The sequence below is a fragment of the Carica papaya genome, chromosome 3, assembly GCF_054855325.1.
Source record: "Carica papaya isolate Zhongbai chromosome 3, ASM5485532v1, whole genome shotgun sequence".
In the NCBI taxonomy this organism is placed as follows: Eukaryota; Viridiplantae; Streptophyta; class Magnoliopsida; order Brassicales; family Caricaceae; genus Carica; species Carica papaya.
In genome coordinates, this window is record NC_142311.1 from 19,402,126 (window position 1) to 19,618,871 (window position 216,746).

The following is a 216,746-nucleotide window of genomic DNA, read 5'->3' on the forward strand; positions in this document are numbered from 1 at the left end:
CGTTCTTGGGTCGACATGGTCTTGCCACGCGGCAGGTCCTGGTTGGCCAGGGCTGCTGACTGGGCCGCTGACGTGGTTGCTGACGTGGCTGCTGACGTGGCGCTGACAGGGCACAATTTTTCTAAATTACGTTTTGACCCCCTATTTTCGATTTTCTTTTCAAAAATACCCCCAGAATCCTAATTTTCACCCATTTTTTCCAAAATCAATTTTAATTAAATCCAAATAATATTTTTACCTAATTTTATATTTATTTTATTTTATTAGGTTTATTTTAATTTAATTAAATAAAAATAAAATAAAATTAATTAATTAAAATTAATAATAATAATAATAATTAAAAAATTCTGGGGTGTTACAACTCTCCCCCCTTAAAGAAATTTGGTCCCCCAAATTTGCATCTTACTCTTGGTCGAACAAATGAGGATACTAAGCTCTAAATTCTGATTCTAGTTCCCAAGTAGCCTCCCTGGGCGTGTGGTTCTGCCACACGACCTTTACAAATGATATTTCTCGGTTGCGGAGTATTCTGCTCTCTCGGTCCGTGATACCGACCTGTACTTCTTCATAAGACAAGTCCTCTTGGAGTGGAAGCGGTTCATGAGCCAAGACATGAGAAAGGTCCGGGTTGTACTTACGTAGCATAGATACGTGAAACACGCTGTGAACCCGAGAGAGCTCAGGAGGCAGTGCAAGTCTGTAGGCAGCGGTACCAATCTTATCTAAGATTTCAAAGGGTCCAATATATCTGGGGTTTAATTTTCCCCTCCTGCCGAACCTACTAATTCCCTTGAAAGGAGTGACCTTAAGAAACACACGGTCGCCTTTCTCAAAAGTTATGTCTCTCCTCCGGGTATCTGCATAACTCTTCTGCCTACTCTGAGCTGTCTGAATGTTCTTCTTGATTTTAACTATCTTGGACGTAGTCTCCTCTACCAACTCCGGGCCGAACAATCTTCTATCGCCCACTTCCTCCCAACAAATCGGTGACCTGCACGGGCGCCCATATAGTGCCTCATATGGAGCCATGCCGATACTTGCTTGGTAGCTGTTGTTGTAGGCAAACTCTATCAGGGGTAGATGGTCGTCCCAATGGCCCCCAGAATCAAGGACACAAGCTCGGAGCATATCCTCAAGCGTACGAATTGTCCTCTCTGATTGTCCATCAGTTTGGGGGTGGAAGGCAGTACTAAGAGACAGCTTTGTTCCCATACCTTGCTGGAAGTTATTCCAAAACCGAGAAGTGAATCTGGGGTCCCTGTCGGATACCACTGTCACTGGGACTCCATGCAGTCTAACTATCTCCCGGATATACATTCTTGTCAACTTGTCCAACGAATCAGTCATTCTGATGGCCAGGAAGTGGGAAGACTTAGTGAGTCGGTCAACAATTACCCATATAGCATCATGTCCTGATCGTGCCTTGGGTAGTCCCGATACGAAATCCATGGTAATATGTTCCCACTTCCACTCTGGAATCGGTAAAGGCTGAAGTAACCCACCTGGGGGCTGATGCTCTGCCTTGACCTACTGACATACCAAACATTTAGTTACAAAGTCAGCTATATCTCTCTTCATCCCATTCTACCAGAACCGAGGTCGCATAGTTTGGTACATTTTGGTACTTCCTGGATGCATGGCAAACTTTGAACTATGGGACTCCGTCATGATGTCTCTTTTTAACTCACTGTCATCTGGGACACACACTCTGTCCTTGAAACGAATATATCCGTTGGCAGAGAGCTGGAATTCTGAACTCACTCCCTGTTCTGCATCCTTCTTGCGGGTTACTAGGGTGGGGTCGACTGACTGGGCTTCCTTTATTCTTTGGATTAACTCGGGTTGGACTGCTAGGTGGCCCAAACATGTGGCCCTCTTCAGATCTCGCAGTCGAACCTGTTGCGTGGCCCCAATTGACCTACATTCTGAAACCATCAAATGGGGTAGGGTGCCTGCACTTTTCCTGCTGAGGGCATCGGCTACCACGTTGCCCTTACCTGGATGGTATAGGATATCACAATCATAGTCCTTGAGGAGTTCCATCCACCTTCTCTAACGCATGTTGAGATCCTTCTAAGTGAAGATGTGCTTCAAACTCTTATGATCGATATAGATCTGAAAGGTCTCTCCATACAAATAGTGGCGCCAGGTTTTCAAGGCGTGTGTGATTGCGGCAAGCTCCAAGTCATGGGTAGGATAGTTCTTCTCATGATTCTTTAGCTGTCTGGACCCATATGCTATAACCTTTCCATGCTGCATCAGGACACAACACAAGCCCAGATATGAGGCATCACTATAAACTGTATACCCTCCTGATCCACTCGGTAGAGCCAGCACGGGTGCAGTAGTCAGTCGCTTCTTCAATTCTGAAAAACTCCTTTCGCAATCCTCATTCCATTAAAACTTTACATTCTTCTTTGTGAGTCGGGTTAGAGGAGCTGCTAAACTAGAGAACCCTTCGACAAACCGGCGGTAATAACCTGCCATCCCCAGGAAGCTGCAAATTTTCCTAACTATTATCAGCCTTTCCCAACCAAGTACCGCTTCAACCTTTTTGGGGTTCACTAATACCCTTTCCTTCGATATAACATGTCCCAGGAAGGCGGTTTGCTCGAGCCAAAATCCACACTTGCTCAACTTTGCATACAACTTCTTTTCCCTGAGGACCTGTAGGACTTGGGCAAGATGATGAGCATGTTCTTCTCTACTTTTTGAGTCGACTAAGATATCATTGATGAACACGATGACAAATTGATCCAAGAACTCTCTGAAGATCCTGTTCATTAGATCCATAAAGATGGCTGGGGCGTTGGTTAGCCCAAACGGCATGACCAGGAACTCATAGTGTCCGTACCTAGTTCGGAATGTCGTCTTGGGGATGTCTCCTGTTCTTACCTTTACCTGATGGTAGCCTGATCGTAGATCTATTTTAGAAAAGACCCGTGCACCCTGCAACTGATCGAAAAGGTCATCAATCCGGGGAAGATGATATTTGTTCTTAATTGTTACCTTGTTTATCCCTCTGTAATCAATGCACAGTCTCAACGTTCCATCTCCCTTCCTTGCAAAAGTAACCCCGGCACCCCAAGGGAAAACGCTGTGTCTAGTGAAACCACTGTCTTATAACTCAGTGATCTGTTTCCTTAGTTCTTCCATCTCAATGCGGCTCATTCGGTAAGGAGCAACCGAGATGGGCTGGGTACCTGGCTGTAAGTCTATGGTGAACTCGACCTCTCTGTCCACTGGTAGACCGGGCAGTTCATCCGGAAATACGTCTATAAAGTCTCGGACTACTAGAATCTCTTGGATACAAACTTCTTTCTTGGGTTTACCTAGTTAGAGAAAATACAAGATTAAGGCACTGGGAATTAAGAAAACTTGCCATCAGGAAAAATCAGTACTTAATGATTTTATTAACTTGTAAATGGCTCCTCGGTTGGAGGATTAAATACAATCTTTTTGTTAAAGCAGTCTATGGTGGCGTGATACGCCGCTAGCCAATCCATTCCTATGATTACATCAAAATCCCCAGTGTCTAACCCTATCAGGTCTACCCTCAATTTCCTATCTGCTATCTCCACGGCACATGCCCTGTAGATAACCTCTCCTAGCAATGTCTCCCTACCAGCGGTAGATACAAGCAACAATGAATCAAGTCTATCAGGTGATACACAAATTTTTGAAGCAAGATGTAAAACAAAAGAATGTGATGCACGAGTGTCAAACAAAACATGAGCAATGTGGCCAGAGATAGTATACATACCATGTACCACGTCCGGGTCTGCGTCGGCATCCTTCTGGGAAAGGTTGTAAACTCTGCCCTGGATTGGAGGCCTTCTTTGATTCTAGTTCCTAGGGCATTCCCTTGCATAGTGCTGGGCACTGCCGCATATGCGACAGGTGTTGCGGAGGAGGTAGCAGGGTCGGTCCCTGTGATCCCTGTCGCAGTGTTGGCAGATCTTCCCACGTGCTGCCCCCGTAGCCTGAGGAGGGGCCTGGATGGCGGGTCTGGGCCTCTTACTGGGTTGGACAGGCGCAGTAGGTGCTGGCCTGCGGAGCGGGGCTGAGGGTCGGGAACTCCCCGCTAGCTGAGGGTGGGTGTCGAAGCTCCTTTCTATGATCTGCGCCTTTGCTAGGACTGCTGAATATGTCTCGAGCTCCATTACCAGTAAGTGCTGTCTGATCTCCGGGCGGAGACCCCACTGGAATTTCCTGGCCTTTCGGCCCTCATCCATCAATGTCTCCAGGGCATATCGGCTCAGCTCCAAGAACTTACGGGCATACTCCGACACTGTCATGTTTCCCTGGGCCAATTGAGCAAACTCCATTTCCTTCAGGTGTTAGATGTGTTTAGGGAGATACTCCGCGTGGAATGCCGCTAAGAACTGTTCCCAAGTAGCTTGTGTAGGCAGGGTGGTCCGCTTGAGCTCCCACCAGCGTACTACTTCCCCTACCAGCATGTAGGAGGCAATGGCAGCCCTCTGCTCAGGAACTACTCCCAAGGTCTCGAAAGCTCTCTCAGTCTCTGCCAGCCAGTATTGGGTCTCTTCAAAAGAGGATCCCCCTGCAAAAGTAGAAGGGAACAGTCGACTCAGAACTGGTACGGACAAGGGGAATCCGACTGTTTAATTAAAACAAAGCATTGCGATGGTCCCTGCGGATTCTCACGCAATGTGATTTCTGCCCAGTGCTCTGATACCAACTGTAACGGTCCCGAAAATTCGAAATGAAACATGTGTATTAAAAATGTCAAATGCGGAAGTGAAATAAAAATTTTGATTAAACATCCCTTACACTAAAATCAAAAACGTGCTCAAAGTATAAAAAAACAAACTAATTAAAAGAGAAACTCGAAAATAAAAGCTATAAATATGACTACAGAGTTTTCAAGCATCCCCTTAGCCGTCTTCCTGCGGAAAAGGCTCGGGAACAATGTCTTCCTGATCTGAAATGATTAAATAAGGAATGAGCTACACCAGCCCAGCAAAGACATCACACTATCTCACAGTCACGGAGGTAAAGGTAGGTAGAAAACACAAAAGACCAATGGAGCATAGTTTAAAACAAATTCTTTTATCAATAATAAAATCATCGCTATCCACTTACCTCGGTGAAATTCATAAAACAATATACGAAAGCAAAAACATTATCATCATCATGAAATCACATTTAAATCTTTAAACAGCATAATTCCTCTCATTTACCAGCCTACTAGTATCCATGGGGATCCATAGGGGTCTCGCTACCCGTGAACCCTTAACGCTTGTAATCAGATTCCAGGGCCGTCCCCATACCCCGTCCGATATGGGCGCCAAAACTATAAACCTCAATACCCCGTCCGGTATGAGGGTGAAACGGGCCGTCCCCATACTCTGTCCGGTATGGGCGCCAAAACTATAAACCTCGATACCCCGTCCGGTATGAGGGTGAAACAGGTCGTCCCCATACCCCGTCCGGTATGGGCGCCAAAACACATAAGGTCTCCATACCCCGTCCGGTATGAGAGACCACAATCCCGGTAGGGCTCCCTACAGACCCAGTCCGTCCACCACCTCCCAGGATATCTAGTCAGGCTGACCACATTATACAATTATCAATTTACATAACCTTTCATTCCCCTTTTTTCTCAGTCAGCATCATCAAATCACACACAAACATGCAAACCGGTAGTTCACGCCAATAAGACAACACATAACATCAGGTTCTCAGTCATTCAGTCCATAATCAATGAAACAGTGATACATACACACGAAACTATGAAATAAAAACATCAGACATCATACTGCATTTAAAACTGTAAAATAGAACAAACAACAACTGACCGACAAATATACTAGACTCGGACTCCATCAGCAACCTTAAACAATTTCACACAGCTATTGATTCATAAAATACCATTTATCATTTATTGCACCTTAATACCGTGATAAAAAATAGGGTGAGGAATCCTTACTTGTGTTCGGGGTCCGAATACAGCTCTACAGTGCGCCTGCAGGCTATCCCTAATTTTTTTTTGAATTTTTCCCGGGGAACTGAAACGCACTACTAGTACTGGCGGCGGTGCTCTTGGGTGCGGCGGCTCTCCGGCGAGGTTCGTGTTTTGGTGATTCGGCTCCGATCAACCTGTAGAGAAAAGAATGGTGATCACGGTGATATAAAAATTGTATCAAATAGAGGCCGGGAAGGGCCTCATCGGAGACAAAAACCGAGGAGGGGCGCGGCGGTGCTGCTGGGTTTCGGCCGTTATTTTTGGCCGTTTGGCCAGGATTTTGGCTCCGATTTGGCCATAGGGAACTCAGCGTGGAAAAACAAGCCGGGGGTATGAAATTTACCACGATTAGCGGTCGAAAAACTCCCCGGTGCGGCGGCGAGTGGCGGCGGCCGGCTCCTCTGGCGTCTGGTTCGTCTTCTCCGGCGAGGGCAAGTGGCTAGGGTTTTTGTGGTCAGGTGTGGGGGTTCTATCTATACTCTTTTGCCTTTTGATGACAGCCGTCTATTTTGATTAAATCTAGGCCGTCCGTGCGCGATTGAATCTGGGCCGTCCGTGCGCGTGCATCTGGGCCGTCCGTGCGCTTGCATCTGGGCCGTCCGTGCGCACGCTTAATTTGGGTCGTCCGTGCGCACGGGGACGCATCTGGGCCGTCCGATCGCACGCACGCGGATCGCCCACGTGGCCCGTTCCTGGGTCGACATAGTCTTGCCACGCGGCAGGTCCTGGTTGGCCAGGGATGCTAACTGGGCCACTGACGTGGCTGCTGACGTGGCGCTGATGGGGCATAATTTTTCTAAATTGCGTTTTAACCCCCGTTTCCGATTTTCTTTTCAAAAATACCCCCATAATCCTAATTTTCACCCATTTTTCTCAAAATCAATTTCAATTAAATCTAAATAATATTTTTACCCAATTTTATATTTATTTTATTTTATTAGGTTTATTTTAATTTAATTAAATAAAAATAAAATAAAATAAATTAATTAAAATTAATAATAATAATAATAATTAAAAAATTCTGGGGCGTTACATAATCTCCCTTTATTCTTATTCCACAATTTTTATGCCTAGAAAAATTATTTATTTTTTAGTAGTTAAGAAAATATCTATAATGGTTTATATAATAACAAAATAAATATCTTCTGTAGAGACCCAAAATTTAAAGGAAAATAAATTTATAAATTTAATACGGAATCGATTAATAGAGTTAGGGTTTATGTTCCTTAAATAATAATTTTGAATACCCAATAGAATTACGAGAATGTCCATTCTAAAACACAAATAAAAATTAAAGAAATAAAACAAAAAATGAATAACTAAACATACTATGACAACCTTCACGAGCACTTGAAGGGAGTTCGTATAGTGAACTACTCACAACTCTCTTACTGATCGGGATCTGAATCTTGATTCTCTTGATCTGAAATAGCTAATTAAAGGGTGGGGTACACTACCCCAGTAAGAACATCACACTAATTACATATATAGAAAACTGAAGATTGGTAAAAAAAATTAGAAAAATAACTAATAGAGCACTTGCTTTATTTAAATACATTTGAAACTTGAAGACATTTGTTTATTACTTACCATAATGAGTTTTTCAAACACAACATATGAATAACCATATTCATATCACTTTTCATTTTCATACATAAGAGAACGAAAAATAATAATTTTCTTTTCTTACTTATTTACTGGTACTCCTGGAGTTCCATAGGGGTATCTCTCCTACTCATGAATCCAATATCCAACTTTATAATTAACCTGCTATTCCCATACCTCGTCCAGTAATGGGCGTCAAACATTCCATTGCCTCGATACCTCGTCCGGTATGAGGATGAACCATATCTCCTAAACTTTTTAAGTAATGAACTTTCCAGCTCCGTCCGACTGAGGTAATATTCAAGGTAGAGTTCCCTATATACCGAGCCCATTCCCCCTTTCTCTAGGTAGCCAGCAAGTCTTTCACATACAGATTTTCATCAACAAATAAGTAATAAACTTATATCAGTATCTCACATCACATTCACAGATCAATTAAACTACATTCATACTGACGGTATATAATTAAAATAACCAGATAAGTTGATAAGACTATTGAACTATAAATTAAAAATATGTACTATACAAAAATCAAACAAGTAAGACAGTACAAGAAAATAAATAAGAAATCAAAATAATTGTGAATTAACTGATTCCGACTCCACTAGTAACCTGTAATTATTTTTAGAATTTTTTAATTTTATATAAAAACACAAAATTATACAACGTTAAACATCAATTTACCGTAACAGAGAGTAGAGCGAGAGATCCTTACCCGGATCAGTGTTTGGAGATATCGAGTTGTCTACTATGCCTTTTAATGGGTACCAGGTTCCTTGAATTTTTTCTGAGAAATTCAAAACACTCGTTACATATCTAAAAATACCTCCAAAATTTAAAATCAATGTCCAAAACTCATTCCGACCAATTTTAAATTTATAGCACGGTGCCGCTGCCTTGCTACAGCGCAAGCTCCGTCGCCCACGGTGGCAATTCACCTCAGCCTGGCTAGTTTTGGCCGGTTTTGACCGTATCTCTGTAGAAAAATACGTCAAGGGCCCCGATAGGCCAAAAAATTACAAAAAAACTGAACCTATCGGCGGGGGAACCTCCAGGTACAGCTAGTCCGCCGGTCCTCCTTCGAGGCTGAAGTTCTTTCTTCGGCTACCCTACATAGAAAAGGATTGTGAACACTTATCGAAAAATCATGTAAAATGAGAATCGGGAAGGGGTTCATCGGAGGAATTTTGGAGTTTTAGCCGCGGCAGATCCATCGGACTTTGTTCGTAATTTTTTTCTCACCCACTGTCCATATTACTCTGATTTGGAAACAGGGGTACTCAGAATCGAATTCTGAGCAGCGGTGTGGCGGTCACCAGTGGCTTCGATGCGGTAGCGATCGGCAGTCGGCTTCCTTCTCCAGTATCTGGTTCTTCTTCTCCGGCTAGGGTTGACAGCTAAGGTTTAAGTTTCTGTGTGATGTGAAGTATTTATAACTATTCCGCGTTGATCTAGTCTGTTCATGACGATCGATCTCGTCCGTCCGATCGCACTTAAGGAGGAAACGAATCTGAGTCGTTCATCACAATTAATCTGTGTCCTGCCACGCGATGCATTCCGGTTCGTCGAGACAGTTAACTGGGCAGTTTTATGTGGTCGAACTTTCTCTATTTCTACTTTGATCCTCAGTTTCTAATTTTTATTTCAAAAATATCCTTAGAACCAAAATTTTCAACCATTTTTTTCAAAATTATTTTCAATCTTGTCCTTAATTTATTTTTTCTCAAAATTTTACTTAAATAAAAAAAATTATTTATTTTAAATTAATAATTAAAAAACTTTATTCCGTGTAATACCCAAAAATTAATTTGTATATTCAAATTAATATATAATTTAAATTTTATTTTTTTAATTATTATTTAATGTAAAAATGGAGGAAATTAAATGAAGGATGAAATTGAAAATAATTTTGGGAAAAATAGGTGAAAATTTGGGGTAAGGGTATTTTTGAAAGAAAATTCAAAAATTGGGGGTCAAAATACAATATAAAGAAATTGTATCACGTAAGATTCCCAGTCAACTGCCCTGACGAACCGGAGCGTGCCGCGTGAGGCCATGCGGGAGGCCACGCAGGCGATCCACGTGCCCGCAATTGGATGGTCCACATTCGTTGCCCCATGCACGGACGGTCCAGATCCACTTCCTATTTAAACGCGATCGGATAGTTCAGATTAAATTGCGATGAACAGCTAAGATTCACTCCCTATTTAATCGCGATCGGATGGTCCAAATCAAATGCGATAGACAGCCTAGATTAAAAGGGGACGAATATCAATAACTCTCTTTACACCAAACCCTAACCCTAGCCGCCAGACCCCCGCTGGAAGGAAAGCCGACCGTCGCTGCTGCCGTGCTGGAACTACTTCCAACCGTTAAAAGTGGTAAAAAAAAATTTTCTTCTCTCGTAATTCGATTTCAAACACCTTCATGGCCAAATCGAAGCAAAAGGACAGACAGATTGGACAGAAATTACGGGCAAAGCCCGACGGTGTAACCGCCGAAAATTGTAAAAAAACCTCCAATGAGGTCCTTCACGATTTCTATTCTCCACAATTCTTCCACCATTGTAATCACTATTTCTTTCTCTACTAGTTGACCGAAACAAAGCACCCAACCACAAAGGTGAGCTACGAAGCCGCCGCAACAGAATATCTCGCTACCGGTGAGTTTCTATTTTTTTAATTTTTTTTCCAACCAAGGCCCTTAACGTGTTTTTTCGCAGGAATTGACACAAAATTGGCCTAATTCAGTCGAAAACAGCCGACCCGAGGAAAACCACTGCCGCGAGTGGCGGTACCATCGCCGGAATTAAGAATTGGCCAAAAAGGGGTCCTAGCACTGATTTTGGGTTATTTTTAGGTATTTGAAGCGCGTTTTAGTCCTCGAAGAAAAATTCAGGGAACCCAATGACTCGCTAGTAGGCGCAGCCAATAAGTTTAACATTTCAGGCATCAATTTGAGTAAGAATCTCTTACTTTATTCCCTGTTATGGAATTGAAGTCTAATTAATAATAATAATTGGTGTTTTAGGCAGTTTAGAAAATATTCATGATTAATTACAGGTTACTAATGGAGCCAGAATCGAAAATTCTTCACTGTTCATTCTATTGATTTATTTTACAATTTGAATGCATGATAATATCTGATTGATTGATCTTATAGTTTGAATACATGTATTGCTTGCTTCATGTGAATATGGTTGAATTGAGAAACTGAAAATTAAAGAAAATTGAAAAACTGTTTGATTAAGTGAATGGAAGAAACAACAACCTTACTAGATATCCTAAGAGATGGTAGACGGACCGGATACATAGAGAATCATACCGTAAACGTTGTCTCATACCAAATGGGGTATCAAGATTTAGTAATTTTGTGCTCATACTAGACGAGGTATGGGAACGACCCATTTCACCCTCATACCGGATGGGGTTTGGGGACGGCCTGTTAATTTGAAATGTTTAAGGAAATAGTTTGCGTGTTGTGAGGACATCCCTATGGACCCCAATGGATACCAATAGGCTGATAAAAGAGAAAATTATTGTTGTAACCGATTACATAAGAAATTATAAAATGTACTATGTTATTGTCTCTATAAGTTGTTTTTAAAATTTTCATTACAGTAAGTAGGTGACAAATAATTTTATTTGTAAGAAACAATTTTGCTTAATTAAGAGCTCAATTAGTTGTTTTTATGATTTTTACCAATCTTCATTTCTGTGTCGGTGAGTAGAGTGTTATTCTTATTAGGCTAGTATAGCTCATTCTTTCATTAACCATTTCAAATCAAGAGTACCAGGATCCACAGCTCGATCCACAAGAGGATTGCGAGTAGGACGTTCAGTCGTTTACCTTTAATTCATTTTATTGGTTATTAATTGTTTTTTTAGAAGAGTTATTCCCGTAAGTCCTATTTGGTACTTTTAGTTATTGTGTAAGGAATGTAAATCCTAACTATTTATTTCACTTCTGCACTAAATTTATAATTTATTTTCTTTAGAATTTTTGGGGTCATTATAGTTGGTATTAGAGTCGCATTCCTCAGAATCATTCCTTACACAAAATCCTTAGGAACCACCAAAAATAATGAATTATCACTCAACCGTTCCTTGTGAAATACAGGTACGGATAGATGAGGAGAGGAAGACCCCCACTAAACCAAGTAACCGAAGAGGATTCATTTCGAGAGGATGTTGATCGATTATTTGAGATACTGGAGAGACTCATCGTTGTCTAGCAAGTCCCGGAGGAAATGAGGGGGCTACCTCACCCTCCCCCGCTGCCACAGGTTGAGCCACCTCTGCAGCGAGAGGATCTCGAGCCACCCGAGTACGACTTTACTCCTCCACAATACCACCTGGCATCACCACAGTATGATCCGGTGCTCTAGTCACAGTACCACCTGGCATCACCACAGTATGATCCGGTGCTCCAGCCATAGTACCACCTGCCGCCACCACAGTATGATAAGGTGCTCCAGCCACAATACCACCTGACACCACCAAAGTATGGCCCCGTGCCCCAACTGCATCACGTGGCACCACCACAATACAATCCAGTACCCCCATCGTATCGTCCAGTACTACCGCAGGGCCATCCAGTCCATTCTCAACACAATTTAGTCCCTCTTCCATGGGACCCAGTTCCTCCCATGATGGACTCAAGCTACATTGAGAGGTATAAAAGACTAAACTCATCTACTTTTGTAGGGGAATCTTCCTTTGAAGAGGCAGAGTACTGGTTAGCTGAGACAGAGAAGGCCTTCACGACTCTTAGAGTGACTCCTGAACAGAGGGTCATACTCGCCATCCACATGGTGGTGGGAGAGGCAGGCCGCTGGTGATAACTCAAGTAGGCCACCCTGCCCGTTCCAGTCACTTGGAAAAAATCTTTGGTGACCTTCAATGCAGAGTACCTTCCAGAGCATCTCTGACATCTGAAAGAAATGGAGTTTACACATCTGGTCCAGGGTGACATGATCGTATCAGAATATGCTCAGAAGTTCTTAGAGTTGGGCAGGTACTTCCCCAAGAGCATGATGGATGAAGGCAGGAAGGCAAGAAGGTTCAAATGGGGTCTCTGTCCTGAGATCATACAGTAGTTGTACATGTTCGAACTCAGTACTTACTCGGTTGTTCTTGTCAAGGCACAGTTAGTGGAGAGAAACCTCCGCATTTTTCCTCCAGCAGTAGGGAACCTCAAGCCCTCAGCTCCACACCGCATACCAGCACCTACTGCAATTGTTTAATAGAACAAGAGACCCAAACCAATGACTCAGGCTCCCTCTCAGGTTCCAACAACAGGACGCGGTAGGACCTGTCAGCACTATGGCAAGGATCATGGGGACTGACCCTGCTATCGTCTCAACAACACCTACCGCATATGTGGTAGTGCTCAACATTATGCAAGGAAGTGCCTGAGGAACAAGAACGATACCAGACCTCATATTTAGGACAAGGCTTACAACATCACTCAGTAAGATGCAGAAATCAACCCAGACATAGTACATGATATGTACACTATCTGTAACCATCTTGCACATATTTTGATTAATACATGTGCCTCGCATTCATTTGTTTCATATATTTTTGCATCAAAATTAAATATATTACCTGAAAAACTAGATTCTATGTTGTTTGTGTCTACTCTTAGAAGTAGGACACTACTGAGGGAGGTTATATACAGAGCCTGTATCATAGATATAGCAGATAGAAAATTGAATATGGACCTAATAAAAATTGACATAGGAGACTTTGATGTAATCTTAGCAATGAACTGACTAGCGGTGTATCACACCACCGTAGATTATTTTCATAAGAAGATTGTATTCAACTCTGCTAATGAGGAGTCATTTACAAATTAATAAAATTCTTTAACATTTATTCCATCATGGTAAATTTTCTTATTATCAAGTTCTTTAACCTAGCTGTTTTCTCTAACTAAGCAAACCCAAGAAAGAAATTTGTATTCGAGAAATTTTAGTAGTCCGAGACTTTTCAGATGTGTTCTCGGATGAACTACCTGGACTTCCAGTGAACAGAGAAGTCGAATTCATCATAGACCTTCAGCTAGGCACCCAGCCTATTTCAGTTGCTCCTTATCCCATGAGTCGTGTTAAGATAGAGGAGCTGAGAAAATATATCAATCAATTGCAGGAAAGTGGATTCATCCAACATAGTGTGTCCCCTTGGAGTGCCAAAGTCACATTTACAAGAAAGGGAGATGAGATACTAAGGTTATGTATTAATTATAAAGGTCTAAACAGGGTCACAATCAAGAACAAGTACTCCCTCCTCAGGATCGATGACCTTTTTGATCAATTATAAGGTGTCCAAGTCTTCTCCAAGATAGACCTGCGTTCAGGTTACCATCAGGTAAAGATTAGAGTAGAAGACATTTCCAAAATAGCCTTTTGAACTAGGTACTAATATTATGAGTTCCTAGTCCATTTGGACTAACTACGCTCCAGCCATCTTCATGGATTTGATAAACAGGGTTTTCAAACAATTCCTGAATCAGTTCGTCATTGTGTTCATTGATGATATCTTGGTTTATTCAAAAGATAGAGAGGAACACGCTTGCCATCTAACTCAAGTTTTATAAGTTCTCAGAGAGAAGAAGTTGTATGCAAAGTTGAGTAAGTGTGGGTTCTAGATTGAGCAGACTACCTTCATATGGCACATCATATCAAAGGATGGAGTGTCAGTGAATCCCAAAAAAGTTGAACCCGTGCTCGGTTAGAAAAAATTGACCTTGGTCAAGAAAATTCGTAGCTTACTTGGGATGGTAGGTTATTACCGTAGGTTTGTGGAAGGATTTTCTAACCTAGCCGCTCCTCTGACTTGGTTCACAAAGAAGAACGTTAAGTTTGAGTGAAACGAGAACTGTGAAAATTTTTTTTCAGAACTAAAGAAACGGTTGACTATTGCACCTGTGTTAGCCTTGCCGAGCGAATCGGGTGGATATACGGTTTATAATGATGCCTCCTACCTAGGGTTGGGTTGTGTTGTGATGCAGCATGGGAAGGTCATAGCCTATAGGTTCAGGTAGTTGAAGAGTCATGAGAAAAACTACCCCACCCATGACTTAGAACTTGCCGTAATTATCCATGCCTTGAAGACTTGGTGTCATTACTTGTATAGGGAGACTTTTCAGATCTATACCAATTATAAGAGGTTGAAACATATATTCACTCAAAATGATCTCAACATGCATCAAAGAAGGTGAATAGAACTTCTCAAGAACTATGATTGCAACATCTTATATCACCGAGTAAGGACAAAGTAGTAGCCGACGCATTCAGTAGGAAAAGTACAGGTATATTAGCTCACTTGATGGTTTCAGAATGCAGGGTAATAGGGGCCGCACAACAGGTAAGACTTCAGGACCTGAAGAGAGTCACATGTTTGGCCCACTTGAATGTTCAACCTGAGCTGATCCAAAGAATAAAGAAGCTCAGTCCGGTGATTCTACCCTAGCAGCCCTCAAGAAAGATGCAGAACAGGGAGTTAATCCATAATTTCGAGTCTCTACCGATAGGTTGCTTAGATTTCAGAACAGGATGTGTGTTCCAGGTGACAGTGAGTTGAAAAGGAACATCATGACAGAAGTGCATAACTCAAAGTTTTTCATGCATCCAGGAAGCACTAAGATGTATCAAAGTATGCGACCCCGATTTTGGTTAAATGGTATAATTTAAATTTTATTTTTTGAATTATTATTTAATGTAAAAATGGAGGAAATTAAATGAAGGATGAAATTGAAAATAATTTTGAAAAAAATGGGTGAAAATTTAGGTTTTGGAAGTATTTTTGAAGGAAAATTCGAAAATTGGGGGTGAAAATATAATTTAAAGAAATTGTATCACGTAGGATTCTCAGTCAGCCGCCTCAACGAACCAGAGCACGCCGCATGGCAAAGGACCCTGACGCAGTGCCTCGTAGTGGCCACGCGGGCAATTCGTGTGCCCGCGATCGGAAGGTCCAGATTTATTTATGAGCACATGGATGGTCCATATCCACTTCCTATTTAAACGCGAACGGATGGTTTAGATTAAATCACAATGAACGGCTCAGATTCACCCCCTATTTAATCACAATCGGAGAGTCCATATCAAAAGCGATGGACGACCCAGATTAAAAGAGAACAAAAATAAATAACTCTCTTCATACCAAACCCTAACCCTATCTGCCGAACCCCTTGTCGGAGAAGAAGACTCAGCTGCTGGAAGGGAAGCTGACTGCAAGCCAGAACCACTTTCGACTGCCAAAAGAGGTAAAAATTTTCTGCTTTAGTCGAAATTCGATTTTAAACACCCTTATGACCAAATCAGAGCAAAAGGATCGATGGATTGGCCGAAAACTGCAGGCAAAGCCCAGCGGCACCGCCCCAAGAAATTATAAAAAACATCTCCGATGAGGTCCTTCCTGATTCGAGTTCTGCATAATTCTTAGACCATTATAATCACTGTTTCCTTCTCTGCAGGTTGACCGAAGTAAAACACCCAACCGCAAAGGTGAGCCGGTGAAGCTGCCGCACCTGAGAACCCCACCGCCGGTGAGTTTCGATTTTTTTTTATTTTTGGGCCAACCGAGGCCCTTAACGTGTTTTCTCATACGAATTGATTCAAAACCGGTCGAATTCAGCCCTTTTACCCGAGGCAAACCACCGTCGTGGGCGGTGGTGCTGTCGTCGGGGCATAGCGAAACCGTAGTGCCAAAATTTTAGAATTAGCCAAAAGGGGTCCTAACACTGATTTTGAATTTTTTGGGATATTTCTAGGTACTTGAAGCATGTTTTAATTCCCGAATGAAAATGTAGGGAACCCGGGAGCCCGTCAGTAGGCGTAGCCAACAAGTTTAGCATTTCGGACATCAATTTGAGTAAGAATTCCTTACCTTATTTCCTGTTATGCAATTGAAGTCTAATTAATGATAATAATATGATGTTTTGGGCAGTTTAAAAAATATTCATGATTAATTACAGGTCACTAATAGAGACATAAGTAGAAATTATTCACTGTTGATTCTATTAATTTATTTGACAGTTTAAATGCATGATAATATCTAATTGATTGATCTTATAGTTTGAATGCATGTATTGTTTGCTTCATGTGATTATGGTTGAATTGAGAAACTGAAAATTAAAGGAAATCAGAAAATTGTTTGATTAAGTGAATGGATGAAACAACAGTCTTATTGGATATCCTGAGAGATGGTGGACGGACCGGGTACATAGGGAACCCTACTGTGAACGTTGCCTCATACCGGATGTGGTATCGAGATTTGGTAATTTGGTGCTCATACCGGATGAGGTATGGGAACAGCCCGTTTCACCGTCATACTGGATGGGGTATCGAAGTTTAGTAATTTAGTGCTCATACCGGACGGGGTATGAGGACGGCCCGTTAATTGAAAATGTTAAAGGAAAATGTTCACGCATTATGAGAACATTCTTATGGACCCCCATGGATACTAATAGGCTGATAAAAGAAAAAATTATTGTTCTAACCGATTACATATGAAATTATAAAATGTGTTATATTATTGTCTCTATAGATTGTTTTTAAAAAATTTGTTACGATAAATAGGTGATAAATGATTTTATTTATGAGAAACGATTTTGCTTAATTAAAAGCTTCATTAGTTGTTTTTATGATTTCTACCAACCTTCATTTCTATGTCGATGAGTAGCGTGATATTCTTAGTGGGATAGTGTAGCTCATTCTTTCATTAACCATTTCAAATCAAGATGACCAGGATCCACAGCTCGATCTACAAGAGGATTGTGAATAGAACATTCAGTCGTTTACTTTTAATGTATTTCCTTGGTTCTTAATTGTTCTTTTAGAAGAGTTATTCATGTAAGTTCTATTTAGTACTTTCAGTTATTGTGTAAGGAATGTAAACCCTAACTATTTATTTCGCTTCCAAAATTTATAATTTATTTCTTTTAGAATTTCTGGGGCCGTGATATTCCGAGTCATTTTTCGAGCTCGGGTATTACATGTTCATTGCAAAAATAATAATCATAATAATATATATGTGTAGCACTCGGAAAGGAGGAGGAGAAAAAAAAAAAAAAAAAAAAAAGGTGCCACGTCAGCAGCCACGTCAGCAGGCCCGGTCAGCAGTCCCGGCCAACCAGGGCCTGCCACGTGGCAAGATTGCGTCACTCCGAAAGGAGCCACGTTGGCGATCCGCGTGGGTGCGATCCGACGGCCCAGATCAATCACGCGATCGGACGGCCCAGATTCAATCAAAAACGAACGGCCCAGATTAAAACGAAATGAACGGCTGTGATCAAAAGGCAAGGGGTTATAAATAGAACCTCCACACCAGACCAAAAACCCTAGCCGCCAGCCGCTCGCCGGAGAAGACGAACCAGAGGTCGACCGCCGCCACCCGCCGCCACTCGCCGCCGCACCGGGGAAATTTCCGACCGCCGATCGAGGTAAATTTCATACCCCCGACTCGTTTTTCTCCACTGATTCCTCCTATGGCCAAATTGAGGCCGAAATCCCTGCCAAACGGCCGGAATACGCGGCCGAAACCCAGCGGCGCCGCCGCGCCCCTCTCGGTTTTTACCTCCGACGAGGCCCTTCCCGGCCTCCGTTCGATGCAATTTTTATATCACCGTGATCACCATTCTTTTCTCTACAGGTTGACCGGAGCTGAATCACCAAAACACGAACCTCGCCGGAGAGCCGCTGCACCCGAGAGCGCCGCCGCCGGTAAGCTCCGTTTTTCCGTGATTTTTTGGCCCCTCGAGGGCCCTAGGGTTATTTTCTGACAAGGACCAATGCGAGCGTGGCCGAATTCGGCCGAAAACAGCCAACCCGAGGCGACTCGCCGCCGCCAGCGGCGGCGCCGTCGCCGGAGCACAGCAGAGCCGCCGTGCCGGAGTTGCGATTTGGTCCGAAAGGGGCCCTGGGCCTAATTTGGATTTTTTTTGGAACACGTGCAGGTACTGTTAGTGTATTTCAGTTCCCCAGGAAAAATTCAGGGAAAATTAGGGACAGCCTGCAGGCGCACTGTGAATCGTATTCGGATCCCGAAAACAAGTAAGGACCCCTCACCCTATTTCCTATCACGGTATTAAAGTTCAAAATGATAAAACGGTATTTCTTGAATTAACACATATGTGAAATTGCTTAAGGTTGCTAATGGAGCCCGAGTCTAGTGTGATTGATAATTTACTGTTATTTGGCCTGTTTTACAGCTTTAAATGCATTATGAGGTTTGATGTGTTCATTGTATAGTTTCGAGTGCATATATTACTGTTTTATTAATTATGGGTTGAAAGACTGAAGAACTGATACTGTGTGTTGTCTGTTTGGCATGAATTACGATTTACTTTTTTTAAAATGTGAATTGATGATGCTTATTGAGGAAAAGGAAAATGAAAGATTGTGTAGACTGATAATTGTATGATGGGGTTAGCCTGACTAGATATCCTGAGAGATGGTGGACGGACCGGGTCCGTAGGGAACCCTACCGGGATTGTGGTCTCACATGCCGGATGGGGTATGGAGATCTTATGGTTTTGGCGCCCATACCGGACGGGGTATGGGGACGGCCCGTTTCACCCTCATGCCGGACGGGGTATTGAGGTTTATGGTTTTGGCGCCCATACCGGACGGGGTATGGGGACGGCCCGTTTCACCCTCATACCGGACGGGGTATTGAGGTTTATGGTTTTGGCGCCCATACCGGACGGGGTATGGGGACGGCCCGTTTCACCCTCATACCGGACGGGGTATTGAGGTTTATGGTTTTGGCGCCCATACCGGACGGGGTATGGGGACGGCCCGTTTCACCCTCATACCGGACGGGGTATTGAGGTTCATGGTTTTAGCGCCCATACCGGACGGGATATGGGGACGGCCCTGGAAACTGATTATGAATGTTAAAGGTTAACGGGTAGCGGAACCCCTATGGACCCCCACGGATACTAGTAGGCTGGTAAATGAAAAAAAAAAGATATGTTGTACAATGATTGAATTACAAGAGGCGTGATAAGTGTTATGTTTTACAGCTTAGATTATTCAATGATTATGATAATGTTATTGTTTTTCTCATATTGTTTTCATAAATTCCACCAAGGTAAGTGGATGGTAAAGGTTTTCATGTTAATAAACGAGTTTGTTGTAAATTATGCTCCATTGGTCTTTTTGTGTTTTTCTACCCACCTTTATCTCCGTGACGGTGAGATATCGTGATGTTCTTACTGGGCTAGTGTAGCTCACTCCTTAATTAACCATTTCAGATCAGGAAGACATGGTTCCCGAGCCCGTTCCGCGGGAGGACGACGAAGGGGATGCCTAGAGACTCTGTAGTCATACGCATAGTTTATTTTCGAGTTTTCTTTCTTAGTTAGTTTAATCTTTTATATTTTAAGTACGTTTGTTTGGTTTTTTTTTCGTGTAAGGGATGTTAACTGAAATTTTGATCTCGCTTCCGCATTCGATATATTTAAATACTCATTTCATTTTAATATTTTCCGGGGCTGTTACAATATGTGTTTCCAAATGCGCCATAAAGAAAATAATGAAGGCATAATGGCAATGTCTTCCTCTCAACTCATGTTTAACTTTACAAAATTTATAAAATATATCATATATAGGCAGGTCTAGTGCAGATATATATATATATATATTTAAATCAAAAGTTAGGAATCTCAAATTAGAAAAAATACTATTTAGTATTTTATTGAGACCAAACAAAATTTTAATGAAATTGAGTGAAAGTTTGAGATATGAAAATTAGAGAACCAAAGCAAAACAAAAAAGTATTAGAAGAAAGATACAACATGCAACAAAGGAATTATGTGTTTTATCTATCAGTCAATCCTTTTTATTTATAATACTTAAAAGAAACAAAATCCTTAAAATCACAAGTACACTAATTATTTCTCGAAGAATATAACAACTTATTGACTGAGAATACTTATTCAAGTATTTGAACCAATAAAAAAGAAAACCAAGTGTCATTCTTTAAGCAAATAGTTAACATGAAGTATTTTGTGAGTTATTTTTTTTTTATGATTCGTGCAATAACTCAATTTCATAAATTCTTGGTAAAATATTTCTATTATATTTTTTAATAAGAAAAGTTACAGAATTAAATATTTTTCTTATAGTCTTAATTTTAAAAAAAATGTTACAAAATTAAATTATTTATTAATGAAAAAAGTGTAGTTCCCTAAGCAAATACCTAACATTGACCATCCAACTTTTTTAAAAATACATTCTAAGTAACTTTTGAACTAAATTTTAATTTCATTTGTTATAACACTTTAAAATACTTTAGATTTATAACTCAAAAAGAAGAAACAACTATTTGAAGTTTAAAAAAAATATATATTCTTTTAAGATTTCTTTAGATAATGATATTTGAACCTCTTAATGTGAGACCATTTACTTATGCATGATAAGACCTTGGATTGCTAATGATTTCATTTTACATTAAAAAAAAAAAAAAATTAATTCTTAAAAAGTTGATACTCCTAATTATGTAATTTGAAATTTAATTTGAGAAGCTATTAATTTTTTTTTTTAATATTATAGATAAGGTTTTTTGAATTACTTTAGATAATACAATTAGTATTCATGTAGTTGTCTCAATTGTAAAACTTAATTACTATCGCCTTTAACTAGAAAATTACTTGATTTCTCTTGTGCTCGCTATATTTTAAATTTGCATTCAATATGGATTTTCCCCCAACTATCCCAAGCATGGAAAAAATGAAAAAAAAAAAAAAAAAGAATTGATTATACAAAATCAAGTTTTCATAAGAGAAATGAATTTAAAACTTTTTATAATACATATGAAAAACCACATTATTATTATTATTTTTTTTATGAATTTTAATCATAAGTAAAATTTTATCTATCTTAAGTTGGAGTTTTATCTAAAATATAATGTTATTTTTTTAATCAATTTTATTAATAATTAAATAGAATATTTTTTTAAAATATTTTGTAGCATCTGATTAAAAAAATTCACTGTTAATTTATAATTTTTATAAATTTATTATGTTATTATAATGTTTTTTTTTTTTTAATTTTTACTATTCAACTTTACCATTGTTGATAGACTAATTATATGAAATTAATACATAATACATATATCAAATTAATAGCTTCTCATTTTTGTGTAAAAATAGAACATACTGTTAAACATTGAAAAAGTAATATGTATGCATTTTTTAGCATTATGCATGACCCCAAGTCAATGTGAATGGAGTAAAATTATGAGAGTACTTTTTTCAGAGTCAACCAATATTGAATATGAAACATCTTAAATCAAAGATGCTTTGTTTGAATTCTATGCATTGTAGGCAGCTACTTTCTCTTCTACAAGACAACATTATTAGAATTTACCCCCAAAAACAAAAAAAAAAAAAAAAAAAAAAAAATTATGAATATCTTCTTCTCATCTTGTCTTTGAGTGATTAAAATATAAGTGAATTTTATTAATTTAAAATATTATGTAAAAAGATAAAATTTATTTTTTAAAAAAATATTAATACTTTAAAATAGTAAAAAAAAAAAATCAAATCGTATTCAGAGAAATTTTATATCTACCAACATCAAAATTGTATTTTAATGCGGGGGATGTAACTTTGTACGATAAGATGATCACAGACATTCTAAAACTTATTCATTGGGAAGTTTCAAGAGAAAAAAAATTGAGAGATCTTTTAAGAGTTTTAGAAAATGATAATGTATAATTAAGTGAGAGAATTACCGGTATTTATACACTGGATTTAATTTATCGGTAATTACAAAAATGACCCCATATTTATAAGTAATTACAATTTCAACTCATTATATATGAGAAATTATATAGTCTAACAGTATTGGATATGAATCAAATAGTAAAAAAATAGATCAAACAGTAATAGAATAGTCAACACCAACTCCCCCACCTCGTGTAATTTTCTTTTTTCTGGTTAATCTAACCTAAAATTATAGTGAGTTTTTAGAACATCTTTTAAATACATTTCAGACTTATACATATAATATAATATATATATATAAATGTAAAGAGTAGAATGGATCCAAAGAAGGTCTGGGCCCCACAGCATATGGAAAATCGAACACCCACTACGGGCTAAGAAAGAAATTATAAAAAAAAAAAAAAAAAAAAAGAAAGAAAAGAAACTAGTTGGGGAGGGGGGCGGCTGACCATACTTATTTTATTTCTTCATTCCAAGACCCAACACCATTTTCATTTACTTTTCCTAACAACCAAACCAGATTTAAGCTCCTTTCCCACGTGCGCTTCCAATCCTCCCACGTGTCACAACATGTGGGACCCACTCCATACACTTGCTGTACAACCTCCCATTCATATGTAGAGGAGTTGCATGTACCGTATCTTCCAATAATTTGACTCAATTATTAATTATTTATTTTAAATTTTTTTATTAATTGTTTGCAATTATAGATGACAATTTTTACAAAAAAAAAAAAAAAACCTGTAATTCGCTATTAAGACTAATCCCAGTTTCCAAATTTAAAGATCCCATTAGTCAAACAGATAAAAGATACAATCTAATGCAAGATATGAATGAATACATAAAAGATGACTTATTTTCATATGTAGAGAGTACATTCCCCTAAAAAGGAAACCTATCTGTCTATATTTACACCCAACACTTTCAAAACCCTTTTACCTACTTAGATATTGGGACAACTTATTTTACATTATTATTATTATTATTTTTTCAATTCTAGGCTTTGTCTTTTCGTGGTTGATGATATACACACAACACAAAAGGGTATTATTGTAATTTTACTTCCTTCTATTACTCCATAACAAGTCCTCCCATTGGAGCACGGTGAGGAATTCCTTTCCTCCGCTTTGCCGTTCTGTAATTATTGACTACTAGGGTTGGAGGAGGTGTTGATGGAGTAAAGCTCGCCACTTCTTTATTCTGCTTCCTATGGCTGCTGCCATATGAATCCTCTGAATCTGATTCCATCCCCTTCCTTTTCTTCGATGTTCCCACTATCTGTCAAAATTACCAACAATCATTACTACATTTTGAAATCTACCCCGTTCGTAGTCATAATTTTTAAAATGAAAACTATTTTTGAAAAACAATCGTTCGAAATAATCACGAGATATTTCACAAACCCAGCTGGGTTAAACATTTTAGAATGTACCCAATTCGTAATAATAATTTTTCTTTTGAAAAACAATCACATTCTTTTGTTGATACATATGGGTGATACGCGTATAGATATTACGATTACAACAACGTCAATGGAGTCTGTTGTGTAATATAAGGGTTGAAAAGAAGATAATAGAAGGAAGATATTTTACCTTACAGGCGAGGGAGCAAAAGCGGAAAGAATCGACGAGACTGCGATCGCAAACCTCGCAGGTGTTGATAACGCCTTTGCCGGGCCTTGGCTGAGGCCTCTGGTTTAAAAACACCACCTTCGCACTGTTTATCACATATGTCTGAACTCCAGATATGTCCAGCACTTTCTGAATCTCACATACTCTTATAACATCATGGTACGACGATCTCCTTATCTACGCACAACAATCACACAGCCCAATTAAGTACATACATATTCTTTTTCCCATAGTGAATCTGTAAATTCGTTGTGAAAATCAATCAAAGAACTGAGAAAATGTGAAAGAGGGAAAATAATGAACCTGAATAGCACGATGATCTTTATGGTAGGCTAGGCAGAGAGAGCAGAGAGCGCCATTCATACAATCCAAACAGTACATATTGCATTCGCTCTTGTGAGAATCAATATGTGTTTTGCACTGAACAAAAAACTGCTCTCTTAACAGAGGCTTAAGCCATGGAGGCCACCTGTTGTCCTCCTCATCAGGACCCCCGGCTCCCTGTCAATCAATCAAATACAGTTGTTAACAACAAAAAACAAACAAAATTGTTGCGATTCACCAATCAAAGTACGAAACAATGCAGAACACAACATTTTAAATCAAAATAATGTCAGAGACCATGATTCTTCTGTTCTTGGGCTTGATTTCCCGAACACTAGTTTCTTGATTTTCGATCGCCAGCTTTGAAAACTGAAGTTATACAGAGAGAATGTTCGTCTACTAAAAATGAGGACACAGAGAGAGAATGAGGGAGTGGGCTTTAGAGAAAAAAATGTAGACGAAAAGGGAAGAGAAAGGTTTATAGGGAGGGGAAGTGGAGGCGGCGACAGACGATAAAGAAGAAGGGTTAGAGAGAGAGAGAGAGAGAGGTTGTTCTTATCCGCAGAAGAAAAGTCTACCGTACGAACCTAACTCCGAAGCAGAGACGCGTTGGGTTCAAGGAACCCACTTCCCTATTTCCTTTAAATTTCCTCCCTCTCCTTTTCACTCTCTCCTCGGTCTTATCATATGTATTTACCTATTTTAATCCATATGAATCTCACATTCTTCCTTTGATATTTTCTCTTTTAAATTTGTTCGTTAATGTTTTTTTTTCCCTCCATTATTGTAGTTAGATATTTCTTTTTCAAGTACAAACACTATTATTATAAACAAAATTACATTAGAGTTGTAATAAAAAACTATTCACCAACTTATTAGGTGCAATAAAAAACTAATACAGAGAGAGAAAGTAAAAATGACTTAAGTCTCCAGGATTTGTACTTACTGAGTTGGGATTTTTTGTTTTTTTTTTTTTTTATTTTGTTTATTTCAGTATCATTCATAAAATATCTTCTAGTTATTGTTTCTGTTTTTCCCTTACATCTTGTTCCTTATCCTCAGACTTCTCCTCCCTCTTAACACTGTCCTGCTTGTATTTATTTACCCAGGATTAGAACATATCTTCAATAGAAAATTTTGATGCAGGATCCAAAATTAAATCCACCACATACACACATAATTAGCATTAAAATTTGAAGTTTTAATTAACTCTTCCTACTTAATCCACAATTAACTTATAATTAGAACTATGATAATTAAGATGAAAGAAAAAACACCACAAGAAAGAAGATTATATAGCCTTTTGTTAAAATTATTTTATTTCAATGGCATAATAAAGAAAAATATGCATAACAAAGTCTTGTATATGGAATTCTATACTAATCTCAATCCTAAGATTTAATATATAATATAATGTTAAAACTCAATCATATTAGGAAAATGAATAATGAATCCTACATGGAAACCAATTCCCAATCATAATAGGAAAAGGAATAACTAATCCATATATGGATTAATGAATCCTAATTAAAAAAAAAAAAAAAAAAAAAAAACTTCATATCTTCAAAGGCTCCCAATTAAAACTCATTTTTCATATTACACATTAACATGACTAATTAATTAAAACCTTGGGCTTTATTCTTCATGAATTTGAGCTTGGAAATTCGACCTAATGACTTGTAGAAGATCAACGAGCTACTTCTCCATGTGACTTAGTGAATTTGGTCCACTTCTTTATTGTTCAGCCCAAACATTCCTTATTCATTCTTGAACGTAAACTTGAAAGGCTTACTTGAGTCTCTTGGTCCATGATCTAGTGAGTGGCCGACTTAGTATAATAATTTTTGTCCCGTGTGGCCCATGCACATTTTGAGTTGCATTTATGCAATGCTCATCTCCTTGCACATGTGCTCCATTATGCTTTGTGTCTTAATCTCCATTGGCTTTTAAAAAACTAGAATAGGATTTTCTAAATCAAGTTTCCAAATGTGTAAGGTCTTTAGAAAAAGTGATTGCAATTAATATCTCAATGTTATACCATAGTGACGCGATAGGGTATGAGAAGAATTGAATCAATTCCTATACCCCACTCAACATTATATGATATCAAAATTTTAACTGTTTAGATAAACCTCTCCCTCTAATTGAATCCACAATTTTAAAAAGAATGTAAAAATAAAGACTAAAAAAATAAAATAAGGAAAGAAAAAATATCATAGACTTACCAATAAGTTGATTCCCGCTTCTTAGTTCAACAAGACTTCTGAAGACTCATGCTTCTCGAAGAATTTAAAGAAGCTAAATTAGCAAAAATGCTAAAAAAATTCTAAACTTTCAAGAATTCTCTCAAATTAATTGTAATTAGTGTTGTTTACAATATATGGGCAAAGACCTATTTATAGTCTTTCCCGGAGCAATTTAGATGAGTACAAACTCTTACATAAATTAATAAAATAATATCCTAAATAAAATTCTATCTAATTATAGGATAATTATATAATAAAATATTTATTTTATCCCAAATAAATACATGGGCAAAGATTTATTTATAGTCTTTTGCGGAACAATCTAGATGAGTACAAACTCTTACATAAATTAATAAAATAATATCCTAAATAAAATTCTATCTACTTATAGGATAATTATATAATAAAATATTTATTTTATCCTATATAAATACAAAAAAATTAATTAAATAATTCTAGGAATAAAATTTACATTAAAATAATAATTAAAATAGAATATGACTTATCTCATATAATTTCTATATAAAACACATGGAAAAATTAATTTGGACATGTGAAATTTTAATTTAAAAACATGGGTAATTAAAAAGTGGGTCCCAAAGCCTTTTAAAAGTAAAAATTAAAAAATAAAATAACTTAATTATTTAAAAAGTGCAGAATAGGCCGACTAGATTTGGGCAACCCAGGCGTACTGATCCGTACGGGCCGTGGTCAGTGAGCCTATGGGTTAGGCCGCGGGTCACACGCTAGGCTAGCTGGACCGGTTCCGAGCCTGTCCGCACAGGGTGCACGCATTCGACCCCTTGGGCTTACGCGCGTGCGACGAGCTCTGTGAGTGGTGCTTGCAGCCCTTCTGAGCCGTGCGATAGAGCTACTGGGTCTGCCTATGCTCGAGCCTTACAGTGCACATGCACATGTCGCGTGCATGTGGGGTGCGCACGCTTGATTGGTGTGGGCCATCTTCCTTGTGTGTGGGCTTTCTTACAATTCTTCAAGTCCATTAATCTTACATGGATCTTAAATCTTTTGGCTTGAATAAACTTGGCTCATCTTTTGGAATAATTCTAATTATAAAAGTAGTCAGGGATGAAATTACTTTCTTATTATGGGCGTTCCCATTTAGGAAACTGGAACTTACTTTCATATTTGAGTCGGAACCTACTAGATTCTTCTTTGATGTAGATTGACATCATTAACACCAAATTTGGGTTATCTAATATCATATCATATAGTCATATATTAATTTATTATCAATGGAACACATATCAAAGGCAATCCACCCTAACTGGAAATGAGATAGAGATACTACTTATCACCATACTTCTTTATCCTAGGTGCTTATGTACTTTTTAGAATGTTAAGCCAAGCTGAAAGCCAACACACTGTTTATGGCCATAGTTGTTCCCCTCCCCCTTCATCATTTGTCTCTTATTTGTAGATGATCTTATAATCTTTTGGTAAAATAACCCCTAATGACCTATGAAGATATTTACAAAAGTCTTATTAATATCTAGTTTAGACAATCCCTAAACCACCATAAACCTTATATCCTACTCGGTCCCAACATCCCTCATCCTCTACAATAATAATTTAGAGTTATATCTAAATTGTCCATTTTTTCTAGTCATAGTAAACATTTAAGTATCTCCATCGCTACTAATAGAAAAATCATAAAACTTTTCACATATTTGATAACCTTAAATCTAAACTCTAAAATTAGAAAAGAACGATCCCCTCACATGAGAATAGAGCTATTTCAATTCACCAAATATTGGTAGCCGAATACATTTATATTATGCAAATTTTTAGGCCACCTCAATCAATTATGAAAAAGGCCAACCAATAAATTAGGAGCTTCTATTGGGGTGTTAATGAAAGACATGGTCATATGTTATCCTAAAAGTTGATTATTGTGTCCAATCCACATGATATTAATAAATATACAAAATAAAAAAGGAAAAAAAATAAGGTTGCTAGTTCTTGAGGGAGAACGGTTTATTCTTCCACACACACACACATATATATGATGCATGCAAATTGAAGACAAAAGAGCGATATACCAGCATTAAAAAGAAAAAAAAATTGGTTCTCTCTCTTTCATGTATGCAGATTGAAAAAGAGAGAGGTTTTTTTTTTCAAAAAAGAGAAAAAAAAGCAAAAAGGAAAATGAATTATTTCTTCTTTGTGCATGGGTACCGAGGAAGGCAAAAAAGGAAAGTTTTGTTTGGTTACATGTATAGAAATCAAGATATGGATTGTTGATAAAAATAGATATGTTTTTTTGTTATTTTTTAATCAATTTTTGGAGAATTATTTTCTCTAATTATCTTAGTGTGATCATTCAAGAGAAATTAAGTTTGGTTAAAGAAGAATTTGTGTATTTCTCTAAAAGATTATATAATTGATTTTTGTGATAGTGGATTCGATTTGGAATTCGTTCTGTAGTTTTTTCCTCAACACTTGAGGATTTTTCACATAAATTTTGTGTCCTTTTATTTTTGTGATTATTCCTTTGTTTGTATTGGTATTGATTTAGAAATTAATTGGCTTGGATTTGTTAATTGGATTATCTGAATTAATTTTGGTGATTACCTTAATCTACACAAGTAGATTAGATTTTTTTTAGAAGATCTAACAAGTTGTATCAAAACAAGGTTAATTGGTTTGTTTATTGATTTATGATATGTAATTAATTATGTGAATTAAAATAGAAGAATTTACTGGTATAATGATAAAATTATTTTCTTCAAATTATTCAATTTGGAAGTAAAGATAGATGATCTTCTTTATTGTAAGGATTTATATGATCCTATTAAGTCAGAAACTGCTAAGCCAATGAGAATATCATATGATGGCTAGGAGAAAATACATATTGTAGGAACTATCCAACAATGGGTAGATAATAGTGTCTATCATTATATAAATAAAGAAGTGAATGAATAAGTTTTGTGGAATAAATTGGAAAAAAATGTATGAGAGGAAAAATGCTCAGAATAAAACTTTCGTCATTAGAGAACTTATCAATTTGAAGATGAGAGAAGGACAATCAATTATAGAATACTTGAGTAAATTTCAAGAGTTGGTAAATGAGTTGAACACAATGAAAATGACTTTAAATGATGAATTACAAGTGTTATTGTTCTTAAGTTCTTTGTCAGACAATTAGGAAACCTTGATAGTGCCTCTTAGCAATTATGCTCCAAATGATATTTTGTCTTTACTTATGATAATAAATAGTCTATACAATAAAGAGATTATAAAAAAATATATGGGCATTAAGACTTTATAGGCACTTGTTACAACAACAACGAGTATAGTAAAAAATAAAAGTAGAGGTTCTAAGGGCTGCTATAAATCTAGAGGTAAATCAGAGTTAAAAGAAAAATTCAGTTATTATCATCGTAGCAAAGAGATGCATATGAAAAGAAATTGCATGATTTGGAAAAAATAACATAATAATGAGAAAATTCAGAAAAAGACAGATGATCAGAACACTACTGCAACTGTAACTAATGATAATGAAAAATTGGTTGTACTTTTATTTGTTGAGGATCATAGTCATGTTACTGATTCTGATACTGAGTGAATTATTAATTTTGTAGCATCCTATCATATTACACCTAAAAAAGATGTCTTTACTATATAAAAAGTAGAGAATTTTAGTAGGGTAAAGATGAGTAATACCAGCTACGTAGATATTGTGGGTATTAGTGATATTTGTTTACAGACAAATGTTGGTTGCATGTTGAATCTAAAGAACGTGCGACATGTGCCAGATTTACGTTTTGATCTGATTTCTACTAATGTTATTAACTTAAACGGTTATTATAATCTATTTGGTGGTAGATAATAAATACTCATTAATGCTTTAATTATGGTTGTTAGAGGCAAATTATGTCATACACTTTATAAGACTCAAGAGAATACTATTAGAGGGACACTGAATATAGCTAAAGATAACGTTTCACAAGATTTTTGACATAAAAGGCTAGCTCACATGAGTGAGAGAGGTGTAAATTTTGGCAAAAAAGTCTCTTACTCCTTTGCCAAATGTATAAGTTTAAACCCCTGTGATTATTGTGTGTATGGTAAATAATATATAATTTTTTTTACTTGTTCATTTGAAAAAAAGAATGATATTAATTTAGTTTACTCTAATGTGTGTGGTTCTACTGATGTGAAACTATAAGAGGTAATAAATATTTTCTTGCTTTTATTGATGATGTTTTACAAAAAGTTTGAGTATTATATTAAAAAAAGACCAAGTTCTTCAGTATTTTAAGCAATTTCATATCATGGTAGAAAGAAATAAATAAACATCTTTTGAACTGTCTTCACAGTGATAATAGAGGTGAATATACTTCAAAGAAGTTCGAGAATTATTACCTACAGCATGGAATCAGACATGAGAAGACTGTTCCTGGTAGTCCTCAGCATAATGGTATAGCTAAAAGAACAAATAGAACCCTTCGTTAAAAGGTCAGATGTATATTGAAAATAAATAATTTACCAAAGCCATTTCAAGGTGAAACACTCTACATGGCCTGTTACTTGATGAATTGATCTCCATCAGCTCTTTTAGATTTTGATATTCCTCAGAGAGTATGGAACAGGAAGGATATCAATTATTATCATTTGGAGGTATTTAGGTATAAGACATTTATGCATGTACATAAGGAGCAAAGACAGAAGCTTGACGACATGATAGTTCCATGTATTTTTCTAGGTTATGAAGATGCAGAGTTTGGGTACAGATTATGAGATCCAGTGAAAAAGAAAGTCATAAGGTCTAGAGATGTGATTTTTGATGAGAATAAGATATTGTCATTGAGATATCAAAGAAGATTACAAGTAAATATATTACTCTTCATGTACTAGTTTTTCCTTCAATTAGAGATGCCACAAATAAAGGGAAGTTACGTGATGATCAAGGGATTGATGTTATGTCAGCACCAGATGTTGAATAGGGGGAGCAGCCCCTTGCACCTCAGGTTACAGAAGAACCTTAGCTTAGAAGATCAAGTAGAACACATCAACCTTCTACTAGATATCCAATTTCTGAGTATATTATACTTACTGAAGATGGAGAGCTAGAAAGCTTCCAAGAAGTTCAGAAGCATGAAGAAAAAGCTCAGTGGTTGAAATCAATGCAAGAAGTGTAACGGCCCCGGAATTTTAAAATGAAATATGTGTATTAAAAAGGTCAAATGCGGAAGCGAAATAAAAATTTGATTAACATCCCTTACACTAAAACCAAAAACGTGCTCAAAGTATAAAAGAACAAACTAACTAAAAGAGAAACTCGAAAATAAAAGCTATAATTATAACTACGGAGTCTTCAGGCATTTTTTTCTCCGTCTTCCTGCGGAACGGGCTCGGGAACAATGTCTTCCTGATATGAAATGATTAAATAAGGAATGAGCTACACCAGCCCAGTAAAGACATCACACTATCTCACCGTCACGGAGGTAAAGGTGGGTAGAAAACATAAAAAGACCAATGGAACATAATTTACAACAAATTCTTTTATCAATAATAAAATCCTTTACTATCCACTTACCTCGGTAAAATTCATAAAATAATATACGAAAGCAATAACATTATCATTATCATGAAATCATATGAGCTGTATAATATAATACTTACCACACCTTTGCAATTCACTCATTACACAACATATTTTTCCTCATTTACCAGCCTACTAGTATCCATGGGGATCCATAGGGGTCCCGCTACCCGTGAACCCTTAGCACTTGTAATCAAATTCCAGGGCCGTCCCCATACCCTGTCCCGTATGGGCGCCAAAACTATAAACCTCAATACCTCGTCCGGTATAAGGGTGAAACGGGCCGTCTCCATACCCCGTCCGGTATGGGCGCCAAAACACATAAGGTCTCCATACCTCATCCGGTATGAGAGACCACAATCCCGGTAGGGTTCCCTACGGACCCGGTCCGTCCACCATCTCCCAGGATATCTAGTCAGGCTGACCACATTATACAATTATCAATTTACATAACCTTTCATTCCCTTTTTCCTCAGTCAGCATCGTCAATTCACACACAAACAAGCAAACCAGTAATTTATGCCAAACAAGACAACATACAACATCGGGTTCTCAGTCATTCAACCCATAATCAATAAAACAGTAATATGTGCACACGAAACTATGAAATGAAAACATAAGACCTCATAATGCATTTAAAACCGTAAAATAGGCCAAACAACAGCTAACAGACAAACACACCAGATTCGGACTCCATTAGCGATCTTAAACAATTTCACACATCTGTTGATTCATGAAATACCGTTTTATCATTTATTGAACTTTAATACCGTGATAGAAAATAGGGTGAGGGATCCTTACTTGTTTTGGGGTCCGAATACGGCTCTACAGTGTGCCTGCAGGCTGTCCCTAATTTTCCTGAATTTTTCCCGGGGAACTGAAACGCACTACTGGTACCTGCACGTGTCCCAAAAAATCCCAAATTAGACCCAGGGCCCCTTTCGGCCAATATCACAATTCCGGCACGGCGGCTCCACCGTGCTCCGGCGACGGCAACGGCAGCGATTCGCCTCGGGTTGGCCGTTTTTGGCCGTTTCTGGCCGAATTCGGCCACACTTGCATCGGTCCCTGTGATAAAACAATCATAGGGCCCTTGGGGGGCCAAAAAATTACGAAAAATCGAAGCTTACCGGCAGCGGTGCTCTCGGGTGCGGCAGCTCTCAGGTGAGGTTCGTGTTTTGGTGATTTGGCTCCGATCAACCTGTAGAGAAAAGAATGGTGATCACGGTGATATAAAAATTGTATCAAACGGAGGCCGAGAAGGGCCTCATCGGAGGCAAAAACCGAGGAGGGGCGCGGCAGTTTCGGCCGTTTGGCCGGGATTTTGGCTCCGATTTGGCCACAAGGAAACTCAGTATTGAAAAACGAGACAGGGGTATGAAATTTACCTCGATCGGCGGTCAGAAAACTCCCTGGTGCGGCGGCGGGTGGCGGCGGCCGGCTCCTCCAACGTCTGATTCGTCTTCTAAGGCGAGGGCAGGCGGCTAGGGTTTTTGTGGTCAGGTGTGGAGGTTCTATTTATACCCTTTTGCCTTTTGATCACAGCCATCCATTTTGATTAAATCTGGGCCGTCCGTGCTTGATTGAATCTGGACCGTCCGATCACGTGCATCTGGGCCGTCCGTGTGCTTGCATCTGGGCCGTTCGTGCGCACGCTTAATCTGGGCCGTCCGTGCGCGCGAGGACGCATCTGGGCCGTCTGATCGCGCGCACGCGGATCGCCCACGTGGCCCGTTCCCGGGTCAACGTGGTCTTGCCACGCGGTAGGTCCTGGTTGGCCAAGGCCGCTGACTAGGCTGCTGATGTGGCGCTGACGTGGTGCAATTTTTATAAATTGCGTTTTGACCTCCGGTTTTCGATTTTCTTTTCAAAAATACCCCCAGAATCCTAATTTTCACTCATTTTTCTCAAAATCAATTTCAATTAAATCCAAATAATATTTTTTTACCCAATTTTACAATTTTTGTTATTTTTATTATTATTAAAATAAAATAAAATAAAATAAATAAATCAATTAAAATAATAAAATTATAAAATAAACTAAATAAAATTAATAATAATAATAAAAATAAAAATCAAGAAATTATTGGGCGTTACAAGAAGAGATGATTTTTTTGAAAAAGAATAACACTTATAAGTTAGTTGAACTTTCAAAAGGTAAAAAAGCTTTAAAAAAATTAGTAGGTATACAAGCTTAAGATGGACAGTGAGAAGCTAGTGAAATATAAGACTCTTTTTGGTAGTAAAGGATTTCAATCAGAAGAAATGGATCGATTTTGATGAGATATTATCTCATATTGTGAAGATGAGCTCTATTTAGGTAATTTTTGGTTTGATTGCTAGTTTAGGTCTTGAGCTTGAGCAATTAGATGTGAAGACAACATTCCTTCATAGTGATTTGGAGGAAGAAATCTACATAGATCAACATGAGGGGTTTGAAATCAAAGGGAATGAACACATGGGTTGCATGTTGAAGGGGAGTTTATATGGGTTGAAATAAGCTCCGAGACAACGGTACTAGAAATTTGATTCTTTCATGGTTAGTTATGGTTATACCAAAACAGATGTAGACCATTGTGTGTACTTCAAGACATTCCCAGATTATGAGTTTGTTATTATGTTGCTTTATGTAGATGATATACTGATAATAGGACAAAACACTACAAAGATTAGTGGTTTGAAAAAAAAATTGTTTAAATCTTTTGATATAAAAGATTATGGGATTAGCACAATAGATTTTAGGTATATAGATAACTCATGACAGGAAAGTTAAGAAATTATTGTTGTCACAATAGAGGTATATTGAGTAGGTTCTAAAAAAATTTCATATGAAAAATGCTAAGCTAGTTAGCACACAATTTTCTAATTACTTCACACTTAGCAAGAAATCATATTCTTTTACTCAAAAAGAAAAAAAAAAGAAATGGTTGTTTTCCTTACTCCTCTGTAATTGGGAGTTTGATGTATATTATGGTTTGCACTCGACCAGATATTGCTCATGTTGTTGGTTTGGTAAGCAGGTTTCTTTCTAATCTTGGTAAGAGTCATTAAAAAGTAGTAAAATAAATTTTTAGATATTTAAGAGGTACTTCTAAGATGTGTTTATGTTTTGGAGGCTCAGAACTAGTGGGTGTTGAATCCACCAAAAATAAATTCCTGATTAATCAATAAAATAATATTGTAGTAGTGGCAAAAATGATCGAATCCACAGAGAATTGGAAACCAATTTTTCCTATTTGACTTATGAATGAATAGTAAACAAAAGAGGGAAATTTATAGAATCCAATACACAAAATATAAAATAAGTAAAAATCAGAATAATGTTAAATAAACTCTTGCCAGCAAGTTAGAAACTAAAGCAATTATAAAAAAATTCATATTCAACAAAATAGCTAGCTCTAGTAAAATAGTTGATCATAAATGCAAAGATTCGTTTTATCTAAAATATGGCAAATTAGTTATAGTTGTTAGAAATGTTCCGACAACTAATTCTTCTTTATTCTTAAACCAACAAAGAAACGTTCGTTAGATGATTCTTCGCTGCCAAATAGTCCTAGGAACATCTATAGGATTTAACTTTTCAACGGTCTTGAGAGCTAGAAGGACCTGATTCAAGTTGACGGATTCATCCGCGTGAATCAGTCAACTAGATTACTTACCTCTTCAGTGCGACACAGATCGCTACTTGGCGTCAGAACTACTCAAAAAATTACTGATTTAATGGGGGGTTTGATTAGCTGCTTGTTGCCTCTCCAACATTCAATAGACCATGTTCAAATAGATTTAAAACCACAAATATGTATAGGTGTAGAAAGTAAATAAATACCCAAATTTAAATGAAATATAAATTAACTCAATTCTATCTCACAAATACATCACTAGAGTTCACTAAATCTTAACTAAAAAAAGGAAAATAAATCAGTCACTCATGATGAACTTTTTAATATAAATGAGTTATTAGAGAGTAAAGAAAAGAAGAAAGATGAAAAGAGGGTGCATAATCTACCGTAGCTACTGTGAACGGTGTCGGGAAGAAGAAGGATTCAGGATATGCTTGGCAACCGCCCTCTTTATAGAAAAAAGAGCTAGGGTTTTATTCTTTTTGTTGATTATGGTCATTTTTTCTTGATTTTTGGCTTATCTCAAGCTTTTCAGAATATTTTTCTCTTGATTTTTGACTCTAGATCTTGGCTGGAATGATATCTTTTTCTAGATTTGAAGAGTGCACGTTTCAATATAAATCTGCTACTGTGCATGACCCTTAGTCTTTCCCAATGCTAAGTTGTCTAGGATAGGACTTGCTACAGACTACTGAACCCAAGCCTAGCCCAAAGCTTGTTTTTGTGCATATGACTCTTTTCACGAACTCTTCCCATTTTCATGATGTTTTTTCTTGTTTCATCTTTATATCTTGTCTTGCAACATAATATAGAAAATAACTCGAATTATATAACATACAATCAAGTTTAATAACTCAAAAGTAAATGATAATGATGTTATTTTTATGCACTATCAATAACCAATTCTAGAGGGATATACAGATGCAGATATGACAGGTGTCCTTAATAGTAGAAATTCTACTTTAGGGTATGTGTTTACTTTTATAGGGGGAGTTATATCATGTTAGTCTAAATTACAAAAATATGTTATTTTTATCTACAATTATGGCAAAGTATATAACATTGACTGAAGCAGGTAAAGAAATATTCTAGATGAAAAGATTTCTCAAAGAGTTGTGTTTGAAGCAAGATGGGTATGTGATGAATTATGATAGTCAAAGTATTCTAGATTTGACTAAGAATGCTACATAAAATTATCGAACTAATTATATTGATATGAGATACCATTAGATACGAGATGTGGTGAATAAGAAAAACATGTTATTAAAAAATATTCACACTAATAAAAATTCAGCTGACATGTTGACCAAGATAATGACTCGTGACAAATATTAGTCTTGAACCAAAAAGGTGGGACTGATTGAAAATTGAGCGATGTATGATGGACATCTCCTTATAGGCTGGATGTAGAGATTGTTGGTTTTTATGTCTATCTCACATGGCTAAATTAGTAAATATACAAAACAAAAAAGGGAAAAAAAATTAAGGTTGGTAGTCCTTGAGGGGAAACAATTTATTCTCCCACATATATATCTTGCACATAAATCGAAAACAAAAGAGTGGCATAACAACACCAAAAAAAAAATGGTTCTCTCTCACTCTCACACACACAGACCAAGAAAGAGAAAAAGATTTGGTTTTTTTAGAAAATAGAAAGAAAAGCAAAAAATGAAACAAATTATTTCTTTTCTGCTCACAATTATAAAGAAGAGTAAAAAATGAAGGGTTTCTTTGGTTACATGCACAGAAATTGAGACATAGATTGTTGACAAAAATTTATAATTTTTTTTTTGTATTTTTGAATTAATTTTTGGAGGATTATTATCTTTAATAATCTTAATGTGATCATTCAAGAGAATTTGTATGATAGGATTTGATTCAGAATTTGTTCCGTGATTTTTTCCTCTATATTTGAGGGTTTTTCATGTAAATCCTGTATTTTTTATTTCTGTGATTATTTCTTTGTTTACATTGGTATTGATTTATAGATTAATTAGCATGGATTTGTTAATTGGATCATCTGAATTAATTTTTTTGATTGTCTTAATCTACATAAGTAAAATTTAGATTTTTTTTTTATAAGACCTAACAACTTTGCCTAAGAGCAAGGTTGGACTTAACTTTAAGACCTATTCATTTTCGATCTAGCCTTACTTGCTAGCCTAGCTTGTGCCTTACTAATACCCTCTAACCTTCTTTGGATATCCCAATATAAGTAAAAATATTAATGGTCAAAATCCCTTTTTAACTGTTCCCTAAAATCCACAGACTCTCTTACTTATAAAAACATACTAGAAAGAATGATAATACTCAGTCGAGAGATTTATAAGGCCGTAGGTACATGATTCACCATCTACACATAGTTCGACCATATATACCTACACTGTTCGCCCACTATCCTCCTACACAATAAAATCCCTAACTACAAGAGTTAGGCTTTTCCTTAAATTAGAAAATGTTATATAACAGGTTATAACAATAGTTCTCGGAACATATAGTTAAGGTTATCTCTCTAATACATATTTCTAAAGTATTCAATATACTAGACTATTGATAATAGAAGTACACGAAAAATAAGATTTACACCACAAAGTTGGGCTCCACCTAAATTTATACCCATACCTATATTTTAAGAACATCTAATGACTTTAGGTACTAAAACCTTTTATTGAAGCCAAAATTCCCACCTCATATGCAAAATCCTCTAGTAAACAATACTGACTCGTAATTTACCATGTATGTGTAATAATATTTTTTCTCATACTACATTTTCTTTTAGGTTATGTGGATAAAAAGAGGTAGAGAAATCCAGTGTCAGTTTCTATGATGCCCACTTACAAGGTTACTATGCTTCTCTTCCTCATGGGATCTAAAGTTATCCAATCTACCAAATTTAAACCTATTAGATTTTTTGTTGAAAAATTGCTAAGGAAAGAAAAAAATTTTCCTCACAACACATTTCAACATATCCTACTATACTCTTATATCATGATAGATCTACTGTATTGTTCATAAGTTAACATAGTTATGACATAACAACATGCAAGCCATGTAATGTCATCTAAAAATTAATATAATCTATATGTATCTTAGATAAATTCTAATTAGATCTTCATATGTAGATAATATAACCATGCTAATAAAAGGAATCTACTAGAGTCCAATTCTTGCCTTAGCCTTAGGCATAATAAGGAATCAACATCGCATTTTGTGTAGTCTTATAAACTCTTAACTAGCTACATGCCTCCATCTTCATCTCGAGTAACTTGAAGCTAAACGAATTGAAGAAAATTGAGAGGAAAAAATATTATGCTTCTATTTCTTGATGAATGATTTACACATATACATACAAATCTACTACTTCCAATAGCCTAATAAATTCTAGAGAAATCCTAACAAAATTCTGGTTTGAAGAAGAAATTTGTTGGTGATACCCTCTATTTACAGCTATAAATAAACATATTTAATCCTAATTTATTCTTTTAATTATTTTATTTTCTACATGAATCTTATTGGGACGACATTTTTTTTGTAGTAAAGCTTTTGAACAATTTAGGGCTTCATCGTGCCTTTATATATTTGGATTATTTAGATGTTAATTGGTTTCCCAACCCAGGCAAGATTTTCATCGAAGATAGGGCCCATTTACTCTTATCACTACCTATAAGAGGAGATAATCCACTTTGGTTTTTGAATGGTTTTATAATGAATCTTGTTAAAATTGCCTGACCCACACTCTATGCAATTAGGTTATCTTTTTGGGCATAAAGGGCAAGATATTCCTTGTAAATTTTTCTCCTACTTAATATATTACTCTTACATGTTCAAAAATAAAAACTCCAGTATAGTGAATTTGTACCCTCACCTCATCCAAGGGTTAAGGGATCAATTGATGCCATGAGCAACTTTATATGCAATCCTAAAGAAAAAACAAATAGTTCATGTTTATTTGAACTAAATTTATATAATTTTTATTATCTAAGACACACCCATTCTCTCTTGCATACTTCAACCAAAAGACTCAATCATATGGAAGATTCTAAACCTACTAGACATGTGCTGCATCTAGGTTTTTACAAATTCATTGGTATAGAGCACATTATTTATACATGGATGGATCTATAGTTATCATCACTTCCTAATTTTACCCTTTTGCTCCATGTAACTGTCTCTCACATAAATAAGTCAATTATTAATCCACATATCCATATCTAGAATACCTAACTTCTTTAACAATAAAATACACTGTACTGATCTAAACTAATTCTAAAACTACCCATTGTTATTCATAGATATATAAAAACTCTTGAAAATGGAAATATACACCTAATCATTAGTTTAAATCTAAATCAACCTATAATCAACTACATTCTGCCTTTATCAACCAAAGGTGGAAACACATTTTAAAATATAGTAGACATAAATGACTTAGTAGATATACTACATGATATATTACCAATTATATCCCTTAGTACGGCTTCTATTATTTGTCTCACCATGGGGCATTCAACTTTCAAATCTACCTCTTTTTTCAGTCATAAAATGGATTTTAATCTCTATTCATGTAATCATATAACAAGAAAAAATCCAATAGTATATGGTCCAACATTTTACTTTATGCTATAATCACGACTGACCATCTATATTTTTGGATAAATCAAATCATACATTACAACATACAGGTTAACCCAACATAATTTCGAAGCCGTACTAGCAGCATATCATTATTAGACTTAAGATCTAAACAAAGATACAAACACGAAACAAGATTTGAATCGTTCCAATTAGACTAGAGATACCGTTAAAATTAATTATATTGCGGCTTCAACTGACGATCAATTTGGACTATGCCTTTCGATTCAAGTTAAAAATGCACTTCAAGTTTCGCTTCATATTTCTTCGCAGTAAGAACCTCTCAAAGCTTGTTTAGAAAGCTTCACTTTTGTGGTTGATTATCTTCAAAACCTGTATATATCTTTGGACTCAATCTTTTATCTCGAGACTTGCTACCATCCAGCATCTCTGCTGGTGGATTATCTCACCATATGCAATGTATCAAGGTCTGACTAGCCTAATATCAAATTTGCTAGAAACGTACTCAGTCTCACACAAATCACTAAGTTCATGGCTTGTTAAATTAAGTTTTTTCCCATTAGGTTGATATTCCCACTTTTTCATTATAAATACTAACTAATAATACGTATTACTCTTAAGGAAAAAAAAAAAATAGATACAATAAGAGATCCAACTTGATAAAGTTGCATAAAACTAAAAGAATATTTCTATTTGGATAAAATATCCTTGAAGCCTATTTACAACATGCATTTTTTTTTTTTCTCAGTCGTATGCCCTTATTAGTTCAGTATCATTGGGAGGCTATGCACGTTTCAATTTTCTTTGTGATTCACATGTGAGTATATATATATACCAATCAATAGGATAGTCATGTGATCTTATAGAAGCTAGGGGAGGCTATGGTAAACATTATTGTTGGTATCTCGCAAGTGTATTTTAATAATATTTTATGTATGAAATAAACATAAATAAAAGATTAAATTTATTTAACTTGATTAAGTGTATTGAGATGAAATTATATCTTAGAATTTCAATAAGGTAAAGAATCTTTAGATAATGTTCAAAATTGATTGTATTTATTGAAACATTATTACCCTTCACGGGCTCTAAATGAATTTCTTTCTAACTATGTTATTGCTTAACAACAAAGTTTTTATGTCTCTTGTAGTTGATTACAATAATATAATTTATTGTTTACAGATTTGGATTAAATAATATTAGCATTCTAAACTCTGGGTCATTCGAGAATTTGCATAGGTTTTTTTGGATTTCAAAATTTATTATTCGTAAATTCATTTAATCTATTGATATGGTCAATAAATTAAGTTAATCAAATTATAATAAAAAAGAGTTTAGTTAGTAATATAATTGGTATAATTGAATTTAATCTTTTCATATCCCTAATGGTTCAAACCACTAATTCTAATTAAAATTTATTTGTTATTTTTTAGAGAGAAATTGATTTTTAAAGAATTTTGAATATTATTTAATGTGACTAAAAGTAGTCTCTATCAGAAAATTTTAATAAATCAATTATGTATGTATATGTATATATATATATATATATATATATACATGGGCTGTATGGATATATTTGAGAAGTTACATGGGCTTCGGGAAACTTTTAGTACAACAAAATAAGTTAACAAGTGTAATTGCTTATATTGGCCCTTAGTGGGTCTTAAGATTTTAATGATCCTCATCAAAGTTGCCTGATTGCCCAGGAGTCTTCTTCTTCTTCCAACTTTTTTTTTTTATTTAAAATATATATATATATATATTTATTCTTTTATTCTTTTTTTACCTTGGTTAGGTCACAATTTTATATGTGATGTGTAATTAAATTAAGGACAATGTGGTTGGTCTTATGACTTTTAATTAAGCCCAAACCTTTTATTTTTCTTTTTTGAGAATTCAAACCTTAAATAAACATTGCCTTTAGTTCATATATCATTAGAGTTTTAGTCTGACTAAAGTTGTGGGAAATTATAATGCATAAGTAAATTGGAGATTTTTTTTTTTAAAAAAAAAAAAAGAACTGGAGATTAAAATTTACCTCATTAAACTAAATCAACTTTTGATAACATTAAGGTGGAAAAATGGAATTGGCTTTTCATGAGTCTAATTAGACTCAAATGCTAAAGAGATTTTATTAGTATGATTCAATATTAATTTAATTGAAATGGTTTTTGCCATTGATAAGCCCAGAAGATCCCATCGTATGCCCATCAAGAACCTTAGATTGATAGAACTAAAGGGAATTGCTTTGAAGGAGAAAGAAACTACCTTGAACTCATATATACATGAAGAAAAAGAAAACTGCCTATGTATACATCACAGAACTACTGAACATGGACACAAAGAAATAGAGGATAACAGAACTGTTGAACGTGTGCACGAAAAAACCGTCAAACGTGGAGCACCTGAACTGTTAGAACGTGTGGCATAAAGGATCAGACCTAAAAGTGCGCTATGGAGCATCATACTTGACCATGGGGCTAAATTGTTGCCAGATCGTGCAGCTAAACACGCACAATTGAAAACACGAAAGTAGTGCTAGTTTTTTAGAAGAAGTTTGTTATTTTTTTTTATATACATATATCCTAGCAATTAGCAGTAAGGGAGATAACTCAAAACACATCTTTCAAGTTTATTCCTCACCATAAATAAAAAACTATTTTATAAGTTTATAGCTTTATTTGGGACTTGCCATTAGTATTAGAGCTGATTTCGCAATGGCAACCAACAAGGAGCGAATTGAAAATCTTGAAGTAGGGCTAAGAGGGCTTCAAGATAGCATGAGTTGGATGGAGTTAGGCATTGTCGAAAAGTGTTATCAATTTGTTAAAAAAAAAAGGAATGCTCGAACAACAACACCAATGACCATAGTGGTCAATTTTGCCACAATCAAGATGAATTTATAGAGAAAATAGATAGAGGAAGGCACATGTTTCCTTCCAAATTGATAAAACTTGAGTTTCTAAAATATGCAGGAGATGAACTTACTGAATGGTTTAATGGAGTGGCGTAATTCTTTGAGTACCAAGGCACGACTGACACTCAAAAAGTACCATTGGTTTCCTTTCACCTTAAAGGTGAAACAAATCGATGATGACAATGGTTACGTTGTGCCTATAAAGAAGGATGAGAATTGAAATGAGCAATTTTTTAGGGACAATTATGGGTTCAGTTTGGATTGATATAGTATAAATATTTTGATGAAGTATTATTGAAAGTGAAATAGGTAAGCACTTTGCAAGGTTGCCAAAAAGATTTTGGGAAGCTAAGGAACTGAGTGCAAGGCTGGACATAAGAGGAGTTAGTGGGAACACTTATAGGAAGCTTTACATTGGAAATTGCATAATGAATTCAAATGTTCAAACCCAAGTCACTAAAGGAAGCCATAAGCTTTGCATGAATGTGAGACGACTAATTAATTGGTTAGTGGAAGTTCACAAGGCCACAACGATTTAACTTGGAATAACTCGACCTTGTCTCGAAAATAAAAACAAAAACGGCCACTTGCATGAAATGTATTACATGGGATGAAATGCTACAAATCCGAGCTTAAGCCCTTTCTTTTAATTGTGATGAGAATATCAACTCAGGTCACAAATGACGAAGATCTCAACTATTACTTCGAGAAGTAGACAACTGTATAAGTTAAAAATAGTTGGTAGTCGGTGAATTAAAAATATCTCCATCTGCTCTTATTAGATGGTCAACGTCTATAACTATGAGGATCACAACCAAGATTAAGAATCAAGAATTGACGATCTTTAGTGAAATGGATCCACTCAAATTTTCATTAGTGAACTATTACTAAAAACCTGAAACTTCCAATAATACCAACTAAGTCATTGAATATGAAAATGATAAATGGAAAGTTATTGAAGTGTTAGGGAATATTTGAAAAAATCCACATTTTGCTCTAAAATATTCTATTCACCTTTACTTTTCATGTTTTACTACTCAGTTAGCTGGATGAAGTGTTGAGAGTACAATGATTACAACAATCGAGAACAATCATTTATGACTTGAGCAAAATGACGATGGAATTTTAATAGAATAATCAAGTTTAGAAGTTGCAAGGAATGAATGTTCAGATAATCCAATCAACATCCATGAAGGCGGTGAGAAAAGGATTCGGGTGAGTAAATCTCCTGTTTGTTGTTTATTTAATAAATAGGATGGAATTGTTGTAGGAAAAGGTTACACTCTATATGCAGTAGTTATTGTAGGATTTTAAAAATATTTTTCAAGAGGCAAAACAACTATCTCCAACAAAAGAGATTGACTACTACATTAATATTAAAGAGAGGACTGAACCTATTAATGTAAGATTTTATGGGTATGCCTATTTTTAAAAAGTAGAAATTAAAAAACAAGTTTAAGACATGTTAAAATTAGGATGCACTCGATTCATTATTAGTCATTTTTCATTCCTGTTTTACTAGTTGAGAAAAAAAAATGGTACAAAATGCCTTTACACTAATTATAGAGCTTTTAATACAGTGTCCATAAAAGATTGGTTTCCAATTCCTACAGTGGATGACATGCTAGATGAGTAATATGGGGTCGTCTATTTCACTAAATTAGATTTGAAGACTAGTTACAATCTGGTCCATGTGCTTTTATTTGATATTCATAAAACTATATCTTATGTATGTAATGATCATTGTGAATATTTGGTAATACTTTTTGGTCTTTGCAATATCCCATCCATTTTTTAAGCCATCATGAACTTTATATGTCTATCATATCTTTGTAAATTCATGTTAGTGTTTTTTAACGATATCTTGATCTATAGCTCTAATTGGATCATACATCTTACACACATAAGACAAGCTTTTGAAATCTTAATGCAACACAAATTTTTTGTCAAATTCAAGAAGTGTAAATTTAAATAGCATAAACTAAAATACTTGGGTCATATTATTACTCATCGATGAGTAAAAGTTAACCAAGAAAAAATACAAACAATGTTAGACTGACCAAGACCTGTTAATATCATAGATTTGTGTGGATTCTTGGACTTATAGATTACTATGGGAAGTTTGTCCGCAATTATGGGATATTGGCTCATCCTTTCACTGATTTATTTTAAAAACAGTAGTTAAGTTGTAATGGTGAAGTCGAAACTGTTTTTGAAGGCCTCAAACAAGCTATGATTTCCACACTAACAGTAGCATTATCTAACTTCAATGAATCATTTATTATTGAGGGTTGATATTTTAGGGGGATGGAATTTGGGCAATCCTTACTCAACTGGAAAAACCCGTAGCTTACATGAGCTGAGCCTTGGGCATGTCAAAAGGATCATGATCGACATATGCTAAAGAAATGTTGGCCATTGTTGTGGCTATCCAAACTTGGAGACGCTCTTTGATGCAACGAAAATTCTTCATTCAGACAAATCAATACGACCTTAATTACTAAGGCCAACCACAACCATGCACATAAGTAACAAAAAAAAAATTAATTACCTAGCTAAAAATAAAATTTAAATATTAAAAAATTAAAAAGAATAATAGAAACCTCAATATAACTCTTCTCCTTTATCATTTCCATGTTCTTCAACCCTTTGTGAAGAACATTATTGTCTTACTTCTTAATCTCCTTTAAGAAGCTCTTGTAAGTCTTTGGGATAATATTCTCATATAAATATCAACAACTTATGGGTTCTCCCAGTCATGCGCTAGTAAGATTCTATTATTTTCCTCTAAGAAAATAAAGTTTCACCATGACTAATCTGTCATGAAAGAGATGGACTCCACAATTGTGTTGAATCTCATAATCATGTCATTGATTGAGAACCCAATTGCAATCTACAAACTCAAATCTAGAGTTTCAAATAAAATAATGCTCCATAGATTTAGTGAAGTTTATATGTATTATACCATTTATTCTCTTTGGTGCATGGCATGAATTAATAAAAACTGTATTGAAATAAAATGTGATTTTAGAAATTAAGAAAAACTTACTTGAATGATGAATCCTTGATTGTTCCAAATACAGAAGCATTAGAGTGAGGTAGAATCAAAGGGAAAACCATTGAGGATTAAATTGAAGGTGTAAGAATCTATTTGTTGTGTGTGAATTTGAATGAGTGAAAAGCATAGAGAGTGATGATAGCAAAGAAGAATGTAATTAAGAAATGGAAAAAAAAGCTTCATCTTGTTTACTAAGCTTCCATGAAATAAAGGAACTTTGATTGAACATGCATATTATTTTACTACCAATGTCTTCCGTGAATGTTTGAAGAAGGAAAAGTTATAGAGGAGATCCATGAGATTGACTCATGATTTCTATATTTTTTTTTAATTTTACTTAGATATAAATCTGATTTTTAATTGTTCTAGGTATGCATGTGTATGGATAGATAATGGTCAAATTATTTATTTTATTACTAATATAGTAAACTAATTTGACTAACATCTGAATTATAATATAACGGAGTTATGAAACAAAAAAATCAACATTCTTAAATTAAAAGAAAATGATTACTAGATAAAAACCAAAACTCTCAACCAATTTGATTTAATATTTCAACCATGAGATTATAAATTATCAAAAAATAAATACACAAACACTTAAACCGATAAATCTTGAAACATAAGAAACTAATTTAAAATTTGCACTTTATATTGTTAATTTCCTCTCCTATTCTCTTTCTACAAAATTTATTATTTCCATACTATGCACCTTTTGGGCAGGAGTTAGGTTAAATAGAGAGATTCTTACATCTTAACCCAGACTAAATTTATTGTATTTCTGTATGGCACCAATTCAACAGCATTCATGGCTCCACCAATCAAGAGCAGATGATAATCAATGACATAAACAGTAGTGTCATAGTTGAATTGGTATAGGTTCATTGTTTAGCATCAACAACAATGATTAAACAATATTTGCTTTTTTATAGTAAAATGATACACCCACACATACATACATACATGTGTATGTATATATATATATATATATATATAAATATATACATATATTAACAATATACATAAACAGTATTTTTCCCCAGTTAAAGATTTCCATAATTAAAATTCCACTAGCTAAAACAAGAAGCTATACACACACACACACACACACACACATATATATATATATGAGCAAATAGAAAAAAAAGAAATTGAAAAAGAAAAAGAGCCATTATTTGCTATAAATAAGTAACTCAATTCAGGCAGCTTCTTAGTTCTTTTTAGTTCCCTTAAAGCATCCAGTGGGAGAAATTCCTTTTCAAAAAGTGACATCAAAAGACAAAAAATGTCTGTATAAAATTTATTATTCTTTACTTTTTACACACACACACACACACACACACATATATATATATATTTAACACAAGAGTGGGTATCGAAGAGGTAGCTTAGCCCTTTTATTTATCATGTTTATAAAAATGTTTTTCTTAGTATCAAATATTAAGTTAAAATTTTTGCAAACAAATTCTTAATCAAAGTCTCATCAAAATTATTAATTGTATATTCTATCAGTAAAGATAAATACTTGTAAAAAATTTTATGAAGTTGTATGCCAACTTTTCTTACCTGTGATTAATAATTTCACTTGTATTCTCTCCTTTTCATGCATAGAAAGAAAAGAACAAAAATGGGTGGGGTTGCATGAAAAAAGCTGCATCATATACCCATTTTTTCCACATAAACATAAATTAATCTCCGTACCCTAACTTCTTCTTCAAAAAATCACAGGTACTCTCTCCATCCCCAAGAAAACAAGAAGAAAATGGCTTTGAGCAACAACGTAATCGGCTGCATAAACTTGATTGCCCTTCTTCTTTCGATTCCAGTGATTGGCTCTGGAATCTGGCTGGCAATGGAACCAGACAACTCTTGCGTGAAGATTTTACAATGGCCTGTCATCATCCTGGGCATCCTAATGTTGTTTGTTGCAGTTGCAGGGTTGATAGGAGGGTTCTGGCGCATTCCATGGCTGCTCATTGTTTACCTCATCGCCATGCTCATCCTCATAATTCTGCTTGCTTGTTTGGTTGTTTTCATTTACATGGTGACTCTTAAAGGCGCAGGTCATCTGGCACCGAGTCGAGCTTACTTGGAATATCGTCTTGATGATTATTCTGGCTGGCTTCGTCGACGGGTTCGATCTTCTTTTAAGTGGGATCGGATTAGAAACTGCCTCGGTTCTACAAATATGTGTGCTGAGTTGAACCAGAGCTACCGTATGGCTCAAGACTTCTTTAATGCTCACATTGGCCCTTTACAGGTGATCAATACTTCTCTTGCTATATGTTAATTTCTATATTTTTGAAAAAGTAATATGAATTTTGTTTTATTTGTTGAGGATGAAGATTTTGTTAAAAATTAACGTAGAAATTATAATTTATTTTATTTATTAGTTTTTAATTAAATAAAATTTATTTTTAAAAAAATAACAAAATAAAAAAAAATATAACAAATAGTATCAGAGTCAAGAAAACAAATGAATTACTTACATTAATGATCATGGATATGTAAGAAAAAAAATAGAGAGAAAACAAATGAATTACTTACATCAAATATAACCTCAAACACTTTTTCTTTGCTTTCTTCTCTCATTTTCACAAAAAAAAAATATATATCAATTACGAATTATGAAAATACAAACATACCCTACAATTTTTTTATTTATGAGATGTGGTTGAAAATTACGGTGAACTCTCACCATTCCCGCCTCATCCAAATGCATCTCAACTCAAAAGAGTCACAATGAAAAAAAAAAAAAAAATCCAAGTTTAAAGCAAAAATGTTTCCATACTTTTTCGATTTCTAAAGTGATTTTTACAAATATTATGAGTTAGTGAAACCCCAAAAGAAATATGGAACTTGCCGAAAACTTAGTGCTTAGGCAATGATTTTTATTTTCTTTTCTGGTACTGTGTAAGGTAGAATTCAAAGTCTGGGTTTAACCATCTTCTAAATATTTCATTTAAGTTAGATCAATGTTGATATCAAACTTTTTAGTAAGTATTATATGAATTAACGTTAATCAGTTAACTAAGAAATCATATGTGATTGCGCAGTCCGGATGTTGCAAGCCCCCGACAGCATGTGGATACACATATATAAACCCGACGTACTGGATAAGTCCAATAAATACTGCGGCAGACATGGATTGTCTGAACTGGAGCAACGACCAAAATCAACTCTGCTACAATTGCGATTCATGTAAAGCAGGATTATTGGAGAATCTGAAGAGAGAATGGAGAAGGGCTGACGTAATTTTGGTCATTACACTCGTCGCTTTCATTTTTGTATACGTCATAGGCTGTTGTGCTTTTCGGAATGCTAAAACAGAAGACATATTTCGAAGATACAAACAAGGTTATACGTAATATTTATATATATATATATATACATATATGAATATGAATGTTAATTAATTTGTAGAAGTAGAAAAACACATGGTTGTTCTGTTTCAGACTTGGATCCTCAAGTGGTTTTGATGATTGAATTTCTAAAAAGAAATCACATGTTCTGTGCATGCTTTTGCGTGATTTGCGGATGCCACCGAAAGTGATTTCTTTTTACAAAAAAGTTTGAGTTTGACAACTCATTCTGAGCTGTTTGAATTCCTTTCCCTCTCCCTGGTATTAAATGTTTTTTTTCTGGCTAGTCGTTATTTTAGATATATATATATATATATATATCATATTATATTCTGCTTATTTGATTAGATTAGAATCTTAGAAATTGTAATTTCATAGTTTATATTCTACTTAAACTTATTTTGCCTATTAATAAATACTTGACAATATTGCAATATTACAAGAGTTACTATTTGCTCTAGTTGTTTACCTATTTCATCAATAAAGTTACATAGATTTGGTGTTCCTTGTTTACCTATATCTTCACCTTCCATAATTCATATTATTATCATCTATATGATTTAAATAAAAACACATTCAATATTCTTGTTAAGTTTATTAATTTTTAGAAAATAAAATATGGGTGAAATTAAATATTTTCGTTTGTTCCCATTAAAATTTTATAATCGTGTAAGAAGATCATAAATTAACATAGTTTTATAACTTTAGAAACTAAATTATAACCAAAAAAATAGAGATTTAATTATAATTTGATGAATAATTCAAGGATTGAAATGGTAATTTACACTTAATTTTTAACCTACACTTAAAAAAGGAATCATTTGATCAAGCAACCAACAAGTGGTGTGCATCACATAACCAACAAAAAAAAAAATCCATTTAAGTTTTTGCTTCTGGAATCTCTTCTATAAATTTATTCGAGTAGGATTTATTATTGAGCAATTATTGCATGTGATGATAGTTGTCATGTATAATATGATTGCATGATTAAGGTAGAAACTACTTTGTTATGCATAGTTTGGTTATACCAATAATAGGAGGCATATAGGAAAGTTCTTTATAATTTATATTTTAGAAACATATTTGTTGATGCATGAATAGGAATGAATACCATTATTGACTATTTTGCATGGTTATTAAAGGATGCAAACTCCTCATGGTGATATTAATCACAATAGGTGAAAAAAAATATATTTTAGGATTAGATGATGATATGAGTCTAATATATAACTCTCATAATCTACAACCATAGTAAGTAGTATAAAAAGAGTCAATATTAATACCTGGTAGGATTTGTCGCAATATGTGCTATTTGAGGAATTTGTGTCTATGAAAAATATTCATTTTTCACATTCCTTTTTAGTGTAAGATACACTTAAGTATTATAAGGAGATAAAGGATTATGGGAGAAAAGAGTACGTGTAGTGTATAGTGAAGTAGGAATGAGGAGTCAATTTCAATTTTTAAAGATCTAGGGCATCAAGGTTTTGTGAAATAGAAAGATGGATAATAGTTGAAGTAATAGATATAGGGAATTGTTGATGAATTAGGGTGGAATGCCAAGTTTGGATTAAGCATTAGATAAGTTGACTCAATCGGGTGATTTGCAGATCTAATGGCTAGGGTTAGGTGAAATTGAAGAGGAAATAGGTTTAGGGTTCATCCAAATTTTGGTATAATCCCTTAGAACTAGCGATTTATAGGCTTTCATGTATAGTGATTAAAGACTAGCTAGAATACTTGCCCACAAAAGCAAATTGTTAGGTTTGAGGATATAGAAAAGGGACGAGGCATCAAGGTAACTAGTTTTCAATAATTGACATAAGGCTTAGAGAGAGAAGAGATAACTGTCTATCTTAGTTTAATAATTAGGGCTAGGTTAGATTTTTTAAGTCTAAGAAAACCTAGTTTTTCAAAATTCCTAAGGAGGGTGAGTATATCTCAACTTAACCATTTGATCTTGAATTAGGAATATCTACTAGAATCACCAAACCAAGAAATATAAGATATAATGCAATTATAACTAAAAAGGTATGAGATATTAGCAGTAAAATGCATGGGGGACTTATAAAAGTTTAAACTTTAGCTAAACAAGAAATAATAAAGGTTCAAGGTGTCCAAAAATACTCTGAGATTAGCTTCTATAACATTTCCAAATAGATAAGTATATAAAAGATTAGTAAGTGAGGGAACTAATTGAGAGATTTTGAGGCTTGTGAAAAGTTATTGAATCTCAACATGAGTAATTAGCCTAGAAAGAGCATCAGTTAAAAGAATAAAAAGGTGTGAAAAAGGAGGTCATTTATCTTAGATCCTTTTGAGGTGATGTGCCTTGGATAAGGTTTTCATTTATGAGAATTGGATAAGAATAGGTGGTAAAGCATTATGGTAGGAGTTCAATGATCTTAGAAATAAAAAATTTAATGTGTTTAAGACAACCTTTAAAAATCCATTTCACCTTATCAGAGGCCATTAACATTTATTTTCATCTATCCTTTTTTTCATATAATCAAAAATTTCATAAGCATCGGTATGATTATTGTGAATAAATATATTATTATTATAAACATATTGATGAGGCAAGATGAGTTGGTCCATTAGTGGTCTCAGCCTAAGTACTAAGAATTATGAGATGATCTTGTAACTGATTTTACATAAGTAGATAAATCTATAGTTGGTAGGTAGATGAGGATATAAAAATTTGGGGATGACGAATAGGTTTGTCTTGTTAAGTTGTTAAAAAAAAAAACTAAATGAGCAAAATACTTGAAGATAAGTAATGATATCAAGCCTAATGATAGATTAAAAGGCTTAAAAAAAAAGGGTATTCCACCAAGGCTCGGGGACTTACTTCTTATACTTTTAAGATTAGCATAACTTTTTGGCTCCTAAGAAATAGCCTCTAATTAGAAATTGATTGTATCATAAATAAAAGGAGAATAGAGAAAGTCTATATAACGTGGAAATAAGGGATGTATGGGGGTAAAATATTATAAATATGAGTCTTAAACTAAATGGCATATCCTCAGGCTCTGTGAGCCACTCTCCTCAGTCCAGTTTAATGTTTGAAATATAATTTTTCTTTTTAATGATATGTGGCTCATAGATGAAAGTATTTGGTATTATATTTCCCCTATTGGATTGAATGTTATTTAGACCATTGTTTCTAGTAAATTTCCTGAATGGCTAGTAGGGTTTGTAGTTGATTTTGAAGCTGAGCCTTTTATATACTGTTATACGGTAGGTGGGGACTATTGAATTGAATTTAGTTATGTTTGTACAGCTAGCAATGTTTGAGATAGATCTCATAAAAGTAATGATGTCATTATCTCATACATTTACAAGTAGCTTTCATTATTTGTACAAAAATGATGAACAATTGAGTTTAGAGTAATATTTAGTGAAACTTGAAAATAAGAAAATAACAAGAATTATCTTAAAGTTAGGAACTTTCAATTTTGAACTACTTAAAAAAGGTAGATGGTGAATAGGTAGCATTAATGTTGATAACGAGTGAGCTTCGATCATAAAAAGTTATTGGGAGATGAGTGACCATAGTAATAGGAAAAAAAGTTGTTGCTGAGAGCTTGTTAGTGTTCACTCCAACTTTGCTTTAATGATAGCCAAACCATTCTTTAAAAATTAGACCATGCGTGAGGACCCCTTAAAGCTAAGTCCTAAAAGCTCGAGGCAATCAACATTTTGCTGAAATTGAAGAGTAGGGTGATTGGGAGAACGTTTGTGATTATTACACTTTTTATATTTCAAAGTGTCATTAAAATACCCTATAATTAGCCATGCATGTTCTGTTACTATAAAATATGATGGAGAGCTTGAAAAATTTTAGGTTTAGCTTTGAGGTGAGGACGACCATAGATGGTAGAGGAATATGATTTATTAGGTAAAGTGTTATGAGTGAGAGAGAGAGTACTTGGAATATGAGTAAATGATACCACTTTGAGTGGGGACTAACTATTACGGATGTACATTTGAGGTGTATATATAGAGAATGCATAAAGTTATTAGGGAGTCTAGTTTTAGCTAGAAAGATCATGAAAGGATAGTAAATATTAACAATGAATATGAGGGCAATGCTAGTAGTTCACTTATGGCTTCAACCCGTGAATGTTTGAGATAAAAGCCCAAGATGAGAGGTAGTATTTGGAAGGGTTGAGAGGAGAAATGTAACATCCCCTATATTAGTGGAGCATTGAAGACAAACATCATATCATTCGCTTCACAATCTTTCCATATACATCCTGTTTCATGAGGTATCTACCCCTAACATATGTAAAATTCATAATCTGTTTTAACAAACAAAGAAATCTAAATCAAGTGTTATACAATTCTGTTTTACTTCTGCTTTACAAATAGTAATTCTATAACTTGTAAACAAGCTAAATCATTCGTCAGCAACAACTGCTAAGTCTGCATGCATTCTGAGTCAGGTCAGGTTCTGGGAGCTCTTGATTTTGTTCCTGTTTAACTGCCTCTGTAATACAATAAAACGATGAGCTACAGAGCCCAATAAAAATAATTTAGAACTAAAAACCAACGTACTGAAATAAAAAGAAATAAATTTCTATTTTCCTCAAATCCTTTCTGCATCCATTAATCCCCATGCCCCTCATATTCCCACTTATTACAGCCTGTCATTCTCTCCATTTCTTGCTAATATTCACCCAGAACCCTTCACAGTAACCCTTTTTTTTTCCTCCTGTAATCTGCCCAGAAAATCACAACAGCACCTGATGTGTTCCACACCAAGTTTATGCAGAAGTCCACAGCAACTTCCATTTTATTTCACCCACCATTTTTTTTTTTTTACCCCAAACCTGCTTACAACACTCAAGCTATTACCCAAGCCAATTTTTTTTCCATTTCCCCCTTGATTTCCTTATTCCCAGAACTGATATATCTCTCTAGAGTTCCCCATCCCAATAAGCTCTTCCTCTCTACCTGCACCTGTTTCCAGTTATTTATTTAATATTTATTTTCCCAAGTCATTCACCTCTCCAGCTTGTCCAGAGCAGCAGTAAAAATAATATGGTCTCCCATGGTTAAAATTTATCATAACACCCCCAGGTTTGTGTTGGATTATTTATTTCACTGTCACCCTCTTTTAACTCTCCTTTTTATTTTTTTTTATTTTTTTTCTCATCCCAAAACCACTCAACAACTCTGTAAAATACAGGTTCACTCATATTCCTCTAGCTCCTCTGCACTGTAGCTCTGCTCCTGCTCTACTTACAGCCGCTGGTGAAATGATCCTGGCCGTTGCCCTATTTTGGCAAATCTGAACCGTCCACATTTGAACTACTGCATCAGCACCGTGCGATTCGCCCCGTCCTTATTATGTGGCATCATCAGAGCCGTCCTTCCTTCCATCACTACCTTCTGGCGTCTTTTGAACACTTGTCCGAAGCTGATTGGTTAGTTAGAATTTGGTTGCTGATTCACCCATTTTAGCCACATTTACCTTTTTGTCCCCCTTTTCCATTTATCTAAGCTCCTCCCTTTTATGGTTTGCCGGTCAATTTTTTTTTTTAACTATTATTTATTTTTTGTTTGAGCTAACAAAAAAAAAAGAGAACTCAATGTATGTATATATATATATATATATATCATTTTATTTATTCTTTTTTTTTTCTAGGCACAAAAAATGGTGGAGAGACAATAATAATTATACAAGAAATAAAAAATTTTGGCAGAGAACCAAAGAGGATTATACTATAATCTTGAGTAAGGAAGGGGTGGTAAGGTAAGGAATGAAGATAATGTAGTATGAGGATAGATGTTTAAGGATGAAAAATGACTAGTGATGGGAGAATGTAAGGTATCAAGAGAATGAATAGGCGTGAGCTGGAGATATGATAAGAAGAAGGTGATGACAATGTGTTCATGGAAAAAAAAAGTAATGAACAAAATCATGTGGTGAGGGTTCGTAGAGCCCAGAGTATCATAAAGGATGGGATGATATCGAAAAAGATATGTAATGCTACATGAGGAGAAAATTGGAAATTTTGATGTTATAGTGCAACTCTTTTCTCATGCAGAGTGCATAGAAGCAAAAATATCAAGTTTTATCCAGAAGCTCTAAGGCTTGAGTACTTTCACTTGTGAAGATATTGAAATGTTAGACTTTTGAACTAGACAAGTTTCATAATTATAAAATATATATCCAGATGTATAATAGAATTCACGAAGAAGTTCATATCGAAAATCAATCCAAAATTCCTCTTTATTAGGCAATGTTAGGAATAAACCCGAAACCATTTGGATGCAGAAAATAAAGTCTATTTTGATCTTAACATAAACAATTTACCTTCCTCCATCATCTACTAATATTATATCTTAAAAGTTGCCTAAGTAACAATTTGAGTTTACATAAAGAGTTCATTGTACCTAAAAATAACTTTTAATAAGCATCTAAACGGAAGTTATTATAAAGTCTATACTATTTAGAGTAGACTAAAAAGAACATATTTGAGAAAAAGACATTTTTGAAAGATATTCTATTTAAAGGCACTCCAAACCAAAGATCTTTTTGAAAGATATTCTATTTGAATGCTAAATGACACAATTAGAACATAAAAGTAATAGGACATAAAAGGAGACATCAAGGGAGACTTTTATTAACATACTAAGTTTTCAAATATTTGACAAGATTTAATAGAGTTTTAGAAAAAATAGACATTATGAAAAATATTTTAGCTTTTAGAGTACAACTCTATTTGATAGTATCTAATGTAAACTCAATATCTATACAAGTTAACTAATTGGCGTGCTTGATTAACAAATTTAGAGACTAAGAAGATGACGTCATCATGAATTGCTAGGCTGAAAAGAGTAATTTATTATTTAAACAATTTTATTAAATTTTTTAACGTGTTTTTTTTTTACATTATTTTTTTGTATCAAAATGATAGATCAGATTTTTAATTTGTTTAATTATTTCAACTAATGAAATCTTGTTTTTACGGAATGTTCCTTTCACCCAAAAACGTATTAGATCTCTTATTACTTTTTCTTTCAATTCATATTCTTCTCTTCCCTATGGTTAGTTTGAGTACAAAAATAACTAACCCAAAATATTCAAACGGTTAATTTAATTATTTTTTAACTATATATATTAATTATCAAACATGGTCATTGGACCATTGTTGGTCTTGGTGGCCCTCCGGCCAGCCATGGCAGAATGGTCATGTTATTTTTTATATCTTTTAGAAATTATTTAATTTAATTATACTTTATCTAATCATTTATAATTTTATCAATTATGTATGTGTTTAATGATCATTTATATATGTTATTTAATTAATATATTTATTAATGTTTAAATATAGTTTGTTTTATATTTTAAATTATATAATCTTATACTTTACAATTTTATTAAAAATTTAAATAAAATACATTAATGTTTGGTTACTATCATACTTTTTTTCATTTGTTACTCTTTAAATAATTATAAAAAAATTTTGTTAAACAAATTAGTAGAAATATTTCACGAATATAAATAAAAGTGAGCACGTTTATATTTATCAATATTTTAAATTAAAAAATAATAATTTTTTCATATTCTACTGATACGAAGTAAAATTTCAAGATTATAAAAAAATTTATGCAGTAAACTATATTGTTAAACTATTTAAACAAAATATAACAATAATGAGAGATTATTTAATTCTAAATACATATTTATAAAAAAATTTACTCAAATAACTATCTTGATATCATTATATTTACAATATATTATTTATAAATAAGTGTTTAATCTTATTAAAATAATGTATAGTATATGTTAGATTGACTCAACAATAGATTCTTACTTGAAATTTCACTATGTATCAACTAAAAATCTAATCATAATACTAACGTAAGAATACTTATTCTTTTAACTTAAGTTTCACTAAGCTTTATAAGAGAAATATTTTAATCCTAAAAAGTTTATGTACTTTTATGTGATTTAATTAAACTAGTTATAAGTTTTATAAAACCTTATTAAATCATATGAATGATATATTTTCATATAAAAAGATAGAATTCTACAATTGTATATTATAGATAATTCTAAAATTTTATTATTGTAATTAAGAAAAACAAATTTACCTAAACATGATTAATCTAAAGATTACGGAACTGTAGAAATTGAAATTAATGGAACTCAACAGTACACACGTTCAATCCATGACTGTTGCCAAAATAGAATACATGGTTCAAACCTAGATTCCCAATGTAATTGGAGTGTGTTTAGGATTTGTTAAAAATATTTAAATCACTGGGTAAATTTCTTGAAAAATTAGGTATTTGTTTGGAAAACTATAAATAATAACAAAGGCTAAAAATAAGTTAATTAGACAAAAATATAAATACCTCCAAAATATTAAAAATATCTTGCTTATTTTCCTATCATACAGTTAAATTAAAACAAAATTAAGACTCTAAACAGCATTTGGTAAAGTTTAAACTCTCATTATCTTAAACAAGAAAGGACATAACTAATTTTGTTAAATTCAAACAGACGACTAAAAATTATTAAAAGCAATAAACAATCAAGAACCCCTTAGATTGGCTGTGTACTGTTTCAGCTTGCATTCTTATGACCTAGCTTCCCAATGTATACGGGTGGGCTATCAATCATGGTGGCTTAATCCTTGCATTGTTCTGATTTACTACACTAGTGAAATTCATATATTCCACTGAAAGAGCCATCTGCTAAGCAAATTGAGATGAAATAATTCTGCAATTTGTTCATGTAATCGAGATGATTGGTGAAATGAAAGTTCATTCCAGCACCCTAATTATGAATAGCTAAAAACTTGAAGAATGAAATGAAAAATTACATTAAAATCTTTAAGAATTTATAGCCTTTTCGATCAAATTGTGAAGCTATTTCCTCCACAAAGCTTCGCTCAATCTTCACCGCATCCTTGGCCATCATCTATCCCAAACTAGATCTTGTCAACTCATATGCCAAGAAGCAAGCTGCATTAGCAGGTACACTTCGGGCCATTGCAGGACCAAATCCTTTGTATAATCCCTTAATGCCCTCTGCTGCCAGGATCTTTCTGAAGGCATCAATTGAACCAGAGTATTTAGGATTTTTAAAGTCATCGACCTGGATTACACTCTTGATAACATCGGTAGGGTAGACTGTTAACCAGAAAGAACCCCCAGCCAGGCCTCCAGCCACCATCAAAGAGCCTCTTCCCAACTGAGAAGTGTCCGAACCTCCTGCGAGAAACTGCTTAAATCCTTCATACACACCAAACATAATAGCATTTCCGGGTACCTCACGAGCCAAAGTGGGAACCAAGCCCTTGAAGAGACCCACCACACCACCTTCTGATTTGAGAACATGCCTGGCAACATCCATGGGCCCCCCATATTTTACTGCCACAGCTGCTGAGCCAGTGCTTGCTAATGCGCTTTGGGCTTGTAACCTGCTTTTAGCCACAAAACACATTACTTTTTAGGCCATGTATCTTCAATTTGGAATGGGAATAAGACTAAAATAAAAATGAGAAAATTTTGAATAAAAATAGTATTTGAAAATAGAAGTATTTAATAATCCATAGCTTGACAAAAATAGATATCTATCACAGTAGAATTTCACAGACTTGGTTAAATTATGAACAAATATAAAATTATGATTAAAAGCCTACATATCAAATGATTGATTTAAGATAGGGTGCGCAATATACTTGAATTAATCAGCCATGAAGGCTTTATTTGAATTTCTCCAAACATATAGAAGCTACTATAATGTTTATACAATTTTTGCCATTAACCAAAATCTGGTTTAATTCAGATAATATAATAACGATTTATTGAATGATATTAGAAGGAAATTATTGAAATTTTCTTGAGTTTCTCTCCTTGAATATAAACATCTGGTTTAGTTTTAAGAATGATTTGATGCTTTTTTATTAAATATTATATTTTTATATATATAGATTTTATAAGATGAAAAAAGAAATAAACAATTAATTATAATTATATTTTTTAAATAAAATAATTAATTATAATTATTTATAAATGGTGTAATATACTCTTACATTTTAATCTAATTTACTCCAACACTCCTCAAGTTGGGAAATAGATGTCATCCATCCCCAACTTGCCAATAAGAGTTTGTAATGTTGGATTGCTTAAATTTTTTTTAAAAAAAATAATAGATTGCTTAAATCTTTAATATAACATATAAAATAGTTGAAAATTGGTAGGCATGTATCGAGCATATAATAGGGCACTGCTAAGTTTTTCTTTGATAAAATATTTACCAATCCCTGTGTTTGATTTGGTCATGTTACATCGAATTATGACCAATACTTATGATCGATTTATTATTATAGTATAGGCATAGTGTTTCCCATTTGATTCTAAGATCTTCCAAAAAAAAAATTTATCCATAATAGTTCAATTAACTCTTGTGTCATTACTTAATCTCTATTCTGCACTTAATCTCATAATTATATTTTATTTAGTACTTTTCTATATGACTAGGTTGCCCTCAAAGAAGGTATAGTATCATCCAATAGATCTTTCATGTACAATTGGACCTACATAATTTGCATCAGATATAAGCTTCAAGAAGCAGTTTGCCATTCTTCTTGAATATGATTCTTTTCTCTTATGACCCTTTTAGGTATTGTAGTATTTTATACCCTACTTGTAAGTGCACTTCTTTCAGATTGTGCATGAATTGTCTGTGACACTTACTCATGTGGAATAAGTAGATCAATCTCTCAATTGATCTCTAACATATTTCCTTCTTTATAGTGTATCTTCTTCTGCTATTCCTAATTTTTTATTAGTATCAATAGATATGCTAGCTAACTTGCATCCTAACTTGTTAGTGTCTCTTAACTGGTCATCAATGCATTTCTATTAAGAAATAAAAATCCCAAATTATGAGCACGAGATTTCAATTCCTAAAAAATACTTCAACTTGTCTAATTTCTTGATTTCAAATCCTTTTGCAAGTTACTATTTTAGTGTCAGTTATTTTTTCTCATCATTTCCTGTTACGATAATATTATTAACATATACTACGAATCCTGTAACTCTGTCTCTGAGTGTTTGATGAATAAAATGTGATCTCCTTGAGTATGCTTAAATTCCAAATTACCCTTGTGAACTTGTCAAACCATGTTCTTAACAATTATTTGAGTCCATACATTAAGGCTTGGGGATTATGTTTCCCACTTCAGTGAGAATGAATACGGAAAAAGGCAACACATCTAAATATCCAAAGGACTAGATGGTTTATGATGTTTATTGCTTGGCAAATCTTTTGAATTATTTCCATATGACTTTTGAAGTAAGAACACTAGTGTTTATGCGATTAATAATATAGGTGGTAGTCAGAATAGCTTCGTTCCAATATTTTTATGGGATATTATTTTAGAAAAAAAAAAACTTTGGTTGTGGTTAAAGAGTGTGGATGTAAGATGTAAGATGTAAGATGTAAGATGTAGAATGATTCGTGAAGAATTTCTTTCTTATGGAAAAATGATGAAAGTGGGATTGAAAAAATCTTCGGGGCCCCCAATATGAAATTTTTTTTTTGTCGTGTCATATTGGGTTTTTATCATATTCCATAACTTGAGTATGATATGATTAAGATCATATTTATCTTTAAGTAAAAATAGTCAGGTGGCTCTAATGTAATTGTCAATAAATAACAAAAACTATCAAACCCCAAAAATATCAAGTATGTGGGTTGATTCTCAAATATTATTATTAATTAATGAAGATGAAATTAAACTTTTTTTCATTACTAATAAGAAATATTATACGTTTATATTTTGCAAACTCAAAACTATCGCAACGTAAATTTTTATATTCCGAATTTTTAAATAATAAAGGAAACATAAACCCTTGAAATGGAGATAGCAGCCCAAGCCTCTCATAGTGGAACCAAATTTTATGTATGGAGTCAATGGTAACAATGGAAAAGGCTCCTTCAAGTGCATTGAAGTAGTAGTCTTTGCCTGACATCAACACTTCTAGTCATCTTTCCAAAATTTTAATCATAGAAGCCATAGTGAGAAGAGTTAAATATTACTTTACAGTTTAGAACTTGTGATAATTTACAGACTGACACAAGATTAGCACACAATTTAAGAGCATATAGCGCATCTTCTAAGATAAAAGTACGCCTAAGCTTAATGCTCCCCTTATCTGTAATAACATTTAAGGAATCATCTTCAATAACAATCTTCTTGTTATTTGGATAAGAAACATATGTGTGAAAGTACTTAAATTTATTGGTCATATGATTTGTGTCTCCTAAGTTTATAATTTAAAAACTTTCCTAAACTTCGTCTGAGGCATCCAAATTGTGTAAAAAAAAAGTACACCCGAATGTTTTATCACACTTACACCTGACTTCTCAAGGTCCTCCAATCGACTTCACAGCGACCAGTCTCTACCTTAAAAAGTAGTGAGATCAGAAGGTGTTCCTTCTTTCCGTTGGTTAGTCATATGAACCTCTTAAGAAATCTTTAGTGAGGTATTTTTGTATCTACACTCTTTGCTGGGAGTACTGGCTTTTCATACAATTTCCAATACTTTTCTTTGGTGTGTATAGACTTTTTGCAAAATGGACGTCAAAGATTACTCATGTTATCTGTTCTTGGGGTTGAGTTTTCAGATTGACTCACCCCCTTTGTTGCTAGCAAGGTCAAGAACTTCATGTGATCATAGCTGAACTATCATGGAGCCACATTCTAGCATGACCTCTCTTCTACTCTCCACTATCACAATAGAAATTATCTCATTAGGTGCTGAGATTTCCTCTTTTCTCAAAATCTATACTCGTATTTGATCATATTCGCGATTTTGTACTGTCAGAAATTGATATGCTGTCATTTTCTATAAATTTCTTAAGCCGAACTGCATATCTACTCATTCCATGGTTAAATTGTGGTACCGATCCAGTTCTTGCGACTAGTTTTTTTACTAAGTTGGAATATTCATTTATTGACTTGTTTTCTTGTTTGATTTAGATCATATCTTGATTGTTAACTTACAAATTTGTAAAACAGCCTTGAGTTTAGATTGCCAAATGTATCCTGTACTGCTTCTACTATAGGCAGGAATATTATGGTCTTCCTTATTTCTGGAGTTATGGAATCCTAAAATCATGTCATGATCATAAAATCTTCTTTCTCCCAAGCATCAAACATAGGGGTCTAGATTTCGGCCTAGTACCTAGAAGATGGCTGAGCTCATCTTTATCCTCAAGGGTGGTCCGAATTAATTGGGACCAAGTCAAACAAAATCTTTATCTGTAAAGCAATACGCCATCTGAATTGGCTGAATAATCTTGATTGGATTCTCCATGTGGAAATACATTCCAGTATTTTAGGATGTTAACTCCAACATCCTTCAAGAGTTTTATATTTTTAAAGTCAAATAAAAAAAATTCTAGAAGGGATTTTACCAGAGACACAAGTGGTTGCAGCTGAACTGAAGAGCGGCTAGACCGAAGGTGGTCCTAAATTCAACTATATGCGGCTGGCCCATTCACGGCTAGTTGTGTGGCAGCTCTGTGCACTGTCGGAGATGAAGGTTGCCAGGTGCTGTGTGGTTCTACACAGCTAATGGAGCACAAAGGAGATTCTGCACAGAGATCCAGCAAGTCGAACCAGTGTTCTTACAGCTAAGGGCAACCAGATTACTAGAGTAGAGAGTGGTGTGAAGGGCAAGTGTCGTTTGACACATGAGGTCGCATTGGGTTGCACTCTGGTCACGCCTGGTAGCGAATTGTCTGGCGGTACAATCGTAACAGAGAGGAGCTTACATTTGCGGTCAGGTCACATTCGTTGTTGGCTCGCGTTCGCATCCAAGTGTTGTGAGTCTATTTGCGATCCGCGTCTAGTGGTGCAGTTTGGTTGAGAAGCTTGTGTCCTGGCGGTGCAGTCTGGTCACGGTCAAGTCTGGTCACAACAGAGAAGCTCTGGTGGTGGGATGATCCAATCGCGGCGGCATCTAGTGGTGCGGCCGAAGGGTTCTAGCACCAGTAATGAAGGCTGAATTGTCTGCTCCTGGTGGCCGGCGCCAGTGGCTAGTGGCTGGTCTCAGTGGCCAGTTGTGAAGGCTAACCTAACCCTTTTAGGATTTTTTCTTTTCTATTTTTGGCAATGAATGTCGACTAGGATGTGTAACTAAAGTTAGAGTTTCTTTAGCCTAGTACTATGATATCATGTTAAAAATTATCTTTGTGTTATTGAATATTACATCCCTATTTAGGACCGAAAAAAAATAGACAATTAATTCCAAACGGTGTAATTTATCCTTAAAATCTTTAACCTAATTTACTCTTTTAATAAAGAATGCGGATAGGATTTATTGAATGATATTAGAGAAAGGAAAACAGTTGAAATTTTCCTTGAATTTCTCTCCTTCCTATGGAAAGGGCCTACTGAAGGTGGCAACAGCTCAGGAATAAGTTTGACAACATAAAAAAGCAGAATGTCAAAGGAATTTAGAAGTTGTACACCTAGAAGAGTCTTGACCAGCATGTAAATAATTACATGATATAGGCTGACAGGAAGAGAGTGAAAACAGAATACTTGCCTGCATTTGATCAATTCGGTGGGGCAAGCTAAAAAGGAAACAGCAACTCCAGCCCCAGCCCCACAAATGATTTGCTGGTTAACTGTCAAGGATGCACCAGGTTCAGCCCTCAATAATGCTTCCATTTGCCCTCGAACTGTGAAAAGGACTGCATTGAATGCTGCCACAGTTGCAAGCGGTGCCCCCATACCTTTGTACAAACCCCTTGGACCTTCAGCAGCTAAAGTTTGCCGGACTGCATCCATTGCCCCTGCATACTTGGGAGGCTGGCCAGGAAGTCGAGCAGGTTGACTTTGAAGCTTCACCTTGATGGTGTCAAAGGGATGCCCACATATCAATTGTGCTGCCCCCCCAACTGTCCCAGCAGTAAGGTCCTTGGCTATGTCACCCATCTACAAAAGCATGAAAAGAAAAACTGAATTCAGTTACTGAAAATGGTGACAAAAAATTGTCCAAGAGAAGAGCTTCCAAAGCCAATAATAAAAAGATAGAGACGTAGCACAGCTACAATTTTAGCATTAATTTGGGACAATTTGAAACAGCAACATGTCCAGGAGAAGGCATTATAAAGCCAACATAAGAAAAAAGAGACAGAATAGCTCCACTTTTCTACTGAACATAGTCATTTAACAGCATATCTAAACATAGGAAAAAATGTTTTAATATTTTTGGTCGTTCGCTAAAAGAAGCATTAAAAGGTTCTCGCAAAAACCAAACAATTTCCATCAGGTAAACTGAATGGCAGTTGCTACCTGAAACTAGTGGCTGGAGCAAAGTACCTAAGCAAGCATCTGCCATATCTATACTAATGAATCAACCACTACAAGTCCCAATGTTAGTCCATTAAAGTGTATATTATGTCCTTTGCTGTCCACATTACTATTTCACTTCATCCATGAGTGTGGTAACAATCTAAGTTTATCCTTAAATTAAAGAATCACAACTGGAACAGGAACACTTTCAAGAAGAATAAATGGAACTTGTTTGATCCATGACAGAATAGAGAAGAATATGGAGAGAAAAACACTAGAAAAATGACAGGTGAACTGAGATTAGGGAAAATACTTATTTTTTAAATAAGAGATTAGGGAAAATATAAATCTGGGAACAGAAGAAAACAGAAAATTAGGAAGAAAGAACAAGAAAGGAAGAACCAGAAGATCAGAGCTAATATTAAACCAAAAATTATGTTCAATCTAACTTATACTATGTTATTACCCTTTATCATTTTTCCTCAAGGACAAAGAGAATGTGCAAAAGCAGAGAGCAACGTATCCTCCCCAAAAGACAAAGAAACCAGAAATTCAAAAGAAATATGCAATTGCTATGCAAAGTAGATAAAGCCGTCCCTTTGAAAAAAGGGCAGCAAAGAAAATCAACCTATTCAAAACTATGTAATAGAGTGTGAAAATAGTACAGGTAAATCTTGCATTCTGTTCCTACCAAATGATTCACAAACCAACAAAAATAGCCCCTCCGTTCCACCTTGTGCTTCTTGGTCCTCCCTATAACCCATTAAGTAGAAGGGATAAAAATCTCTAAATTAAGAGGCAACACCATTCAATCTAAAATGAAAAAGAGAATCTAATCAACAAATTCCAAAGCCTCAAAAAATCGAGAAAATGGCGATAGTTACTCTCTAAACTATGGAAAAAAAAATTAAAAAATGTTTAGAGAAGAGCTATACAATGTCTCCAATTTGAAGAATACTATTGGTCTCCCTATTCAGAGCTGCAGTCCATAAAAAAACTAACCATAGAGGGAGCTCTCACTGCCGAAAAAATGAGAGACTCCAACAGAAACATAAGTGTAAACACCTAATGGCTGAAGGCTTCAAGTGTGACAACTAAGAGTATGGGTAGGATGTTGGTGCTGAGATGGAACAGACAACCTTGGACGTGCTGCAATGGATGTTGGCTGACAGTTGTCGCTGGCTTTGGCTAGCAGTGATCTTGTCAGCTTTAGCAGTTCATAGTTCCTTAGATAGGCCCTCAATCTAAATTGTGAACTCACAGTCTATTATTAAAACAGGACTCATCATGCTTACTCTTTTCTACCCTGTGCTGATCTTCTTGGTACAATTTGGGGAAAGTTTTGAACTACTTCTAAAACACAGAGATCTACCATGAACTCCTGCATTAATATCAATATGATGCAGCTACGGGGATCTGGTCACAGGTTAACTAACAATTAAGTCTTGCAGCAAGCATGAGGATTGTTCGTTTGATTTTCAGCTGCAACAGCCTATGGCTATGGCTCATCAAAAAGAACTCTCAATCTAGAGAGGATGTTATATATTATATTAATTTGTAGGATGCTTTACTCATAATATCAAATACATAGTTCTAGGAAGCTATGGCAACTAGCATTCCAATTTCCTTGGATCCAAATAGCTAAATTTCTATCCAAAACCCAATGAGAGATTATACTGAATTTCCAGCCCAATTTTAAGCAAAAGGTCTAGTCAACATCCAACTAGCTAGATTCCTAATTAGAAATGGACTCTACTATTTCTGATTCCCAGTCTGTTTTCTAAAGTCAGTGGGTCCTAGAGTAATAGACCACTAGTAAGTGGTAAACAGTTTTCTTGTGAATGCAGCAGAAAAAAATGTACCAGACATCTTAAACACACTACTCGTATTTATGTTTTGAAATCTGGAACTAATAGGTTAAACTCTTTTCTACTTTCTAAGGTGGTTCAACACAAAACTTTCAACTATTCATTCTGTTGATGTATTCATGGATGCAAATTCAACCTAAAATTTCTGCAGTCCTAATAAAACTTCAAATGTTGTGTACAAATTTTAACCATCTCCAGTATCTAGTTGAAAACAAGAATTAGGAAAATAAAAAAAGTTGACCGACAGTGTTAGTTCCACATAAACATGAAATCAAATACAACTTCGCAGATTGTTCAACATGTCATTGTGGCTGATATTTATTCTTTTCTATTTAATCTGGTGGTTCAACAGGAGAAACTACAAATATTTATTCTTTTGATGAAAGACACTCTCATTAATGAAAACTCAACTTGACAAACCATAATACTAAATTTCTAGCAAACAACAAAAATCATGAATGCAGCCACCTTTTAGACATCAAAAGAAGAAATCAATGACCACTAAATCTACCCATTAAATTTCCATATATTTCAAAAACAATGACCTCATCGGAGCTTAATTGTCAGCCCACTAAATCTACCCGAACAACTTCGACATAATAAATCTAGCCCAATTCAAAAAATATAATCATCTTTTTTAAAAAAAATAAGAGAAGAAATATTATTTACAAAGATACCAAGGGCGTATCACCCAAGTACACCAACTAGTTACAAGTCAATTAAATGGTTCATGACCATTCCAAGATCCTCCCAATCATTGATGTCATGATCTAACAAAATAGATCTAAAAGTATATATCCATCTATTTCTAACATATGTAAAGTTAGTCTCAATGTCCTCAAATGCTCTCGTGTTCCTTTCCTTCTGCATAACCCAAAAAATAATAAGTGGAATAAGAAATAATCATCCATAAACAAGAATATAAGACACAATTACCATCTGTAAACAATTATACTACATCTCCATGTTTATAATTTAAAAACAATGACCTCAGAGTTTATTGTCAGCCCACTAAATCTACCCTAACAACTTCAACATAATAAATCTAGCTCAATTAAAAAAAAAAGAAAAACAATTACCATCGGTAAACAAGAATATAAGACCTCTAAAAAGCCAATTACCATTTGTAAATAAGAATATAAGATCTCTGATGAAGTAGCATGGAATCTTAGAAAGGCTCAATTCCAAGAAATATAAAGAGCCACATTTAAACCAACTGCTCGGTACTAACATACAAAATCTGATATCCCATTCCATACAACTCATTCTCATTCCTTTGAAATTCACTTACTAAAGTTCACTAGGTCAGAAATGCAGTGCTGAAACCGCATTGAATTCCAGTTCATAATTAATTTGAAGCATAAGAATTCATTTACAAATGAATACCTCATAAAACTTCACTTGGGATTTGGAAACATAGCTCTATTCCGAATCATAATCAGTAATTTCCTGGAACCAGCATTATGAATCAAAATTTCTGAGAGCCAAAATAAGCAGCCGATACATTTTTTTCTTTTATATATATATAAATATATAGAAAATTGAGTATTACGGAGAAAGAGAAGCGAACAAAAGACATCCAGCTGACGAACGATTAACAAGAGAACAATGTGAAGGAACCAAAGCATAACCAATCAAAGGACACAGAAGAGACAACTGATCACGTCCCATAGCATCCCAATTCCTGCCTAGAACAGTCACGGATATATCATAGAAATTCCCATAAACCTCAGTCCAATCAGCTAGACCAAGGCCCTGAAGGAAATCAGAGATACCTCCATTTCAACAACAGAACCAGCAAATATCTCTTGCTTCCAACAGCTGTCAAAATACAACACAAAGTTCAACAAACAAACAAACGATACCAGCAAGCCAATCCTTCCTCGTCCTCAGACCATCAGTAAAAAGGAAATCAAACAGATCGATCACGGAGAAAATCAGCCACAAATAAACATCACTAGATTTCAAAAAACCGGAGCAGACAAGACATCAACTAAATCCGACGAAGTCAACTAAAAAAAACAGCAAAAGCAAATCGACAAGCGAGTATCAATGGAGCAAGCAAAATCAAAGAGGCATTAATCAAGAACTCAATTAAAATACAAAACCAGAAAATCATGCATGTGAACCTGCGACAATGAGAGGCGAGAGAGTTGCAGAAGTAGCGAATAGCGACTTACGTCCAGACGCTGGGATTGGCTGCGGCGAAGGTCGCGTGGTGTGGGTCTCAAGGATGGCCGGCAGTTGAAAATGGTAGTTCTGATGAAAGAGGAAAAGAGATGAAGTGCTGGTAGACGTTTGGTGGCTGGGCTTATTCGTATAAGGTTAAGTTAGTGAGAGATGAAACAGCGAGTGGCATTTTCTTAATGAGAGGTGCTACTGTGTGATTGGCTTGCACGGCTCACCTTCCACCTCTGCAATTTTATCTATATAAATCCCCGTGCTACATAAAGTTGGTTGGTGGAGGTGGCTGGTGTTACCACATTTAGCCATTTAGGTCTGGTTAGGTTCATGAACAAAATTAGCTTTATTTTATTGATTGTATTATCTCAATTAATTTTATTGTTAGAATAGTGTATTTATTGTATTGATTGCATGATTAATGATCTTGTTTTCTCCAACATTTAAGCCTTAATTTAGTATATTAATAATAGTCATACAATTAACTCTATAATTAATTAATTATCTTAGTCAGGTAGGATTTTTCTGTATAAACAATTTGTGTGATTCATATTTTTTCTAACTTAAATTTTGATTGTATGTGAATAGTCCAAAAAGTAAAATTTAATTGCATAAGATATGATTAATATCATGGATTAGTTATGAAATACAAGTTAGGATATTTAAATATAAATTCTATAAGTTACTTGATTTATTATATGGTGCATATGAGATATAGCATAATTTAAATATTGTAGAAATCAAATTGTATGGTTGTTATGAAATCATATATTATCTATTTGATACATTATGTTTCTTTATGTTATATGTGATACAAAATATGCATAGATTTACTTTTATTTTCCGAAAAAGTAGATTTGGTTATACATGTCTCTACCTTTTATGTTCAATATAAATAACTTCTAATAAAAGATAAAATTAAACAAAATTTTTATGATGATAATTCTATTCTACTATATTTCACCAGATTTTTTTTTATAAAAATCTAATAGTAATTACGACCAAATATTAGTTTTATTTCGTTCTTGGGAGTCTAACTTTAATTTGGCGTACAATATCGGAAGCTCACTAAACATTGGTTAATGTTGTTTGTATACATTGGAAGATCACAATAAACTCTTTTGAACCATAGCTAATTATGTACTTTGTTTAATAAAATTAAGTAGATAATAACAGGTTTTTCATACTGTATGAAATTCATAAAGGTTTTGTTATTCTAATGAGGATTAAATATTTTAATTACACTAGAAACACAAAACTTATTTGAATAGTTGGTATGAGTTAAAAAGAAAAAAATTTATATGAAATAGGATTTAATTGAAATCTAATTTCATTGTAAGAAACTTAATTTCATTAGGGTTACTTGCTAGGGTTAATTGAAAGATCGACTATTATTTCATTTAAAATTTTATTTAGCTTATGATTCTTTAGTGATAAATATTATAGTTACAAAAAAAAAAAACTCAAACTCCTTTTAATAAATTTTAAAAGTACAGAAACTAAATAAAAATATAATAACTAATTTGAATATTTTAAAATAGTACATAAATCAAATTATTATTTCTAAATATTCTAAACAGGATTTAAGGCATCTCAATTATATGAGATTTATCAAACTATTTAAATTATTATACTAAGTTACTTAGTAGTTCTTATGTGATAAGAACTATTGTTTGTGAATCTTAGAAATTAAATTATAATTAATTAATTTTAGAACATTAAAAAGAGTTATTTTGAGTTTTTAAATCATTGTAACATAATTTGGGATGACAAAATTTGATGTAGGAATAATGTTAAATTTTGTAGAACAAAAGCAACTGCGATAATTCAATTATTAAACTAAAGATAAATAGATATGTTACGGACAATACTTTGTCTCATAGGATAATGATCAAAGTATACTTATTTAAATTACATTAACTTGATATGTAACGGCCCCGAAAATTTAGAATGAAATATGTGTATTAAAAATGTCAAATGCAGAAGCGTAATAAAAATTTTGATTAACATCCCTTACACTAAAATAAAAAACGTACTCAAAATATAAAAGAACAAACTAACTAAAAGAGATACTCGAAAATAAGAACTATAAATATAACTACGGAGTCTTTAGGTGTCCCCTTCGCCGTCTTCCTGCGGAACGGGCTCGGGAACAATGTCTTCCTGATCTGAAATGGTTAAATAAGGAATGAGCTACACCAGCCCAGTAAAGACATCACACTATCTCACCGTCACGGAAGTAAAGGTGGGTAGAAAACACAAAAAGACCAATGGAGCATAACTTATGATAAACTCATTTATTAACATAAAAACCTTTACTGTCCACTTATCTCGGTGAGATTCATGAAAACAACTTATGAAAATAATAACATTATCATCATCATGAAATCATATGAACTGTATAACAGAATACTTACTACGCCTTTGCATCTCAATCATTAGACAATACATTTTCCTCATTTACCAGCCTACTAGTATCCATGGGGATCCATAGGGGTCTCGTTACCCGTGAACCCTTAACATTTATAATCTGATTCTAGAGCCGTCCCCATACCTCGTCCGGTATGGGCACCAAAATCATGAACCTCAATACCCCGTCCGGTATGAGGGAGAAACGGGCCGTCCCCATACCCCGTCCGGTATGAGAGACCACGTTCTCGGTAGGGTTCCCTACGGACCCGGTCCGTCCACCATCTCCCAGGATATCTAGTCAGGCTGTCCACATTATCCATTTATCAATTCACGTAACATTTTATTCCCTTTTTCCTCAGTCACTATCATCAAATCACACACAAACATGCAAACTAGTAGTTTATGCCAAACAAGACAACACACAACATCGGGTTCTCAATCATTCAATCCATAGTCAATAAAACAGTGATATATGCACACAAAACTATGAAATGAAAATATCAGACATCATACTGCATTTAAAACTGTAAAATAGAACAAACAACAACTGACCGATAAATACACCAGACTCGGGCTCCATTAGCGACCTTAAACAATTTCACACATCTATTGATTCATGAAATACCGTTTTATCATTTATTGAACTTTAATATCGTGATAGAAAATAGGGTGAGGGGTCCTTACTTGTTTCGGGGTCTAAATATGGCTCTACAGTGCGCCTACAGGCTGTCCCTAATTTTTCCTGAATTTTTTCCGAGGAACTGAAACGCACTACTGCTACCTGCACGTGTCCCAAAAAATCCAAAATTAGACCTAGGGCCCCTTTCAGCTAATATCGCAATTCTGGCACGGCGGCTCCGCCGTGCTCCGGCGACGGCGTCGCCGCAAGCGGCAGCGATTCGCCTCGGGTTGGCCATTTTCGGCCGAATTCGGCCATGCTTGCATCAGTCCCCGCGATAGAACAACCCTAGGGCCCTCGGTGGGCCGAAAAATCACGAAAAACCGAAACTTACCGGCGGTGATGCTCTCGGGTGCTGTGGCTCCTCCGGCGTGAGTCGCGTTTTGATGTTTGACTCCGATCAACCTGTAGAGAGAAGAACGGTGATCACAGTGGTATAAAATTTGCATTAATCGGAGGCCGGGAAGGGCCTCATCGGAGGCAAAAATCGAGGAGGGATGCAGCGGCGCCGCTGGGTTTCGGTTGGGTTTTTCGACCGTTTGGCCGGTGGTTTGGCTCCGGTTTGACCATAGGTGGACTCAGCGTCGAAAAACGAGCAAGGGGGAGAAAAATTACCTCGATCGGCGGTTTGAAACTTCCCCGGTGCGGCGGCGGGTGGCGGCGGCCGGCTCCTCCGGCGTTTGGTTCTTCTTCCCCGGTGAGCACTAGCGGCTAGGGTTTCTTTGGTCAGGTGTGGGTGGGGGTATTTATACCCTTTGCCTTTTAATCTTGACCGTCCATCAAGATTGAATCTGGACTGTCTGATCGCGATTTAATTGGGATTAAATCTGGGCCGTTCATCGCGATGCAATCTGGACCGTCCGTGCCCGATTGAATCTGGGTCGTTCGTGCGCACGTTTGATCTGGGCCGTCCGTGTGCGCGGGAACGGATCTGGGCCGTCTAATCGCGCGCACGCGGATCGCCCACGTGGCCCGTTCCCTGGTCAGCGTTGCCTTGCCACGCGGCATGTTCTGGTTGGCTGGGGCTGCTGACCGGGTCGCTGACGTGGCTGTTGACGTGGTGCTGACGTGGCACAACTTTTCTAAATTGCGTTTTGACCTCCGGTTTTCGATTTTCTTTTCAAAAACACTCATAGAATCCAAATTTTCACCTCTTTTTCCCAAAATCAATTTCAATTAAGTCCAAATAATATTTTTACCCAATTTTATCATTTTTATTATTTATATTTTCATTGAATTAAATTAAATTAAGTTAAATAAAAAATCAAATAAATAAATAAATAAAAATAAATAAAATTTTTATTTTTTTATTTGGGTGTTACATGATATAAGTAAAATAATTTAACTTTATTAATCATAATCGAATTATAAAAGTATTATATCTTTTAAACATAAAATATAAATATATGTATGAGAGTTTAAATTTTTTTTCTTACATTACAAAACAAATGTACAAAATAATAACTTTAATCTCGATGTCTAATTTCAAAAAATTTTCTCCACTGTTCATTTTGCAGCGGTGTCTTAAATATCTAAAGGGTGATAGAGGGGGTGAGATAAAAATTATAATAAGTAATATTATAAAATTACAATATAATACATGCAATATTTAGTTTTTTTTTACACACAAGAAAAACACATATCATATACTATTTTCAAACAAATGGACATATGAATTAGAAAACGAATGCACAATTCAGAAAACGGATTCACAGTTACTTTATCATATACTTCATCATTATTATAGAGGATCAATCAGTTACTATACATTATGCGTAAGCATACATACTTATCACTAGTTTTTCGTGTACTCGAACACAGATCGACATACATGAGTACCTTGAAATACTATTACCTCCCTAATAAAGAACGATCAAGGCACGTAAATCACATTATTTTTTCATACACCCAAATACAAAACGGTTACGTATGGATACACATTTATTACTTTGTTTATATACCTGAACACGGAACGGTATGTATGGCCATATTGAAGCTTAATATAATGCAAGTTCTTTCAGAACAACTCATTTCCATAATAAATTATACACACATATTAAAATCACATTTCAAAAATAAAAAAATAATAATCCTTTTATTGAAGTAAAATTTTAATAAATATTTATTAAACAAATACGAAATTATAAATTAAATATTTAATAAAAATATGTAAGTCATAATATCACAAAATCTACTTGCGCATTTTTATACTGAAAATATGTAAAATAATTCAAAATTACGTAGGTTAATGAATCCATAATATCCACTTACTTTAGGTCCTTAGTAGTTGTATTTCAAACATTTCAATTTTCTTGTGGAGCATGTAATCTTAATTCTGATAGAGTTCTACATTTATTTATGATCTTATCTTCTCAAAAATTCGGTAAAGTTTTAAGATAATTTTAGTCACTTTTTTTATTCAAAAATATCTAATACAATATTTAAAAACTAATTCCGAAAATCAAAGAGAAATTGAACTTCAAAACTTCAAAAAAGACTTACATTTCTAACGGTTCATAAACTCCTTCGACCGTGAGCATTCTTCCTCTTATTATTATTTTTTTTTACTCTCACAAGTTTAAAAGAGTTTTTCTAAGGTTTTTAATCTAAAAACCTCACAATACTCTCACAAAATCACACACTTTGTGCTTCGTCTTTCCTCACCTCTATATTTCTCATTATTTTCCTTTCATCCACAATATCTCTTCCTCCATTCTCTCATCCCCTATTTATAAGATAGGAGAGTCACGAGAGAAAGGTTGTCACTATTCCGTCATGCCACTTTATTTAAAAATTATCACATTTCATCATCTAAAAGTTTTCACTTTTCATTACGCTATTTGATTTAAAAGTTACAATTTTTCATTATGTCACTTCATTTAAAAGGTTATCAACTTTTCTCATGTCTCTTCATGTTTATTCTATTTTTTTCATACTTATCTATTATTTTTTTTGTTTGACTCTAATTTTTGACCTGAAATAGAACCCATTAAAATTTCTTAGGCCCACCTAAGCCCATAATGCCTAAATAACAACTCATTATAAATTTTTCTACATATCTCTCAGTTTTTCTTTCCATTTGACTATAAACTATGCCATTAACTTTATTATATATTTTTAAATATATAAAAGACTTAAATTAGATATATCAAATATAAGAAATTAATTTAGAGATATTTTCGAACTATCACAAGATATGTAATGAGATTATATAAAACATTAGTTATAAGACTTAAAAAGACAAATAACATTGGTTATAAAATGATCAGTAATAGGCTAAGATACCAAAATTCTCTTTCTATTAATTAAAAAATATTTAAATTTCTTCATAAATGGCTTTTTTCTTATAATTTCGTATACATTAAGAACAAGTCAAATAAACCCTCCTCATTGGATCTCTTTGGCATCATTTATGCCTAATTGATATGGCACTGATTTAGCCATGCATTTTAATAATTAATTTAAAGAAGTGGGCATAACTGCCACGTAAGTCTTTTTTAATAATCATAACATTATCATAAATAATAAGAGCTAATTATAGTCTTTCATCACAATAATAGGGATAATACAATTCTCAGTACAAAATATACAAAAAAAGAGGTGAAACATCATGGAGATAATAGAAATTAAATTAAGATAGAATAGAAAAAATCATTATACTAAATAATATTAATTAAAAGTGTTCAAATTTTAGTTTAATTTAGACTTATTTGTAGTCTAGTCATTTTATATATTTTTTTGTCTAATTTGATTCAATCTTTATTTTAGATAAAAATTTAAAAAAAAAAGTTGATAAAAAAAATCTAACAATAAACCAATCTCCTTTTATCAAAGTAAATTCAACCCATTTACACAAAAACAAAAAACAAAAAAGGAACCTTAATCTTCTTTTTACTCAAAACTGTTACACAACTTTTTTTTTTTCTTCTCTTTTCTAGTATTGACAACCATCACAAGGTATGGTGTCTCACAATACAGGTTATACAAGATCATAATTCTTTAAAATAAAAGTTTATAGTTCAAAAAAAATAGAAGCAGCCATATTAAACCATTTATGATGGAGTTAGACACTAAAATAATGCATTAGCTTTTATTCAAAAAAATTTAAACTCAAAACAGTATCGAATGGGAAGGATTTAAGCATTCACTTGACGTCATATATATGTTTAATTTAGGTTAACAAATCCTCACATCCTAGTTTGAACAAAGTGCCTAAATACTAAATTTACATATTCAAGCCAAAGCATGATAATTTTATTCTTTCTTCTTTCTCCCCAAAAGACCAAACTCAAAGATTATACATAAATATTGAAAAATGTAACTTTGAAATAAAATTATGATATATATATTTTATTTATATACTTTTATTTAACACACAAATCTATATGTATATAAGTTTCTAAATATTTGTTATTATTAAAGAAACCAATAAATTTGTTTAATTTTAAATTTCATTAATTAATTATTTTTACCTTTTTTTTCAAAAAAATAATTTTATATTTTTAAATAATTAATGCTGATATAAATTAAAATTAATATAAATTTTTTAAAAATAAGATAAATTATTAAATTTATTTTCGAAATTTTTAGTTTTTATATTTTGATTTTTAATATTTTTTAGTTACAATTTAATTTTTAACTCTCTTAAAAAATAAAATAATTATAATATATTTCTATATTTAAAAAATAATTTAAGATAATGATTTTTAGCTATCTAATCTAATTATTTTATTTTTTTTGTTATAAAATAAAATAAAAGTTAAATATTTGAAATAAATTATAAATTATAATAAAAGAATATAAAAATATAAATTATAATATGTGACACAATGATTAATTAATTATTAAATATTCAAAATTCGTGCAATTTTAACGAAACATAGTCTTACGCCACCAGTACCCACTTCCACTAATAAAAGAGATTCCTTCAGTTCATGGAAGAATCACAGACTGGAGTCTTGCCATGGAGTACCAGAGCGTTGGGTACCAAGTGCTTGCAGCGAAAACGTCGTCTTCATCGAGTTCATAAGCTCTTAATTAATCCTTCCAATTCATTTTCGTTCCCGGCAACTTCGTTTTCTCGAGTTGGCTCCGTCCATTTCGATTTGTAGGTTCTCCATTTAAATCGTTACATGATTTTAGGACTCTGTTTTGCTTTTCGAGTTGAACTACTACGCAGGAATCCTCCTTGTTTTGGCCTTGGTGTAATTTTAGGAAGATTATTATGTATTTGGATATTGCTTGATTTGGATCACTTGTGATTCCCCCTTTTTACCTCACATAGTATCTGAATATAGTGATTTTGAGAATTTAAGGGACAAATTTTGCACTTCTTATGCATATATTTAAATTTAGATTTTATTTTTCAGTCTATACAATGGATTTGAATTGATTCCAAGCTGCGCACATTTTTTTTTTTCCATTTTGTTGTTTGGTGAATGTACAGAAAGCTGAATAAGAACATAGTTGAGGAGTGATTCCTGGTAAAATAATTTCGTGGTACGCAGAAAAAAGTGGAAACATTTGACATCTATAATGGCTGAAAGTAAAGGGAAGACGTTGATTGCAGAAGTCAACCCAAGGAAAATGATTTTTGAGCCCATCTTGGAGGACGGGGTTTTTCGATTTGATTGCTCTGAAAATGATAGGGAAGCAGCATATCCAAGTCTTTCGTTTATGAGAAGTAAGGACAGGGACACACCAATCAGCAGTCCCCAACTTCCTTCATATACTCCTACTTATGAAAGTCGTTCTGGCCAGCAGATTGTCAAGCTTGAGGTTTTTTCCTGCATTGGCACTTGAATTTGTTATATATCTATATATATATATATATATATAGCTCTACTCTGCTTGTAACCTTTTCTGATGTTGTTCGAGGTGTGTCTATAACCTTTTCTCATAAAGAAATTTGCTTCTGTGTAGCTTCCTAGTGGTACCAGCTTTTACGGAACTGGAGAAGTTAGTGGTCCATTAGAGCGGACGGGAAAAAGAGTGAGTGAGCCGTTTATTTCATACGCCTTAAATAAGTGTTTAACACCACCATCCTAAACATTAAGCAATTTCATGGGGTAAAAACATCTGCAGGTCTTCACATGGAACACAGATGCTTGGGGTTATGGTCCTGGAACTACATCGTTATATCAGTCACATCCATGGGTACTGGCTGTTCTTCCAAATGGAAAGGCGTTGGGGGTTCTTGCTGACACAACAAAACGCTGTGAGGTGTGCTGGCATTTGAACGTGTGACATTTCTGATCCACCCTTTGGATTTAGAATTAATCATTCCTCTTATTGTCTAGATTGATCTGAGGAAAGAATCTCAAATTCAGTTCATTGCTCCAGCTTCATATCCTGTTGTTACATTTGGCCCATTTGCCTCGCCCGCTGCTGTTCTGATATCTTTATGTCATGCAATAGGTAATTTGTGGAACCATATCAGCTTTTTCTTTGAAAATTCTTACACATTTCTTCAATATCTGGACAGCACGGGGTAATGATTATATATAGGATCAATTAAGAGAAGACCCGGAAATTATTCTAGGTCCTGGGCCACTTTCTTCCTAACAGGTGACACCATCAGAGTTTATACCATTGACATATGAGGGTTAATCTATTGTTCTTTCATAAACAGGTTAATAGCTAACTAATATTTTACCCTTTTGTTAATTAATAAATTTGTAGTAAAAATTATATTATGAAAATTAAATTGAAATTATAGAAACTTAATAAAGTTAAAATCAACATTGTTGAGTCTATTACTTAATTAATAGTCATAAATATTTTGAAGAAATGTTTACAACCAATTTGAAAAATCAATCTTCAACATTGATTTTACCTTAACATTAGAGGTGAGGGGACTTGGTGGTTTACTTGTATGTATGGTCCCAATTCTCTAGAGTTCCTTTTTTTTTTTTTTTTTTATCTGGAGAAAATTTCCTATGTGTCTGGGCTGTGCAATCCTATCTGGTTTATTCGGGGCGATTTAAATGCTTGTAGATTGCATTGTGAAGAAGTTGGAAAGGGAGTGGGGGCTGCGTACTAGAATGACTTCTACCAGGAGAGCTTACGCTTTTATCTAAAGATGATCTTTTTTCTAATGCTCAATTTACATGGTCTATCAATGAATATTTAGTATCAAATAATATGCTTTTTTCAGAGAGTACACCATTTTTCTCCTCATTGGTCAATTCTACAAGTTAAGAGGAGAACGATGAATGACTCATCTATAGGTTCAAACTAAGTGTCTCTACTAAGTAAATAGATAATAATGTTTTTCTAGATGATGTGCCTTCAATTCTAGTTGAGCAAATTGATGATGGTGTTAGTGTGCTGCCGACCTAAGTACCGCTATCAATTGTTCGTATTTATTTTAGGAGACAACATACTAATAATACATATCTTGTACCAGCTCTCTCGTCATTTAATTCTGCTCAACATGACCTTAATCTTCCCATTAGTATTCGTAAAGGTAAACATTAATGCACCATTCTTAAATTTACTTATTCCATTACTAATTTTATTTTATATGATCATTTATTTCCTTTGTCTACCTCTTTAGTTGTTTCTGTAGATTCAATTTTCATACCCAAGATAATTAAGGAGGCTTTAAATCACTTTGGTTGATATAATGCAATACTCGAGGAGATAAATACTCTCGCTAAAATTCATATTTAGGATTTGGTGGATTTACCCAAAGGCAAAAGGGTTGTGGGGTGCAAATGAGAATTTTTAGTCAAAGTAAACTCAGATGATTATGTGGTAATACCTAAAGTGAGACTTGTAGCAAAAGCCTATGCTCAGACTTATAGGGTAGATTATTCTGATACTTTCTCTCCGGTGACCAAAATTATATTTATTCGTTTATTCATCTCTATTACGGCATATCAAAATTAACTGTTACATCAATTGGATATTAAGAATGCATTCTTTCACGGTGATCTCCTAGAAAAAGTGTATATCGAGCAATCATATGGGTTTGTTGCTCAGAGGGAGTATGGAAAAGTTTGTCATGTGAAGAAATTTTTGTATGGTTGGAACAGAATCCTCGTGCATGGTTTGACAAATTTAGTGAAGTAACTTTGGAATTTAGGTTAAAGAAGGGTAAGTGTGATCACTCGGTCTTCTATAAATAATCAACAACTGATTTTATATTTTTTGTTATTTATGTTGATAATATTGTTATTATAGGAGATAATTGTATAAAAATATCATCTTCTAAGTCATTTTTATATTCCAAGTTTTACACTAAAAACTTGGAGCAGCTAAAATATTTCTTGGGAGCAGGATTAGTAAGAAGCAAGAAAGAGATTTTCTTGTATAAGAGGAAATATGTATTTGATCTACTTGCAGAAATCGAAAAGTTGAGAGTTAAGCCATGTAACACACCAATGGTACTAAATGTATATCTTACAAAAGATGATGGTGACCTCCTTAATGATCCAAAAAAGTATAGACGATTAATTAGGAGATTGAATTACATCACAGTGACTCATTTACCTATTGTATATCTTGTCAGTATTATTAGGTAGTTTATGTCTGCACTTACAGTCAAACATGGGAAGGTTTTGGAATAAATTTTATGCTATTTAAAAGGTGCTCTAGGACTTGGCATATTGTTTAGCAATCATGAGCACACTTACATTGAATACTTTGCAGATGCTGATTGGGTTGAATTTAAAATTGATTGATGGTCCATTACAAACTATTGTGTTTTTGTTGATAGGGATTTGGTATCATAGAGAAGTAAGAAGCAAACCGTTGTGTTCCAATCTAGTGCAGAGTCCGAATATAGAGTTATGACCCAATATACATGTAAAATTTTATGTATACAACACTTCTTAACTGAAGTTAGTTTGAATCTCATATTACCTACAAAACTCGAGTGTGATAATCGGATTTTCTTTCATATTATCTCTAATCCGATTTACTATGAAAGAAGCAAACATGTTGAGATTGATTGTGAGTTCATCTGTGATAAGATTCAAGGAAACTTGATCTCTATTGGTTATGTGAAGACAGTGGAACAAGTAGGTGATTTGTTCACAAAGTCTTTAAATGGAACTCGAACTGAATATTTTCGTAACAAGCTTGACATGATTAATATTATACTTCAACTTGAGAGGAGTGTTACAAAATTACAGAATATAAACAGAATATTCCCATGTAATCATTAATTTATATTCTAGATACATATTAGCGTAATTACATGTGACAAATTAATAGGGTAATTTATATTGTTATTATATATAGATCCCTAACCTATTGGAATAAATGAAAAGAAACATTTTACCTATTTTTTCTATTATTTTATAGTCTTATTTCAGGCCACTTTCCATTCTTCTTGAATCCCAACACTTGGATTTGAGTTCTACACCCTTTAATTTGAGAATATGCATTACGACATCTTAACTTCCTTAATGAAGTCAATGAGTGGTGGGTTGAGATAGAGGTTAATGGTTGGGGGGGTTTGATTTATGAAGAAACTTCAATTCTTGAAAAATAAACTCAAGGGTGTGGAAATAGGTCTCTCGTGATGTCAGTATTTGAAAGAAGAAATTTCTTGAGAAAATTGTTACTCTAGGTAAGATGGTTTTAACAACATAATTTTAGAAGGTCAATATTTTATACTGTCATGTTTAAGGGATGAGCTTGAGAATATTATTATCAAACAGGATGTTAGTTGCTAGCAAAAATTTAAATTGGGAATTTGGTTTCAAAAAAGGCCTTTATTGGCTAAGTAGCTTCCTCGTTTTCCATAGGAAACTTGTTCTCTTTGGCACGAGGTGATTAAGCATATCCATGGTGTGCAAAAGAATGGTTGTGATTCTATTGCTAGGAATACCATTTGCTACAAAAGTTCTTGGAAGAATATCTCCTAGTTTTATGATCTCTCTATTTTTTCACCACTCTACAGGTGAGGGGCCGCTTTTAGATTTTATTTTGGAAGCTGTTTAAATAAGAGATCGTCTTTTAGCCTCACATTTTCCTCGTTTTATAATCTTTCCTAACACCACCCATGCTCCTATTGATGACTTTTTCATTTGTCATTTTGACGAGCAATATTCTTGAAATTTACACTTTTTAAACATCTCAATGACTGAGAATCTGGATATATGATTTTCTAGATTCGTATGCTTCAGCCTTGTTCTATGTTCTCCCTAAGTTGATAGTAGAATTTGGATTGTTGGTTCGTCGGGTGCTTACACTTGCATGTCTTTCGTTATCATGTTTCTTGATAATACTAATTGTGCCCTTGAGCTTCTCAGTTCTCATTTTTTTAAGGTTCAAACCACCTCTTAGGTCAAGGTTTTTGTTTAGACAGCTATACAGAATAATTACTAATTATTTGTTGCATGTTCTCAGACAAACTATGTTCTTTCCTCTTATGTTTGTGTAATGTGTTTTAGGTTTTATGAATCCTATCATCACCTTTTCCTTTGCTGCAATGTCGCTTGGAAGCTGTGGATAAAGCTTTTTGAGATTAAAAAGATATTTCTTTTCCAATAATTACTCATGTTTTGATGTAGCCCTCTTTGACATAATCTTATGTTTTCATTTGTTTAAAATTGGCAACTTGTTATTGGTCCTGTTAGTTGGCAAGATAATTATTTTTTTAACCATTTTGCCTTATAATTTGATGTAACTCAAACTCATTTATTACAAGCATAGAATTTGAGCCATTTCTTTGTTGAAATTTAGGTTTGTACTCATTTCTTCTACCCTTTTCATTTTTCCTTTTTCCCTCTTTTCTCCCAGCTTTCTCTTTTCTTTTTTCTCCTCTAAGTCCCTTCTCTTTCTATTTTGAAATTTGCTAAAATGGACATACCTATTACCTTATTGACTAGTGGCTGTATCATTCTGATACTGTTCCCTGCTTCTGAACCTTGAGCTGTTAATTGATAGAATAAAGAGTTAAGGGTTTAAGCGGATCTATGTTCTTTTTCTTAAGGAACTGAGAAGATATATGTTCAAGTGCAATCTATTGACTTTTTAAATTCCAGTTTTACATTTTTTGTAGTAGTTAGAAAGCAAAAAAAAAAAAAAAAAAAGAGAGAATGAAGTTTTCGACTTGGTGTATTTGTTCTCTCTTTGGACTTCTTTTATCCCTGTCCTAGCCATGACTTTACATCTTGGTCCCTTGATTCTTTAGGATCATAGACTAAAAAAGTATTCTTTGATCATCTGACTTATATCGGCGATAATAACATCATTGTTCTTTCTTCCTCTTTTTAGGAAAATGAAAGCTTATTCTAAGATTAGAGTTTTTATTTGGACAATAATGTTTAGAAGTGTCTATAGAGATAAGTTTGTAAAGTTAGGATTTGTTTTTAGAATATAACATTTTGAAATAAATCATATATTTCATGAGATTTGAATAAATCTTACAAAGTTTGAAATAAATTCTAGATTTTATGCGATTTGAATATATTTCATGGAATTTATTGTTAACTTGATTTTATGTTTGTTTTTTATCTATATACATAATCTGTCATTATTAGAAAATAAAAAAAATAATTTTCTACTATTTTTCTTTCTCTATCAATTTTTTTATGATATCAGAGCTCTAGGGTTCAATCATAAATTATAAAACAGCCATGGTTGGCTTTGGAACACCACCTCCAGAAGAGACAAGTAATACTATTTCGATAGGGATTGCTTCTTAGTCTCCGATGGTTATCTCCTCTACACCTTCAGCTATCTCCCTCAGTGAAAATTTATTTTAGATTACCATTCACAAATTGAATGGAAAGAACCACCTTGAGTGATCTCAATTTGTGCGGCTAATGATTGATGGAAAAGGAAAATTAGGTTATTTGAATAGTGAGGTTACCAAACCTGATTCAGGTGATCCCAAATACTGACAATGACACTCTGAAAATTCAATAGTGACTGTATGATTAATCAATTCCATGGAACCAGGGATCGGAAAGCCTTTTATGTTTCTGCCAACAGTAAAAGAGGTGTGGGATGCAGTTCACGAGACTTATTCGGATTTACATAATCATTCCAAATTTTATGAGTTGAATACTCGAATGAGAAAAATGCAACAAGATGATCGTGAGGTGAAGACTTATTATAGTTATATGATGATGATATGACAAGAATTAGATATGTTTGAAGATGAATATGGGGAAAATCCTAATGATGGTGCTTGATATAGGAAGAAAATTGAAAGAAGCCGTGTGTTTGTTTTCCTTGCTGGCTTAAATAAAGAATTAGATGAGATTAGAGGTCACATACTTGGAAGGAAACTCTTACCAACAATAAGGGAAGTGTTTGCAGAGGTACGACAGGAGGAAGCTCCGCGAAAGGTGATGCTGAAAAACAGCAATGGGTCTGGAAAAATTGGTGAAGGATCAACACTTGTAGCTCGTAGTACACATTCAAATGTTGAAAGGCGTTGGGGAAAACAACGGCCATGGTGTGATGATTGCAAGAGACTTTGACATACTCGAGAAACTTACTAGAAATTGTAAGGAAAATTAACAAATTTAAAAAAGAAACCAGATTATAACATCATGTCAGCGGAAGACAGTCATGCTCTCCAAGCTGATAGCTCTTACTTGGAGTAAGAATCTTCTCCTAAATCGTTAGCTTTCACAAATAAACAAATAGAATATTTTTACAAAATGTTCCAATCTCATTCTAGTTCTTTTTGTTCTTTAGTATAGTCAGGTAGTCCTTTTCCTGCAACTTTTATTTGTTCAAATTTTAACAGCTCTTGAATATTAGATTCGGGAGCCAGTGATAGATTATTCGCATTTTTTCTCTTCATACTCACCATGTGCAAGGAACCAAAAGGTAAAAATTGCAGATGATTCCTTTGCCTTGGTTGTTGGAAAAGGGACATGTCTATTTGTTCTTCTTTAATTCTAAAAAATGTTATTCATATTTCAAAATTGTCATATAACTTGCTGTCAATTAGTAAATTAACCCTTGATCATAATTGTCATATTAATTTTTGGTTCTCTCATTGTAAATGTTAGGATTTAACCTCGGGGAAGATGATTGAAGGTTTTAGACAGGATGGTGGTCTCTATGTTCTCAACAGTAGATTGTTTTTTGAAACATAAGACAAAAAGATATGTTTCAATTCTATCTCTATGTCTAGTGACAATAAGATTATGTTATGCTATTATAGGTTAGATATCAAATTTTCAATATTTAAAATATTGTTACCAAAATTGTTCATGAATAAAAATATTTCTGATTTTCAATGTGAATTTTATGAATTAGCAAAGCATTATATTACTTTTTTTCATACACAACCATATAAAAAGTTTTTACATTTCACAATGATTCATAATGATATTTGAGGTCCTTTTAGAGTATTAACTCCTATTAGACAGCACTACTTTGTCACATTTATTGATAATCACATTAGAGTTACTTGGATATTTTTGTTAAAAGAAAAATATGATGTTGATAAAGTGTTCAAAAGATTTTATAATATGGTTCAAACACAATTTCGAACTTAGATTAAGATTTTCAGAAACAATAACGGAGAAAAAGTTTTTTAACACTATGTTGGAAAATTTTTTTGTTGAGAAAGGGGTAATACATCAAAGTTTCTATAGCAATACACCCCAATAACAAAGGTGGTTAACGAAAAGATAGGAACCTTCTTGAAGTAGTAAGAGCTCTAAATTTTCAAAATAAGGTACTTAACTTTTAATGGGGTGAAAATGTTTTAATAGCTACATATTTAAGCAATAGGGTACCTACAAAAATCTTGGATTTTCAAACTCCACTTCAAGTTTTCTCAAAATATTTCCCTACCATTCGGTTGCAATTGAATGTTCCCTTAAAAACATTTGGAAGTGTTATTTTTTGTTTATAATCATAATCTAAAATAGTCCAAACTAGATTTAAAGACATGCAAATATATTTTTGTAGCCTATCCTACAAATAAAAAAAGATACAAATGTTTTGATCCTATTTCGAAAAAGTTTTGTGTCAATGGATGTTACTTTTTTTGAGAGACAATCTTATTATAATACTTCTCATCTTCAGGGGGAATAATTTCAGTGAAAATGAATGTATTTAGAAAGGAGGATGTTTTCTTTAAAGAATTAAATATATGATTTTGTATATGAAATCGAATTGCATGATTAAGATTTTAATGTGCATAAAGACAACTCTGATGGAAATAGTAAACAACAAAATTTCAAAGGAAATGATGTGGAGATAGATGCGTTAAATAGTGAAATTATGGAGTCCAATAATAACCAAGAAACACTGCCATTCCAAAATCAGAATTCTAGAACAATAGAGATAAATGCAAAAACATTTAAAGGTTTTGCCTACTCAATGAAACATCAATCCGAGATGAAAAGAGACACAATTTTTCAGCACTGTCAACCTTCTAACCTGGGATTAGATCATAAAATTCATGATAACTCAGCTGTCCCTCATAGTAATTCTTAAGGTAATCCAGAATCCTATTCTCCTAGTCAACTTGATATCCGTATTGCTCTTAGGAAAGATAATAAGACTTGCACAAAATATCCTTTATCAAACTTTGTATCTTGTAAAAACGTTTCTCTTTTTTATTTTGGCTTTATCTCACAAATATCCAATGTAGTCATTTCTAACCGTGTCCAGGATGCTCTACATGTTCCTGAATGGAAGGCAACAATATTTGAGGAGATGAACTTAAGAAGAATACTACTTGGAATAAGGTAGATCTCCCAAAAACAAAAAGAAAGTTGTTGGCCATAAATGGGATGGATCTTTGGAGAGGTACAAAGCTCGTCTCGTGGCAAAAGGTTTTGCCCAAACATTTGGAGTAGACTATTTGGAGACTTTCTCTCTAGTGGTAAAGTTAAACACGGTGAGAGTACTTTTATCTATGGCTGCAAATCTTGACTGGCGTTTGAGTCAACTTGATGTAAAAAATGCATTCCTAACTGGAGACTTGGAGGATAAAGTTTACATGGAACCTCCACCTGGGTTCATAGAGAGCTTTGGAACTAGGTATGTAAACTGAAAAAGGCTCTTTGTGGCCTCAAACAATCACTTAGAACTTGGTTTGAGATGTTTACAAGGTTTATTAAAGGTTAAGGTTACACACAAGAACAATTAGATCACACCCTCTTCACACAAAAATCCATAAAAGGCAAAGTTGCTATCTTAATAGTTTATGTGGATAACTTAATTTTAACTGGGAATGACTTGAACGAGATTATGAGACTTAAGAGGAACCTATCCAAAGAATTTGAAATTAAAGATTTGGGCCAACTTGAATATTTTTTTGAAATGGAGGTAGCTCGATCGAAGAGAGGAATAATGGTGTCACAACGAAAATATATTCTGGACTTTCTAAAGAAGACTGGAATGAGAGGATGCAAATCGGCACAAATACCATTAGAAGCGAGTAACAAGCTCGGGGATATTAGAGAAGGTGTTCCTGTGAATAAAGGGAGATACCAAAGGCTGGTTGGGAAATTAATTTACTTATTTCATACTCGCCCTGATATTGCTTTCGCTGTGAGTGTGATGAGTCAGTTTATGCATTCTCCTTGTGAAGAACATTTAGAAGCAGGGTATCGTATTTTGAGGTATTTGAAAGGTACACCTGGAAAGGGACGCGATGAACCCCAAATATCATTGTGACTTAAAAGTAAAAGGAATACAACTTCTGATACTATTGGTAGCAAAAATTACACATCTATGTTTAACAAATTCATATACATTACAATGTACGTTGTTACTATCTAGCCTTTTGGAGGAAGAGGGAAACCTTAAGAACCATGAATGAAAGGTGTTCAAGTCTTAGGTGATGGAGCTATACTCATTCTTTATTAGTACTAGGGTGTTCAGAAAGAAGGGGAAATGTACTTTACTTAGGTTTTCAGGTGCCTCTGAGAAGTACAATCCTTCTTTTTCTTAAGCCTATCTAATCATCATCCTTGAATCTTCGTCCTGAAATACAAATTGATAAGAAAATAATGTTATATTGCAATTCGTATAATGAGAGAGTTCATTTATAGACACAAGATTAATGGATAGCTTTGGAACATGAAGTATGTTTTTAAGAATAAATGAGGGATTAATCTTGATATTTCCAATTGCTTCTATAGTGGTTAGTAAACCATCTGCAATAGCTATGTTTCGGTTGCTAGGACAAGGGGCATATGTTGTAAAGTTATGTGAGAAATGTGTCATATGATTTGTGGTTGAGTCAATAATACATGAATTTATAAGTGATTTATCAGATACATTTAAACCATGTGAAAGAGGGAACTTACTTGAATGTGCTAATACCTATACTTGTGGATTTTCCTGGAGTTATAGGGAGATCCTTTAGCCTCTCAATCTCCTTTTGATTGAACTCTCTATGCTGTGGAACATTTTATTCTTTCTGCTGATTTATTAAGTAGGTTCCTAGTTTCTTTGCTGTATACTTTTGTATCACAACTCATTTGCTTGAGGTAGAAGGTTTTTCATTTAATTTCCAGTTATTTGTTTTTTAGTGTGCTTTGGTTCCTTACAGAAAGTGCATCATAGGTTCTAAAACCCATTTTACCTCCACAACCTAACCTCAAGCCTAACATTCTTACTTGATTGGTGTGAGCAAAATTTTGAGAGAAGCTTTGGTTATGGTGGTAAGGAGTTAAGTTCTTGCTCAGAGGCATGTGATATACGTGCTTAATGGATTTTTCGCCTCTAATCTTCCAACTTTTTCCCAAACACCTCATAAATTAGATCCCAACTTTGTCTTTTCGAAAATCAGCATCATTGGCAGAGGCGACTGCTGTAACACTCCGTTGGGGCTCCATTGCTCGTCATCGACCAGCTCTTGACTCATCAGAGTCGATTGAGGCAAATTTGCAGTGATCCGACTCTTTTCCTGAGTAAAAAACAACATAGAAAAAGCCCAATAGCTCTGACATAGCAAGTTGATGAGTTAACCCGACGAAAAAATCCTCCTCGTCATTGCTCTCCATCTTAGTAAATGCAAAGACAAACCTAACAGGGTAATTGAAATTAAAGGAGGCCCCAAGGGAGTCAAACTTGTAAGGAAACTTGTAAGGGGGGGGGGGGGCAACTTACACTAAGATCCCATGACCAAGATGATTACAATCAATTAGCCAAAATAGTTCTTTCGCTCATGGACTCTCGGGTATTTCATATGAAGGAGTCGCCTACTTTTCTTGGGATAGTCATAATTGGATGCTCATCTCTTCTAAGACACATTAATCATAAGAGTTCTAAAGTTTTTGGCTACTTGATTATACATTCTTCCACAAAATCAAAAGTGTTTCATTAATTCAGAGTCGTTGTCAAGATAAGAGAGGAAAAATCTTATTATTACAAGTTTTGACCAGGATTACTCTTCTCCATCTCATGGTAGAAATGGTTTTATAAGTCCTACTTCAAGTAGGATTTGTGTTTTAAGTTTCCTCAAGGAATTCAAAGTCAATTTTGCAAGAGTTCTAATTGGTTTCGTTTGCATAAATTAATATTTTAAAGGAGTTAGAGTCATGTCTGAAATATGAAAATTCAAAGGGATAAGGATTCCCCTTCATGGCCGATTCCCACAAGAAAAATGAGTTTTTTTTCTACTCAAACATGGTTGGAATTTTATTCATCTTCAACACAAAGTCTACATAAAAAATTCATTAAAAATAAAGTCCCAATACGATCAAGACAAGACAAGCACAATGGGGGGGGGGGGCAACTTACACTAAGATCCCATGACCAAGATGATTACAATCAATTAGCCAAAATAGTTCTTTCGCTCATGGACTCTCGGGTATTTCATATGAAGGAGTCGCCTACTTTTCTTGGGATAGTCATAATTGGATGCTCATCTCTTCTAAGACACATTAATCATAAGAGTTCTAAAGTTTTTGGCCACTTGATTATACATTCTTCCACAAAATCAAAAGTGTTTCATTAATTCAGAGTCGTTGTCAAGATAAGAGAGGAAAAATCTTATTATTACAAGTTTTGACCAGGATTACTCTTCTCCATCTCATGGTAGAAATGGTTTTATAAGTCCTACTTCAAGTAGGATTTGTGTTTTAAGTTTCCTCAAGGAATTCAAAGTCAATTTTGCAAGAGTTCTAATTGGTTTCGTTTGCATAAATTAATATTTTAAAGGAGTTAGAGTCATGTCTGAAATATGAAAATTCAAAGGGATAAGGATTCCCCTTCATGGCCGATTCCCACAAGAAAAATGAGTTTTTTTTCTACTCAAACATGGTTGGAATTTTATTCATCTTCAACACAAAGTCTACATAAAAAATTCATTAAAAATAAAGTCCCAATACGATCAAGACAAGACAAGCACAATGGGGGGGGGGGGCAACTTACACTAAGATCCCATGACCAAGATGATTACAATCAATTAGCCAAAATAGTTCTTTCGCTCATGGACTCTCGGGTATTTCATATGAAGGAGTCGCCTACTTTTCTTGGGATAGTCATAATTGGATGCTCATCTCTTCTAAGACACATTAATCATAAGAGTTCTAAAGTTTTTGGCCACTTGATTATACATTCTTCCACAAAATCAAAAGTGTTTCATTAATTCAGAGTCGTTGTCAAGATAAGAGAGGAAAAATCTTATTATTACAAGTTTTGACCAGGATTACTCTTCTCCATCTCATGGTAGAAATGGTTTTATAAGTCCTACTTCAAGTAGGATTTGTGTTTTAAGTTTCCTCAAGGAATTCAAAGTCAATTTTGCAAGAGTTCTAATTGGTTTCGTTTGCATAAATTAATATTTTAAAGGAGTTAGAGTCATGTCTGAAATATGAAAATTCAAAGGGATAAGGATTCCCCTTCATGGCCGATTCCCACAAGAAAAATGAGTTTTTTTTCTACTCAAACATGGTTGGAATTTTATTCATCTTCAACACAAAGTCTACATAAAAAATTCATTAAAAATAAAGTCCCAATACGATCAAGACAAGACAAGCACAATTCTCGAAGAAATCCTACACTAGAGAGAAGAGATTTAATATTTTTATGTTTGTGAGTCTTTAAATTAGTTTTTACTTAAAATCCTAGATATGATTGTATTTAAAGTTTTCCTACGATTTAATTTCCGATTTCTACTTGGATTAGTAAAGTTTGTGGCTATATAAAGGCCTCATTGCTTAAGTTGTAATCACATCAATTCAAATTAATAAAATTTCAAGTATTTTTCAAACTTTACCTTTCGGCTATTGTAAGTGCTATTTGGAGAGATTTTTTCTACCATCTCGTTGAGTCAATAGTTGTTCTACTTATCGAGATAATCTCGTGGAGTCTTATCAAGTCTTATTCTTTTTCCCAATTACCTTAATTTGCAAAATAGTTGATTGTAAGTTAAGTAGAAATGTTTTATTTAGAAGTTCAACTTTTGCATGTTAGATTATATGTATAGTGTTTTTGATCACATTAGTTGATGCTAAGTTCCCATCACCCAGAATTGGGGCAGGTTCGGATTTGCGTATCTTGCACTATGTCAGGGCCTAGTATAATAAACGTCATTCTGAACTCCATCTTTTTTTTTTTTGAAATAAATCTTGAACCCCATCTTTTGCCATCTCTAGCTGCATGGTGCTGCTTTGCATTGTTAGGTTGCAACCATGAAGGCCGGTTGGGGAGTGGCCTGGTATGAAGGCTGGCTAGTGGTGTTAGTTTTCTTTTGCTTTTTTGTTTTCTTGGTTGTTTCTTAACAATGAAGACCAATTAATATTTGAAGACGAAGAAGAAAATTCTTCCCTCGAAAATCTCTCATACCATGTGATAGAATGTAGAATAATGTGATGTGTTTTTATTAAATATTACACCACTATTTATGCATAATCTTATTGAGGAAAAGGAACTCCTAGGGAAATAAGGAGGCTAATTAAATTTAGCTTATTCTAGATAAAAAACTTTCTTTACAAATAGGAAACAACTAATAAAATTAATACAATTGTCTACATTGTTCAAACATAACAAATATTAGGAGAAAAAGAAGAGATATGTAATAACTATTTCTTTTGATTTTTTTTCCAGTTCCAAATCCTAAATAGAGATATTATATTTTTTACGTCAATTTTTAATATTAATCAAGTAGTATGGGAACTTCTATTGTTTTCATAAAAAGTTTTACCAAAAAAATCATATTTTGAAATGACTTTCTAAGTTTAGGGGTTAAATTTGTAATGAAAAAAAATTAAGGACTAAATTGAAACATACTCCATAGTTTGAGGACTAAATTGTTAATTTATCATTTCTTTTACTGAAACATTGTGTGTTGATCTATGCTAAAGAATTAATTATTTCCTTTTCAGGAACTGTATTTATGCCCCCAAAGTGGTCACTAGGTTACCATCAATGTCGTTGGAGTTATGATTCTGATAAGCGAGTTGTTGAGGTTCTTATGTTTGGCTTTTCTAAGTTGGATAATTTGATAATTTTATTTCTATTAAAATATTATAAAATATTTTCTAACATAATAGTATGATTATATTTCTAAATATATAAGCTTAATTAGGAAGAAAATTATTAGGGTAATTTATGTTGTTTACCATATATGAATCGGTCTATATGTATATATATCTTTACTTTTGTTTCAATAAAATATAAGAAAATATTCAGTATTCCTTTCCCTAATTCTTACATGGTATCAGAGATAGAGTTAGTGTTAGGGTTTTAGGAATCAAATTTCATCAGACCAAAAAAAAAAAAGTTAAACAACCCATTCTTGGTGTCGGAGGAAGTTGACCAGCGATCTCCGACCAGTTCAAAGTGCGGCCATCACGGTGGTGTACGTAAGAGAAGCCGAAATAGTGATTTGCATGGTGGAGTAAGGCTGTGTACATTGGGTTTGTCGGAGGAGTGTATTTTGGGTGGTTTACTTTCTCGTTCGAGGATAGAAGCAATAGAGGGGCTCGGTCGATAGACTCTGTGCACGAAACCAGAAGGTTAAAGAAAGAAAAGGCGCAATGGAGGAGATTGCGCGATAAGAAGCGATTCTCTGCTCTTCGGCCTGATTTCGGCTATTTCGGCGAGCGCCATTCCAGATTAGGGCCGACATTGGAGTTCTGTGGTGATTTTCGGCCGAAAAGAGGCTGTTTGGTAGTTTCAAATGGCGGCACGTGTTACTCTAGCAGTGACGCGTGGTTCTCCAGTGGCAGCACGTGCGGCGATGTAGATATCCAGTGGTTGACAGTGAGGTTCTGGTAGGGTTGTTGATATCCGCACGTGAAGATGTACTCTGTTTTCTCAAATTTTTCTGGTATATTTGTACTGTTTTTGGTGTATCTCTAATAACTGTATTTGGGTATTTTTGGATGATAATTTGTGAGTATTATCGAGTTAAGAATAAGTAAAAACAAGTTTTCAGTCAGTGAGATAGTTCCGACCATGTCAAAAATCACTGAGTATAAATTAAATGACCCAAATTATCGGGAGTGGAGCAAAACTATTAGGATTTATCTATATATTGATAAAGATGATCACTTGACTCAAGACCCTCCCATTGATGAAAATAGACAAATCTGGCTAAGAAATGATGCACAGTTGTTTTTGCCAATAAGAAATTCAATCGACAGTAAAGTAATTGGCTTAATTAATCATTGTGAGTTTGTTAAAGCACTGATGGATTATTTAGAGTTTCTATATTCAGATAAAGGAAATGTGTCCCACATGTATGATGTTTGTAAAACTTTCTATCATACTAATAAGGAGGCTAAATCTCTCACGGTCTACTTTATGGAATTTAAAAAAATATGTGAGGAGCTTTATGTACTTTTTTCGTTCAATGCTCATATCAAGGTACAACAAACACAGAGAGAACAGATGACCATAATGAGTTTCTTGGTTGCTCTTCCATTTGAATTTGAGACTGACAAATCTCAAATCTTATTTGGTTTTGAAATCACATCTCTTCAAGAAGTTTTTAGTAGAGTATTACGCACAGATACTACAACACCTAATCAATATATTAATGTTTTTATTATTAGAGGAGGAAAAAATAATGAGGAGGAAACAGAATAATGGATAGTCGGTATAATGATTCAAATAATATTGTTTATTATTATTGTCATGAGTAAGGACATATGAAGCGGCAATGCAAGAAATTACAGAATCGAAATCAGAGAACACAAATTGCGAATATTGCTACTGTTGCTACTGCTAGCTCCTCTTATGAGAAAACTATTGTGGTTTTAGTCGACGGGTATGCAAAGTTCTCTCAGTTGCAAGAATCTTTGAAAGATCGCACACCGGCCATTATGTCTGTTGAATTAGGTAAAAGATATCTTATGTCCTCATCAAATAAATGGGTGATTAATTCTGGTGCTACAGATCACATGACATGTAATGCCAATATCTTATCTAATTTTTGATCACACGGAGCACCATCTCCTGTAACTATTGCTGATGAGTCAACCTATAGTATTGAGGGTTCTGGGATTATAAAACCAATTCTTGCCATTACCCTGACATCTGTTTTAAGTTTATCCAAACTTATTTTCAATTTGATTTCTGTAATTAGACTTACCAAATATCTTAATTGTTGTATTTCATTCTTTCCTGATCATTGTCTTTTTTCAGAATCTTATGATGAAACAGATTATTGGTAAATGACATGTATTAGAAGGTCTCTACATTTTTAATAATTGGGTGCCTCAATCAGATGTCTGCTCTAGTATTGTCTCTCCATTTGAAGCACATTGTCAGTTGGGACATCCATCTCTTACTGTGTTGAAGAAGTTGTGTCATCAGTTTCATGATATATATTAATTAGATTGTGAGTTATGTCAGTTTGCGATTATCGTACCTCGTCAAGTCCAAGAATTAATAAACAAGCTGAATCTGCTTTTGAATTAGTTCACTTTAATATTTGGGGTTCATGTCCTCTTATGTTCTAAAATAAGGTTTAAATATTTTGTTATTTTTATTAATAACTTTTCTTGAATGACTTGTATATATTTTATAAAAAATTGTTTTGAAGTGTTTTCTCATTTTTGTATTTTTCATTCGGAAATCAAAACTCAATTTAATATTTTTGTGCATGTGCTAATAAGTGATAATGATAAAGAATATATATCAGACTCATTTCAGAATTATATGACTCAACGTGGAATTCTTCATCAGTTCTCTTGTGTTGATACACCGTTTTAAAATGGGTTGTTGAAAGAAAGAACAAACATTTACTTGAGACTACTCGAGATCTCTTGTTTCAAACAAAAGTTCCTAAGCAATTCTGGTCTGATGCTGTATCCACTACCTGTTTCCTGATTAATCGTTTATCGTATACAGTACTTAAAGGTGATATTCCTTACAATATTTTTTTCCAAACAAGACGTTGTTTTCGATACAGCCGCAGATATTTGGTAGTACTTGTTATGTTCGAGATATTCGATCAAATATTATTAAGTTGGATCTCAAAGCCTTGAAGTGTTTTTTTAGGATATTCTCGCCTGCAAAAGGGATATCGATATCACTCTTCAGATCTCAATAAATATTTAGTGTCAACAGATGTAGTCTTTTTAGAGAGTATACCGTTTTTCTCCTCACAGTCCAGTTTTACAGATCAGGTGAAGGACGATGAGTAGCTCATTTATAAATTTTAGAATAGTACCTCTATAGAGCAACCAGATAATAGTATTTCTTCTGATGTGTCTTCTGAACAAACTGATGATGGTATACCTCTAACTCAAGAACAAACGCCCATTATTCATGTTTATTGCAGAAGACAACAGACTAATGATACATGTCCTGCACCAACTTTTTTGTCATCTGATCCTTCCACCCATGATCTTGATCTTCCCATTAGTCTTTGTAAATGTACTCGTCAATGCACCATTTCTTATTCTATTTATCTTATTACTAACTTCATTTCATATGATCATTTGTCTCATTCGTCTAGCTCTTTCATTGCTTCTATAGATTTTATTTACATACGTAAGATAGTTAAAGATGCTCTGAATCACCCTGGTTGGCATAATGTCATACTTGAGGAGATAAATGCTCTTGATGATAATCATACCTGTGATTTGGTAAATTTGTCCAAAGGAAAAAAGACTGTGTGGTGCAATAGGAATTGGCAGTCAAAGTAAATGCAAATAGTTTTGTGACGAGACTTAAAGCTCGATTGATAGCAAAAAGTTATGCTCAGACTTATGGGGTGGACTATTCTGATATATTTTCTCCAGTGGCAAAATTTATTTCTGTCCGTTTATTCATATTTATTGCAGCCTTTACAGACTGGTCCTTGCACTAGCTAAATATTAAAAATACATTTCTTTATGGTGACCTCTTAAGAGAAGTGTATATGGAGTAATCACTTGGGTTTGTTGCTCAGAGGGAGTATGAGAAAGTTTGTCATTTGAAGAAATCTTTATATTATCTAAAATAGAGTCCCCGTGCGTGGTTTGACAAGTTTAGTGAGATAGTATGTGAATTCAGATTGAGAAATAGTAAGTGTGATCATTCAGTTTTCTATAGACAATCAACAATTGGTATTACACTTATTGTTTATGCGATGATATTGTGATACAGAAGACGATTATGCAGGAATATCTTCTCTCAAGTCATTCCTGCATACTAAGTTCAATATTAAAAAGTTGGGACAATTAAAGTATTTTCTTGGGAGTTGAAGTAACAAGAAGTAATGAAGAGATTTTGTTATCTCAGAAGAAGTATGCACTTGATCTACTTGCAAAAACAAGAAAGCTGGGAGCTAAGCTATGCAATACACCTATGATATCAAATGTATATCTTACCAAAGTAATAGTGATTCCCTTGATGATCCAGAAAAATACAAGTGATTTGTTGGGAAATTGAATTATCTCGTTGTGACTCTTCCAGATATTACATATCCTGTAAGTATTGCAAGTTAATTTATGTTTACACCTATAGTTAAACATTGGGAGGTTTTGGAACAGATTATGTGCTACTTAAAAGGTGCTCCGAAACTCGATATAATATTTAGAAATTACGGACATACTCACATTGAATATTTTACAGATGCTAATTGGGCTGGATCGAAGATTGATAAGAAGTCTATTACAGGTTATTGTGCTTTTGTTGGTGGGAATCTCGTATCATGAAAAAGTAAGAACCAAACAGTTGTATCTCGCACAAACGCAGAGTTTGAATATCAAGTTATGGCCCAGTTCACATATGAAGTCTTATGAATACATCATTTTTTAGAAGAAGTTGGTTTGAATCCAACATCTCCTACAAAACTTTGGTACGATAATCAGACCGCTCTTCATATTGCCTCAAATACTGTGTATTATGAGAGAACCAAACATATCGAGATTGATTGTCACTTCATCCGAAAAAAGATTCAGGAAAACTTTATATCTACTGGTTATGTGAAGACAGGAGAATAATTTGGTAATATATTCACATATCCTCTGAATGGAACACAGATTGAGTATCTTTGGAAAAATTTAGGCATAATTAATATCTATGCTTCAGTTTGAGAGAGAGTGTTAAAATATTATAAAATATTTCCTAACATAATAGTATAATTATATTTCCAAATATATAAGCTTAATTAGTAAGAAAATTATTAGGCTAATTTATGTTATTTACCATATATGAATCTGTTTACATGCATATATATCCCTACTTTTGTTTAAATAAAATATAAGAAAATATTCAGTATTCCTTTCCCTAATTCTTACAATTCTAAATCTAGATCTTTTGTTCTACTTTTTTGTTTGGCTTTCCTTTGCTAAAAGAATTTCTTATGTGTTCTGTTTTTTGAGTTGTTTCTTTTTTTGTCGACCCTTGTAACTTCATGGACATCTGATTGTTCATGCCAGATTGCTAGAACATTTCGCGAGAAGAATATACCTTGTGATGTGCTATGGATGGATATCGACTATATGGATGGATTTTGTTGCTTCACTTTTGACAAGGTATGTGTCTGTATTTGATTAATTCATGGATTTTGGATCATGACACTGTTAGCTTCAGGTTTAGCTGTGCTCTCATGATAGAGAATTGCACCTTGTCAGTCATCCAAGTTAGATATCAGACTTTTTGTCCTTTCCATCAGGATATTGCAACACTTTTGCTTTAGCACTCATTTTTTGAAAAATAGGTTCTTGAAACCACTGGATCTCTTGTAGTCAAAGTTCGGTGGACAGTAAAAAGAAATTATTATCATATCTTTCAGGAACGCTTTCCGGATCCAAGTTCTTTGGTGAAGTGTCTACACGATAATGGATTCAAAGCAATCTGGATGCTTGACCCCGGGATCAAACATGAAAGCGGTTATTTTGTCTATGATAGTGGTTCTGAGAATGATGTCTGGATTCAACAATCAAGTGGGAGACCTTTTATTGGTATGCTTTTTTTTTTTGTTGGTGTTCGTTCTTACATCTGTTTGATCTCTTTTTTATGAGGAATTGATTTCTATTGATCCATTTTCTCAGGGGAGGTGTGGCCTGGACCTTGTGTATTCCCTGACTTTACACATTCAAAAGTTCGTTCTTGGTGGGCTGGTTTAGTGAAGGATTTCATTTCTAATGGTGTTGATGGTATATGGAATGATATGAATGAGCCAGCTCTCTTTAAGGTAAAGTTCTAAGCATTTCAGTTCAAGTTTTATTTTCTGTTGGTGACATATGGTTTCACTTTTCGTTTTAGGTTGTAACAAAGACAATGCCTGAAGGCAATATTCACAGAGCTGATGATGAACTTGGCGGTTGTCAAATTCACGCGCACTATCACAATGTATTATTGTTGAACTATACCCCTGTTATTTTTCTTATATATTTTAGTACACTTTGGTAATGATAAGAGGTTGGATAATTTGTATACTTTCATGTGATACTGGCTACTGGTACCTGTCATTCTAGGTTATGAATGTTTGCTCTAGCAACAGTAGAAATTGTGTATATGGTACTACTAGAAGGAACTGAATTTTGTTGATATTGATTATGCATCTTAGGTGTATGGGATGCTGATGGCAAGATCAACATATGAAGGGATGTTACTAGCTGATAGCAACAGGCGTCCTTTTGTTCTGACTAGAGCTGGATTCATTGGTAGCCAAAAATATGCTGCAACATGGACTGGAGATAACCTTTCAAATTGGGAGCACTTGCATATGTCTATTTCGATGGTACTTAACCTGGTAAGTAATTGATGAGATTTCTATTTGTCTTTTTGCAAGTTCTGATATCAAATATGAATTTTATGTCATTAGATTGTAGAAGCCATGTTGTACCACCTGCTCTCTTCTCTCAAGTGAAGAGCATTGGGGCCACATTGTGTATGTGGTATAGCATTTTCAACAACAACAATTCTCAATGAGTTGCTGTGACAATGTCACAACTCTAAAAGTCTCTCATTCTCTGCCTCTCTCTCTCCCCCCTCCACCCTCTCCTCCCTTGTCCAGCTCATCTTTGTCTTTAAACTTTGGGCCAGAATCCTCCCTTCAAGGTTTTTATGACTTTTCTCCACTTAGCATGCCTTGCTTTTCTCGTACGAAAGTGCTAGTGATAGAGGGGAAGTCCTTTGACATTGTTCCCAAAGGAAAAACTGATGACATTGCTCTTCCTGGTGTCAGAATAGGCTGAAGGGCACAGATGCTACCAGGACATTAGCATCTCCAATCTTCAACGCAATTAGGGGACCATATTATTTATTAATCTTGATAGCTAGCCTCTCTTTATGTCTTTCTTTCTTTTTCTTCCTTTCTTTTTCCTTTCTTGTTGGATTTTTGTTTTGTTTTTATTTCTTTTATTGCTTTTGGGAGGATATCTCATTCTCCTTTGTTGTATTTTCTTCTCCTGATCTTAATATATTGTTCTTATTCTAACCAGAAAAAAATTCAAAGAATACATGGTATAAAACTAAAAATCTCTAATCCTACTAAAAAGGTTTTGAGCCTGATGAAAAGTCCTTTCGCTTCTCTTATTCAAGCTGTCCCAGTGGTCACGTAGAGGCTCTCCAAAAAAATGAAAAAAAGGAGTTGCTATTGATCCTTTAAGGCGGATTGAACAGTTGCCACAATGGTGATAAAAAACGAGCCAGTAGATGAGGAGAATGAGAAATTTGTCTTTGCCCCTGAAGGAATAAATATCTTTCCAGTATCAAATCTTATCCAACACAGAACCTGCTATGGCTAGATTAAGTCCCATGAAATCAATGGCCAACTCCCTTAACAGCCCAGTCCAAGTGTGTTGCAGCTCAAAGATGTCTGTAAGCTTCAGCTTTCTTGGATAATTTGCATTGGTTAACCAAAGAAACCTCTAGACTAAGAATCATCTCCCAGCCAGCTTCTTCTGCAAAAAGCTCCTCTTGCAAGTGAGCTGTTGTGTTCTAGATAGTTTTGCAAGGGAAGTTAGGTAAGCTCGCATCAACATTACTAAATAGAGATTTGTAGAAACTTTTAATCTCAAAAGATCCTTTAGCATGAAACTTCTGCTGAAGTACATTGTTAATCTCTGGCTATTCTTATTTTTGGAGCTAGAAAGGAAGCTTGATTCTCACAGCAGTAAGCCTATGTTGCTACAGAATGGTAAAAAGAAACAGAAGGACAACGGATCTAAGGAACTTAAGCGCCTACAATCTTCCATAAATTATGAGGTTCGAAGCAAAAAGACTAAGGATTCTGATGTACAAGTTACTCACCCCAAATGATCGACAAAATCATATCCTGGAATACTAGAGGTCTTAATGACCAGATGAAAAGACACACCATTAGGGGCTGTCTCAGCAGATGAAAGTCAAACTATTATCTGTCTTCAAGGGACAAAAATGGAAATAATCACAGAAAAAACAATTGGCAGCATATGGAGAATGGTCGATGTGGACCGGAAATTTCTTCCTGCCAAAGGCGCTGCTGGAGGTATTTTGATTATGTGGAGGAAAGATCGAATTCAATGCCAGAATGTAATATCATGTGATATCTCAATCTCTTGCCTTTTTTCTAACAACAATTGTGGTCCTTAGTATTTTTCTGGTGTGTATTGCTGAGGTAATTCGACTGAACGGTCTTTGCTTGAATAAGAATTATCTCATGTCAGAAATTGTTGGGGAGACAAGGGTATTGTTGGTGGGGACTTCAATATGGTCTTAAGGACCTCTGAAAGGTCAGGCAGTAACAGTTCGTGTAATGACATTGATGAGTTCAGGGCCTTAATTGACAAGCTTGAGCTAAATGACATACCCTTGAAAGGGGGTTGATGGACGTGGAACAACGAAAGGAGCCAGCCCTCCTTTTCTAGAATCAATAAATTCCTTATCTCCTCTGATATGCTCCTGGAACTACCCGGTGTTAATCAAGTGGTCCTAACCAGAGGTACCTCAGATCATTTTCCCATCTCTCTCTCCATGGATGGAATCAAACGGGGCCCAGTTCCTTTTCGTCTGGACAACAAATGGCTGTGTCTCGAAGGTTTTAAAAATCTTGTCTCTGATATTTGGACCAACACCTTCAATGAGGGGACTATAAGCTTCAGAATTGCTTCCAAGCTCAGGATACTTAAGGAGGAAATAAAAAAATGGGTCAAGGATGCTGGCATAAAAGAAGAGTGGTAACCTGTCTGAACTGGACAGGGAAAGAAAATCTCCCTTGAAAGCTGATTTAGCTTACAAATTACACATGAATGCTATTTCCTGGAAACAAAAAGTAAGAGAAAAATGGCTTAAAGATGGGGACAAATACTCCAAATATTTTCATTTATTAGCGAATCACAGAAGAAAAGTGAATTATGTTGAAGAGCTCATCATGGACAACAACAACTTCAAAGGTAATAAGGCTTTGAGAGAAGGGGCCAAAAGATTCTTCCAGAATCTATACAATGAGAAATTCAATCTTCGTCCTAAACTCGACGACCTCGTCTTCAACAGCCTCAATGATACTCAAAAAGTCCAACTGGAATAGGTCTTCATCGAGGAGGAGATTTGGTCTTGTCTAAAAAATTGTGAAGGGGATAAAGCCCCGGGACCGGATGGCTTTAATTTTAGATTTCTCCGAACATTTTGGGAGGTATTTAAAGCGGACATTATTGAATTCTTCAATGATTTTCATTCCCAAGGATTCTTCGTCCGCTCTCTCAACTCTACTTTCCTTGTGTTGATCCCAAAAATGGCTAAACCCAGAAATTATTCGGATTATCGTCCCATAAGCCTTATTGGTTGCATCTACAAGTTGCTTTCGAAGGTTTTGGCTAACAGATTAACCAAGGTAATCAATCATATTATCGGTAACTGCCAACATGCTTTCGTTAATGGGAGACAAATAGCTGATGCCATTCTTATTGCAAATGAGGTTGTGGACGACATCTTTCGTCACAACAAGGAAGGTATTTTGTGTAAATTGGGCATGGAGAAAGCATTTGATCATGTTAATTGACAATTCCTTGACTACATGCTCCACAGAATGGGTTTCGGTAACGGGTGGAAAAAATGGATCAATACCTGTGTCATAACTACCAGAGGATTAAGACAAGGTGATTCTCTCTCCCTTCCTTTTTTTATTATTGTGATGAAGGTGTTGCACAAGCTTTTGGAGAGAGCTAAATCACTTGGGTTAATTAAAGGTCTGCCTGTGGGAAACAATGCAAATACTATTGCGGTTTCCCACTTGTTTTTTGCGGATGACACACTGATTTTTTGTCAACCAAAGGCTCGATATTTCATATTTTTGAAATGCACTCTGTTGTGTTTGCAGGCGGTTTTTGGGCTTAAAATTAATCTGCAAAAATCTGAATTGACCAAGTTGGGGAGCTGCACCATGGGGGACTCTTTCTGTGACATTCTTGACTGTAAAAAATCTCCTCTTCCTATTTTTTACTTGGGTGTTCCACTGGGATCTAAACATAATGATTTCAGATCTTGGGAGCCGGTGATGGATATGCTTAACGGCAGATTATCTACTTGAAAGAAGAAATTTCTGTCAAAAGGTGGTAGATTAACACTCATCAAATGTCCTTTTTGTAATATTCCTATTTATTACTTGTCTGTTCTCAATATTCCTTCCAAAATAGCCAAAAAATTGGAAGCCATCCAAAGCAACTTCCTATGTGGTGATTCTGATAGTAGGAAAAACTATCACCTTGTTAAATGGTCGGATGTCAAGAAACCTTTGAGGATGGGTGGTTTGGGGTTGAGATCCTTAAACAAACTTAATAAGGCTTTGCTTGGTAAATGGATATGGAGATATTGGAACGACAATGACAGCCTTTGGAAGATGGTTATCAATTGCAAGTGGTATAATGAGAATCCCCTTGATCTTTCATACATTAAGAACAGAAATTATGGTTTGAGTATCTAGAGGAATATTTTAAACATGTATGGTGCAGTGTTGAGTTGCTCTAAATGGTCCATTGGTAATGGAACAAAAATTTGCTTTTGGGAAGATACATGGTGTGGTACCGAAAAACTCATGGACAGATTCCCTTTTATCTATGCCATTGCTACGAACAAAGCTGTTACTGTAAGGGAAGCTGCTGGTTTTGATGGCAGCTTTTTATGGAATGTCCCATTCGCAAGGAATCTTAATGATTGGGAGTTTGAACAATACGAATGTATACTTTCTACTTTGGTCAGTAGCAATCTCACTAACAGAGACGACAAATTCTTGTGGAATCTCAAGAAAAATGGTCTCTTCTCTGTTGACTCACTGTTATGTTTTTTAGATGGTCACCATCAGTATAGTCCAAGAACCTTTCCTTCCAAAATCATCTGGAATTCTGGCGCTACCCCAAGGATTTCTTTCATTGCATGGGAGGCAGCAAAGGAGAAGATCCTTACCTTGGACAACTTGATGAAAAGAGGTCACACAATTGCCAACAGATGTTTTCTGTGTAAAAATGCTTTGGAATCTTGCAATCACCTTCTTTTGGGTTGCCTAATTGCACATAAACTCTAGAGTATGATTCTTGAACTGTTGGGAACTTCTTGGATTATGGCTGGCAACGTTTGTGCTGAATTAATGGCCTGGGAGGGTCTTGGCAGCAACAATAAATCCATTAGACTCATTCCTCTCACCATTTTTTGGGTCATTTGGAAGGAAAAAAACAAAAGGGCTTTTGATGGAGTCGAGTCCAATTTCAACAAAATTATGGATAACTGGTTTCAGTACTTTGATTCTAACTTACTTGGACGTAACCTCGATTTTTTTGAGGATCTTGGTGACATTGTAGATATTTTAATTGAGATGTAAATTTTGTACATGGTTGGTGCTCCCTTTGCACCTTACATCAATACAACTTCATACTTTTCTTTCAAAAAAAAAAAAAAATTTGGCTATTCTTTGGGTAGATTTTCATTTGTTGGGGAAAGGGCAATTTAAACATGCCCTTGTTGACTCTAGGTATCTATTGTTGGCTGTATTTTGGGTCCCTATTGCAAACTAATTTGTGTGTTTATCCAATGTTTCGAAATTTTGACTTAATAGCATGGTGGTCAGTATTCATCAAATGGCATGATGTCCAGGTTACTGTATTCAGGAGTTCCATTTGGTTCTGCTAGTAAAACCTGATAATTACTTGATGAATGATAATGTTTTAATATATTGGATATATGAATTTTTATGTTCTCGGTAAGTTTGATATCAGATGGAGGCTTATCAAGACTATCTTGAGTTGGTCTGTTATTTGTTGACTTGCGGCTTCTTTGTGTAATATAAGAAAGAGAAAGATGTTTTTATATTGCCTTAACTAATTTAGTTACTTCATGCTTTTTTGAAATTCTTTAAATATAATGTTGGGAGGATAATTTGTGCAGGGAATTAGTGGTCAGCCGTTTTCTGGACCTGATATTGGTGGATTTGCTGGAAATGCAACGCCAAAACTTTTTGGAAGGTGGATGGGTTTTGCTTCATTGTTCCCTTTTTGTCGTGGGCATTCTGAGACTGACACTATTGACCATGAGCCCTGGTCATTTGGGGAAGAGGTTGGTTCTATTTCTACAATAGTATGATAACACTTGTTTTGGTTAATATATGATGCATATATGGAATTTAATTTTTATTATATATGAAATTCCATTTTAATTGAACTCCTGGAGTTCCATGTTAAAAATTGAGAATGAAAATGCTTTGGAGATGAAAATAATGCATATTAAAAGGTATAGTGAAAAAATATAGCAAAGCAAAAACAAGACCTCCTCAACAGAACAAAAATATATAAATTCCCCTAATCAGAAAATGATACCCTTCAGGCACCACCTCCCCCCTCATTTCCTAAACTTTGCAAAGGAAGGGAAACATATTCCCACTTTTTCATCTATTGTGCAACGACATTAGAACTATAAATGAAAATACTTGATTGGTTTGGTCTATGATGGGTCACTCCTTGTACAGTGAAAAGCTGATGACTTTGTGCATTCACAGGGAGTCAGGAAGGTGGTGAAGGCCCATGAGAAGGGACCTTCTGTTCAGGTTTGTGGAGTATATGGTTAGATAAAAATTGGGGGATACTTGATGACCGTTACTCGTTGTTTCATGAGCTGTGGGAAAGTGTAATGTTTTTGGTCGCTTATAGGCCAAAGCTCAGACATTCTATTCTGATCTAGTGATCTATAAGCTTCATCAAAATTGGGAGGCGATTATTTTGCTGCCATAGTTGGCTTAGGGTCCATGTTTCTACTGTAAAATTTTTTCTTCCTTTAGCTTTTTGAGGAGAATAGTTTCTTTTTCGTATATGTAAATTTTTCTCTTATTTCATAATAATCCTTTGTTATATAAAAAAATGAAGAATATTTTCCAAAACAAAATGTGGTTGATAGGAGTTAGGAAAGAATATACTTATAGTGACTCGGGTTTAGGAGTCTAGACTCCTGGATCTTTCTTTATGTTTTGTTGTCTGTCTTTTTCTTCCTTTAAATGTTTTGAGGAGGATGTTTTAGTGTCCTTAGATCTAAATTTCTTTCTCATTATGATAATACTTCTTTGAAATCTATAAAAAAAAAGAATGTTTCCTATGAGTCTTAGTCAAGAGGGAAATCAAAATATCTACCTTCAAAAAAAGAGGAGGGAAATCAAAATGTCATGCACTCCCACATATCCAAATGTGCTAAGAAGCAATCTTCAGAGATCTATTGAATCCTCTTCAACCATAATGTCCATAACCCAGACATAATAGTTTCTTGCCATATAGGCGCCTCACTCAGACTCCATCTCCCTATAGGTGGGAACTCAGAAAAACTTTATGCAGCTGGTGGAATTACTAACGTCAATCCAAACATATCAAAAAATCTAGTGCACAACTTCCATGTGGTGTCACACTACAAAAAATATGGTTATGTGTCTCAGCATTGTACCTACACATAAGGCACCTATAAAGCCGGTTGAGTGCCACAATCCATGCAAACACCTTTATCTTGGAAGAGAGTTTAACTTTCCAGAACACATTGGCGAAATATGATTCATATTAGTTGGAGTGATGGGTTATGTGTTGGAAAAAGGACTTGCTTATATACAACCTGGATGATTCTTGTTGAAAATTGAGTATAATTGTTATGCTTGAAATATTTACTTCATAACTTAGAAGATATGCTGATTGAACAAATCTCTTTGATTTGGTCTGTCATTTGTTCTGAAAAATCCTCACTTATTAGAAAGATTCTTACTAAATCTCTTTGATTTGATTTGTCATTTATTCTGGAAAATCCTCTCACTAATTAGGAAGATTGTTACCAAATCTCTTTTATTTACTTTGCCATTTATTTTGGAAAATCCTCTTAGAAATTAGGAAGATTTTTGTGTGTGTAAATATAGTAACTTTTGTATTATAAATATGATCCTTGCATCATTATCAAACACAATGAAAATTATAGCATTTTTATTCTTCATGGTTGTTGACATGAATATTTTGTTGTCTAAATAATTATGATATTTTTTTCTAAATTTTCACATGGTATCAGAGTAAAATAAGGGTATTTTAGAATTTAAATTTTTAGGGTTTTTTTCAAAATATAAAATATTCTCAACACCCACCAAATGGAGTTTTAGTTTCATCGTCGGCCTGCCGTCCTTCTTCGGTGAGTGTCTCTGCCATACCCGATCCCCTTGCTCCAGTCGTGCACGGTTGTTCACCTGGCCGCTGCTTCTCCTTCGGCTATCTCTCTGATTCCTGCAGGCCATCTCTTTCTGTTTCGGGCCTGACTCGACCCGCACAGCATCTAGTTCTTCTCTGCCCGACCATGCATTGCGGACTCAGTTCATATCCCTCTGAGTCATGCTTGATCCAACCCGCATAGCCTTAGTTTGCACATCGCAGACTCGGTTGGCGCAGTTTCTCCATTCGCGCATCTCCCCGACCCATCTGCCTTGGTTCGCGCACGACTCTCCACGCAGTTTCTCCATTCGCTCGTGGGTCCTGTTTGCGGCTCCGCCTTTCACGTGGTCGCATGCGGTTGCTGTTCTCTTCCGCCGTGTGACAATATCTGGCCGAGCACCAGCGGGTCTAGTCGTTTTTTGGCGAGAATCTGGTTGCAATTTGGCCTCCTATAGCGCACACCTGCCTCTGTCTCCAGTTCTAGACTTGTCTCCCTTAGATCCAGCTCTGGTTCTCCTATCTCGCCAGACAAACTTCTCCGGTGATCTCCTCCGGTCTTGCAGTGTTTTTTGTCTCCATTGGTGTTGGAGCATTTTTCGGCATCCTTCAGATTTTTTTCTATCTTGTTAAAAGTAACAGCTGGGTATTGTTCTTTCTCTGTCGGTGCGTCAAAAATGGTAAACTCAGGTATTTCTCATCTCTCTACTATTTTTAATTATGATAATTGGATTATAAACTTTGAAGCTAACAGACATATGACAGACTCTTCTAAAAGTTTTCTGACCTATTTTCCATGTACTCAAAGGGAAGTCTGTGTCGCTGATGGATCATACGTTCTTGTATATAGAACAGATTCCATTAATGTACTCCGACCATTCCACTGACTTCAGTTCTTCATGTGTTTAGTTTTTCTTACAGTCTTTCATCCATTAGTGTCCTTACTAGAGATCTTAACTGTAAAATTAAATTTTTTTTTGACTATTGTATCATTTAAGATCTTCAAATAAGAAAGACGATTGGCACGAGTAGACTGCAGGATGATTTATATGTCTTGAATAAAAGTCAAAACATCATTGGGAATTAAGCTGCCTTCGAAGATTCGGATGTCAATAGGAAAATTTTATAGTTGCATCTAAGGTTAGGACATCCTTCTTTCTTTTCTCTAGAACAATTATATTCCACATTATTTAAAAGAATTTTTATGGATTCCTTATTTTGTGATCCATGTGAGCTAACTAAACATAGAAGAAGTTTATATCATGTGAGTAAAAATAGACGTTCTACTCTTATGACCATTTATTCTGATGTTTGGGAATCTATTCACAATAAATCTTTATCTAACCATAGATGGTTTGTTATTTTCATTAATTATTGTATTAGATTAACATGGATTTATTTGGTGAGAGTCAAAAGTGATGTTTCTATACTTTCAGTCATTTCATAAAATGGTATGTATACAGTTTGATGCTCAAATTAAAATTTTAAGAATGGACAATAGTATGAAATATATGGATGGAAGATTCCGTGCCTACTTGGAGTTTAATGGAATAATTCAATAAACAAGTTGTGTTTACACCAGTGAACAAAATAGAGTTGCTGAAAGAAAAAATATACACATATTGGAGATACATTGGTCACTAATGTTCACCATGAATCTACTTAAAAGTTATTGGGGAGATGCAGTTCTCTCAACTATCTATATTATTAATAGAATGCCTTTACAGGTTCTTGATTTTAGAAGTTCTCTGAAAGTTTTGAAATATATAAATTCCTATATTGTTTCCCCCAAAGTGTATGGATGTATTTGTTTTGTCTATACTAAAAATGTGAGTAAACTAGAATCTAAAGCTCTCAAATGTATATTTGTTGGATATTCTCGTACTTAAAAGAGTTACAAGTTTTATCATCTGCCATCTAGTAAATACTTTATGATTATAGATGTCACTTTTAGAGAATTTGAACCATGCTTCAATTCCACCCCCAACGTCTCTTTAGGGGGAGAGTGAAATGGAAGATGTGATATCTAGTTTGGTTACTCTTGACAGTCATATTTAGGAGGAGAATTCCATGTCAGAAAATCCTATTCCAAAAGAAAATGTTGGACGACTGAATAAACCGGACTTGAATAGGTATTCAAGGAGAGATGAGATAGAAAAAATCATTATGTAGTCTATCCCAAATTAAAAATTTTCTTTAATTCCTAAAAATACTGGTGAGTTATCTTTGTCTTGTGAATTATCTGATAAACTCATTGCTCTTAAAAAAAGGAATCAGAACTTGTAATAAACATTCTATATCTAAATATGTCTTCTATGACTCTCTATCTCCTTCCTATAGAAATTTTGTTTTGTCTGTTTCCTCTGTGTTAATTTTTTAGGATTGGATGGTAAAAGATCCCAAATGGAAGGAAGCGATGATTGAATAAATGAAAGCATTAGTAAAAAATGAAACATGAGAGATTGTTTCAACGCCACAAGAAAAAAGGATGGTTGGCTGTAAGTGGGTGTTCACTGTAAAACACAAAGTAGATGGGTCGATTGAAAAATACAAAGTTAGACTGGTGGTTAAAGGGTATACTAAAACCTATGGAGTTGACTATCAAGAAATCTTTGCACCTGTCATAAAAATGAATACAATCAGAATATTATTATCCTCTACTGCTAATCTTGATTGAGATTTACACTAGTTTGATGTAAAAAATGCCTTCCTCCATGGGGACTTAGAGGAAGAGGTATACATAAAGATTTTACCTGAATTCGAAGATAAAAGAACACAAGAGAAGGTCTACAAATTAAAGAAGATATTGTATAGATTAAAATAATCTTCAAGAGCATGGTTTGAAAGGTTCAGAAGAGGTATGATCTCTTTCAGATATCAGTAAAGTAATACTGTTCATACTCTATTCATCAAACATTGTAAGAGTAGAATCACTCTTCTCATTGTTGTAGATGATATTGTAGTGACTTAAGATGATATAAAGGAGGTGACTCGACTAAAGGACTTCTTGCTTAAAAATTTGAAGTTAAGAATCTAAAAAAATTGGTATACTTCTTGCGAATTGAGATTGCCAAATCTAATAAAAGAATCTTCATTTCTTAAATGAAGTATATCCTAAACTGATTAGAAGAGACTGGAATGATGGGTTGGAAGCCAACAAAATCCTCTATTGAAAGTAATCACAAACTACAAGTTAACAATGATGCATCAGTTGACATGGGAAAATATTAGAGATTGGTTGGAAGACTCATTTATCTCTCACATATCATACCATATATCGCTTATGCAGTTAGTCTGGTGAGTCAGTACATACATGATGCTTGCGAGACTCATTTATATGCTGTCTTTCGAATATTACGATAACTAAAATCTACACCTGAAAAAGGTTTACTTTTTTGTAGAAATGACCACCTTAAGATAGAAACATTTATAAATGCCGATTGAGTTGGATCTTCAGATGATACAAGGTTAACTACTGGTTACTACATATTCGTTGGTGGCAACTTGGTTACATGGAAAAGAAAGAAACAGAATGTAGTTGCTCGTTTTAATGTTGAAGCAGAATATAGAGTGATAGCTCAAGGGGTATGTGAATTATTATGGTTGCAGAAACTAATAGATGAATTAAAACTGTTTAAAAAAGGGAGGTTATCATTGTTTTGTGACAATAAAACAATCATTAGTATTTCTCAAAATCCAGTTCAACATGAACGGACGAAACATATTGAGATTGACCGTCATTTCATAAAAGTTAAAGTAGTTGATGACTTTTTATGCTTATATTATGTATATTCTAGCAATCAGGTGACATATATCTTCACAAAAGGACTTTCTAACAAAACTTTTTAGAACTTGATATGTAAGTTGGGCATGTATGATATATTCACACCAACTTGAGAGGGAGTGTTGACATGAATATTTTGTTGCCTAAATAATTGTGATATTTTATCATATATAGCTTTCATTTTTAATTTTTTGTAATTATTTAAAATCCCTATTATAAGGAAAATTTCTTTATTTGTACTTATGAATTCTTGTATATATATGAGTTATTTGTAACATAAAAAATATAGTTGAAATAAAATAAATATTTTTTTCTAAATTTCTACAATGATATTGGAGCGATTGTGAGAAACCAAAAACTTTCTCCTCCTTATTTAATAGCCTCAATCATCTCTACTATTTTGTTTCAATCTATTACTAATTCTACTGGAGGATTTGAGTCCAATGCCTTAATCACTATTGGACACAAACTGAATGGTCATAACTATTTTCAATAGTCGCATTCAGTTATGATATTAATTTGTAATCGAGGAAAAGATGGCTATATCATAGTAGCAGTCAGTAAATCTGTTGATTCACTTTATAAGACGTGAAAAACTGAAAATAATTTAGTTTTGTCATGACTGATAAATTCCATAAAGAATAATGTTAGAAAAAATTTTACTCTATGAAATAGCACAAGAATTATGGGATACTGCGAATGAGACCTACTCAGATAAGGAAAATACAACATAAGCGTTTGAGATTGAAGGTATCCCCCATGACCTTCATCAAGAGGACCTCTCGATCATTACATATTTCAGCCGTTTGTGTAAGTATTGACAACAACTAAATGTGTATGAAACTACTCAATGAGATTGCCCAATGCCACAACGAAATATAAGAAGATCGTTGAGAAGAAACAAATTTACGAACTTCTCTTAGGATTCAACAAAAACCTTGATGATGCTCGTGGTTGAAACCTAGCAACCAAACAATTACCTAACCTGCAAGAGATAGCAGCTGAAATCAGATGAGAATTGCCGAACCTCATGAGTAATTTTCCTGTCAAAGGAAGACAATATTTCTCTACACTCAAGAATAAAGATAGTAAAATAATATTATGGCTCTATTGTGTAGGTCATCTAAATATTTTGTATATCAAGAAACTCTTTTTTTTATTGTTTAATCATAACTCTATTAAATTTCAGTGTGAATCTTGTCAGATATCTAAACATGTTCAAAATATCTATCCTATCTAACAATACAAAAAAAAAACAGATCCCTTTTTAGGGATTCACAATGATATTTGGAGGCCATACAGAGTCAAGATTTTAACTAGAACAAGATGGTTTGTAACGTTTATAGATGATCACCCATGCCTCACTTGGTTATTTCTCATGAAGGAAAAATGGAGGTATCTAAATTGTTCAAGTCTTTCAATAAAATGATGCAAACTCAATTCAACATAAATATCCAAATTCTCCACACAGATAATGCCAAAGATTATTTCAATTCTATCATTAGGGAATATTTGATCGAAGAGGGAATTATCCATAGAAATTTATGCATCGACATCCTTCAACCAAATGAGATACCTGAAAGAAAGTGAGAATTTATTAGAAATTGCGTGAGCTATCATCAAGGAGAGAATAGAATGGGGTACAATTAACATCTTCTACATTCCTAATAATAAGAAAAAGTAGATATCCTGACTAAGAGGCTACTAAAGGCAAATTTTGAAGATATGAGGTCCAAGGTACTTGATATAGCCTAGCTTGAGGAGTGTTGAAAATTGAATAATTATAATCACTATATTAGAAATATTTATCTCCTGATTTAGAAGAAATGGCTCTATGGTTGACCAAATCTCCTTTGATTTGGTCTGCCATTTATTCTAAAAAATCCTCTCACTAATTAAGAAGGTTCTTAACAAATCGTTTTGTTTGGATGTGCTGTTTATTCTGAAAAATCCTCTCACTAGAAGATTTTTTGTGTGCATAAATGTGGTAACATTTATATTATAAATACAATTCTTGTATCATTATCAAAGGCAATGAGAAATAGAGAATTTTCATTCTTCAGTTCCAATATCCAAATTCTGCTGTCAGGATTTGGAATGTACTGAGAAAATAGGGGTCTCCCTAATTGGTAGGCCTCTAGAACAATAAAAGCCTCAGGCAACAGTATCATTCATTGGGATGAAAAAAAGCTGCAGGGTTCATGATATCTGGTATAGTTTATACTAGTGAAGAAATTAGTTAGTTAAAGGATTAGTGCTAGTCCAATTATCCTCCCAAAAGAGAATTTTGGAACCATTGCCAACTTTCAAACCGAATAAGGGGTAAGAAAAGTGGATGAGTTTGGGTAATAGATTTCCATGAACTCTTATAAGAGGTAGAACACCTTGTTAACACATTGTATCCACTGCAACATTGATTGTGGATATTCTTGATCACCCTGTGCCATAGATACTAGGTTCTGTAGAAATGCTATAGCCAAACCAATAATGACAAATTTTTTGAGACAAAGTTTAATGCCTAAGCCTGATTATGTGTTGGTTTGACAACAAACCTCCTAACTAACTAAATGATCCTAAAACCCTCCTTTGGACCTGCCTATAGGAATCTTCTAACACAGTTGCCTATTCCCTCAGCCACCTCCACAAGAATCCAAAACAAGGGAAGAGAGACGAGTGGAATACTTGACAAACATGCTTGGAATGAGAGTTCGTGCTATTATTTATTGAGCTTTTCATTGCCCCTCTCATCGAACTGAATGTGATCTAATCAAATATGTGGACTCTCTGGTATCTAGTCTTGCGGCTGATTTTGCAGCTCTTCTTTTTTCCACTCAGAAGCCGACTTACCCGTCAAGGCTAAAAGGGAATGATTTATTGACTAGTTTCCATGGAAACGTTTGGATCCTTCTATAGACTTCTCCTTTCGCTTGAGAATTGCCACTGAAATAGAAAATCAAAACGTGGAGGTTGGCAAGTTTTAAGTCATAGAGGAAATATGGGATGCCCTTGCTGAGTTAAGACACCTGCTCTTCCTATTTCATCTTTTTTTGAGATAACCTCTTCCTATTCCATATGCATCACAAGCAACCTCAAAAGACTTGAATCGAATTAGGATGCCTCACCTGACCACCCAGAGAAAATAAATATCCTTTCCAATGCACCAATAGTTTGCTGGCCTTCCTAACCTCACGTCTCCCAAAAAGATTGCCATCATGGGTTATGATTCATTACCAACCTCTTGATTCTTGAGCTGGAGTTTTAAAATTGTAGTTAAGGTTTCCTAGTTTTAGAAAGCTGGGTATCATGAAAATTGGACTCTTAAAGAGGGTCCACGAAACTACTATATAAAATGAGTATATGGATGGAGAAAAAGAAAGGAATGTTGATTTTCTGTTAGTTTCAGTCTAAATGGTATATTGCTCTTTCAAGTAATTGTTCACTTGTAATTTTGCTGCCATTTCAAATCTATGACAAACTTCAGTTTGATTAAATAGTGTGAAGAAGTTTGCCGTCTGGCATTGAGGAGGCGATACAGACTTATTCCGTACATATATACACTCTTTTATATGGCTCATACACTGGGTACCCCGGTGACAAGTCCTACATTTTTTGCAGGCAAGTCCTTGTCCTATTTCTTTTGATGAGCTTGTTGAATTATATTGGTTTATGGGGCATTCAAACTATTCATAACTTGGTTTTGCAGACACAAAAGATCCCAGCTTAAGGACGATTGAGAATTCCTTCCTTTTGGGGTCAATTCTTGTCTGTGCCAGGTGTCCTTATCTTCAAACAAACACAGTACATGTTAGCTGAATTTCTTTTGGTTTTTGCTTGAATCCCTTTATCTCTTCTTTTTCCCCTTTTTGCGGATTGAATCCTTCCTAATTAAGTGATTTTGGACTCTAAGAAACATTTTGGCCTCTAAGCCTCAAACAGTATCTTACAATCTGGTGCTAAGGCTGATTTTTAGGAAAAATAAAATAAAAGGCTGATTTTTAGGGGAGCCTGGTTTTTAAAGTTTCTTTTAATGGGAAAAAGAAACAGAAAAATTGGCTTGAAAGCATAAAATTTCATTGTTTTGAATGGCATATTCTTCATAAATTTCTGTGAGGGACTTTATGTATCAGATTCTATTTACGAACAGGTAGAGTTAGACATGTTTCCTACATTTTTTTTGGCTTTTCTTTTAACATTCTTAATTGGATGAAGTTTCCTTGCCTTTCTTTCAGGCAATCAGATTTGCAAATTGGATTTTCCTCTTTGGTTTTTCTGTGAAATATTTTATTTCTTCCATAGAAAATTATATTGCTTGTAATGAAAGAAAAACAGGAGCTTGTATGACTTTGGAATATGTTGAATTAGGAATAGAAATTCATATCTCAAACTGAAGTCACAAGTTTATTCTCCTTTTGATTTTCAATATTGATACTAAAAGAAAATAGAGAATAAAGTTGGATCACTTCTTATTAACACAAGTCTTTGTGAATAATTATCTACTTAATTCAGTTACTGCACATGGTATTGATAGGACATGGTTTGTTTTGTCAATTATATTCTAACAAAGCGCTTTTACAACTTTGAGATATGTCGGATTTTCTCATGTTTTCTGACAGTTGCCATTTTGGCAAAATGCTGGTAAGTTGAAGAGGTTTACTTTCAACAAGTGCAGTTCACTGACATCAACTTTTTTTCTCTGTTCCTGACCTTTCCCTTTTCAGCACTGCACGTGAACTTGGGTCAGATAAATTGGAGCACTTGCTGCCAAAAGGAATTTGGTTGAGTTTTGATTTTGATTATTCCCATCCAGTATGTATTGCTGCATAGCTTCTCCCTTTTAAAACATGGCTAAGTTCAATTCTTATGTATTGTTTTCTTAATCTTTCCATTTGAACTTTTGTTATATGTTCTAGGTTAATTTCCTAAGTTCTCTGTAATAATCCCAGGATTTACCAGCCTTGTATTTGCAAGGTGGATCTATTATACCTGTGGGTCCTCCATACCAGCATCTCAGTGAATCCACTCTGTCAGATGATTTGACACTCCTTGTGGCTTTGGATGAAAATGGTAATTTTGATACATCCAAAGTTCTACTTTTTTCAAATCAATAAATTAACTCTATTTTTATCTTTAAGGAGTAAGAAAATAAAGCCACTTCTTACCCTGTTGAGCCTATTATAATCTTTCTAGCCATTCTAACAGCCAGATTACAGGGCATGGGCTCAAGAATCATCGGGTACATGCCCTTTTAAATCTCTTATTGACCACATTATTGAACATTTGGTTGTTACCATAGCCGATTTAATGAGGGATTCTTGCAAGTTAAACGTTTGAAGATGTTCGCATGGACTGCAATTCTGAATCGGTTAAATATCAATAAGCTGTTGCAAGTTTGTAAGGCTAATCCAACTTTGTCTCTAGATGTATGTGTGATGTGACATAGAAAAGGAGAAACTCACAACCATCTGTTATCTCAATGTGAGATAACATGGAAGCTATTGACAAGGTTATTTGACACATTAACCTACCTTGAGTAAAACATACTTCCTTAGAATGCTTTATAAATTCCAAACTTGAAGACATAGAGATACGGAAGAAAGACCCATATGGTAAGTAGTGCTTAGCAGGTCTATGGACAACTTAATTGTTATGAAACCATCAAATATTTTAAAACGGATCCTTTTTAGATGATATAAAATTGGAGATGATGACTTTTTGGTTTCCTCATGGGCCAAGGCACATAGAGAACTTTTTAACATCTCTCTTATTGTGCTCCACATGAATTAGGAAGTAAACCATGTTTTTGCTTGTGCTTCCATTTTTGTCCTCCACGAATTTATTTATGTTATTTTGTTTTCACTAGCATCTTTTTCAATAGGGTATCTTAATTGTTGTATTTGTAATTTCTCATTCTTATTCTTAATAACATACTTTTCTATAAAAAAATGAAACTAAACTTCCATTTTGAAAACATTTACGTTTTGTTTGAAGCCTTTGGTTTTAACTATATTATATTCCATTTCAATTCATAGGTATTAAGTATTTGGTATGTTGAATTTAGTTATAAATTACATATTTGACGTATCATTGAATTACTTTTATTTTGTTTTTGATAGTGTTACTAGATTACAACATACTTTCCTTGTATGATACCGTAATTATACCTAGTTATCTTAGATAGTGTTACGAGATTAAGCTAGTTATCTTGGGTAAATCTATCTATATGTGTATGTATATCTCTAACCTATTGGAATGAAATCATCATAAAATATTCACATACTTTTCTATTCAACTACATGGTATCAGAGCCAGACTAGATAAGATCAGAGAGGCATTGAGTAAGCCGTCCCCGACATGGCGGTGATTGACAGAACCGACCTCAGATTAGTGAAGCATCAGCGTATCCGACAAGAAGACAAAGCGGCAGCATCGGGTTTCTTTCCAAACAATGCTACCTTCTGACTCTTCTGCATGCAGGCCTTCGACCTAGTCTGTGCCCGATCCGATCTGTGTGTGGTCGGCGCGGTGGTGAAGCGGAAGAAGATGGATTGGTGCGAAACAGAATCATGAGGCAATGTTTCCGTGCGCATGAAGAAAGAAGCTAAAGAGGTGCTATTCAACTCGGATCCGTACGCGATGAGCTAGAGCAGTACATATTTGGGTGTCTAGCGGCAATGGCTTGAAGAAGACTAGATCTGCGACTGAAACTAGAAGGCGGGAGAGGAAGAAGCTTAGGGGGCGGCCAGATTGCGTAAAAGCCAGATCCCAAAAGTTTTCGGTGCGATTTCACGAGATCCATTTTGGATCTGGCTACATCGTGGTTATGTGATGATCCCAATTAAAGTACAACGGTGTATGGTGAATTTAGCAGTAGCGCATAGGGTTATAGTGGCGGTGCATGGGTCTTTGTGGGGTACTTTCCCACACAAAGGGATGAAGTATTATCATCCTTGCACCCAAAAATTTTAGGTATCTACTGATGTCATCTTTCTTGAGATTGAGTTCTACTTTAATCAACCTTATCATAAGGGGGGATACTATGTTGGAACATAAGAATGACTTATTCTTTTTTGATATCCCCCTTGTGCTTAAACACTATACCTCTTAAATATCTAAACACTAGAGTCTAAGTTCACCAAGTCAACTTGAACCCATAACCCTATAGGACCCACAAGTTTCTTAAGTGTACTACAGAAGAAAAAACTTGGATCCTATCCAAAACAAATTCAAGCATTTGAGTCGAATACTGGAAATGAGGTAGGCTTCGAGAACCCTTTACCTTCTGATATAAATATAACTATTGCACTTAGCAAGGGATGAGAGAAAGCACTAAGCATCCACTCTACCTGATCTTAAACTTTGTATCATTTGAAAGATGCTCTCCATCTCACCAGAATTTCCTTTTGGGACTAAATGCAATTTCTATTCTTATATACTCTTTGAGGCTTTATCTTCTACGAAATGGAAAAATTCTATGAATATTGAAATGCAAGCACTGAAAAAGAACCGAACGTGTGAAGTGGTGGATTCGCCTAATGGTAATATACCTATAGGGTGTAAGTGAGTGTTTACTATAAAGTACACCTTTAATGGAACAATAGAGATACAAAGTAGGACTGGTGGCTATAGAATAATACTCAGAGTTGTGGGATAGATTATAAGAGACATTCACACTTATTGCAAAAGTGATTATAGTACGTATCCTATTATGGTTACAAACTTGAATTAATAATCAAAACAGTTTGATATGAAGAATACTTTTCTATATGGGGATCTAGAAGAGGAAATCTATATAAAAATTCTCATCGGGTTTACCAGAGAGAAGGGAGAAAATAAAATGTGTAGATAATAAAAAATACACTTTATGAGCTCAAGCAATCCCTGAGAGCATGATTTGGGAGCTCTGTAAGAGTAATGCTAGCGATGGAGCCAATTAGAGTTAGGAAGATCAAACCCTGTTTATCAAGCATTCAGAGTCAGTGAGGTACATCTCTCTTGGTATATATTGATGATATAATTATGATAGGGGACGATGAGGAGGAGAGATTTTTAACTAGAGTATTTTGTTGTTTAATTAGTTGATATATTTTTTTCTTTATAATTCTTCCCGTAATCTTTCCCATAATGATGTAATTAATTAGAATCAATTAAAATTCCTACTATAATGTTAATTTCCTTATTTGTAAATAGAAATTTTATATATACCCTAATTATAACAATATAAGTGGTATCAGAAAAAAAGTGAATATTTTTTTTTCAAAAATTTTCATGGTATCAGAGGTAAAATAAGACTGTTTTACGATTTTAATCTCAGGATTTTTTTTTTCCTAAACTCAAAAATAGTACAATAGGTTGAGTTGGTACCCACCTATCAAGATCTGCTCTCACCACTACCCTAGACGGAGTTGTAGCCTCATCGTCGGCTTGCCCCCGAATCCGATAGATAATTTGAAATTAAAGAGATTAAAATACTCCATTGATATGTGATATTCATCTCACAGCAGTAATATATTCATTGGTATTTTGAAGGAAATAAGGAAAACTGATATACAAACATGCTTGCATAGTATCAGAGGCAAAATAAGGCTGTTTTACGATTTTAATCTCAGTGTGTTTTTTTTTTTTCAAATTCTAAAATAATATAATAAGTTGAGTTGGTACCCACCTATCAAGATTTGCTCACACCACTACCCCAGACAGAGTTGTAGCCTCACCGCCAGCCTTTCCCCGAATCAGGTAGATAATTTGAAATTAAAGAGATTAAAATACTCCCTTGATATGTGATATTCATCTCACAGCAGAACTATATTCATTGATATTTTGAAGGAAATAAGGAAAGCTGACATACAAACATGCTTGCATGGTATTAGAGGCAAAATAAGGCTGTTTTACGATTTTAATCTCAATGTGTTTTTTTTTCAAATTCTAAAATAATACAATAAGTTGAGTTGGTATCTACCTATCAAGATCTGCTCACACCACTACCCCAGACGGAGTTGTAGCCTTACCGTTGGCTTGCTCCCAAATCCGGTAGATAATTTGAATTAAAGAATTAAAGAGATTAAAATACTCTCTTGATATGTGATATTCATCTCACAACATAACTATATTCATTGGTATTTTGAAGGAAATAAGGAAAGCTGACATACAAACATGCTTGCATGTATTAGAGGTAAAATAAAGCTGTTTTATGATTTTAATCTCAGGGTTTTTTTTTTCAAACTCTAAAATAATACAATAAGTTGAGTTGGTATCCACCAATCAAGATCTGCTCTCACCACTACTCCAGACAGAGTTGTAACCTCACCGCCGGCTTGCCCCCGAATCCGGTAGATAATTTGAAATTAAAGAATTAAAGAGATTAAAATATTCTCTTTGTAACGGCTCCGGAAATTCAAAAAGGAAATACATATAATAATCTGAGTGCGGAAGCGAAATAAAAGATTAAGGTTAACATTCTTTACACAATAATTTAAAAGTACTGAATAATATCACGGAATAAGTTTTTTAAAAGAAATACGAGAAAGTGAGAAAAATTAAGAAAACTATAAAACATCTAGTATCTACTCGTCGTTTTCTTGTGGATCGGGCTCGAGAACCAGATCCTCCTGATCTGAAATGGTTAAATAAAGAATGAGCTACACTACCCTAATAAGGATATCACACTATATCACCGTCACGGAAGTAAAGGTTGGTAGAAAACCGAAAACAACCAATGGAGCACAAATTTTAAACTAATACAATTATTTAAAATAAAATCACTTACCATTTTTCTTACCCTTGGAGAACTTGTGAAAACAACCTATAAATACAATAACATTATACAGATCACAATTTTATGCATAATCAGTAACATAAAACACATCATAAACCCGTTTTCATTAACAATAACTGATTATCACTGTTTTTCGTTTTTATCAGGCTACTAGTATCCATGAGGATGCATATGGGTCCCTGTTACACGTGAACCATTCCCCTTAACAATCCTAATTTCAAGGCCGTCCTCACACCCCATCCGGTATGAGCGCCAAAACAATAAATCTCAATACCCTGTCCGGTATGAGGGTGAAGCGGGCCGTCCTCATACTCCGTCCGGTCCCTGTTACACGTGAACCATTCCCCTTAACAATCCTAATTTCAAGGCTGTCCTCACACCCCATCCGGTATGAGCGTCAAAACAATAAATCTCAATACTCTGTCCGGTATGAGGGTGAAGCGGGCCGTCCTCATACTCCGTCCGGTATGAGCGCCAAATGACCAAGTCTCCATATCTCGTCTGGTATGAGACAACGTTCACGGTAAGGTTTCCTATAAACCCGGTCCGTCCACCATCTCCCAGGATATCTAGTGAGGTTGTCATCTTATCTATTTATCAAATCACCTCCTATTCCTATATGTTCTTAGTCTCTGTTACCAACTCAAACATGAATACATAACAAGTAACGTGCATCCAACAAAGCAAGCATATCTTAGATTCCTAAAATCAAACAGTAGCGAAGTAAGCAGTGATACATGTATTTAAAACCATAAAATAGATAGACCAGATACCATAATACATTTAAACTGTAAAATAAATCAAACAGGAATCGATAGAGAATAATGTCCGGTTCGGGCTCCATTAACAATCCGTAATTAATTATGTATATCTATTTAATTTGTACAAAACACAGTATTATCATTTATTCAAACTTTAATTCCATGATAGGAAATAGAGTGAGGGGTCCTTACTTGATTCGACGCCAAAAACTAGATTGTCGCTACGCCTACGGGCGGTCCCTGGGTTCCCTGAATTTTTACTCGGGAATTGAAACGCGCTTACGGTACTTATACATGTCCCAAATAACTCAAAAATCAGACCCAGGGCCTACTCGGCCAATTTCAGAATTCTGGCACGGTGGCTCCGCCGTGCTCCGGCGACGGCGCTGCCGCCCGCGGCGGCGATCCACCTCGGGTTGGCTATTTTCAGCCGTTTTCGGTCGAATTCAGCCAAACTTGCATCAGTTCCTGTGAAAAAACACACTTAGGGCCTTTGGTGGGCAGGAAAAATGTAGAAAACCAAAACTTACCGGCGGTGGGGCTCTTTGGTGCGGCGGCTCCTCCGGCTCACGTTGCAGTTGGGTGTTTTGCTACTATCAACCTGTAAAGGAGGAAACGGTGATCACAACGGTGGAAAAATCATATCGAACGGGAATCGGGAAGGGCCTTGTTGGAGAAGAAAACCGAGACACCCCGGGGCGACGCCACTGAGCTTCGGCGGCGTTTTCCGGCCAATTGGCCGGTGCTTTCACTCTAATTCGGCCATAGGTGGGTTTAAAATCTAATTTTGAGCAAAAGATAGAATTTTTACCTCGTTTGGCGGCCGAAAATTGCTCTGGTACAACGGTGGGTGGCGGCGGTCGGCTCCTCGACAGCTGGGTTGTCTTCTCCGGTGAGGGGCTCTAGCGGCTAGGGTTACGGTTTGGGTGCGGATGAGATTATTTGTACCTATCCGCTTTTGATCTGAGCCGTCCATCGCTTTTAATCTGGACCGTACAATCGCGATTAAATAGGGAATGAATATGAGCCGTTCATCGTTATTCAATTTGGGCCGTCCATACGCGATTATATCTGAGCCGTCCGTGCGTGATTCAATCTGCGTTGTCCATGCGCGATGCAATCTGAGCTGTCCTTGCTTTTTTTTTATTTGGACCGTCCGTGCGCGCGGGAACGGATCTCAACTATTCGATCGCGCGCATGCGGATCGCTTACGTGGCTCCCTCCCGCGTGGGCTCGCGCGTCAGCGTCTCTGCCACCTGGCGCGTCCTGGTTGGCCGGGGTTGCTGACCGGGCAGCTGACGTGACACAACTTTTTTAAATTGCATTTTGACCACCGGTTTCTGATTTTTCTTTAAAAAATAGCCATACAATCCAAATTTTCACCAATTTTTTCCAAAATTGTTTTCAATTAAATCTCTAAATAATTTTTACCCTTTTTGATTATTATTATTATTAGTTTATTTTAATTTAATTTGTTCTATATAAATATAAATAAGTATTAATAAAATTTAATTTAATTTAATTGATTTTAAATTAATAATAAAAATAAAAAGAAATAGTTGGGTGTTACACTCTTGATATGTGATATTCATCTTACAGCAGAATTATATTTATTGGTATTTTGAAGGAAATAAGGAAAGTTGACATACAAACATGCTTGCATAGTATCAGAGGCAAAATAAGGCTGTTTTATGATTTTAATCTCATGGTTTTTTTTATTCAAACTCTAAAATAATACAATAAGTTGAGTTGGTACCCACATATCAAGATCTGCTCTCACCACTACCCCAGACGGAGTTGTAGCCTCACTGCTGGCTTGCCCCCGAATCCGGTAGATAATTTAAAATTAAAGAATTAAAGAGATTAAAATACTCCCTTGATATGTGATATTCATCTCACAGCAGAACTATATTCATTGGTATTTTGAAGGAAATAAAGAAAGCTAACCTAAACATGGTTGCACTCTGGTTGATCCCAATCATAAACTAAGACTAGTAGAAGAAGATATAGAAGTTGATAGGGAGATGTACCAAAGACTGATTGGAAAACTGATGTACTTATCCCACATAAGACCATATATTGTCTATGCAATAAGGTAATAAGCCAATTTATGCAAAAATCCAAGGAAGTTCACTTGTAAGCAGTATACTGAAAGCTATACTACTTGAAAGGGATACCAACGGAAGGTATCATGTATAGAAGAAATAATACTCAACTTCTTGAAATATGCACTTGTATATATTATGCAGGATTTGTAGTGGACAGAAGATCCATCACCGGTTATTGTATATTTCTTGGAGAGAATTTGGTCACATGGAGAAGTAAAAAGTAAAATATGGTAGTATAGTTTAGATAGAGTCAGAATTTCGAACAATGATACAAGGGGTATATGAATTATTATGGCTAAAAGATGAATAAATGAGATGAGTCTATAAAATTTTACTGTGACAATAAATCAACTACTTGAATCGTCATAATTTAGTGTAAAATGACAGGATCAAACATATTGAAGTTGATAGATGTTTCATCAATGAAAAATTGGATAGTGGTTTGATATGTGCACCGTACATGTCCACCTCACAATTCGCCGATATGTAACTAAGGGTTTGAGTAATCTTGGATTTCAGATAATCATTGTCAAATTGAGAATAGACAATACCTATTTACTAGCTTGAGAAGGAGTGTTGAGAAGTCTATGCTATGTGTAATTAGAGTAAATGGTACATTAGTAAAGTGCCCTCATATATAGTTGTTGTATGCTTTTTTTTTTAATTGTTCTAAAAAATGTATATATATGGGGCCCTAGCATTTAATAATAAACATAACATTCATTCTTCCACAATCTCCTCACTTTGAGGTGGTTTAAAGAGTTTGGTTAGGTTGTTAATAACGGTTGAGGAATTCTGGAATGGTTCCCTAATGTAGAGATCTTTATATCCGTTATTTCTATGGAATTTTTGGCTAGGTTATGGGTTTTATGGTTTGAATAAAATGTTAGAATGTTTAAGAGATGCTTCCTGTTGCTGCTTATGCATTGGGATATCGTGGCATTCATTTGTTCTCTTTGGACTAGGACTCACAACTTCTCTTGGGTGCTAATCCACTTTCAAGGGGATTGATTTGCTATCTTGTCTCTGTTATTTTATTGTTTCTTTTTCATTTGCTTTTCTTTGAGAGGGTACCATCTGAATTGTGGTATTTGAGGCAAACAAATGTGAAATTCATCCTTTATTCCTCGGGGATCTTTGGCATGTTTGTGACAGAAGTTTCATTATGGTTGTTAATTGTTTGCAATACTTCACTTGGCAGCTACTGAAACTGATTTTTTTAATTAATTTTGTAGGGAAGGCTAAAGGAGTTCTATTTGAAGATGATGGTGATGGATACGGATTCAAAGAGGGCCAATTTTTATTGACACATTATACAGCTGAACTTGAATCATCTGTCGTGACTGTTAGAGTTTTCAAATCTGAAGGATCATGGAAGAGGCCTAAGCGTCGTCTGAATGTCCAGTTGTTACTTGGTGGAGGTGCAATAGTATGTCTTCTTTTCCTGAGTAATTATCATTAATTTCTTAGCATAGGTTTATGAAAAAGAAAAATGCTGGAGATGCTTTTCAATTAATAAAATTTAGTATTCGTTTTATTTCAATAAAGAAAATTTACTCTTCTTTCTGTTGAGCAGCTTGATAGTTGGGGCATGGATGGAGAGGTTTTGCAGATTATAGTGCCATCTGAACATGAAGTCTCTAAGCTAGTATCAAGGAGCAAAGAGAATCACAAGATTCGTTTAGGTAAAGTCAAAGTTCTCTGATGCTGTTTCGACAAACATTTCTTGATGCTGTTTTGACTGACATTTCTGGATTTTTCTTCTGATTTAGAGAATGCTATTTCCCATGCTATTTCTCTTCTCCTCTCTTTCTCATTACAGTTTTAATTTGAGAGCATCTGGTGCACTATTGGAGTTAATTTTTTGTTTCTTTTTTGTAATAGAAGAAAACATTTTCTTTGAGAATAAAAAGTAGGAATTAATAGAAGAAAACATACTGTTGGAAGTAGAGAAAAGGAAACAAAAGATAGGCTATCTTCCGATAGAAAAGAAGAAAAGAAAAAAATGTGGAACACCATTTGGAAAGAGGATGAGTCAAAACAAAATAGCATCACAATTCCTTTGTGAAATAGATAAAAAGGTTCTCAAAAGAGGCTGTGGGCCTTAGCCCAAAGAGAGGAAAAAATATATCATTGGATTCCTAAGGTCAAAAATCAATTGATACTGTTGCTTAAACATCCTCACATTTCTCTCCAACCAAAGGACCCAAATGCATGAAGAATTAGTTCTTTATAACACCGGATGATCCTTACTCTATCAACAAATGGGGCAAAGAAGGTGATATTAATAGCTATAGATCAGGGGGCTGCACCCACGAATGTGAAGAAAAAATGATCTTGTCCAAGAGCCCAAGCAACCACATTATGGAAAGGATGGCTATTGTGATTTAGAACATTGGAAGGACATCAAACTTACATCTAGTGAAAGAGCAAGTCTACAAATTCAAAGTAAATCATTAGTGTTAATTTTGTCAAGAATCGTAGTCCAATTGAAAACCTTACTTAAAGAGAGCTTTCACTTCCTGAGAGGAAGCTACTAGGGTTATGGATAAAATCCCAAAAGGAAAAAACAAACTGAGGCTGCCAGGGTTGTGGCTAAGAATCCCAAAAACAGTTTATGGGCATATTTCACCAAGATTGGCTGCACACTCTGTTGATTAACGTTTACGGTGAGAAAAAGTAAGTGCAGCAAAATAATCAATGACATAAGATCTGATTACTCCTAGTCATCACATTAGAATCTTCTACGAGGATTGTTGGAGGGGACAATGGTTCCTTGCTACTTGTTTCCCTTGTGTGTACGGTCTCTTATATAGATACTTTCCACCAGTCTTCATTTTTAAAATTCTCTTGGCAAAGTGTCATGAATTTGTTCGTAACTAGAATGATAAGACAACATTATTATTATTGTTTTTTTTTTTTTTTGATAAGAAAAGAAAATTTATTAGGAAGTAGAGGAAAGACGAGTCACAAAGAGGAGGATGAGGCATCCTCAGAAAGCCTCCTGAAAAGCAGAGGCAAATCAGAAAAATAAAAGAGAAAATCAAAACAAGAGAGCCTCCCAATTCCTTTGAAGAATGTATAAAGAAAATCTATAATGGAATTATGATCCTTAACTTAAATCTAAGCAAAAAAGTTAACCTATCCCACAGGAAATGAGTAAAGCAATCCTTGAAAATTCTAGCATTACGCTCAAACCAAAGCACTCACTAACCAGCAAGATGACTGCCCCCTGACAAATCCTGATCTCCTTTCTCACCATATTTCCGTTCGGGTAAACAACAGAAAAAGATTAAATAGAAGCGGGAAAAACCCAAGAAAACCCAAAGGTTTTGAAGAAAAGGATGCAAGGTTCAATAAAATGAATAAAAAATTTACATATGGGTAGATCTGCAATCATATAGATTGGAAAGAAGTGCATATTGCTGGAGGAATATTTCTCATATAACATTTCCGACCATCTTGCTCCATTTTTGTAGATTGTGGTCCGAATTAATCCCTTCCAAAAATGGACTCCTTATTATACAGAGCTTTGTAGAACTCAGTGCTCTTAGCCCAATGGATATAGAGTCACGCTCCATCACTCATTTTCCAAGTTCGCATCCCCCTCCTTAACCTGCTTAATTTTTGACCTCTAATGAACTTCCTCCTTAATGATGACCTCCTTGATTTCATTGCAGAAGGACAACCTAATCAATTGACGCCTTAATATAATTTTCGGCTGCCAACTTATCAAGAATAGTTTCTCCCGCTAACTTTTTTCTTCTTTGCATCCACATCATGGAAACCTCCTTATATTACCCTTGAGTTTACCCTTCAGAAATTGAAGTTTCTTCATTATGTTTGAACCCTTCATGTCCTGCAATATCAACCTCTCTCCACCACTCTTACCTTGTTAAGAAAAGTACTGAGCAAAAGTATTGAACCAAATAACTATCCTCCAAAGAATTAGAGAAAGGGAATTGGTCAATGTGAGAATAGACTTTTCTACCACTATTAACTAAGTGAACTGAGCATGAAAGTGTAAGGTTATTGAGCTTGTAGTTTTGAATAATCATGTTAAAGCACCTCATGGTCGAAGTGGTTCAAGAACCCCTTGAATTAGTTGTTTTATGGGTGTGTCTTTCAATGGTTGGAAGAACGGGCGATAGATCTTTTTATGGAGATAGATAGGAGAAGATAGGAGAAGATGGAAACAAACAGACAACAATTGAAAAGGAAAAGTAGTTAGGGAGTGGAGGGAACAAAGGGGTGGACATTGCAACCAATAATTGATCCATGTTCGAGAGAATAATACAATAGAATGACATGGAGATCAATGACCATAAGGAGCAACAAGTAATTAGAGGATGTATGAGCATATGAAAACCAAGTGTTATTTGTTTTCAGGAGACTCAAATAGAAAATATGCAAGTTAGGATTATTCGAAATATATGGAAGATAAAGGAAGTGTGGTGGGTGGACTTACTGCCTATGGGAATAGTGGGTGGTATTTTGATTATGTGGGATGATGATAGAACTCGATATGTGGAGTACATTAGGTTGAGTCTTCTCTTTCTTGTTTGTTTGAGAATCAGAGATGTGAAGATCTTTGGGTATTAATTTGGATTTACAATAAGAGGGAAGGGACTGAGAGAGTTTTGTTGTGGAGAGATTTGGAGGAATGTGAGTAGAAATGAAGTTTTCCATGGGTAGTGGGTGAGGATTTCAATATGATGTTGAATATACATGAAAGAACGAGAACTTAGTTCTCGAGAATATACGTCGAAGAATTCAAGGATGCTACGGAGAGAGTGGAGCTTGCTGATCTAACCTTAACTGGAGGGAAGTGGAATTGGTCGAATCAAAAGACAAGTCCGGGATGTTCTCCTATTAATAAGTTTTTGGTGTCTGCCTTGTGTGAGTTCCAAGTTGCAGGCATTTGTCAGAAGTGACGGCAGAGGATAATTTTAAACACATTTCCTATTTACATTGATTCAAATGGGATAAAATGGGGTTCAGTGCCCATTTAGATTTGAAGATAAATGGCTAAATATGAATGATTTTAGTGAAGAAGTCAATGGCAAGGCTAGCTACAGGTTAGCGAATAAACTAAAGGTTGATAAAATATGCTGAAGATATTGCTAGAAAGGAAAGGTTAGAGAATGATTTGGCAGTTCGGTTACAATGGGAGGAGGTAGAATGACGACAAGTCGAGAGTTAGATGGATTAAAGATTAGCACTGTAACAAGAGGTTTTTCCATTACTAATTATCATAGAAGATGTAACTATCTGCAGACTATGGAGATTGAGGGTAAGAAGGTAAAGGGCAATGAAGATTTGAGGCTAAGGGTCAAGGAATACTTCAGTAATTTTATTATGAAGAATTTGATTAGAAACCTGTATTGGATGACATCAATTTTAATGTGCTGGACGAGGCGAGTAGGGAGTATGTTGAAAGAGAATTCTCAGCAGAAGAAATTTATGAGGCTCTCAAGCAACGCAGGACAGATAAAGTTCTAGGACTCGATGGTTTTAATATGGGATTCTTAGGGAAATTTTGGTATTTGGTCAAGGATGATGTAGGAGAGCTTTTCAAGGAAGTCTATGAGGTGTGAACTCTTGTGAAGTCTATACTCACTAGAAGGGACTTTGGATGATCAACTTTGAATCTCTTCTCTTGTCCTATATTTCCTTCTCATATAAGTTATAGGTGAGACCTTGAATCTTACCTTGCTCCTTTTGTTTCAGCTAACATTAACCCCAGACTCTCTATTAGAGCATTGAGATTGTCAGAATCAAAGTTAATAATAATTGGCTTAAAAGCAATGTTTTTCTTTTCGGTATCTTTTCTACTAAAGCATCATTACTGCCTAAAATTTCTGTACATAAGAAATTGGAAGCCAATTGTTCTGTCCCACTTCCAACCACTTGAAACAAAATCGACAGGGAGATTAGAGAAATTGAATCCAGGGCATTGTTGGAATTAGGGAATAACATGATAGGATCGGGGGTAGATGAAGAGGAAGGTATAATCCCCTTTTTTAGGTGCGGGGATCCTGACTTGAAGAGTGAGCAGAACAGTCAACAATACCTTGTTGGTTCGAGCAGGCTATCTCCACGTCATGTTCTGCTTCAGAAAAAGCTTGCTTCTGTTTCAAGACCTCATCCAAGTAACTCACTATTTCTTCTTGCTACCTTCTAATTATCTCGTCCAGCTCATCATAGTCAGTTTCTATATTCAACTCTGTGAAGTAACTTGCTTGATCTAATTTCAACAAATCAAGTGACGATATTGTGGAGATGGGATCTACATCACTTTTTTTTATCTTCCATAGCTTCGTCTTCCACCTCTACTTTCACTCTGTTCTTCTCATCTACATCGGTGCCAGGCAGTGGCTCCTTGGAGTAAACATCTGAAATCCTTTCGTTCAGTGGTATACTTGTCCACTGTTCTTCTCAGTGTTTCCTCCTTAACCCTATGCAGTCCCTTCCCTGCACTGTCTCTTTTTCCATATGCTGGCTCTGTTTCCACACTCCCCTAATGGAAACAGCAAAGTTGATTGATTTCACGTTTTTGGAGCAGCAGGAACAATCTGAAATCCTAGAGCAGATCCTAAAACTGAAACGTTGATGCCTGTTGGCCCTTGATTTTGTGAATCCAATGCCGATTTTGTCTCAAAGTGTCATCAGGCTGCTCATTGGGTTCCCAAGTAGATATTGAGGCCTTAAGAATCTATGGGCTGATAACTCTTTAGCAGAAGAGCATTGCGGGCTCCTTTGGTGTGAAGCAGTTTCCACGCAAAACACATATCTCCAGCTTTTGTATAGTTGTCAATTACAATTTGATCATTTAATGCCTTCAAATTATCAGACTGCTCTCTATCCTCCAGAAAATCCTCAGTTCCTTTGATTTTTGGCTTGCCATGATCTTCATGATTCCTGTCAATTCAAATAGAGGGGAAAAGTGACATTTAGAAATGTACTCCGCCACTAACCTTTTTCATCTCCGCTGCTCGCCTCTGTAATAATCAGTTTCTGTGAATTCGATCCACCTGCTATCTCTCTTCATATCTTCTTGTCTTCATTCAAATTCTCCGCCATCATGTCCAAGGCTCAGCCATCCTTGACTTGCCCTTCTGTGTGGAATGATAATTGTTTTTCTTGTACTATTACTAAAATATTCAGAGACTTTCAAGTAATTCCTGTCTAGAATTCTCAGGCTTCTCACCAATTAAATGTTTATCACTCTCCACCCATCATGATTTTATACCCAAACTGCCTTGCACATTCTGTGATACTGGAGAGAAAAATGTTCAGCACCTTACAAAATATTAAAATGCTCCGCTTTGTTGTAATTCTACTATGACCTCCCGTAGTGCTCCCATGCTCAATCTATTAATTAATTTGGATAATGGGAAATCTAAAATATTGCTGAAAGAAACATACCCCATAACTTTTTTTTTTGAACTCCCATCCATTGGAATAAACAAAAATATTTCCATTGTATTGTTCTTATTGGAAATATCAGATTTGATGTCCTAACTAACCCTCTTGACTATCTTTGCTTGTTTTTTCCTTTTTTTAACCTTTCGCTTCTTATAGTCCTTTTTAGTGCCTTAAGCCCTCAGGTGTTTATACATGTAAGCCCATTCTAGTCTCTCACCTAGTACCCTAATACCATATCAATGCTTTGTCCCATAGTTTTTGGAAGGTGAAAGTTCTCTTAGATTAATGTTTTTGTATGAATGGCTGTTTTAAATACGATTACTTTTATATAGGAAAGAGCAGAGTATCTTAGTGGAGCATAAGATATCATTATAAACAGTGAGAACCGGAAAGTAGGAAATATTGAAAAGAAGGATTAAGTTGGGGACCTTGGAGGGCTTCTTTTCTTGATATTTCTTTGACTTTCTTTTCATAGTTCAAAGAGTAATAGCCACCTCCTTTTCCATTGTCCTGTGGTGTAGAAGATTTGGGAGAGATTGTTTTTTTTTAATTGGGGTTTTATAGAGTACTACTCTGTGGAATTGGGAGGATCTAGGAGCTTAAGGTATTGGGAGAAGGACCATTTTCATCAGCTTGTTGGTCATTTTCTTGGAATGGAATGCTCAAATTTTAAGCATCAGTTCAACTGCCTCACTTGGTTTTGTGATAGTCATCTTTTTTGCTTCTTTTTTGGCTAAAGACCATGGTTTCTTTCAGGGGAAGCCTCTATGTACTTTGCAGAGGGTTGAGGCTGCATGTTTCGTTGGCTTTTCAGTATCTTATCTTTTAATGTTTGGTTTTGTTTTTTTGCTTGAAGGATATCTTTGCTTCTTTCTCTTTTATGACAACTCTTTATCTCTTTGTAAATATCTGCTTTCATATGAAAAAGGAAAAAGTAATTATTTTTTCAGATAGTCCTCAATATTAGGATCCTTCCATTTTTGTATATTCACTTTCTTCCTTGATATGGAGGGGGAATTTTTCTTTAATGTGAATATTGTCCGATGGGTAAATCATTCAAATGCAGAACGCGCTAAAGTTATCCCAGATACAGAAGAACTTCCTGGACATAAAGGAGAACTTTCGAGGTCTCCTACTGAACTGAAAAGTGGTGATTGGGCTCTCATAGTAATTCCGTGGATTGGGGGCAGAATTATTTCAATGGTGCACCAGCCTTCAGGTAATGCATGTGAACTGGGTTAACATATTTTCATAGCCAAAATAGTTAAGACTGCATATATACTTTTCCTTCGGTGAAGCTTCCGGATTTTTAGATCATTAAGTTTTTCTCATTGGAGCTAAATCTAAAATTTATATAATTTTCCTGTAAAGGGCCAAGAACTTCTACTTCAAGGCATTTTGAGTTTGTAAATATTTCTTGACTTCCACAATGTTTTTTTACAATGTTTCTAAAGATAATTCTTGGTGTTATTTATGGCTTGCTGTATATAAGGGGAATACATTGCATCTGTACCATATATTCATCCTATTTACATACATTTTACCTATTATATAGTTTATTGCACATATACTAGATATAAATACACTATATTTATGTGTCATATTTGTGCTATATATGTTTGCAATATATATACACACTGCACACTGTATATTCTCTTTATATGCTGCATATATATTTATATATATTGTGTGGATATGTAGTATAACTACATTATATATTTATATGTGAGATATATATATATATATATATAGTGTATATACACTTCAAATATGCATATTTTAGATAGGCATTGTATATATAACTCTTTGTACATAGTGCAATATATGCACACTGTACTGCTTCCAGAGGAAATCAAAGTATGTACTATTATATTATATCTGCAGTATACATTGAATTTATATTGTATATGTCTTTTGTATATATATCATATGTACGTACACCATATATACGTACACCATATATATACACTATATATATCATAATATGCTATGTATATAACACATATTGCGCATATATATATAAAATATATAGTTTATCTAACATGTAATGTGTGTATGCATTATATGTTTACTATATATGCTGCTTATATGTGTTGGGTGGATATGCCGTATATATCCACCATATGGCTAGTGGATTAGATAAGTGTATATGCACTATGTGCACTCTATTTACCTTTTGTGTGTGTATATGCAGTATATGGTATATATATAATATATATGTGCACGTATATAAATAGAAATAAGTTTTGTGTTTTAGGTCTAATTACTCTAAAAGATGGTAATTTAATCTTTTTATTGACAAAACTTACATCATTTCTTTCCATTTGACCCAAGCTTGGAGTGATAATATCTTTAAATGAGTGGGGGATTGGAGGGGTAATTAATTTTCCTCCACTTCCCTCCCCATTAACTTCTAAATAAGGGGAAGAAGATTTGTTTTCATTTCTTTTTCCACCATTTAAATAGATTTTATTTTTTAATTATATTTAACTCATTTATTTTTAAATATCATATATAGTGAGAGTTTATCTTTTAAAAGATTTGATTTATGTTTATCTTTTAAATAATTATAAATTATTTTTAGAAAATTTGATTTAAGTATAATTTTATTTAAAAACACTTTAAATTATTAATTTTTGAGTTGGTGAAATTAATGAAAATTTAATTTTTTTTCACCTAAAAAAAAACAAGCGGTATCAAAACTTTGTTTAATCATGGGTCTGTGAAACTTCATCTTCTATTTTTACAGGGAAAAATATCAATTATGGATTTTGAAAATATAAATATATCTACAATCTTGTTCAAGAAAAAGAATCTCTTTTTTGAAAATTAAAGAGAAGTGTTTCAAGAGATTTTGATGAAAAGTACATCAATAATTGGATGTTGGTAAGAAATGTATCAACAATTGAAGAAAATTCTTCCAAATATGAAATAAGACATATTGGAAAGAGGTGCTCCAACAAGACAAATTTGGTGATTATAATTTTTATATTAAGGAAGAGTGTTGAAGATTAATGTAAAAATTACAATTTATTTTATTTATTAATTTGAATTCAAATTGAGTTTATCTTTTAATTGGATTTACCCCATGTTTATTTTTTAAATATCATGTAATTAGTGAAAGTTTATCTATTCGAAAATTTGATTTATATTTATCTTTTAGATAATGGTAGATTATTTTAGTAAATTTGATTTAAATGTAAAATTATTTAAAAACACTTTAAGTTGTTAATTTTTGATTTAGTAAAACTAATAAAAATTTAAGTTTTTATCACCTGAGAAAACCCAACAAAATTTATTGTGGCACCTCTAGTAAGAATGGAAAAGCTACGAATAATATTTATATGGTAAACAGACTATAAATGTATGGAATTTAGAGAGGCAGACGAAATTTCTTTGTGTATTATGAAAGATCATATAAATGAGTTCATATAACTGTTACAAAGAAAAAAACAGGACACTAATAATAAAAAACTAAATCAAATCAAGTCTCTATATGGGTATAATTCCTTAATCAGTATCAGATATTTTTAGAAAGATTAATTTTAAAAATTGACATAGAAGATTGAAGTATTTCCCTTTAAGCTGGTAAATATTCATCTTTAATTCCCAGCTTGGTGATAAATGTTGGTAAATGCGTATATCTATTATGGGCTCATTCTTTGTCTGATTTGCAGGAACGCAATGGCTTCATAGCAGGATAGAGATTAATGGGTATGAAGAATATAGTGGTACTGAATACCGGTCTGCTGGATGTTCAGAGGAATACAATGTCCTTGAGTGCGTTTTTCGAAACTCAACTCTTCTGTAACTGGTTTCCTGTCAAAGAAAGATTCTAAATTAAGAATAGAGGTTACAATTTTAGGAGTGCAACTTTCCAATGCATTTTCATGGGTGAAAAGTGCATGGCTTTTTAGTAATAGTCCTTACATCTTTGCATTAAAAAGAAAAATAAGAAAATAAAATATTCTGAGTTTTCAAGGTGAATTACTTTTTACAATTGTTAATGGAAGGATGTATTATCAAAAAATGAAAAAGATGGAGTACCTAAAGAATATGGATCTCTAGACAAAATATACCTGTTAGAAAATAGAATATCTATTAGTAAATAATAAGATACGTGTCATGTAGTCTTTTTTTGTAATTATGTAAGATAAATGCTCGTTTATTATACTCTTAAATTTTTAAAAGTAATACTATTTTAGTTATAATTTCATATAATTACTTCAAATATTGTATAAGGTATGATTGAGTCTTTTTATTTATAATTATGCTAGAAGTTGTCTATCAAAGTAACCATCCGATGTAGGATGCACTTGCTCCATTGTCAATGGCATTAGTCATAAATACACTTCCCAAGCACTGAAATACTAGTGTGAAACTTAAAGTTGCTTATTGCGTTTGTAAGCTAACTGAAATAACTGCCTTGAATTCCTTATGATTATGTAGAAATGAAGAAAGTTTTTAATTGACTTTTATGTTTAAGATATTAGCTAAGAGAACATAGGCAATCACATGTCAAAGAGATCTTTGATTATGAAGTATTAAACATAGAAATGTTTAGAGACATCCAACAATATGTATATTTACAATAGAACTATGTTCCCTCATATAAGGAAGCAAATATGAATCTTATTTTACAAGAAAGTGATTATATCTTTGGAGAGTTGCTCACGCCACTCTAATACAATGTTTAATAAAAAAAAGTTCGAATAATTGCTCATGGGGCTAGTAAAGGAAATTTTTAAAGTTGTTCTGCTAAGCTTAAACCATCTTTGATGTAGAGGATAAAATCTTTCTGATGTGGCCTTGCATGACCAAAGTGATATAGTGACCCCGGTACGTTAATATCACTTATTATTGAACAAATTGATGTCATTATCGTTGACAACTCAACTAATGGGAGCAAGTTAATAAATGATATTGCCGATGAGATCACCATTGGCTATCAATATAGTGAGAGTGACTTAATAGATGAGATAACCAAGGAGATTGTAAAGGATGTTGTAATTCATATTGAACAAGTCGAATATAGTGATGGATCTTTCAATTTAGTAGTTAGTTGCTACGCTATTCTAGTTGAGGATGATGATATTCTATATGATCTGAAAGGGAAAGAGTCTCCAGCTAAAGTGTATAAATTTTTGGAGAAATTATTCACTTTATTTTCTCATAAATTTGTGACATTACAAACAAGATATTTATACATAATTTCTATTTATGAATAAGGAAAATTACATTAATGTAGGGATTTTAATTGATTCTACTAATTAATTACATTTTTATAGAAAAAATTGTAGAAATGATTATAAAGGAACAAATATCTCGATTAAAGGGCAATAGAATATTCTAATCAACACTCCCCATCAAGTTAGTACAAAAATATTACACATACCCAACTTATAAAATAAGTTATTAAAAGATTTGTTATAAAATCTTTTAGCAAAAGTATCTGCTATTTGTCCACTAGAAGGCAAATGATACAGGTATAAGAAGCTTCCTCAACCAGTTTCTCTTTTATTAAGTGTAAAAACATCGGAAATTCATAATGTAATGTTTATTAAAAATATCAAATGCGGAAGCGAAGTCAAAAATTCGATTAACATCCCTTACACTAAAACCAAAAACGTGCTCACAATATAAAAGATCAAATTACCTAAAGGAGAAACTTGAAAGTAAAAGCTACAAATATGGCTATGAAGTCTTTAGGCGTCCCCTTCGTCGTCCTCCTGCGGAACTAGCTCGGGAACAAGATCTTCCTGATCTGAAATGATTAAATAAGGAATGAGTTACACTAGCCCAGTAAAGACATCACGATATCTCACCGTCACGGAGGTAAAGGTGGGTAGAAAACACAAAAAGACCAATGGAACATAATTTACAACAAAATCTTTTATCAATAATAAAACCTTTACCATTCACTTACCCGGTGAAATTCATAAGACAATATACGAAAACAATAACATCATTATCATCATGAAATCATATATAAACTGTATAACGTAATACTTATCAAGCCTTTCGAAATTCAATTGTTACACAATATATTTTCCTCATTTACCAGCCCACTAATATCCATGGGGATCCATAGGGGTCCCGCTACCTGTTAACCCTTAACACTTGAAATCGTATTCCAGGACCGTCCCCATACCCCGTCCGGTATGGGCGCCAAAACTATAAACCTCATTACCCCGTCCGATATGAGGGTGAAACGGGCCGTCCCCATACCCCGTCCGGTATGGGCGCCAAAACACATAAGATCTCCATACCCCGTCCGGTATGGGAGACCACAATCCCAGTAGGGTTCCCTACGGACCCGGTCCGTCCACCATCTCCCAGGATATCTAGTCAGACTGACCACATTATACAATTACCCATTTACATAATCTATCATTCTCTTTTTCCTCAGTCAGCATCATCAATCACATACAAACAAGCAAAACGGTAATTTATGCCAAACAGACAACATACAGCATCAATATCCCAGTCATTCAATCTATAATCAATAAAACAGTAAAATATGCACACGAAACTATAAAATTAAAACATCAAGTCTCATACTGCATTTAAAACTGTAAACAGGCCAAATAACAGTTAACCGACAAACACACTAGACTCGGGCTCCATTAGCGACCTTAAGCAATTTCACACATTCGTTGATTCATGAAATACCGTTTTATCATTTATTGAACTTTAAGACCGTGATAACAAATAGGGTGAGGGGTCCTTACACATTTCGGGGTCCAAATACGGCTTCACAGTGCGCCTACAGGCTGTCCCTAATTTTTCCTGAATTTTTTCGGGGAACTGAAACGCACTACTGGTACCTGCACGTGTTCCAAAAAATCCCAAATTAGGCCCAGGGTCCCTTTCGGCCAATATCGCAACTCCGGCACGGCGGCTCCGCCGTGCTCTGGCGACGGCGCCGCCGCTTGCGGCGGCGGTTCATCTCGGGTTAGCAGTTTTCGGCCGAATTCGGCCACACTCGCATTGGTTCCTGCGATAAAACAACCCTACGGCCATCGGGGGCCGAAAATTTACGGAAAACCGAAGCTTACCGGCGGCGGTGCTCTCGGGTGCTGTGGCTCTCCGGTGAAGTTCGTGTTTTGGTGATTCGGCTCCGATCAACCTGTAGAGAAAAGAATGGTGATCACGGTGATATAAAAATTGCATTAAACGGAGGCTGGGAAGGGCCTCATCGGAGGCAAAAACCGAGGAGGGGCGCGGCGGCGCCACTGGCTTTCGGCCGTGTTTTCCAGCCGTTTGGCCGGGATTTTGGCTCCGATTTGGTCACTGGGGAAATCAGCGTGGAAAAACGAGTCGGGAGTATGAAATTTACCTCGATCGGCGGTTGGAAATCTCCCCGGTGCGGCGGCGGGTGGCGGCGGCCGGCTCTGGTTCGTCTTCTCCGGCGAGGGCAGGCGGCTAGGGTTTTGTGGTCTGGTGTGGGGGTTCTATTTATACCATTTTGCCCTTTTGATCTTAGCCGTCCATTTTGATTTAATTTGGGCCGTCCGTTTTTGATTAAATCTGGGCCGTCCGATCGCGCCACGCGGATCGCCAACGTGGCCCGTCCCCGGTTGACGTGGTTTTGCCACGTGGCAGGTCCTGGTTGGCCAGGACTGCTGACTAGGTCTGCTGACGTGGCTGCTGACGTGGCGCGCGCGTTTTTTTTTTTTTTTTTTTTTTTTTTTTTTTTTTTCCTTCAATTTCCCGAGCGCTACATTAAGTGTCAATTAACCTCACTGTGCTTTGTTCGGTCATATTGAACTGAATTATGAGTTATGCTAATGACTGCTTTTTAATCACAGAGTAAGAATAAACTCTTGTCTTTAAACAATTTTAGATCTTTTATTAACTTTTGTAATTATGCTAATTCACATAATTCTTGGTTCATAGCTCTATATTCTGTTTCAATACTGAAACAAGCAACTACATTTTTCTTTTTACTTTTTCAAGTAAGTAGGTTGCCTCCTACGAGTGTGCAATGACCAGTAGTTGACCTTCTATCATCTAAAGATCTAGTCCAATCAATATGTATAAATGTTTCTATATTACAGTGACCATTTTTGGAGAATAACAAATCTCTTCTTGGTGCAGATTTTAAATATCGCAATATGCAAAAAAGATATGTAAATGAGGTTTGTGAGGATCATGCATGTACTAAGTCAGTAGGCTAACTGCATATGGTATATTAAGTTTAGTATGTGAGAGATAAATGAGTCTTCCAATCAATTTATGATATCTCCTCAAATCTACTGATGTACCAATTTCTACTTGTAGTTTGTGATTGTTTTCAATAGGAAACTTTGCTGGCTTGTAGCCCATCATACTGGTCTTTTCTAATAAATTTAAAATATATTTTATTTGAGAAATGAAATTTTTTTTATTAAATCTGACAACTTCAATTCTCAAAAAATACTTTAGTTTTCCTAAATTATTTATTTCAAACTCTTGAGTAACAACTTCGTTCAACCGAGCTATTTTCCTTGTATCATCTTCAGTCACAATAATATTATTTACATAAAAAATGAGAAGAGTAATCTTATCCTTATAATGTTTGATAAACAGAGTATGATCAACGTTACTTTGTTGATATTCAAAAGAAATCATAACTCTTTTAAATCTTTTAAACCATGCTCTTTGAGACTATTTCAACCTGTATAAGACATTCTTTAATTTACAAATCTTTTCTTGTGTTATTTTATCTTCAAATTCAGGAAAAATCTTCATGTATATCTCTTCTTTTAAGTTTCCATGAAGGAAAACATTTTTCAAATCAAACTATTGTACGTCTCAATCAAAATTGGTTGCACATGATAACAATATTCTGATTGTATTTATCTTTGCGACAGGTGTGGATATTTCCTGATAGTCTACTCCATAATTCTGAGTAAATCCTTTAGCCACCAATTTAGTTTTGTACTTTTCAATCGACCCGTTTGTTTTGTGTTTCAAAGTAAATACCCATTTGCAACCAACCATCTTTTTTCCTAGTGGAGGTGACACTAGCTCTTAGGTTCAACTCTTTGCCAAAGGTTTTATTTCTTCAATCATGACTTCCTTCTATTTGGGGTTTGGTAAAACTTCTCTTCAATCCTGTGGAATAAATACAGAAGAAACAGATAAATAAAAACTTTATAGGAGAGAGATAGAGAGTCATAAAAAACAAAATTAGACATAAGATATTTAGTACAAGATCTGACTATTTTTCTAAGATCAATTAGTTTATCCACATTCTCAGATAAATCACAAAGTAAAGGTAATTCATCATTACTTTCAGGCACTGAGGAAATATTTTCCAGAACTAAGAAAGATTCTTGACTTGGGTTAGATTGCACGATGACTTTTTTATGTCTTATTCTTTCTTGAATATCTCTTCAAGTCTGGTTTATTCAGATGCCCCACATTATCTCCTTGAATGAGACCTTTCGAATTAGAACTCTCCCCCTAAATATGACTGTCAAGAATTAACAAATTAGGCATAACCTCTTTTTTCTCACTCTCTCCCTAAGTGTTGGGTTTGAATTGAAATAATTCTCAAATTTTCTGAAAATAACATCCATAGTCACAAAATATCTTTTACATGGAGAATGATAACATTTATAACTTTTTTGAGTTGGAGAATTTCGAACAAATACACATTTAAGGGCCTAGGTTCCAACTTGCTCACATTTCTAGTATGGACAAAATAAACACATCTAAACACCTTTGGGGGAATAGTGTATAAATTTTTTCTTTGCAAAACTTCCAAAGTACTTCTGAAATGAAAAGTTTTCAAAAGCATTCTATTGATAAGATAAATAGTTACAAGAATTGTATCTCGCCAATAACTTATCGGTAGATTCATGGTGACATAAGAGATTGAGTTACTTCTAATATGTGTCTGTTTTTCTTTTTAGTAATACCATTTTATTCACTGGTATAAGCACAACACATCTGATAGATTATCTTATTAGACTCCAATTAAGCATGAAATCCACCATCCATATATTATGTATTGTTGTCTCTTCTTAAAATCTTAACTTTAGCATCAAACTATGTACATATCATTTTATGAAATAATCGAAAGTATGAGAACACATGACCTTTTGCTTTCAACAAATAAATTCATGTTAATCTAGTACAATAGTTAATAAAAATAACAAATTATTTATGAGCAGATAAACAGGTATTCTGAATGGCCTCCTTAAATAGTAGAGTGAATAGTCATAAAAAGGGTAGAATTTTTATGGTTACTCATATGATAGAAACTCCTTAACAAATTATCTATGAGCAGATAAACAGGTATTCTGAGTAACCCCCAAATAGTAGAGTGAATAGTAAGGGTAGAACTCCTATGGTTACTCACATGATAGAAACTCCTTATATGTTTAATTAGCTCACATGCATAACAAAATAAGAAATCTATGAGAGTTCTTTTAAATAAATTAAGATATAATTTTTCGAGAGTAAAGATAGAAGGATGTCCAATCGTCGATATAACTGTAGGATTACCTGATTGACTTTTGTATTTCTGAAAACAGTTTGATTTTCAATTACACTTTGACTTTTATGCAAGACATATACATTATCCTGTAGTCTACTAATATCAATCCTCTTCTCTATTTGAAGATCCTGAAGGACACAATAATTAGGAAAGAATTCAAATTTACAATTAAGATTTATAGTGATGACACTAATAGGTAAAAGACTGTCATTAAAAGTAGACGCATGAAGGACTAAAGACAAAGTTATAGGGGGAGTACATTAATGGAATCTATTTTAAAATATAAAAGTGTATGATCTATCTGTTATACAGACATTTTCTCATTTAGTGCAAGAAAAATAGGTTAGGAAATCTTTAAAAAATCCTGTCATGTATTTGTTAGTTTCAAAATCTATAATGTAAGTATTAAAATTTGAAATAACAGGGAGATAAGTAATACTTGATTTTACCATATTTGATACACCAATAGTTGATGAAGGATTATCCTCACTAGGAATGTTCAATCTCTTTGCTTTTTGCCACAGTTTAAAGTAATAGAAAAAAAGCAACACCTAGTAGCTAAACTCACAAAAATAGAATAAATCTTTTGACTGGCACCAATGAAATTGGGAACAATAGGATTAGTTCGGAAAAAGGAAATATGCTGTGAGCCCAGATTTAGCGACCAGAAGCAGACCGGTCCGGCAGCAGATGCGGTGGCAGAAGCGAACAATTCTGCATGCAACTTGAAACCAGAAAGCTCGCAGTGGCAGTTGACAGAGAAGAACTGCGACCGGATTTGCCACGCAGAAGAAGACCGGATCCAATCTGTGCGAAGGGAGCTTTGATGCAGTTTTGTCGCGATAGACCAGAAAGAGAGATCGCATGACGGCTGATCCTTTAGATCTGTGCGAAGAGAAGGCTGGAGAAGAAGATTTGTGGTGGCTGATTTTGCATGAAGGCCGAATTCGTGTGTTTTTCGGCACGATTCCACAAGATCTATGCCAGATTTGAGCGGTTTGTTCTGTGGAGATTTTCGCTCAGCTCGCGGCGGCGCATGGCAGCGTATGAGACGGGGAGTGGCAGTCCGGTGGCAGCTCGTGTTCCATCTAGTTAGGTGGTAAGAGTAGATCTTGATAAGTGGTACCAACTCAGCCTATTGAGTTATTTTAGGTTTTTTTAAAAAAATCTGAAATTAGAACATTAAAATATTTTTATTTAGTTCTGATACCAAGTAGATTTTCGAAGAAATTATTCGCTTTATTTTCTCATATATTTGTGATATTATAACTATGATATTTATATGGAATTCCTATATACGAATAAGGAAATTTACATTATTGTAAGAATTCTAATTGATTTTATTAATTAATTACATTATTATAGGAAAGATTGCAGGAATGATTATGAAAAAAAAATATATCCCGACTGATTGGGCAACGGAATATTCTAATCAACAAAGTGGTTACACCAAAAATTTTTTTGGATCCCAGTAGTGACAAGCAATGCTTGGTGGATTTCTTTTCTGGATTTTGTCGTGATTAATTAGTTTACTGCTCCTTTGGAAACCATGTTTTCAGAAGGATTTTTCCTTTTCAAAGGTGCTCCCTGGTTAGGTAGTTTAAGTAGAGATGTCTAAACTTTCAGCTTCTTGTTGCTTTGATATTTAAAAACTTGAGAACGAGCTTTTACTAAGCAGAGGAGATTATGCCAAATAGAAATTACTAGAATAGAAATATTTCAATATTACAAGATACATTGTTAGTTGCCAAGATTATAGAGAGAAGATCCTTAACTTATTCCATAAATATAATCTAATTAATATAGAATCTTAAAGTTAGTGACATGCATCCATAGTTTCCTTTCAGAAACAGTGCAAACGTGTATAACTATGTAAATATATGAATCAATAAAATATACCTAAAAACCCTATTTGTTCTTCTGTTTTTGTATCTCTTTTTCTTTTTTTTTTTTTTTTTGACCATAAGTTATAATGTGATGACAATGCTTGAAATTCCCCAAGAAACAACAGATCCTGCTCTTGAGAAGAAGTTTATAATCTCGTAATCAATTCAGGTCCCAAACTCCAATCCAGATCCTGAAAATGTCGTAACAACTTGTAATCCTTGATTGGGAGATGAAACTGAATCTCATGTTAGCAATAATGAACAAGACTTTCTCATTGCTGTTGGCAAAGGGACTAGAGAGTGCATACGACAACCCTTATATCCCCTTTCACACTTCTTCTCATTAAAATTTTTTTTCACCATCTCATAGGGCCTTGTTAGCTTGAACACTAATGTTTTTCTCATGACCTTATCCTGTTGTCCAATGGGAAATAAAAACAAGCTGTGAATGTGGAGATGGAGGCATTGGTCAAAAACAAGACTTGGGAGTTGGTGAAGTTACTGACAGGAAAGAAATTGGTCGGTTGTAAATGTGTACAGACATATAAATCGACATAAAGATAAGGCAAGGTTGGTGATTGAAAGATATACTCAAACTTATGGACTGGATTATTTAGAGACCTTTGCTCTAGTTGCAAAGACAAATCCTGTTAGAATATCGTGTCATTGGCAGCTAATCATGGTCGGAACTGCACCAGTTAAAGAACGCATTTCTACCTGTAGAACTAGAGGTAGAAATTTATATGGAGATCCAAGCTAGGTTATGGAGGTAATTTGGCTGCTCATATTGTTTGCAAGTTGAAAAAGGTCTTATATGGATTTAAGCAATCACCATGTGTATTGTTTGGCAAATTTGCGAAAGTTATGATTGTCATGGGATATAAGTAAAGACAAGGAGACCACATGTTGTTCATTAAACACTCATCTTAAGGGGAAGTTATAGCTTTCTAGTATATGTTGATCCACATAATAGTAATTGGAGATGATGTTAAAGGAGAGACAATATCTAAGTTGGTGCTTAGCTAAGTAGTTTGAGATCAAGATACTCGGACAGTTGAAATATTTCCTTAGGATTGAGGTAGCACGCTCTTGAAAAGAAATTTTTTATCTCCTAATAAAATTACGTTATTGATCTCCTTGAAGAACGAGCAAGACAAAATGCGAACCAGCAAATAGTCTAATAAGCAAAATTTTTGATTGGGAAAGGCATAAAAGGATGCGATAATAGATAGAGGAATATATCGACGCCTGGTAATAAAACTCATTTATTTGTTACATACACTGCCACATGTATCATATACAGTAAATGCGATCAATCAGTTTATATATAGCTCTAATGGAGTCCATTTTTTACCCGTGTTAGAACATCTTAAGAGTACACCAGGAAAAAATATTGTCTTCAAAAGGAATGGAGATCTAGTTCTTGAGGCATATATAGATGTTCATTATGCTGGGTCATCATTAACGAGGGATCAACCTTCGGATATTGCACAATTCTTGGCATTCTAGTGACATAGAGGCGTAATAAACAGAATGTGATAGCATAGTCAAGTGCGCAAGCATAATTCCAAGTGATGGTTTAAGTCATCTTAAGAGACTTGAAGTTTAATTGGAATGGTCCAGTGAGTGATATTGAGTTTGTCATTGGCATAACTCATAATTCGGTTTAACATGATCAAATGAAGCATGTCAAAATTGACAGACATTTCATAAAAAAAATTTACAGAGGGGATTGATTTGTACATCTGACATGTACACACACGACCAACTTGCTAACGTGCTTATCAAAGGGTTAAGTAGTCCAATGTTTCCAAGTATTATCTCCAAGCTGGGAATGGAAACTACCTATTCATCAGCTTGAGAGGCAGCATGAGAGAAGTGATTAATTGCATGTATATGTTGCTTCCTTTTGTAACAATTGTATCCCTAAAATTAGGCTGATTTAAAGATTCCCATTATGATAAAATATTCCATAAATCATGTGATTCCAAATTAATTTTCTTTTTTTATTGTTAGGTTCATTGTATATAAATTTAACTTTTTTGTATTATTCAATCAATAATGGACATGAAATTATTCCACATATTTGATTGACTACCTTTTGGTGCAGAAACCATAAAGTTGTTGTTGCCCTTTGTGTCCTTCATGTACTTTTATAGTTTGGAATCTAACAATCATTTCTTTTTGCATTGTTATGTGGCTTAGAAGGTTTTGAAGCAGATAGTCTTTCTTGTTATTTGGGTTTGTGCCGGGTTTGCCTTCAAACTTGGAGATCTCCATTTCTACGTTTTTATGTGCTTTTTGAAGGAGTAAGGAAAGTTTCATGCTTTGGGGGGGGAAGGGGGGGGGGGGGGGGGGGCTACTTTTCCTGGCCTTTAGATGCTTTGGTTGGAGAGCAATGCAGGAAATTTTAACCAGCATTTTTATTTGCTACTGATATTTGGGATAGGATTGGTGTGCTTAGCTTTTATTTGGGATTGAAAGGTGATTTTGAGTGTTTGTAAGGTGAGAGTTCAAACACTTTGCAAGGTAATTGCTACATGGTTTCATCAAACGTTTTAGGAACTGGTCCTCCATTATTTAATGGAGAGAATTACCAGATTTGGGCAATTAAAATGAAAGTTTATTTAAAAGCTTTAAACTTGTGGGAAGCAGTTGAAGATGGAGGAGATCCTACACCACTTGGACCAGACCCAACATTGGCTCAATTAAAAACCATGAAGAGCAGAAAGCCAAGAAACCAAGGGCCTTAACCTGTCTGCATTCAGCTTTGTTTGAAACTATATTTTTAAGTGTCATGACTTGTGAAACACCTAAGGAGATATGGGACAAATTGAAGAAAAAATATAAAGGGAGTGAAAGGGTGAGATCGGTGAAGCTTCTCACTTTGAAAAGAGAGTTTGAGATGCTAGGAATGAAAGAGGGCGAGTCTGTTAGAGAATATGCAGCAAAGTTACAAGAAATTGTTAATAAAATCAAGTTATATGGAGAAGCATTTCCAGATTTCAAAATAGTTGAAAAGATTTTGATAAGTCTTCCGACAAAGTTTGAGCCTAAGATTTCTGCTATAGAGGAATCATGTGATCTTAAAGTCCTCTCTGTTGCAGAACTTATAAGCAAATTGCATTCTCAAGAACAAAGATCAAACCTGAGAGAAGATGAAGCTGTCGAAGGTGCATTTTGAGCTAGGCCGAAATGTAGACCTCAAGGAAAGCAGTATAAGAAGGGAGGTACCGAGAAAGGGAAGGGTGCTAAAACTTCAAAGGATCAGGGAAAGAGAAATAAGTTCCATCCATGCAGCATTTGTCAAAGAACAAATCATCTTGAGAAAGATTGTAGGTTCAAAGATAAACCAAAGATTGAATGCAGGTATTGTAAGAAGCTGGGGCACATAGAAAAGAATTGTTGGGCCAAGAAAAATCAAGCAAACAACAAAGAGCAGCCTTCACAATATGCAAATTACACTGACGAGTCGGAGGAAGAAACTTCAAAACTGTTTATGGTCCCTCAATCCTCTGTTGACACTTGCAATCACACTTGGTATGTGGATAGTGGTTGTACAAGTCACATAGCAAATGAGGATAACATGTTCTGCGAATTTGATGGAACAATCAATACACGGGTCAAACTTGGAAATGGACAAGTGGTTGAAGCTCAAGGCAAAGGTATTGTTGCTGTTCAGTCTCCAAAAGGTGCCAGATATATTCAAAATGTTCTTTACATACCAAGCTTGACACAAAATCTTCGGAGTGTTGCACAAATGATTTCTAATAGGTATTCTCTGATTTTTAAAAATCGAAGTTGCTGCATATTTGATCAAAATAATCACTTAATTGTTGAAGTGAAAATGATAGATAAATGTTTTCCGCTGAAGTGGAATTCAGTCCTTGATAGTGCTCTTTATAGTAAATATGATGAAACGTTGTTGTGGCATAGGAGATATGGACATTTCAATCTTGTATTATTGAAACAAATGCAATCTCAACAATTAACTAGAGATTTTCAAGGATTAAATGAATCAGATTTTGTATGTGGTGTATATCAGCTTGGAAAGTCTCATAGGCAGCCGTTTCCTTCAAATTCTAAATGGAGAGCAAGAGAAAAACTTGAATTAGTACACAGATGTGTGTGGACCTAGATGGATCCATTCACAAACACAAGGTAAGGCTTGTTGTCAAAGGCTATTCACAACAATTAGGTGGACTTTAGAGATACATTTTCTCCCGTGGCAAGGCATGAAACTATCAGGTTGTTATGAGCCCTTGCAGCTCAACAAAAATTTCAAGTCTTCCATCTTGATATAAAATTTGCATTCTTAACTGGTGAGTTAGGGGAGGAGCTTTATATAGAGCAATCCGAAGGATTCAAGGCTGTTGGTATAAAAGACAAAGTGTATCGATTCCATAAGGCACTTTATGGGCTCAAGTAGGCTCCTCAAGCCTGGTATAGTAAGATTGACACTTACTTGACAAAGTGTGGATTTATGAGAAGCGAGAATGAACTCACTTTATATGTTAAGACTGCTGAAATGGAGCAAGTTATCATTGTTTCTCTTTATGTAGATGACTTGTTAGTCACTGGAAGTTGTTCCAAAATTATTTCAAAAATTCAAAAGAGAAATGGAAGACAAATTTGAGATGTCTGACTTGGAACTCATGACATATTTTCTTGGCATGGAGATCAACCAATCTAGAGAAGGTATTTTTGTGTCACAACAGAAATATGCAACCGGATTATTGAAGAAGTTTAAAATGGAGAGCTGCAAACAAGTTTCTACTCCTTTGGTTCAAAATCTGAAGCTATCAAAGGAAGATAAAGGTGAAAATGTGAATGTTACTCTGTACAGAAGTTTAATAAGGAGTTTGCTTTATTTGACAGCTTCAAGACCTGATTTGCTGTTTGCAGCAAGTGTTCTTTCAAGATTTATGCAAGACTCAGGACAAAAGCATCTAGTAGCAGTTAAAAGGGTGCTTAGATATGTTAAAGGAACAATTGACTATGGCATTGTTTATACACAGATTAAATATAGTGTTCTTGAACGTTTTTTTGATAGTGATTGGACAAGATGTCCTGATGATTTCAAAAGCAGTACTGGATATGTGGTTACAATTGGGTCAGGGGTGTTTTCATGGCTATCAAGAAAGCAAGGGATGGTGGCGCAGTTAACAGCAAAAGTTGAATACATTGCTACTAGTGCTAGTGCAAATCAAGCCATATGGTTAAGAAAAGGTTTGCATGATTTGAAGCAAATTCAAGTTGCTCCAACTGTGATCAAGTTGGATAATCAATCAGCCTTGGCTATGGCTAAAAATCCAGTCAACTATGGGAGAACAAAACACATACAAGTTAAGTTCCATGCTATTCGACAAGTTGAAAAAGAAGGTGAAGTTACTTTAGTTCACTGCAGCTCTAAGAACCAACTTACAGATATCATGACCAGCCATTAGGGAAGGAAAGATTTGAAACATTAAGATTAAAGTTAGACAGTTCTAAGAAAGCTCCTAAGGAGGAGTGTTGATGTATTAAGATTTTTCTTAAAGCTATTTAGATATTTTCTATTTTGTAAGTACAAAGTACTATGTATATGTATGGTCCTGCATATTTCTAACAATAAAATATGCACATAATATTTTGCAGTAGGTAGTGTTATGATTTCCTTCCATAATTTAAGTTGTTTACTTAGGGAAGAAACCTTTATATATACATATATATCACTTTTTTGTATTTTAAAAAATATCAATGAAAATTCACATTTCTTGTCATCCTTACTGATATTTTTCTACTCTTTCTAATTTTTGTCAGGGATACAAGACATGGTTTCTTTTTTTTTAAGAAAAGAAAATATCATATATGGTTTCTTTGGGGTTTCCTTTTTCTACGCTACAGATGTATTGGGTTGGGATCTTGTATTCATATGTTTGGTTTTTTTGTTTTTGTTTTCATTTTTTTTTCTCTTTTATGGAGGATAACTTATAGTCTTTATTTTCCTTACTTTATCTAATATTTTCTTTTACTACTGAAAAATTATGAATGATAGGATCATGATGTTATAGTGACTGCATATGCTTAGTTTTAAAAATAGATCCTAGATTATATTGGCTGAGCTGATTTATAGATTATTTATTTATTTATTTTAGTAAGTACCATGGGAAAAACTCCATGCAACCTGTGTTCATTTTGGGGCCTAGCAAATATAAAGGCCATGGTCAATTTGTAGATGCATGTACTTATGGTACATATTATTCATTATTAGATTAAATGGTTCCAAATAATTTAGGTGAGTTCTAGTTATCTCAAAAATTTAAAAAAATTGTTTATTTTTATTTTTATGCTATAAGGAGCTGCTTTCTATGCAATTCCACTATGCCAAAGGTGTGGAGAAAGCACAAGACAGATAATTTGAAAGTTAAATCAACTAGATTAATTTGAGTAATTGGATTAATCTGTTTTTAATGGGCTTAGCTCTTATATTGACTGTCAAATACTCATATAAAATGGTAATAAATCAAGTTTTCCCTACTAAAATTTAAAGTTTAGTCAGTTCATTTGATTTAGTTTGTATAGACCAGGCAATGGAAACTGCTATGTTCTCATTTCTATCTTTTGAATATTCAAACTGACCTTTTGTCCTTAAAAGTATTCTTTTACTCTCTTATTTCAATTTTTACACATGTTACATGCTTCCATTTATAGTTTGATCCTCCTCTTATTGCAGGATGGATCTTCAGCATGCAGGAGAGGGGGAATCTCTTATGTTAGAAGGGGATATTGGTGGTGGATTGGTTCTCCAAAGGATGATTAAAATCCCCAGGCACAACCCCAAGGTAATCCAGATTGACTCTAGCATTGTAGCCCGCAAAGTTGGTGCTGGTTCAGGAGGATTTTCAAGGTTGGTTTGGTTTCTTATTTTTGTTTATTTTATTTTTAATGTTCCTCCCTTTTTCTCAAGTCACTTTAGTAGTTTCCGGCACTACTGCTACCCCTCGAAATCAAAAATATCAGCGTGCCTGTTCTTTTGATACTGAATTAATTTGATATAATTTTTAGCCCAAAATCTGGTTAGGGGGTTTTTGAACTGAAAATCAGAATTGAAATTTGTAAAATGTTTCTAGGAATGTCTTCCCCTCTAACCTATTTTCCTAAAAAGTTTTGGCTCGTTTTGAAACAAACCAAATATCTCTTTGAATAAGAAAGTGCTCAAAAATTTTGCTTAAGTGTTTTGTCTATTGCTAATTTATAAATAATATCTTTTCCTATCCATTAAGTATTCAATATAGTATCAGAGTTAAAGGTCTAGTGTTCAAGTCTTAACTGCTGCCTATTGACTAATTTCAGCGCAACTTAGACTGTCTATGCTTCACTCAATGTAAATTCTTGTGGGCTTGCACTTGAGGGAACATGCTAATCTATAAACTATAGACTGCATCATTTCAGATTTCGTTTAAGCTCTTAACAATTGAACCAATAAATTATTTAACAACTACAATTTTACTCTTCCATTTATACTTATTGTAATTGAACAGAAAAATATGTGAATATTTTATGATGATATTATTCCGATAGATTAGAGATATATATACATATACAGAGGGATCTATCTAAGGTAACTAGTTTAAAATTATCCTATCAATCTACTACCTTTAATTATGCTATTTTGCGTGGAAAGTCTATTGCCTACAATTATATTATTATACAAGGAAAGTATGTTCTAATCTCGTCACACTCCCTATTAAGATGGAGTATAAATATTAATCATGTCCAGTTTGTTTCGAAAATATCCAATCCGAGTTCTATTTAAAGTATTTGTGAATATATCACATACTTGTGCTCCTGTCTTTACATAAACAGTATAAATCAAGTTTTCCTCAATTTTCTCACACATAAAGTGACAACAAATCTTTATATGTTTGGTTCTTTTATGGTACACCAGATTTGAGATAATATGAAAGATGATCTGATTGTCACACCAAAATTTTATAGATGACACATATTTTAAACAAACTTTAACTAAAAGATGAGGTATCCATAAGATTTTACATATAAATTGGGGCATAACTTAGTATTCAGATTTTGCACTGAATTGAGATACAACAGTTGATAGGTGTCGAATCCACCAAAAATAAATTCTTAATTAACCAATAAAGTAATATTATAGTAGTGGTAATAACGGTTGAATCTACAGGAAATTAGAAACTAATTTTCTTCTTTGACCAACAAATAAAATGTAAATAAGGGAAAAATATAAAATGAACAATTAGCAGAATGATATCAAACAAACTTTTGATTGCAAATTAGAAATTAAAACAATTATAAGAAAAATTCATAGTCGACGAAATAACTAACTCTAATAACGTAATTAATCATAGATGCAAGGATTCGTTTTACTCAAAATATAGTAAATCAGTTATAGTTATCAGTAACGTTTTGAGAACCAATCTTTCTTATTCTTATATCAACCAAAAAACGTTCTAAAATTGATTCTTCGCAGCCAAGCAGTTCTGGGAATGTCCACAAGATTTAACTTGTCAACAATCTTGAGAGTTAGAAAGATCTGATTCAAGTTGTCAGATTCATCTGCGTGAATCGGTCAACTAGATGACTTACCTCCTCAGTGCAGTACTGATCGCTATTAGGTGCTGAAACCACTCAAACAATTACAGATTTGAAAAGTTCGGCTAGCTGCTTGCAGTTTTTCTTCTCGTATGATCAACCTTATTCAAACATATTCAAACCAACACATATATATAGCTGCAGAATGTAAATAAACACCAGATTTGAAATAAAACTCAAATAATTCGATTAAATCTCACAAATACATTGTTGGAGTTTGCTAGATCTATTAATTAGGCAAAAAAATAAACTAGCCACTCATGGTAGATTTTAATACAAAAGAGTTTTTTATGATAAAAGAGAAGAAAGAAGATGAAAAGAGAGTGTGGAATCTGCCGCTAAAGCTTTGTGCAACATCAGGAAGAAGAATGATGATGAACCTGTTTGGCAACCGTCCTCTTTATAGAAGAGGGGTTAGATTTTTTTCTTTTGTTAATTATGTTCATTTTTCTTAATTTTTGACTTATCCCAAGCTTTTTAGAATATTTTATCTTTGATTTTCAATCTCAAATCTTGATTGGAATGATATTTTTTTTTATATATAAAAAGCACATGTTTTAATTTAAATATGTTGCTGTGTGTGACTCTTAACCTTGCCCAAGTCTAAGTTGTCTGTCTGCTGGACCCAAGCCTTACCCAAGGTTTGTTTATGGGCTAATGATTCTTTTCACGAACTTTTCCTCTTTTTATATTGTTTTTCCTTGTTTCGTTCTTATATTCTGTCTTGAAACAAATATAGAAAATAGCTCGGATTAGATAGCATACCATGAAATTTAACAACTCAAAAGTGGGTGATAATGATGTCGTTTTAAGGCATTATCAAACTCTCCCACATTTATCTTCTGCTTGCCCTCATACCACACAGTACGCTCCATCAATACCTATCTCTTCACCTTCAACTCACTTACTCTCAATCATTTCATCACAACTTGCATGTTACACCTCAACCCTCAAGTTGCAAGAATAACCATCAAGTAGTAATTTGTAAGCTTGAGTTTCATGGAATCACACCAATGTACTTTGACAACATCCAAACACGACATGAGAAAATTTTGTAAATTTAGCACAGAAAAATAAAATCGCCACCAAAACTGTCCAGAAATAAGGTTCATTCAATTGGTTCATGCCAAAAACAGAAAAACTTGAACACTTTGCTTGCTTGAAATGTCACCAATCTTTCGACGCGATGACAAACGTTTGTGATGAATGCACCCGGTTACTTAGTTGGTCACAGTTTCAAGTGGCTGCTAGCATTACTCGTAGTCATTTTACTAGAGGAGTAAATTATTATTTGTGCTTTTTTTTTCACTATGAGTGCGTTTTACACTTCATTTCACACTTTTACTCTAAATATTTTTTAAAATGAGTGTGTTTTATGTGTCATCTCACTCATCACATGATAGCCAATTTGATTTATTCATTCAAAGCACACAATTTTGGACAAGTTGTAAAAGAGTTCTTTTTTAGTATTGATATTCGCCTAAAACTAAGAGAAAATTAATTGTTTTTTTAATAGACAACTCTCAAACAAGCTATATTCAATATGTAATAAAATATAATCATTCACAGTGTGAAAAGATGAAAAACAAGTTATAATTCCTGAAAGATGGTTATAAGTGCAATTTAATTTTTAAAATTTTTCATTTGGGTTGTTTAAAAATAATAGAAAGACAATTGTGAAAGTTGGAGTGAAAAATTGTTGGAGGTGCATGTGTGATATAGCAAAAATTAAGAAATGTCAAAATACCGAAAATGATATACCAAAAAGGAAAACTAGCTATTTGAGATATAGAATGCAGAATGTAGAATGCAGAATGCCTCTCCCCCACACTTAAACTACACATTATTCTCAATTCGATGCAAATAATAAAAAATAAAAATGAAGTAATAGATTAATTCCCCTGATTACTTGACTTGGAGGTGGAGTGCACTGGGAAACATCAGATTTTGAGAACCACCAAATGTGTTGTCATGTGATATAAGTCTTGGGTAAAACTTATGTGGGGAATGACACATGATCGTGTTTTTCTTGGAATTCTGTTAATTTCGTTGTTGTAGACACGACATGGCTGTGCTGGGCAAGCACACGGACGTGTCTTCTTCATAGAAACGCTTTAACGATACCACATGATCGTGCCTTATGGACAAGGTATGTCACACGATTGTATCTCCCAGGTACGTGGTCGTGTCTTATGGGCCAGACACAAGGCTTGTTCGGCTGTTCTAGAGTTTGACTTTTTTCGACTCCAGCACTTGAATTCCCTGTCCCCACACTATAATTATCATAGAACTCATTTTAATTCAGAGAAAAATATTATAAATAAGTTGAAATCACTAATGCAAATAATGAAAATTGAAAAAAAATGAAGAAAAATAGATGGGTTGCCTCTTATCAAGCACCCTTGTTTTTTAGGTTAGACATTGCTAATTTTTAAGCACGTAATCAATCCGTCTTCTTCTAGCTTGTTTAGTTCGTTAGAATTTATTATTAGAAAGGTCTCTTATCTTCCCAAGAATACATATGTCAAATGTTCAAGCAGTGGTTTGGGCTCCAGTTTTGGTGCCTACAAAACAGAAGGTAGAAGTTTTGTGTCAAAAATAGAAAGGTCAACACACGATGCATTGCTGCTTTGAGGTTTAAGGATCTTCAATTCGAACGTCATATCTTGTGGATTCTTCTCAGCAACAAGATCCTCTTCTAAAATTTTAAAGTTATTTACATCAAAATCATTAAAAAGCACAATGTTCAGCTTATCATTATCACTTGAATCAAAATATTTGACTTATAAGATCTACAGTATCAATACCATATACACAAGACACATAATTAGGATATTTTATATCATCATAAATATTAAATTTTACAATTTCTCCATCAAATTCCATAGTGAGTGAACCATCCTACACATCTATCTTCGTTTTGACCGTACTAAGAAAAAATCTTCCGAGCAAAATATCAGAAGGATAAGATGATTTATCATCTTTCATATCTAACACATAATAATCAGCGGAAAAAATGAGATTATCAATTTTGACAAATATATTCTCTAGAACTCCTTGAGGATAAACAACTGATTTATCAGCTAACTGAATTATAACACATGTTTCTTTTAATGGATCAATATTTAACCTTGAATAAATAGATAAAGGCATGAAATTTATTGATGCTCCTAAGTCACACATGACTTTCTTAATTTTTAAAGTATCTATCTTATAAAAAATAACAAACATACGTTGGTCTTTGGATTTGGAGAGTAGTTTCTTCTGAATTATAGCTGAAATATTTTCCCTTCACACTTACCCTTCATTGCAGTTAAGCTTTTTCTTGTTGGTGCACAGCTCCTTTAAAAACTTGACATATTGAGACACCTGTTTAATTGCATTGAGTAAAAGAATGTTTACCTTAATCTTGCAGAAAATTTCTAAAATCTCTTTCTCTTCTTTTTCCTTAATTGTGCAAATCTTTGTGGAAATTGTGGAGGGATTTTAAATAGTGCTAACTGGTCAGAATTTGGGTTTGTTTTGTGCATCTTTCCATCACCTATAACTTTTGGTTCTGTGTTTGTTTGTAAGCCTTGCCCAAGGCTTACCCGACTGAGATTTTCCAGTAACTCTTTACCACTTCTTAATGTAATAACACTTATATTTTCACTTGGATTAATTTTAGTTTGAGATTGCAGTTTGTCTTGGAATTCCAGTTTACTCATAAATATTGCTAATTAGCTTACTTGAGTTTTTAGATTTTGAATGCTTGCTCTTGTTTCCTGTTGAAATTATTGGGTGTTAATAACAAGTGATTTAACAATTTTTTCAAGAGACATACCTTGTTTTTGAAATGTTGCTTCTTGTTGTAGAGACGGTCTTGGCTAATATTGTTGGAAATTTTGTTATCTTACTCTATAGCCAAAGTTAGGATGATCTCACTATCCCGGGATATAAATGTTAGAAAATTGGTCATACCTCTTTTGCGTTTGAACAAGAAATTCTCCTATAGCATAGACATGCTGTTGGTCATTTTTTTGAACTGTAGAACACATGTACTTAGGATGTCCAAATTGCGCACAACTTTCGTAAACTCTAACTTGTTGTGTATTACCCACAATCATATTTTACACCATAGTAGTTACATTTGAAATTTGAGATTCAAAAAAAGAAATACTTATCTCATTCACTCTTCTTGGGGTGTATTGCGTGTTCCTAAACTACTGTGAAGTGATGGCATGATCACTATCAATTCTCTAGCTTCTCGAGATGTCTTGTTCACTATGGCACCACCACTTGCTGCATCTAATATTGTTCTTTCCGTGCGCAGCAATCTTTCATAAAGATAGTAAATGAGAGATTGTTGTAAGATATCATGTTGTAGGCAACTTGCACACAACCACTTGAATCTTTCCTAATAATCATATAAGCTTTCAGAATCCCTTTAACAGATTCCCCATATCTCTGTTCTAATGCTAGTTGCTCGAGATGCTGGAAAGAAACAATCTAGGAAGGCTTTTAACATCTCTACTCAGGTCGTGATTGGTTAGGAAGATAGGTAAAACAATTAATCAGTGGCTACATCATTCAAAGAAAAAGGGAATGCCCTTAATTTTATCTGTTCTTTGGACACTCTGTGCGACTTCATGCTTGAGCACACGACATGAAATTCTTTGAGGTGTTGTGTTGGTTTTCATTCTCTAAACCTCATAACTTGGGCAACAAGTGAATTAAACCAGATTTCAGCTCGAAAGCTACGTCCAGATCTAGACAAGTGATGCAGAGGGGCTGCTGGTTGGTAGGCGGTGCTGCTAGCTCCCTCAAGATGCTTTCTTCAGCCATCTGCTCAGTTTCTGTTTCGGTTTCTACGGCAATGCTTCTGTCTGCAAAACTCATGTACTGCTAACACGTTCTTCTCTTTAGTTGGGTCTATTTTCTTAATTCTTTTGTGATTGTCTCGATTTCTGGATCGTAAAGAGAAGACTCTCCACAGTCAGATCTGGTCAAAAAAGAAAAAAAAATCAGCTAATCTCAATTCTCTAGCAATGACTAAAATTTGATGGGTGTAAAATCTACTAAAAAATAAATTCTTAATTAACCAATAAAATAATATTGTAGTATGGTAGGAATGATCAAATTCACAAGGAATTAGAAAATAATTTTCTTCCTTCATCAACGAAAAAAACAGATAAGAGGAGTTTTGTAGAATTTAATACGCAAAATATAAAATAAACAATGAGCATAATAATATTAAACAAATTCTTGACTACAAATTAGAAAATAAAATAATTATAAGAAGAATTCTAATCGATAAAATAGTTAGTTCAAGTAACGTAGTTAATCATAGATGTAAGGATTTATTTTATCCAAAATATGGCAAATCAGTTATAATTATTAGAAACATTCTGACAATCAATCTTTCCTTATTCTTAAACCAACTAAGAAATGTTCGTTAGCTGGTTCTTCACTGCCCAATAGTTTTGAAAATATTCACAGGATTTAATTTGTCAACGGCCTTAAGGGTTAGAAGAACTTGATTTAAGTTGCCGGATTCATCCGCGTGAACCCGTCAATTAGATGACTTACCTTCTCAGTGCAGCACTGATCACTACTAGTTGCCAGAACTACTCAAATAATTACGAATTTGAGGAGTTCGGCTTGCTGTTTACCATTTATTTTCTCGTATGACAGGTTTTGTTCATACGAATTCAAACCAACAAATATATATAGGTGCAAGATATAAATAAATAACAAATCTGAAATAAAGCTCAAATTAATTTGATTTAATTTCATAAATACATTGTTAAAGTTTGCTAAATCTATCAGTTTGGAAAAAGAAATAAACTAGCCGCTCATGGTGGATTTTAATACGAAAAAGTTTTTTTATTATCAAAGAGAAGGAAGAAGATGAAAAGAGAGTGTGGAATCTGCTGCTAAAGCTTTGTGTAGTGTCGGGAAGAAGAATGATGATGAACCTGCTTGGCAGCCGCCCTCTTTATAGAAGAGAAGATAAGGTTTTTTCCTTTTATTGATCAGGATCATTTTCCTTTATTTTTGTATTATCCCAAGTTTATCATAATATTTTTTTCTTAATTTTCAATCCTAAATCTTGATTGAAATGATATCTTTTTGTAGATTTGAAAGTACATGTTTTAATTTAAATCTGTTATTGTGCGCGATTCTTAGCCTTGCCCAAGGCTAAGTTGTCTATTTGCTGGACTCTAATCTTGCCCAAGGTTTGTTTCTGAGCTGATGACTCTTTTCACGAACTCTTCATTTTTTCATACTGTTTTTTTTCGTTTCGTTCTTATATCCTGTTCTGCAATAAAATATAAAAAATAACTCAGATTAGATTAGATACTATCAAGTTTAACAACACAAAAATGGGTGATAATAATGTCGTTTTAAGACATTATCAACAGTCTGCTTTTTACTTCTCCATGATAGCAGGTTTCCACCAATAAAAACATAATAACATATAATGGACCTTCTATCAATTTTACTTCCGATCCAATTAGCATTTGCAAACCATTCAATGTAAGTGCGCTCATGATTGTTAAACAATATACCAAGTCCCAGAGCTCAATTTAAGTAACACAGAATCTGTTCCAAAGTCTTCCAATTTTTTACTGTAAGTGCAGACATAAATTGATTAGCAACACTGACAGTATGTGTAATATCTTGACGAGTCACTATGTGGTAGTTCAATCTCCTAATTAATTGCCTGTATTTTTCCGAATCATCAAGGGGATTACCATCATCTTTTGTAAAATGTATATTTGGCACCATTTATATGATGCATGGCTTGCCTCCCTACTTTTTGGTTTCTAAAAATAGATCAAGTACATATTTGCTTTAAGACAAAATAGAGATGGACAATATCTATTCATATACTTCTTCTCGGACATACTATCATTTGCAAACTAGGGATGGACAATATCTTGAGCCTTTGTTGATGGTAGTCGATGAAAATACCTTAATCTTCAAAGGAACTAGAGCTTTCCAAAGTACATTGGCAATATGAATTTTGCATCACTGGGATTGTTGATGAGGTAGGTGAAGAAAGATTCACATGTGAACAAACCAGAAGGTTCAAGAGTCCAAGACCGTCTATCTTGTTGGGAGCTAACTTGTATCAGCTCTAGCATGTTTAGTAGGGTTTAACAAACCAGAACCTCTAAGATACAGACAATCTTGAATCACTGTAAAATAGTTATTATACTTGCAAAGCCATCCATAAGTTATTCCATAGTGTTGTAGCTGATAACTTACGTGTGTGCCTTGGTGTCTCTTAGGACTCATGGACGCCTTATATTTCCTTAATAACTTATTCACAGTAGCTGTATATTAAACACAAACACACTCCCACACATAACCTTTCTGGTTAATCATTAATTCTTTGTCATCAATTATTTCATGTTACAGGTTGGTTTGCTTGAGAGTACATCCAACATTCACCCTCATGCACCCCACAGAATCTTTCGTCTTCTTCACGTCAATTGATGGATCTAAGCATGAAATTTGGCCAGAATCTGGAGAGCAGTTGTATGCAGGGAATTGTTTGCCTAATGGTATGACTTTTTCCTTTTGATTTGATATAATTTATGTCAATTGCATGTTGAAAGATAAAGCTTTTCACTTCAAATGTATATGTGTGTGTGTGTTTTTATGTGTATACGTCTGGAGACCATCATAAGTTAAAAATATTATGGGAACTCAATGATTTGTTTTGTTTGTAGATGATCACACTAGAATTATCTTGGTGTTTCTAATGAAAGAAAAATTAAAAGCTGGGCAAATCTTCAAGAACTTCAACATTATGATTTAGACCAAATTCCAAACCAAGATACAAATATTTCAGACTAATAATATCAAAAAATACTTCAAACACTTTTTAGGAGACTACTTGCACAGTCAAAACATTATACGTCAAAGTTCATGTGTCAATACTACTCGAAAAAAATGAAGTAGCTGAAAGAAAAAATAAACATATTCTAGATGTTGTCAAATCAATCATGTTTTCTAACATGTCCTAGAGCAGCTCTGGGAGGAAGCATACTAACAACAAATTTTCGCATAAACTGAATACCTCCCTGTATCCTTAACTTCCAGATACCATGTCAATTACTACTCCTCTCTCATTCGAAACCTAGCTTATCTCCAGAATACCACTCAAACTATTTGGATGCTTCATGTTTGTTCACATCCATGAACAACATAGAAGCAAACTTGACCTCAAAGTAATCGAGTGCTTATTTCTCAACTACTCCCCAAACTAAAAGTGCTATATCTATGACTTCCTAATCACACATGATTCTACACCTTGGTGGATGTCACCTTCTTTGAACATGAACCATATTACTCCCAAGCTACTATTCAAGGGGAGTATGTAATACAAGAATCCCAACTTTGGAATATTGATACCTTATGTCATCCAAATCCACAAGTCACTGTTCCTCCCATCACTATTACTGCTTTTACCGAAGATCAAGTCACCAAATAAAAACAAATGTTGCACATATTTCAAACTCGAACCTGTGTCTGAAGCCTGCAAACAATAGTGAGTTCATTGTATATTCTCAAAGGAAGAATATTCAAGAGGATTTAGAACAAGCACCTTTGGACGAAGTCAATAATTTGACCTGAATGATGTAGCTATGAGACTTTACAAGGTAACATTAGCTCTGAGAACACCATGAATGAATTTATTATCAATTATCTTGATCATCCTATTGCTCTGGGAAAAGAAGTGCAGTCTTGTACTGGTCATCCAGTTTACAATTTTGTTTTTTATAAAGGACTATCAGTAAGTATTCAGATGTTTGTAGCAAATATGAACGAAGTACAGATTCCCAACTCCATCCTAGAGGACATGATTGTTCCGGACTGGATAACTGCAATGTGGGAAGAAATGAAGGCATCAAAGAAGAATGGAATGTGAGAAATGTCAGAGTTACCAAGCAGGAAACAACCAGTGGATGTAAATGGATTTTATGGTCAAATACAAGGCTGATGGTAGTGTTGACAGATTTTAAGCAAAACTGGTTGCTAAAGGGTTCACATAATCCTATGGTATTGACTACCAAGAGATTCTAGTAGCCAAATTGAATACTGTTCGAATACTGCTCTCAATGGCTACCAATCTTGACTAGCATTTACACTAAGTTGATGTCAAGAATGCATTCCTCAACAATGATCTTATAGAAGAAGTCTACATAGATATTTCTCTTAGATTTAAAACTAATGCCACCATGAATAAGGTATTCGGACTCAAGAAATCACTTTATATACTAAAACAATGTCCAAAAGCATGGTTTGACATATTCCATCGGACGATAAAGAAGTATAGGTATTTACATGCCAAAAAGATGACACACTATTTGTCAAACATTCATCTGAATGAAAATAGACAATCCTTATTGTATACATGGATGATATCATCCTAATAGGTGACAACGAAGATGAATCGATAAGACCTTACTTGCCAACAAGTTCAAAACTAAGGATCTTAGAAGTCTAAAATATTTTCTTTGATTAAAAAAAAAATCTCAATATTACAATGAAAATAGGTACTGGATCTTCTTAAGAAGACAGGAATGCTTGGATGTATGTCAGTTGGAACACCTATAGGCTCAAGTACTAAACTTCAATCAAAAAAGGATAGTGTTTTGAAAGAATTGTGGGGAAGCTGATTTATCTCTCATACACTAGGCTGGATATTTGATTCGATGTCAATGTAGTAAGCCAGTTTATTAATGAACCAACTGAAGAATATACAGGAGTTGTTAATCAAATACTGATATATCTGAAAATGACACCAGGAAAAGGGTTAAGACTTTGGAAAAAGTAATGAGAGATATTGAAGTATTAATTGGTGCCACTTGGACTGGATAAATAACTGATGGGAGGTCTACCTCTGGATATTGCACTTACAAGTGGGGAAATCGCATAGCATGGTGAAGCAAGAAACAACCAGTAGTCTCTTAACACAATACTGATGCAGAGTTCTGGGCTATGACAGTTGGTATTGGTAAACGTATATGGTTGGAACAGCTATTGCATGAATTAAGAATTGATACTGCATATCTGGTAAAGGTATTTTGTGATAATCAGTCAACTAACAACATAGTTAAGAATCATGGTTGAACGAAAAATACAGAGATAGATCGCTATTTCCTAAAAGAGAAGATAGAGAATGAGACCATTAATCTGCTACACACGCCTACAAGCCAACAAATTACAGATATCCTTACCAAAGCATTACCGAGACAGAGCTTTGAAGACTTGAGCCCCAACTTTGGCTTCATCAACATCTATATCTAGCTTGAGGGAAAGTGTAGTAATATCTGATCCCTGATTTTCAGGAATCTTGCTGCAGTAATTAGGAAGTCTAGCTTATTAAGGAATAAAAAGAGAGTTGGAGGTCGGTACAAATGTCCCTATTAATCTGCCACTTTATCTTTATTTTCCCAATTTAATGTAATTTTCATGACAATTGGATTCTCCTTTTGTTATGAACAAGGTTGTACATAAATTTTATAAAATAAGAGGAAAAATTCTTGAATCAATCCCTAGAGCTACATTTTACTAAGTTATTAGTTTTATTTAATGATATAAATTAATTATTAGGATTAGTGTGCCAATATTTCTTTCCAACAAAAGCTATTATTTTGGGAGCAATTGTGTTTTACTGTATAAAAATTGAATGGCAATCTAATTAAAAGATATGCAGAAAAACTGTCTTGAAGCTCCTTAAGTGCTTTAACTTGAGGAATTTTTGGATTTTCTCTTAATGGGCCTATAATATTAATCAAAATTCTGTAACAGAATCTTACGTAGTAACCGAAAATATGATTTAGAATGTGAAATCAGCTGAGAGAGACATACCTCGCACCTAATTTTGGTAGAAAGGATTGATGCTTTTTGGTAACTAAATTTCATTCTCTAATAACAAAAGCAGTCATTACTCATTTGATGAGATTAACTGATTAGAGTTCGTAGGAGATAGGGATATGGCCTCCCATATGTAGGGAATTTGTTGGTCCTACTGATTACTAGTCTGGTAGATCAAAACATATCCACATATTATTTAACTCTTAAAGCTGTAGTTGTCAAAAGGTCATAACATAATGGATCTCTTCTAGTTAGGTTTCTTTATATATCTCTTATGCGAATTATGTTTATTCAGCCTTCGTAAAATTTGCAATTACTATAAACCTTGTATGCTAAATAGTTTCCCGCCATGATAAAATTAGAAATTTTGAAAGTTCTATGTTTGTGCATGGAGTGGTAACCTCAACTTGGAAATTGATTCCATAAATGAATTCTCATTTCAGGTGAATGGATGCTCATTGATAAGCGTCTTGGCCTGGGATTGGTCAATCGATTTAATGTTGGTGAGGTTTTCAAGTGTTTCATCCACTGGGGAACTGGCACAGTTAACTTAGAGTTGTGGTCTGAAGAAAGGCCTGTTTCAAGTCAGTCAGCTCTTAGAATTTCCCATGAGTATGAGGTGAGAGAAATTGTGCAATAATTCCCAAATATCTTTTGAAAAAATTGCAGCCACTTTATCAGTACTTCAAGCATTGGTGACACTGTAAGTAGTCATTATCCTGCACAATAGATATTGAAGGTAATCTGAAGCCAGAACATGTACTATATGCAATTATATATGTCTTCAAGACCATGAGCTTTTTTCTTAATGTTGATCATGTTATCACATGCCTTGTAATTACCATGACCAGGTGGAGGTACAATACAAGTTGTCCCTTAATAAGATTTCCTTGAAAATATATAAATTTAATACACAAAGATGAAATAACAAATATTTTTATGTACTAAATAGAGTATGTTTACTATTATATTGCCAAAAATGCTACTTTAGAAATTACAGTTTGTGCATGCATAATCTAGACTTTATGATTAATGGGCATATAACAGTGAAGGATGTTTGTTGATGGAAATTTATGATGTTTAATCCAATCTAGATAAAATTTCTCAAGATCTTGCAGAGTTCTGGTGGTGTTTCTTATTTTGCTCATGATTATTGATTGGATAGTAGGATTTAATAATGTTGTTTATTGTTCTCATGTTAGTGGCAAGTATGGGAATCAAAATTGATGCTCTTATGGCATAGCATGATTCTAGTTTTTGTTCTTGACCTTCTGAAACGTGATAAAGAACCTAAACCAGGTGGAGCATGCTTCATAAAGATGGTGGCCAAAATGTTATCCGTAGATTAGCCTATCATGCCAAGAAATTTGCAGAAGTGATTACTGTGTTTTAGGATTTACTAGTAATGGACAAGTAGATTTCTTCATTTGTATCTGTACTTTGATAAATCTTGTAGTAAAAATTCTTACATTTTAATAATTAAGTAGTAAATCTGCACAAATAATAATACAACTAATATATACATGATGAGTGTCGAATTCACGAAAAACAAATTCTTATTTAACCAATAAAATAAGATTGTAATAGTGGTAAGTAGGATCAAATCCATAGGGAATGGAAACTAATTTTCTTCCTTGACTGATAAGGGAATATCAGACAAAGGGGAGGGAGAATTTGTAGAATTCAATACGTAAAATATAAAATAAACAATAAGCAGAATAATTTTAAACAAACTCTTGGTTACAAATTAGAAACTAAAACAGTTATAAGAAGAATTTCTAGTCGATAAAATAGCTAACTTCAATAACGTAATTGATTATAGATGCAATAACTTATTTTATTTAAACTACAGCAAACTAATTATAGTTATCAGAAACGTTCCGACAACCAATTCTTTCTTATTTCTAAAACAACCAAGAAACGTTCATTAGTTGATTTTCTGTTGTCAAACAGTTCTAGGAACGTTCACAGGATTTAACTTGTCAACAGTTTTAAGAACTAGAAGAGCTTGATTCAAGTTGCGGATTCATTCGTGTGAACCGATCAACCCGATTATTTATCTCCTCAGTACAACACTGATCGTTACTAGGTGTCGGAACCACTCAAACAATTACGGATTTGAGGGGTTCGGCTAGTTGTTTGTTGCCTTTCCAACAATCAACGAGGTCTATTCAAACGAGTTCAAGACCGCAAATATGTATAGATGAATAAAATAAATAAATACCAAGATTTAAATAAAATATAGATTAAACCAATTCGATCTCACAAATACATTACTAGAGTTTATTAAATCTCAACTAGGAAAAGAAAACAAGTTAGCCACTCTTTGTGGTTTTTAACACAAGGGAATTTCTTGAATGGCTAAGAAAGGAAGAAGGAGAATGAAATGGAGGTGCAAAATCTCCAGCAATGGCCATCAGTGGCATTGGGAAGAAGAAAAATGATGATTCTGCTTGGCAACCGCGATTTATATAGCAAAAGGGGGCTAGGGTTTCTTTTTTTGTTGATTAGGATCTTTTTTCCTTGATTTCGGTTCATCCCTAGCTTTCTAAAAGAATCTTCTCATGATTTTTGGCTCTCAAATCTTGATTAGAAGGATATCTTTTCCATATTCAAAAAGTCCGCCTTTTTCTTTAAGTTGGCTACTATGCGTGATGTTTAGCCTTGCCTGAGGCTTATGTATTTGAGAACAGAACCTTCTGCTGTCTGCAGGATCAAAGCCTTGCCTGATGCCTGTTTCTAGGCTGATGGCTTGTTACACAAACTCTTCTCCTTTTCATGCTACTTTTCCTCATCTCATCCTTATTTCCTTCCCTGCAACAAAATATAAAAAACAGTTCAGATTAAATAGCATTCTATCAAGTTTGGTAGCTCAATAGTGGGCAATAAGTATGTCATTTTTATGCACTATCAAAATCGCCCAACTTATCTTGTGCTTGCCCCCAAGCACCACACAATACAGGTCTCTAACTATCAACCCATCTATTCCCAATTATTCTATCACAACTCGCATGTTACATCTTAATCCTCGAGTTGTAAAAATAACCATCAACTAGTAGTCTGCAGGATGAGTTTCAAGGAACTACACAAATGAATAACCACTTTGACTAATATTCAAATACAACATGAGAGAAAATTAAAAATTTTATCATATAAAAAGTTTTATTGAGAGGAACAGCCAATACGCAATAGAACATCTACCAAACTTGTCTAGAAATAAGAATTTCATGCAATTGGTTCATGCTAAAAACAGAAAATCTATTAGTGACTAATCTTTTTACTTGAAATGTTACTAATCTTTTGACGCAAGGACAAATATTTGTGATAAATATACCCGGTTAGTCAGTTAATATCGATTTTAAGTATTATGAGTGCATTTTATGTTCTATATCACTCATCAAATGTTAGTCAATTTGTTCTATTCATCCAAACCTTAGTTTTTTTTTTAATTCTAAACATGAATCATAAAATTCTAAGCACACAAATCTAGACAAATTGTAGTAGGGCTCTTGTAGTAGGGTTCTTTATAAATATTGACATTCACTTAAAAATGAGAGAAAATTAAATTTTTGAAAAGACAATCTATACACAAGTCATGCTTAAAATACACAATCAAATATAACTATTCAAGATGTGAAAAGATAAAAAACAAGCTGCAGTTCCTAGGAGATAATGATAAGTGAAATTCGATTTTTGAGATATCTCATTTAAACTCTTTAAAAATAATAAAGATAGTTATGCAAATTGGAGCAAAAAATTATTTGAGGTGCATGTGTGGTGTGGCAAAAATTAAGCAAGGTTTAAATACCTAAAATGAAATGCTAAAAAGAAAAAACTAGCTACCTAAGATGCCGAATGACGAATGCCTCTTCTCCACATTTAAACTACACATTGTCTCCAATGTGATACAAATAATGAAAAATAAAAATGAAGTGATAGATTAACTCCCCTCGTTACTTGACTTGGAGGTGGGGTGCACTAAGAAGCATCATCTGGACTTGAGGCAAGGGGCAACCTTCGTAGCTTGAGCTACTGACTTGGGTTAATTCCTCTTGTGCGACCTGTGGTTCGGCTTTCGCTAGAGGCGATCGTGTTTGTTCTTCTGCCTTGCCAGCAAGTCGCAGCCGTCTGTTTTTGGATCGGCCATGCTTGGGGAAAACTCTCTTCTCTCTCATTTGGTTTGTTTTGTGGTGTTTTGGAGTGGAGGAGATTTAGTTTGGTGGAGATTGTAAGCAGGGAGAGGGAAATGTGAAGTCAAATTGATAGGAGAGAGAAGTGGGTGTCGGTGTTAAACGAATAGGATAATGTGGGCAACTTGGTCATTTGTGGTGTTAGGGCAAAATAAATAGAATAGGTGCTAAGTGGTCGCGGCATAAGCCTTGGGAAAGGCTTATACAAACATCCAAGATTAAAACCCATAAATTCTACGTGTGCCTCCTCCATTAAAAAGTTATTATAAGTGATTAGAAAAACTTCTAGTTAAGAAATTTAAAAAAGAAGACAATAGAAAAAAATGAGAAATAAAGAAAGAAAATGAAATAAAAATTAAAAAATCTTGGTAATAAAGGAAAAGAAAGCCAAATGGGTTGTCTTCCATTAAGCGCCCTTGTTTAACGTTCTAGGTTATACATTATCATATCTTAAACACTCTAATTAGCATAGCTTCTTTTAGACTACTTGACTCAATAGAACTTATCATCGGAACATATTTCAAATGTTAGAGCGGCGATTTAAGCTTTATTTTTATTGCCTGCAAAACAAAATGTAGATGTTTTGTGTTAGAAATAGTAAGGTCAACACGTGATGCATTGCTCCTGACGCGGGAAGGTATGGAGAGAATCGAATCAACTCCTGAAACCCACTCAACATATGCAATACCAAAACTATAACCACCTAGAATTAAATATTCCCCTCTAATTGAATTTACAATCCTAAAAGGAATATAAAAACAAATACTAAGGAAAATAAACAAGGAAAGAAAAAACGTCACGTACTTACCATAAGTTGATCTCCGTTCCTTAGCTTATTAAAACTTCTGAAGGCTCCTGCTTTCCAAAGAACTTGAAAAAACTAATTTTAACAAAAATACTAAAAAAAGAAAAACCAAAACTCTTAAGAATTCTCTCAAATTTATTCTCAAGTGTTTTTACATCTTATGGGCAAAAGTCTATTTATAGTTTTTTCCGTACAATCTAGATGAGTACAAAATCTTAAGATAATTTAATAAAATAATATTTTAGATAAAATTCTATCTTAATATAAAATAAATACATAATAAAATAATTATTATATTTCAAATAAATTAATTAAATAATCCTAAAAGATACAATAAAATATTAATTAAAATAAATTCATAAAAAACACATGTGAAAATTAATTTTAAAATATGGGTAATTTGAAAAGCGGGTCCTAAAATTTCAAAAATAATAAAAAAATAATTTAATTATTTTTTAAAAAAAGGGTAAAAGTGGGCCAGCTGGGTTTGGGCTACCCCAATGGGCCAGGCTAGCCAGTTCGTGCGGGTTGCGCAAGAAAAGGCCCACGGGAGTCGCGGGCTGGTGGGCTTGGGCCGTCCACGGGCCCATTCACGTGGGGTGCAGGCGTTTGATCCCTTGGCCCTGCGCGCGCGGTCGGTTCCACGCAGGTCTAGACGTGTGCATGGGCGCTCCCAGGTGCTCATGCGTGCATTTCGTGCGAACACGCGTGCATGTTCGTGGGTTGTGCGGGCTGAGCTACATGTCCAGCGCACATGTGGGCATCCTTGCTTGCATGTGGGCCTCCAGGTCTCTGCATTGAGAAAGTTGATTGTCTCCAATTTTTTTGCGGAGTATAAGGTCGCCTTGACTTCTTCACCACTGGACTGGGGAACACTTGTGGATGTGTGGATCAAGTATCATGTACGTGCATTGCAACACATATATAGCCAACGAGTATCCAAACCTAGACTACATTCGGGTTTTCTTCTTGGGTCAGAATTTTCGGACCGAGTCATTCATTAGCACTAAGTTTCGCTACACTTCAGATTTCTAGCACCTTCTGGTATCATTTCTTCCTAGGCCAGAAACTCTGTTTGATAGATTCGACCTCACTGTTGGATACTTGGTCGGGAACAGAGTAACTTGGAGTATTGTTACCTCGCAATTGTTTTCTCTTGTTTCCTAGAAGTTCATCTGTACTTACTCAGCTCTTGTGCTCCTTTGGCTTAGGTGCAATTTTAGCAAGTATCACGTCAGCTCCTTTGAGGTTTAGGTGTTTCCGATTCAAACACCATATCTTGTGGATTCTTTTCAACAACAAGATCATCTTCAAAAATTTTCAAGTTATCCACAATAAAATCATTAGAAAGCACAATGTTCAGTTTATCATCATAGCTAAATCAAAATATTTTTTACTTAGAGGATCTACAGTATCCACTCCATACATACAAGACATCATTATAATACTTCATATCATCATAAACATTAAATTTTACAATTTTTCCGTTAAATTCCATAGTGAGTGTACCATCCTGTACATCTTTGTCTTATTTGTACTAAAGAAATGTCTTCTGAGCAAAATATCAAAGGAGTTAGATGATTTATCATCTTCCATATCTAACACATAAAAATCAGCAGGAAAAATGAGATTATCAACTTTGACAAGCACATCCTCTAGAATTCCTTCAAGATAAACAACTAATTTATCAGTTAACTGAATTATAGCACTTGTTTCTTTTAAAGAATCAATATTTAACTTTAAATAAATGGACAAATGCATGATATTTATTAAAACTCCTAAATCACACATTGCTTTCTTTATTTCTAAAGTGTCTATCTTGCAAGAAATAGCAAACATACCTTAGTCCTTGCATTTGGGAGATAATTTCTATGAATTATAGCTGAAATATTTTCTCACTTACCCTTTCATTGCAACTCAACCTTTTCTTGTTGGTGCACAGCTCCTTTAAAAACTTATCATATCAAAGTACTTGCTTAATTACATTGAGTAAATAAATATTTACCTCGATTTTGTGAAAAAATTTTAGAATCTCCTTATCTTCATTTTCTTTCTTAATTGTGCAAATTTTTGTGAAAATGGTGGAGGGATTATGAATGACGTTGGCTGGTCAGAGTATGGCTTTATTTCATCTATCTTTCCATCAACTGCAGCTTTTGATTCTATCTCTTTCCATATGCCTTGCCCAAGGCTTACCCGATTAGAATTTTTCACCAATTCTTTACCACTTCTCAATGTGATAGCACTTACATTTTACTTTGGATTGATCTCAGGTTGAGATGAGAAATTGTCTCGGGATTCCAACTTACTCATAAATGTTGCTAGCTGGTATACTTGAGTTTCCATATTCTGGATACTAGTTCTACTTTTTGGTTGGAACTGCTGAATTTTCTGTTGGAATTTTTGAGTGTTAATAGCCAAGGATTTAGCTATTTCCTTAAGGGACGTATCTTATTTTGGAGTTGCTAGTGTTAGGATAAGGGTTATATCTCTCTTGCAGCTAGTTGGGAATTCTCCTATGGTATAGACATGTTGTTGGTCATCTTCTTGTGTAGGACACATCTCCATAGCATGTCCAGATTGTGCATAAATTCCACAAACTCTAACCTATTGTGTCTGCAACTATATTTCGCACAAAGTTAGTTACTAGTGAAATTTGAGATTCAAAAGAAGAAATACTTACCACATTTACCCTTCTTAGGGTGTCTCGCGCGTTCCCGAACTGTTGCGAAGTGGCAACCATGATCGCTATCAATTCTCTACTTCTCGAGTTGTTTTGTTCACAATGGCATCACTACTTGCTACATCTAACATTCTTCTTTTTGTGAGCAACAATCCTTCATAAAGATAGTGAATGAAAGATTGTTTTAAGATATCATGTTGTGGGCAACTTGCATACAACTGCTTGAATCTTTCCTAATAATCATGAAGCTTTTCTGAATCTCTTTACTTGATCTCACATATCTCCCTCCTTACCCTGACAACTCTAGAAGCATGGAAAAACCTGTCTAAGAATAATTTTACCATGGCTGTCCATGTGGTGATCGAGCTGGGAGACAAGTAAAATAATAAATCTTTGGCTGCATCATCCAAAAAAATTCATTCTCTAAGTCTTTGAACTTGGGGCATCAAATGAATTAGGCCAGATTTTAACTCGAATGCTAAGTCGAGATCTACACAAGTGATGTAGAGGGGCTGCTAGTTAGTAGGTGATGTTGCTAGCTCCCTCAAGGTGCGTTCCTCGGCCATTTGCTCAGTTTCTGCTTCGGTTTCAATGGTTGCGTTGTTGTCTCAAAAATTGTGTCCTACTGACACATTCTCCTCTTTAGTTGAGTCTGTTTCCTTAAGCCTTTTACGGTTTTTTCGATTTTTGGATAGTAAATAAGAGGTTCTCCACGATCAAATCTAATCATAAAAAAATAATAATCAGTAAATCTCAACTTCCTAACAACAACACCAAAATTTAATAGGTGTTGAATCCACCAAAAATAAATTTCTATTTAACCAATAAAATAATATTGTAGTAATTGTAAGTAGAGTCGAATTCAAGAGAATTTGAAACTAATTTTCTTCCTTGATTGATGAGTGAACAGTAAACAAAATGAGAGTTTTGTAGAATTAAATACGCAAAATATAAAATAAATGATAAACAAATAATGTTAAACAAACTATTAGTTGCAGGTTAAAAACTAAAGTAATTATAAGAAGAATTCCTAGTCGACGAAATAGTTAGCTCCGGTAACGTAATTGATCATAGATGTAAGAATTTATTTTATTTAAAGTATAGCAAATTAGCTATAGTTGTCGGTAACGTTCTAATAACTAATCTTTCCTTATTTCTAAACCAACCAAGAAATGTTCATTAATTAGTTCTTCACTGCCAAACAGTCCTGGGAACGTTCACGTGATTTAATTTGTCAACGATTTTGAGAACTAAAAGAATCTTATTCAAGTTGTCGGATTCATTTGCGTGAACCAATCAACTAGATTACTTACCTCCTCGGTGCGACACTAATAACTACTAGATGCCAGAACCATTCAAACAATTACGGATTTAAGGGGTTTGGCTACCTACTTCTATAGCTTGCAACATTGTCTTCCAACTGATAACACTTCCAAATAGAGTAAACAGATAACCTGTCAGAGATCACTTCCAAATATGTTTTGTTAGCTCATGGAACATTTGGTTTTTGGTGAGATGTATGGCACTTTGACTGTCACAAAACACTATCAACTTTTTTGTGTTAAACCAAGACCACTCACCAAACTCTATAGCTAAATAGCATCTTTTACTGCTTCTGTTAGAGCCATATATTTAGCCTCTGTGGTAGACAAGGTTACTATAGCTTGCAACATTGTCTTCTAGCTGATAACACTTCCAGATAGAGTAAACAGATAACCTGTCAGAGATCACTTCCAAATATGTTTTGTTAGCTCATGGAACATTTGGTTTTTGGTGAGATGTATGGCACTTTAACTGTCACAAAACACTATCAACTTTTTTGTGTTAAACCAAGACCACTCACCAAACTCTATAGCTAAATAGCATCTTTTACTGCTTCTGTTAGAGCCATATATTTAGCCTCTGTGGTAGACAAGGTTACTATAGCTTGCAACATTGTCTTCCAGCTGATAACACTTCCAAATAGCGTAAAGAGATAACCTATTAGAGATCTTCTCCCATCCAAACCCCCTACATAGTCTGAATTCACATAGTTTACAACTGACTCACTCATCCTGTCTTTGTCAAACATCATAACCACACATGATGTACCCTTTAAATACCTTAGAATCTATTTCACTGTCTGTTAATGTTGTTTTCTAATATATGTCGTGTATCTACTCACTATACTAACTGCATGTGAAATATCAAGACGAGTACAAACTATAACATACATGATGCTACCTACAGCACTCGAGTATGGAACATTGGACATATACTTCATGTCTTTATCTGTCTTCGGTAACATATTTGCAAATAACTTGAAGTGAGTACCAAATGAAACAGTTACGGACTTTGCATTGCTCATATTGAAACGCTGTAGTACCTTCTCAACATATGATTGCTGAGATAAGAAAAGTTTTCCAGCACTTATATCCCAAGTAATCTCCATTCCTAGTATCTTCCTTGTAGTACTCAAATCTTTCATTTCCAACTCTTCACCCAACTGCCTTTTCAAAGTATCAATCTATGATATGTTTTTAGCAGCAATAAACATGTCATCTACATACAATAGCAAATAAATACATAATCATCTAATAGTCTTTTATGGTACACACAATTGTCATAGGCACTACGAATAAATTCATTCTATGTCGTGAATGTATCAAATCTCTTGTACCATTGTCAAAGTGGCTGTTTCAAACCATACAAAAAATTTTAAGTAGACAAATCCCTTGGACTGACTCATATATATCTACTCCTCCAATTCACCATGTAGAAATGCAGTTTTTACATCTAACTGCTCTAACTCTAAATTATGAAGAGTAACCATTGCAAGACTCTAACGGAACTATGTTTCACAACTGGAGAGAACACTCCATTGAAGTCGATCCCTTCTTATTGAGTAAAACCTTTAATTACTAATCAAGCTTTATATCGAAGCGCTTCTGCCCTTAGAATACATTCTTTCTTCTTAAAAACCTATTTACAGAAGTAGCCTTTTGTCCCTTTAGCAATGGCATGAGCTCCTAAGTCTGATTCTTGTGAAGTGACTCAATTTCTTCATCCATAGCACCAATCCATTGATCTACATCTGAACTGGAAATAGCTTCACTATAACTTTTAGGTTCCTGTAAAACAATTGTTAAGGCATATACAACAAGATTTTTATACCTAAGTGGTGGTATAATCTATCTTCTCTCCCTCTCTATTGCGATACTATAAAACTGTTATTGATCAGTTGTACTACCTTATAATCTATTTGACTAAACTACTAGAATCTCAACCTCGACCTCCACTTATTTTTTAACGTCAGGATCTAATTCTGCTATTGTATTTTTCTTCTAATTGTCTAGTGAAACAGACTCATTAAATATAATGTCTCTACTGATAATAAATCTTGAAGACTTTGAATCCCTATATTATAACCTGTAATCTTTCACTCTAGATGCATACTCTAAAAATATGCATTTCTTTGTCATCGGCTCAAGGTTACCATCCCTTACATAAGCATAAGTAGGACAACCAAATACTCAACTGAGAGTAATCAGCAGTTGAACCAGATCATACCTCAAAAAAAGTTTTGCATTCAATAATTATGGATGAAGATCTATTAACTAAGAAACAAGTGGCTGTGAATTCTTGTCCCAAGCCTAAATGAGACAGCGTGCTTCATGTTTTATCACAGAGTGTTCTATTAAGCATTCTGCAATACCATTCTATTATAGTGAACCAACACAGGTGTAGTGTCTCACTATATCTTCCATACTGGAAAAATTGTTAAATTCATGATTATAAAATTTCAACCCATTGTCAGTACTAAGACAATTGATCTTTCTCTTTATCTGTTTCTCAATTATGGTCTTCCATTTGACAAAAGTTAAAAATACATCTTTAGGCTTCATAAAGTATACCCAAAACATTCAAAAATAATCATCAATCAGAGTCATAAAATACCTGCCACCATTTTTGGAGTGAGTTCTATATGGACCTCATAAGTCAGAATGGATATAATCCAACTAATCCTTAATTTTATGCGTTGCCTGTTTATTGAACTTCACCCTGGTTTACTTCTCAAACACATAATGTTCATAGAAATCCATAACTTCTTCCTTATAACCGTCTAAAAAATTATATTTTCTCAACACAGATAGTCCATTGTCACTCATATGACCTAGGCGCATATGTCATAACTTAGTCTAATTTCGATTATTGTTCTCTTATGCTACAACAACTTCCCCTGAAACTCTATTATCCTAAAGAGTATTTAATGTTGATTCCAAACTACTTTTCATGAATACCATTGAGCTCTTGCAAACTTTAAGAATATCATTCTCTGCATGAAATTCGTATCCATGAGAATCTAGAGTAGAAAGAGAAATTAAGTTTTTCTTAATCTGAGGAATATGCCAACACTCAATGGTTCTAATAACTCCATCAAACATTCTTAATATGATGTCACCAATTTCGTCTACAATCAGCAGACTATTATTGTAACGGCCCCAAAAATTTAAAAAGAATGTATATAATAATTTAAGTGCGAAAGCGAAATAAATGTTAAGGTTAACATCCCTTACACGATAACTTAAAAGTACTAACAAATATCACAGAACAAATTTTCTAAAAAAAATACGAAAAATAGAAAAAATAAATGAAACAATAAAGTATCTAGGGTCTACTCGTAGCCTTCTTGCGGATCGAGCTTGGGGACCGGGTCCTCTTGATCTGAAATGGTTAAATAAGAGGTTGAGCTACACTAGGCTAATAAGGATATCACAATATATCGCTGTCACAAAAGTAAAGGTTGGTAGAAAACCAAAAACAATCAATGGAGCACAAATTTTAAACAAATTCGTTTATCAATAATCAAAACATTTATCGTCCACTTACCGCAGTGAGATTTATAAAAATAACTTATAGAAACAATAACATTATAAATATCATGAATTCATATATAATATGTAATATAGCACATATTATACTTTTATATTCAAATCATCAAATAACAATTTTCTTTTTTTATCAGCCTACTAGTATCTATAGGGATCCATAAGGGTGTCCCTGCTACACGTGAACCCTTTCCATTAACAATCTTAATACCAGGGTCATCCCCATACCCCGTTCGGTATGAGCGCCAAGACATTAAACCTCAATACCCGTCCGGTATAAGGGTTAAGCAGGTCGTTCCCATATCCTGTCCGGTATGAGCGCCAAATGACCAAGTCTTCATACCTCGTTCGATATGAGACAGCGTTTACGGTAGGATTCCCTATGAACCCTGTCCGTCCACCATCTCCCAGGATTTCTAGTGAGACATCTTATCTATTTTATCAGATTACATCCCTTTCCTGTTTATCATTAATCTCTGTTGTCAAATTAAACACAATTATATAAAAGAAGAATATGTACCCGGTAATACAATCATATCTTAAATCCCAAAATCACGCAGTGATCAAGTAATACAGTAATACATGCATTTAAGATTTTAAAACCAGATACCATCATACCTTTAAACTGTAAAATAAATCAACAGAAATCAACAGAGAACAATATCCGATTTCGGGCTCCATTAGCAATTCGTAATTAATTATGCATATTTATCTAACTTGTACAAACGACTGTATTATTATTTATTCAAACATCACATCTATGATATGAAATAGGGTGAGGGGTCCTTACTTGATTCGACGTGGAAAACTAGATGGTTATTGCGCCTATAGGCGGTCCCTGGATTCCCTGAATTTTCTTTCGGGAACTGAAACGCGCTTACGGTACCTACAAGTGTCCCAAATAAACCCAAAAATCAGACCTAGGGCCCACTCGGCCAATTTCAAAATTCTGGCACTGCAGCTCCGCCATACTCCGGCGACAGGCGGCGACGATTCGCCTCGGGTTGGCTATTTTCGGCAATTTTCGACCGAATTCAGCCAAACTTGCACCGGTTCCTGCGAGAAAACACACTTAGGGCTATCGGCGGGCTAAAAAAATACAGAAAACCAAAACTCACCGGTAGTTGGGCTCTCCGATGCGGCGGCTCCTCCTGCTCACGTTGCGATTAGCGTTTTGTTCCGGTCAACTTGTAGAGGAGGAAACGGTGATCGCAACGGTAGAAAAATCACATCGAACGAGAACCGGGAAGGGCCTCATCAGAGGCACAAAACGAAACACCCTGCGGCGGCGCCACTAAGCTTCGGCGGCGTTTTCTGGCCAATTGGCCGGTTCTTTCACTCTAATTTGGCCATGGGTGGGTTTGAAATCAAATTCTTAGCAAAGGATAAAATTTTTACCTCGTTTGGCAGTCAGAAATTTCTCCAGTGTTGCGGTGGGAGACGGCGGTCGACTCCTCAACGGCTAGGCTGTCTTCTCCAGCGAGGGGCTCTGGCGGCTAGGGTTAGGGTTTGGGTGCGGATGGGGTTATTTATACCCATCCTCTTTTGATCTGGTCCGTCCATCACTTTTAATCTGGACCGTCCGATCGCGATTAAATAGGGAGTGAATCTGGGCCGTTCATCGCGATGCAATCTGAGCCGTCCGTGTATGATGTAATCTGGGTCGTCCGTGCGCGCGGGAACGGATCTCAGCCATTTGATCGCGCGCACGCGTATCGCCTACGTGGCTCCGCCCGCGTGGCCTCCCACCTCTCTGTCTCTGCCACCTAGCGTGACCTGGTTGGTCGAGACTGTTGACCGGGCAGCTAACGTGTTATAACTTTTTTAAATTTCGTTTTGCCTCTTCCTCATATCTTTAACAAAGTGGTATCAGAGTTTGGTTCATTATTCTAAAATTCTAGAGAGATAAGTAGTAATAATCTATCTTTTTCCAAATTTTTTGTCTTACAAAAGAAAACTATGAGACTTGGTGTATTCGTATATAAGTCATACTTGGCTTACAAGATGTTAAGATATTGTAGACAAAGATTTTATTCCACTCAAAGATGAAGCATCCTTAACTCGAAATGAGAATGATGTTTTTTACGAAAACAGGGAAGAAAGATCAATAAGCTCTTACTCTCATCTATCAAACTTTGATGAATCTATGTTTCTAAAGGTGGCTAATGCTACCAACGCAAAGCAAGCTTGGGAGATTTTAAGGAACTTGCTCCAAAGAGTTAACAAAGTAAAGAATGTGCAACTTTAAATAGTATGAGGTGAATTTGAAGCTTTGCGAATGAAGGATGTTTAATTTATTTCAAATTTCTTCTCAAGGGTAAAGTCTATAGTAAGCCAAATGAGGAGATATAGTGAGACGATGGAAAATGTTCGTGTGGTGTAGAAAATTCTTCAATCTTTTCCACCAAAATTCGATTATGTAGTTTGTGCCATTGAAGAGTCATATGATCTAAACACATTAACTTTTGAGCAATTAGATGGATCACTATAATCTCATGAAGATAAAATAAAAAGAAGACAAGAAGAGCCTTTGGAGAAAATTCTCAAATCAAATGTCTCTTTATATGATGGTGGAAGGCAAAGAGGACGAGGAAGAGGTAGAGAACATGGTCATGGTTATGTTAAGTGTCTAAAAAGAAATGACACTCAAGATGATGCCAAAAATGAAGACAAAAGCCAACAGTCAAATAGAGGTTGTGGAAGATGAAGAAGAAAAGGAAAATGTAACTAAATAAATTATAACAAATCTAATATTAAATGTTACAATAGTCACAATATGGACATTATGCTTGGGAATGTCGTAACACTTCCAACGACAAGGATGAGCAAGTCAATCTTGTTAATGATAAACAATATGAGGAAAAAACAATTTTGCTGCTATCATATAAAGATAGAGATAGTGATGACCATTGTTCATGGTACTTGAATAATGGAGTAAGTAATCATATATGCAGCTATGAAGAAAAATTTATGGAGCTTGATGACAAGATCAATGGCAATGTTTCTTTTGAACACTCTTCAAAAGTCCAAATTCAAGGGATATGTACAATTATAATTTCTTCAAAAAGTAGTGGACATGTGTTTATTACTAATGCTTACTATGTGTCAAAGTTGAGAAGTAATGTTTTGTGTTTGGGTCAACTTCTTAAAAATTGATATGAAATTCATATGAAAGATTATTGTCTTTGGCTTAGAGATCAAAGTGTTAATTTGATTGTTAAGGTGCATATGTCAAAAATTAAAAATTAAAATTTTTATCTTGAATCTCAAAACTATTGAAGCAAGATGCTTTAAGGCTAGCGTGGAAGATTAAGCATGGGGTTAACATATGAGATTTGGACATCTGAACTTTAGCACACTCAAAGCAATGGGAGAAGAAAAGATGGTGAAAGGGATGTTGTTGATCAACCATCCTGATCAATTATGTAAAACATGTCTATTTGGGAAGCATTCAATAACAAGTTTTCCAAAAGAAGCCACTACAAGAGTAACCAAGCTACTTCAACTTGTACATGCCGAGGTGTGTGGGTCAACCAATCCACCTTTATTTGATAAAAATAAATACTTTCTATTATTTATTGATGATTTTATTAGAAAGACTTGTTGAAGGAACTTCATTTGACACAAGACAAAACTACTAAATTTTTTATTAAAAATAAGTTCGCACAAGCATTAGCCAATAATCATGTATATTATGAACAAAAAAAGCACATAGATACAAAATATCATTTTATTAGGGATTGTATTGCTAAAAATGAAGTAGAGCTCAATCACGTAAAGACTCAAGATCAAGTTGCATATATTTTTACCAAACCACTCAAGTTTGATGTCATTCAAAAGCTACGCGCTAATCTTGGATTGAAAATGAGATTTATAAATTAAGGCGAGTGTTAGAAATAATTTGTAAGTTAAGAATATAATTATGTCTCCTTTAGTTTATTGGTAGTTGTAGTTCATAAATTAGAGTTTTTATGTATCTCTTGGTTTATTAGTAGTTGTAATTCATAAATTAAAACTTTATGTATTCCTTAGTTTCTTAGTAACTATGATTCCTAAATTAGAGTTACTATGTGTTAATTAGTCTGTTGATAGTTAGAATTAATTAGTGAAATTTCAAGAGTTGTAACAGTGCATATAAATAGTCATGTAATTAAAAGTATTTAGCAACAATTATAATAGAAAAACTTGAGTCTTCTTATTAGTTTCTTTGCCTCCTCCTCCCATTTCCAACACAAACTCAATACGAATGATTTTATTAGAGGTACTCGCGTTGCTAGTACTATTGGTGATCTTATCCGCAAACATTATGGTAACTAGATTATTGAATTTACCTACAACATTGGCAAGGGGGATTCCATGGAGGCGGAACTTCATGGAGTTGAGGAGGATTGTAGTTGGCCTGGGATGATGCCATTAAAATTTTCGTCGAGATGGACTCTCTTCACATAAAACATTGGCTAGAAATTGGGCTAAATCCCAAAAGCCTTTGTACCAAGGATGAGATGAAAATTAGGATCTTGTTTGATCGTGATTAAAACAATACAATATCCACTTATATTCATAGTGAAGGTAATAAATGTGTTGATCTCCTAGACTCATCTACCCACTAGATTGATTTTAAGACTCTCCTAGCTACTTGAAGACTTGGAGCAAACGTTGCATTTTGACTATTGTGATACGATTTGGGCCTGCCTAATGGGGCATTAAATCATTTTTCTTTCTGTGCTTTTCTTCCCTCTTTACTGTAGAAAAAAAAATATATATATATATATATACACAAATATGTATATATAGTAATACAAGAATAATATTTTTAGGATATTGATAAATAAAAATTATTATGTGTTGCAATTTTAAATATTAATACATAAAAATAAAAATAATAATGAGTATGTAACGGGTGTATGAAATGATTACTAAATATGATCCAATATTTTCGTCTAAATTGATTAATGTTTTAACACCTAACAAGTAGTAAGTATAATATTCATTTTTTATAGAAAGAAATTTAAATTTAAATTTAAGCATTAAGTTACTTACTTTTGAAAAACATTTTTTATACAAATTAAGTACAACTAACAAAATTAGTATATGGTGGAAAATTAATCAAATGATAAAATGGCTAAATTATATATTTTGAAAAATTAACTTAATATTTATACTTTTAGTTACTAATTACCTCAACCTGTATTTAAAATATATATATATATATAGTATTTTATGGCGCTCAGAAATCTTTATATATAACATTATATATAATCTATCTACAATTGTATAAATTTGGGTATGCAATTCTTCTTTAAATATTATGAAACCACCTTATCATGCATATTGACATTTATTAATTTATAGTTTTAGATGAATTGATTTTGTTCTTTAAGCATTAAATAAGTCTTTGTATACTTTATTACAATGGAATTGATAATATTTATTGCATTTTTTAAATAAGATTACTCATTATTTTCAAAAATTAATTAATTAGAATATGAAATTTTATCCTTAATCCTTCCACATTAATAAAATCTACAGTAACAAAAATCCCCTAATTACCTATTTAAAAAAATAATTAATAATATCTCAATTAAATTAAAATATGAAAATTAGTGAAATTTTATATATTATTTTTATTATATCGCACATCATATTATTATTAGAATTTTCTATTTTTGAAAACATATCTTAAAATTTTGAAAATATATAAACTTTCCATTATATTTGATAAATTTCCTCTTTCTAATTTTAAATTAATTCGAGAATATAGATAAATAGACACGTATAGGTCAATTAAGACCTACTATATACGTAAAGAAAATATAGCTCATAATAATTAAATTGAAGTGGCGGTGTAACACCCAGAATTTTTTTTTTATTTTATTTTTTATTTTAATTTTTATTAGAATTTTGTTTAATTTTATTCTATTTTAATAATTAATTTATAAATTTTTAATTTAATTTAATAGAAATAAAAATAATAATAATAATAAAATTGGATAAAATTATTTTTAGGATTTAATTGAAATTGATTTTGAAAAAAATAGTGAAAATTTGGATTCTGGAAATGTTTTTGAAAAGAAAATCGAAAACCAGATGTCAAAACGCAATTTAGAAAAATAATCCCACGTCAGCAGTCCCGGCCAACCAGGACACGCCGCGTGGCAAGGACGCTGACGCGGGGAGCCATGCGGGACGGAGCCACGTGGGCGATCCGCGTGCGCGCGATCGGACAGCCCAGATCCGTTCCCGCGCACATGGACGACCCAGATCAAGAGTGCGTGCGGACGGCCCAGATCGCATCGCGATGGACAGTCCAGATTTATTTCTAATATAATCGCGATCGGACGGTCCATATTAAATCGTGATGGACGGCTTAGATTAAAAGAAAAATGTTATAAATAATTGCATCCACACCCAACCCCAAACCCTAATCGCCAGAACCCTCGCCGGAGAAGACAACCCAGCCACCGGAGGAACTGGTCGTTGCCACCTGCCGCCGCACCGGAGGATTTTTCGGCCGCCAATCGAGGTAAAATTTCTCTCCTTGGCTCGTTTTTCGATGCTGAACCTCCCTGTGGCCAAATCGGAGCCAAACCACCAGCCAATTGGCCGAAAAACACTACGGAAGTCCAGCGGTGCCACCGCAGGTTTCCTCAGTTTTTGCCTCCAATGAGGCCCTTCCCGTTCGATGTAATTTTTATACCTCTGTGACCACTATCCTTTTCTCTACATGTTGACCGGAGCAAAACACCAAATTGCAACTCGCGCCGGAGGAGCCGCCGCACCCGAGAGCTTCGCCGCCAGTAAGTCTCGGTTTTCTGGAATTTTTTGGCCCATCGAGGACCCTAGGGATGTTTTATCACAGGAACCAATGCAAGTTTGGCCAAATTCGGCCGAAAATAGTCGGAAACGGCCAACCCAAGGCGGATCGCCACCATGCCGGAATTCTGAAATTGGCCGAAAAGGCCCTAGGTCTGATTTGGAATTTTTTTAGGACATGTGCAGGTACCGGAAGTGTGTTTCAGTTTCCGGAGAAAAATTCAGAGAATCTAGGGACTGCCCGTATGCGCAGTGAGAATTTGATTTCAGACTCTGAAACAAGTAAGGATCTCTCACCCTATTTCCTATCACGGCATTAAAGCTTAATAAATGATAAAACGATATTTTATGAATTAATAGATATGTATAATTAATTAAGACTGCTAATGGAGCCCGAATCTGATGTATTTTTCGGTCAGGTGTTGTTTGATTTATTTTACAATTTTGAATGCAGTATGGTGTCTGATGTGTTTATTCTATGATTTCGTATGCATGAATCACGATTTCATTTATTATGGTTTGAATTATTGTGAATCCAATGTTGTGTTGTCTTGTTTGGTGTCCATTACTGGTTTACGTATTTTATGTTTGATTGAATAATTGAGATTAAGAAAAAATGAAAAATGGTATGTGAATTAATAAATGGATAATGTCGACAGCCTGACTAGATATCCTAAGAGATGGTGGACGGAATGGGTCCATAGGGAACCCTATCGAGAACGTGGTCTCTCATATCGGACGGAGTATGGAGACTTTATGTATTTTGGTGCCCATACCGGACGGGGTATGGGGACGGCCCGTTTCACCCTCATACCAAACGGGATATTGATGTTTATGGTTTTGGCGTCCATACCAAACGGGGTATGGGGACAACTCTGGAATTAAGTTATTAATGTGAATGGTTCACGTGTAGCAGAGACCCCTATAGATCCCCATGGATACTAGTAGGCTGATAAAAGAGAAAATTTGTTGCTTGATGATTGAAATACAAAAGTATGATATGTGTTATGTTTACAGAGTGTGCATGATCTTATGATGTTTATGATGTTATTGTTTCTCATAAGTTGTTTTCATGAATCTCACCGAAATAAGTGGACAGTAAAGGTTTTTATTACTGATAAATGAGTTTGTTATAAATTATACTCCATTGGTCGTTTTTGTTTTCTACCAACTTTTACTTCTGTGACAGTGAGATAGTGTGATGTCTTTACTGGGGTAATGTAGCTCATTCCTTACTTAACCATTTCATATCAGGAAGACTTGGTTCCCGAGCCCATTCTGCAAGAAGACAGCGAGTAGAAACTTAAGAATTTATTAGTTTTCCTTATACTATTCATTTATAATATTTTCTTTAATTAGTTTATTCTTTCATACGTTTAATTCGTTTTACTTATTGTGTAAGGGATGTTAATCGTAATTTATTTTATTTCGCTTTCGCACTCAGAATTTTTCTTATATATACATTTCCCTTTAAAATTTCAAGGCCGTTACAGGCGGAAAAAAATTTAAAGAAGTTACAATTAGTGTAGGACTCTTTAAGTAATTCGGCTACCACACTTAAATGATTAAATATTTCATAAGCAAAAGAAAGAAGATTTCATAAGCCAGAAGATTTTATATTTATATATATATATATTATATACACACAAATATATACCACTTCTTTTTGTTGTTTCTTTCTCCTTTTACCGAGTTGTTTATTCTTGTCATCTTTGTTCTCTGCCTTACAGCCTAATTTCTTATTTTTCTCTGTAGTTTATTAACCAGCTATTTTGTCCATTTTATTTTCATCAATTAATCATATTTATTGTGAAAAATACAAATCAGATAGTACAAAATACTAAATATCAAATGTAAAATAAGGTTATTATTTTTACACTATTATTTTCTTATTTTGGTGGAAAAAAATAATAAAATAAGGCAATTAATTTCTCAATTTGATCAATTAATTTATATAATAAACTCATTTAAAAAATAATAGTGCACGTATAAACAAAATGTTTTACCGATTAAATTTTAACCTTTATATTTGTGACATATATCTTATCTTATCATATTATATAGATAATTTTTTGTCAAAATAAATATTTTATGATGCAAAATTTTATCTCTTTAATTGATATTATTTAAAAGTAATATCGAAATTATAATCTTTCAAATATAATACGAGTCTTTCTTCTTTGTTTTTTTTTTCCTCTTTCTAATGAAAAATGACCTAATTAACTCGAGGTAAAATACTAAAATAACTTAGCTCAAGAGATGAAAATCCAGATATTCCAAAAGATATATATTCCTTTCTTAATTAGCTTTTAGATTTTTGTAGAGAACATTTTCAATTTTAGCATTAGGATATTAAAACTCTCCAACTTTATATTCGAATTGCATCATTTACCAGTAATTAAAAAAAGAAAAGAAAAAAAAAAAGAACTCAACAAAAAGTAATGTTGAAGCCATGCCAAACTTACGTCGCCTACTCTTAAATTTATTTTATTTACTAATGAAACCGCACAGTAGATTGTCAAAAAAACACAAACAAAAAAATTTATTTTGTGAAGGATCAAATAAGAAAGGGTGTAATTTATCCTATTTATAGTTACTTCTTACTCCATAAGAGTATCTAGTTTAATTAGTAGTTAATGCCCTTTAACAATATCAACAACAGAGAATTTTGTCACGGCTTGTGGGTGCTGAAGCATTTTAATAACATGTACAACGTATTCCAGGCATAGTCCCGCTAGTATCCATAGATGTAAGTATCCATAGGTGTATCAAATCACCATTCTTTCAATTTTCTGAAATCAGGCAACTGGGGAAGCTAAAACTTCAAGAACGAAGACGGGAGTGGGTCTAAGCATCAATTTAGATGCTGCAAGGCAAGTTAATGGTTCATACGTCATAGGCTGTTTGTTCACTGGTTGGATCCTTCTAAGTACCGTGCTTCAGTTTTCCGGAGCAAATCATCAATCCTATAAACAAAAGATTTTTGGAATCAAAAATAGAAAGAGAAGATGATAATTATAATACAAAATCCACCAGCACTAGTCCTTGAAGAAAACCTAATCCCTCCACCTTGAAATGGAAGGTGAAAATCTAGATGTAACTTTTTTCCTCATCTTTTGGGGGGAGAAAATATGCATCCTTCAACTTTTTCCCATCAGTGTGGTGGTTATAGAGATAGATAAGAGTAAAAACCTGGATTCAGGACACCAATTCCCAGTGTTCAAATATCTAGGAAGTAGAGAGTTTAGCATTTTCTGCAAAAAAGCAAATAAAAAGAAAAAATATATTGTACATATACAGAGAGAAAACATAAAAGTAAACATCTTATTAGCTTTCTTTCCAATAAGATTTTGTTACAGCCAAAGATTGCTTTACCTTTCAAAATTCTGAGAACTCGACAGCAATGCAGTTATTCAAGATACACTTGAATCCTGTCACCTATTGTATCATTAAAATCCAACAGAATCTTTCCTCCTACTTCATCGGCTGCATCATCTAACAATGCTTTAATGTTTACACCCCCCAAAGCTGCAGATGTAGATAGAGTTTTTGTTTGCCCAATTATAAGACTAGAAAAATAAAATAAACTAAGGAAAAATATAATATAATAACAAAAACCAGAACAGACTATACCTGGAACTATATTTGTGATTCCTTCCAAAAATCCAGCCTGTTTGAATTATTTTTAGGGAAAAAGAAACAATAAAAAGGATTCTAGTTACATTTTCATAAAACATATTCAGGTCTATCAAAATCATTTATTTAGAAGTTTAACATAGCAGCAGGAGACTAGCCTAAAAATAATCCTGGATGAAGACTGGATTACTTAAAAATGATACCTGAACGATGATCTTCAACTCTTGTATATGGACGATGTTTTGACCAAAAAAAGAAAAGAATTTGGGCTACACAATTTTTGTGCAGTACATGAAAATGACTTATTGGAATATACACTTGTAATTTGCACAACTAGAAATGAAATATATGAATATATATACATCCAGCTAAGCAAAGAAAAAATAATATCAAAACAAAAGCTGAGAAAAAGTCAGGGACCAAAACGCAATGCAGGAAACACCAGGAAAGATGAAACAGAATATGATTTTAGTTAATTGCACTATAAAAAGGAAAATAAATTTTCAGTAATTTTCGGTCATCAAATAAATTCCTATAGTAGACAAAAACTGATACACTGTGATCTGGATCTGGTAAAAGGACTAAATACTGAAAATCCAAAAAGAAAGGTTGCAGAAATCTCCTCCAATCCCATCTTGATCAATTCTGAATGAAAAGATTTATGCTCGGTAAGAGGGAAAATGATAATTCTCGAGTAAATAAGTACAGAACACTTAAGTCTGAAGATACTGCATGCTGTTTTACTTCTTCCAGAGGACATAAAAAACTACCTTTAAGGAGTAGGTAATCTCGCATCACTGAAGTAACCAACTCCCACATAAACTGTTCATGCATCTCTTGACATCAGTAGGCTATCATGTCATTACCACGGGTCAGGATCCTAATGAAAATATTCGCAACTACTGCTTTATTTTTATTATTGAACATAACAGAAATATTTAAGACATCATCTGCAGTTTGATAAAGAAACCACAACAGTGCTTCAGTTCTTTTTCTTTTCACTTTCTATGTTAGTTTGGATAGACACAAATACGGATGACATCAGAGATATGTATTTTATATATCTGAACTGGTAACGTAACTTACAGGTATTCTAACATCGAGCTTCTCAAATCCATCTCGTCCAGTAATTCTTATTCTCAATGTCCGAGACCAGATCCCAGGAAAAGGTTCCCTCGAACCATCTGCACCATAGTTATTGTATACATCAGGAGTAATCACTTCGACGATGGGATCTTTAGGACTTCGATTTCTCTGATCAGTATCATCTCGAGCCCTTTGTTGAATACCATGTACGTTACTGGTTGCTGACATATAACCTGCACTAGTTAGGAAGTGGGAAACAGAAACTCTAAACAAGCTGGAAATTATAGTGACAGCTTGGTGACACGAAATGTTGGCCGGCTGATAACCTAATTTTTGCTAACAACATTAAATAAAATATTACATCAACTAAAATTCAAATATAATTTTCAAAACTTATGATTTTAAAACAAATAAATAGTCAAATGAAGTATTCAACCTAAAAGCTATCATTATTTCACGCTGATAATATGTCCAGGCAAAAGGACTACAAACCTGCATGCATATGCCAAAATGAAATTTTTAACTTGATGTAAACCACTTCATGTGAAAGTAAATATAATTGTTGGTCAATGTTTGATTGATGAAGAAACTTAAGAGACCTACTAATCACCCACCTCTATCTGATGAAAGCTGAGTGGAGCTTGTAGCATATCGTTTTTCTTCTTCATAGTAGGTATTGAAACCTAAGATCTCCTTTATCTCTTCAAAAGATGGCATGCTTCCAGGGGGAGGAATGCGGCCTCCTTTAATGGCCATTAGAGAGTCCTGCAAATACATTACAAAAGTTGCTCAACCTTGAGTAATACTTGAAATAATGACATTCCCCAATTAGCTGCTGGAAACGGCTAGCTTCGCCAGTTTGTGATAATTCTATTATCCACAATGATACTAGCATAATTTGCAGCACCTGACTGTATCTAAATATATGAAGTGCAAAATTGCCATTGATAATCAAAAGTATGAATTTTTTTTCGATGAAACCTACATGGTATTGCTCTTTTTCCATTTTTAGGGAGGAGTGTTGGTTGGGGTTAGCCCTTCCCCAACTATTTTTTTTGTGCTTGCACCACGGACTGGCTTCTTGATAAGCAAGAGCTGGTGATCTAATGGGTAATCTATATGTGTATACAGCAAATGTGATATTAGTCCCCACAGACTCCCTGGCTTATCAAAACAAATGTTGGTCCTAGTCACCAATTTAACAAAAATATGGTAATAGGGTATATAAACAGAAAGGACTCAAATGCGCTAACATAATTTTTATAGGCTATATCGTCTTAAGGAAACGGCAAACTGGAATAACCTTTTTTTCTTTTCTGTTGCATGTACAATGACAACAATCAGATCAATGCATATCTCCTTTCCATGTCTTCAACAAAAGTTGGGGAAATTTTATGCATGAGAAAATAGGAAGGTGAAGAAGTGACCTGCATTGCTCGAATAGATACTCCAATCAAGGATAACGGATATGCCACAAGTTTATAGCCAATATCCTCAAGCTCCAGAGGATTAAGTATCGGTGTTTTACCCCCACCTTCCAGCATATTGGCCTACATGAGAAACAAAAGACCCATCAGTTTCTAGAATTTAACTTGTAACTAGAATAACTAGAATTGGGCAGCCCATCATGTTCGGGATAATTTTTTTTATTTGCTCTTTATTTCAATTATTTTATAATTAATTTGGAAACTAATTCTATATATAATCTTGTGCAATTATTTTCCTAAACAAAGTTTGGAATTTTTGAAAATTACCTCGTTTAAAAAAAGTATAATTTCATTTGAGATATGATGATACTCTTTTATTTTCATTTTCTGTACCTATATATGTTTACGCATAATAACATTATTAGTATTAGCTGAAATAAAGATAAGCTAGAAAGTGAAAGTAATATATTTAAAAAGTTAGAAATATCAAATATTATTTTTTGTTTCTAGAAATTGCATTTATTAATATTTTAAGCATCATGCATACACACACTGCCATAAGTTTTTTCTTTTGTATAAACATATATGAAACTAAGAAAAGAGAATTTTAAAAAATATTTTCGTACATAAAACGACATTTAACATTTTTAAATGCTTTTATAGTAGTTATTCATTTTTCCAATTCCATTATCCTAAGATCTTGAAGGATTTTGAATAAATAACAAATAAATAATTGGCTGAGCAATATATTTAAACTCTACAATACCATATAAAAGGGGCGAATGGCCAATTGATTGATATTTTTTCAAAAATATGTAATACCATTTTTGGAACTAGTGGAGAGATTTCACAGAATTCCTTCATCTCTTCTTTGGAAGCTAGTGCATCAATAAAGAGAACATCTGCTCCTGCATCAGCAAAAGCACGTGACCTCCAGAGTGATTCATCCAATGACACTGCTTGACGAGAATCAGTTCGTGCCACAATTACGATGTCGCAGCCACATTCTTTTCGAGCATCAACAGCTGCTTTTATCCGCATGACTGCTTCCTCTCTAGACACCACTTTCCTGCCACGGGTATGACCACAAGCTTTTGGAGATACCTAACAATTGTAATCTCATAATCAGCAAAAGCCCCAGTAGAAATATCCAAACGCATGATGGCTAGAAATTATCAAATTAAGAAATATTAACAAGAGCAATGGCATTAAGAAGGAAAGCTTAGATGCCTGATAAATAGCACTAGAATAAACTTATTCTAGGATACTACAAAATTAGAGGAATGGAGATGAGAAAGTAGAAAGCTATGACAAAATAGAGGATTAGGAGAAAAGATTAGAGAAAATCAAGGATAAAGATGAAGAATTAAAGGGAGACTTAAATAGAACATGCAGGCTAGAAAGATAAAACATGGAAGAACAAGAACTAGGGACTAAAATCCTTGTAAAATAAGTCCCAGTTCAACATTTTCCACTATTGTCAAGTTAGTAGCCTTTGTACAGGCACTACTCACAACCTAAGATGCACATGAACCCTAACAAATTTACTGGCCGGGTCACCAAAGGGGACCCACAGGAAATATAAATCAGAAGTACAAGGCAAACTGTCGGCAGCAGAGCAACGTTCGAATCCTACACCAGCTTCTCTTTGTGACTTCAGTGCAACCAGATGCATGGAATTCACATTAGACTTTCTGTGACTTCAGTGCAACCAGATGCATGGAATTCACATTCGACTTTCCTTTAGCTTAGTGTCTACTTTTACATTAAACAAGAACTTTACTGTTAGCAGTCTTTAGGATATTAGTTGTCTAATCCTAGATTGGAGGAGAAATGCTCCCTACAATACTTATCCTAATAATGAATAAAGCATTCAAAATTAATTTTTAAAAAAGAGTTATTATCTAGAGATCGTGGGTTCTCTTGACATATCTCATCCATAGGTCCTAAGGACCAGAAGTCTGGCAAACAAGCTTTCCACTTGTTGATGGATTTCACATTCAGTTATCTATGACTCAATCCCAAGATGACCTAACATCTTGGTATCACAGAGGAGCTCATTGGTGATCTTCAATTCTTCAAGTAGAACTCAAGGCGTTCCTTCAGTTACACTAGGAAGACCTCGTGTATGGCCAAGCTGAGACGAAGCATGATAAGGCACTTTTTCATGAACAGCAAAGGGAGCTCATTATTCAGGTCAAAAACTTGTTGAAGGAATTGTATCTTGCCAAATCAAACACCACCTATGCGGCTGAGGCCAACTCTCATCGACACCGAGACAAGTGGCTGGCTAGTCACAAGTGATGGAGACATAGGACCCAAATTTGCAAAGCTCGAATCTTCAAGTTTTAATGGCAAACAGATCGATTGAGATGGTTGAACAGGTATGAACATTTCAAAGAACCTCTGGAAATGATAAAGCTAGGGCTTACTTCCTTCCACTTGGAAGGGGATGCCCACCTCTGATTTTTGAATCTTTGTCACCTTCCTACATAGCCCATCCTACATAGCCTCATGTATGCCCTAGTGATTTTTGCATCCATTTAATAAATTTGGCACCATGCAGGTAAGCTCCAATATTAGAGAATGATTCTCTAATAATTGTGTCATACTTAATTGTCTTTTGGGTATAATTCTCCTTCAATTCAGCAAACCTTACTTCTTGGCAAGATTCCCACCTTTATTAAAATGGAATTCAAATCTCCTAAAAAATTAAATTGAGCACTCTACGGGGTTAGGTTGAAATGACATTCGAGAACCATTCTGAATCGCTACTCAATCTCATCTACTGATTTTATTGGCTTCCTTTCCTTAGATGTAACTTTTCCCCCCTAAGCAAACACCTCTAGATCTCCGACAAGGTTGTCAGCTTATACCAATCCTACCTTCTAGTGCACAAAACCCATTCCTCTTATGACCACCAACAAATTCTAAAAGAGCTAGTTTACCCTATAGATTCTTAAGAATTTCAGTGAAGAAGTATCTATTAGACTCCAAACAATACTTGCTAGATATGAGCATTCTGGGCAAGCATATGAGAATAATGATTTTCAACCACTGTACTCTCTCCTTAACCAATGAGATTTGAAACTCCTTACTTTTACAATGTTCAGAGACTACCAGACTAACAAAACTAATGCCTTCATCCCTTGAGAATAAAACATTTAGTATCTACAGAGAAATCACTAACATCTCTAAGGATCGACCAAGTTGAGAATAATTTTTTTTAGTGGCAATCTATCTATCAAGCTCATCCATGCCGAAAATTTTTCTTCCCATCCATGCCGAAAATTTTTCTTTCTCCTTCTATTTCGAGTTAGGCTTCTCAGCCCCATTCCATTTTTCTTTCTCGATAGCATAGGCCTTAGGTCCATCAATTTTGGGCCTACCTTTCTTAGCAACCTGCAAGCCTGTACTAAATGTAGAATTTTTGAAATTTAAATTTCACCCATTCCAAATGGAATTCAAATCCCTTCTTCAAACCATCACAATCATGATACAATGAAAAGCAATGTTGCATTTTGGGCACTAAGACTCACACGTCATAGCAAAAACCCCACAAATAATCCTTCACTGAAGAGATTTGGCTGTGCAGACGGCTGGTTCTATGCACGAAACTAGAAGGTCGGAGAAGAGAAAACCGCGACGAAGCATATCCCGCGACAACAAGTGATCCTCTGCTCTCCGGCGCGATTTGGGACGTTTCTGCGAGCGTCATTCCAGATTAGGGTGTGCATTGGAGTTCTGTGGTGTTTTCCGGCCAAAAAGAGGCTGTTAAGTGGTTTCCAGTGGCGGTGCGTGGCTCTCCGACGACGGTGCATGCAGCAACACAGAGTCTCTGGTGGTTGGCAGTGAGGTTTTAGTAGGGTTGTTGATAGCCGTGCATGAAGAAGTACTCTGATTTCTCAATTTTTTTTGTATATTTGCAGCGTTTTTAGCGTGTCTCTAGTTGTTGTATTTGGGTATTTTGGATGACAATTTGTGGATATTCTTGAGTTAAAAATGGGTAATAACATTATTTACTATTACTGTTATAAACGAAAGTATATAAAGCAATATTGTAAGAAATTGCAGAATCGTAGTCGGATGACACAGATCGTTAATATTGTTGTTGCTACTGCTAGCTCATTTTTTGAAAAAATTATTATAATTTCAGCTGACGAGTATATTAAATTCATTTAGTATCAGAGATCTTTGAATAAATTTTGTACTTTCACTAAATCAGAGAAAAAATATTTTATCTCCTTCTCAAGCAGATAGATGATTGATTCTGGTGTTACAAATCACATGACGGATAATTCTAATATCTTTTTTAGTTTTCAACCACACAAAACACCTTTTCTTTTAATTATCGTTGTTGGATCAACCTAAAACATTGTTGGTTCAGGGACCATAAAACCAACGTCATCTATTATCCTGTCATCTGTATTAAGTATACCTAAACTTGCCTTTAATATGATTTCTGTGAGTAAACTTACTAAAAATTTAAATTGTTGTATTATATTTTTTCCTGATCACTGTATTTTTCAAAATTTTATGACAAACTATATTATTGGTAAAAAAAATATATCAGGTGGTCTCTACATTTTTCATACTTGGGTACCTCGATCAATTGTCTGTTCTAATGTTATCTCTCCATTTAAATCACATTGTTAATTGGAACATCTTTCTTTACTTGTGTTGAAGAAGTTATGTTCTCAATTTCATAATGTAGCCTAACTAGATTGCAAGTCATGTTAGTTTACAAAACATCACCGTAATCTATCAACTCCAAGGGTCAATAGACGAGTTAAGTTTGTTTTTGAGTTAGCTCATTATAATATTTCGAACCCCTGTCCTATTCCGTGCAAAACTGGGTTTAAGTATTTCGTTACCTTTATGAATGATTTTTCTTGATTTTTCTCGCTTTTGTACTTTTTATGCTGAAATCGAGACACAATTCATATTTCTGTGCATGTATTGAGAAGTGATAATAGTAAAAAATTTATGTCAGATTCATTTCAGAACTATATGACTTAATACGGGATTCTTCACCAATTCTCATTATTGATACACCATGTCAAAATGGAGTCGCTGAGAGGAAGAACAAACATTTACTTAATACACCTCGAGCCTTCTTGTTCCAAACGCAAGTCCCTAAACAATTTTGAGCTGATGTCGTTTCCATGACTTATTTCTTAATTAATCGTATGTCATCTACAGTACTTAATAAGTACAATTTTTACAGTCTTCTTTTTCCAAACAAGTCTTTGTTTCCGGTGCAACCTAAGATATTTAGTAGCATCTGTTATGTTCAAGATGTGCGACCTAATGTGACAAAATTGAACTCAAAAGATCTTGAAGTATATATTTTTTGGATATTCTCACCTCCAGAAAGGATACAAGTGTTATTCTCCATATCTCAATAAATATTTGATATCAACTGATTTGGTTTTTTTAGAAAATATATCATTCTTCTCTTCATTGTCCAAGTCTACAAGTCAAATGGTGGACAACGAGTGACTCATCTATAGTTTCACACTAGGTGTCTTTACTAAACAAACAAATAATAGTATTTCTCCAGATGATGTGCCTCCAACACTACTTGAGAAAGTTGATGATAGTGTTCATGTGCCTCTGACCCAAATACCACCCAATAATTGTTCATATTTATTTCAAAAGACAACAAACTAATAATACGTATCCTGCACCAGATCCGTTCTCATCTTATTCTGCCTCACAGGACCTTGATCTTCCTATTGGTTTTCATAAAGGTAAACATCAGTGCACTATTCCTATGCCAACTTATCCCATTCCTAATTTTATCCTATATGATCATCTGCTTCCTTCATCTAATGCTTTAATTATTTTTATAAATTTAACTTCTATACCCAAGATAGTTAATAAGGCTTTGAATCACCCTGATTGGCGTAATGTCATACTTGATGAGATAAATACTCTTGATGATAATTATACCTGGAATCTGCTAGATTTACCCAAAGGAAAAAAAGCTGTAGGGTGCAAATGGGTATTTGCAGTCAAATTGAATTCAGATAGCTTTGTGGCGAGACTTAAAACTCGACTGGTTGCGAAATGCTATACTCAAACTTATGAAGTGGACTATTCTGATACATTCTCTCCATTGGCCAAACGTACTTCTATCCGTTTATTCATATCTATTACAACCACCTAAGATTGGCCCTTACACTAACTGGACATTAAAAATGCATTTTTTCATGGTGATCTCTTAAGAAATGTGTATATGCATCAACCACCTGGGTTTCTTACTCATGAGTATGGAAAAATCTATTATTTGAAGAAATCTTTATATGGTCTGAAGCAGAGTTCCTATGCGTGGTTTGCCCAGTTTAGTGAGGTAGTCTGTGAGTTCGGATTGAAAAAGAGTAAATGTGATCATTCAGTCTTCTATAACTAATCAACAGCTGTTATTACATTTTTTATTATTTATATTAATGATATCGTGATTATAAAAAATGACCATGCAAGAATATCTTCTCTCAAGTCATTCTTGGATACTAAGTTTAATACCAAAAACTTAAAACAGTTAAAATACTTTTTGGGGGTTGAAGTAACATGAAGTAAGGAAAGAATTCTATTATCTCAAAGAAAATATGTACTCGATCTACTTGCAGAAATAGAAAAGCTGGGAGGTAAGTTATACAATACATCAATGGTATGAAACGTACATCTTATAAAAGATGATGATGATCCAATTGATAATCGAGGAAAATACAGATAACTAGTTGAAAAATTGAATTACCTTACTATGACTTGTTTAGATATTGCATATCCTATCAATATTGTTATTCAGTTTATGTCTACACCTATAGTCAAATATTGGAAAGTTCTGAAACAGATTTTATGCTAGTTAAAAGATGATCTAGGACTTAGTATAGTGTTTAGAAATCACGGATATACTCACATTAAATGTTTTACAGATGCTGATTGGGCTGTATTCAAAATTAATAAAAGGTCTACTATGAGATATTGTGCTTTTGTCGGTGGGAATCTCGTATAATAAAAAAGTAAGAAGCAATCAATTATATCTCGCTCAAGTTCAGAGTATGAATATAGAGTTATGGCCCAATCCACATGTGAAGTTTTATGAATACACCATTTTTTAGATGAAGTAGATTTGAGACTTACATCTCCTGCGAAACTCTAGTGCGATAATCAGGCTACCCTTCATATTTCCTTAAATCTTATGCATCATGAGAGAACTAAACATATCGAGATTGATTGTGATTTCATTCGAGAGAAAATTTAGAAAAATTTTATATTTACTGGTTATGTGAAAACAGGAGAATCACTTGGTAATATATTCACAAAACCTCTGAATACAACACGGATTGAGTATTTTCAGAACAAACTGGGCATGATTAATATTTATACTCCAGCCTGAAGAGGAGTGTTTATAGAATATTCTTTATATATAATAGTATAATTATTTTTCCAAATATGTTAACGTAATTAATAGGATAATTTATATTGGTTACCATATATGAATCCATCTACATGTATATATATCCATATTCTTATTTCAATAAGAAACAAGTAAATATTTAGTATTTTTTCATCCCTATCCCTTTACAAATTTCAAATATTTTAGCCCCTCCAGTTCTTTAATTTCAAATTCTTTGGTTAAGTGTTGTTTGAGTAGCGACCTATCTTTTTCATCGTACCTATCATAACAATGTCATCAACATATGCAAATAAAGCTGTAACTTCCCCCAAATCAGAGAACTTGATGAACGGGATGTGGTCTACTTGACTTTGTTTGTATCCACCATTCCCAACATCACTATTTCAAACCTTTCAAACCATAACCTTGATGACTGTTTGAGTTCATTAAAAATCTTTTTTGATCTGTAGACTTTATTTGCTCCTATATTTTTTGTGAACCTAGTGGAATTTTAAAGTAAAGTTCCTTCTAAAGATCTTCATACAAGAAGGCATTCTTCACTTCAAAATGTTGTAATTACCAATCAAAGTTGGCAGCTAAAGACAATAGAACTCAGACTTTGTTCATCTTGGCAACAGGTACAAAACTTTCTTGATAATTTATTCTATAAGTCTGCGAATATTCCTTGGCTACCTGTCTTGCTTCGTATCCATCTATTGTACCATCAGTTTTATACTTTATGGTCAACACTCATTTACAACCAACATATCTTTTTCCTTAGGTAGGTCCACCACCACCCACTTCTGGTTCTTCTCTAGTTCTTGAATTTCAACATTCATAACCTTTTTTCATTTTCCAATAATGTCTTAGATAATGTGCTAGAAATAGATTATGTACTTAAACTCATAAGAAACCTCTTGTGAGATAGTGAATAATTATCAAATGACACAAATTTTAAAATTGGATAAAGTGGGTATTTAGCGCCTCTTTTTTGAGTTGAAATAGGTAAATTAATGTCAAAATGCAAAGGATTCTCAGAAGTTATCTCATTTCCAGAACTTGACTCTGATGCTTGAACCATTTTTTTTTTTGGGATCCAGATTCTTCCTTCTTGAGCACACCTAAGAGAATCTTGGGTCATGTACGGTAACTGGTGCTAAAGTAATGGAGGTGCGTCATTATCCGGGTTGTGAGGTAACAGAGGGACATTTGCTGGTGGTGTTGCACGCAGGGGCTCTGCAGGCTGTCTGTGCAGACAGGAACAGATCAAAAACAGGGGATGTGTGAGGAAACAGGGGTTGCAAAACAGGGCAGAAACAGAAGTGTCTGCTGCGCAGTGCAGGAATAGAGCCCCCAGCTAAAACAGGGGCGAAAACAGAGGCAAAACAGAGCATGGAAACTGAGGCGAAACAGAGTCGCTGCAGCTAAAATCGGGGGTGCTGGAACAGGCTGCTTTTCAACGCGGCAGGGGCATTTTCTGGCTATGGAGGCCTGCCGGAGATATTGAAGGGCAGATATGAGTTTAGGGTTTCTTTTCTTTTTTGATCCCGCAATAAAGAACAGTTCAAGGTTTGTGAAAAAGTTAAAATATCTTTTCTATAGCTCCGGTACCATGTGAGAGAACAGAATGTTCTGATTTATTATTGAATAGATTCCTATCACAGTTTTAAATATGAAAAGGAAACCTTAGAATTAATTACATAAGAGTATTTTACTATTATACCCTCACAAACCCAATTACATATATACACTTTCCAACAGGTTGTGATCTTTTATTGACATTTTTTTTTTGCTTTCTTCATTGTTTCTTTGCATGTTTTCCCTTTTCTGTATTATACCTTATACTCCTCTAGGTGCCCCATTTCTTCATCTAATATCTTCCTTTTCTAATTTTCAAAAAAAAAAAGAGAGAAAGAAAGAAGAAATACTGCATTTTTCTGTCAATCTCCATTTTGTTTTGTTTTGCTTTTTTTCTTTATTAGGCAACGCTGAGGATATTAACTCTAAACACTAAGACTAAAGCCGTCTTAGAATATTGCTGGAGAATCGATTAACAGAATTTAGGTAGACCACAACTACCCAAAAAGGATGTTGGTTAGTGCATACCTGAACCGTAACCATTAGTTTGAAATTACAAAATCATCAAATGAAAGCTTATTTGACCAAGATCTAAAAGTAATAGGCAAGATAAGCAAGAGCATGAAGGGAATGAAACATAAGATTTATAAAAGCATGCACGTTTGCCTAGAAAAGGAGAAAAAGTACAAACATTCAGAAGGTTCAAAAATTTTCTAGAGTACATACCTGATCTTCAAGAATGATCCCTGCAAAGCCGACTTTAATATATCCCATGACAGTTCTCTTGACATTCATTGCATTACCATATCCATTATCACCATCTCCAATGACAGGAATAGATACAGCTTGAGTAATCTGCTGCCCTTGATCTATCATTTCCCCATATGAAATAAGTCCTGTATCTGGCAATGCCAATCGGGCTGCTGATATGGAAAATCCTAAGAGAGACATGAAATGTTATCAACAAACAGCTTTCCTAGCTAGAGCCAATAGGCTCAATTGGCAGAAACTTCGTCCAGTGGTATATGTCTGGGGTTCAATCCCCTGTTACTTGAACTTTTAAAAGAAAACAAACAGATCTCCTGGTAACCAACTTTTCATGTTACATATTTTTTGCTGAAGAAGAAATCATTTTAAAGGAGAAAATTAAATTATCTAAATAGAACATAGTAAATCCCACTAAAGCATGAAACAATAATTTAAATATAGCCTTAGAAGCAACTTTGCAAGGTTTCAACCAAAAATAAATAATAATAATTTAGAAACAAGAAATAAAAACAATCACATTAGAGAGAAACAAGGAGGAAATAGACATTTTACTGCAGCAGTTACTGATATTATATTCACTGGATGTAACCAAAAGGTTCTCAAAAACTTAAAATACTTTGTTTTCTTTTTACAGGGTATCTTCATCAATATATTATAGTTTAAAACAAAAACAGCAGATTACCATAACTAGGTCCTAACATTCCGTTGGGATATACATCTGCAACTAATTTTTCTCAAAGAAATAGAAGGATTTGGGAGAGAAAAATTTAGAGAAATAACAAAGAGGAGGAGAGAAAGAAGCTACTGATTTTTTTATTGATTTCTTTTTTTGTTTACTTACACTTAGCATTTAGCTTAAATCGGTCCCGTTGCCCCTGGAGCCCATAACAAAGGTTTGTTTGTTTAGTTTATAGGAGTTTGTCTATTCTGTCTTTGCTTATCTTTAAGTGCCAATTCAGTAAAACACCAGCTTCTATACCCAAATTAAATTGAATTGTTCTTTTCTTAAAGAAAAAAAGTAAATATGATCCGATTAATCCCATGTCTGTGTTTGGGTTGTGGGAAATTAAGTCTGAAATTTTGAATCAACCGAGGTACTTGTTTCGAGGATTTCCCCCCTTCCTGACCTAATAAGCTTACAGGAGGAAACACTGACATCTCTTAGAGTTACATACTCTAAAACCATATGAGATTAGATGATGCTGTAAAGAAAACATATATGTACATAGAGAAGCGCCGGCTGCCCTCTTCCTTGAATCTTATTCCGATAACCATGATTTATAGTTCATGAGTTGTCTGTAGGTATCAGCAGCCTTAATATTTAGCCCAGGATTCTGACCTTTATTTAGATAACTGTAAATAGATATTAAAAGCAAAAGACATCTGATTTAATCTCATAGCAAGTAAGAGTTTAAGCCAAACTCTTCTTGCTGGATGATGTAGAGAGAGAAGGAAAAATATTTTAACAGACTTCAGGACAAAAAACTAAGATCTACTACTGTAAATTCTGGCTGGCCAGAAATTAGAAAGAAACTTTTAGAAGATGTTTTGTATAAACCCGATGTATTTTTAAGAAGAGAGTAAAAGAACTTCTGTATGCTAAAGGAACCTTAAAACACTACTTCAATGTTAAAATTATTGTTCTTTAGCTCTTCCCTCCTGCATGACCAATCCGTAGGTCCCTCTTTTGTATACCAAATCAGTAAGCGGATTTGTCACCATATTAATTGGGAATAAAATTACTTCTCTCCTTCAAATGTTGCTTGCCCTCAACCACCAACGTTGAACATCATTCCTGCAACTAAGCATCTTTCCAAGAGGCATGAAAGGGTTTTCCAGTAGATTTATTTCAAAAACAAAAAAAGGTTTTCCAGTAGATGAGAATTTACTGTCTGCCCGCTCAGGTTCTCTGGTCCAAACTGCCCAAGGTACTGGGATAATTTTCGCCAAATGGAGAAGAAGTTTAAGATGAAGTTGAACAAGTTTGGTGGTGTTGCATTCCTTTCAAGCATGAGCCACGGAAAACTGGATGAATTCGAGCTTCGTGAGGAAGAGACTTGAGCCTGCTTGTAAGAAACCCATCCAATCCATTTCCTCAAAGGAAAAGGACCACGGAATTCGATATGAGTTTCTTGAGACCTTTTCCCTCCAATGATAACTACAAATATGGTTGAATAGCATGTAATCACCAATATCAAACTAAACCTCTATGTGGTAGCTGTCATAAACTGTATTAATGTCTACTTGTGCTTGAAGTAAGCAGTCACAGAGATTATGCAACAATTGATCTCCAGTGAATTCATGGTAGGCAACTTCAAAGGATTGCGGTCTTCAACGAGGGATAAAAGCTAGTATTGTACTGAAATTCAGCCTAAGATAGCCAATCTAACAACATAGCTTCCAGCCACTTGTAAGACACCATAAAAGGATACTACGATTGACCACTTCTGTTTCCAAGTTCGACTGAGAGCGACAGGTTAAGCTAAAGAATAGCTTAGTGCTACACATGCAAAAAAACTCTCCTCTAAAGCCACTAAGAAAGGTAACACCTTGTTGCAAGAAAAAAAAAAAAATTTGGCAGTTCACAGAGTTTAAAGATCTTTTTGACAAAAATTTAGGCAACAATTATTGCAGTTTATGGATGAACAACTGGAAGAAAGTGTGCATATTTCGAGAACCTGTTGGTTGTGGATGGCTGAGCAGAAAGCAAACCTGCTGGTTGTGGATGGCTGAGCAGAAAGCAAACCTGCTGGTTGTGGATGGAACATTTTGAGCCGCCAACAAATTGAGCAAGTTCGAATATAGCTCTGAACTTGCTGCTTAAGGGCTTGCAAGTAAAATTCACTAGCAATTCATCTTACTATTTTTCTGATGCCCCTCATGCCCCAATATTTAGGGCATATATAGCTAGACTAACTGGAGGAAAGTGGGGAAGGATACCCGACTCTTAATGAATATTACCCATCTTTGTAAGCCCATGGCCAACTGCCTTATCTAACTAAACCTTAGCAACCAACTGCTGTAATTCACAGGACGCCTTAATTCACCCCTAATAGAAAATTCAGTTGAGCAATGGGTATGGAGTTGAAAAACCTTGCTCTTCATGTTGTCATGATAGGGCATCTGCAACTTCATTTTCTTGACCACCCTGATTTTCCATTATAAAGTTAGAATCCATAAGTGCACTAAGCAAGGGTTGTTGTGTTGACTACTATATTTTATTATTTAATTATTTTAGTTATTATTAAATTATTTAATATTATATAATTAGAATTATATGAGAATAATAATCTCATATAATTAGAAGTTTAGTAGAAAAGGAATTTCTTTATCACTGTGTTAGAAATTATATAAATATTTTAAATGTAACAATTTAAAGAATGAGAAATGAAATTATTATTTTTTCTCTAAAAATCAACATGGTATCAAAGTCAAATAAAGTTATTTTTAGGGTTTTAATTTCAGAATTTTCTTCAAACCCTAAAACAACAAAATTGGCTGAGTGGAAAGAGAGTGACAGATCAGAAGAAGTGAGAAAGCAGCCTTATTGAAAGATGTTATTTTGCCACTGATGTTCCTGACAATGTACTTGGTTTATACCAAAAAACAACTAAATATTCTTTTATGGATTTAGAGTACCTAACTCTAGGAGATGAAAGGATTCTCCAACAATCCTTAACGCTAACTCATCATAAGTTACAAGGAAAGAAAGTCTTGGAAAAAGCTGCCCCCTTGATTCAAAATTCAACCTTCTTCAGGATTCAAGATTCAACTTTCATCAGGCCATTACCGGCTTACAGACATAGGACCTTATCAATAAGCTTTCCCTACTGATTGTTCAGTATAAGAAGGATGAAGTTAGTAAAAGGAATGGTGGAAGCTAGTCTTCCCAAGCAATTGAACAGTCATAAGTGCTCATGCGTGCACATTAACTTTAGGGAGACTCAAATAACCTAAGTTTCCACATTAGACAATACAGATTTCTCCTAATAACCAATTTAAGTTTAAGGATCCTCTAATTATAAGATTTCATTTATTGTTCCCCACGCCCTCATTTTACACTCTTGCTCATTCCCAATTTCCCCCAAAGTGTTTGAAGTCATTAGAATGGCAAGCTGTAGTACTGGTTCTTGGATGTAGATATGCAACTAAGGTTTTTAGGAGAAATAGATGGTTTGGATCACAAGAATGTAAACAATTCACAAAAAGAGAAGACAATAAGATACTGATTTCTTTTCCGGTTCAGTTGCACTCCACACATAGCTAATTCCTACTCAGTTCTCATTAAATCCGTCCCATTTGACACGGAGTCCATAAGAAACTTACCTACAGAACAAGCTGGAATAACACACTCTAACACCATTTGCTAATTCCTACTCGACACAATGAAATACTAACAACTAATAACAAGATGATTGTCTATAAAATCAATAGTCTCACTCAAATCCTCTACTCTAGCTATTGGGCAATTGCCCTTCCATCACCTTCCTTTCCAGCAAAACAAAAACAATATTCCACTTCACAAACAAAGAGCTTGCAAAATCCCAAGATTATAATTACGACACAAGCATTTCCCATAATAAATTCTTATCCAATGTATCATAATCAATATCAGCATTTCTTCACAAACAAGTTCCACCCGTCTTTATTAACTAGGTGAGAAAGGAGATCAAACCCAATAAAGAGTAGAAGTGAAATCCAAGAAACTGCAAGTATTTCTCTAGGACTAGGATAGCTCCAATAGAAGAAGACGAATGTTTTCCAAGCAACGTAACGATAACAAAATAACAAAAATTACTGCACAGTAGAGCAGAATTTTCAACAACCAAATTTTACGCCGTCACATACAATCCGGATAAATTCATGTCTTGAGATTATCACAGTCACCAAAGATTCCCCTCTAATTTGAACAGCATACACGTATCATCAAGACGTAAATGACCATCACAATCCAAGTAGCTCTAATCAAAGACCGAGAATACCATGACAACAAAATCAGAAAATAAAGTAAACATATGTCGCAAATCATCCTACCAATTAAAAGATTGTACAAGAAATGAGGAAAAGAGGTACCGCTGGTAAAACAGTACAGAAAGCCGGCTTTTTCCACAAGCTTAGCACTGAGAGCATCGAAACAAGCAGGGCCTTGATGAACACCCGGCAACTCAAGAATCTGCCTAAGCAGCTTTGCAGGAGAATCTCTCTCCGCCGAGCAAACGACGGGGATTTTATAATGAACCCGTCTCCCGGTATTAATTGCAGTAGAGATGTGTTTGGTTTTTGATATTTGAATTACATTATTGGGCATGAAAAGTGACCGTTGAAGAGGAGAAGATCGACTGGAGTTTGCTGGATGAGTTTGGGCAACACAAACTCTGAACTCTCGTCTGAGCGTAGCAACGGAAGGATCCATTCTCACTCCCTCTCTGGAAGATGAATTGGATAGAGAAGCAGACTTCTCTAGACCAGAAGTGTTTCAGTGAATGTGAAGTCGTATCATTAAAAATTAATGATATGATTATTACCTTTTATTTAATCATCGGTTAAACTTGTTATAAATTAAATCTTTATGGCAGTTGTGATAACATGGTTAGTTACATAGTAATAATATATCTAATAATCTACATATTTTAATTAATTAAATAATTCATTTTAAAAAAATAAAATATTTAATATTTAATTGCTACAACTGATAGAATTGACAGACTAAATCAAAAAATAAATATAAATCAAAATCCATTACTAAAATTAAGCTATTATTTTAAGACTTTTGTTGTTTTTTTTTTTAAATTTGTCATTTACTTTTAAAATTTTATAATTATTGATATAACTTTTTACCTTGTTTCAAATCAAATCCTTCTACATAATTGACATATGACTTTGGTATAACAATTAAATATGAGTTCATCAATTTTAATGTCTTTTCAGTTAATAAAAAATTTAAATTCATAATTATTTTATACTCGAAGCATATAGGTAGTTTTTTATTTGACATTTGCTCTATAAATAAAACTTTTTAACAGTTCTCCACCCCATTTATCCCTTATTTAATTTTAAAAAATTTCTAAAAAATTTTGTGTTAATCAAAATAAAATATAATTTAAAATAATATTTAGACATAATGCTCAATAACAAGTATAAAATAACACTATCAATATATAATATTAAATCTTTATTAATTAAAATTATACTAATTTAAATATAATTAAAATAAAAATAAAATTTTCTTAATTATATTCATAATGAGATAGATGCTGAGCATGTAAATTATGAAAATTATACTCAAATCCATACATATTTAAGTTTATATGTAACGACTTCAGAAATTTAAAAAGAAAATATATATAAAAAATATAAATGCGGAAGCGAAATAAAAGATTCTGGTTAATATCTCTTACACAATAACTTAAACGTACTAATAATACCGAAAATAAGTCATCTAAAGAAAAATACTGAAAATGAAATACTATAAAAGAAACTAATAAACATCTAGATAACTACTCGCCGTCTTTTTGTAAATCGGGCTCGGGAACCAAACCCTCTTGATCTGAAATGATTAAGTAAGGAATGAACTACACTAACTCAATAAAGACATCACACTATATCATTATCACAGAAATAAAGGTTGGTAGAAAACCAAAAACAACTAATTGAGTACAAATTTCAAGTAACTTTATTTATCAATAATCAAACAATTTACCATTTACTTACCTCAGTGAGATTCATAAAAACGACCTATAGAAATAATAACATCATAGATATCATAACCTCATACATAATCTGTAACATAGTACATGTCATACTTTTATATTTCAATCGTCAAACAACAGTTACCCCATTTTTTATCAGCCTACTAGTATCCATGGGGATCCATAAGGGTCCCCGCTACACGTGAGTCATTCCCTTAATAATTTAATTTCTAGGACCGTCCCCATACCCCGTCCAGTATGGGCGTCAAACAATAAACCTCAATACCCCGTCCGGTATAAGGGTGAAGCGGGCCGTCCTCATACCCCATCCAGTATGAGCGTCAAAACATTTAAAGTCTTCATACCTCGTCCGGTATGAGATAACGTTCCCGGTAAGGTTCCCTATGAGACCCGATCCGTCCACCATCTCCTAAGATATCTAGTGAAACTGTCAACTTATTCATTTATCAATTCACATACATTTTTTATTTTTTTTCTTAGTTTTCCGTTTCCCACATAAACATGAATACTTTAAATAAGTAACGAGTATCCAATAAGGCAAGTATATCATCGGATTCACAAAATCAAGCCATAATGAAGTAAACAGTAATTTATGCATTCAAAACCATATAATAAATAAATCAGATACTATACTGCATTTAGACTATAAGATACATCAAACAGGAACTGATAGAGAAATATGTTCGGTTTGGGGCTCTATTAGCAACCATAATACTTATGTATATCTATTTAATTCATAAAATACAGTTTTATCATTTATTAAACTTTAATCTCGTGATAGGAAATAAAGTGAGGGGTCTTTACTTGATTTGAAGCCGAAAATTGAATTTTCACTACGCCTACGGGCAGTCCCTGGGTTCCCTGAATTTCTTTTCGAAAACTGAAATGCGCTTACGGTACCTACACATGTCCCAAATAACTCAAAAATCAGACCCAAGGCCTATTCGGCCAATTTCAGAATTCCAGCACGACGGCTCCGCCGTGCTCCGGTGACGGTGCGGCCGTAAACGGTGGCGATCCGCCTCAGGTTGGTCGTTTCCAACTGTTTTTGACCGAATTCGGCCAAACTTGCATTGGTTCCTGTGAGAAAACACTCCTAGGGTCCTTGGTGAGCCGAAAAATACCAAAAATCGAAACTTACTAGCGGCGGGGCTCTCTGGTACGACGGCTCTTCCGGCTCGAGTCGCGATTTAATGTTTAGCTTCGATCAACCTGTAGAGAAAGGAATAATGGTCACAATGGTGTAAAAATTATATCAAACGGGAATCGGGAAGGGCCTCATCGGAGGCAAAAATCGAGAAAATCTGTGGCGGTGCCGCTGGGCTTCGGCGACGTTTTTTAGCCAATTGGCCGGTGTTTTGGCTCCAATTTGGCTACATGTGGGTTTACAATCGAATTCTGAGCCAAGGGAAGAATTTTTACCTCGTTTGGCGGCCGAAAAGTGCTCCGGTGCAGCTACGAGTGGCGGTGGTCGGCTCCCCGGCGGCTGGGCTGTCTTCTTCGGCGAGGGCTCTGGCGGCTAGGGTTAGGGTTTGGGTGTGTATGAGATTATTTATAACCTTTTGCTTTTAATATGAGCCGTTCATCGTAATTTAATCAGTGCCGTCCATCGTGATTTAATTAGTGTCGTCCGATTGCGATTAAAAAGAAAATGAATCTGAACTTTTCATCGCGATGCAATCTGGGTCATCCGTGCTCGATTCAATCTTAGCCGTCCGTGCGCGCGGGAACGGATCTCAACCGTTCGATCGCACGCACGCGGATCACCCACGTGGCTCCCTTCCACGTGGCCTCCTGCATCAATGTCTCTGCCACGCGGCACGTTCTGGTTGGCTGGGGCTACTGACGTGGCATAATTTTTTTAAATTATATTTTGACTCTTAATTTTTAAATTTTCTTTCAAAAATACCCCCAGAACCTAAATTTTTATCCATTTTTTTCAAAATTGCTTTCAATTAAATCTCTAAAATAATTTTACCCATTTTTATTATTATTATTATTTCTATTTAATTAAATTAAACTAAATTAAAACCATATAAAAATTCATATATTCATATAAAAATTACAAAAAAAAATTAAAATAAAATAATACTAATAATAATAATAATTGGGGTGTTACATTATAACTTTGTGTGCATATACAACCATATTTCGTTAATTATAAATTTTTATCTACCTCGTCTGGAATAGGTTGAGATAACTTAACGAGTCATTTACGTCAATATCTCGAATAATAATTTTTTTAACATTTAAAGAAATATGATGAAAGAAAACTTTATAAGAAAGATGAAGTCTATATTTTAGTATTTTAAAAGTTATGAATCAATATGAAAAAGCTGCTACAAGATAGGGAAACAAAGTCTTGTTTTTTGAAGATGTGATGTAATTCCTAGTGGGGGGTGTAATTATTTTGTTCATAAGGGAGGTAATTTATATAAAAAATAGAAATGGTAACCAACTCTCTAAAAATTGTTCTGGTTCTTTGAAAAAAAAAAATAAACAAATAATATCAAATTGGTTTGGATCTTTTCTTTGTATTAGAATAAGTTTGATTTAAATTCGAATATGAAACACTCGTGCAAACTCAATCCTATATATAATATATTATATATTATATATTTTAATTATAAATATAAAATATAAATAAGTGATGTGCAACCGAATATCGACCAACGTGATTAGGAACTCATACAATTTCATTTAAAGGTATCAAAGGAATTGATCCTACAAAAAATTTTGTTACTTAACCCGTTATCAAGAATAATAGGAAGTAAGGTCACAGAAAATGAAAGAAATAAAATGAAAAAATGCCACAACATCGTACTTTGATAAGTATATCAACTTCTTACTCAACAAGATGGTAGAAGAATCTCTTTTGAAAAAAGAAAAAATACTCTTAATATTATTGTGGTAATTTTTGAATCCTTATAATGAAGACTTAATGACCTATTTATAAGATAGATCATGTGAATAAAAAAATAAAATAAAAATCTCTTAATTTAAAATTATAATTACATAAAAAATTAATTAAAATTAAAGTATAAATCCCGAACTAGGTGCAATTATTTTCTGAATCCTTTGGATAGAACCTTCTCTTTATAGTCCATGTTCATGCTCACATCAATAAGTTAAATAAATTATTAGTCCATATAATATATTTAAAATGTTGAAATATCATCCAATCATTTTTTTTTTCCAAACTGGTCATGTACTTTCAAATGTGACTCAAATAAGCCACTTTTTATTAATCTTTCCTTGTGATGTTCATCTCATTTCCACGTGTATGATTGCATGGCAATGCCAATGTTTTCTTTCCCTTCTATTAAAAAGCTTAAGATACAAGAGTAAACTATATTCTCCTGAATGAAGGTTACTACTTTTCCATCAAAAAAAATATTTGCATTTTCGTGTTGCATATTCATTGGTTGCATCTTCATATTCTAGTAAAAAAGATGAGTCACGAATGCGGAGCATTCTTTTTTCATGCACATACTCTAGAAGCTTCTCCACTAGAAAATATCCACAAACTCTTATAATTTTTATATATATATATAGGCTTCAAAAAATTAATGGTGTATCTAGATAAGTTAAGTGGTTTACATATGTAATTGTGTATAGAGTGTTTTAAATGCTTGATAAAAACCCTATATCGTTGGTTGATGATTGACATGTTTTGTATTTGAATGTATATGAGGCTCCAAATTTCTAGAATTTAGAACCTAGACACCCTTCGATATCAAACTAACAAAATGCATGGATTCCTCTTTTAATACATCAAAATTGACTTGCTTAGGAATCCAACATCTTTTTTATCCAATAACTTCCAAATATAATCTATATTTGAACATTTTTAAATTTTAAAATAAAGTTATATTTAAACATCAAACTCAAACTAAAAAAGTTCATTATCTAAGACAAGATAAAAGCTTAAATCAACAAAGCTAATCTCAAATCTCACTTGATTCTCTCAACACATTATTCATCATTATCAATATTCAATTCATTTAATTTTCATTCAAAAAAAATATCACCTAAATTTCAAACAACAATTATAGCAAGTAAGATATAAAAATATCACCAATAGTACTCTATATACATAAATATAATAATTTCCACGAACTAATTGATGAAATTTAATTGATTATGAATCCCATACAAAAAGTAAGATATAAATTTATTGATAAATTTAGTCATAAAACATTCAAAATATAAAAAAAATATATAAAACTTTTGCTTTTAATTTTTTTTATAGCATAAATGACAATTTGCACACTCCTTACTAAAGTTATCTTGAACATCTCTGGTGGTAAAAGTTAATATTTAATATTATGAATAAATGTAACATATGTCAATCATTTAATTGACAAATGCATATCATTTATGTTTATGGGTCGATTAATCTATACTACATATATAACATCCAGATCTGAAAAGTAGATTCAAAATAATTTAATAATAACAATAAAATAAAATAAAAATCATTTAATTCTAATTTTTACGAATTTTTAAAGAAAATTGTGTTTTGGATGCATTTAAAAATATTTTCGAAAATCAGGAACATAGTAGAAATAACAAAGTACATATTTGGAAAAAAATCTGAAAAATTGGGATAAAAGTGAGAAAAATAAAACTTTGACTACATGGACCGTAGTGTCAGCATTGCAGTCAATCGTTGTGTGCCATATGGTAAAAATATGGGAGCGCGTCGACCCGAGAAAGTGATCCGCGTGCCAGTAGATCCAACAGCCTTGATCCCTTCTTGCGCACACAGATGGCCCAATTTGTTTCCTCTTCAAGCACGATCGAACGGTCAGATTCATTCTAATCGTGCAGTTTAGATTTATTTTTCAAATAAGAGAGATCCAACGGACTGGAGAAGGCCATGTGTTCCTACATGGACGACCCAAATCGACTCGGAGAGAGTATTTAAACTTCACATTTCAGGAAACTCTAACCTTAGCCACACCAGTCCTCACCAGAGAAAGAGAAAAAGGTCAGCCAGAAAGAAACTGATCACCATCGCTGCTGTACCAGAACCACCGCCGACGCTAGAAAGGTATTTTTTTTCCTCTTCTCATTTGAAATCCAATTCTAAACTTACCCACATTCATATCAAAGTCAAAAAGCCAGAAAGAAAGTCGAAAAACATGAGCAGAGCTCGGTCGAGCTACCGCGGCTGCAACCTAAAACCCCTACGATGAGCCATTTTCTATTTTTTGTTTCCTTTAAGTCTTTGACCCTTGTGTTTCTCATCTCTTTCTGGTGCAAGTTAGCCGAAGAGAAGCTCTAACCGCAAGAGATGAACAGTGGAGCAGCCATACTGGAAAATTCATTTGTCGTTAATATCTCGATTTTTCCCTTTTCTAGGCAACAGAGACTACCTAACCCCATTTTTTACAGGTTTTCATGTAAAATAGGCTAAAATTGGCCAAAAATAGCCATGCCAAGAGGAGGCACCGCCTTGGGCAGCAGAGCCTGTAATGCCCACTAATTTTTTGATTTTTATTATTATTATTATTATTAATTTTATTTAGTTTATTTTATAATTTTATTATTTTAATTGATTTATTTAATTTAATTTAATTTTATTTAATAAAAATAAAAATAATAATAATGATAAAATAGAGTAAAAATATTATTTGAATTTAATTGAAATTGACTTTGGGAAAAAGTGGTGAAAATTAGGATTCTGGAGGTATTTTTGAAAAGAAAATCGGAAACCAGGGGTCAAAACGTAATTTAGAAAAATTGTGCCTCGTCAGCACTACGTTAGCAGCCACGTCAGCAGCCTAGTCAGCAGCCCTGGCCAACCAGGACCTGCTGCGTGGCAAGACCACGTCGATCCAGGAACGAGCCACGTGGGCGATCCGCGTGCGCGCGATCGGATGGCTCAGATGCGTCCCCGCGCGCACGGACGGCCCAGATCAAGTGTGCGCACGGACGGCCCAGATGCACGCGCACAGACGACCCAGATTCAATCAAGTACGAACGGTTCAGATTTAATCAAAATGGACGGCTGTGATTAAAAGGCAAAATGGTATAAATAAAACCCCCACACCTGACCACAAAAACCCTAGCCGCCTGCCCTCGTCGGAGAAGACGAACCAGATGCCGGAGGAGCCAGCCGCTGCCACCCGCCGCCGCACCGGGGAGTTTTCTGACCGCCGATCGAGGTAAATTTCATACCTCCGGTTCGTTTTTCAATGCTGAGTTCCCCTGTGGCCAAATCGGAGCTAAAATCCCGACCAAACGGCCGAAACCCAGCGGCACCGCCGCGTCCCTCCTCGGTTTTTACCTCCGATGAGGCCCTTCCCGGCCTCCGTTTGATACAATTTTTATATCACCATGATCACCATTCTTTTCTCTACAGGTTGATCTGAGCCAAATCACCAAAACACGAACCTCGCCGGAGAGCCGCCGCACCCGAGAGCACCGCCACCGATAAGCTTTGGTTTTTCGTAATTTTTTGGTCCTACGAGGGCCCTAGGGTTGTTTTATCGCAGGGACCGATGCGAGTGTGACCGAATTAGGCCGGAAACGGCCGAAAAAATGGCCAACCGAGGCGAATCGTCGCCGCAAGCAGTGGCGCCGTCGCCGAAGCACGGCGGAGCGCCGTGCCAGAATTGCGATATATGCCGAATGGAGGCCCTGGGTCTAATTTGGGATTTTTTGGGACACGTGCAGGTACCAGTAGTGCGTTTCAGTTCCCCGGAAAAAATTCAGGAAAAATTAAGGACAATCTGTAGGCGCACTGTAGAGCTGTATTCAGACCCCGAAACAAGTAAAGACCCCTCACCCTATTTCCTACCACGGTATTAAAGTTCAATAAATGATAAAACAGTATTTCATGAATCAACAGATGTGTGAAATTGTTTAAGGTTGCTAATGGAGCTCGAGTATGGTGTGTTTGTCAGTTAGCTGTTGTTTGGCCTATTTTACGGTTTTAAATGCAGTATGAGGTCTGATGTTTTCATTTCATAGTTTCGTGTGCATATATTACTGTTTTATTGATTATGAGTTGAATGACTGAGAACCCGATGTTGTATGTTGTATTATTTGGCATAAATTACTGGTTTGCTTGTTTGTGTGTGAATTGATGATGCTGACTGAGGAAAAGGGGAATGAAAGGTTATGTAAATTGATAATTGTATAATGTGGTCAGCCTGACTAGATATCCTGGGAGATGGTGGATGGACCGGGTCCGTAGGGAACCCTACCGGGATTGTGGTCTCTCATACCGGACGGGGTATGCAGACCTTATGTGTTTTGGCGCCCATACCGGACGGGGTATGGGGACGGCCCGTTTCACCCTCATACCGGACGGGGTATGGGGACGACCCTGGAATCTGATTACAAGTGTTAAGGGTTCACGGGTAGCGGGACCCCTATGGATCCCCATGGATACTAGTAGGCTAGTAAATAAGGAAAAATATGTTGTGTAATGATTGAATTGCAAAATGTGTGATAAGTATTATATTATACAGCTCATATGATTTCATGATGATGATAATGTTATTGCTTTCGTATATTATTTTATGAATTTCACCGAGGTAAGTGGATAGTAAAGGATTTTATTATTGATAAAAGAATTTGTTGTAAATTATGCTCCATTGGTCTTTTTGTGTTTTTTACCCACCTTTACCTCCGTGACGGTGAGATAGTGTGATGTCTTTACTGGGCTGGTGTAACTCATTTCTTATTTAATCATTTCAGATCAGGAAGACATTGTTCCCGAGCCCGTTCCGTAGGAAGACGGCGAAGGGGACACCTAAAGACTCCGTAGTTATATTTATAGATTTTACTTTCGAGTTTCTCTTTTTGTTAGTTTGTTCTTTTATACTTTGAGCACGTTTTTTATTTTAGTGTAAGAGATGTTAATCAAAAATTTTATTACGCTTCCGCATTTGACCTTTTTAATACACATATTTTATTTTAAATTTCCAGGGCCGTTACAGAGCCTATGCCGGAACATGGCAGCGCCGTTGTGCCGGAACCCTAAACTGGCCAAAAAAAATTTAAAAATGTTCATTTTGGGCTTTTTGGGGTATTTTGGAAATATGTAACACGTATTTTTTATTTTCGCAAAAAAAAATCTAGGAAACATGGGAACCGTTAGGAAGCACAGTGAAAAGGAGAGTGTTTTAAATACCGACTCAAAGTAAGAATCTCTCACGCTTTTTTTCTGTTACAATAAATTAAAGTTTAATAATTAATAACGATGTATTTTTGTAAAAATTAGATATCCCTAAATTAATTATAGGTTACCAATGAAGTCAGAACCGATCAGTGTATAATTTTTCTAGCTCTGTCGTCTATTTATTACTATACTGCCTAAATTGCTATTGTTTATTGATTTTAATCATTTTCTCGTTTATTGATTATTTGGTTGTCATTCTCACCTATTGACTGATTCGAAGTAAATGTCCTAATTATGTTTTCTTAATTGTTTATATTATCTATTTGCATGTTGTATTACTAATCTGTAAATATGAAACGGTTGTATGTAATTGGTGACTGGTTAATGATGTGGAGATGTTTATAAAAGGCTTATTAGGTATCTTGAAAAATGGTGTACAGATCTGGTACATAGGAAAAATCCTACCGTAGACATTACCTCAGTCGAACGAGACTGAGAAGTCGTATACCAAAAGAAGTTAGGAGGTATTAGTTCACCCTCATACCAGATAGGGTATTAAGACGATGGTATGTTTGGCGTCCATTACCGGACGGGGTATGAGAACGACAGGTTAATTAATAAATTGGATATTAGGTCCACGCGTAGGGGGAGTCCTTATGGACACCAGAGGTACTGGTAAGCAGGTGAAAATGTAAGTTTACTATTAGTGTTTCCTTTAAATGTGTAATAAATTGCTATCATGGCTACTGCCTTCATGAGTCGGTTTTAGAAACTTAAAAAGGGTAGGTATAAAAGTCACGTTTTGTATTAAATGAATTTATTTAAGAAAGAAAATGACTTCATTGGTTATTTTAATGATTTTTATTAACCTTTGATTTTCTGTATCGGTATTAAGTGTTCTTACTGGGTTAGTATAACTCATCTTTTTTATTTAACTATTTAATATTAGGAAAACTAAGATTTAGATCCTGAGTAGCAAGAAGATTACAACTAAATATTTGCTTTCCACATTCCACTAGAATTGTCTGGTGGATGTTAATCCTATAAGATTTTAGTTATGTTTTCTTTATTCCTGTTATTTTCGGTTACTAAAGAGATGTTCCCGTAACCCTATTAGGCATCTTAATTTACTGTGCAAAAAATAAACTCTAAACTCATAATTATTTCCACTATTATTTCACTAATTTAATATATCATTTTTTATTAAATATATCATTTACAACATACAACATTGTATCGTACTATTTCTTTTCAAACCACATTATGTTTTTATTTTTAATTTTTTTAGTTCATAGTCCTAGGTCTTTTTTTTTTTTTTCTTTGACCTAGTTATTGCCGAAATTCTTTTTGATTTACCAACATAAGTTATGAGTTTATGATTATTAACCTTGATTAGGTGTTTAAAACAAGAATAGACCTATTGCCAAAAACTAATACAGTGTTCTTATGTTCATATGCCTTTGTACATGTTGTGTCATATTCTACATTAATTAAAAAAAGAAAATAAAAGTGAGGCTCATGTGAAAAATCTAAGATACATTTGATAGAAAAATAAAAAATAAAAACCCAAACCAAGTAAAAAAAAATCCAATCAAATTTTTGTCTTCATTGCATGCTTAATGTTTTTATAGTTTGTTACTACTGAAGAAAAAAATGTGAATTGAATTTAATCTAAACAGGTTTGATCAAATTTAAATTGTTATGAGGAAATATAAATAACACAATCTATTTGATCATATCATTCAATAAACACATTTCAAACAAAAATGTGGTCACTTTTGATTAAGATAATTGTTGGTGCTTCAAATATAACTGATGTAATTTAAAAATTATTAAGGTGTGTTCATATTTCAGTCCAGTCTTTTATTTTAAGATAAAAAATTTAAAAATTATGATATTGTTTTGTTCAATTTTTTATTCGAACTGAACGAATTGAAATTTCGTAAAAAAACAATCATAATTATAAATTAACATTAAATAAATTATTGTTTATCAATTTATTATTTTTTAAATTTTCATTAATTTTATTAATTATTTTAATTGAAAAAGAATTTAAAAAAAATTGTAACGCCCACTAATTTTAAATTTTTTTTATTATTATTATTAAATTTTATTTATTTATTTATTTTATTTAGTTATTTTATAATTTTTGAATTTTAATTGATTTATTTAATTTAATTTAATAAAAATAAAATAATAATAATGATAAAATTGGGTAAAAATATTATTTGGATTTAATTAAAGTTGATTTTGAGAAAAAGTGGTGAAAATTTAGATTTTGGGGGTATTTTTGAAAAGAAAATCAGAAACCGGGGGTCAAAACGCAATTTAGAAAAATTGTGCCCCGTCAGCGCCACGTCAGCAGCCATGTCAGTGGCCCAGTTAGTAGCCCTGGCCAACCAGGACCTGCCGTGTGGCAAGACCACGTCAACCCAGGAACGGGCCACGTGGGCGATCCGCGTGTGCGTGATCGGACGGCCCAGATGCGTCCCCGCGCGCACGGACGACCCAGATGCACGCGCACGGACGGTCCAGATTCAATCAAGTACGAACGGCCCAGATTTAATCAAAATGTACAGTTGTGATTAAAAGGCAAAAGGGTATAAATAAAACCCCCACACCTGACCACAAAAACCTTAGCCGCCTGCCCTCGCCAGAAAAGACGAACCAGACGCCGGAGGAGCCGGCCACCGCCACCCGCCGCCGCACCGAGGAGTTTTCCGACCGGTGATCGAGGTAAATTTCATACCCCCAGCTCGTTTTTCAATGCTGAGTTCCCCTGTGGCCAAATCGGAGCCAAAATCCCGACCAAATGGCCAGAAAACACGGCCGAAACCCAGCGGCGCCGCCACACCCCTCCTCGGTTTTTGCCTTTGATGAGGCCCTTCCCGGCCTCCGTTTGATACAATTTTTATATCACCGTGATCACCATTCTTTTCTCTACAGGTTGATCGGAGCCAAATCACCAAAACACGAACCTCGCTGGAGAGCCGCCGCACCCGAGAGCACCGCCACCGGTAAGCTTTGGTTTTTCGTAATGTTTTGGCCCCCCGAGGGCCCTAGGGTTGTTTTATCGCAGGGACCGATGCAAGTGTGGCCAAATTCGGTCGTAAACGGCCAACTCAAGGCGAATCACCGCCGCAAGCGGCGGCGCCGTCGCCAGAGCACGGCGGAGCCGCCGTGCCAGAATTGCGATATTGGCCGAAAGGGGCCCTGGGTCTAATTTGGGATTTTTTGGGACACGTGCAGGTACCAGTAGTGCGTTTCAGTTCCCCGGAAAAAATTCAGAAAAAATTAGGGACAGCCTGTAGGCGCACTGTAGAGCCATATTCGGACCCCGAAACAAGTAACGACCCCTCACCCTATTTCCTATCACGGTATTAAAGTTCAATAAACGATAAAACGGTATTTCATGAATCAATAGATGTGTGAAATTGTTTAAGATCGCTAATGGAGCCCGAGTCTGGTGTGTTTGTCGGTCAGCTGTTGTTTGGCCTATTTTACAGTTTTTAAATGCAGTATGAGGTCTGATGTTTTCATTTCATAGTTTCGTGTGCATATATCACTGTTTTATTGATTATGAGTTGAATGACTGAGAACCCGATGTTGTATGTTGTTTTGTTTGGCATAAATTACTGGTTTGCTTATTTGTGCATGATTTGATGATGCTGACTGAGGAAAAAGGGGAATGAAAGGTTAAGTAAATTAATAATTGTATAATGTGGTCAGTCTGACTAGATATCCTAGGAGATAGTGGACGGACCGGGTCCGTAGGGAACCCTACCGGGATTGTGGTCTCTCATACCGGAGGGGGTATGGAGACCTTATGTGTTTTGGCGCC

General features: G+C 34.6%; 5 protein-coding genes across 26 annotated transcripts; 2 read left to right on the forward strand and 3 right to left on the reverse strand.

Moving 5' to 3' along the window:
- Positions 1–23,167: 23,167 nt before the first annotated feature.
- On the reverse strand, positions 23,168–24,904 carry LOC110812956 (protein RGF1 INDUCIBLE TRANSCRIPTION FACTOR 1-like). Its single transcript, XM_022039911.2, has 4 exons — positions 24,586–24,904; positions 24,268–24,465; positions 23,926–24,141; positions 23,168–23,611 (listed from the first exon to the last, which is right to left on the reverse strand). The coding sequence occupies exons 1-4, from the start codon at positions 24,586–24,588 to the stop codon at positions 23,405–23,407; spliced, it is 624 nt and encodes a 207-aa protein (XP_021895603.1). The 5' UTR covers positions 24,589–24,904; the 3' UTR covers positions 23,168–23,404.
- Positions 24,905–47,451: 22,547 nt separating this feature from the next.
- TRN2 (Tetraspanin family protein) lies at positions 47,452–49,818 on the forward strand. Of its 2 annotated transcripts, XM_088216196.1 has the most exons (3): positions 47,452–47,575; positions 48,017–48,548; positions 49,345–49,818. In XM_088216196.1, coding segments are annotated over exons 1-3 (846 nt in total). In that variant the 5' UTR covers positions 47,452–47,573; the 3' UTR covers positions 49,657–49,818. The 2 variants fall into 2 exon arrangements, with proteins under 2 accessions (XP_088072322.1, XP_021895589.1); XM_022039897.2 differs by lacking the exon at positions 47,452–47,575 and having other exon boundaries at positions 47,695–48,548.
- An 8,500-nt stretch (positions 49,819–58,318) lies between these two features.
- BOU (Mitochondrial substrate carrier family protein) lies at positions 58,319–69,275 on the reverse strand. Of its 5 annotated transcripts, XM_088216197.1 has the most exons (5): positions 69,037–69,275; positions 68,409–68,677; positions 68,243–68,305; positions 64,237–64,628; positions 58,319–59,093 (listed from the first exon to the last, which is right to left on the reverse strand). In XM_088216197.1, the coding sequence occupies exons 4-5, from the start codon at positions 64,626–64,628 to the stop codon at positions 58,592–58,594; spliced, it is 894 nt and encodes a 297-aa protein (XP_088072323.1). In that variant the 5' UTR covers positions 68,243–68,305; positions 68,409–68,677; positions 69,037–69,275; the 3' UTR covers positions 58,319–58,591. The 5 variants fall into 5 exon arrangements, with proteins under 5 accessions (XP_088072323.1, XP_021895570.1, XP_021895569.1 ...); XM_022039878.2 differs by lacking the exon at positions 68,409–68,677; XM_022039877.2 differs by lacking the exon at positions 68,409–68,677 and having other exon boundaries at positions 68,986–69,275.
- A 7,742-nt stretch (positions 69,276–77,017) lies between these two features.
- On the forward strand, positions 77,018–183,536 carry HGL1 (heteroglycan glucosidase 1). 7 transcript variants are annotated; one of them, XR_015817906.1, is made up of 24 exons: positions 77,018–77,235; positions 77,636–77,906; positions 78,051–78,119; positions 78,213–78,350; positions 78,428–78,545; positions 79,537–79,596; positions 92,405–92,487; positions 97,898–97,993; positions 98,254–98,422; positions 98,513–98,655; positions 98,727–98,813; positions 99,031–99,216; positions 104,820–104,987; positions 114,368–114,488; positions 114,577–114,646; positions 115,592–115,679; positions 115,817–115,937; positions 124,750–124,943; positions 125,091–125,199; positions 132,009–132,161; positions 134,620–134,722; positions 150,033–150,206; positions 157,805–157,923; positions 158,045–158,151. XR_015817906.1 is itself a non-coding variant. In XM_088216201.1 (24 exons), exons 1-24 carry the CDS (start codon positions 77,063–77,065, stop codon positions 183,466–183,468), a joined length of 3,093 nt encoding a protein of 1,030 aa, XP_088072327.1. In that variant the 5' UTR covers positions 77,019–77,062; the 3' UTR covers positions 183,469–183,536. The 7 variants fall into 7 exon arrangements, 6 of the variants coding, with proteins under 6 accessions (XP_088072329.1, XP_088072327.1, XP_088072325.1 ...); XM_088216201.1 differs by lacking the exons at positions 157,805–157,923; positions 158,045–158,151 and adding exons at positions 159,335–159,480; positions 183,416–183,536 and having other exon boundaries at positions 77,019–77,235; XM_088216199.1 differs by lacking the exons at positions 157,805–157,923; positions 158,045–158,151 and adding exons at positions 159,335–159,480; positions 163,246–163,751 and having other exon boundaries at positions 77,019–77,235.
- Positions 183,537–184,622: 1,086 nt separating this feature from the next.
- LOC110812954 (Phosphoenolpyruvate carboxylase family protein) lies at positions 184,623–203,564 on the reverse strand. 11 transcript variants are annotated; one of them, XR_015817911.1, is made up of 10 exons: positions 203,132–203,563; positions 198,017–198,228; positions 189,133–189,414; positions 188,311–188,433; positions 187,498–187,648; positions 186,884–186,981; positions 185,795–185,831; positions 185,537–185,689; positions 185,354–185,415; positions 184,623–185,127 (listed from the first exon to the last, which is right to left on the reverse strand). XR_015817911.1 is itself a non-coding variant. In XM_088216204.1 (9 exons), the coding sequence occupies exons 1-8, from the start codon at positions 203,469–203,471 to the stop codon at positions 185,571–185,573; spliced, it is 1,497 nt and encodes a 498-aa protein (XP_088072330.1). In that variant the 5' UTR covers positions 203,472–203,563; the 3' UTR covers positions 184,623–185,127; positions 185,537–185,570. The 11 variants fall into 11 exon arrangements, 6 of the variants coding, with proteins under 6 accessions (XP_088072330.1, XP_088072333.1, XP_088072336.1 ...); XR_015817909.1 differs by lacking the exon at positions 185,354–185,415 and adding an exon at positions 185,231–185,353 and having other exon boundaries at positions 186,884–187,116; XR_015817908.1 differs by lacking the exon at positions 185,354–185,415 and adding an exon at positions 185,218–185,353 and having other exon boundaries at positions 186,884–187,116.
- Between the last annotated feature and the right edge of the window lie 13,182 nt (positions 203,565–216,746).

Bases quoted from the DNA above. Each gene is read 5' to 3' on its own strand.
- TRN2 (XM_088216196.1), top strand. The intron at 48,549-49,344 runs GTGATCAATACT...GTGATTGCGCAG, and splicing joins CTCACATTGGCCCTTTACAG to TCCGGATGTTGCAAGCCCCC.
- LOC110812956 (XM_022039911.2), bottom strand. The intron at 24,142-24,267 runs GTTCATTATTTT...TGTTGTGCGTAG, and splicing joins AAGATCATCGTGCTATTCAG to ATAAGGAGATCGTCGTACCA. The intron at 23,612-23,925 runs GTAAAATATCTT...TAATTTTGACAG, and splicing joins TTTGCTCCCTCGCCTGTAAG to ATAGTGGGAACATCGAAGAA.
- BOU (XM_022039878.2), bottom strand. From the start codon at position 64,628: ATGGGTGACATAGCCAAGGACCTTACTGCTGGGACAGTTGGGGGGGCA. The intron at 59,094-64,236 runs GCAAGTATTCTG...GGCTAAAAGCAG, and splicing joins ACCGAATTGATCAAATGCAG to GTTACAAGCCCAAAGCGCAT.
- HGL1 (XM_088216199.1), top strand. From the start codon at position 77,063: ATGGAAGAATCACAGACTGGAGTCTTGCCATGGAGTACCAGAGCGTTG. The intron at 104,988-114,367 runs GTTGGTTCTATT...TTGATTAAATAG, and splicing joins CCTGGTCATTTGGGGAAGAG to TGTGAAGAAGTTTGCCGTCT. The intron at 124,944-125,090 runs GTATGTCTTCTT...TCTGTTGAGCAG, and splicing joins TACTTGGTGGAGGTGCAATA to CTTGATAGTTGGGGCATGGA.
- LOC110812954 (XM_088216204.1), bottom strand. From the start codon at position 203,471: ATGGATCCTTCCGTTGCTACGCTCAGACGAGAGTTCAGAGTTTGTGTT. The intron at 187,649-188,310 runs GTCACTTCTTCA...ATGTATTTGCAG, and splicing joins TATCTATTCGAGCAATGCAG to GACTCTCTAATGGCCATTAA. The intron at 185,690-185,794 runs GTATAGTCTGTT...CTACATCTGCAG, and splicing joins AATCACAAATATAGTTCCAG to CTTTGGGGGGTGTAAACATT.